This window comes from Canis lupus, chromosome 7, assembly GCF_011100685.1.
Source record: "Canis lupus familiaris isolate Mischka breed German Shepherd chromosome 7, alternate assembly UU_Cfam_GSD_1.0, whole genome shotgun sequence".
NCBI classification, from domain to species: domain Eukaryota; kingdom Metazoa; phylum Chordata; class Mammalia; order Carnivora; family Canidae; genus Canis; species Canis lupus.
This window is the reverse complement of record NC_049228.1, coordinates 40,423,089-40,687,095: the sequence shown is the minus strand read 5'-3', so window position 1 is coordinate 40,687,095 and position 264,007 is coordinate 40,423,089. Positions and strand designations below refer to the sequence as shown.

General features: G+C 44.5%; 7 protein-coding genes and 2 long non-coding RNA genes across 21 annotated transcripts; 2 read left to right on the top strand and 7 right to left on the bottom strand.

The window, feature by feature from the left end:
- Nucleotides 1-16,698: 16,698 nt before the first annotated feature.
- On the bottom strand, nt 16,699-50,482 carry FCRL5 (Fc receptor like 5). 5 transcript variants are annotated; one of them, XM_038542907.1, is made up of 15 exons: nt 50,330-50,482; nt 40,458-40,478; nt 39,001-39,255; nt 36,843-37,094; nt 36,277-36,564; nt 34,496-34,771; nt 29,157-29,435; nt 26,809-27,087; nt 25,347-25,625; nt 22,244-22,522; nt 21,707-21,823; nt 21,090-21,114; nt 20,048-20,130; nt 19,774-19,842; nt 16,699-17,920 (listed from the first exon to the last, which is right to left on the bottom strand). In XM_038542907.1, exons 1-15 carry the CDS (start codon nt 50,358-50,360, stop codon nt 17,724-17,726), a joined length of 2,730 nt encoding a protein of 909 aa, XP_038398835.1. In that variant the 5' UTR covers nt 50,361-50,482; the 3' UTR covers nt 16,699-17,723. The 5 variants fall into 5 exon arrangements, 4 of the variants coding, with proteins under 4 accessions (XP_038398835.1, XP_038398837.1, XP_038398838.1 ...); XR_005362342.1 differs by lacking the exon at nt 16,699-17,920 and adding an exon at nt 21,344-21,449 and having other exon boundaries at nt 19,810-19,842; XM_038542909.1 differs by lacking the exon at nt 21,707-21,823.
- A 15,119-nt stretch (nt 50,483-65,601) lies between these two features.
- FCRL4 (Fc receptor like 4) lies at nt 65,602-91,555 on the bottom strand. 3 transcript variants are annotated; one of them, XM_038542911.1, is made up of 13 exons: nt 91,418-91,555; nt 91,013-91,132; nt 89,130-89,150; nt 85,539-85,790; nt 84,231-84,488; nt 83,659-83,943; nt 82,548-82,835; nt 74,560-74,757; nt 73,506-73,533; nt 72,429-72,511; nt 72,135-72,203; nt 67,622-67,653; nt 65,602-67,522 (listed from the first exon to the last, which is right to left on the bottom strand). In XM_038542911.1, exons 2-13 carry the CDS (start codon nt 91,041-91,043, stop codon nt 67,406-67,408), a joined length of 1,662 nt encoding a protein of 553 aa, XP_038398839.1. In that variant the 5' UTR covers nt 91,044-91,132; nt 91,418-91,555; the 3' UTR covers nt 65,602-67,405. The 3 variants fall into 3 exon arrangements, with proteins under 3 accessions (XP_038398839.1, XP_038398841.1, XP_038398840.1); XM_038542913.1 differs by having other exon boundaries at nt 74,560-74,673; XM_038542912.1 differs by lacking the exon at nt 89,130-89,150.
- An 11,150-nt stretch (nt 91,556-102,705) lies between these two features.
- Nucleotides 102,706-105,877, bottom strand: LOC119872682. Its single transcript, XR_005361680.1, has 3 exons — nt 105,546-105,877; nt 105,143-105,225; nt 102,706-102,836 (listed from the first exon to the last, which is right to left on the bottom strand). It is a non-coding gene; the product is annotated as an uncharacterized LOC119872682 (long non-coding RNA).
- On the top strand, nt 104,957-107,154 carry LOC119872681. 2 transcript variants are annotated; one of them, XR_005361679.1, is made up of 2 exons: nt 104,957-105,146; nt 105,436-107,154. It is a non-coding gene; the product is annotated as an uncharacterized LOC119872681 (long non-coding RNA). The 2 variants fall into 2 exon arrangements; XR_005361678.1 differs by having other exon boundaries at nt 104,957-105,246.
- A 22,961-nt stretch (nt 107,155-130,115) lies between these two features.
- FCRL3 (Fc receptor like 3) lies at nt 130,116-136,699 on the bottom strand. The gene is given in 12 exon segments (XM_038541803.1): nt 130,116-130,159; nt 130,269-130,388; nt 130,757-131,001; nt 131,003-131,027; nt 131,772-132,050; nt 132,361-132,645; nt 133,466-133,750; nt 133,988-134,251; nt 134,702-134,857; nt 134,860-134,931; nt 135,932-135,952; nt 136,669-136,699. Coding segments are annotated over 12 exon segments (1,827 nt in total).
- Nucleotides 136,700-162,283: 25,584 nt separating this feature from the next.
- Nucleotides 162,284-179,641, bottom strand: FCRL2 (Fc receptor like 2). 2 transcript variants are annotated; one of them, XM_038542902.1, is made up of 12 exons: nt 179,386-179,634; nt 177,915-177,935; nt 175,021-175,287; nt 174,502-174,786; nt 171,722-172,009; nt 171,047-171,325; nt 170,624-170,740; nt 165,320-165,347; nt 164,293-164,378; nt 163,962-164,027; nt 162,779-162,810; nt 162,284-162,689 (listed from the first exon to the last, which is right to left on the bottom strand). In XM_038542902.1, exons 1-12 carry the CDS (start codon nt 179,417-179,419, stop codon nt 162,651-162,653), a joined length of 1,542 nt encoding a protein of 513 aa, XP_038398830.1. In that variant the 5' UTR covers nt 179,420-179,634; the 3' UTR covers nt 162,284-162,650. The 2 variants fall into 2 exon arrangements, with proteins under 2 accessions (XP_038398830.1, XP_038398831.1); XM_038542903.1 differs by lacking the exon at nt 171,047-171,325 and having other exon boundaries at nt 179,386-179,641.
- Nucleotides 179,642-186,454: 6,813 nt separating this feature from the next.
- FCRL1 (Fc receptor like 1) lies at nt 186,455-200,313 on the bottom strand. 3 transcript variants are annotated; one of them, XM_038542904.1, is made up of 12 exons: nt 199,733-200,313; nt 196,209-196,235; nt 193,757-194,026; nt 193,222-193,272; nt 192,417-192,704; nt 191,976-192,254; nt 191,530-191,643; nt 190,481-190,508; nt 189,426-189,508; nt 189,146-189,214; nt 188,458-188,489; nt 186,455-187,540 (listed from the first exon to the last, which is right to left on the bottom strand). In XM_038542904.1, the coding sequence occupies exons 1-12, from the start codon at nt 199,761-199,763 to the stop codon at nt 187,460-187,462; spliced, it is 1,353 nt and encodes a 450-aa protein (XP_038398832.1). In that variant the 5' UTR covers nt 199,764-200,313; the 3' UTR covers nt 186,455-187,459. The 3 variants fall into 3 exon arrangements, with proteins under 3 accessions (XP_038398832.1, XP_038398833.1, XP_038398834.1); XM_038542905.1 differs by lacking the exon at nt 193,222-193,272; XM_038542906.1 differs by lacking the exons at nt 196,209-196,235; nt 199,733-200,313 and adding an exon at nt 194,630-196,189.
- Nucleotides 200,314-209,110: 8,797 nt separating this feature from the next.
- CD5L (CD5 molecule like) lies at nt 209,111-219,445 on the bottom strand. Its single transcript, NM_001308534.1, is given in 6 exon segments — nt 209,111-210,039; nt 211,097-211,417; nt 212,145-212,462; nt 213,503-213,823; nt 216,910-216,936; nt 219,328-219,445. Coding segments are annotated over 6 exon segments (1,023 nt in total). The 5' UTR covers nt 219,356-219,445; the 3' UTR covers nt 209,111-210,031.
- Nucleotides 219,446-244,710: 25,265 nt separating this feature from the next.
- Nucleotides 244,711-255,920, top strand: LOC490399 (Fc receptor-like protein 2). Of its 3 annotated transcripts, none has more exons than XM_038542900.1 (8): nt 244,711-244,851; nt 245,841-245,861; nt 248,111-248,374; nt 248,574-248,819; nt 250,159-250,446; nt 250,736-251,014; nt 254,050-254,370; nt 255,545-255,920. In XM_038542900.1, the coding sequence occupies exons 1-8, from the start codon at nt 244,821-244,823 to the stop codon at nt 255,565-255,567; spliced, it is 1,473 nt and encodes a 490-aa protein (XP_038398828.1). In that variant the 5' UTR covers nt 244,711-244,820; the 3' UTR covers nt 255,568-255,920. The 3 variants fall into 3 exon arrangements, with proteins under 3 accessions (XP_038398828.1, XP_038398827.1, XP_038398829.1); XM_038542899.1 differs by having other exon boundaries at nt 248,574-248,846; XM_038542901.1 differs by lacking the exons at nt 254,050-254,370; nt 255,545-255,920 and adding an exon at nt 252,325-252,500 and having other exon boundaries at nt 248,574-248,846.
- Nucleotides 255,921-264,007: the final 8,087 nt, after the last annotated feature.

Here is a 264,007-nt window from a genome sequence, read left to right as displayed (position 1 = left end):
TGAAGTAAGTAACAATAAAAACACAATATATTAAATTTTAAAATTAAAAATTTTGGAATGTAGCTAAAACAATAGGACATTACATGCTGATTTAAGAAAGTAAGAAAGTGCTCAATGATCTAAGCTATCATCTTAATAAGTTAGAAAAACAAGACCAAACTGGATCCATCCAAAGTAAGCAAAATACAGAAATCCATACATAAAAGACCAGAAGTCAATGAAATAGAATGCGGAGTAAAAATCCATGAAATCAAACACTGATTCTTTAAAAATGTACTAAAAACTGTTCAACATCCAGCTAAATAATAAAGCAAAAATGGAGAGAGGACACAAATACTTACATCGAAAGAGAGAGCATACTACAGATACAACACACATCAAAGTAACAATAAGAAAATATCACAATCAATTTTATCAATAAATTTGATGATGTTGGTGATATAGACAAGTTCCTTGAAAGACACGAATTAGTAAAGCTCACTGAGGAAAAAAATCGATAATTTGAGTAGCCCTATATCTGTTAAAGAAACTAAATATATGGTTAAAAATCTTCAACAAAGAAAATTCTAGGCTCTTATGGTCCTTGGGGGAAGTCCACCCAACATGAACAGCAGAAGTAACCACCAATTCTGCAAAAGTGCCTTCAGAAAATAGAAGAGGAAACATTTTCTAACTAATTTTATAAGGCTTGCATTAATCAGATACCAAACAACGACAATACAAGAAAATAAAGTAACTGACTAGTATTCCCCGTGAACAAAGACACAAACTTCCTTATTAAAATATTAGCAAATTGGGTCCTTCAAGATATAAAAAGGATACTGCAACCTGACCAAGTGGGGTTCATGCCAGGAATTCAGAGTTGGCTGAACACTCTGAACTGTACAGTGTAGCTCACCATGTTACCCTTGACCATCTCAGTAAACCCAGAAAAAGCATTTGACAAAATTCAACACTATGATATAAACTCCCAGGAAGCTATGAATAAAACATAACTTACTCAAACCGATAAAGGACATTATAATAAGGGAAGACACAGAGCCAGATAAAATATTTGCAAAACATATATCTGATGCATGATTTCTACTGAGAACCTACATAGAACTTTTAGAATAAGATGTCATAGGATGAATAGCCTCTCAAAAATGAGCAAATGATGTGAATAAACACTTCATCAGAGGAGGTAGACAAATTACATGAAATATGGAAGAGTGTTTAACATCATTAATCGTTAAGGAAATGTGAATTAAAGTCACAGTGAGATACCACTGCACAAACCTATAAGGTCCAGAATGGGGAAGATAGGAAGCCCCAGGTGTGGGAGAGCTTGGCAGCAACGCAACTTCCATTGTGGAAGGTCCTGGAAGTGGCACGTCCACTTTGGGGACTGGTCTGGAAGTTTCTTATAATTTTAAATGTACATTGTCATGTACATTGACTGTATGACCCAGCATCCCACTTTTGGTTGTTGACATCACAGTCCCATTCCCAAAGAAGTGAAGACCAAGGGTGAGTCTATGTGAGATGAGACAGGTGCCCAGGGAGGGAAATTCACTCCCTGGACTGCTCTTGCAGCCTCCTTAAATTTTGTAGCTGGTGCTCTCCTTGCCTCACCCTAGTCCCAGCCCTGAGCAAACAAGCCCACACAAAGACATGTGTATTCCTAGTGTCTGTACTTGTAATAGCCCAGATCTGGAAACAACCAAAATGTCTATCCATTGGTGAATGGATGATCACGTTGCGGTGCCTCCACATGGTGCGATGCTACCCAGAAACAACAAGGGAGCTGCAATCACACCCAGGAGTATGAAGAGCTCTCTGAGGCACTGTGCTCAGTGAAAGGAGTCAGATACAAAGGACTATAGACCAAATGACTTCATCTACATAAATATCTAGAAAAGACACAATTATAGTGTCAAAAAGCAGATCAGTGTTGCTTGAATCCAAAGGAATCCAAAGGGAAAAAAAAAAAAAAAAAAAAAAAAAAAAAAACAAAGGAATCCAAAGGGAAGGGGACTGGTTGAAAAAGACACTCTTTCTGAAGTGATGGAAATGTTCTCTATCTTGATTGTGATGGTGGCCGCCTCACTGTGTACATTTGGATAAATGTGTGAATGTACCTGTCCTTCAGGGCAAACAGAACTTGTGTGTCCCTGAGACAGGCTTCGAGGCCCCAAGGCTCAAAGACCATCCAGACCACAGTGGGGACCCATCTAGATGCCAGCCAAGGATTTGTTCAGTCCCCTGCTTCTCACCCTCTGGAGATGGGGTACGTGGTAGCACGAGGCCTCACCCAGTGATGCGCTGACAGCCCCTCATGGAGCATGTGTCTAAAGAAAGAGCCACACATTAAAGAAACAGATGCACCCATCCTCCATTACAAAGAGCAAATGCTCCTGAAACAAAGCAGAGGACTCCAGAGGCTAATTGAACTGTGAAGAGCAGGCGGAGGGAATGGCATGGAAAGGTCACTGAGGCAGGGGAGAGCAGGGCTCATTTTTCCTCAGTGATTTTTTATTGAGATATAAAATATATGCAGTAGAAGTCACCAATTTCAAGTGTAGAATAAGATTTTCTCGTGTTTCTCAGAAGAAAAAAATCTAACTTTCCTACAACTCTCCATCAGAATCATTTAGGTCTTCTACTTCTTGAGTTGGAGTAAGGGCAGTATGGTCTGCAGTTTGCCTCAGGATATTATAAGTGAAACTATGCTTCCCCTTTCTGTTTGGATCTTCCTTTTAGAATCATGCGGTAGGGCCAGATGTGGTATATGTGGCCACTCAGTCATTGCAACAGGTGGGTTTAGATGGGAAACAATGCGAGCTTAGTCTCTACTTATTTGCTCCAAATTTGCTAGGAACACCTGAACCTCAGGTCAGTGGCCTGAGCTTATGAGCTGGTTCTGTCCCATGGTGACAGCAGTGCCCCTTTGACTTGTATGTGTGTTTTCATTTTGTCCTGGCACTTGGGTACCAGCACCATCAATATGGTTTCTCCAGGTTCTGGAGAAAACAGCATGTTGGCAAACATAGCTTTTTGAAAACGCTTCTCGGAGAAATTGTTGGGTGAGGATGAAGAACTTTGCAGAAGTTACAGAGTTTACTTATTTATTTTTTACTGAAACAAAATCATAGCAGGGCATCTAAGCTGCCATTGGGCTGAGTTCTATTCATTTAGAATCAACAATTCCCCCGCACTTGAGACTCTCATTGGTGTCTGGGTTGAGCAGCAACCACTGCAGAATAGTGGCAGGAATGTTGAAAACACAATGGGATATTTGGGAATTGCTTTCAGCAGATGCTTAGCCACACCCTCACATGTCTTGTCATATACAGTAGAACTGTGGGAAGGAATTGATTGGTCAAGTGAGCCAAAGGGGTTCCTTTCTTTCTATTTTTAATTTCAGAGGCTGGGGTGGGGGGTGTGGCACTGGCATGAATTCCCAGCTTCCCAGTTGTCATCCAGCATTTGATAGTCTCCTGCTAAGGACCCTTTCAGACCCTGCATCATGAAGTCCAGAGCTGAGGCTGCTTTGCTGAGCTGAGCTGAGCCCAGCTGGGAGGGGAACCCAGAAACTTCCCTCACAGGTGACACCAGCTGGAGTGGCTCATGGCTCTGGGTTCAGTGGTCTCTGGTGCAAAGCTGGTGGAGGTGGCTGTGGTGGGGCTCTGAGGCCACAAAGCAGCTGCACATCTGAGCCCAGGCCTACCTCAAGAGAGTGTAGGAAGAATGGAGAGGACCTGGTAGTTCCTGCTCACAAGATCTGACCAGATCTCATTGGCTGCAGTATGAGGAAGGCATTAATAGTATTTATATAACTCTTTTTGGAGACCATCTCAAAGCTAATCAGCATTATAATGAATCTGTACTGCAAGGGTATGTAAAAATGGGATAGGAATGAATGGGATTAGTGAGTTTACATTCTTCAATTTATTGGGTCATCAAAGAACGGGTTGATGGTTTAAAATAAGTCAACTTTTTAAAATTTAAATTCAATTTGCCAACATGTATTATAACATCCAGTGTTCATCTCATCTCGTGCCCTCCTCAATGTCCATCACCCAGTTACACCATAAAATGAGTCAACTTTTAAATTAAAAAATGACTTAATTTATATTTGAACATGTTTATAGTAAATGGATCCAAGATCATAACCAGTGAACCAAAAAACGTGGATGCACGTTAGTCCCATTAAATTCCGAGTCACCAATTTACTTCCAGCAGGATAACATCACTCACCACGTTAAATGAACATTAACTTGAATTGTATTGCTGTTTCCAATTTTATTCTTTAGATTTTTGTTGTTATTCGAGTATAAGGTGTACAGATTTTGTATTTGCACACCTTTGAGTAATGTGATAATTAAGTTATTATAAATCAAAACTGAGTTCACGGTGGGCACGGGGAGTTTTGAGAGGATCCAAGAGCCTGGCTGCTGTCTGTGCTTGTACCGTCAGCGACACCCAGTGGCGACAGGTTGAACTGCAGCCTCACGGAGCGGCCCCTTTAAACCTTCGCCTCTTCCTGGAAGCAGCCAGCCTTTTTGGGATGGAGTCAGCAGCCCTTCTTCTCCCCTATTCCCTGTTCAGAATGCATCGCGCTGTGGCTCTGTTGCTACTGTCAGCAACTATAAGGAAACAAGTAGGCATCATGTGCCTCTTCGGGGAAGTTTCCAGGAAGGCATTTCTAAGGATTATAGTGGTCCTGCCATGTATACAGCCTGGCCAGACACTCTGTTGTCTGATGCTTTGGGTAATACATGTCCTGCCCCCCGGAAGTGCTTAAGCAGCATCCAAGCAGACTCTCAGGGTGCCCATGACCTGGGGGGTCGGGATGGGCCCAGGCTCCCAGCCACCATCAGAAGCTGGCCCTATGGTGAACTACAGGGCTTGAGGTCTACCACGGAGTGGCGATTCCCATTGATGTCAGAATGTGAGAGCGCTGTGGTAACATGTCTGGAACTTGTACTCACACTCTGGTGACCTTGCCTATAATGAGATCTTCAGCCTGAGCACCAGCACGTTGACCAAAATGAGGTAAAGAAATTGAGGTGTGCCTCTGCTTTAAGGGAACTCTAACCTGTTACAACCACGTTCCCTTTCCACCATCATGGCTGACGAAACAGGTGTCTTCATGAAGGGACATCATTTCCTTCTCTTTCCTTCTGCTCATCTCTTGCACCTAGCTGGAAGAAAACCACACATGTCCTGGACCTAGCTTCTTCATGCAAGGCACAAGGGCAAGCTTGTCATTATGTGCATGACTGTTGTCCCGAAGACCAAGAATGCAGAGGAATGCAGAGCCATCCTGCCTCTATCCTTCCCAGTAGCTCTCTTTCTGGATGCTTCTGGGCTTTGACAGTGAGTCCTTGCTGCTCAGTCCCATTACACCCCTCCTTTCCTGCTAACATGGGTGTGTTCCCTTGTTGAGTGCTCACAGAAGGATGGGAAAGAGCCCCATGGGTAGAGTGTCCACCTGACGGGGCTACAGCTTCCTCCCTGTGTGCTGAGGTGAGCTGACATTCCTGCAGGTGCTGATACATGGTAATATGTCCCAGTCCAGCATCTTCTCACTTTTTCCTAGTGTTCCCAAGGGCTCTTCTGTGATCACAGGTAGCTGGCCAGACTGGAGCAGCAGTCTGGTTGTGGGGCACAGAAGGTGTCCATTCTCCATGGACGGAGACTCCCCTGAATTCATTTGTCAGGCCGAGGGCACTTCCTATCATTTGTCTGGAGGATTTTTGTTTGTTTGTTTGTTTGTTTGTTTGTTTGAAAGAACTCATTCATTACTTAGATTGGCAGTCCTGTGAAAACAGCTTTTCACGAAGAATAGAATGGAGCGTTCCTCTAGAAGTACGTTGTGAAAGTCTTCTGCCTCCAAGTGGGGAGTTTGTGAGGCTTCAGACACTATGTCATAAACTATCCAAAGGTTGACAGTCTCTCCAGGAAAGTGGTTGTTGCCTCCACATGAGAGAAACAGGCTTACCCGGGACAGGCCCTGGGGGATCTGAGTGGCATCCAGCTCAGATCCCCCGGGGGCCAAGGGCTGTGGCGCTGGCCGTCTCCAAGTCTGCATGGTGGGATTTGATGGTCAGGTCTTACTGCTTTGGTTTTGGTTTTTGGTTTGTTTTTTGCAAGTAGCCTGTTGCCAGAATGGGCAGAGGCGGGTGGGGTGACGAGGGCCCCGGGCCACAGGTGTCTCTGGGAGGGGCACTATCTGGCGTGAGGGGCTCAGTTATCTGGAGCTAGGCTTTGAAATGGGCAGCTTCAACTCCTACGTATTCACTTGGTGTGCATTTTTCTTGAGCTTTCCCTCTTTAACTTAGCACTTGTTGTGCAGAAATTCTTGCTCTGGTGCTCCATCATATGCTTATTATTGCTGACCCTTCTAGAAAAGCTTGTTGTCAATGAAGCCCGCTGCCTCTGGGGTCCTGATGCCCTGCTTCACTCATGGGACACCCAGTCGCCATGTGTCCTGCTCTTGGTCACTTGAGCCTTGCACCTGTTGTATTTCTGTGTCCAGGTGTTGGTGGCCGGTGCAATTGGTCCTCACTACATGGGGTTATTGACTCTCAAGGGCCTTACGTGAAGGACAGAGGCCAGAGAGCTCTTTCCTTTTGAAGCTGGTGACCTTGTGAGTGTGGCCGCCAGTCCTAGTGTGGACAGAGAGTCTGCAGAGTGTCTGCTGGTTCCACCAGCCTTGCTCATGAGCAACCCTGGCCTCCGCACTCCCGCTTCCTCCTACAGGGTCCAGCTTACTTTCCTTTCCCTCACAGAAGCTTTCACTAGCCACTTAAATGTGAGGTTCCTCCTCCCTTGACACTGACTTTATTTTATTTTATTTTATTTTATTTTATTTTATTGACACTGACTTTAGATCTGGCTTCCCTGTGTTTGCCTGTTCTTGGTATTCTTTGAGGATTTTACTGGTTTTCTATCTGGGGATACAGACTGGAGGCACAAAATAAGCAAGTTACAAAATTTAAGAACCTTGTAGGTGTAATCTGAGGTTATAAGCAGCTGAGTTTCTTTGTGAAAACCTCACAGGCAGCTGGCCGTGGAGGAGCTGCCTACGTGACAGCGGGACGACGGGGTGGGGAGGTTGTGGCCAGAAGCCTCAGGTGTACTTTCCAGTGCAGATGAGAGCTGTGGAGGGGGCAGCGCTTGTTCAGATGCTGGAGATAGGAATTACCACAACAAAAGCACTATGTTGGGCTTAGGTTTTAATAAAAAAAAAAAATTCAGAAATTTCTTAAAATGTCTGTCTTGTTGGGAGAGAACAGTGGTGTCATTCCCTTGACACAATGATCTTTCCAGCATTGAAAAGAAGTCCTGGAGCACCACACCCTGGAAAGGAGGAGCATGCTTCTCAATTGTTTGTGTCGACCAGAGTAACTTTCCAAATCAGCTCTAACACTTACTAGTTGTCTTCCTATGAAATGAAGATATTACACATTTCAACCTTTAAACTATTGAAACATCAAGGTTTTAATGTGTCTTCCATGAAAACCAACTAGCCAGCCTCAGGGGATGGGGAGGGTCTTCTCTTCCCTCAGAGGGTAAGGAGGTTGAGGACAGTGAGTTTGGTGGGAGCAAGACTAAACCCAAACCCAAACAGCAACAACAGATTTTGGCCCTGAGACTTTAAATCTCAATGGCAAGAACTTCCCTGGTGACAAGTGTTCTTGGTCACCTGGGGCTACTGTGTCAGCTGGAGTTCTTGAGAGGAGCAGAACCAATGAGTGAGAGAGATACATTGACAGAGAGGAAGAGATGTGTTGTGAGGCCTGGCTTGCTGGGTCATGGCGGCCAAGGAGCCCCTGGGGCGGATCCCAGGCCAGGGAAGCCAGTAGGTGAGTCCAGGTCGCAGTCTGAGGACCCAAGAAGCTGGCTGCTGCTGTCTGCCTGGGAGAAGGTGGATGCCCCACTCTGGCAGGAGGTGGATTTGCCCTCCCTCTACCATTTTGTTCTATTGGGGCCTCTACAGGTTGGCTGCTGCCCTGTGGTTGTGAGGGTGATTTTTACAGTTTCCAGATCCAAGCGCTAATTTCTTCTGGAAACGCCCTCATGGTCACACCTGGGAATAATGTTTCTTCCAGCCACCCAGGCTTCTCTTAGCTTGGTCACATTGACATGTGAAGGTAACCATCATGGCTCCCAGCAGGCCGGAGGCACGCACTACACACACACTGTGGGGACAGGGGCTCTGACTTCATCCCGAAAAGCCTGGCCAAGGTGGCGGGCCTTCCCCTGGATGTCCGGAGTCACAACCATTTGGCCCCTCTGCTTTTCTCATCATTTCTCAACATACACTTTATTTAACTAGTGTAATTTGTTTTTGGCCCAAAGTTTTGGTGTGCCCACATAGAACAGAGCGTCCCAGTGGTGAGTTCGAGTGCTGGGGTCCCATTGTCTGTCTTCCATCACAGACTCCACCAGCTTGGGACCAAAGCTGCCTACAGTGCAGTCTGTCTTGGACTAGAGCTCTTATTTGTCATCAAAGGTAGTCCCGACCCACGCGGGGGTGGGGCGAGATGTGCGAGGAGGCCCCCAGGACCCCCCTTGGCCGGGTTGAGCTCCTGGTGGCCAGGGGTGGGAGGGTTTGGCCTCAGAAGCATGCTGGTCTGCCCTGCACCCTACACTGTCCACCCCCACCCCCCTCGGCCCTCTCTAGGTTTTGTAGCAACATTCTGTGCCTGGACATCAGGACAACACGGCCTGGCTTGGGCTGAGCCTTTGGGACCATGTGTGGCCTACATATGCTACTGCCGGGGCCGTGTGTCATTTTAACAAAGGTGACGCATGGACTGGCATCATGACTAGCAGCCCTAGTGACAGATATAATTACACGCAGTGGTGGTAGAGCTACCGCTTCAGGAGTTCTGTCCATGTGCCCAGGGACTGCTCTAGGCATTACTCCTTCATTATTCACAAAACACTTAATGAGACTTAACGAGACTCCCCTGAGGCCTGTCTACACATTACCCAAGGGGGCTGGGGGCCCCATGGCCAGCGCCTAGCCAGGCAGAGAGGATAAGGAAAGAAGCTGACGTGCCAGGAGGTGGCACAGTGATCAGAGCATGGCGAGCTGGAAGCCGGCAAAGGGGCAGTGTGCGGTGGCGTAAGGACCAGCGGGCCAGGGCGCGGGGCTGGGGGCACGGAGTTTGGGAGCCTGGCCGGAGCTAACTCTCTGCAGAAGTGCCTTCTGGACAGAACGCGGTGCAGGCAAGAGCCTTGCAAAGCTCTGGGGGAGGGAGGACCTGGCAGGGGCAGAGCAGGAGAAAAGGCTCCCCAGCCTTAAACCTCCTCCCGCTTACACATGGACGTTCTTCATAGCGCGTAGTCTGAGTCTTGGCAAACGTGCGCGTTCATATGACCACCAGCAGCACAGTCGAGACAGGACATCCCATCACTGCCGAGAGCTCCCCTGTGCCCCTCTGTGGCGACGCCTGCACCTCTGCCCCAGACGCTCATGACCACTGACGTCCCCGGGCTCCTCCTTGTAAGAGTATCCTAGAAATGGAAATGTGCCATCTATAGTTTTAGAAGATGCTTCGTTCACGCAGTGGCACACACACGAGCTTCAGCCCCGCGGCCGCAGAGACCAGTAGCTCGGTCTTTCTGTTTAGCGCCGGAGGGGGCGGGGGGATTTGTCCATTTGATTGATCAGTTTACCAGTTTGGGAATATTTGCGTTGTTTCCAGTTTTTGGAGGCTGTCCTCAAACTGCTAAAAGCATTCATGCTCAGGTTTGGGTGTAAATGGGGGTTTTCACTTCCTTGGGGTCAGAGACAGGCGGAGGGTTTGCGGGCTGGTACAGTTACGTGTGGGTGTAGCTTTATGGGACAGTGCCAGACTGGGAAAACATTTTCTAAGTGTTTAAATCTTAGTCTCCAAAACGACTGCTTGGGGTAGGTGCTGTCTGTACCCCGCTCTCCAGGTAAGGGCACTAGCTGCCTGTGGTTGGGCAGCAGGTCAGAGGGCACAAAGCCAGGGCAGGGCACATCTCAGGGGTCTGGGCTCTTGCCGGATGCGATTGCTTCTGTGCCTGCTGGCCTCTCTCCAATCCCATGGTGGCCTCTGCTGCTTTTTCTGTCTCTGCCCCTCAGGCTCAGCCCTGCCTTCCTGCGGAACCTTATCCATCAGCACATTTTCTCCCAAAGTGATGCCCTGTGGGCTGCCCAGGCAGTATGGTCACCACTGGATGACCTGAGGCTGTTGTGTCCGGGCTCTGCTGTCTGGATGCAGGATGCCTCTGCAGCTGCTGGCAGTGGGCAATCTCCAGCCACTGCCTGCCTCTGCTCCCTGCCTGGCCCAGACCCCCAGGGGACCAGAGGCAGCTCCCCAACGTTGTTCCCAGGTGCTCTTCTTCCAGGCCTGGCACCAGCCTGGGGGTCCAGTGGCACCCAGTGGTCACTAGCGGTCAGCTCTACTTTGAGTTTTCCATGAGTAGTAACAACCCCTCAGATGCCCCTCCATGCGACAGAGACACATTCCTGAGCAAAGGACACATGCTCATGTTTAAAAATTCAAACAGGAGATCAAAGTAGACAACGAAAGGAAGGGGTGTTTCTCCATCCTTGTTGCTCCAGGTTCGCCCCTGCAGTTAACAATTTCTGTTTTTAGTCATCTGGTTATTAGCACACAAATACATGTGTCATGATAACACATGTAAATTCTTGATTTATTGACTTGAGAGAGTGTCTATTAGCTCCACTGTAGGGAACTCAAAGAAATGCGTTGTGACCTTCCTTTCTTCTGCCCCTCCACTTTCTGTTTTTGACTTGTAATATTACCAGGTTTTTCCACTGGTTCGATTTATGCTCAAAAAGACTGACTTTAATCTATTTCTCAGTGTATCACCTCAAAACAAAATCTGCTGGTTCTCAACTGCAGGAAATGAGGAGAGAGTGCACGTAGACGGGCCTCCGATTGCTGCCAGCAGCGATGTCACTGTCACGCTAGCGTTTATCATATATAAAGACGGAAGCAACCATCGTGAAGTGTCTCGTGCTCTGGGTTGATTCTGAAAATGCATTTGCACAGTGAGTAAGGCATGACGATGCTGTGAGTGTTGCTCGTGCAGAAGCCAGCGCTGGGATGAGGCCTCAGGGAAAGGAAATGAAAGGCTGTGTAGGTAAACCTTGGGCACTCAAAGGGCAAGGGTCCATGGGTGACGGTCTCTCCCTTCCACTCTGTCATCTGCCCATGGTGACCCCCACTGAGCCTGCGGCACGATGGAACCACCACTCCCCTGTCTCTCTCGTTTCTCCCTGGCTTCCTCGCTGCTGTTGTATTTATTGCCACTGCTACCAGGGGATCAGATGTCTCTACCGCATCATCTGGGATAGACTAGGACCAGCTTAGAGCCTTTGAGTTCTAATTTGTGTATTGTCCAAGTAATTTGTTCTCTGCACACAATCTTTGCAGAGACCCCTCCTGTCTTCAGAAGGCCTTCTGATCAGCTTCCTGGCTGGCAGCATGGGCTTTTCCTGGTGTGTACCCAACCCTTACACTTTCTTGGATCTTGGGTCATTTTCTTTCCTGGATTTGTTTTTATTGCTAAAGTTTAGACTTGCTGGAGCATATCCTCCACCTGCATAGCCTAGCAGGAAGACTTGGCCCACTGAGTTGGAAAGCTGGCATCACCATTTTGTAATCCTCTGGTCTTGAACAAGTCTGTGTACAGGGCATTGGCTTCTTCCTCTGTGAAGGGGGGATGACATTGGTTATGGGTAACTACAGGGTTGCAGTAATACATGCACAACTGTTAGGAGAGTGACCAAGAAACCATAACAATTACTATTTTGGTGGATTTGAGAGGAAGAGGAGGCAGTTGGTGTGCTCCTACGACCACCTGGCCATCCCGGGTGTGGCAGCCAAAGTGCATTTCTGAAGGAGTCACAAGGACCACTCTGCCATTTTGTAGTCCCTTGGGATCTCCTGCGCTCTTGGATGCCAATACTCCCTCATGTGGGTCTCTGGAACTCCCTCCCCAGCTCAGACTTCCATTCCAGACTGACCCATTGACATCCACCCTGTGTGTCCATCCACATGTCAGATGTAACGTGTTCAAGATGACACTCCTCACTCCCTGTGCTTGCCTCCCACCACCTCACACTGCTCTCTCCTACTCAGGATGGGCTTGCTGTCCTTCTAGCTGCTCAGGGAAGATATTTCAGAGTCTTTTTTTTTTTTTAAAGATTTTATTTATTTATTAATGACACAGAGAGAGAGAGAGAGAGAGAGAGAGAGAGAGGCAAAGACACAGGCAGAGGGAGAAGCAGGCTCCATGCAGGGACCCCAACGCGGGACTCGATCCCAGGTCTCCAGGATCACGCCCTGGGCCGAAGGCAGGCACTAAACCACTGAGCCACTGGGCTGCCCTATTTCAGAGTCTTATTAATTGTTTTTTCTCTCCTTCTCCACACCTAATCCATCAGGAAACATCAGAACCTGTGTGCCCTAGGTCCCAAATATACCCAGCATCCCACCACTTCTGACCTTGTCCCTGTCTCCTCACTGGTCTGAGCCTGTCATGTCCTCCGCTGGACCGACCGTGGCCTCACAACTGGTGTCCCTGCCTCCACTGCTGCTCCTGTTCAAAGTTTTTGGTGTGCCCTCTTCCTGGGACTCTCCCCTCAGTGCCCTCGGCTGGTCAGAGGACCAGAGAGTGCTTCATGCCTTTGCTCAGATGCCGCCTCCCCAGGGAGGACCTCCATGACTGCCTATTGATAACTGTAGCCTGCCCCCCTCATGCTGCTCTACTTCTTCCATGACAGGTATTACCCTCTCGATTATTACCCGAATGACCTATCACATTCGCTGCTAAGTGGCTGCTTCCCCGGCTATAATGCCCACTCCCTGAGGACAGAATTTTCATCAGTTTTGTCCACCAAAGCATTCTAAGTGCCTTGCGCAATGCCTGGCTTGATCATTGGCATTGAGTAAATATCTGGTGAATGAAGAGAGAACGGCAATGAGGAGAGCCGTGGTCTCCCACCCAATCTTGCTCCCCTTGTCCAGCTCTCTGAAGGTAATGCCCAGAAGAGTCAACTGGGCTAGGAAGTCTAGTGAGCAAAGTCTTGGCATGGGAGAGTTACAGGGAGGTGGCTCCCAGAGTGCAGGCGGGGTAACAGGAAGCATGAGGATTTGCCATCCCCGGCCTTCACTGGGCCAGCTGGTCCCAAGGATCTCTCCAGCTGCCACCTTCTGTGATTCGAAACCATGCACTGAGCTCCCCGGCCTAGGAGGTATTCCAGCACTGGCTGGAGGATGTCTGAGCAAGGATCATGTGGAGAGCCTCAAGCATGAGAAAAGTCTCAACTGTGATACAGTTGTCCTTTGATAAGATTTGATGATTAGATGACTGGAACTCATCTGCTCTCTCCCTCCCCTCAGAGCCTGCATCCCAGCCCCAGAATCCAGGGCCTGGTGGGGCACAGCCAAGACATTCCCTGAACCTCCCCACACCTCCAGTACTGCACAGTTACAGCCACAGAGCCTTTCTAACCCCAACAGAACTTGTCTCCCTGGCCAGGTGCCCCGTATGTCCTAGACCAAGAGAGGACGACCTGGGCAGGAGGAAGGGAGGCGAGTGAGGGGCGCCTGTCCCCCATACTCTTTCAGCTCTTCTTCCATTTCTCCCATCGTCCTCTCTGTTCTCACTGACCCAGCCATTGGGCTGGCGCTGTGGCCTCCCCTGGGAGGCACGCGTGGACATGTGGGTTCAGAGGTGACCAAGTGCAGGAGTGATCCCAGAGAACGGGGACAGTGGCGGGACAGGGGGCAGGGGTGCACTAGGCCCACCAGCCCCAGCCCTGGCACCTCCTCTCTTTTCTGCTGCCTGGTGCCGTGAACCCCCAGCTGGCAGGTGTGCCAGGCCCCTGGCCAAGGACTGGGCACGTACTCGAGGCCCTTCTGTGCATGGAAAGCATGCCCTTTTGTCTACAAGAGACTCAGGAGAATGCATCTGGGGAAAGCACCCCTTTGCTTTTATTTCTCTGGGAAATGACTAAATAGCACCCAAGTCACCAAAGTAGGTCCCTGAAATGGTGAGCATAGGTATTTCTACACCTCCTACCTAGTTACCCGGCTCTCCTCACCTTAAGAAGGATACCAAATTATTGTCCATCATTCCCTTCTGGAATCTCTTTTTTGGCAATCCCACAGCTGCTTCACTGTAGTGTTGGGATCGGGACAAGAAAGACAAACAGAAGCCTACACAAGCATCGTAGAGAACGTGGGCATCTCACTACCTGCTTCTGAGAACACCTCCCCAGTGTTTACACAAACACCATCTTGACATGTGATTCGGTCAAGCAGCTGTTACTACCCTGTCCTACAGCCACACCAACCAGAGCTTGGAGAGGCCAGATGGGGAATAGTAGAAGCCCATCAGGAGCCAGGCCTTCCCACTGCAGGTGTCTTGTGCTTCACTACTAACGCCTCTGTCCACACAGGACTAGTGACCCGTGACGCCCACCAGGGACACTCGGTCAGGTAGCCCAGAGCATGGCCTCTGGGGCTGGGCACTTGTAGCTTCCACTCCCTGATGTATGGCCTTGGCTAAATGATGTCATCTCTTTCGGCCTCAGTTTCCCCATCTGTAAGAGGGACACTCCCACGGACACACAGTGCACAGGCTTACTGGGAGAATGGAATGATTTATGTACAATGCCTCCCATGACACCTGACACTCATCACTTCTTCAGTACATAGTAGCTGCTGTCAGGAGTCAGGTCTCTGTTGAGTGGGCAGTGTTAGCCAGAGGGGAGAGGAGCAGGGACGACACCAAGGCTGGCTAGTTGAAATAGGAGTTAAATCAGGAGACATGGTGCAGGTCAGCCCTCTGCCAAAGAGAAAGATGGACAGTGAAGGGACCAAAGGCATATAGTGGAGAAAGAAAGCAAGTGTGACCTTGGAACGGTTGACATGCTCTTAACCACAAACGTGAGGGAGGCCAGACAGGTACCTCTCTTGTTGGAGGGGAGCCCCAGAATAACACCCCTATTCCCTGTCAGAGTTCTGAACAGAACAGGGAAAATCCCCAAAATTTAATGGAGCCAGGAGACCACCTCTATGACTGTGATGGTGGGTTTTATGTGTCAGTTTTACTGGGCCACAGGGTGCCCAGACATGTGGACATTGTTCTGGGTGTGTCTGTGAGGGTGGTTCCAGGAGTGATCCCAGAGAATCGGGATAGGGAAAGAGATTAACATTGGAATTGGATGGAGTGAAGCAGATTGCTCTCCCCAGTGTGGGTGGGCCTCATACAATCAGTTGAAGGCTTCAATAGAACAGAAAAGGCTGATCCTCCTCCAAGTAAGAAAGAATTTGTCCTGCCTGACCAGCTTCAAGCTGGGACATCTGTCTCCTTCCTGCCTTGGACTCAGACTGAAATGTTGGCTCTTCCTGAGGCTCGAACCTGCTGGCATTTGGGCTGAAACTACATTGGCTCTTCTCGGTCCTTAGTTTGCCAAATGCAAATCTTGGGGCTTTTCAGTCCCCATAATCACACGAGCCGATTCTTTGGAATAGATCAGCTTCTCTTCTGTCACTCTCTCCATACATGTCTTTACTTGTCTCCCCTTGGTTCTATTTCTCTGGAAAACCCTAGTGCACGATTAATAGGGTAGAGGTGTGAAAGCCAGGTGGGCCAACCAGCTGGGAGTTGTCCAGGCTGGAACTTGCCATGGCCCACCCCAGGGAAAGCTTCCGTCTTCAGAGAAGACACACATGTCTGAATACAGGCCTGCATGGGACCAGGGAGAGGGGAAGAGAGGGGGATCAAATCCCCGTAGCAAATCTTCCCCCGTGAAGATGGTGCATTGATGGCCATCACCTCAACTAGGGAAGAGTCAGGGAATGTTTATTGAAAACTCTAATGTTCCCGTAACCTTGTGTGGGGCCCACATGCCCTCAGCCACTAAGCCTGCCACTGGTCAGGGGTGTGGTCAGCGGAAAGAACATCCCTGCTGATCCCACACTGCACGGTGCTCCCCCAGACCAGTATTCGCCCTCTACGCAACCCCCTGGAGCACTCCCAGGCAGTGATCAGAAGGGTGATCGTGTCAGAGGCCACTCCAGGTGACGTGGCGCCCAAGCCGAGAGCCCCTGTGCACCCCGTTACCCTCCCCAGATTACGTCATCCGGGCTCACAGGCAGTCTTTCAGGGTTGGCAGCACGAGCCCAAGGCACCGCTAGCATGCCAACTCCAGTGTGCCGCAGACGCTCCGATGCTGTGGACACCCTGGGAAATCCTTGGGGAAGAACAATGGGGCTGAGATGAAGCCCCCAAGGAAAGGAAAGGAGATATTTTCACCTGCAAACCCCAGCCGTGGTCCTCCAGGTCTTGTCTGGCTCTCCTCTTGGCCTGGGCTCCTCAGACCCTGAGCCGGTGGTGGTGGGAGGGACCACAGGACTGCCTGACGCCCTGCCAGCACCCAGGGCGCCTATCAACTCAACACCAGGGTCTGAGGTGCTCTGCGCTCTTGCACTCAATGTTGTATTTTAAAAAAAATGAAATCTGGGAAAAGCTGAAGGAGAGAATAATACAGAAAATGCTGAGTGCCCTTCTCTGCATTCACCAGATGTGGGGTTTTGCCACATTTGTGATTTTTGCCTGCAAACACACACACACTAACACGCACACAACCACCCCCCCAATTACACACCAAAACACACACTAACACACACACATATTTAAAAGTTTTTACTGAATCACTTCAAAGTATTTCAAATATTTTCAAAAATATTCTAAAAGTAGTATCAGATTATTGATTCAAAAGTATCAATAATATATAGTTCAGATTCCCTTTTCCCTGTCTCCAAAATTTCTCCTGTGGCTTCTTCTTGATCCAAATCCGATCACAGTTCCTACTAGGTCATCAGGCCTCCTCTATCCCCTGGCTCTCACTGCTCTTCTCTGGCTTATGACATTCAGAAGTGTCTGTGTCAGAACTGCCCACATTTGGGACGTGTGTCTCCTCATGGTGACAGGTGGGAGGGAGTCCCTGTGCCTGCATTGGAGGGCACACAGGACGGGGTGTTGGCCCATCTGCAGGGGAGAAGCTAGCCTGGTGTCAGGGGCTGCCTTAGCGTCTGAGGCAGATGGGGCACGAAATGTAGCCCCATGATGAGGAGGTCTGTGGTCCAACTGCGCTTGTCCCCTGGGCCCCATGCTGTCCCACATGGCAGAGTGCTGTGGTAGCCCTGCCAGGATGACAACCATTGAGGAAGCAGCTGTGGGGGCTCTGGTGTCGGCAGGGGGGCAAATGTCTGTGGGGAGGGCAGGTGTCATGAGGGGACAGGTGTCCACGGGGGACAGGTGTCTGCGGGGGAGCAGGTGTCCATAGGGGGACACGTGTTCACAGAAGGGTAGGTATCTATGTGGGGCAGATGTCCATGGAAGCTCAGATGTCTGTGGGAAGTACTGGTGTCTGTAGACGGGGCAGGCGTCCACAGGGGGCAGATGTCCATGGCAAGGTCCAGGAGCAGGTCCCATGGGGAGAGGTTGGGGTGTATGTGGAAGTGGGACAGAACATGGACGGTGACTGAAGCCTGTGGGGAAGCCAGGGGACAAGATGGCCCTGGGTAGGAGAAACATATCCCCGGACAACAAATCCACGAGCTCCAAGCTGTCACTTGGGAAACAGCGGCGTCCTGCAGGGCCTGTGCTCTATCTCATAGGAGGAGGCCTGGAGCCATTCAGATCGTCCCACTTCAATGTCTCTGGCCCCCAGGATTGCTTGGGGTGCAGGGGGTGTGTGCGGACTCAGCCGTGGAGGTCAGGAAGGATTCCGCTTTCACCTGGGAGTAGATGACAGAGGAGTCCTGGGCGCTGTAAGGCTGGGGGCTGGCGATCGGGCCGTGGGAGGGCAGGTAGGTCCAGAGGAGCCTTAATGAGGAGTCTGAGGCCACTGTGGGAAGAAGAGCAGCACTCAGCTGGCAAAGGCGGCCAACGCTCTTGCCTGGCCCCACATCCTCACCGCTCCTGTCCGGTTTCAGGTCCTCTCTCCACCAAACGGCACCTTCCCTGTACCACCAGAGCCCTGTCCTGAGACCTGGACCTCCAACGGGGCCCAACCCCTCCACAGCATCAGTCCAAGCTCCCCAGACTCCCCAAGACCAGGAATCCACCTCTTCTCTTGCTATTACTTTGAGCACAAACTCCCAGCATGTACTGTGGACAGCCCGGCCATGCCCCTCTGTGGCCTCAGGCAGGTCACTGCCACTTCTTTTGCCCCAATGGTGTCATCTGTATAGTGGGCATAATAACATCATCCACCTCTAGGGTTATTGTAAATTTATAAGAGTTTGTGTGTGTGCATGTGTGTGTATGTATTTTCTGGCGTCTGTCACACCTACATAGTTACCAGGTACAGTCTTGACTACTATAAATAAAATAAACAAGTGCTAAATATATAAGTACACATAGTATTTTTACTTATAGCACTTGGAACTGTACTTGGCACAACAACACATGTGGATGTGATGCTAGATGTTATTATTACTTTTATACTGTCCTAAATCTGGAATGGAATGTGACATCCTTCAGGAGGGCTCTCTCCTTTTGGCTTGGAGTAACCATCTCGGCTTCCTGGACTGGTCAATGATTCATGGCTTTGTGACTTCAGGATGGTCACTTAGGTTTCTCTGCCTTATTTTCCTCATTTGTATAATTGGGATAATAACAACACTCACTCAAAGGAGGTTGTAAGTGTGAGAGTGTTCATGTGTGTCACAGGTGAGCCATTGAACCAAGAATAGGCACAAACACAGTTCATTCGACTTTATGCAAGAGGATCAGAACACCAGACAGAGAAGCAGAATGGCTAAAATCACACAGCACTCTACAGAGCACAGGTGAGAGAGAGTCTGCCGCAAAGGCAGGTTTCCCTTGTGCAGGAGGGAGCCGGGCTGGGGCTGTTTGTGGCCGAGCACCCACCCGGGACGATTGGCACAATCAGACCCCCAGCATCAAGCCACTCTCAAAGCTGCTGGGATAGCATTCCCATGTCTGCCTCCTCAACCCTATGGGTTAGAGTGGGGAGCAGAGGCATGTCCCCCGAGATGTTCATGTCCCAATCCCTGGGATCTGTGAGTATATGACCTTGAAAAACAAGACTTTGCAGGCATGATTAAGATTAAGGACCTTGAAATCGGAGATTATCCTGGATTATGCAGGTGAGATTTTAAGAGCTTTAAATCAGAGGACTTTTCCCAGCTGTGCTCAGAGGAAGACCCATCGCTGGACGAATGATCAGAGAGCTGTGGCACTGCCAGCTTTGAAGATGGGGGAAGGGGCCATGAGCTGTGGGGAGGGGTGTCCTTGAGAAGCTGGCAAGGGCAAAGATGTACTTTCTCCCCTGAGCCTCCAGAAAGGAACGCAGCCAGGGCAATACCTCCACGACATTAGCCCAGGGAGACCTGTGTCCGACCTCTGACCCCCAGCATGGTAAGACAATGTGTCATTGACATTTGTTATGGCAGCAATAGGACGGGAATGGTAGCCCTGTGTCCTGTGACAGCTGGGAATGCGGAAGCCCTGACAGAGGCCTCAGACTCTCATGAGGCCATCAGTGGGGAATGGAAGATGCACCCCTGCTCGGTGGGGCTGAGGACCCCAGCAGCGTAGACAGGTGCAAGTGAAGAAAACCAGCAAACCCTGTACATGGGCGGCTCTGTGTCTGGTCGGCCCAGATCTGCAGAAGGGATGGAGGCCAACCTTGTACAGTAGGCACCTTCAAAGCCAATGGTCCACAGGTCTTACCTGCATGTTTGTTCCCCTCCTGAATCCTCCGGACTTCCGAGTACACCACGTCTCCTCCTTTAGGATTTACTTGGGAAGAAGTTGCAGTTTGAGAGAACTATAAGGTCCTTGCCTCTTGTCTGAGTGGCTTCCTCCTCCCCCAGCTAGAGCTTATTCTCTGCAGGGACACGTGTGCTCCCAGCCTCTGCACAGCCCCATGGTCATCTCCTGCCTCACCTCTGCCCGGACCAACCCTGAGGTCCCTGCCCAAATGGGAGGGGTCCCTGGTCCTCACCATTGCTGTATACTGGTTGCAGCTCTATCCAGCCAGGTACATTGTAGTAGGTAGGCTCTTGGGGGTCCGAGTTTGAAGGGTTCCTATGAGAAAAAAACAGCCATGTCTCCCAGTAGCCCTGACAAAGAGCTGTACCCATCACTCCCTGTTGGCAGGTGTTTAAAGCACAGGATGGCCACTAAGTCTGGACACAGAGATGAGCACATACCAGATAGTGTGCTGTTATGAACTATCACATTACAAATTATGTATGTTTCTGGGCTTCGTGGGCACCTGACACAACCAGGCACAGTGCTACTGCTTACAGTAATATGGAGGTGATTCTACTATTATCCCTCTTTTATAGATGGACAAGGTGGTGATTCCAAAAGGCGAAGTGACTTGCTCAAGACCATGTGACTACACAGGGCAAGAGTCAGGACTGGAAGTCCTAGAGAGATCAGGATCTCAGAGAAATTAGTCACGATGAGGCTCAGAGGAACTCTGCATGTTTTGGATGCTGCCGCCACAGGCTTGTCCAGAGACAGTTTGCAAGCTGTGCTGAGGCTCCCAAGGTTAACCTCTGGGATCCACGATGGCAGTCCCTTCTTCCCAGGTACCATCTCTGGTTGGCAGAGCGGGCTCTTTGGGTGGTGAGTTATGTGACTCCATCTGTTCAGTTGTCCCCACAGCAGGTATTAGGTTGGTCATGTCCAGAGCTTTGTAGCCTGGCTGAGCTGAGACTAGTTTAGGACATGGATGGATTCAGTCTTACAGCCGTCACTCAGACAACCAAGGTGATGGTGGTAAAGGATATAAGTTAAGTTAATAAATAAGTTATAAGTTAATAAATAAAAAGAACTTTACACTCCATGCAAAAAGGTCTATGTAGCTAAGGTGGCAGAGAGAAGGTCCTGGCAATTGCCTTGACATACACCAAAGGAGACAGCAACACGAAGTTGGCACAACCTATCTGTGTCCCCAGTAGTGACCAGACCTGGTTCACTTTTACCCCCCGTGGTTCATCTCATGAACCACACAGAACACACAGCCCAGGTCTTACCTGGAGGGGTCTGAGGTCCTTCCTCCTGCAAAGGAAAGCAGAGGTCACTGGAGCAGGAGAAGGAGGCCTTAAGAGGGGCAGAGCTGCTGGGAGGCTCACCCGGACCCGCCAGGGGTCGCAGACATTGAGCGGACCCTGCTCTGCTATGCCCAAGGGAGGCAGCAGAGGAGGCAAATCTCCTGACCCCCCGCTTCCACAGGGGCATAGCTATACCAGGAAGAGCGATGCTCCGAAGCTGCAGGGGGAGAACAGACCTGATCAGCTGGGGAAATACTGCACATCAGGAAGTCGTCACACTGGGTTTCTGTTCCCACTTCTATTTCTCAGTCTCTCTTGTCTTCCTCCCCTTTCCTTGGGGGCCTCGTAAGGGCAGAGAGGGAGACACACTGAGGTTTATGATGTTGGATAAACTGTCTCATTGAGGCATCTTCCCTGCACTTGGGCTGTTTTGAGAACTCTGTTTGTAAAGACGAATTCTGGGGGACTGGGCAGGAAAGGTGGGGACCAGGAACTGTGGCAGGAGGAGGGGCTGTTGAGAGCTCAGGGGAGCTTACAGAGGCAGTGTGAGCCTGAGGGCTAGGGCAGGGAGGGCAGGGACTGAAGCAGAGGTTACCCACCTGCTTTCCTGGGAAGCCGGCAATACAACAGCAGTGCCACAACTGCGAGGCCCCCCATGCCGAACAGCCCCCCAGCAACGCCTGTGGCAACAGGGCCGAGTCTGCTCCCTGTCAGCCCTGGAGAGGAGACCCCATGCATGAGCCACAGGGAGAGGCTCATGGTCTTGAACTACTCTGCCCCTGGAGCTGATGCCGGGGCCTAGAGAGAGGAGGAATCCGGGGGACCAGGACTCCTGAGGCAGCCCAGGAAGAGGCTCTTATCTCTGAGACACATGTGTGCAGCTGAGGCAAGGCCACAGGGTTGGGATGGACGGTGTCCACCAGTGAGCTCCAGAGTCAGGGATCCTCCTTGGCCCCCTGCTCCCACTCAAGTACCATCACTTCAGAAACACTTGAGAAGAGAACCAGGTAGAGAACTCTCAGCTTTGTGCCCCTATCCATAAGGTGCATGGCCCTGGTCAAATGTCATTGGGATCATCAGAATACCCTTGGAGGAGATATTTGTCCACATCTGTGGCCTGGGCACAGGAAACTTACCTGAGATGGAGAGTGTCACCGCCTCGCTGCACTGGGCCCCCAGGCCGTTATCGGCCTCACACGAGTAGTTTCCAGTATGTTCCTCGGTCAGAGAGAGGTTGAAGGATGCTCCTCCTCCAGAGGGGACTGAGCTACTCCCCAAGATGACATTGTCATGATAAAACCGGTACAGGATCGGGGGAGAGCCCCTGTGGGCCTCACAGTGAAGCTCCATCACATCTCCAGGGAAGGCCTGGGCCCCAGGAGCCCTGAGGGTGAGGATGGGGCGTGATGCAGGAACTAAGGGAGATAAAAAGTTAATAGAAGTTCCTACTTCTAACATATTCGTAAAGGAGCAGAAATGATAAACAAATGGCAGAGGTCAGGTCTCAGTCTTGGAAAATAGATTGAAACTCATATGACAGACAAAGCTAATGACCTAATCTACAAATGCAAAAGGAAAAATACCCAACAGAAAACTGTGGAAAGGGTATGAATCACTATAAACTTCAAGTAGCCAATAAATAGATAAAGAGATTATTAATTAGTATTTATTTACTAATGAAATACATAGAAATAGAAATAGAATATAAATACATAAAAACACCCATCAGATGGGCAAACCTTAAAAAAACAGATAATACTCATGGACTTGTGGACAGTCAATGATCTCTGGGAAGGAACGCAGATCTGAGACCCTTTCTTGTATGGCAATAACTGCCAAATTTAAAATGCATATCAAACTTGACCCCACAATTCTACCTCTAAGACTGCTTCCTTTGGAGATACTGACATGAGCTATGCAAAGGCATTTGTGCAAGGATTTCTGTGCTAGAATTTTTACAATAGCTAAAAACTACAGGCAACCTATTTAATTAACTAATGAAAAAGAAGATATCCAAGATGATTCTTTTAAGTGAAAATGCAAGTTGTATGATTATGTATAACCTGATTCTACCTCTGGGAAAAAATTATACCCTTATGTTTATAATATATTTGAATGTTTCTAGAAAAATACCCATGATTTCTAGCAAATTTTGTGTGGAGTCTTTTGGGTTTTCTACATTGAATATTATGTTGTCTGCAAAGAGTGAGAGTTTGACTTCCTTGCTGATTTGGATGCCTTTTATTTCTTCTCCTTGTCTGACTGCTGAGGCTAGGACTTCTAGAGGGAATTATGCTAAGTCAAATAAGTCTGTCAGAGGAAGACAAATACCATACGATCTCACTTATATGTGGAATTTAAGAAAAAAAAAACAGATGAACATAGGGGAAGGGATGAAAAAATAAGATTAAAACAGAGAAGGAGACAAACCATAAGAGAATCAACTCTAAAAAACAAATTGAGGGTCACTGGAGGGGAGAGCAAGGTGAAGGGATGGGGTAATTGGGTGATGGGCATTAAAGAGGGGCCTTGAGGTGATGAACACTGGGTGTTGAATGCAACTGATGAACCACTAAATTATACCCCTGAAATTAATACTATATATTTTAACTAAATTAAACTTAAATAAAATCTTTGAAAGAGAGAAAAATGCCCATGAAATTCTTTCCTTTCTTTTCTCTTCTCCATGAAACTATTAACAGTGGTTGTATCTTGGAAGTATGTAGACATGAAAGTATGTGGCTGCAGGTAGAATGAGGCCTTCACCTTTCATAGTGTCCTTTTTGTACCATTCATTTTTCTTGTCATGAAGATTTATGTATTCCTTCAGAGTAATGAATTACTAAAAACTCAAAATCTGCATTAAAACATGGCCACAAAGGATGAAGGAATGTGACAATGTAGATGTAGATGGAGAACTGGGTAGGCCTATGCCTCGACATGGTACCCATGGTAGCTCCCATTGCCAGATGTGTGTAAACTGGCTACTTTCCACCTCTGAGCCTCACCTTCCTCTCCTGCAAATTTTGGCCAAAAGTACTTTCATTGGTTTACCTTAAAGATGAAATGAGATATTACATGCCAAGTACCAAGCACATGACTTAACACATGCAAGGGCTCAGTGACAATGATAATGGTGATGCTGGTGTTGGTGATGACCGTGGTGGTGATGATGATGGTGGTGGTGATGATGATGGTGATGGTGATGATAGTCGTGGTGATGATGGTGGTGGTGGAGATGATGGTGGTGGTGATGATGATGGTGGTGGTGATAATGGTGTTGACAGTGATGGTGACGATACTGATGATGATGATAATGGTTGTGGTGATGATGATGATCTGGTGGTGATGATGGTGTTAAAGGTGATGATGATAATGGTGACAGTGGTGATGGTGGTAATGATGGTGGTGGTGGTGCTGATGGTGATGGTAATGGTGATGACCAGAAAATTCATCTCAATTGCCCTTAGCATACTTTTCCTATACCCCAGTGCTCCCTAGACAGGAATTTGGTAGTTGGGCCAGCCAGTATGGGCTACCACAACAGGTTCAGAGCTCACAAGAAGAGCAGCTTTCCTTGGATGTAATACTTAATGGCAAAAGGTCAGAGGGCAGCATAGAGAATGAAGGAATTTGATGGAGAGGTGGCTGATGTCATCCATGCCACCCTGCTCTCACCTCTCTGTGCTGTTCTCCTGTGTCCCCATGGCTTTAAGAATCACTTTGTAAATGGGCTTGGATTGGTTGTGTCTCCTAAAATACTATGCACAGAGCTAATGTTAATATAGAGTTTTTAATATGGAAGTTTGAAGAATATTTATATTCCTGGTAATAAAAGAAGCACAGTATTAGAGGCTCGCAGGGCTCAAAGACAGAAAAACTCAGACAAGGAATGGCCAAATCTTTTTTTGGAACAGAAAGACTTCTACTCAAAATCCATCACTTTCCCTTTTTATCATAATTACAGATCAGAATATAGTCTATGTTGTAAAAGGGCTTTGCATTTTTAGTGAGGAGTTTTAATCCCATTCAGGAAGGCTGTCCTGCCAGGAAGTCCAGGTTCCTACAGCTGTAACCACAGGAAGGGTCCCTGATTTGCAGATGAGGTTTCTGCTGGCAGGAAGTCCTTGAAGCTGGACTATCAAACTAGCAGTGGGGATGCCGAAGCTCCACTTTGCCTGCTGGGGAGAGAAGGCCTGCAATGTTTGGTTGTGCTGCTTGTGGACAGGACCAACTCACCTGTGACATTGAGTGGTACCACCTCACTGCGCTGGGCCCCCAGGCCATTGTCAGCCTCACAGGCATAGCTTCCGGAATGTTCTGGGGTCAAAGAGAGGTTGAAGGATGCTCTTCCTCCAGAGGCGGCAGAGCTGCTCCCCAGGAACACATCGTCGTAATAAAACCGGTACAGGATGGGGGGAGAGCCCCTGTGGGCCTCACAGTGAAGCTCCATCACGTCCCCCACCACGGCCTGAGTCCCGGGCACCCTGAGGGTGAGGACGGGGCGGGATGCTGGGACTAAGGGAGGAAAAATAGTTAACCATCAGTTCCCACTGTTTAAATATGTTACACCATGGCAAAGACTTTTCAAACCAGAATCTGTTTCCCTTAGTTTTTGGTGTCCTTCTGACATTACTTTGAACCCAGCTGTAATGTCTTCTAATCTGAAGAAGCAATGACATTGGTGTGGTGCTACGTGTCCTTTTCAATGCGTGGGTGTGCAGTCTCAAGTGTGTGGGGAATCTGAAAGCAAGGATTAAACTGTCTTTTGATTTCTCAAAAGACAATCGGGGAGAAGGAGAAATCAGTGCAATGGAAACTAGGAACGAGAGAGACTGGTTATTCATGCAGCTGGGGGTGTCACGGAGTATCTGGGAGAGAGCAGAGGTGTCGGTGAGCTGGGGCTCTGCTGGGGTCTGAGAACAGGGGGATGGGAAGAATTGAAGGAGCAAGTAGGACAGCGGGCTATGGTCAGGTTATCGGAGCAGCGGGTGTACATGGCAGTGGTGGCTGATGTGGTTGATGACAAGCCATAGTGTTGAGGGGATCAGCCGTGTGGACCGTACAGTCGTGGACTGATAGCAGGATGCAGAGTGGAGGGGAGGCGGTGGGCGAGGTGCCAAGGCTGCACTGAGAGGGGCATGAGGGGGAGGTCGGCCCGTGACAGGGCCAGCTGGGAGACCCTGCTGGAGCTGAACACAACAGGGACAGGTGAAAAGTCAGGAGAAGGGCGACAGGAAATCTAGTCAGAGCTCCTGGTGGGAGGCCGGGCTGCTCCGGATGGGCCAGGAGAAGCCAGAGAGAAACCGAAGGGCCAGTGAGAGAGTGAGCTGGCCTTCTTACGGGTTATCAGACAGAGGAACGCCCACCGAAATTCTTCTGAGGTGACAAGGGCTGCTCGGATCATTTCTCTCCTTGCTGATCATTGTCGGTTGATCATGTAGTTCGTGTACTGAGAGCCTTGACTTCTATGTTAGGGACCCTTTGGTCAGAGTGGCTAAAGTGTTGCTTCCAGGGAATGCATAGCAGGCAAAGGGAAGGTGCAAGTTCCTGGAAATGCAGATCCAGGGCTGCCAGATGCAGGCTGCTGGGAGCAGACCTGCTATGATGTCACCGTGCTAATGGCCCTGTGGGACTTCTGATCTCGGCTACTGAGGAAGGTGGGTCCCCAGGTGGGCCGCAGTTGGAGCTTTCCACTCACCTGTGACCTTGAGTGAGGCGGTGTCGCTGCGTTGGGCACCCAGGCCATTGTCAGCCTCACAGGCATAGCTTCCGGAATGTTCTGGGGTCAAAAAGAGGTTGAAGGATGCTCTTCCTCCAGAGGCGGCAGAGCTGCTCCCCAGGAACACATCGTCATGATAAAACCGGTACAGGATCGGGGGAGAGCCCTTGTGGGCCTCACAGTGAAGCTCCATCACATCCCCCACCACGGCCTGAGTCCCGGGCACCCTGAGGGTGAGGACGGGGCGGGATGCTGGGACTAAGGGAGGAAAAATAGTTAACCATCAGTTCCCACTGTTTAAATATGTTACACCATGGCAAAGACTTTTCAAACCAGGATCTGTTTTCCTCAGTTTTTAGTGTCCTTCTGACATTATTCTGAACCCAGCTGTAATGTCTTCTAATCTGAAGAAGCAATGACATTGGTGTGGTGCTGTGTCCTTCTCAGTGCGTGGGTGTGCAGTCTCACGTGTGTGTGGGGAATCTGAAAACAAGGATTAAATTTTCTTTTGATTTCTCAAAAGACAATTGGGGAGAAGGAGAAATCAGTGCAATGGAAACTAGGAATGAGAGAGACTGGTTATTCATGCAGCCAGGGTGTCACTGTGAGCCTGGGCTACATCAGAAATGAAGACCACAAGAGAATGAGTACTGATCAACTTATTTGCTCTTTTGCATATTCATTCACTTATCAAAGATAATGATGCAATGAATAAGTCCCAAGAGGTATACTGTGAGCTAGAAAGACCCAGTCCCCACTGTCCAGAGGCCTCAGTCCAGAGGAGAGGACAGGCCATAATTACAATAAGCCTGGATGTAGAAGGACACAGTGACAACTGGTATAAAGTAGAGACCAGGGTACTGTGAAATGCAGTACTGGGACCTGATCCATTAAAGGCTGATCAAGAAATGCTTCTTCACAGAGACATTTGAAACCAACCAGGAAGAGATGGAGATGAAGGGATGCCTGGGTGGCTCAGTGGTTAAGCATCTGCCTTTGGCTCAGGACATGATCCTGGGGTCCGGAATCGAGTCCCACATTGGGCTCCCTGCAAGGAACCTGCTTCTTCCTCTGCCTATGTCTGCCTCTCTCTCTGTCTTTCATGAATAAATAAATAAAATCTTTAAAAGAGAGAGAGAGAGAGAGAGAGAGAGAGAGAGAGAGAGAGAGAGATGGTGATGAAGAGCATGCCAGACAGGCAGGCAGCATGTGCAAAGGCCCTGAATCAGGAAGAAGGCTGGAGTCCTGAAATTACTGAGACAAAGTAGCAGCAGCACTGACAGGTGGGTCTGACAAGTGGTGTGAGTAGGAGAGTGAGGCCCGGCTTTAAGAGCTGTGGGGGGAAAAAAAAAGCTGTGGGGAGGGCTTTGCCCTCCCTCACACAGCCATGGAGTTCTGTAAGTGCATCTGTACAGGGGCACGAGATTATCCAATTTCTCTTCTAAAAAGACTGCATGCTGATCCCAGCATGCAAAACGGATTGAACTGGGACAGAAGTGCAGTGGAGAGGCGGGTCGTAATGGAGATGCTCATAGGTTTGACAAGGAGAGTGGCAGTGCAGATCAAGAGAAAAGATCCATGGGAATCCCTGGGTGGCGCAGCGGTTTGGCGCCTGCCTTTGGCCCAGGGCGCGATCCTGGAGACCCGGGATCGAGTCCCACATCGGGCTCCCGGTGCATGGAGCCTGCTTCTCCCTCTGCCTTTGTCTCTGGCGCTCTCTCTCTCTCTGTCTCTCAGTCTTTCATGAATAAATAAATAAATAAAATCTTAAAAAAAAAATTAAAAAAAAAAAAGAGAAAAGATCCATGAAATATTTAGCAAGTAAAATCAACAGGACCTAATAACCAACTGGCTCTGAAGAACAAGGGAGAGAAAGGTCAAGGGAGGCTCCTGGGTTTCACCTTGTGTGTCTCGATGAAGGACTGTCTTACAGAAGTAGCGACACTTGGAGGAGTCTGGGAGGGGGATGCCATGAGATTGCTTTTAGAGATGCTTGGGCTTATGGGCTTTGGCGGCATTTGAGTGGAAGTGTGGCATCTGCAGGTGCTCAGGTGAGAGGTGTCCAGAAGTTTAGGAATCATTTACAGATGACACCCTCAGGACCATGCAGAGCAAGGAGATTGATCAGAGAAGAGGACAGAGCTTGCAGGACAGAGCTCTGGAGTACAACATGGAGCTTGTCTGCAAGAGGAGTTGGTGCCAGATGGAGGCTGTCAGGAGCAGGCCTGCTGTGATGTCACCATGCTAACAGCCCTGCGTGACCTCCGATCTCAGCTACTGGGGAAGGTGGATCCCCAGGTGGGGTGCAGTTGGAGCTCTCCACTCACCTGTGACCCTGAGTGAGGCAGTGTCACTGCGCTGGGCACCCTGGCCATTGTCAGCCTCACAGGCATAGCTTCCGGAATGTTCTGGGGTCAGAGAGAGGTTGAAGGATGTTCCTCTTCCAGAGGGGGGCCGACTGCTCCTCAGGAACACATTGTCGTGATAAAACCGGTACAGGATGGGGGGAGAGCCCTTGTGGGCCTCACAGTGAAGCTCCATCACGTCCCCCACCACGGCCCGAGTCCCAGGCACCCTGAGGGTGAGGATGGGACGGGATGCTGGGACTGAGAGAAGTAAAATGAGTTATTTGACATCAGTATCTTTCACTTTTCCTTTATTTTCATTTTCAGAGATTACCTCTGTAGAGTATTTGTGACACATTCTAGATCTTTTCTATGTATAAGAACATCCATTCCCACAACACACAAATAAACATGTAAAAACATACATGCACACACATGCAGGGGATCACAGTACACCTTTTGCTCTACTGCTTGGTTCTTTTCTTCAGCTACATATCATGAGCATCTTTCTAAATCATTCTTAACGGTCCATCTTATCCACTTTAGAGACCTACTTCATTGATCTGTAATTTATACACAACAAAATGCGACTCTTTTAAATCACGGTTTGATAATTTGGGGGTAATTACTGCACGATTTTTTAACAAGTGCAAAGCATTCCAGTGTATGGATTCATCATTGCCAGTGACTGGGAATGTCCTTTTTCTCTCGCTCCAAATAATGCCACATCCAGCGGCATATCCATCATGGCACATTTGTGTACATATTTCTTAGGATCAAGTCTTAGAAGTGGAATTTCTGAGATGAGGAATATGAACATTTTAAGGAACCATATGTCGTGCTAGATTGTTCTTCAACAACTTTGGACCCGTTTGCACTTGCACTAAGGGAATACAAGAACTCCTGTGCCCACACTCTCATCCGTGATAGTTGCAGAGGCTTACTTATTATCTCTTCTCTGCTCTTAATCCAAAATTCTATAGTTATTTCATCTGAGCAATTCGCCCATCATATCTGGGAGACCCTGTGGTCTACCAGTGGATTTTTCAGGAGCTGCTGGTGAACCACAATCCATTAATGAGAAGTTACTGCCTGGAAAGGATTCACCCATTATTGACAAAATGGGAATTTTAATTTTTTTTTACAATTAATTGTCAATTAATTTTTCAAAACGTTTCTGGTCATTCTTTTTTTGTTCTCCACCATGAAATAAGAATAATAATCATGAGAGAATTGTTCTTTTATTTCTTCTTCTCCCTCAGACCAACTGACTTTTCTTTGTTACATATATTTTTTACACTTCTGACACTTTCTGTAACCATAACTCTCACAGCTGATTAGCCTTTGTTTTCATATCCAAACCAGTGGTTTTCAGCCCTATTTGTACAATATTTTCACCTAAGGATGTGTTTTAAAAATATTGATTCTGGGTTCACATCTTAGAGATTCTAAATTCAATTGGTCTGGAGAGAGGCTTAGTAAGGAGCTTGCTTTCAGAGTTCCTAAGTGAGTCTCACAGCAGCCAGTCGTGAGCACCACTGGTTGAGAGAATTCAGTGTATACTTTTTATATTAAGTGAACTCATTTTGAGTTATTTTTATTGATTCCTGTTTTGGCTCACTGGATTTTATCAAGTAATTTTCCAAGCAGGTTTAATGGATACTAAGTTCTCCGAGTCCCTGCATGTCTGAGCATGACTTTTGGATTTGTTCTCAGTTCTCTTTCCTCACTTGAAAGTACAAATCTGGATGTGACTCCTCTCTCTTAACAATGATTCCTGTGGAAAGTCTAAGACCAGTCCAATATTTTTTTCTTTCTGAGATGACTGTATTTATGTATTTATTAACTATTGATTGATTGCCGTGTTCACATGCACACACTCACACACACGCACACAGACACAGATGTTTAACCTCAACATTCAGTAGCCTCATTAGGGTAATCTTTTCATCTATATATTCAGGTTTTCTTCACTTCAGGAAGAAAGTTTTGTTTTTCTCCTCAATTTGGTTTCCTAAGACATGCCACAGGCTTCTTCATGGTCTGATCTCCATATTTTACATCTTTTTCTTGTTGCCTTCATTTCTGGGTATCTCTTTCTACTTCACATTCCATATCATTTTCTCAAACCAATTCTTCTTTTGATGAACAGTTGCAGAAGTATACATTCTAACCTTACTGTTTCAAATTTTGATTTCATTTCTAAAATAGCTTTGTGGGGTTTTTTGGTTTTTCTTCTGAGCTCTGCTAGACAATTTTTAAAATCTCTTGTGTTGTCTCATTGTCTCTTCTTTAACCTGTTTATTCCTTTTTGTAGTTTTTTTCCCATTAGAGTCCATATTTTTTTAATTGTCTTGAGAATATTTAGAAGAATTTGTAGGGTTTGTTTTGTTTGTTTCCTATAGCAATTCTTCTTTTTAAAAATATTATGTATTAGGTGTTCTTTCTTTCCCTTGTATGAATTTAAATGCATAAATACAAAGTCTCCCATATTGTGCTTCTTTTTGCTTATAACTCATCCTTTAATGGATAAAGTTATATTTACTGTCTTGTATTTGCCTGAGAATGCAGTGTGTGTCTGGGCGTGGGCATGTGTGTGTGTGTGTGTGTGTGTGTGTGTGTGTGTGTTTCAGTGATCCAGGCTGGTGATAGATCAGAGCACATTCCCATGAAATCTCTTTGCCTTTTCTTCGGGGTATATTCCCTCAAAAAGTAGATTGCTTTGTCAGAATATCTGCCTGGCTCCCAGTGAAGCTTCTTACTCAGCTCCCTGACAACTTGTTTGCTAATCTAGAGCTAACTAATTTCTGCTTATTTATATAAGCAGAAGTACAGATCAATGTTCTCTTCCTTATCTGAGTTCAAAGACTTTTTGTTCATTGAATTGTAAATGCTGATGGAGGGCCTACACTGTGCCAGACACTAAACAGGCATGGAGATGTCATGGAAACCCAAAGTGATCTGGCTCCACTCTCCTGACCCTTATATTGTGGTATGGAGGGAGGAAGGCAAGAAACAGGAGTTAAAGAGATTTCAGTATTGATAAATTTGAGAAGAAAATGAAACTTGATAATGGGATGGAGGATGCTTTAGGGCTGGGGGTGTTCCTAGATAGATCAGGCTGGCTTTGAAATTGGGATCTCAAAGCACTTAAACTTCTTGAATAATCTCTTTACTCCACAATTAACATTGGGGGAATGTCTTTCTTTTGGTCATTCTTGATTTTCATGATCTAAAACAAGGGTTATCAATGAGCCAGGGATCCTTCAGATCCATATGCTTAAAGATAAGACCATCTGTACCCAGATTCATGTGTCCCTAAGACTGGCACATCACCAATTTGCACCCTCACCAGCCACTGCCTCCAGCTGTACTCACGTTCTGACTACAACCCAATCCTCCAGCCCTCTAGGTGCCTCCCCCAGCTTCCCCGTGAGCCGAGATGAAGCTCTGTCAGGGTGGCACTCTTGCTTGCTGGGCCAGGTAAACGAACCCAGTTTGGCAGCGTGCACAGTTTTCCCTGGCTGTCTTCTCTGGGGCATTGACTGGTGCCTCTCACACTCATTCTTCCTCACTTCAGCTTCTTCCAGAGCTTCATGAATTCCTGGCCTTTGGGTTCCTGTTCCAACTCAAATCACAGAACTCTGGGGTTGGATGCCTTATCTAACTTCCAATACAATGTGACAACAGTAAGACAAAGAGAGTTTGAATGTTTTATCCAAATTACGAACTAGTTGTTTTCATAGCCAGAGTTAGAACTCAGATTTTCTGACTCATAGTTAGATCCGATGGCCCAAGTGTTTTTCAGGTACCCTGGAGCTTTCTAGGAAACCTCAGATCTGTACTGTGCATATAGTTCCCTAAAACAAGCATTTTCTGAAATATGCTTCATTATGTGCATGTCATCTCCATATTTGTTGGGCTAGAAGTGGGCAGTGCACTAGCCGTGGCCTAGGTGGTGGCTTGGAGGCCAAGACGCCCATCCAGTTTGACCCGTTAGTCACTGCTTTGGCAGTGAGCCACTCAGCATTGGCAGACCGGGCAGAAGGTGGAATATAGACCAAGGGGTCACACTCAAAAGTTGAGCAGTCGATGCTGGTGTTGCAGAAGCTCTGAGTCAAGAAAAGTCGTGACAGAGAGGGAATGGAGTGGAGGATGCTTGGAAGCAGCAGGGATGATGAGCAGGGACAGAAGGAAAATAGCTGGTGGCCTGTGAGTAGAGCGATGAGAGCTTCTAGCCCATCACCTTTCAATATAATCTGCGTTTGAGAAATTCTATTCTGAGACATCTCTCACTTCTTCCATGGGTCTGCAAGCATCATCTTTCTTGTTTTTCTCACTCCCTGGATGTCCATACAACAAACCCTTCCACTCTGGGGACACCCGAAGTCTCCATTTCCTTGTGTTGTGGAATGGTCTAATGAACCCAACTCAAGATTTTTCAGTCATACTTCTGCTTCTCTTAAAAACAAACAAACCAACGAACTGCTGGACTTTCACTCTCTAATAAGTGAAGATCCAAGTGCAAATAGAAGCAACATGACTCCAAACAAGACACCATTTTTGTGGTTACATGAGTCACCATGAGTTGTCCAACCCTGGCTTGTATACTTTTCTGAATGTATGTCATACTTCAAGAAAAACTTTAAAAACATAATACGGTAAAATGAAATTTATTTTAATGGATTAAGACGAAGGATCATGGGAACTCCAGAAAGCCATTCCTCCTTCCCTCATCCTATTAGCATTTGAAGTGCTTGGGAACTCCCGAGAAATTGAGGGCTTGCCTGCTACTTATCCATGTGACTGTGCTTATAGCTATGTGAGTACAAGTGTTAGTGGGAGAGGAGGAAATGCTTCTGTGCACTGAGTTAAGAAAAATTGCCTTGGGGACTGAACTTATGAGAAAATATTTTGAGGGAATACATTCATCAGACAAATGCTGGAGAGTATGCTGAGCTATCTAGGGGTCCGGTGAGCCAGGGCTGGGGGAGGGCTGAAGCTCACAGGTAGTTGGTTCTACAGAAAGGGAGCTGCCAGGCACACCAGATGGGTGGGGGGTAGGGAGTGGAAGAGACATAGATACTTCTGAAGGGCTCAGTGTGAGAGGTGAGAACTGAGTCACCTCCCCTGAGCTCAGCCACAAAGCACTGAATGCAAAAGCAGAAGCTCAGCCACAATGCAAAATGCAAAAAACGAGAGTGGAGTCCCCTGGTGTACCTATTGCCTCGCCACTTACCCCATGAGGCCTTGATTTTCTCTTCTGTAAAACAGGGACAAAATAGTCAGAGAGGAGTGACTGGCATGACTCCAGGGCTTACCTGTGACAGAGAGGCTCCTGGTGTCACTGCGCTGGGGGCCGAAGCCATTGTTGGCAGTGCAGGAGTACTTCCCAGAGCTCTCTGCAGTCAGAGTGATGCTGAAGGACGCTCTTGCAGTATGGGTTGAGCTGCTCTTCAGGAGGACATCTCCGTGATAAAACTGGTACAGAATGGGGGTTGAACCCCTCCGGGTTTCACAGTGAAGTGTCACCCTATGTCCCTCAAGAGCCTGGGCCCTAGGAGGGCTGAGGGTGAGGACAGGACGAGACACGGGGACTGTGGGAGAGAAAGGTTGGTCAGCAGGTGCCCCTGTGCATTTCCATCCATGGCCAGTCTCCACCCTGCCCTGGACACTGGCTCTTCCCTTTCCTGTCACCCTCTGCCCCTACTCCCCCTGCCCTCCTTGTGAGGCGACCCCATTTCCATTTCCCAGTGTAAATGATGCTCTTGGGGAGGAAGTCCTTTATTTTGGTGCCTCCAGGTCGTGCCCTAACCTCTTCCTTCCTCCTGCCTCTGACCCTGGCAGTGCTGCCCCTCCACCTGCCCAAGCCCCAGGGTCTCCCTCTCGGTCCCTGTTCTCTGCTTCTCTGCTTGCTGGGGCTGGCCTCAGGGATCCACCCTTCATCCTTCTTTTCAGATTCAAACACACTCTTCCAGGACCCCCTCCTCTGTCCCTACGCTCTCCCTGAGACCAGCCTGAGCCCCTCTGTTTCCAGATGAGCGAACCGAGTCTGGAAGAAGCTCAGAGGCCTGTCTGTGGCCACTCAGCAGGCTGTTTCCAGAGCCAGCCAGGACCTGGACGTGTCTCTTGAGTCCTGGTCCCTGCACTGAATCCCATGTCTTCTTGGGGGTGTGCTTGGCCCTGAGTGCAGGGACACCTCTGTAGAAGCTGTGACCTCTCAGAGCCATGACGGCCCCAGTGGCTTTGAGTGCACTGGTGACAGAGAGGTGGTCTCTGTGATTCTCCTCATCCCGGCCACATCTTTGGAGTAACCATGATTTCACTACCCATCTCTGTATCCCACCAGGGGGGACATGTTGGGTATTGTCAACAACTAACCGATATCTGGGAAATAGATACTTCCTTATCCCTGGGGAAGACAGAAGGAGACAGGCAGGGAGAGAGGGAAAGGGAAAGAGAGAAAAGAGAGGGAGGGAGGGAGAGATCTTGCAGATACAATGAGGGGTGTCATGGTCCTGAGCTGGACAAAGCATGAGACCCACAAGATTGACCCGTGGAGACATCGGGTTGTGTTATCAGCTGAACGCCATCCCTTGAAAATGCATGTGTTGAAGCCCTAACTCCTAGTGTGGCTGTATTTGGTGATGAGGCCTTTGAGGTGATAATTCAGGCTGAAGGAGGCCCTAGGGTGGGGCCCTAATCAGATAAGGCTGGAATCTTCAGAGAGGAGGAAGTGAGAGGAACAAGACCAGTTAAGGACCCAGCGAGAAGATGGCAAACTGCAGGACAGAATGAGCTCCCTTTAGACACCAGTCTACTGGCACTTGGTCTTGGACTTGTTGCCCCCAGAACTGTCAGAGAACACAGTTCTGTTTCTCAAGCCATGCAGCCTGTGGTGTTTAGGGTGAGGCAACGGAGCAGATGAGCAGGTGACTTGGGGAAGAGGCAGGCAGCAGGTAAGGGGAGTGATGGGTTGGGTAGCAGCAAGAGGACTGGAACCAGGAGTGGTGGGGCTTTTTTTGATTGACAGGAAAATCAAGGCTGCCATGTGACTCTGCCCTACTCTTCCTAGCAAATCTCAGCCCCGACAGGCACCCACCTTCCACGTGTATCTGGGATTTCTGGCTCTTTTTGCAGACATTGGAAGTCACTGTGTGCGCCTCACACCAGTAATATGATGGGCCTTTGTTCATCCCACTGGAGGGGTTCCAGATTTTCAGAAAGTTCTTTGAGCCCTCCTCCACAATCTGGCCATCTTTGAAGAAGCGGAACTGGAGCTGGACATCTGACTTCTGAGGTGGGAGCTGGGTCTCACAGATCAGGGTCAGTTGGTTCCCAGAGGTGGTCCAGGAGGGTCTGGACCTCAGCACAGGATGTGGAAACAGCTCTAGAGAGAAGGATCACAACATTCCCCAGAGAAGTGAGGCCTGGAACTGCTTCGGAGAGAGACACAGCTCGTCTGCCACAGCCATGAGCAGAGCAGGCAAAGATGGAGTGCCACTTAGGATCCCAACATTATTCCGCTTGAAGCACTCTTGTGCTTTCTCTGATTCTTGCAGGCATGAGGTCTGAGGTTTGGTGGTATCCCAGCCCCCACTTCTCACCCTCTACCACCTCAGGGACCTTCCTTCCATGAACCCTTCTCACAAGTAATGTGGTATTTACCTTGGACTTGGATTTTTATTCTGTTTGAAGAAAAAGAACAATTGATCTCAGATCCAGCACAGTGATATTCTCCATTGTCCTTCAGACCTGCTTGTTGAATATGGAAGCTGGAGCTTTCATCAAGGATCTTTAGCATCTTGCCATTCTTGTACAGGGACTTGTTCTTCAGGGCTAGGTCTACATTTGCTTGACATTTCAGAGTCACAGAGTCACCTTCAAACACGGAAGGGGGAGCCTGCAGGATCAGTTTAGCTGCAAGAAACACAAGGCCAGTCACTTGGTCCCCTCCACTGATTCTTCCTTCTCGTCATTAGTATTTCAAACAGATTTTGTAGGATTGGGGATGGGGGGAAATGCATAAAATAATTATAATTCTTTTTTTTCTGATTTAAAAATGAACACATATGCCCTGAGAAAACTTGAAAAGCAGAAATGTAAGTAAAAACTTCTTCTCAGTTGGGCATACTCTTTTCCATGTGTACATCCATGAGTGTCTGTGTGTACTCTGTTTTCTTTATGAAATTAGAATAGTGTTTACATATTTGACAAGTTGTTCTTTCACTTACTGTGCTATGAACACTTTTCTTTGCCATTGATATTGTCACTGAACCTGGCTTCTAACGGCCTCTGAGTTTTCTCTCAATGTGATGTGATGTAATTTACTTAATACTTTTCTGTTTCTTGACTATTCACATTTATTCAATTTGGGGGGAGCATATCTATGATTTCAGTAGATAAATTCTTAAAAGAGGGGTATGACCAGTTCAAAGAGGGTAAGCATCTTATTTGTTCTTTGTTACTATATTGCTTCCTTGTTCATGAAATCAAATAGCAGTATAACTGCTTCACATTCAAAACAGGTGGCTTTAGGACACAGGAAAAAATAAAAATCTTTCTTCCTTCTCTCTTGCTTTCTGTATACAGTTGATTTTTGCACAATGCAGTGGAAAGTCAGAGTATAACTTTTGACTGCCCCAAAACCTAACTACTAATAGCCAGCTGTACTAGAAGCCTTACTGATAACATGAATGGTCAATTAACACATATTTTGTATGTTTTCTGTATTATAGGCTATATTCTTTTTAAAAAAGATCTTATTTATTTATGAGAGATACATAGGCAGAGGGAGAATCAGTCTCCCTGTAGGGACCCCAATGTGGAACTCCACCACAGGACCCCAGGATCACGACCTGAGCTGAAGGCAGATGCTCAACCACTGAGCCAGTAAGGTGTCCATACTCTCTATTCTTCAAAGTACACCAGAAGGAATTATTACTAAGAAAATCATAAGGAAGGGAAAATACATTTATAGATCTGTCCTATAAAAAAAAAACGCATGTAAGTGGATCTGTGTAGTTCACATCCATGTTGTTCATGGGTCAGCTGTACCTCAGTCTGTCTATCTATATGAAAAATCCTCATGTTGCTTATTATTCCAAGAAAATTTTATAAGCTTAAAACTATATATAGATTCAGAAACCATTCAAATAAATTACTTCTCAAATTTTCTCTTTTGCCTGAATCACATACACACCAATGTTTATAGTAGCAATGCCCACAACAGCCAAACTATGGAAAGAGCCCAGATATCCATTGACAGAAGATATGGTGTATATACACAATGGAATATTACTCAGCCATGTAAAAGAATGAAATCTTGCCATTTGCCATGACATGTGTGGAACTAGAGGGTATTATGCTGAGTGAAATAAGTCAGTCAGAGAAAGACAAATACCATATGATTTCACTCCTATGTGGAAGTTAAGAAACAAGACAAATGAACATAGGGTAAGGGATGAAAAAATAAAATAAGATAAAAACAGAGAAGGAGGTAAACCATAAGAGATTGTTAACTGTAGCAAACAAACTAAGGGTTGTTGGAGGGGTGGTGGGTCGGAGACAAGGTAACTGGGTGATGGGCATTAAGGAGGGCATTTGATATAATGAGCACTGGGTGTTATATGCATTGACCAATCACTAAATTCTACTGAAACCAATAATATTATATATGCTAACTAAATTTAATTTAAATACAAAATTTAAAAACTTTCCTTTTACCTGGGTCCTATCTGTATAGATTTGAATTCAGTAACTATAAGGCAGATCCTGCATAATTGTATGGCTTCTAAAATTTTTATTTCTTTCACTTTTTTCTCACCTGTAGAAAAAATCAATGTCACACCGTCACTTAGAAGCGAATTCTGGGTCTGGCATTTGTACTCTCCAGAATTCTGAACCTTGAGGGTGTTTCCTGGGATTTCACGTAGTATTTCTGTCCCAAGGTACCACTGGTACAATTCTCTGTTCTTTGCTGTGTAGATGTGAGATACATGGCAAGTCAGAGTCACTGCGTCTCCTTTGAAGAACACGGTCCATGGAGGATGGAGGGAAATCACTGCTTTGGGTACAGCTTCTGAGGAAGAAAGAGACAGCATCTAAGATGGAGACCCGTATGGTTCCCACTGCAGTTGTCTGTGGGTCAAACCTAAGAACCAGGCTTTGGAGAATCCCCAAGGAAGCTGCCTGGGAAAGTCAGGGATTGATCAAAGCTATTGACCAGAGCCCCCAGGGAAGGATGGTTGCTCAGGGATGGCAATGAACAAAATTATTTCAAGAAGGCAACACCAGCAGGATTCACTGCCAAATGTCAGTGGGAGAAATGGCTAATTTCTGGCAAGCATCCTACAGAAAGCCACCCCTGCCCCAACACGGCATCATGGTCACAAATTCATAAGAACCTCCCAAAGAATTGTGTAAATCACAGGTTTACACTTTCCCTAAAAGAATAAATCATATTTTCTGAGGATTTTGGCACTGAGTAAAGCTTGAGAGATTGATTTGTTTAACACCTTCATTTCACAGATAACAATTCAGATGCCCTGAAACTCTCATCATAGCTAATTGTAGCAGAGCAAGGAATGGACAAATCAACCACTGGAATCCAGAGGTGACCCAGACAAGAATGAAATCCTAGGCCAGCTGATTTTGGACAAGAGCAGAGGTTGTAGGTCTTCCTTGCTATTAATGGGTCCTCAAACATTCAAGACACTCTCTGACCAAAGAGTGGCAGTAAGAGTCAGAACTAAGAACATGTGTGATACAGATAATATTTCTTCTCTCCCAATCCCTTTTTCTTTTGTGCATTTTTTCCTTTTAAGGGACCAGTTTTTTGGATGTTCTTCTGTTTTCCACACATTACTAACACTATAGAGAGTGTAATATTCTTGCCACTATCTTCACAGTGTGATGTTTTCAGAGTCTTTCTAGCTTGCTGATTGGAGAAAACTCTATTTCAAATCCTACACGTTTACCACGGAGTTGAACATGTTCTGTCTGGTTGGGTGAGGTCCATCAGCAACTAGGGTAAGCACAGGGCCTTCCCAAGACCAGGAGCTGCTTGTGCATTTGTCAGTTCTTCCAGGGAGAGTGAAGGTAGCTACATGGCTATCCTGACCATTGAGTGATGCCAATAGAGCAGCACATAACACTTTCACATCCCTTCAGCAAGAATAGGATATATTAGAGATCTTCAGACAGCTATTGCAAATTCCTCATATTTATTAAGGAGACACTCTTATCCAAGGACACTGAAGAGCAAAAGGAAGGAGAACTCACCAAATTGTCCACTGACAGGAGCTGCAAAAACAGAAAGAGCCAGAGATGAACACAAAGTAAGGATTCCTTGGGTTTTCAAAAGTTATGCCTACTTTTTTTCTATCCATTATCATTTCTTTAATTAGAAATTCATTTTTAAAAAATTTAACACACATTTGTCAAGTATCTCTCTATATCCTAGTCATTGTGCTTGGACTTCTAAAATGAACAAAAAATGGTACCTGCTGGTAGAAGTTGACAGGAAGTAGAAGCAGAAACATGAAGCAAAATAATATAATTATAATACAGAATGTTTGTGCAATAGAAGTACACATAGGGCATCTTGCAGGCAGAAGAACCACTCCTGCCAGTGTGTGGGGTGAGTGTGAGTGTGTGGTGAAGGGGGTGGGCTATGACAGGTCCTGAAAGAGTGATGTTTGAGAAAATGGAATGAACAGATAGGAGTCAACCAGGCAAAGACTTCTGTACAGGGCAAGAGATGATGGGGAGGGTAATAAAGGCAGAAAGGACACAGAGTGAAGAAAGAATATTGGTGTTCAGGGGTTAACCTGGAGTTCTGGAAGGTAAGAAATGTGGGGGAATCTGGTGACAGAGGCATGCAGGGCTCACATCATGGTTGGTAAGTAGCAATGATTTTATTATAAAAGCTACAGTTTTATTATAGCTGGGAGGCATGGAAAATCTTCAAGTAGAGAGTGACAAGGTTAGAATTTGAAACTTAGATGGGGTGTTATGACAGTGGGTAGACATCAGTGAGACCAGATGTGAAGCAGGGAGACTGATTAGAAGGAAGGGAAATAGAATATGATGTTTAATTTTCTTCAGAGTGTTTAACAAAAATTATTTGCTTCTTTACTTTGTTTACTCTCCCTTCTCTAGAATACAAGCTCTATGAGAGCAAAAACTTCTTATATTCATCATATGTCCCCTCTCCCCCCCTGGATCTGTAACAGTGCCTGGAATATAAGATATATTCCATAAATATTTATTGGGTAACAAATTAAGTAACTAGGTCAGTAAATAGGGATAGGAGGACACAGGCTTGAGAAATGGGTAATGGGAAGACAGAGGAGGAGGCAAAATTGGCATGTTTATAAATTGCTTAGATATTTCAGATGAGGGACAGATTTGATTTATTCAACAGAAAGTTTTGAAATGTCAACTATATGTCAGGGACTGGATAGGGCAAAGGAAATCCATCAGTAAGCAAGAAAGATATTGTCTCTCTCCACATGAGGCTGATGGAGAAGTAATCTAAACCTAAATGTTCTAGAGAACAGTGGATCATTTGCCTTTATCAAAATATCTTGGTTACCATGGAATTTGTGCTGTTTTAATGTAGCTAAATTGTTTCTGTTTCCTATGTGGTAGATTTTCCATATATTATTTTATGTAATCTTGTCAATATCCATATGAAGTAAGTTCTATGACTATAACTATTTTACAGGCCATAAGCTGGTTTAAGTAGCTGGTAGGCAGCAGAATGGAATTTTGAACCGTTTGTTTGAACATGTCCTGTTTGACCCCAAAGCATGTGCTCCTCACCATTACCCTATCCTGCCCTTTTGTGTTGGTACCACATTGGTATGTATTTCCTATTTATGGAGTATTTCATGCAGCTTCCAACTATGGAGTCTTTTTTCTTATATTATGCCCCACTCCTGCACCCTCCACTTCCTAGTCTACCTCTGTTTCATGGAGTCATTACCAGCTACTTGTTATATAGTATTATTTGCTTGCACCATCATTGGTAACTTGGACAATTATTTAACTGAGATCCTGTTAGGTGGATGTTTCTTGTACACTACTGGACTGGCTGGAGGCCCTTTTATACCATGAGCTTCCTAAGCACAGAAATGCTGCCTCCCATGCTCTCCCATCATTCTCAGCACCCAGTACAGTGCTGGGTATAAATGTTACCAAAATTTTTGTTAAATGAATGAATGAATGAATGAATGAATGAATACATTTTATTCTAATAATTTCAGCTTTGGTAAAAACAAATGATTTTTATATATGAATTGATAGTGACTGAAACACACCCAGAGTTGCAATTAGAATGTTAAGTACCATAAATGACATGAGAAGGTGATGGAATAGGAGTTCCCCAGCTTGTATCTCCCACAAAAATACATATTTGGCAGCAGATACCCACAGATAAAAGTGGGACACTCTGAGACCCAGGTAGGATATTGCAAAATCCCACTGCAGCCCAAGACTAAGGAAGATCACTTTGAGAAGGCAAGTACATGCCCTGGTAGAAGACTCACTGACTATAAGCCCACCTGCAGACCCATACCTGCCTTATCTTTCTGTGGACTCAACTCTAGTCCTATTTGTTCATGGTCTTGCCTCTAGATCCTATTGCCAAGGAGCTCAAGAGGAACCACTTCTGTCCATGTCCCAGTAGCTGGCCCACTGATCTCAGACCTGACTGCTGTTGATGAAGCAGTCCTGTGACCCAGTTCCAGTCCCACTTTACTGCAGTCTAGAGGTAGACTTGGCCATCCAGGAATCAGCCTAAAAACGCAGTGGGAGAAAACTCAGGGACTCAGCAAAAATCACACACATTAATGCCCCTGATAACAGGCTTGCTAATTATGGACTCAACTGCAGATCCAGCAACAGCCATGCTCAGCTATGATCCTGGAGGTAGTCTTTTAAGTCCAGGGAATCAGTAGATGGTATTTACCTGCCAAAAGCAATCTGTGAAGGTATCTGATCTTTTAAATACACAGACATCAATGCAAAGTTACACAGATCATGAAGAGTCAGGCAATTATGAGAACATCAATGGAAATTAATAAAGCTCCAGCAACTGACCTTAAAGAAAAGGAATCTATTGACTGCTTGACAAAGAATTCAAAATAATAGTCCTAAAGAAGCTCAGTGAGCTATAAATGGAAACAACTAAGTGAAATCAGGAAAATAATACATAAACAAAATGAGAACTTTAACAAAGAAATAGAAAACATAAAGAAGAAACAGAAATCTTGGGACTAAAGAATAAAATGATTGAAATGAAAAATTCTATAAAGACCTTCAACAGCATAATTGATCATTCAGGAGAAAGAATAAGCAAACTTGAAGACAGGGCATTTGAAATTATCCAGTTAGAAGAACAAAAAGAAGAAAGAACTACAAAAAGTAAAAAACACTTGAATGACTGATGGAACAACAAGTGAATCAATACACATATTATTGAAGTCCCAGAAGAAGCAGAGACTAAAAGCAGAAAGATTATTTTAAAAAATAATGACTGAAAACTTCCCAAATCTGGGGAGGGAAATGTGTATCCAGATTCATGATGCCCAAAGAACCTCCAAGAGGCTGAACATCAAAAGTCTAAACCAAGACACATCATATTTAAATTCTCAAAAGTCAAAGATAAGGAGAATTTTGAAATCAGTAAGAGAAAAATGACTCATTAAGGAATCTCATACAAAGAAACCCCCATAAAACTTAAAGTGGATTTCTTTAGCAATACTGTAGACCAGAGTAGAATGGGATGATATATTCAAAAAAGTGAAAGGAAAAAAAAAAACCCTGCCAATCAAAATACTATACTTACCAAAGCTGTCCTTCAAAAATAAAGAAGAGATAAAGACTTTCCAAGACAAACAAAAGCTGGGGCAGTTAACCACCACTAGACCCGCCTTACAAGAAAAGCAAAAAGGAGTTCTTCAAGGACACCAATGAAAGGACACTAATTAGGAAAGTAAAAACACACAGAAGTATAAAACTCCTTGGTAAAGGTAAATGTATTGTCAAATTCAGAATACTCTAAACACAGTATCTTAGTCCTTCAATCTTCTATGACAAAAATACCATAGTGAGTGGCTTATAAACAACAAAAAAATATTTCTCACAGTTTTGGTGATGGGAAAGTACAATATTAAGGCATCAGTAGATTCATTTCTGGTGAAGGCCTGCTTCATCATAGACATCCATCTTCTCATGTAATAAGGCAGAAGGGTGTGAGAGCTTTCTCTCGCCTCTTTTATAAGTGTACTAATCTCATTTATGATGGCTCTGCTCTGAAGACTTAATCACCTCCCAAGGCCCCAATATCTCCTAATACTGACCACCTGATGGGTCAGAATTTTAGCATATAAATTTGGGGGGACTCAGACCATAGCATACTTTATGGTGATATAGAATCACTTTTCACTATTGTAGAAGTTTTAAAAGACAAAAGTATAAAATAACTATAGCTACAATAATTTGTTAATGTATAAACAATATATAATATACAGATTGTGACATTAATAACAAAATGTGGGGAGGGAGAAGTAAAAGTATAGAGTTTTTATATGTGATTGAAATAAATTTCTTAGCACAAATCGACTGTTATATAAGATGTTTTAGGGATCCCTGGGTGGCGCAGCGGTTTGGCGCCTGCCTTTGACCAGGGCGCGATCCTGGAGACCCGGGATCGAATCCCACGTCAGGCTCCCTGCATAGAGCCTGCTTCTCCCTCTGCCTGTGTCTCTGCCTCTCTCTCTGTGTGTGACTATCATGAATAAATAAATAAAATCTTAAAAAAAAAAGATGTTTTATATAAGCCTCATGGTAATCACAAAGAGAAAAAAAAACTATAGTAAGTACACAAAAGATAAAAAAGAGAGTAATCAAAGCACACCACTACAAAAAAAGAAATCAAATCACAAAGGAAGACAATAAGAGAGGAAGAACATAAAAAGGAACTGCAAAGTCACCAGAAAACAATGAAAAAAATGGCAATAGTAGTCCTTACCTCTCAATAACTACTTTTAATGTAAAAGTATTAAATTTTCCAATAAAAAACACAGAATAGCTGAATGAATAAAAATAATAAAACTGTATGCTATCTATAAATGATTCATTTTAGGCACAAGTAGACTCACTGTAAAAGGATGGAAAATATATTCCATGCAAATGGTAGCCAAAAGAGAGCAAGAGTGACTACACTTTTGTCAGACAAAACCGATTTTAAGTAAAAAATTGTAACAAGAGACAAAGAAAGTTATTATAGAATGATAAACTGGGAAATTCATCAGGAAGATATGCAATGATAAATATATATATACCCCATAAAAAGTGCCTAAATATATAAAACAAATAACAGAACTGAAATAAGAAATAGGTAATAATCCAAAATAGTAGGGAACTTTAATAACCCACTTTCAACAGAGGGTAGATCATTCAGACAGAAAATCAATAAAGAAATGGCAAACTTGTACAACACTGTAGAACAAAAAGTCTGTGTATCTAATATGTAAACCTAATGGACATATACAGAACATTCTATCCTACAGTAGCAGAATACACATTCTTCTCAAGTGAACATGAAACATTCTCCAGCATAAATTATGTATGGGTCACAAAACAAGTCTCAAATTTAAGGAGATTGAGTTTTCTGACCATAATTGTATAAAATTAGAAATCATTAACAGGATGAAACTGGACAGTTCACAAATAATGGAAATGAAGCAACACACTCCAGAACAATCAATGAATGAAAGAAGAAACTGAAAGGAAAATCAGAAAATATCTTGAGAGGGCTGCCTGTGTTGGCTCAGTGGTTGAACATTTGTCTTTGGCTCAGGGTATGATCCCAGAGGTTCAGAATTGAATCCCACTTTGGACCCCTTGTGGGGAGGCTGCTTCTCCCTCTGCCTGTTTCTCTGCCTCTCTCTCTGTGTCTCTCATGAATAAATAAATAAAATCTTTCAAGAAAATATCTTGAGAGAAACAAAAATAGAAACACAACATAGTAAAAATTATGGAATATAGTAAAGCAATTCTAAAAGTTAGTAGTGATTAATGCCTACTTTAATAAAAAGAAAGCTCTCAAGTAAAAAACCTAAATTTACACCTCAAGAAGCCCAAAGTTGGCAGAGGAAAGAAAATAATAAAAATTAGGGGAGAAATAAATCAAATAAAAATAAAAAATAATAGAAAAGAGCAACAAAACTAAGAGCTATTTTTAAAAAGGGATAAACTAAATTGACAAACTTTTAGATAGACCAAGAAAAACGAGAGAAGACTCAAATAAAATCAGAAATCAAAGAGGAGGCATTAAAACCAAAACCACAGAAATATAAACAAATATTACCATGAACAATATACACCAACAAATTGAATAATTTAGAAGAAATCAATACATTTCTAGAAACATACAGCCTACCAAGACTGGATTATGAATAAATAGAAAATCTGAACATACAAGTAAGGAGATTTAATTGTTAATCAAATTTTCCCCTGCCCCCAACAAAGGGGTGCCTGCCTGGTTCAGTCAGTTAAGCAGCTGACTCTTGATTTCTGCTCAGGTCACGAGCTTAGGGTCATGAGACTTAGCCTCAAGCCAGCTCCTTGCTTAATGGGGAGTCTGCTTGAGATTCTCTCCCTCTCCCCCTGCCTCTCCCCTCACTCATACTCTATCTATCTATCTATCTATCTATCTATCTATCTATCTATCTATCTCAAATGAATTTTAAACAACAACAAAGAAAAGCCCAGAACCAGATGACTTCATTGGTGAATACTACCAAGCACTTAAAGAATTAACTCCAACCCTCTCAAACTCTTCCAAAGAAACAGAGGAGAGAACACTTCTAAACATACTTTATGAGGTCAGCCAAACAAGTACACTACAAGAAAACAAAATCACAGGCCAATATCTCTGATAAGCATAGATTTTAAAAGCCCTAAAATGAAGTGAAATGTTAGCCAACTCAATTCAACAGAGTATTAAAAGGATCATGTGTAATTTACCCCTGGGATGACCCAACTTGTGCAAGGCAATAAATGTGATACACTACATTAACAAAATGAAGGATAAAAATCTAAGGATCATCTCAATAGATGCATAAAAAGCATTTCACAAAATTAAACATACTTTCATGATAAAAAAAAGTCTCAACAAATTATGTATAGAAGAGAATTATCTCTCATATATGACAAACCCACAAATAGCATCATAGTCAACAGTGAAAAGCTAAAAGTTTTTCCTTTCAGATCAGGAACAAGGCAAGAATGCTTACTCTCGTCACTTCTATTCAATACAGTGCTGGAAGTCTTAGCCAGAGTAACTAGGCAAGAAGGAAATAAAAGACATCCAAATCAGAAAGGAAGAAGTAAAATTGTCTCTGTTTGCACATGGTAGTATATAATAGATAGAAAACCCTAAGGATTCGCCAAAAAGGAACGCCTGGGTGGCTCAGCAGTTAAGCGTCTGCCTTTGGCTCAGGGCATGATCCTGGAATCCTGGGTTGGAGTCCCACATCGAGCTCCCTGCATGGAGCCTGGTTCTCCCTCTGCCAATGTCTCTGCCTCTCTCTCTCTCTGTGTCTCTCATGAATAAATAAATAAAATCTTTTAAAAAAAAGAGTCTGCCAAAAAACTGTTGAAACTAATAAACATATTCAGTAGAGTTGAAAGACACACAGTCAATGCACAAAAATGAGTTACATTTCCATACACTTGCAAGAAACTATTCGAAAAAGAAAACAGGAAAACAATCCTACTTATTATAGCATCAACAAGAATAAAATATTTAGGAGTAAATTTAACCAAGGAAGTGAATAATCTGGATACTGAAAACTACAAAACATTGAAAGAAATTAAAGAAAACACAAATAAAAATAAAGACATTCGGTGTTTATGGCTTGGAACATTAATATGTTAAAATGTCCATATTATACAAAGAAATCTACAGATTCATTGTAATCCCTATCAAAATTCCAATGGCATTTTTCACAGAAACAGAAAAAAGAATAATAAAATTCATATGGAGTCGCAAAAAAACCCCCCCGAGAGTCAAAGCAATACTGAACAAAAACAAAACTGGCGAAATCATACTGCTTGATTTCAAACTATATTACAAAGCTATAGTAATCCAAAACTGGCATAAAAGTACATATAGAGCAATGAAACAGAATCAAGGACCCAGAAATAAATCCACACATTTACAATTGACTAGTGTTTAACAAGAGTGTTAAGAACACACAGTGGGGAAGGAATAGTCTTCTGTATAATGTGCTGGTAAAACTGAATACCCACATGAAAAAGAATTGGGCCCTTATATCTCACCATGTACAAAAATAAACTTAAAGTATATTAATGAGTTACATATAAGACCCAAAACAATAAAATTTCCAGAAGAAAATATAGGGAGAAAGCTTGTCATTGGTCTGGGACATGATTTTTTGGATGTGACCCCAAAAGCACAAGGAACAAGAGAAAAATAGACCAATAGAATTGCATCAAAATAAAAAGCTTTTGCACAGCAAAGGAAATAAGCATGAAGAGGTAACTTACAGAATGGGAGAAAGCCATTTGTAAGCCACATATCTGATAAAGAAGGTTAATATCTAATATATATAAGGAACTCTAACAAATTAACAATAAGAAAACAAATAGCCTCATTAAAAAATAGAATGGGTGACGGGCACTGGGTGTTATTCTGTATGTTAGTAAATTGAACACCAATAAAAAAAAAAAATAGGTAGGGACCAGAATTGATATTGATATTCTTAATAGAAGATGGCCAATAGTACATGAAAAGATGCTCAACATCACTCATCATCAAGGAAATGCAAATCAAAAACCACAATGAGACATGATCTCACATCTGCCAGATTGACTATTATCATAAAGATAAAAGATAACAAGCATTGGCTAGGAAGCGGAGAAAAGAAACCCTGTGCACAGCTGGTGAGAATGCACTTGGAGTAGCCATTAGGCAAAACAGTATGTAGTTTCCTTAAACAATTAAAAATTAAACTACCATTTGATCCACCAATCCCACTTCTGGATATCTATCCAAGGGAAATGATACTTATTTCTTGAAGAGACACCTGCCGCATCCTTTACAATAGTGGGGATATGGAAACAATCTAAATCTCTACTGATCAATGAATGGATAAAGACAACATGGCATAGATACAAAATGGAGTATCAATCAGCCTCGAAAAAGAAGGAAATCCTGCCGTTGTGACAACATGGATGAACCCCGAGAACACTACACTCAATGAAATGCGCCAGACCCAGGTGAATACTGCATGACCTCAATTTTATGTGGAATCTAAAAAAGCTGAACTTGCAGAAGCAGAGAATAATAAATGTATAACATGGTCACTAGAGTTAATGGTAATATATACTTGAAATTTACTAGGAGAGTAGATCCTGAGAGGTCTTACAAACACTCGCACAAAAGGTAAAGTGAAAAGATAGAAATGTTAATTAGCTCAATCATAGTACTTATTGTAATAATACATGTATATGAAAATATCATCTTTTGCATCTTAAATATGTACAATTTTTGTCACTTATGCTTCAAAAGACCTGGGGAAAAAGAATGTTGTTTGCTTTAGGTTTTCCCCATGCCTTACTCACCTCCCCTCTGGGTCCCACTCTCTCTCTTCCCGTGTTCTTTATCTGCGCATCACTGCTATGGTTTGTATTCAAGTGTTGGGAAAGGGAGACATCCTTTGTGCTAGAGACCATGCCTCCCCTGCTCAGGACCAGGACCTGGGCTTGTCATACTAGCAATAAATAAGTATCCTTTGCAGAGAGAAAAGGAAGGTCTTCTGTGAGGAAGGCAATACTGAACAAGCAAGCATCGTACACCTTCTGGACTTCATGAAGTAATATTTATTGTAGAAAAACAATGAAGAGATTCTTAACTGTTGTGGTCATCGAGTTTCCTTCTTGTAAGACTGAGGGTTTATCTCAGCTCTGACCACTCCTTCAACTTCAAGAGCGAAGCGAAGCCCCTGAGATGTAGGGTGAATCCTGAGAATATCATCTCCCCACACAGGAAAGAATATCTGAGCCCCAAGAGAGGCTGTCCCTGCCCTCCTGGGCCCCTGTCGGGCAGTTCTACTCACCCAGGACCAGCACTGACACCCACAGCAGCATGAAGACCTGGCTGAGACCAAAAGAGAGGTTTTCTCAAGAGTAACAGCGTTGGTTTTGATCTTAGAGTAGTACGCTGTCACAGCAGCCCCAAGGAGCACATCTGAGAAATTTCTTTTTCAAAGAGCAGAATGCATTAGTGAATTAGAAAAAAGGAAGTGGAAGTACCCATTTTAACTACTAATCAAAATTTCCTGCCTTATGATCGAAGTGAGAAAATAATGCTAGGGTTTTAAAAAAGCACATATCCTTGTCCCCACATTTCTAATGCTAGGAAATTACCTTAAGGAAAGTATGTGTAGATAGTCTAAAAGAATGTTTATGGTAGCGTCATTCATAATTGCCAAAATGCTAAGAACACATGAAAGATGATGAATAGGGGACTGTTTACAAATATTCTGATACAGCTCTATGACAACACGCAATACAGCCATTAAGAATGAGGTAAACCTACATGGATAAGCAGGCAACACCCCTCTAGTTAGTGAGGAGAGGAAAACATGAATAGATCGGTACATGTAGTATTGTCCCAATGGGGAACATGTGAAAAAATAGAATTCATGTGTGCATAAACCGATAGAAATATACTTTTTTCCTGGAAAGTATACCTAAAATAGTAGTTACAGTGAACTTGTGGATGAGAAGGAAACATTTGTTTTATGTCTTTCTATGTCTGATTTTTTAAAAATTAATGTTAGTGTATTGCTTTTATAGCTTTTTAAGTCAAGTTTCCATCCTGGTCAACAAAGATCCTTAAGATATTAGTACCATGAGGAACGTCAGTTTCTTCCTTTCAAATAATGTTTCTTACCCCTTCTTTTTTAGATCCATACCTTGGTCCTCCTAAGGGGACATCTCATGTCTACAAATGCACATCACTTTACATATATTATGCTACCTCCCACTTGCAGTACTCAGAGACAAGAAAAGCATATATGGGTAAATAGAAACGAATCCATCTTAGTCCAGCAGAAGATGCGAGCGAAGAGCCTTTACATGTTATTGGATACAAACAGCGCTGCTATGAATATTCTTGGATGCTTCTTCTGCTGCATGTGTAGACACATTTCTACTGGGTACTTACCTGAGAGTGGAATCAGTGGCTCATAAAGCTTGCATATATTTTTAGAAGATAAAAAATTATTTTTTAATAATTTAAAATTAAATTATTTTCCACTAAATTATTTTCCAAAGCGGTTGTGCTAATGCACACCACACCCCATCAACCAGTGTGTGTGCGAGTTCTCGTTGCTCTAAAATCCTTGCTGACATTGATAAAACATGTAGTCTTGTAAATTCTGGCCCTTCTGATGGGATAATCCCAGTGTGGTTTCAAATATGTGCCTGGTGAACTTTGGAACTGAGCATCTTTCGTATTTTAATTGGCAATGTAGATAATCTTTTTGTGTGTGTGAAATGCGTTTAAATCCTTTCCCATTTTTCTCTTGTTTTTCAGTCTTTCTCATTTCGTATTGTGGGGCTTTTAAAGCTGGATATGGATCCTTTTTCGGATACATATTGCGATATCTTTCCTGGTCTGTGGCCTGCCTGTTCACTCTGTGATAAGAGCCTCTGACAAACCACCATTATAAGTCTGATGTGCCCTTTATAAATCCTTTCCTTTATGGTTAGAGCTTTTTCTGTCTCTTTCAGGAAATTTTATCTACTCCAAACTCTTGAATCTATTCTTCTGTTATTTCCTATAAACTTTATACTTTATTTTGCTTTTATTTTATACCTATAGTATCACTGGAATTGACTTTTGTGTATAAGTAAGGGTTTATATTTACTTACAGATGTCCACTTAGCCCAGTTCTCATAATTTATGGAAAATCTAGGCTTTCCACAGCACTGTGCAATTTCACCTTTGTCATAAAACCAACAACCATGTGTGTCTGCTTGTGGAAATTCTGTTCTCTTCCAGTCAGCTATCCGTTCTCATGTCAACACTGTACTGTCTTAATTAATGTTGCCTTTTATTAAGTCTTATTATCTAATAGTTTATCATGCAATATTGTTCATCCTCAAAAAAATCTGAAAAAACAGAACAAAACCAAAAACCTGCTGGATTTCTAATACTTGGAATTGTGCTGACTTGGCAAGTCAATTTATATAAATTAACATGGAGTGAATCTTCCAATCCATAAGCATGGAATAATCACTCCATTTATATAGGACAGCTTGAACTTCTCTCAATAATTTTCTATAACTTTCTTGTAGAAGTTATGTCTTTTGTTAGGTTTATTCCTAAATATTTGATATATATTTTGATGCCATTGTAAGTGACATCATTACAAGTTTTTTTCTAAATATTTATTGTTGGTATATAGCTGCATTTTTTTCTGATTTTCTGTCAATTACTGAAAGAATTATGTTAAAACTTCCCACTATAGTTGTGAATTTGTCTACTTCTTTCATTTCTGTCTGCATTTTCATTTCATATTTTGAAGCCATTTTATGGAGTGCATATACATTTAGAATTATTATTTCTTCCTAGTGGTTTGACATATGTACCAGTATTAAATGTCTGTCTTAATCTCTATATATTTATTTTAAAATTTTTTAAAAATTTAAATCCAATTTAATTAACATATACTATATTATTAGTTTCAGAGGTAGAGTTTAGCCATTCATCAGTTACACACAACATCCAGCGCTCATCACTTCAAGTCCCCACCTTAATGCCCATCACCCAATTATCCCATCTCCTCACCCTCCTCCCCTCCAGTGACCCTCAGTTTCTCTATTACCTGAGAACCACATTAGAGGGGGCTCATCTACCTTTGGACCTGATTCAGAAGATTGAATCTGAATCTGATACTATGATTGGATAAGTCTTGGGAGTCTCTGGAGGTGGTGAGCTTATTTTTCATATATGAAGGATGTGAATATTTGTGACTAGAGGGTGGACTGTCTCCTACGAGACCGTTCTTACAACTGTATGTGCATTCTGCTCTTCCCATCAAAAAGTTCATTATATATTCTTTACGCTTGAATCTAGCTGACCTGTGACTTGCCAATAGAACATGGCAGAAGAAAAGCTGAGCACATTTTGAGCCTGGCCCTTCAGAGTCTGGGCAGTGTTTGTTTTTATTATCTTGGAGCCTTGAACTGTGTAGGAAGTCTGATTGCCCTATTGCAACTGCAGCTGCTCCAGCCTCCCCAGACAAGGCGCCAGACATGTAAACTAAGCCATCTTGCGTGTTCCCACTTGGCTGCATTCCCAAGTGAATGCAGCTACCTGAGGGACCCTCGCTGATCCAGGTGCATGGATAACCCACAGAATCATTGTGGTTTTAAGCTAGAAGGTTTTGGGATGGTTTTCTATGCAACAATAGGTAACTGAGATTGGCTTACTATAGCCTCTTTAGGAATGCTATTTTTATCATTAAGTAATAATCCATTTACCCTTAATAATGCCTTTGTCTTAAGGTTTATTTTTCTAATTAGATCAAGCAGTTATTAATCATGTCATTAAAATCTGCACCCTTACTAATTTTAGTCTGGTCAATGAATAGCCATATGCTCCACATTTCCCAGCTCCCAAATAGTAGAGGACCATGTGAGTAGATATGTCTGATGGGCTGTGAGTGAAGGCAGTCCCAGCTACTCTCAGGCTGAAACAGACCAGAGCAAGTGTGCCCTATCCATGTCCCAATGGCCCATGTGTTCCAGAGAGTGCAGGTACAAAGTGGTGAAGCCCGAGTCATCTTCCCTTCCCATCAGGGGAGCTCCTGACTGATATTAGATGTGTAGCTTGAAAAAAATTAAATTTTAGGGTATAGTAAGGAATATAGTCAATGGTGTTACAAGAGTCTAACTGTGAAACTATCTTGAACTGATGCTTTTTTTTTTTAAAAGGTATTTATTTATTTATTTATTTATTTATTTATTTATGATAGTCACAGAGAGAGAGAGAGGCAGAGACACAGGCAGAGGGAGAAGCAGGCCCCATGCACCAGGAGCCCGACGTGGGATTTGATCCCAGGTCTCCAGGATCGCGCCCTGGGCCAAAAGCAGGCGCTAAACCGCTGCACCACCCAGGGATCGCTGAACTGATGCTTTTTTTTTTTTTCAATTTTTATTTATTTATGATAGTCACAGATAGAGAGAGAGAGAGAGAGAGAGAGGCAGAGACACAGGCAGAGGGAGAAGCAGGCTCCATGCACCGGGAGCCCGATGTGGGATTCGATCCCGAGTCTCCAGGATCGCGCCCTGGGCCAAAGGCAAGCGCCAAACCGCTGCGCCACCCAGGGATCCCCTGATGCTTTTTTTTTTAATAAGTCTGTTGCTTAGCAACGGTCTCAACTTCTACCAGGATAATTTATCTGTTCAAACTTTTTTCCTTATCTCAGGACAATTTTTATTTTTATTTTATTTATTTTTCCTGGGTTTTATTTCCTGGTATTTATTTCTTTATTTCCAAATAACCAGCTGTTGAATTTTATTACAGTTCTTTTTCCTATTTTTGTGATGAACACATTTCTGCTTTTCTTAGATGTATTTTGGTTTTCCTCAAATTAGTCAATAAAATGTTTATCTATTTTAACTTTTTTCCTTTTTAGCGATATGAATATTCAAGGTTATGAACTTTCTGTGCTTTAGTCATATTTTGTGAGTTCTGATACAGTCTTTTTATTACAGCATGTTCTAGGCAGTTTACAATTTCAGTTTTGATTTTCTCTTTGAAACAGGAATTTTTAGAGTTTTCAAATATCTAGATGGTAGATTTTTCTTTTTCTTTTCTTTTTTTTTTTTTTTTAAAGATTTTATTTATTTATTCATGAGAATACACAGAGGGGAGAGAGAGAGAGAGAGAGGCAGAGACACAGGCAGAGGGAGAAGCAGGCTCCATGCAGGGAGCCCGACGTGGAACTCGATCCCGGGTCTCCAGGATCATGTCCCTTGGCTGTAGGCGGTGCTAAACCGCTGAGCCACCGGGGCTGCCTGATTTTTCTTTTTCTATTTTTGTTATTAATAATGACATTTTGTTAATCATTCCATTTTAATCCAAGAACATGGTGTATACATGTCCTACTTTCTGGAATTTATTGAGGGTTTCTGTGCCCTAATTTGGTCTTTATTGTTGTTGTTGATAAGCACTGCGTTAAAAAGAATGTGTACTCTTTATCTTCAGGACAGAAAGTTTTACATGTGTTTAACATAGCCAGCTGATTAAATGTGTTAAGTAGATCTTTAGTATTCTCATGTAATACTTTTGGTTGATTTATAAATTGTAAAATTATGTGATCTGATAGATGGAAATTCGTATATTCTCTTTATAAATATATATAAGAGAATATAAGAGAATTCTTATATTCTCTTTATTATTACATAGTACCTTTCTTTTGGTACAATTTAATACTTTTTATTTATTTATTTTTTGATTGAATTAGATTTGTTTGTTATTAATGTCAGGATTCTTGTTCCTGTTTGTGTGTCCGCTGGGTATGCTTTTAGTATCAATTTACTCTATGCTTTAGGTCACTTTTAGAATTATTTCTTGCATACAGTACATGCAAAAACCCATTGGGTTTTATTTTTAGATCCCAAATGTGACTATTGCTTTTGTAACATTTATTTATCACATATATATTCATATGACATCTATGTTGGTCTTCATTCTGTCATTAATTTTGTGTTATCAAACTTTCTCTTCTAGTTGTTTTATTTTCTTTCAGTCACTGGTCTGTATTTTCCTTTAAGGTTGTATTACATTGCTCATACTTCAAAGAGGCTATAGCTTCTTTTCAGTTTTGTTAGTGGTTTAACTCTATGACTCTAGTGTTCTTAAAGTTCTTTTCCTTAATTTGACTCTATTTCCTGATTTAAAAAAAAATCAGCCCACTTTACTTCTCCCCATGTTTTCCTCTCTTTCACTTCCTGGTTAGTAATAATATAATTTCCACATTTTCCAAAGTTATACCTTTTATGCCAAGTGCTACAACCATAATTCTCATAATTGCATAGTGTTGGTGCCATGTTTACATGAGTTGAAGACTCATCTCCAATTCTAGGTCATATTTTGCCCTGAGGGCTCAGGTGCCACAGTCACTGAGCTCTTGCATGTTAGAAAGAGTTGGTCTTTGTCTTTATTCTTAAGATATCTGGGTTTAAAATTCCCACCACTTGACTCCTTCCTGTTCACCCAGTTGGAATCTTTTTCTTCAGAATCTCTCATTGGCAATTCTGTCTCAGTGTTCCAGATGTTCTCTTCTATCACATATTTAGATATTTTCCATTTTCATTTATTCTGTTGGTTTTGCTCAGTGTGCCATGAATGGGTATATTGGCTCTTTCTGTCACTCATTTAAGTTATTTTCCTTTAATAATTTTAACCTTCTGATTTTTTCCTATTTTAGTTTGCTTACTTTTCTCAAATCTATCTTTCATCACTGGGTACACTGTAGCAGCTTTTATTCTTTTTCTGCTTTCCGAATTAAATATGGCTGATTTTCTGCTTCCATTTATTCTTTCACCTCCAAACTTGTTTTTTTCTTTTGTTTTTCACTATGTCTATTACATATATCTATGATATAAAAAAGAGAACTTTTAAAAGAACTCCTTTGATATTGTGGAGAAGATAATATCTGATTTCACCCCTTTGACTTAGTGGTATGGCTCTACGTCTGGCCATGCTCTTTGTTGAAATTACTCATCCATACAGTGAACCTCATGCTAGTAAGATTCCAGTACAGTTTATCTCTGAATGAAGCTCAAGCTCTCCTAGCTGTGTGTCAGCTGAAGAACAGCGTGGGGAAAGATCAGGGGTGTGAGCTGGCAGCAGACAGCTCCTACCTAGCCAAGTTGCTTCAGAACATTTCCTTACTATTTCTGCCATGGTCTCTGTCTTGAGGGCAAAGAGGAGGTCTTCTTGGCTTGAAGTGGAGCCCTTTCTTTCAAGGCATTTTTGCATGACAGGGTTAGCATATACTCTCTCCAGCTGACAGCATTTACATCTGTAGAGCCAGTACTGCCCACCATATCCTCCCGTGTCTGTGTGGTGCTTTGTTCAGCCCTAACAACCCGGCCCCAGAGGGGCTCAGGGGGACTCCGGTGTTTCTGCAGCCTCCAAACTCCCCAAATCTTGCCTTTTGAGTAAATGGTCACTTACTGAAGTTTTGGACCTTGAGAGTTTTGTCAACCAACTTTTGGAGAAGTTGGAGTTCTTTCTAGAGGTTTGTGTAGGGTTCCGTGTTCACGGTCACCTTTCTTCCCTTAATTTGATTTTAAATTTGAATTTCACTGTGGTTAAAAGCCGTTCTTCCTAGTATGTGAGTAGGGAATGTGATTTTTCAAAAGTTTCATTCAATATGGAAGTTTACATCCTTTTTGTCATTTGTGGTTGGTCTTAGAAAGTAAAACGTGGTAAATATGTTTTTATTGTGAACTGAACAAGATCCTTATTCTAAGAGTTACTATATGCTGGGCACTTACTGTAATATGCATCACACCAGGTACTTTGTCTATATCCCCCTATTTAATCTCTGCAGCAACACTGAAGCACATTGGACAGTGAATAAGACAGGCAGTGTTCTATCAGGCAGGTATTATTATCTTAATTTTAAGATTAAAGGACTCAAAGACATAAAGAACCATAATTTTAGATACCTTGTGAACCCAGAGACTCACAGCTCATAGGTTGGGGAGCCAGGGCTGGAAACTACATCTATCTGGGCAGGAGCCTAGCAAAGTGAAGAGATTCAATGGTCATTGACATTTGAACAGAGATCTAGATACAACACTGCTAAAGTAACAGTTTCTATGGTTAAATGATTCTCAAAAGCAATTAAGGGCCTATTCTGAGTCCCTGGTGGCAGGAAATGGAAACCCGGAAACCCCAGGTTCTGAAAGTTATAAATAAATGCTGGACTATATATATATATACTTACCACTGCACTATGTATGCGCAGAACAAAGCCAAAGGCTTGTACTAAAGCTTTATGGAGGACACGAAAACACAATTAGTGGGAAGGGTGCTTAACTATAGTCATCTGATCCTTTCAGAGCTCTCAGTCCATCCAAGTCCATCCAAGGCACTGCACCCCCAGATGCTCCTGGTCAAGGAAACCACAGGGAAAGTTCTCATGGAACATAGTGGGGAGAGAGGGCACATACAGGGGAGGAGGACAGAGGAGAATTTAATTTCTTAAATGGTACTATTAAGTCATTTTGATGAGAGAAAATCTAACGAGCAGTGTTTTGTCGAGATAGGTGACAGGGCACAGGCTCTGTCATCAGAGAGACTCAGGGCTCTGCCACTTACCAGCTGCATGACCTTAAACATATTATTGAACTTGATCCCAAGTTGCTTTGTCTTTAAAAACAGAGGCAATGACATCCATGTCATTGGATTGGTGTGAAAACCTTATACTCAGCAAGTTCAAAACCCAACCTGCTTGCGACAAAGCCTGCTGCTCTTTCAAGCTTCCTACACTTCCGTGATTCTACCAAACTGCCTTCACTTGTGGTCATCAATGCTTATTTAAAAACACAGAGTGAATGCACATATATTGAATAACTCCATTGAAGTATAATTTTCAATGATAAAATTCACTTGTTTTATCACCACAATGTAAACTTTAAAAATTTCCACTGCCCCAAATAGAAACTGGACACCCATCTGCACTTTCCATTCCCACCCACAACCCCAGGTGACAGATTACTAATTTACTTTCTTTCTCTGTAGGTTTGCCCATTCCGACCATAGACATGGATTTTTATGATAGGTGCTCTTCTGGGTCTGGCTTCTCTCAGGTAGTATAAGTTTCTGAGGCTCATTCTTGTGTCAGCCTCCGTATTCTGAGAATGGATATTTTGTGGTGTGAATCTTCTTGGCTAGGATAACAAGATTTATTATGAATCTCCTGGAGTTTTTCACAATTTCCTTTAGAGTGGTCACCTACAGCAACTTAAGTTTGATAAAGAAGAGTGAGAGCCAGAAATAATGAAGAAAGAACATGTTTGCCATCTGCTGTCAGAACTTCTGGGCTCTGGAGGCAAACCACCCATGCCTTTAGGTCACTTTACATACTTGCTGTTCCTCACCATGTCCAGAGGGGATATTAGGTCGGGTTAGACTGGCCCTCAACCTCATCCTTAAATGCTGCCCATTTCTTTTGTGTGTGGTGGCTTCCACACCTTGCACAGTGCTCCAGGGACAGACACTCCCCAGACTTCCAGCTTGTTGCTGGTCCTCTAGTCATGCCCTCATTTCCCACCTAATTCAACCTCTGAATGCCCTCTATTAATCTGTTTACACGGTTTTTTATTTCTCATGAATTACTTAATTTGCCTGGTAATACTTAGAAAAAATAATTGAGGCAGGCACTCACCCCTAGCCTTGGAGACGTGCCAAGGTGAACTTCACCCAAAACCTCTGTACAGAGACCCTTCTTCTCTGCATGCTTCTTTTCCAGCTTACCCATCTCAACACTCCATCTGTCTTGTCTGTTCAGACTCTGGTCACTGGCCAGGGAGGAAGCCTGCTGTGTAGGAAGCCTGTGGATGCTCGAGTTGGGCAGATACAAAGCTGAATCTTAGCTCTGCCAGTTACCTTCTGGGTCACTTTGGACAAAATACACAAGAGTTTGATCCCCAGTGACCTCATTTATAAAGTAGCTGTTACTTATACTTGAGGCCTAGCCGTCAGGACCGAATCAGATGTTTGAACAGTCTGTGCCACCAGCACCAAGAAGATCCTGCACAAAAGACAGTTAGGAGGCTCAAGAGCCTGCCACCCTGACCTCTGACCTCTGAACTTTCCCTTTACACAGTAGCTGTGTCACCAGGCTGCTCCCAGTCCAGGGCTTGCAGGTGCAAGTGCCTTCTAACCCCAGGACTAAAACAATTATAAAGCCAACAGTCGGGATCCCTGGGTTGCGCAGCGGTTTGGCGCCTGCCTTTGGCCCAGGGCGCGATCCTGGAGACCCGGGATCGAATCCCACATCAGGCTCCCGGTGCATGGAGCCTGCTTCTCCCTCTGCCTGTGTCTCTGCCTCCCTCTCTCTCTCTGTGTGACTATCATAAATAAATAAAAATTAAAAAAAAATAAAGCCAACAGTCATTCAAATAGTTGTGAAGAATTTAGAAAAATAGAGCTAGAATTTGTTTGGGGCCTATTTGATCCTAGAATGTTGGTTCCCAGTTGGAAATGGTTGCTGACCAATGCCTCACGATGTGAAGCCTCAAACTGCAGCTGGCCTGGAGCAGTAGGAGCTGTACCACCACCCAGGGTGCTGTGCTCAGGAAGGTCCTAAGCTTGGTTACAATCTTGAAATTCCTGATAATTTTCTCTTTGAACTTGTGTTGTGGGTTTTTTCTTCTTTTTTAGTTTTTTTTTTTTTTTTTAAAAGAAGGAAAAGGGTGGGGAGGGGCAGAGGGAGAGAGGTAATCTCAAGTAGACCCCGTGCTGAGTGTGGAGCCCAATGCGGGGCTCGATCTCATGACCCTAAGATCATGAACTGAGCTGAGATCAAGAGTTGGACACTTAACCAACCTTCCCACCCAGGCGCCCTGAACCTATATTTTGTAAATGAAGTCTAATGGGTCCATGGAGTCAACACTTGGGCAGAGGAAATACCTGCCACGTGTGTGCCCGCCTTCCCCACGCATGCCCCAGCCCATGAACACAGAACCCCAGGTGGGCCTACAGGGCATGCGAGTCAGCAGCGCTCACAGTGAGTGAAAAGCAAGCATGTTATTGCATTGATGACAGGCAACCCTGAGAAGCCACGCTTTCCATTTGAACCAGAACTTGCTTCGAATGTTATAAGAAGGCAGCTGTGTTCTAAGAACCTGAGCAACAAGGAAACCTGCTTATCCCTCCTTCTGTAGCCTCCCTGCATTAGCTCATCACTGGGATAGGAACCAGCATGAAGGAGAGAGAAGAAGGCAGGGCAGCCCATGTGTAACCCTTTACCTCGCAGACCTCCTTTCTTACCAGCTGCCTCAGGGCAAAGCGTGTGGGCAAGAGGTGCACAGAGGAAGAAATGAATGCAAAATGCTGAGAGGTTGATTTTGCCATTTCCATCCTTCTCCTAAGAACAGAATGCATATGCATGCATGAGCTATGAGATGGAAATTGTCTAACCTCGGATGCAGGAAATGTTCTTATATTCATAGTTAAAATATAAAGATGAACAATAAGATTCATGCTAATGATTTAAAATTTTATTTTTTCTCTTCTTAGAATGACTAAGAATTAGGTAGCAAAAAGCATCATCGTAGGTCATGGCAGAGACCATGGGAAAAAGAAAGCAGCTTTATATTTCTGTGTGGTGAGCAACACTTTTTCCCCTTGCCTTTTGAACAAGGGGTCTTGCATTTCCCTTTTTCACTGGGCCCTGCCCTGCACCCTATTCTCTTGTCTGTGGTCCTGAGCAGCCCCCGGGAGGGGAGTGGTGAGCTCCGCCTTCTGTGCTCTTGGGGAAGGTGGGCCCTGTGCAGGTGAGCCGACTTCCTTTCCTAATGAAAACTCTCTCTCTTTTTTTTTAAACAGACAATAACAGAAGCCAAGTGGTTCGAGGCCGTCCCCCACCCTCCAGCTTATGTAAATTTTGGGGGTGTTATTTTTCCATACCTCTGGGAAGTCCGAAGACCCAACACACTTTTGCATAAATATAAGTGTTATATTTATCTTGGGGTTCCTCTTTCTGAAACTCTTGAGCTGACATTTGGCTGGCTTTATATTTTATCTCCAGTTCATGCTCAGTCTTAATAGATTTTATTAAATGTAATAAGCAAGAAGTGGGGATGGAGCTCCTGTGAGCTGAAGGCAGATGGTGGGCATCATAGGGTCATCAGATCATAGCTGGAAGGGGCAGAGACATCCTCTAGGTCAACTTTCTACAGAGACTCAAGTGGAAAGGCAAGGAATTGTCAAAAGCACTTGACATTCTTAAGAAGAAAAAACAAACAAACAAAAAACAAAAACGTTTAGGCCAGGGGGAGAGAAAGCTCATGTGAATCTCAATGTTTCTAGCAGTTTTGGGGGGAGCAAATGTAGACAATTAAATCCTGGCCCATGAAATGCAACATTGTGTGCAGAGCTGGCTGTCCCCAGCCCTGGCACGTCACCCCTTGGATCCCCTGGTTACAGCAGCTCTCCTGGTAGCCACAGAGGCCCCTTGACCTTGGGTCAGCTGTGGCATCGGCGGAGGGCTATTCTCTTGCCCCCCTGTGGCCAGTTTGCCTCTGGGAGATGCTCCTGGAAGCTCAGCCCTCGAGGCTCACTCTCCAGCCTTCCCCTCAATGCTGATATTGAATTCCTCTCTTCCTGAATCGACTGCAGTGGATTCTCTTGTCTGCCCATGAACTCTGACTGCTGTAGCAATCAGCACAAACAAATGAGGTGGCGATGACTCACTGGGATGATTCAAGCCAGGCTTCCAGTCATTTTCAGGGATACGGGTATGGCCTGCTTATCTCTTCTGGTCCCATGATCAGAAGTCCTGGTCAGCCGCCGTATTCTGACGACCATTCTGGTCTTGCTATGATAGGAGCCAAGCCTTCCCGGAGCTCTGCCTCCCCAGATCTGTCCATACTCAGGGAGCCCACTTCAGAAGCAGCATCTTCACCTTCCTCCCAGGCCTATTTCTATTATGCTTTTAAGAGAGGCTCGGACTTTTCTCACATGTATTTTTACTTTTAAGTGCTGTGTATGGAAAGCATTATCCTCTGGGTCCTCTCAAGAAATGTAATCAAGGTGTATGTGAGTGGGTCAGACCCGATAAACCCACTTCTACAACCTCATCTGTATAAACCCTGAATCCTCGCATGACATTACACCATGAGATTGCTGTTACCCTAACTTCACCGATCCCAGGCCACCACAGAGTAATGGTGAAAGTTCTACACCACCAGGAGGGCCGCTGATTAGGACCACTGTGCTGCTGTGTGGAACCCAGACCCTGGCAAGTGCACCAAATCCCATTAACTGAACCCCAGACTAAATTATCCTCTTTCTTCCTGGTTTCCTATTCTTGGCAAAATACCCAGGTTTAGGTTGTCACAAATTAGTGAATTCTTTTAATTCTTGTGACATGTAATCACTCCTCTTCTGGGTTTCGCAGTGTAATTGGCCCATCGGGACATGTTGAGACAGTCCTTTCAAACACAGACTAGTTGCTGCTCCCTTCTATTGGAGAGAAGCCCTGCACTTGACAGGCCACTGGATGTTGGAAGCAATGCATATCACATTTGGCTGCCCTGCTCTGGCTCTGTAACCGAATAACTCATAAAGCTTCATCTCTGAGTGGGCCCCTGGGCAAGCAAGACGCCTTTTGCTTGTTCAGGCTATAGCACAACCAATGTGTGGGATTTTAAGACCCAGCGTACCCAAAGGGTGCAGAAGTGCTGTGCTGATCAGGATGCTCTGTGAGGTCTGCAGCAAGCCTTGATGGGAAGAGCAGTCGATGAGCTGAGGATTTTGAAGCAAACCTATGATCTTTGCAGGTACCTACGGTTTATTTTGAGAAAACTTGTGGGCAGCACCAGGTCGGATGGTCACTGACCACCTGAATGTGGCACAATAGAGACCTGAGCTGGGCAGCCTGGGTGGCTCAGTGGTTTGGTGCCTGCTTTCAGCCCAGGGCGTGATCCTGGAGACCGGGGATCACGTCCCATGTCGGGCTCCCTGCATGAGCCTGCTTCTCCGTCTGCCTGTGTCTCTACCTTTCTCTCTGTGTCTCTCATGAATAAATGGATAAAATCTTTTAAAAAAAAATTATCATGAAAAAAAAAAAAAAAAAAAAAGAAACCTGAGCTGGAGGTAGTCTGATCCACTAACCAAGAGCTCCTACATCCAGGACGATTCCAGGACCAGGTAAAAGGGGTTTACAGGAGGTCTGGCACCTGAAGACACTGGAAGGGGGACCAGCTTCCATTCTGCTGCTGTCCCGCCCAGCCCTCAGCCAGCAACTGTGGCTGGCTGGAGTTCCCTGTGACTAGTCAACAAGGGAGGAAAAAAGTCTATCATGGTTTAAATACACCAGCATCGGCTGAGGGGGCTACTGCAGCCCCACTTTGCGGAGTCCCCGAAGGAGTGTGAAAAAGAGCCCTGCCGACAGTAGAGCAGGTGGTGGCACATCCGTCAGCCCACTCGCCTGCCAGAGGAGTTTTCCAGAGCCCAGGCCTGCCCTAACCCATGAGCTGGGGCCATGTGGTCAGACATTTGGAAAGAACAAAACTGGATGATTAGGGACAAGTTGTACAGGTAGGCTGTACAACTTGTGGGAACGGGTCCAGAGACACCATTTGTGCCCAGTGCAAGTGTTCCCCAGGCCTTGCACAGACAAGGGTCTCTAAACTGGGTGACTTGATAACCTGCCATAGGTGAGTTTCAGTCCACCTTTTCTAACCTGAGCCCTGTGCTTACTCAAGGGGTGCATGTATAAAGTGGCATTGATGCGGGATGCAGAGGTTACATTCGGGCTCAGTTATATCAACACCTGCTCTCCAGGGCCAGTCTAGCCACTGGCAGACACAGGGGTCAAACCTCAGCTTGTGATAGAGCTGGAGACCCTTTGGGGCCAGGTTGCTACGTGGTAGTAGATTGTTTACATGGATCTCTTCCATCACAGGGAGGGCAGGATTTTCTCCAATGAAATAGATAATCAACTCACTAAAAGTATTTATTAAGCACCTACTATGTGCCAGGTCAGTTGTAGGTGCTTGGGATATGAGCAAAAAGACAGAAGGTATTGTCTCTATGAAACCTCCTATTATAGGAAGGGTAATAAGTAAGTGAATTTTGTATTATGTTTTAAAGTGATGTGCTATGGGGAGAAAAAGTAAAGCGGAGGTAATAAGGAGATTAGCAGTGCTGAAGATGGGGGATAATAGTTCACAAAAAACATGTGATTGAGGGTAGGCCTCAAGGCCTTTTTGGGCATCTAGGGGGAAGAGCTCTCCATGCAAGCTTTAGGGGTGGGGAGTGGGGACATTTGCCTGGTGTGAGCTGTATCTGCAGCTGAGTGATGAGGGGTAAAGAAGCAGGAAACGAGGCCTGGGAGGCCAAGGGAGGGAGGTTGGTGGGGTGTTGTGGGCATGCAAGGACTCTGCGTCTGTTGTCAGGGAGGTAAGAACTCACTGTGAGAATTTGAGCAAGAGACCACAGGACTAAGAATAGGTGGTACCAGGAAAGACATCAGCAAGGGGACAGTGAGCCCACTGCCTGATGGGTGAGGGGGTCTCCACCAGGGTGGATGTACCAATGGTCATGGAATGAGACAGTGTCTGGGCATGGATATTTGAGTATTTTATTGTGGAAAATTAAAAACATACAAAGGTAGAGACTAGTGTAATCCCCCTTTTCTCCCACAATGTACTTGTCACCCAGCTTCAGAAACGTTGCACACATGGCCAGCTCCACACCATCCCACTCACCCTGCTCTTACTAGATTATTTCAAACAAGGCTGTATCATTTCATTTACAAATACCTCAGTATGACTTCTTAAAGACACTTTATTTTAAAAATAAAACATGACTCTAGCACTATCACTTACATCCAAACATAAAATAATTTAATATTATTGTACAAATTTCCTTTAGAATTTCCCAAGTGGTATTTTTCTTAACTCGGTTTGAGTCAGGATCCAAACAAGGCTGGCTGTGCCTTTGGTTGGTGTATGTCAAGTCTCATTTAGTTTGTAGGTCTCATGGCACTATTCTGTAGCTCCATGTAGTTCCTGTAAGCTGATGGTTAGATCTAGAAACTTGGTTGGATTCAATTTTGATATTTTGGGCATGAATACTTTGTAGGTGACATTAAATACTTCCATTAGGAGGCACATAATATTAGCCTGATTGATTTTTCATGTTAACTTAATCAGTAGGCATCCCATGAAATATCCAATCAAAAGAATGCTTTTCTGCTTCTTTCATTCCCTCTTCATTATTGGAAGAATTATTTATTCCCACAGCAACTATTTGGTAACTAAGGACATGTCTCTTTCAAGAAAGACAGTCCAATACCCTTTGGGTGGGAAATAGTATTTGTAGAATAAAATCCATGAAAGGTGTGCTCACTGCTGTCAGGTTTATAATTATTTCTAGGCATTTTCAGTGTACAGACCTAGGAAATAAATATCTTTTTTAAAAAGCAGAGTTTGACATCAGCTTATACTGGTACTTCCAACTCAAATTTAGATCTGTATGGCTATTAGTTAACTTTTTAATTTAATTTAATTTAATTTTTAAAAAGATTTTATTTATTTATTAATGAGAGGCACAGAGGGAGGCAGAGGCACAGGCAGAGGGAGAAGCAGGCTCCATGCAGGTAACCCGATGTGGGACTCGATCCCAGACTGCGGGATCACGACCTGAACCCAAGGCAGACACTCAACTGCTGAGCCACCCAGGCGCCCCAATTTTATTTTTTTATTTCTCTTCTCTAATGCTAAAAATCTTTGTCTTAAGTAACATTAACATTGTTGCCTTTTGCTTTTGGAAGCTCAGCCTAGAGCCCATTTCTCTAGCTCTTCAGATGTAAAGTACCTAATATCCTACTTAAATTCTCTTCTCTGTAAACCGCTGGAGTGGATTCTTTGGTCTGCAACTGAATCCTGACAGTGGAAACAGGGTATGCAGGAGGGGTGGCTCTGGGCATTGTTTAGGAAGCACGTGGGCACCACTCATAGTTAAGCCAGCTGCTGCAGATGATCCCCAATGGGATAGTGGTGGGAGACACGTTGAGCAGATATCTGAGTCACTCAGTTGCATCTATGTGCAAATTCCTATTCACCAACATTTGTATTTCTGCTTTTCAGCAGGAGTACTTCTCTCCCCTTCCTCCTTTCCCTTAAATCAGACCCTGAGGAACGCATTGGGTTAGGCTCAGAGCAGGTGCTCAGGGTCTTGTCTATCCATGGACCCTGGTCACTTGAGCAAGTCTCTCTGTGGCTGCCCCATCACCACTTCAGAGCAGGTGAATTAGGAGTCGTATATGAATGCACTTGGGCAGGAAGAACTGGTACATTGGAACTAGTTGGCCACTCCAGAAACCCTGAAGATGGCACTGGGCTGGGAGCTTTGCATCAGGGACAAGTCATGCAAATTGGACATTCTCATAATTTTCTATGGCATCTTCATCCTGAGACCTGACCTCTCCAGCTGAGTCCTCTGGGAGCTGTGTCTTCACCGCAGAGTAGATAACTGAAGTATGCTGGGGTGGAAAGGAGATAGAAGAAGAACTGGAAAGATAGAGGGGGGCGGGGGCTGGAGGTAGCAGTGGGAGAGAAAAAAGTCAGGGACTGGCACTCACCTTGTTCTCTAGAGATGTTCTGGAGGTACTGGCTGTGGAGGGAAAAGGACTCACTGAACTATGGGCATCACAATCCATTCAGAGCACAGGCTTCAAGTTTTTCCCCAGAGGCTGGGAGCCATTGAAACTTTTCCACCTGCGGTTATGTTTCCCCCCGCCCAACCCCCAAAATGTCCTATGACACATATGACTTTCTGTTTTACCATTTCTTAGTCCTGCCCTCTGCAAGTTCTTTACAAGCTCCATTGATCTGTAAGGTCCTTCCTCACTACCACACCAAGAAATCTTGCTCCCTTCTTTTGTCAGATGTTGATAGAGAATGTCTCTCTGCTTTAACTTTTGCCTCTCCTAACCTACAGCTTCTCTGTCTCACTCCAACCTCAGAACACCCCGTGATTGCTCAGCAAGCTCCCACGAGAGAGCTTCACATGCGTGCCTATGGGAAAACTCTTTCACATTAATGTGTTCTAGCTCTTAAGTTTATTTCCACAGTTTTCTAGAGATGGAGCTTCAGTGAGAGGGAAGTTTAGCAGGTGGGATTTGCCAGAACCTACATGTGAGAAATTGAGAGTTTCAGAAAAGGATGGAAGCATCAGAGCCACATAGTGATTTATGGAGAAAGAGCCTAAAAGAGAGAAAGAGAGATGCCTCTGGGACAATTGAAGTTCCTCTCTTTGTCACCATATTCTTACCATTGAACTTTCAGGGTTACAGATCTTTTTAATGATGTGATGAAAGCTATGTAGTCTCTTCCCAGAATAATAGTCATATATGTGGAATGTTGCATACAATTTTAGGGGCTTCATGCAAACCTCAAGAAACTGTGGAAGAAATCTTGCTACAGATCAATTAATATATAAAGTATCTGAAATAGAACTAGTCCACCAACAGAGTGCTCAATTTCAATGGTGTTTTCACAAAATACATCAAAGAAATAGTGCAAAGAATAGTAAATGATCAAGCTAACTCTATAAGATGCATTCAACTAACCCAAACAACTTGGAGGCAATTCTAATTCTACCATTCAAAAGATCCTGATTAGTGGGGATGGCAGAGAAAGCAAAGTGATAAACAAAGCAGTTGATCCATGTTGGTAAAATATAGTGATAGGTTCTATAAGCAGCAAATACAGCAAGACAGAAGACTTGGTCTTAGCTTTGTCTTTTGCAGGTTTTGTGATCATTGGGGGCAGTGGTGGTTTACATCACTTGTAAAACAAGTTCAAGACCAGGTGGCAATTGAAATTTCTACGATGCACAAAAATATTGGGGATTTTAAATTCCTTAATGAGGCACCATATTTGGAAAAGCAACCTATGAAATGGGAGAATATATTTATTTGCAGACTATTCAGGTTAATATTCAAAATATATAAGGAACTCATGCAACTTGATAGCCAAAGTACTACTATTAACTTAATTAAATATGGACAAAGGGTCTGAATAGACATTTCTCCAAAGACATATAGATGGCCAACAGATATTGAAAAGATATTTGACATCACTAATCATTAGGGAAATACAAATAAAAACTATCATGAGATGTTACCTCACACTTGTTAAGATGGCTACCATTAAAAAGACAAGAGATGACAAGAGTTGGTGAGGTTATGGAGAAAAGGGAGCTCTTGTGCACTGCTGGTGAGAGTGTAAGGCAGTCGCTGTGGAAAAGCCATATGGAAGTTCCTCAGAAAATTAAAAATAGAACTACTGCATGCTCCAGCAATCTCACTTCTGGGTATATATCTAAAGGAATGGAAGTCAGGATCTTGAAGAGATATCTGCACCCCATGTTTGCTGCATTATTTTTCACAGTAGCCAAGACAGGAGCAGCCTAAGTGTCCATTAATAGATGAATTGATAAAGAATATTTGAGATATATATATATATATATATATACACACACACACACACACACACACACACACACACACACAGTGAAGTATTATTCAGCCTTAAACAAGAAGGAAATCCTAACATTTTGACCACATAGATGGACCTGGAAGATGCTATGCTAAGTAAAATAAGCCAGACATAGAAGGAAAAATAGTGTATGTCTTCACTTTATATGTTGAATCTAAAATAGTCAAGCTCATAGAAACAGACAACAGAACAGTGGTAACCAGGGGAATGGAAGTAATGGTCAAAGGGAACAAAGTCTGAGTTATGTGGGATGAATAAGTTCTATAGATCCACTAGAGAGCATCATGCCTATAGCTAATAATACTGTATTGGATATTTAAAATTTGCTAAGAGGGTAGATCTTAGGTTAGGTGTTCTAACCATGCACACAGATAATAATAGTAATAATGGGGGTGGAGGAAAGCTTTAGGAGATGATACATATGCTGATGGTTTCACTGGCATATACTTATCCTCAAATCATCCAGTTGTGTATGTGTGTATATGTGCCAAAAAAAAAAAAAGTAGTAAGTTACTTACAATATGCTAGAGCATGGATGAGTTTGAAAACGTTACATTAAGGGAAAGAAGCCAAAGAGACTACATTACGTATGACTCCATTTTCATGAAATTGTAGAAAAGCAAAATGCTAGAAACAGAAAGTGGGTCAGTGGTGGCTTGGGCAGAGCTGGAAAAGTCATCTGCAAAGAGGCAGGAAGGGACTTCCTTGGGTGTTGGAAACCTTCCGTGTCTTGAAGGTGGTGGTGAGTCTGGGACTGGTTATATTTCTTAACATTGGTTGAATTGTGCATTTAAAATTAGTGAACTGTGAGATGCCTGCATGGCTCAGTGGCTGAGCGTCTGCCTTCAGCTCAGGGAGTGATCCCAGGGTCCCGGGATTGAGTCCTGCATTGGGGTTCCCACAGGAGCCTACTTCTCCCCCTGCCTGTGTCTCTGCCTCTCTCTGTGTGTTTCTCATGAATAAATAAATAAAATCTTTAAAAAAAAGTAAAATAAAATTAGTTAATTATACTGTATGTGGGTTATACCTCAATAAATCTGATTAAAACAATAAATTTGAGTAGAATAGAAACTCAAGTGCATCACACTAAGTATTATAAAATACTTGCATTTCAGTTATTCATTACTATTTGTGTATGTGTGCAGATTCACACTGGCTGACAACACAATCTGTATCTCTCATTGTGGATGACAATAAAAAATATTTGAGAGCCTCCAGTCTAGAGGGTTGAAGAGTGTTGACTCGCAACTGGTGATGGGATCAGGACATTTTTGAGGTAGCGTGGACACGAACCCCCAAGTGTCCCCACAGACAGACATGATCCAGCTTGGACCAAGGACAAGGGTGTGGCTGAGGGGACCCTGTTCGGTAGGGCCCACAGGTACCAGGGGACTCCAGTAGCAGAAGCTAGATGTGAGTGATGGGGATGAGGCCATTGAAGGGTCACAAACACCTGTGGGGATTAGAGATGGCCAACTGTGCCAAAAAAGTTGCAGGAAGAAGCATCTGGCAGGAACCGCAGAAGAGAGCATGCATGCACCTCTTGGGAGGGTCCACTTCTATTTTTTTAAGACTATTTATTTGAGAGAGAAAGATTGTGTGTGAGCACAGAGGGAGAGGGAGAAGCAGACTCCCTGCTGAGCAGGAGCCCGACACAAGGCTCCATCTCAATATCCCAGGATCAAGCCCTGAGCCCAAGGCAGATGCTTAACTGACTGAGCCACTGAGGCACCCCGGGTAGGGCTCACATCTGCATGTGCCAGCCAGACAGGTGGATACCAGCTTCCGGGCAGCAGCTGACGGAACCCTTCCCCCTCAGGTCCCCTGCACCATCCAGGCTTGTGAGGGGAGGCCAGCCACAGAAATAGAAAAGCCAATTCCATGCTGTTCTCTTGTCCCCGCCAGTTCGCATTTTCAAATCTGCCTGAACTAGTGGAGGGCTAATTTTGATTAACATCTTGAACTGGGTATTCTAGTTGCTGAATTGAGACTGTGACAAATGGTGTTCACCTGCTGTTCATTACCTAAGAAATTAGAGAATGTGTTGAAAAGCCTAAAGCCTAGACTGCCAAATTTTCATCCTAAGTGCCCGGGAAGATCTCCCACAAAGTTTCAAGAAACAGTGGGAAACGTATTTTTTGTAATGAAGTCACAAGTCTTGCTTGTTCAGTATATTGGTTATGCAGGGCTGTTTATATGGACTAACTGAACATATGTCTATGTATATATACACTTTATGTGAACATGTATCTATAAATGTTCTTACCACATAGTAGGTGGCTTGTAAACCTCATCACTTGATTACTTAATTCATTACTTAAAAGAAATGCTCATACATAAACATTCGCGATCACAATACTGATCAGAAGGTTGCTTAACTTTTGTTTTAATCATCAACAAAGATAAATGATGCATTTTTAGTGTCTTTTTTCTTTCTTTAGAATCTAAGCACCACTGTAGTTTCTATCTGCCTTGTTCGGTGATTGACCCCATGTACGTTCCACAGTACCTGGCACATAGGAGGTACTCAGTAAAAACATGCATTTAATAAAGGAATATATTTTGAAGCCAAGGTCTTTTCCAGGGACTTACCTGCCTCTTCTTGTCCCAGCTGAATAATACGGATCTCAGAATATGCCAAGTTTTCCTCTTCGAGGTACCCTGAAGGGAGAAACAGCACTTTCTAGGCCACCCCCATTAGAGGTATGTGTTACAGAGGCCTCTTCTTAAATCTCCTCCCCACGCTTCTGAGACAAAGGATACGGCAGTGGTTTCCTGTAGGTCTGAGTTTGGGATACCGTAAGGAGACCAGGCTTTCACCAGGCCTCACGCACATTATTTCTCCCTGGCTCCAGAAGGAATGGCTTCCCTATGGGGAGTTCTCACCATTGCCATACAATTGCTGCAGCTCCACCAGGGCAGGGCACCCAGAATGGGGGGCCTCTCCAGGGCCTATGGTAGGAGTGCTCCTGTAAGACACAGAAATGCATGATCATCCCTGAAATGGCATACGATGCAGGGCAGTGGCATGGCCAGAGAGGAAGAGGCACGGGAGAAGAAGTCAGTAGAGAGTAGGAGACCAGGGACCCAAAGAAGGGGCATGGTGGGGTAGGCAGAGCAAAAAGGGGGTGGTCAGCTGATGGCAGAGGATGAAGAACCCAGAGAGGAAGGGGCATGGTGGGGTGGGGAAGCAGAGGAGGGTGGCAGTTGATGGCAGGGGACTGGGTACTGGGAATGATTTAACTGGACCTACAGTGGGTCCATGTGGAGCCAGATTTTTCTTCTGAGAGCATCCCTAGGACCACAGAATGGGCTGGCTGCCAGAGAACAAGGACAGCCAGTCTCTGACATCTTAGTAACAACCATCTCAGAGACAGAAGGGCAGCTCTCAACTGGTTAAAAAACCTGGCCTCATCACCAGGAGGTGGTGATTACATGTCTTCACAGCGTCCTGCCTGGACAATTCAAGAAGAAATTGGACACAATCTGTGCTCCAAGTCACTGGCTATATAAGGACCTAGGCATGTAGATGGTACAGGACCATGTCTTCTGAAGTCTGATAAGTATATGTGCATGTGTGGGGCAAAGGAAAATGATTAGAAACCAAGATTTTCCTGGAAAATCTGGCACAGTCATCATGTACATAATCACAGCAACACATTGTCTGACTAGAGCCCCATCTGAACCAGAAATATTCTTTGACCACCTAGAAAACCTATAATCCTTGGTACCACCCATTTGGATGAATGGATAAATTTCAAATAAGAAATGGGTCTAAATACCTGTAAAATCCATGATATGGACTATTAGAAGGCCCTAGAAATTGTGATTTTGGTCATATCAGGGGGTGTGAAAATGTGGGCACCTAGCCACAGGGACATAGAGACACGACTTGACCTAATTTTGTAAACCCACAGTTCTGCATATTCTATTTTTGGAAGACCGAGAATGCTGAGACCTCACCTGGTTGTGTTTTCCAGAAAACGACCTCCTGCAAAACAGAGCAAAGGCATGTTTGTGTCAGCAGAGGGAGCTCGTTCTCAAAAAGTTCATGCATGGGAACTGCCTTAGGTCAACAGAAAAAGTCAACTCAAACATGCACTCTGTCCTGGGTTTTTAGGAAAATAATCTGGAAAAGAATGGAACAAAGTGTATAACTCGCTGGGGACAGGGCCACCCATTCCTGGGTTAAACATGCAATTATTTGAGACTTGATTAAAGTTCGAGGCTGTGATGATACACCTCAAGAAATACTAAACAGGACCAAATAGTCTGTTTTGCAGAGCAGTATGGGGCTGCCAGCAGAGTTTGAGGAGTCCATGGTCATGCCCAGATGACTCGTTGTCTGAGGTCCAAAGCAGCCCATGCAGGGCACATGGCACTGAGAACAGTGTGTGGGTTGAACTGAGCTGATTTAAACCAAGAGACAAGAGTTGGAGGGTATGGGTAGTTGTTCTAGAACCGGAACAGCTTCTGTGCCTGTCTTCTACACTAGGTCTTGCACCTGCGACTAGCCTGAGCGGGGCCAAGGCAAGAAGCCTCTGGAAGCAAGGCTCTCCCCCAGGTAGGGGAGGAGCTGGCAGGCTGGCCTGTGGGGAGCCCTCCCTTGGAGCATAGGGTGGCAGGTTCAGGCTTTGATATGGGGAAGTCTCAGGGGAGGAAGGATTGAGATTAACCAGCTCTTATTCTCAGAGCCTTTGACTTATAGTGACTGCCCGTTTATGGGGGATTTAGGATGGGCTGCAGGAAGTAGTTGACCAGTCTATGAGCCAAAAAACTGCCCAGGGAAACCACTGAATTAAGTTTTTGAAATTTTATTTGAAAAATTTTACTTACTTTCTTAGTGAACCCAGCTAGTACAAGCAACCCTCAACCACAGCATCTATTCGGCACACCTCTGATGGTATATGTCTGTGGGTGCTGGAGGTGGTGAGGGGGAGGGTGGTGGGGAGCTCGTGGCCAAGGTGCTTGCCAGGGACAGGGCATGACCTCTAGCAGAGGGTGAGAGAACACAAACCTGACTTCCGCTGGTGCTGGTGGTACATCCACAGGGCCACAGCCAGGAGAAGAATGCTGAGCAGCCCCCCAGTGGCTCCTGCAGCAATGAGGCCACTTCTGTTCCCCGGAGTGCCTGACAGGGAAGAGCTTGCGTGAGCCCCAGGAGAGGGCCATGGGGCCCTGGTTCCTTTCCTCAATGCTGCTGGGGTCATGAGCCCTGGGGAGGGAGAAATCTAATGGACGATGCTGATGCACACAGGAGGCAACCTTCTGCTCTGGGCCACCCAGCTCTGAGCTTACATGGCAGGATGGGACTCTGTGCTCTGGTAAGAGGTGCAGGCTGAGGGTCTGGGGGCCATGGCAGAGGGGAAGAACACAGCCAGCAACCTCCACCAACCCACTGACATTGGTTTAAAAATTAGCATTTGAGGGGCATCTCTTTTTTTGTATGTCCCATATTCTAGTAATCTGACCTCTTGGGGATTTCCCCAGGCCACCTGGGGAAATGTGACATGATGCTGATTTGTCAGCCCATAACGTAGGGCCGACACTACCCACTGGGCATGAGAAGTGACGTTGCTCGCCATGACAAAAACACACTGGGAGACCACGAGGAAAAAGCACCACCTCCTTCCTCATAGAAGCTCTGTAGGAGAGAAGAGAAAGTGGTGGGAGCAACAAATTCAGCTGTCGGGGGTTCTGATTTTTCTACTGGGTCTGTTCTCCTGTCTTATCATTCAAGAGACTTCATTTGGCAGATCCATTCATTCATTCAGCAGACATTTACTGAGTCCTGCCATATGTCAGGCCTTGAGGACAGAGCAATGAACAAGACAGTGATGTCCGTGCCTCTAAGAGTTCACAGTGGAGGGAGAGGAGGCAGATAAACAAATAAATACATTTGTGAAAAAGCAAATGCAGAAGAGGGGGGCAAAGAGCGGGGGTGGGGGTGCTTCACATGCAGGTCCTTGGTCCCGAATTCAGACTTCAGATGCCAGGGCCACAGATTACAAGGAAAACATTCATGTTTCCCAACAATAGCACCACTGATAATAATTCCCGTTTATTGCATGGTGTTCTGCATCCATGATTCCTGCCACAAAGCAGGTACTCAGTACACATAGCCACTGGCCATTGGTGACATTGCTGTCTCTATGCTTTCTCTTCCTGACAAAATCAACAAAGCTAATATCTGACCAATGAGTGGTTCCACTTGCAGACAGTGGAGGTCACCAGCCCAGCCTCCCCACCATGAAAGCTAAACCAGAGGAGTGGAGTGCTGGGGAGAAATCCAGGGACAGAGCAGCTCAGCTGTGTCCTGTAGTGAATCTTTCCCCATTGCATGCCAGGGCATCTGCCTATGCAGAATCAGAGTGAGCCATAGCCAGGGAACCCAGGGTTCCAGATTCAATGAGCAGAGGGCAAATCTCTCCCCTTCCTGGTAACCCTGTACTCCTAGAAGACATGGCTACTCTAGAGGAAGGAGTTGAAATTTCTCTTAGTCTGAAAGGCTCAGTACAATTATGCACCAATAAGTAAGGGAGTCGAGACGAAATGGGTAAATCCCTAAAAACATACAACCTATCAGGACTGAATCATGAAGATCAATGATGAGTAGGAAATTGACTCAGTAATACACTCTCCCATCAAAGAAAGTCCAGGGCCAGATGGTACCACCTGTGGGTTCTACCAAACATCTAAAGAAGAATTAACTCCAATCCCTTCAAAGTCTTCCACAAACTTGAAGAGGAGTGAATATTTCCAAATTCATTTTATGAGGCTGGCATCACCCTACCCTGGCACCAAAGCAAATAAGAACACCATGAGAAATATACAGATCAATGTTGCTGATGAACATAGATGCAAAAATTTCCAAAGAAGATATATGAGTGGTCAATGAGCACATGATCAGGGGCTCAACATCACCAATCACATGGTAAATACAAATCTAAACCACAATGAGATATCAGCTCACACCTGTTAGAATGACCATTATCAAAATGACAAGAAGTAACAAGTGTTGATAAAGAGGTGGAGGAAAGGTAACCTTCATGCCCTGTTTGGTGGCAATGTCGGCTGGTGCAGTCACTGTGGGAAACAGGCTGGGGGTTAGATTCCTCAAGGGGTTGAAAACAGAACTTCTATATGATCTAGCAATCTCACTTCTGAGGATGCATTTGAAGAAAATGAAATTACTGTCTGGACGAGACATTCGCCTCCTCATGTTCACTGCAGCCAAGACACAGGAACAAACCTAAGCATCCATTAACAGACAAATGGATCAAGAAAATACATACACTTCATCATGCACTTATACGGTGGAATATTACTTGGCCACGAAAAGGAGAGCCTGCCATTTGCAATAACATGGATGAAACTTGAGAACATTGTGCTCAGTGAAGTCAGTCAAACAGAAAGACAAATGCTTTACGAGCCCCCTTAAGATGTAGAATCTGAAAACACCAAAGTCATAGAAATGGAACGACTGGTGGTGGCTCTGGGGAGTGAGGGAAGTGGAGGGATGTTGGTCAAAAGTTACAAACTTCCGGTTATAAGAGGAGTACATTCTGGGGATGTGGTACGCAGCATGGTGGCTATAGCTAACAACACGGTGTCATACACCTGAAAGATGCCGAGAGTCCTCCCCACACAAGCACATGCACATGCTCATACCCACACCCACACATGATAATTATCTGACGTGACAGAGATGTTAACTAACACCATTGTGGTAATCATGCCTCACAATATAGAGAGAGCAAATCATTAAGTTGTATACCTTGAGTTTATACAAGGTTCTCTGTCAATTATATCCCAACGATAGTAGGAGACAAAAAAGAGAATAGTGTGGACTCTATAATTAGATTGTTGGGTTAAAGTTCCAGCTCCTCCATATCCTCACTGTGTGGCCAAGGAAAAGAATGTAATACCTTTGTGCCTCAGTTTCTTCATCTGTAACACAGGGATGGTGCTAACCAAGGTACCACTGTTGTTGGTGGAGTAAATGAGTTAATATGTGTGAAGTGCTTTGAACCATTCCCGACTCATGGTGCCTGCTGTCTCTACGTCAGCACTAGTTCTCCCCTGGGGCCCTCACACTGCATCCTATTCCCCCAGGAACTTCATGCTACCCTCTGATCAGTTCAGGGGGCACCCCCATACAGGGGATAGGCCTGTTCCCACACAGCACCACCCCAGCCAACTTTGGCCCATTCCATGGATCGAATTGTGTCTATCCTCAAACTCACGTGCTGAAGCAGCCCTAACCTCTACTGTGCCAGTTTGGGGAATGGTGCCTTTGGGAGGTGATCAGGTTTAGGTGAGGCCTGGGGGGTAGGCCCTCATGATGGGATTACTGTCCTTATAAGAAAAGACACCAGAGTCATCTCTCTCTCTCCCCGCTCTTTGCCATGTGAGGACATATCTGCTCCAGGAAGGTGGCTGTCTGCAAGCCAGGAAGAGGGCTCTGCCCAGACCCTGACCACACTGGTACCCTGATCTCAGACTTCCGGCCTCCAGGGCTATGAGAAATGAATTTCTGTTAAAACCACATGAGCATTTTCTCATGTGCTTGCTGGTCATGTATATGTCTTTTTTTGGTGAAATTTCTGTTCATGTCTTTTGCCCATTTCATGATTGTATCGTTTGTTTCTTTGCTGTTGAGTTTAATAAGTTCTTTATAGATCTTGGAAACCAGCCCTTTATCTGATACGTCATTTGCAAATATCTTCTCCCATTCTGTAGGTTGTCTTTTAGTTTTGTTGACTGTTTCTATGCTGTGCAGAGGCTTTTTACCTTGATGAAGTCCCAATAATTCATTTTTGCTTTTGTTTCCCTTGCCTTCATGGATGTATCTTGTAAGAAGTTGCTGTGGCCAAGTTCAAAAAGGGTGTTGCCTGTGTTCTTTTCTAGAATTTTGATGGATTCTTGTCTCACATTTAGATCTTTCATCCATTTTGAGTTTATCTTTGTGTATGGTGTAAGAGAGTGGCCTGGTTTCATTCTTCTGCGCATGGCTGTCCAATTTTCCCAGCACCATTTATTGAAGAGACTGTGCTTTTCCCAGTGGATAGTCTTTCCTTCTTTGTCAAATATTAGTTGACCATAGAGCTGAGGACCCATTTCTGGATCACTTGCCATCAGGGAAATACAAATCAAAATCACAATGAGATACCGCCTCACACCAGTGAGGATGGGAAAAATTAACAAGACAGGAAACAACAAATGTTGGAGAGAATGTGGAGAAAGGGGAGCCCTCTTGCCTGTTGGTGGGAATGTGACCTGGTGCAGCCACTCTGGAAAACTGTGTGGAGGTTCCTCAAAGAGTTAAAAATAGATCTGCCCTACGTCCCAGCAATTGCACTGCTGGGGATTTACCCCAAAGATACAGATGCAGTGAAACGCCGGGACGCCTGCACCCCGATGTTTCTAGCAGCAATGTCCACAATAGCCAAACTGTGGAAGGAGCCTTGGTGTCCATCAAAAGATGAATGGATAAAGAAGATGTGGTTTATGTATACAATGGAATATTACTCAGCCATTAGAAACGACAAATACCCACCATTTGCTTCAACATGGATGGAACTGGAGGGTGTTATGCTGAGTGAAGTAAGTCAGTCAGAGAAGGTCAAACATTATATGGTCTCATTCATTTGGGGAATATAAATAATAGTGAAAGGGAATAAAGGAGAAAGGAGAGAAAACGAATGGGAAATATCAGTGAGGGTGACAAGATATGAGAGACACCTAACTCTGGGAAACGAACATGGGGTGACTGGGTGACAGGCACTGAGAGGGGCACTTGATGGGATGAGCACTGGGTGTTTGTTATACTATATGTTGGCAAATAGAACTCCAATAAAAAAAAATACAAAAAAGAAACAAAAAACAAAACAAAACAAAAAAACACATGAGCTACGACAGCCTGGTACTCCAGGCTACTCCAGAGTTTCTCTGCTGCTAGAAATTCTCCTATTTCTGAGCACAGAGATTTTCCATAAGGTCCACGAATAAAAAAGATTTAATAAGAAATTCCTGCTCTGCCATATGTCATCTGAATCCTTGACATCTGCTAAATCTCTGAGAGCATTTGTTTCCTTAACGGAGGACGACATCTGCCTTGTGAAGTCGTGCAAGCCAGCCCGATGACATGCATGAGGCAGCCAGCTGGCCACAGAGGTGGGTTGATTCTACTGACCTTGACTCCAAAGGGAAGATGAACGCCTTCACACTGAGGTGTCATTTCCCACAGATTCCTTACTGCCCTCTTCAGGGAGTGCAGCCTTTGGGCTCCCCAAGGACACCTTTTCAGGACAAGAGCCTTCCTGGAGAAGCAGCTCTCCTGCCTCCAGAGCCCCTCTGGGTTTTCAGGCTGGCTGGTCTTCAGAGGGTGCCCCTCGGCAGCTTATAGCTCTGCTAAACTCTTCTCCCTCTTGAAATGCCATCAACACGACACCAGGCTAGGTCTCTGGCCTTCAGTGCTGGGGATCACACCCACTCTTACAGTTCACTGAGACATTTCCAGACTGAGAGGCAGACAGTCCTGTGGCATCTGCTGGTGGGAAGACCCGCCCGGGGAGGTCCCCTTGGTCACAGGACTTGCCTCCAGGGAGCTGAGGGGGAAACAGCATAGCAGCTGGGCCGCCTTGTTGCACCCCTTCCCACAGCTACTGTCCCGACTGTTCAGGTCACGGTCCTGTCAGGGCTCACTGCTCACAGAGATGGCACGGTTCTCCATCTGTGTAGCATGGTGGGCAGCGGGAACTTGACTGTGTGCTATGTCTTCGAAGGACTTTGGCAATGCCCTCGGTCCCTCTGAGCTGAATGATTGTGTGCAGGTCTACAATTTCTGACTTTATGCAAATCACTAAGCCTTTCTGAGCTTCATACTCCTTTTCTGTAGAATGGAGATACCAATGTCTTTATCTTTTGGGGTTGTTACTATGGTCAATAAAATGATGTGTGTGAAAATCACTTATTCAGTAGATATTTATTGAAAGCCTAATATGGGCTAAGTCCTAGTCCAGGCACCTGGGACACAAATAACAACCTGCCCTCAAGAGGCAAGTATGGGAAAAGTGAGAGGGACAAAAGGACCTTGCATGGCGGTCAGGGGTAAGTGCTTTGAGGGAGAATCCAGGGGGTCTGCAGAAAGTGCCACGGTGAAGGGCTACTGGGTTAAACAGGTGGTTTGGGAAAAAGTCTCCCTAAAAAGGTGAGTAAACTCCTGGGGGAAGTAAGGGGTGAGCATGAGAATATCACGGAAGAGCAGTGCAAAGGCCCTGAGGTGGGTAGGAGCATGACTGGAAGCTTGAGGAAGAGACAGGGGCCATGGTGGTTAGAGTGGAGGAGGTAAGGGGAAGAAGGAGGGCAATCAGGCCAGAGCAGGCCACTGAGGATGATGGCTGTTACTCTGAAGTTGATGAGAAGCCAAAGGAAGATTTTGTGCAGGAGAGCAACACGATTTAGAGGTTCCTTCTGAGGATATGCTGAGAATAGACTGTGTACAGCAGTGGGTGAAGCAGAGGGCCATGAGGTTGTCACTGCAGTAATCCAGGGAAGGAATAGAGGTGGCTTGGGTCAGGGGGTGGCAGTGGAAATGGTGGGAATGGGTCCCATCCTGGCTATATCCTGAAGGTAGAGCCAGCAGGACTGACAGGTGGATTCAATGTGGAAGACAAAATAAAAAGAAGAGTCACAAATGATGTCCCAAGTTTTGGCCTAAGCAACTAGGAGAGTGGGGTTTTACATTTAGCCAGGGGATGCTCCAAGCAGGAATGGATTTGGAGTGAAAATCAAGACTTTGGTTTTGGATGAATTACGTTTGAGATGACAGCTATTTCTGTGGAGCAGTTTATTTAAGCACTTGGATATATGGGTGTTGAGTTCGGACGAGAGGCCTGGGCTGCAGGTCGATGTTGGGGGTTGTCAGTTTATAGATGTCAAAGGTGCATCTAAAATCACAAGACAGGATGACACGATGCAGACAGTGGGCGCAGTTGGGGGATCTGAGGACACACAGCCATGTGCCCCACACTCAGAGCTGGAGATTCGGGTGGAACCCAGTCAGGGAAGCCTAGAAGGAGTGTCTGGTGAATGCGCAGAGGACCAAGAGTGAGCCGTGTCTGAGAAGCCAGGGAGGAATGCGGTCCAAGAAGGAAGGGGAGGGCCAGTTGTGTCCAAAGCTTGCAAGGAGTTAAGTGGTGTGGGAAAGAATTACCACTGACTTAAACAACAAGGAGGGCAGTAGATCTTCACCAGAGTGACATTGGTGGCAGGAAGCAAGCCAGGTACTGAGGGGCTGAGAGAGACTAGAAGCGGAGGGAGTGAGCAGGGTTAACTCTCCTGAGGAGTCCACTGCAATGGAGAGCCGGCAGCCTGCTTCCCAGCAGCCCCCCTCGTAAGAGGATGTCATTATCGGATGACAGGGGTGCAGCCGAGCCTGCCAGAGATGGGACTGAAGCTCAGCAGAGCCAGGAGGGCTGCGTTGGGAGCCCGGCTGTGTGGCTTCCTGAGGACAGAGGGAGGGAAAGACATAGGCCAGAGCCATGGGACCCAGCAGAAGGTGACTGGGCTCTGTGTTGGCTCCCGGGGCCCCCGTTAGCTTCCTGGCCTGTGGGCAGTTTGGGCCCTGAGGTTCTCAGGCCTACAGGGCCTGTGGCTGGCCCTGTGAGGGGGGGTGGGCTGTGACGGCTCCCGGAGAGGCAAGTGCAGGCTGGGTCCCAGGACCCTGCCCGTGGCTAAAGGGCTAACACTGCTCTTTGACATCAACGCACAATGGATCAGAGTACAGAGGCGTACAGTCATCTCCAGGGTGTGAAAAGCCTCCTGCCCAGCATCACCTCTTTGGAGAACCTCACTGTAGCCTGAGTATTAATATTTGTGTGAAGAAACTACACGTTGCAAAATGGAGCCAGAAACAAGAGAATCACCAGGAGTCCTGGCCATGCTCACCCCTAACCTGAAAAAAACTGAGCATGAATAAGGTCAACGGAGACTAAATCTCACCTGTAACAGTGACATTCAGGGCTCCGCTGCGGGCGAGGCCATGGCCGTTGTCAGCCGTGCAGTAGTAGCGCCCCATGTGGCTCCCCCCGACAGCAGGGATCTCCAGCTCTGCTCTCTGGGAACGCTGCTGCTTCCTCCCCACATGCTCCCCCGTGTCCTCTCTGTGCCAGGAGAATGCGATGTCCCCTGTGCCTTCAGCCACGGAGCACACGAGGACCAGAGGCTCCCCTGCAAGCGCCTGGCCCCCCTGGGGCTGGGTCTCCAGGAGCACTCCGGATACTGGGACACCTGCATGGACATGAGAGGGCAGGTGAGGGCATGTGTGGGGAGGGCAGGGCTGGCATGTTGGACCGGCTCACTTTCTATGTGACTAAGGTACACTCCAGCAGGTGCTAACATTGTAGCCCATGGACTGGAACATCACCAGATGTAATAATAGCTCCATCCTGACACATGAGGCCCTGGGAGAGAAAAATTGCCTATCCCTGAAGAAGCCTTTGAGTTTTGTCTGATGTCCTAAGTGGCAGTCTGAATTATCCACAGGGATAGGTGGCAGCGAGAGTGGCCACCTGGATGCTGCTGGACCACATCCATTTCCAGGAGTCCTGCTTTGGTACGAGACAAGATGATATTTATCACATTTATCTTTATGTATGTGTCCTTCTCTGGTGCTTTGCACATGGCAGGCGCTCCCACTATTTGTAGCTATTGATTAGGAAGACGCCGTGCTTATTTCCTTAGTGGTTTATCCCACGATCTGGCCATCTAGAATGTGTCAGCTCAGGGCACCTTGTTTTCTTACTTTTGTTTCCCTTAACTCTCATATCTAACTTCATGAACAATCTCTCTCATTTCAAGGTACTAGAGTTCCAAAGGAATTTTGAGTTTTTAGAAAAATAGTGGTGGAAACAAGCCCTGCATTTCTTTTATTATAGTACCTGACTTCTCAGGACCAGCCTGCCTCCATCAGGATGACAAAACCCTGCACAGAGCCACAGGGAGACATCAGGGAGGGTGTCACGGCCTCGGCTCTCCGCCGCCTCCCCACGACTCACCCTGCACGTGGACCTGCTGGGGAGGCTGCATTTGCGGATGCTGGGGACCCACTCACCCTGCACGTGAACCTGCAGTGGGAGGCTGTGTTTTTGGATGCTGGGGATTGCTGTAGCAGCCGTGCACCAATACGATCCCGAGTCTTCTCTCCAGATGGTTGTGATCTGCAGTTCTGGGGACCTGCTCCAGTCTGACAGCATGACCCCACGGTCTCTGAAGAAGGTGAAGTACAGCAGAGTGTCTGACCGCTCGAGAGGCAGCTGTGTTTGACAGCTCAGGTTTACAGAGCTGCCTTCCGTAGGCTGGGAGGGTGTGACTTGCAGCTTTGGATATGGAAATAGTTCTGGAGAGAAGAGGTAAACCGAGTTCTCAGAACATGTAGGGCCCTGGGACAGGCAGGCTTGGCTTCTCCGTCCTAGAGAGCTTCGGACAGACCCCCGGTAAGACAGAGCCCCATCGGCCCCGCCATCCCATTACCCTCCCCTGGGTCCAAGTGGGACAACCCTGCCGTCTCTGCTGGACGACCCACACTTCCCGCTGTCCAGAGTTGGGACATGAACATATGGATCCTCTGTCACACCCAGTTCCCCACCCTGACATCACTAAGCAAATCTATATGAAAGGGTTTACCTTGAATTTTAATAATTCTGGTACTTGACTTATATACGTAATGATCTCTCTCCAGAAATCCAATGCATTGGTAGTGGCCACTGTTGTTCAAACTTGCTTGTGGTATCAGAAGATCCTGGCCTTGATTAGAGACAGAGATAACTTTCCCATTCCAGCTGTATTTCACAGTGATCAGTTTCTGTCTCCCCTTAACCTGGCATCTCAGGACCAGCGTGTCACCTTCAAACACGGTGTGTGGAGCCTGAAGGATGAGCCAGTCTGGAAAACACAGACAACAGAGCCTGTCACTGACCGCACCCTCTTCCTCCGTCGGCTTGGCTCACAACGCTTGACTGGTTTTCTTTTGTCTTCCACAGGATTTAGTCTCCTGCCCCAGGCTCACTCTTTCCTTCCGACTTCTAATGACCTGCTTCAGAGGCAATTCGTAAATCATAAGTCCCAAACACACCAACTCGACACCTACGTGACACTCGGGACAGGTACACCGTATAAGGATTCTAACGCGGAGACGAAGAGCGCATGGGATGTAACAACACCCCAACATTGTTGAACACGGTTTAAGATCGCCACCAACCTGCTCCCCCTGTCTCCGAATGGGAGTCACTGCAGAGGGAACAGACTAGGAAGTGTCACCAGGCACCAGGGTTTGCTCTGCAGCAGACTTGTCGTTGGATACACACCCAGGGGCAAGGGACATGGAATGGGATCCCATGCAGACATCCTCTGGCTCTTCAAATTTGCATGAGCAGTCAGTTTTGACCCCTCTGAGGTGGCTGAGGGACTGCCTCTCCCCCAGCGCAGGGCCATACAGTGGTCAGAACCATTCTCTGTGAAGCAGGCACAGCAGGACAGGAAGACAGTGGGTGCCCCGAGGCAAGAAAGCAGGAGTAGAGAAAGGACCGGCACCAGGACAGGTGAGGACACGGGCCTGAGGTGGAGATTCCCCTCCTCTGAACTCTGGTCCAAGGCTACTTTTTGCACCTCCTGGTGCTCAGTGCATTCCTGTCTCTGTCGTTTATCCTGTGGGCAGGGGCTAAGACAGCTCAGTTTTGAATCCCCTAAATGAACTCCTTCCTCCAATGGTAAATGTGCAGGGATGTCTGCTGATTAACATTAGATAATGAAACTTTAACGTCAACAGTAGTTTGGAAAATTCCTGTAGACATGAAGGGCCCTAGGACATGAAGGTGACAGAGGTCAAGGGTTAGAGCAGAAGGAAGAAGGACCTCAGGGGTCACCAGCTCCAGGGGGCTAGGACGCAATGAAACGACTCCTAAAGTTTAACTAATTCACCCTCTTGCTGCTCACCTGAAGAAAAGATCAACCTCACAGAGTCACTTGGGGGCGAGTCCTTGGTCTGGCACCTGAACCTTCCAGAGTCATGGACCTTGAGGGTGTTTCCTGGGGTTTTATGTAGTAGATCCTTTCCGAAGTACGACAGGTGCCATGTTATGTACTCTGCTGCACGGAGGTGAGGTACATGGCAAGTCAGAGTCACTGTCTCTCCTTTGAAGACGACGGTCCATGGAGGATGGAGGGAAATCACGGGTTTGGGTGCAGCTGCCGAGGAAAGAAAAGACAGAGTCTGAGATGAAGACCCCCATGGTCCCCACTGCAGTCATCTGTGTGGGTCATACCCTAGGACCAGGCTTTGGAGAATCCCCCCAGGAAGCCCCTGGGAGGACTGCAGCTTCTCCAACTGTGCTCCTCTTTCCTGGGAGTGCAGTGGCTACCCTGTGATCTGTAAGAGCAGGCTGGCCTCAAGGGGACAACCCCAGCAGGACCTCAGTCACTGTGGGAAGACAGTGACACTGGCCTGGCCCTTGGTTAAGTCCCTCTGGACTCCCTCCTGCCCAGGGCTTGGTCACTGAAGGGATCCAGAAGACACCACCGTGGTCTAAGAAGTTATTTTGAGCTGAAAGCATTTCAGAATAGGTTTTATGTGTGTTTTTTATTCTGAATACCCTACTTGCCTGACAGCCGAGCCTCCCAAAAGAACCCCATTCTAAATTGCCTCCTCAGGAGCAGCCATGAAAGACTGATCCTTATCACCAGAGCCTCAACAGACATGGTCACAAACTAGTGAACTACCATAGTCACCACCTGTTCTCCAAAGGGCCGGTTATCTTTCTTGAATATCACACCACCCCCACCCCTCCCCACTCTCCCACCACATCCTGGCTGTTGCCCTGCTCAGGTGGCATCCCAGCCCCAAGTCCTAACCCCCTCCCTGGTTCCCAGTCTCTGCACACCCTTGTAAGAAGCCAATACACATCTTGCTCCTGCTAATCTATCTTTTGTCTGTTTAATTGATGGGCCCCAGTGATAAACTTGAGAAGAAGGAGGCGTTTCTCTTCTCTGAGACGTTACTGTTACTCGCTGTTGGAAACACCCTCCCGCACACCTTCCCGGGTGTTGCTGCTGGCAGCCCGCTGGAAGACTGGCATTTTGATGAGCTAACGTGGTGCGCAGCTGTGCAGGGAAACTGCCCTCTCGGATTTTGGTGGAGAGGCAGGAATTCAGGATGTGGGGAATAGTTAGTAGCCACAGGATCCGGTTCTCCGTAAGATGTCAGGGGACTAGAGCCAGGAGTGAGTGGGGGGGTGGAGGTGCTCAGGGAGGTTTCGCCCCTGCAATAAAAGAACAAGCAGGTGGAGGTGGGGGGTGGGGGTGGAGGCAGAGGGGAGAATTGAGGGTAGGGTGACTGGCGGGGGGGGGGGGGGTGTGGGGGGGGTGGGGGGAGGTCTCTTAAAGTTTCATTTGCCTCCCTCCTCCCCAGCTTCCTGCTCTGAGCATTTAGGATGCTTGAAGTGTGGCAGCTACCTCATTTTAAAAAATCAATATTCGATTCAATTTGTTCTGCAAATTGCCTGTGTAATCTAAATTCTGTGAAGCAGGAAAAAAAAACAGATTATGTCTATTTGCATTATTTTATCTTTCAAAATGAAAATCTCAATTATGAGGGTACGTAATTTACCATAAAATTTTAAGCGGAATCCCTTTTATGGGGGAATACAGGGCTAGCTGAGGACAAGGCATGAGCCTGGGACAGCATATTGACAAGTCCTTGAAATAGGCAAAGGGACATTCCTCGACGGACTCCACTGCCTCGATGTTCATACTTTGCTGAGGGCAAAAGGCAATCTTAGCCCGACCCCCAGAAGCCTGTAAGTCTACTTTAACATATAAAAATTCCTTTAGAAATGTCCTTTATCTCTACCCCCCAAGATACATGTTGGCAGTCATCCCCCAAGCACATGGCCCACCGATATCCATCTGAAGGGTCTCATGACTCAGAGTTTATCAGACGGTAATAAGTGACCTTTCCCCAACCACAGCTAGCCCCCTCAAGGTCCTGGAAACCTTGCTTCCAAGATTCCTCAGAGTACGCTATTGCCAAACCCCTCCAACTCCTGGGTATATAAGCAGCCACCCCTCACAGGCCCGGGGCAGCAGCTCTTCCTGCCCGTGACTTTAATAAAACCACCATTTTGCACCAAAGACGTCTCAAGAATTCTTTCTTGGTCGTTGGCTCCAGGCCTCACCTATATTCTAAAACTTCATCACCTTGAGGTGTGTTTTTTTCTTTGGTAACTTTAGCCTCAGATAAGGAGGATGATCTACCTTTAAGACATACAAATGGTTGCTTTTTTAAAGCCTGAGACTTTAAGTATTCCTACCTTTGTCTCAAGAATGCTGAAGTCTTTCAGTTACACCCAAATGTAAAGGAAATATTCTCTCTGTGTTTGGGAGCAAAAATTGTAGAATAACCTGAACACTAGTTTTAGAGGAAGCAGCTCAATGTTCTGTTTGGTAATGCAAACCCTCAGGTGTTTCTGCAGACTTTTTCTTTCTCTTTAGAGGATTCTACAGAATATTGTTTTCCCAGTGAGCAGGGAGTCGTGTTTCTCCTGGAGAGAATAGAAATCTCGGCTGTCTGTGTTCCTGGGAAGCATCCTGGCTAGGACGTGGAGACTGGGCAGCAGGTCTCACCTCCAGGGCAGGAGAAACCTTCTGCTGTTGTGCGCAGCCAGATTCCTCACTGGCCCCCAGAACTGCCCTTGCTGTGTGCTGGAGAAGGCTCAGATCTTGTCGGGGCCTCATGAGGCTGGGACTGAGCTAGAAGCTCTCAGCTTAACCACATCTAGCACCTGATCTAAGACACTTTCTGTAATTTATTTCTCCATCCTAGAGCATTTAGCAAAGTCCTGTCAAGTTGTAATCTCTTCCCTGTTCAGCAGGGATTTGTGGGAGATGGACTGTGTCCACAGCCCCAAGCGGCAGGGGACAGTGTGAAGCTCTGCTGGTTGGGGCCTGATGATAGCCAGCAGCCCCAGGATGAACCCAGTGGCCTTGAAGGGATTTTCAGGGATTACCAGAACACCTGGAGACAGCTCCCAGAAAAGACTGGCCTTTTTGCTGACCAGCATGGTGGGGGCTCAGAGGCATCGTGACTTGAGCTATTCACAGAAAAATGTCTACACACGCATGTAGGAGTTTGGGGTGGAGCAGTTCCCCTAGGATGTGACCGTGCTGTGTTGGGCTGGAAAGGTGGAGAAGCAGAGCTATTTGCACTCCGACCCTCCACTCCCACCGGGGTCTCAGCCGAATTCTAGCCTCCCTCCAGGATCTCCCGCATCAGATGGGGCACACTCCTCTTTGGCCTCCGTGACATGCATCCCAGGCCCCTCAGGTTCACTGGACATGATGACAGGTTTGGCCCAAAAGTGTGACTCCCCAGCTCCTAGGTCAGGGTCATAGGATGGAGTGATGCTGCCCTGCCTGAAGTCCTCAGGACAAGGATGTGGGGACCAGACCTCTGACAAGCATTCCACACAGAGGATGGTCACTAGAATATCTAGAAACATTAAAGAGAAAAGAAAGAGGGGACCTACTTACCAATTTGTCCACTGACTGGAGCTGTAAGAGAGGTGAGGGCCAAGGTCAGCACGAGGCATGGGGCCGAGCCCTCCCACCCAGAGAGCCCACCGCCCTCCCCACTGCATCTGAGGGCAGGAGAGGAGAGCCCAGCTCCACCGCCCAGAGAAACCAGGAGCCACAGAGGTCTGAAGCTGAGCAGGGCAACACTGTCTACCTGTGGTAAGCTCTCAAGCTCCCCTTTTCTCATCTGTCACACGGGGACCATAAAGGTGAGCTCATAGTTCTATTTCAATGAGTTGAATTAGTAAGTCTTCCATCAATGGCCACTGTCACTATTTGTTAGACATGACCATGCTGTGGCTGCTGCTCAGACTTGGCTTTACTGTCTCTTTGGCTAGAACATTAGTCTCCTTCAGTACCAAGAACAGTCAAATCACACTCAAGCCCTGACACCCAGATGAAAGCTACCTTCTCCATGAAGCCCTCACAGATGCCTCTGGGCTGCAGTGCCCTGACTCTACTCTAGGCTCAGAACATAGCAATCACAGCTCACTGGGACTGGAAATCAGACATGCAGTATGGGGCAGTGGCTAATAGCACAGTTCCAATGTCAGGGGATAGCCTTGTACACTGACTCTGCCATTGCACAGAGCTAAAGGCAAGAGACTGTCTCTTGTGCCTTGGCTCCCTTGCCTGGAAAGTGAGACTTGTAGCAGTTCCAGCTCATTGCTTGTTAAAAGATTGGGTAGATGAATACATGGAGTATTCTTAGAAGTGTCTGGCATAGTCAGGGCTCAGCAATTAATTATAATTCCTATTAACAAGAATTAATAGTAATCACACATTATCTTATGACTCACTGAATAATATTTTTGTGTGTTTTCAAGTCAAATGGTCTTGCATTTGTATCTTGATTTCCTCATCAGATGGTCAGCTCTTGGGGGCAGAGACTGTGTCCTCTATGACCCTGTGCTCTCCTGCTGCCCAGCACTGTGCTGTGCCCAGTGTCCCCTTTCATTCACTTTTTACCGAGTTCTCACGATATGCCAGCCACACTAATAACTCTTCTTTTAGTTAGGGTCTGGACATGTGGCTGGGAATAAGACAAACATGCTTAATAAAAATTTAATGTGCAAACGACTGACTACAAGTGACTGGTCTTTATTTCCCTAGCTTGTGCTACTAGGAAATCAGTGCCTCACTTGAACAAATATTGAAAACTAGGACAGAAGCAGGGGGAAATAATCCAGGGGAAATTATCTTATTTCTTCCCTCATGCTTTTTGCAATTATCAGAACAAGCATGATCATAGGGTACAGAGAAGGAAATAAACATTCTCAGCAGAAGCTCATTTCTACATCAGTTCACAATTAGGACATGTTCCCTTCCCACAGACTCAGTTCATCTTTCACCCTGGGTCTTGATGATCTGTGATTAGGAAGGTAACTGAATCGAATTACAGATTTTTTTTTTAAAGATTTTATTTTTAAGTAATCTCTACAGCCAACGTGGAGCTCAAACTCACAGCCCTGAGGCCAAGAGTCAAGTGCTCTACCGACTGAGCCAGCCCGGCAGCCCCTAACTGTAGATTTTTTTTTTTTAACATGGAAAATTAAGCCCATTTCTAGAAGAGGAGGAATATTTTGTAGGCAATTAAAAGTAAGTGATGAATGCACCTTTGGAAATCATCCCCCTATACCATTCATTCAATCAATGAATTCATTGATTCATTCATTCATTCAATTCATACCATTCATTCAATCAATATCTTCCCCTTTGTTCATTCTCTGTGGCTCTGAAATAGGAGCATAATCCATTTGTTTCACAGCCCAGAGGGGAAGCTTTGCTCATGGGGAGACTCTGGCTCCTTCTTGAGCAGAGGCTTCCCGTCCACCACTTACCAAGGACCAGCAAGGATGCCCACAGGAGCATGGGAGCGTGCTCCGGGATCCTGACGAGCAGCAGCTCCCACACGGCCAGTCCCAGCGTGAGTGCAGCAAGGTGCTTCTGAGAACAGCTGGCTGCAGTAATGAAGTGAAAGGGGGAAGTAGAGGAATCTTTCTTAAAATACCAGCATGTTACCCATACCCAGTATGAGAGACTCCTAATGACAAAAGTCACTCTTTAACAGAATGCCTTAAGTACTGCTCTAACTTCTTGATATGAAAAGCTCCCCAAAGCTTTAGTTGTCATATTTTCAGAAACTTCCAGCTACTGTCTTCCAAGGAAAATGCAACACATTCTCTCTGCTACCAGACACCAGGCAAGACTACAATCCTGTAGATTCATGTAATCCGAGGATGTACCTGAATCACTCCAGAGCTGGACAAGTTCTCCTTGAATGCAGAGATGCACTCCTCTGATATCTGAGGCTTCTGCTGGGCCACTTCCAGTTGACCATCCACATATGATGGAGTATCTGAATCATAAGACAACTCACAGACTATGTAGCACATATGAAAGTATCTTGACTCATTTGTCTTAGAGGAAGCTATACACTTTGACTTGATTAGGAGGTAGACTGAAAAATAAAGTATAGCTCCATCTCACTCTTCCTGGAGAATGGACTATAAAATTTTTAACTTAGAGTTCTAGAATTTAAAATTTGTTACAGGCATGTCTTGACAAATACATATGGATTCTATAATAGTATGTTTTGCAGGGGAGGAGGTGCTAGGAGAACAGTGGTAAGCAAGACTCAGTAAGCTTTCATTCTAATGGGGCAGGCAGAAGGACCAACGGGGAGTCGAATATAGAGAGGAAAGTGCTTTGATAGTCCAACAGGAGGGAAATCTAACCCAGTTCTGGAGAAGTAGGAGAGGGTTTTCAGTGGAAAAGTTGAGAAGGCATCATTCTGGGCCTGAGTGATGAGCATGGACAAGGGTGGAAGGCGATCACGATCACCATCATTCTCACCCTCAAGATATCCATGAGTGAATGACCCTTGATTTTTCCATGAATGGAAGACATCAGACAGAGGATGAATTATTAGTGGTCTGTATTGCTCTAATATAATGATATGTTTCTATGCACCTAAATAAAACTGCTTCTTTCTCTAATGAGGGCTTGTATTTGAACATTAATTATATTTCAAACAACGTCCAGGACCTTAGAAGCATAAGAAGATGAAAAAATATACATATATATTTCTTTCAAAGACTTATAAAATGTGGTAAGAGCCACACAGACACACAGCACTGTGGGGACGTAAAGGATGTCAAAGTGGTGTTCAGTCCTTCTTCACCTAGACCTCTGACCTCTGTGCCCTGTCTCAGCTGCCTTCATTTGTCTCAGGAGGGCTGAGACGAGATGAACCTGGATTCAAATCCTGGCTCTGCCTCTTACCAGTCATGTGACCTTGGTCAAGTACTTAGCCTCCTCAGGCTTCAGTGTCAGTACTGATACAAAGGAGGTCAAAAATAATATCCACTTATGGGGGGGTATTGATAGCAACATGTGTATGAATGCAATGATGTGGAAGCTCGTGGCCCAGTGCCCAGAACAATGTAAATATTCAATATCACTACTGCTATTCTAGGTCCATGAACTGGAAAACACTTTATGATTGATAGTTTTCACCGACAAGAGTAGTTTACATAAGTGGAGAAGTCAAATATTACTGAGTGACTAGGGCTTGAGGGGAAGTTGAAGTCCTATTTTCTGTTCTCCTGCTTCTGCCATCAATTTTGTTGAATGAGTGAACTTCAAATAGCAAATAAAATTTTACATTTATGACATAAGATGTCCAAACACACAAGCTATGTTTGCAACCACTGTCTAAAAGCTTAAATATTTTAAACAAATCAGGTGCTATTTTTAATTGCTGTGTTTGAGTCACTGAGATGAATGCCTCAGTTATGAGTACCAAAACTGAGGTTTCATTTCGAAACATCAGCCATGGATTGCATATACCACAATTTACTAGGCAATGGCTTGATTCATCGGGGACGACATTTAGATTTTATATTAAGGGAGGATAATAAAAGTTGTATTCAGTGACTGTGAGGAACTGTGAAAATCCTGATCTTTTTCATATGCTAGAAAAAAGCATCTAAAGCTCTACATTTTAAGAATAAACTTTAAATTTTGGAATAAGTTTAGACTCACAGAAGAGTTGCAAAAGCAGTAGAGAAAGTGCCCACATATCTCTCAGTCTGTTTGAGTTTCCCTGAACATTGTCATCTCACACTATCGTGGTGCATTTGTCAATACTAAGAAACCAGGATTGGTACATTAGTATTAGCTCTACTCTTTATTCAGATTTCACCAATTTCTCCAGTAATATCCCTTTCCTCTTTCAATATCCAATCCAAAATATCACATTACCTTTGTTTACATCTCCTTAAGCTCCTCTGGTCTGTGACAGTTTCTCAGTCTTTCTGAGTTTTTTTGTGACTGTGATGATATTGAGGAATATTGGTCAAATATCTGGTAATATCTTCTATCTGGATTTGTCTGGTGTTTTTCTCATGAAAACATGAGGCTAGGATTATGGGCTTTCAGAAAGAATGCCATAGAAATTGAGTGTACTCCTTGTCACATCCCATCAGGGAATACATGAGGGCAACATGAGTATTACAGATGGTGTTCATCTTGATCACTTCATTTTGTTGGTGTTCACAAGGTTTTCAACATGGAAATACTGTCCATCTGCACTGTTGGTTGTTTGGAGATAAGCCAGTAGGTCCAGTCCCTCTGGCAGGTGGGATGAGGAAGCCATTAAGTTCCAGCTCTGTAAAGAAGACTTGTCTCTTCTCCTTCATTTATTTGTGTGTTCATTCATTCATTCATTCATTCAATAAATCAATCATTTGTTTATACCACCACAGATTCATGTATATTTATTTTGTACTTTGGGTGATAATCCAATGCTACCTTATTTACTTCATTGCTCAAAATGTTTCAGTTTTGACATTGGAGGATCTTTCAGATTAGCTCCTGTGTCCCTTTGAATTGCCCTCATCCTTTTGCTTTTTCTGAGCACTTCTGGACTTTCTGGCACTACAAGATACTCTAGGTTGTCTTGTCATCTCCTGCCCCAGCTCTAGAATCAGCCACTCCTCCAAGGATTCCTGGTCTTTTTCTGAGGAAAATAGCATTTAGAAACTGAGATCTGGGTGCTGGGTATGTTCCTCATTACTGGGGGGAAATTATGCATTTTTAAGTACAAAACAGGGAATCTGTCATCTTGAGTGTACTTTATGAGTGGAAAATTACTGAAAAGATAAATTTGTTATAACTCTTGTTATTGATAGCCTCTCCTCCCAAACCAGCAGGTATGGTTTCTGTAACCATTGTCCCAAGGCTGACTTGCTAGTGATGGAGGATTAAATCCTTAGAATCATCAACTTTGACCCTCAGAGAAAAGGTAGCAAGTCCACTCAGTTACACTTTTGTGGAGGGTAGTGTTATCTGGAAGACTTCTTTCACTTTCCCTACACACAAATAGGGATAGTTCTAATCTCCAATGGCACAAGATGATCCTCTTTGGTATTAGAAAATTTTCCAAGATGATTGCTGGTTCTAAGTGTAGACTCCTCCATATTCATGAACATACAGATCTTTTTGTTCAAAAACTGAGCCAAATGAGGGACATCTGGGTGGCTCAGTCAGTTAAGTGTCTAACTCTTGGTTTTGGCTCGGGTCGTGATCTCAGGGTTGTGAGATCAAGCCCCATATCAGGATCCATGCTCACCTTAGAGTCTGCTTAAGACTCTCCTTCTCCCTCTGCCCCTCCCCCCCACATGCACATGCATGCACATGCTCTTTCTCTCTCTCAAATAAATAAATAAATCTTAAAAAAAAAAAAACAAACCAAAAACTGGGCCAAGTGAGAACTGAATCATAGCTCTTTAGTGCCCTGCATTCCAGACTCATGACAACCCACATATATGTGTTGGAAGATGTGGAACAAATACTGGATTTGCAGCCTAAGGCCTGGCTGTGGGTTTGCTCTGCCACTTGCAAGTCATACAGGTTAAAGTAAATCCCCTTTGCTACTTTGATATTTATTTATTTTTTAATTAACAAAACAATTTTTTTCCTACATTAAAAATTTTTTTAACTTTTAGAAGAATTGCAATAATAATGCAACAAATACCAGTGTGTTCTTTACCTAGATTCATCAATTGTCAATATTTTGATTTTCTTATTTTTTTTCTGAGGGATGGCCAAGACAACACTGTTTTCAGGATATGTAAGAAGCTTGTGTCCACAGGTGGGCTTGTCCACATGTACTATGCTGTGGGATGGAGCCAGCCGTGAGGAGAGAAGGAGGACCCTGCAGGCTTGGGGCCAGTGACCAGAAGCTTACCTTCCTTACACTGCTATGTTCTGTAGGGAATCCTAAGGATCCAAGAATTTTCCATTTGAACCTAGACTACCAGGTCAAAATAAAGCTTTATTTGTCAAGGCAGGAGGATAAAGTTTATTTTATTAGTTTACTAGATTGAGCTGTAACTTTTAAACCTCCAGAAGTATACTGTGAAGGGCTCCATTTGTACCATAGTCCTAGGCCAGATGTGGGCAGGGGGTGGGGAGACGACACTTAACACTTATTAGAAGGGGAAGAGGCATAATGCTTTCCACTGATTTCACTTATATGTAGTGTGAGGATTAGAATGAGTCACCCCAAGATGTGCCAATTTGATGTGCAGATTATTTCTGCACATCAAATTGGCACTGAAAACAGTTAAGGCCCAACAGACTCAGAAAGAAATTTTGACCTCCCACCTTTTACTGCCTAAAAGAATTTGGACAGAGGATCTGCTCCAGGAAGGGAGCTCTCACCATAGATAACTACAGTATAATATGAACTAGGGGTGGCCAACAGAAAGAACTTATCAATGTCTGTTGTGAGAATTCCTCACTGTGTTCCATTGTTGCTGTATGGCCCAGCAGACATTTGTTTACTGAACATTTACATTTTTCCATCTTCCTATGCATTGCTTTCCTTCCCTCTGGTCCCAGACTCTTAGTTCTTAGTTCAGAATGACATAAATACCTCATTTCCCCAACATCTTTGGAGTCTCATGTTTATGTGGATTCCCGAATACAGATGTAATTAAATTTTAAATTTTATTTTCTCCTGTTAATCTGTATCATGTCAGTTTAATTCTTAGACCAGTCAGAAGAGTTTTGAACGGTAGGTAAGAATTTTCCTCTCCAAGAGTGGAAAACAACTTTTTTTTTTTTAATTACTACTTCACCTCCATTGGCTAAAATATTTTGAAAAAATATCAGCAAAATAAAAATTGTTTTAAACTAATTTTTAGTTCAGTTTTTTTTCAAACCTGGCAATTCATTGGAAGTCTTTATATTAAAAAAATTTTAAATGTAGATACCTATGTTGTACCCCTAAAAGTAGTATAACATTATGTATCAACTATACTCAAATTGAATGAATGAATAAATAAACAAATAAAATAAAAAATAAAATTTAGATACTTGTAGGGGTTGAAGACAGGCTACCCCAAGGTGAGCAACTCTAGCATGAAGGCAATTGAGGCCCTGTGGGCTCAAGAGAAACTTTTGTCCCTCCCTTAACCACACAGAAGAATCTAATTTGGGGATCTTTCCCAGAATAAAGGTTATTAGCAGAGATGAATTTTATCTGAGTGGCCCATCTGTATGGCAGGGCAAACATCTAATTACCAAACACCTGCTCTTCTCTGCCCTGTGAACTACATTCCTTCCCTCTGAAGTCCCAGGCCCCTGCCCCCTTCTCCTTAGTTTTCAATGACATATAGACCTCATTTTGCCCAACAGCCTTGGAATTTCCAGGTCTCTGTGGGTTCCTTACATACAAACTTAAATTTGATCTCCTCCTGTTAATCTGTCTCATGTCAACTGGACCTTTGGTCCAGCAAGAAGGACCATGAAGGGGAGAGGAATTATTGCTCTCTCACAGTACCAAAATAAGATCACCCATCCACTAGTAAACAACATTAAACTATGCCTTTGGCTTCCAAATTTCATCTGTGACTACCCATTTTTAGCTGGAACTGCACATCACAGAAACCTCAACAGAGAGAAAGCTTTAGAGAAGTGTAAATTTAAACTCTGGCTTAATTGCTTTTCATCAATTGGCACCCCAGGCATCTGTTTTAATCTGACTCAGCTTATTTTAAGGGGTGTGAATTCAAAGCCTTGGGATGCTGGCAGGCAGTGTGGAGTAAAGAAAGTGAGCTGTGAGAAAAATCAACTGCCAGAATGCAACAAAAGTTTAATTATTTTTACTGAACTATTGGATATGTGTGCCACATAATATAAATGCGGGAAGTTGGAGATTATATTCTAAATTCAAATTTGCAAAAAACAAGTCGGAATGTAGATGTAATTAAACTATTAATTTTTCTTTCATTGTTCATTATGTTTAAATTGGAAACTGGAAACCTGACGTCTTCTCTTCTGCATCAAGAAATCTGTACCAGAATTGACATTTCATAGTGTATATGCAATGTGGAATTCAATTTTATCACAATCTTTAGTGTTATTATTTTATTGCTTTATGAGTTTACAAGCACTCCTGATCAGAGGTAGAAAGTTTGCACAGGGGTTCTTGTATTTAGGAGAGCTGCTGCTGGGGTACATACAGTTCTGGCATTCCCCCCACTGCCATATTTGTTGTTTGGTGTGATATCGACAATGATTATAGACACTGAGAAAGGCCAACTTAACCATGCTGGTTTATTTTCAGATATTCATTTTCCACGTTCACTTTTCGGTTCCACGACTCGGGATTATGCAGTGCAATCCACACTTTTATTTCTTGAAACTGATTTCAACGACTAGAATCCCTAATTTGGGCCAATTCCTAATGAGCACTTCTCGGAGAAATGGCTAGTGCTTCAATGGATTGTATCACCCAGTGAAAGGGCCATGTATTCAATCTAATCTCTGGTTGGGAGCCGAGGCCAGACTGCTCCTCGGATGACAGGAGCAAGTTATTTTTTTCTATTCCCTTTGATGCCTTGTGACAAGCAAGACTCTTAAGCTTCATGATTCTTATCACTTCATGGTGCTCAGGGCATGAGCACCATGCTCTGCCTCTTACTCTCCGGTAATGAGCTGATCTCTTTGATCTTAGGTACATGTGTAGTTCATGGTTTTAATTACTGAGTTTAAGATGTGTTCTATAACTTTTTAGTGCAGACTGATTTCTAGTAAATGATGTAATGAGGGATTTAAGTTCCCTATTATTGCAAAACATTGCCAACTTGAGCTTAAATTTCTCTTTTCTTTCTTTCTTTCTTTCTTTCTTTCTTTCTTTCTTTCTTTCTTTCTTTCTTTCTTTCTTTCTTTCTTTCTTTCTTTCTTTCTTTCTTTCTTTCTTTCTTCTTCTTCTTCTTCTTTCTTTCTTTCTTTCTTTCTGTCTTTCTTTCTTTCTTGTTTCCTTCTTTTTGAGGGAGAGAGAGACAGAGAGAGTAAGCATGAGGGGTAGGGGGCAGAGGGAGAGGAGAATCCTAAGCAGGGTCCACATCCAGTGGGAACATGAAATGAGGCTCAATATCATGATCCTGAGATCATGATCTGAGCTGAAATCAAGACTGAGCCACCCAGGTTCTCCTGAGCTTAAATTTCTAGTGAGTCAGTGTTAGTGGTGAACACTACAGGGACATATCTACATTCTGTTTACTAAATTTGTCTAGACTATATTCAACTTTTCATGACTTAGGGAAGACCACAAATTCTTCCCTTCTCTGCATGAATGACTTTATAATGTGACTTTGTAGCTCTTCTCATAAAGAGGAAATCTCTTTCTGTATGTCATGAATATAGTCTGGCCTTGTGACTTGTTTTGGCCAATAGAAGGGGCAGGAGCACTGCTGTGCAAGTTCTGGGTGTTTTTCTCAAGAGGCTTTGCATGCATCTGCCTTCAATGTTAGGCAGACAATAACTGCCATGTGACCAAGCCTGGACTAGCTTGCAGAGGATAAAAGACCATGGGAGAGGACTCCATTATCCCAGCCATGCAAGTGAGGCCATCACAAAGCAGGCAGCCCAAAGCCATTCTTCTGCTAACAACAGAAACACATAAAAGAGTCCTGACAAATCAGGCCAGCACTGCCTAGGTGGTAAGAACCGTGTAGCTGAATCCAACTCATGCTGCCAAACTGCAGAACAGTAAGATAAATGACTGGCTGTTGACTTAAGCCATTAAGTTTTAGGGTGGTTTGTTACATAGAATTAGTACCTGATATGATTTACTCAGTATACTGTTGACACCATGACCAAAGTCTCATCTTAATTCTTAATGATACTGAAATGAATATAGTTACTCCAAGTGGTATTGTTTATACTTATAATCTTATAAGTTGCCATAGAAAAATGTCATGGATTAATTAAAATTTTCATAGACTTAGCCTTTCAGTTCTAAGCGATATTTTCTACTTCCTGAAGATCAGCCAATGCTTGATTCTCTTTAGGAAACAATATATTTTTTGCCCTTAATAAGACATTCTTTTACAGATTTGCCCTCTATGAAAGTGTTTGTGCTTGGAAAACCTTCTATTAAACACATAGCTGAATTTTCTAGTGGTAACATTTAATTTAGGAACATGAAAAAGAAACTCCATTTAAAGTTCAGTTCTGGGGATCCCTGAGTGGCTCAGGAGTTTAGCGCCCGCCTTCGGCGCAGGGTGTGATCCTGGAGTCCCAGGACTGAGTCCTGCATTGGGCTCCCTGCAGGGAGCCTGCTTCTCCTTCTGCCTGTGTCTCTGCCTCTCTCTCTCTCTCTCTGTCTCTCATGAATAAATAAATAAAATCTTAAAAAAAGTTCTGTTCTGTTTTTTAGTTCATTAAGTTCTTTAGCATGCATCTTTCTTGAGCCTGCTATAATTCTTACTATAATTAATTTCATAATAGTATCTTTATTTGTATTTAATTGACAAAGGGACACCTTATTTGCATACTTATTTAGAACTATTTTTTACTTTTCACAAAGAAAGTATCTCTTTTTTCTTGAAACTATAAGTTTTCTTTCTATCTTGTTTTCCCACTTTTGGTAGAGATGTGGGTAAAAGTCACTCTTTTCTTAAATCTACTATAAATAAAATATTTGGGTATTTGAGAGAACACATGGCAGCTTGTCATCTCGCTTCAGATTCAAGGAGATGACAGGGGGGCAGCCCCGGTGGCACAGTGGTTTAACGCTGCCTGCAGCCCGGGCCGTGATCCTGGGGACCCGAGATCAAGTCCCATGTTGGGCTCTCTGTGTGGAGCCTGCTTTTCCCTCTGCCTGTGCCTCTGCTTCTCTCTGTATACGTCTCTCATGCATAAATAAATAAAATCTTAAAAAAAAAAAAAAAGAGATGACAGGGGCTGGTGGAGACTATAGTCAGGTGGAGAATATACACATTGCATTTGAAAGGAGCCAGATATTCAACCACAGTATCATTACCAAGTCTGAAGATCTGACATAATCTGATTTTCTAAATTTTTAAGAGAAGCTCCAAATACAGATTTCTATGTGAAATATCCTGATTTCCTAACTTCAACTAATTTAAGCTATCCTTTAAAGACCATGTGAGTCAACAATGTGTACCAAATGAACATGTGTGCAGCAAGCTTTTTATACTTCCCCTAGGGTCAACACATAGTACTGAGCAAAGTGCTCTAAACACAGACCAGATAACTGAATGCACGAGTAGATGACGGAAGAGTATTCTTCAAAGGGGCACAAAATAGAGAAGGACAATGCTTTCACTACCCTGCCCTTGCTTCTGCTTCAGGATGTGGTGGAGTAAGTTGGGGAAGAAAAGAGGAGACAGGAGTGGCAGGAGGCCAATGAGGAGGCTTTCTGAAGGAGACTTGGTCTCAAGAAGAAAGAAAAGAAGCTCCCTGTCCTGTAGCTCCTTGTGCTAAATATGGTAAGCCACTCTTCTCTTTCACAGAGAAGCTCTTTCTTATGGAGCTTGATAGTTATGAACTCCTTCCGTGGTAAGCCCTCTTGCATCCTCTTTTGGTTATGGAACAGCTTATGGTTGGGAAAAAAGTCAGTTACACCAAAGAGATGAAGAATAATAAACTATTTTTCAAAGCAGATCTCTGCTTAGTGATCTTCTCCCTTTCCATCCATCCAGTGACTTCTGAATACAAGGCTCTTGTGAGCCCATGAAGATACTTCTTAGGTTCAGGGAGTTGGGGGATTTCTTAAACTGGTCTCCTCATCTAATTCTTGGCAATCAGATGGAGTTCCTACCTTGAAGAACTCCAGAATTTAAAAAGAAGGGGGGGAATATCACCATATGTGTTGAGCAAGAGCTATAATGGGGTCATTGTTGGCTTGTAGAAGTTAATGATTTCTTAAGAAGAAATAAGAGGAAATTGACTCTCCTGTATTGGGGTGAGTCATACCACCAAGTATATTGATTTTATAAAGATCACAAAACGTATCTAGTAAAAAAATCTCCCATTTCAGAGTAGAAAGTAGAGTCAAGAAAATATTTGAACTGGTTAATGAGATAAATCTGTAATTGGAACATACAGAATCTAGAACTTCTCAGACTCAAGTTCTTTAATTTCCAAGTTTTCCTGGAAGGAAAAGGACTGAGTGTGTGGAGGCTGTGTGCTTGTCAAGGCTTAGGGGTAGCGTGCTAGGGCAGGCAGGCTGTGGACAGATCATCACAGTTACCTGTAGGGCTGGGACTAGCTCGACCTTGGTGCTTTCATGCAGATGTCCAGGGATAGAGATGGGAATACACATGGTACCATTGACTTGGAAAATCTTGATGCTCTGAAACTGGTGTCAGAGTTGTGGTAAGGAGAGTCCCATGAGGTCAGGATGAAGAAATTTTAAAAGTGGAAGTTCAAAGAATCTTATCCCCAAGAGCATTCTCTGAAATTTAAGAAGGGAAGTAAGGTTGTGTGAGTCAGTCAGATCCTCAGATGATCAAGCTACTGTCTTCAGCAGATTCTTGTTATTTATTTATCTGATGTCTTGAGTACCACACACGCTTTCCATTAGTTCTTTGATTTCCCTTTAGACGAACTCACCTGAAGCACGAGCTCAGTGGGGAGAGGGTAGCCTCTCATTTTAAAAGCCCAAGGAAGAAGACTCTTCATCCCCCATTGTCTGAGCTACCTTCGGGTGGCCTTGCAACCTGGGTTCAGCCAGTCAGACATCTTCCTTGAAACTTTGCTGGTGGCACAGGGCTGTGGAGCCAAGACCATGGATGGGGCAGTGTGTGGGTCATGTTTCTATAGCAGGACACTTGCCGTGGCTCCTAACACTCGGGCTTCCAGCTCCCATTTGTTCCCACTCATTTTTAAGTCTTGTTTTCCCATTTTCTGAGTCCTTGGTATACTTTCAGTAAAGCATCCCCCTTTTGAAAAGAGAGCCAGAGTTGTTCTGTTGCTAAACCAAGAGTCCTGACTGAAATACTGTCTGAAAAAAAAAAATGAAATACTGTCTGAAGACTGGATGAGCATAGATGAATGCACCCAGGATCCTATGTATGTGCCTGGATTTGGACACCCAGGATGGAGAATATAGTGGTAGCAACACAAATAAGATTCACTGGAGACCTCCTGTGAGTTGCTTTTAAAATGTCTAAAAGAGACATTACTTCCCATCATAAAAATGGTAGCAATGATCCAATATTAAATCTGCCATTGATGATATGCCTTCTTTGCAACAGGCATTTCTTAGAAGATCTTGTTCAGGCTTCCAATAACCCTACTAGACAGGGTGTTTGCTCCCACTTGCAGGTAAGATGCCGGAGCCTAGGAGAGGATGACAAGTTCCCAAGGTCAGACAACATGCATGATGATCAGCACTCGTGCCCAGCCCAAATCTTGTTTTTTGTTCTGTTGTGTCACCTGTCTTCCAAAAAACAGAATGGGATAAAGACTATTCCTAAATATGCCCTGAGAACCAATGTTGTTATTCTGGAGTCTGCACTGATCTTTCCTATCCATGTATCAAGCAGATATTCTCACACCTTCATCTCATTTTTAGATCTTACAGGTTTGTAACTTACTCATGGGTGCCAAGCAGGATCACCAGCTCCGAAGCACAGAGGACATGCTGCTCTTGTTCCAAACATATCCTCTTTTTTTGTTGTACTAGATAGTTCTTTGTGCTTTGTATCAGTCAGGGTTCTCCAGAGTAAAGAGGTTTATTATGAGGGATATTTTCATTCAAATATGGGAGCATAACCCATACTACATACTACTTTGTATGGAGAAGTGCCACAGTCTACCATCTGCAAGCTGGGGACCCAGGGAAGCCCCTGGTGGAGTTCTAGTCCAAATTCACAGGTCTGAGAACCACAGGAGCCAATGGTGTGAGTCCAGGTCCAAGTCCGAGGCCTAAGAACCCGGAGTGAGGGTGTGCCTCCTCAAGCCCTTTCTTCACTCTCTTGTTTTGTTCTGTCCTCAGCAAAGTGGACGGTGCCTGCCCACATTGGTGAGGGCTACCTTCTCTACCCAGCCTACAGATTCCAATGCTGATGTCTTCAGAGATACCATCTAAACACGCTTGGAGTTAATGTTGTCCCAGCTATCTGGGCACCCCTGAGCCCAGTCATGTTGACATGTAAAATTCACCATCACATGTCTCGATTTCACCCCAGGTACTTTCATCAGATTTTCCTTCCTTCAATTTTTTTTTCCATCTTGCCTGCCAATGATATGGGTCACATTGTTCCTCTTTTTTAGGATTTATTTTCCCCTGCTTTTAATTCAGAATTGCATGTCTTGTCTCTTTGCCTAAACATGTTTCTGAAAACATTTCAAGGATTTTCATTTTTCCTGCAATCCAGGAAGCTAATGATGGTATATGGTGGGAAGTGGGCTGAAGGGGAGGGAAGGAGAGAGTCTGTGCTGTTTGGGGAAACAAGGACTCAGAGAAATCTGGCAGAAAAGAAAAAAAGAGGCAAGTCTGCTTTAGGAATAGTTGCAGTGAACTATCCTGTAAAGACAGATTCATATTTGACTCAATTATTGGTATTTCTTGATATGAAAGCCTGATTTCATACCTATTTGAAATTTCTAGGACTGAAGATTGAATTGATATGATTTTAAGGCTGAGTGAGTATAAAAGAATTCACATTTGGGGGGAGAATATTCACATTCGAATTGCCTAGGAAAGTCAAGTTGTTGGTTTTTTTTTTTTTTCCTTTTAAATTGATGTGAAGTTAATTTTAAAACTGTATTGGGATGTCTGGGTGGCTCAGTGGATGAGCATCTGCCTTTGGCCCAGGTTGTGATCCTGGGGTCCCAGGATCAAGTCCCACGTCGGGCTCCCTGCATGGAGCCTGCTTTTCCCTCTGCCTGTGTCTCTGCCTCTCTCTCTCTGTGTCTCTCATGAATAAATAAGTAAAATATTTTTAAAAAACTGTATTAAGAATTATTATTTTTTTTTTAGGAGTGGGAAGTAAAGGGTGCAGAGTGAGGAAGGGAATCCATTAGCCAAGAACTCACTGGCTTGAGGGTGGTTTTCCACATAATTAAATTAATGTGGTATGATGTAGTCTGCATGCCCCACTGTCGTGATAGGAACAGAAGTCTGCCATGGGTGCAGGGGGTGGTTGTAGGAGCTTACTCTCACAGCTGGTTTTCTTAGTGCAATCAGAAGTGTCTACACTGCATGGTTATGTTTAATTTATTCTTTTACACAGGCCTCCTGAGGTGGGTGATAGAAATATGCATGACACTCAAGATTCAAATATCAAGATTTAAATCATACTGGAAGGTCCTGCCCACCGGGTGTTCAAGTGGCTGAAAGTTCAGTTTTTGGTCTTCCTGTGACCAAAGCAAAGAGCTGTTGCTGAGTCTTGTTTTGGCATGGTGACTCATAATTACTGACAGGGACATTGGGTTTGCCCTTAGTGGCAGCATCCACGGCTCCTCCCACGACTTGCCCAGTTGAGGTCCTCTGTTACCACCAAACCCAAGGACCGTGGCAGCATGTCCCCCAGGGGCTCTGCTCCGCTAATTTGTGTCCTGTCCTGGGCTCCTGCTCACTGTGTGCAGCAGCTGACTCGGCACTACTGGCCCTTGGGGACTCGTGGGCAGCTCCTACTCACCAAGGTTCCTGTAGCCTGTGTCCCCTCAGTGGCCTGGCTGTCCTAGCTGATGATCCCTGGGGCTGTGCTGGTTTCACCTCAGGCTGCAAGAAGCATAGTCGTGGGTGAGGGGACGGAGAGAACTGGAAGGGTAGCTCAGCCAGGCCAGCCCTGCTCCCTGATGGTCTGGATCTGGGTCATGAGCAGATCATGGACGGGATAGCCTCAGAACCTAGCTAGCATCCTCATGGGGCACTTCTGAGTCACTGGTCACCTCGCTGACCCCTGGTAAATATTTCTCTTTTTTCTTGCAGCAGTGGCTGAGGACTCCAGGGAGGAGGTACACAGGTGTCCTGATTGGCACCTGGAGACCCTGACGACTGAGTCAAGATCAAGACACAAGTGCAAGACATTGCTCACTTACTGTAGCTCCCTCTGGGGTTCTCTCCATGCTTGGGCTGCTTGGCTGAGGGTATCTTTCTTCACTGTGAAGCAGGCAATGGAGGGATCCTGAGGAGGAAAGTGTTCTCAAAGGCGAAGGAAGATAAGGTATGTTGAGGGCCCACCATGCCTAATGCACTGAACTACATTACTCTTTGGAGAGGAAGTCCCTAGAAGAGAAGAGCTGGGAACTTGGACCCTCCTGGCCTTCCTAGGTCTTCCTAGAGGCTCTGCTGGAGGAAATGAGAGAATCAGGAGTAATAAGAAACAATGAGGCTCTTACAGCCCAGTTCTGAAACTTCAATTCCCAGGGCTTCAGCCTCTCGGCCCAGACAGAGAAGAGGCACAGTAGCAGCAGGCTCTGAAAGAAACCAGCACCCTTCCCGCATGCCGAGGCGTGGTCGCTGTCTGTGCCACTGCTGGGCAGGGCTCTGCTGGGCCCTGAACCTCCACCTCGCTCAGCTCCAGCAAAGACAGATGCACTGCCCCAAAAGTCACCTGCTACTTCCTGTCCCTGATAGCCACTTCAGACCTGAGCATAAGCCACATCCAGAAACACTGGATCCTCTGGAAGAAAGACAAGGTTAGACAGAAGGCTGCAACCAACAGCACTTTCCCCAGCCACTTGCTGCGTGCCTCCCTTGATGGCCCAAGAGAGTCTCAGCAGGACCTGGGCTGTAAAGGACATCCCTACAAGCCTCACCTCACAGGTGAGCCCCTCCCTTGAAGCCTCTACCTGACAGCAGTACTTACCCTAGCTCTCTATGGGCTCCTGGTCCTTGGCTAGGAAGAGTGAGTTAGATACCTGAGCTGCAGAGGTTACTGAAAGTACAGAGACATGGGTCAGTCCCTGAGATAGTGAACTGGGGAGAAATGCTGGCCAGGTGGCTAAAAGGTAGATAGTGTCAGGGGATCCAGCACTGGGAGAGGCACAGGGTCTGGCAAGGCTGGTTCGCTTGGTGCCTGATACACCTGGAAATGGGCAGTGCAGGTGAGGTCAGCCAGGAGCAATGCTTATGGTCTGGCATGACCAAGATGGATCTAAGCTGGGAAACTTTCTCTCTCTCAAGTTCAGAGAAAACTAATCACATGATTGGAAATTTTCACCAACGGCATTGCTCATTATCATTTCCTCCAAAGATCTAGACCATGAACGTATCTTTCTATCATATTGGGCTCATGTCCCAGAAAAGATACGTCACTCCCAGTAACTCACGGTGCAACCCAGATAAGAAATGAAACTTTGACTTCAAACAAAGCTTTGTGTTCTCTGATATGTCTTGAAACTATATTATTACATCTAAAGGCAGCAATGCATCCTGCTGGCCAAAGTGGTTTAGACGAAGATTCACAGTCTGAACAAGAAGGAGTCTTGGACACAAGAGTCAAATGCAACATCAAGGAAGAAAACGGGATAAAATTATGTGAATAGATATCAATTGTCATCAAGGCAGGGTTTTAGTGTACATTTAATGCAGTGTTTCTTTTTTGTGTTCTGAAATGTGTCATAAAACATTGTCTTAAATCTATGGCATGTGTATCGATTCTGGAGCCAGACTTCTGGGTTCAAAATTAGACTTCATCACTCGCTAGCTGTGTGACCTTGACTAGTTTGCTTATCCTCTCTGTGTCTAATTCCCTCGTATGCAAACAATACTGCATACAATCAATCAACATACATCCAGCTCTTAGAACAGTACAGGGCACAAGGTAAGAGCTATGTTAAGGATTAGCTATTATTATCATTAGGAATGACAATTTTTCATCATTGTTTCCAAAGGTAGTGTTGGGGGAACAATGAGACTTCCCTGAGACAGTAGCACTGAACTGGAATATGAAGTAGGTGTTAGCCAGGGATGGGGACGGAGCGGCAGGGTGGTCGGTGGCAGAAGCTATTATCTCAGGAAGTACAGCATGGGCTCAGAGCCAGAGAAGGCAAGAAATGTAGAACGCAGCACATTCAAATTCCTATTTTGAGATATTTCTTGAGTTCTGTGTTTTGAATGTTAAGCCAGGAGAATTCCAGTATCTTTAGCATATGGTACCTGCACAATAATCTTTGACTAAATGAACCAGCCCATAAGTGGGGACTCAACACAGCAGCCTTGGTTACGGTTGGCACCGATGTCCTTCCTGCACAGCAGAGCACTGGTGCCAGCCAAGGGCCAGCTCTGTGGGGCACACAAGGGGTCTCCTCATCCTAGCACCACGGAAGTGGGTCTGGCCGGCTCCTTGCCCAGAAATGTGCAGTCAGGACCAGCACCCCACGCGTCATGGGACCGCTGTCCTCTACTCCTTGGCTGTCGGTGCTCCAGACTATCCTGCTGTCTCTCCCTCCTGGCACAGTGCCTGGCAGGGAGCTCATGCTGCATACATGCTAGCGGAATGACTGACAAATGTGAAATTCCCGTCTTCCCAAGGGTAGCCAGAAGGTGCCTTACACCTGGAAAATTTAGTGATTTGGCTACTGGCTGGCTAGCCTGAGTGAATGACTAAGCTCCTGTGGGCCTTGGTGTACTTTTTAAGAGTAATGTGTGTGCAACAGAGCATGGCTCTGGGCCCATGCCTCCTCCGCCTGCTACTGGCTAGGCCACTTCAGGTACGTTGTTCAACCTCCTTGTGCCTTGGTTTCTGTATCTGTGAAATGGGAAAAATAGTAATAATACCTCTCAAATGGAGATTAAATTCATCGATGCGTGCAAAGTGATGGAAACAGTAGCCGGCACATGGTCGGTGCTCAATATTACCTATGTTGTTAGTTTTGCTAATTAGTCCAAACTAGCCCAAACCTGGCTGTGCATCTGAGTTACTCAGGGGACTTAACTGTACATAAAGGAACTGAGTGGCCAGGAAACTAAGCAGCGTCCCCATCACTACAGCAAGACCCGGACTCAGAGGGGCTTGAGGAGGGTGAGTATCAGCTATGAATGTGCTTCTGTGTGAGGCAGGACCCTGTCCTCCTCACTTGGGCTGTGTGCTCACCTCAGGAGCCTGATCCCCCTGCAGCTGGGACAGCTCCAGGGAAGAATGTGCTGGGCTGGGAGGGTGATGGGAGCACCAGCCGTCCTCTGCAGAGACATCACAGGAGGGACACACTACCGTCTGTGCTACGTGCTCAGATCTCCTCATGCCCCACTGCTTCACTATTGTCTTCTCTGATTCACATGTGCCTTCCTGCCAGCTCAGTCCTGGCACCTGGCTGCTCTCTAGCTTTAGCTCTCTGTCCATGGTGATTGCACCTCCCAGGAAACTGGTATCCTGCTCAGCCTCTGGACCATCTTCATGGGCACCCAGTATAGAAAAAGAAAAAAGGAAGAGGAAATTGGTGGCCATTCTGAAGTTTTGTGATGCTTGGTCTCTGGTCCTGATGCACCAGCAGACAGGAGAGGGGTTCAGGATGGCATCAGGACCTCTCTGGAATAAACCCTTGTTCCCACCTGTCCTGCTCTGTCCTCCTCTTTCCAGCCCCATTGTCCCTTTTCAGCAAATACTCCACACATGAATTTGGGATTCCCGGCTCTGTTTCCAGATCCAAAAACCCACAGCTTCTCTTGCTATTGCTTCCCCATCTTTCCCCACAGCCCTGCCTCGCGTACACAACTCACATGAACATACACAGGAGGTAAGGACAGAGGACATTTCCTATCATATTCTTGCTGAAAACCATAAAACCGTCCGGGTCTTCCATGGAACATATTGCTACATGTAAAATGATTCAGATGCCCAAGAGCTGTTTGAGCAGATATATACTGGCTTCTTGAATTTGATAGCAGCTTTTTAAGAAGAGATGTGTCTCCATTTCTATGTCAGTCATTACTGCTGTTCCTTCTGAGCTGGCTGACTGTGGCATGCCATGACCAGGAAGGGGACAAGGGAGGCTGTTAGAAAACTAAAGAGGCCTTGTCTGTGCAACCTTGCTTAAATTTCAAATATGGCAACAACAGTAAACATAACTAGCATGGCCATCATCGTCAGAGCTAACACTTAGGAGCACTTGCTCAATGCCATGTGTTGGTTCAGAATTTTCTTCCCACAGAATTCCTCTAAGTTAGATGACATTATCAACCCCATTTCAGGACATCTTCAAAGTCAAAGCAAATTGCTGCCACTTGCACCCCTTTGTCAGTGAAGAAGAGACACAATACTTGGCAGATTTCTTTGAATTTTGGAAGCAACATATTCCTCATTTAAGTGTATCATTCTTACCCAATCGCCAAGTAGCCCACAAGGCAGTCAGTTTTGAGCCAGGCCCAGGGCAAGAGAAGGATCTGCAAGCTTCAATTGCCACAGAAACTGCTCGGCCATTTGAAAAATGGGATACAGCAGGTCTTGTGTTTCCCTAAGTGACTATAGCCAGTATGGGTGTTGCCTGAGGCCTCTGAGGAGCCAGGACAAGAGAATAAGGGGATGGGCTCCTAGGATTTTAGAGAAAAAGCATCCAGTTTACCACTGGATCTTACTGGAAATTGAATGCTCAATCATGGCACATCCAGGGACGAAGCAATCTTAAGTGCTCATCGTGAGCAGTCTCCTGTGACCACAAGGCTGTTCATGCACAGCAGTGTCCCTCCTCGGGGATTGTGCTGGCAGACAGGAGTTGTATGAGTGGGTAGCTTGACTTTTGCTGCCTGTCCTCTTCTCCTGTAGTCCACACCTATGGCCTCATGTAGAACTCCGTTCAACCATTTACCTGAAGAAGAGGAACTAGGAGAAGAGGATCCAGGGCATGTTTCACAGGTGTTTTTGTACAGTGTGCTGGAATTAATGGGAGTGGGTCTGCTGCAGCAAGGCAGCCCCAACCAGGATCATTCCTCAAAGCAGGTGATGAAGGAAACCCTCCAGGGACAGGACTTCGAGTGTCATCTCCTCCATCAATCTGACTTGAACCAATTAATTCTGATTAATCCATGCATTCTGTGGAGGCTCACGGTGCATGCCTCCCCAAGCCCAGAAGTCCAGCCTTCCCCAGGGAGACAGAATCAGCCCTGGTGCCCCAGACTGCAACAGTTTCCAGAGCAGAAGCATTCAGACCATCGGTGAGAGGCAGCCTGAGTTCTCGGCACCAGCATGCAGCATGCAGCGAAGCAGCCCAACCGACTCCATGAAGGTGAAGGAAGGCCAATGTCATACAAGTGAACAGTTAGGCAAACAAGATGACTTCAGATGATGGGACGTTCTGTGAGAGAAGCTCATTTGTCAGCAGGTAAAATGAGTCAGCCAGCAAAAGCAATCACTGATTTAAGTATTTGGTACATTCCAGATGTTGTTCTAAGCCACTCACATGCATTAACTCATTTAATCCTCACAAGATCTTGGGGTGCACATTTATGCTCAGCTTACAATAAGGAGATGGAGGCATAGAGAGGTTGAGTAGGCTACCGATGACAGGTAGAGGGGCAGATTCCCACCAGCTTCCCCCTGCAAGCTGCCTTCTGATCCCAGGTTGTTCTTGACCTTCCTGATCAGTATTCTAAAAGCCATTCCCAATGGGAATAAATTCCTATTTCTATGGGACGCCTGGGTAGCTCAGCGGTTGTGCACCTGCCTTTGGCTCAGGTCGTGATCTCGGGATCGAGTCCCACGTCGGGCTTCCTGCATGGAGCCTGCTTCTCCCTCTGTCTGTGTCTCTGCCTCTCTTTCTCAGTCTGTCTCTCATGAATAAAAGGATAAATCTTTTTAAAAAAATTCCTATTTCTATTTAAGGCCATATAACTTGGTCCATGTTCCTGATTCCAAAAGAAGCTTGTTGATACTTTATAAATAAAAGAGCAAGTCCCACTTTCAGTATATTTAAGCCTTTTGGAGAGCAAGTGTCTTCTCTTTTCCAAATTGGTGTGGGGACCTTTCTTTCCATCCAGGTACAGAGGAGCAAAAGGATTTTGTGCCAAGAAATATTCCAGGTGCCTTGTTAACCTGATGTTGAAGCGAAGTGGCAGGGCTGGGTATTGAAAATGGATGCTGATTCAGCGAGACCACTTGATTCTGGCAGGAAGCAGGGACTTTTCAGTAAGACTCCCTTGGTACATGCTTGCTTTCAGATTCATCTCATTGGAGTCTGTCAGCTGCTGAACTGTGAGCAGATTTATAGCTCAGACATTGTTTCATCAATAGGCACCTGTAAAACCTGCCCTTCCCTTTGGAGATCTTATTTGTCCCATTGTTGCCATTCCTCAGAAGACAGGCTTACCTGTAAGGCAGGCCATGCTCATATAGATTGGCAGGCAGGCATGGGTGACCACAGAGCTCCCCGTGGCCTCAAGTAATAGAGGATCACACTCTTGTCACTGTTAAAAGGGGCTTAGGTAGATACTAAGGAGCCTCTGGGCACTGACCAGGGAGCTAGTCTTGCCTGGAAATCTTAAAAGAATAGACCAAGGCACAGATTTTTTTTTTCTTCTGCCTGGAACTGCCAAAGAGAAGAAACCAGAGACTTGCACAGAGTTGTTCATTTTCTAATATTTTTTATTTGCTGTCATCTGAGAACTTTCTCAGCAGACCGCTAACCACTACTTCTTCCTTTTGCGTGTACTTCCCTTGTTCCATTTTTACCCCTCCCACCACATGTAAAGTAGCTCTGGCCTTGCTCAGGGGCAGAAGAAATGACAGTTGTGGAAGCAGATCACATTAATTATTCACTGATAAGGAAGAGAGGAGAGATTGATTTCAGAGTGGCATGTGTAGATAAATCCATTCAATTTCCTCCAATCCAAGGAAGGGAGAGGAGACTTACAGCTATGAGGAGGAGACAGTTTGTGAATAAGATTTCACGTATGGAAAGGTCAGTCTCAGGAGGAAACAAAGGTGAAAGGGGTCTTTGAGAGGCCACTGTGATATCAGTTATAATTCTTGACATGCATGTCTCTCTCTCTCTCTTTTTTTTTTTTTTATCAGTGAGGCACTGTTTTTGTTTGCATATTAACAATAAGACCATCAAGACATCCTGCTTTGGGGCAGCCCGGGTGGCTCAGCGGTTTAGGGCTGCCTTCAGTCCAGGGCAAGATCCTGGATTGAGTCCCCACATTGGGCTCCCTGCATGGGGCCTGCTTCTCCCTCTGCTTGTGTCTCTGTCTCTGTCTTTCTCTCTCTGTCTCTCATGAATAAATAAATAAAATCTTTTTTAAAAAAAGACATTATGCTTTGGAGAACACAATTGGAGAAGTGGCTTGTCTCCCACATTCACACAAATATTTCCTCTCTTGAGACGAAGTCTGGATTTCATGTTTAAAGAAATTTAGAGAAGTCTCAGGAGATGTCCTATGACACACAACCCGCAAGTAGAAGACAGCATCTTAGTAAAGAATATATCTTCATAATCTATGAGAAGACTTTGGCATTTTAAAATACCACAAACAGAAGTATAAGACACATCATGAATAACTATATCACAAATAACATAGTAAGAATTAGTATCCCTAGTTCATAAAGTACTCATACAACTCATTAAAAAAAGACTATTCCATGTCTTCTGTCCATTTCTTGACTAGATTTTTTTGGTTTTCTGAGTGTTGAGTTTGATAAGTCCTTTTTTTAAATATATTTTTTTATTGGAGCTCAATTTGCCAACATATAATATAACACCCAGTGCTCATCCCGTCAAGTGCCCCCCTCAGTGTCTGATACCCAGTCACCCCATCCGCCCACTCATCTCCCCTTACACTACCCCTTGTTTGTTTCCCAGAGTTAGGTTTGATAAGTTCTTTAGAGATTTTTGGATACCAGTCTTTTATCTGATAAGTCATTTGCAAATATTTTATCTCATTCCATAGGTCGCCTTTAGTTTGGCCGACTGTTTCCTTTGCTGTGCAAAAGCTTTTTATCCTGATGACATCCTAATAGTTAATTTTTGCTTCTGTTTCCCTTGCCTTTGGAGATGTTTCTAGAAGAAGTTGCTGTGGCCAAGGCAAAGAAGATGCTATCTGTGTTCTCCTTTAGGATTTTGATGGATTCCTGTCTCATATTTAGGTCTTTCACCCATTTTGAGTTTATTTTTTGTGTATGGTGTAAGAAAATGGTCCAGTTTCATTCTCCAGACATTACCCCAAAGAAGACATACAAATGTTTGACAGACACATGAAAAAAGCTAACATCATTTGATATTAGGGAAATACAAATCAAAACCACGATGAGGTCCCACCTCATACCTGTCAGAATGGCTAAAATTAACAACTCAGGAAACAACAGATGTTGGTGAGGATGCAGAAAAAGGGGGAACCCTCCTACACTGTTGATGGGAAGGCAAACTGGCGCAGCCACTGTGGAAAGCAGAATGGAGGTTCCTCAAAAAGTTAAAAATAGAGCTACCCTACAATACTACTAGGTAGTTATCTAAAGGATACAAACACAGTGATTCGAAAGGGCACATACACCCCAATGTTTATAGCAGCAATGTCCACAATACCAAAATAGTTCTGCCTATCACCCATAAAGTAAGTCAGAGGAATAAAACCATAAAGATAATAGCATAAGTCAATAACATAAAAAAGGAGAGAAAAAATTAGAATCAAGTAACAAAGACCAAAGTCAGTTCTTTGACAAAACTGAGAAATTTAGCTAAACAGATCAAAAAGAAAAAGAGCAAACACATTAGCAAAACCAGGAATGAAGGACAGTTATTACTATATCAGAAAATATTGTGTAAATTTTTATGCTAATAAAATTGATAACTAAGTGAAGTGAACAAATTCCCTGAAAAATATAACCTGCCAAATTGACACAAAAAGAGAAAAAAGTGTGAATAATCCTCTATCAATTAAGAGCTTAAATTTCTTATCAAAAAACTTTCCTGTGAAGAAAAATCCAGGTCCAAACAGCCTTGCTGGTATATTCTATCAAATGTCCAGAGGGAAAAATTTCAATTATACACAAAATCTTTCAGAAAATTGAGGACTATTACCAAAGAGGACTTATAATAATTTAAAAATGAAATAAAACTCCATTTATATTGGTATACAGTATAAAGCAATTAGGAATAAATTTAATATAAAATGTACAAAATAGAACTACAGAAATGGGAAGTTGTATGAAGTTCATGGATTGGAAGACAGTGTTAAGATGGTGGTTCTCTTCAAATTCATCCACAGATTCAATGCAATCCCAATCGAAATTCTAATAGACTTTTAAAAATAAATTTTAAAAATCAACGTAAAGGGTGCATGGGTGGCTCAGTTGGTTAAGTGCCTTTGGCTAAGGTCATGATCTCCAGGTCCTGGAATCAAGCCCTGCATTGGGTTCCCTGCTCAGCAAGAAGTCTGCATCTCCCTCTCCCTCTGTCCCTCCCCTCTACCTGTGGTCCCTCTCTCAAATAAATAAATAAAAACTTTTAAAAAATCAATGTAAAAGTTCATATGGAAAGGCAAAAACCCTAGATTAGTTAAAACAATTTTGAAAAAAGAAACCAACAAAGTTGATGAATTTATACTAATTGATCTCAAGACGCAACACAAACCAACAGTAAACAAGAAAGTGTGATTTGGAGCATAAAGATTGATGTGTAAGATCATCTACTGATAACCCAGAAGTAGATGTACATTGATAATGGCTAATTGATTGTTGACAAAGGTTACAAAGTAATTCTATGAGGAAAAGGTAGTGTTTTGTTTTATCTTGTTTTTGTTTTGTTTTTTAAGGAAGTGGTGGTAAAACACCTGGATGTCTATATAGGAAAAAATTAACATCAACTCTCACCTCATGCCATATGCAAAAATTAACTTTATATGTACCACATATTTAAATATAAGAGCTAAAAACTTACATTTCTAAAAGAGAATGTAGACAAAGAACTTTATAATATTCAGTTAGGCAAATAGGTTTTTAAAAGGCTATAAAAACCTGAACTGTAAGAGAAAAAGAGGATAAATAATTTCCATGAAATTATAAGTTTTTGATCTTTGAAAGTCACAATGAATAGAACATAAAGGTAGGTCACAAATTAGAAGGAAATATTTTCTAAACATGTATCTGACACAGGGATACATTCCCAAATATGTAAATAACTCCAGTAATTGGATAAGAGATGAACAACTCAGATTAAAAAGAGGCAAAAGAATGCTTACTCAGCAAATGGTGCTGGAGTAAGTGGATATTCTCAGGAAAAAAAGAGAACATTTCCCCCATATTACACACACACACCAAAAAATTCACTTTGAATGGTGCATAGACCCGAATGTACATGTGAAAATGATAAAACTTCTAGGGAAAAACAGAACATAATCTTTTGACCTTGGGTATACTTTCCTAAATAGGAAACAAAACTGACTCATAAAATTAAGAAGTTGATAAACTGCACTTTATCAAAACTAAAAACTTGTGCTCTTCAAAAAATATCATTAAGAAAATGAATGGCAGGCTACAGACATAGAGAAGATATTTGCAACATGTAAATCAGACCAGAATAAAAAACTAAAGACTAAACTCTTGCGATTCAATAATAAAAAGACAAATAGCCCAATAAAGAAGTGAGAGTGTGGGCAGACCCTTCACAAAAGAAGATTTGCAGAGAGCCAGTAAGGATTTGAGAAGAGAATAAACATCTTGGATTACCAGAGAAATTAAAACCACAGTGAGATCACCCTACACTACAGCACACACTCTTTGCAATGGCTAAAATTAAAGTCTGCAAATGCCAAGTGTTGACAATGGTGTGGAAATACTATAGCTATTAGTCAGTGTTCACGGGGACATGAAATGGTGCAGATATTTTAAAAAAGAATATCAAACCTCTTAAAATGTTAGGTATAAATCTACTCTGTGTTTCAGCAATTATACTCCCAAGTATTTACAGAGGAGAAGTGGAGACACAAACATCTGTATGTGAATTTTCATGGTAGTTTTATTTATTTTTTAAGATTTTATTTATTTATTAGAGAGAGAGAAGGCTTTAGTTGGGGGAGGGGCAGTAGGAGAGGGAGAAGCAGGCTCCCCACTGAGCAGGAAGCCCAACGTGGGACTTCATCCGGGAACTCTGGGATCATGACCTGAGGGGAAGGCAGATGCTTTACTGATTGAGCCACTCAGGTGCTCCAGTAGTTTTATTTTTAATAATGATAAATGAAATGATCCAAATGTCAATTTACAGATAAATGGATAATGTGGTATATCCATACAATGGAATATTATTTACTAATAAAAAGGAACGTTTTGTGGTTATTTGAAACAGTGTGAATGAATCTCTCAAAAATTCTTCTGCTTAGGGAGTGAAGCTAGGCACAAAAGAGTATATACTGTATGGTCCTATTTACATAAAAATTTAGAAAATACACTCTAATCCATAGTGACAGAAAGCATCCTGTGATGGCATGAGATGGTGTGGAGGGAAAGAGGTGTTCTTTAGGGCAGGAGAACAATGGAGTGTGATGGAGATATTTGGGATCTTGATTGTGATGGTGGTTTTGTGGATGTATACATCTGTCAAAACATCAAATTGTATACTTTAGATATATGTGATTTATTGTGTATAAATTATTCTTCAAGATATTTGTAAATAAATAAATATAATGTAAATAAAAGAAATTATAGTCACGTCTTAAATCTCGATGCCTCAAATGTTATCTTCTTGACCAACTGGAAGCATGACTTCCGCTTAGATATTCTCCCAATTATTCCTTAGACTCTCCATGACTGTTCACAGATACTGTTTGTCCTCAGCTTGAGGACCTGGATAAGGAGTCCTGGAAGGGGGGTCTATACCCCCTCTCTGGTTCTGTGTACCAGAGAACCCATGCTGTCCCCATCTCTTGCTGGCATCACAGCTCCACAGCTGACATGCCCTCCTGCAGAGTGACTCTTACCAGTCCCGGGATACTGCCTTAGCCTTTTGTCACCACTCTTTCGGGTGGGCTTCCCATAGCTAGTACCCCGTGGCATCCTCCTCTCCCCCTATATGGCTCTATTCTTCCTGGAGCCCAAAGTTGGGAGGCATTCAGAGCCAAATTTAAGCATAGACATCTGGACAGCCCGGGTGGCTCAGTGGTTTAGTGCCGCCTTCAGCCCAGGGTGTGATCCGGGAGACCCAGGATGGAGTCCCGCATCGGGCTCCCTGCAGGGAACTTGCTTCTCCTTCTACCTGTGTCTCTGCCCCCCTCTCTCTCTCTCATGAATAAATAAATAAATAAAAATCTATTTAAAAAAATAAGCATAGACATCTGGATTTCTCACTCTCTCTAAAGGTCAAGCATGCATTCTGGGTAGCATTTTGTACTTGCTAATACAGAAACAAGACATATAAGTCCCCCTTTCGTAACAAAAATTTGTATTTCCTCTTTATGAAAAACATCACTTTTTTTCCCCTCAGCAAATTAGCTTGTCAGTCAAATTCATAAGGCTAAGATAAAACCTCAAATTGGATTGTATTTTGCTGTATGTTACACTTCCCATTTCCTAAGCTTCTGACACCCACAGGGAAAGGAATAACACTTGAAATACATTTAGTACTTCTTATTATTGTTATTTCAAAGGTTGCCATCACTGCATTATTTACTTAAAGACATAAACAAGGCAGGTGTAAAATCAATGCTGTCTGTAACTTGTGTCAGTTGATGTATACCAGTTATCAGTGAACCTACTAGCTTGCTAAGGCCTATCTTTTTCACAGCTATAAAAAGTTCAGTGTCATCCCAGGTGACACAGGCTAACAATGTCAGATATTCCTTATGAATAAAAGACACTCAAAGCAACTCTGCTACCTTTCCAGAGACTTAAACACAGATGGCATGTTCTTTAAATATTTTCTCCCATCATGGACACTTAGTGCTTTTCAGGCCATTGAAGAATTGACTGGGAGTTGGTGGGCAGTGTGAGGGTTGTCTCCCATGGGCTTACTGGCTGACTGCATCCCTACCTCCTCTGCCAACTCAGGCCATGCAAGCTCCTGAGCGACACCAGGCTTTGCCCTGAGTCCTGAGAGTTCACTGGCTCCACTGAGCTTCCAGGGTTGCTGCTGATGCTTCTGGACCCCCCAAATGGTGGTTGTTGAACAATTAAACAGTGTGACTCAGCTGCTATAGGTAGGGGGGTAGGTTTGATCTTGTAAGACAGGAAGACTCATGAAGCCTACAAATTCTGAGTGGATTGGGTTGTGTCTCTCTTATATCTGCATTTATCTTATTCATTAATATTATCATCAGTCATTTATCACCCATCTATCTAAAAAAGGAAACAAAAGTGTTTAGAACAAACTGTTTATGCAGAGACCACATATCCAAAGCTTTCAATCACACTTGGAGCACATGGTCATGATTGCACCCCTGTGATCCTGGCAGGACCATTCGCCCTCCCTCCTCTGTTCTATGAGCTCAGGAGGTGAAGGTCCACCTGCCCTGCTTTCACATGTGTCTCTACTGTGAAGAAATGCATTTTTACTGAAATGTCGCCCCTCCTGTTCCCAGGGAACACACAGACTCAGGCATGGAGGGGTAGAGCAGACCTTCCACCCAGCCTCCTGGACAGAAAGAGGGTATGTGGCTGTGGAAAACAGGGAGAAGGCAAAGACTATTCCCAGGGTCTGTGTGAGCTGTTCTGGGTAAGGGACTAGCAGTCCCAGGGCCAGTGATGTTCATGGAAGATTCTCATAGTTTTCTGTAGCATCTTCATGGGCCTGCCCTGCAGGGTCATCTGGATATGCCTTCTTCACCTCTGAATAGACGATCCCAGGTTCCTGGTGGAAAGCCCACAAACAGTAAGTACCCAAGTACAGGTGAGGAGGAGCAGAGGGGAGAGGGAGCCAGAAAGGGTGACTCACCTCATCCTTCTGCTGTGTCCTTGTTGAATGTGCTGTTGGATGGGAGGAGGGAAGAAAAGTATTAGACTGTGGGCAACATATTCCAACTTACAACCCACTCACAACGCATTTCAAAAAATCTTTGGGAGAGAAGAGGAGGAAGCTGGGGAGGATGATGGCATTCTGAGGCCACAGAGCAAATTCCTGATGAAGATTTGTAATGAAGCATTAAGAAAACTCAGTGTGGGGGATCCCTGGGTGGCTCAGAGGTTTAGCACCTGCCTTCAGCCCAGGGCGTGATCCTGGAGTCCTGGGATCGAGTCCCACATCGGGCTCCCTGCATGGAGCCTGCTTCTCCCTCTGCCTGTGTCTCTGCCTCCCTCTCTCTCTCTCTCTGCCTCTCGTGAATAAATAAAAAATAAAATCTTTAAAAAAAAAGAAAAGAAAACTCAGTATGTGTGTTTTTATCCTTCCAAGGGGTCCTCTGGATCTCTTTCATGTATTTATTCAGCCAGTAAGTGCTCAGTGAAGCACTGGTAAACTGCAAGGACAGAGAACAATGCAAACTCGGTCCATATACACAAGGAGCCTACAACTTTTAAGGGGAACAAAGGACATGTCAATGTATGCAACAAGTATTATGGGGACCAAGATCAAAATATCTATTGAGCTCTGCTATTGCCACAAAGGGTAACCCATCCTCCCATGCTTGGACATGGGGAGAGCTAGTGGGAGCCATCTCATGTTACACAGAGGTACCTGAGCTACCTCTTGACAGGTGAACAGGGGTCGCAGGGTAAACTAGGTGGGAGTAAGGATGTCTCTGGACAAATAAGACGTAAGAACACCAAAGCATGGAACAGCCCAATAGGATCAGGAAAATGGGAAGAGTCAGAAGGACAGAGCTTTGAGGAGGAGCCAAGATTCAGGGGGAGGCTTTGGACTGAAGAGTCACAGAGGCAGTTAATCCAGGCGACGGTGTGATGAGCCTCTCAGAGGGATTTTGTTGGGGTGCCAGAGGAGGACAAGATTAGAAATAAACAGGGATCCCTGGGTGGCGCAGCGGTTTGGCGCCTGCCTTTGGCCCAGGGCGCGATCCTGGAGACCCAGGATCGAATCCCACGTCAGGCTCCCGGTGCATGGAGCCTGCTTCTCCCTCTGCCTGTGTCTCTGCCTCTCTCTCTCTCTCTGTGTGACTATCATAAATAAATAAAAATTAAAAAAAAAAGATTAGAAATAAACAGACTAGTTAGGTGAATTATGATTGTCTACATCTTAGGTTATGAGAGGCTGAGACTAGAAATAACTGGTCATGCATTCTTTAAAAAAAAAAAAATTGAAGAGGCCTATAGTTTTGTAAGCACTGCAGTAGATGCTACTAGTGCATTAGTGAAAAACAATAGCATCTGCCCACAGAGAGTGTATGGAGTTCTGGTGGCAGTGCACATGGGTCAGTGGGAAGGGACACAGGCATATGATAACAGTGCAGGAGGTGCAGATGCTGCCTTCCATCCATGTCCCACTCCTATATGAGAGGCCTGATCAGAGGCCCCTAGGATCTGCTCACACACTGATGCCCCACCTCCACTTGCCTGGAAGGTGTCTAACCTGGATTTTCTTTTGTATGCTGGCTGCTCCAGATCTGGGAATAAATCAATTTGTCATCTTTTTCTGAAGAAATCCCTGTGAGGAAATAGATTATAGCTAGCTATAGTCAAGAGCCCACATTCTAGACTCGTCTCAGCCACTAAGTTCATAACTACCTTCTGCCTCAGACACAGGGTCAGGAATGTCATTTTAAAATTGAAAGTGACTGAGTCATGGGCAGTTGCTCAATCTCTCCTCCCACCCTGGCTCATCCCTGGAGCCCTGGGCTACTTAGGAAATCCTGACCATTCCTGTACAATGGCTGCAGCTCCATCAGGGTTGGCGACTCAGAGTGGAGGAGACTTTGGGGGCCTATGATGAACGGTCCAGACCAGGAAGCCCTGCAATGCTCCTCAGGACTGCAACTGTGAGACAGGGAGAGACACAAGGGAGAGAAGCATTTGTGGATCATACCAAGTCTCAGGAAAACCACTGTCCAGGGGGAGCCCAGTGAGGTCCATGTAAAAACCATGGCTGCTGGGATGCCTGGGTGGCTCAGTTGGTTAAGCGTCCAACTCTTGATTTTGACTCAGGTCATAATCTCAGGGTTGTGTGATTGAGCACCGTGTCAGGCTCCAGACTCAGTGTAGAGTCTGCTTGGGATACTTTGTCAGCGAATTCCCACCTTCTCCTTCGGCCCTCTCCTTGCTTGTGCTCACTCACATGCTCTCTCTCTCTCTCTCTCTCTCTCTCAAATAATAAAGAAAGAAAATGGTTTTAAAATATCATGGCTGGCTACCCTGAGTCTGCATGGCTCTCTCAAGAAAACTCAGAATGCATTATTGATGCGACTTGCAGCTTACGGCAACATTAACAGAGAGGGCAACTGAGGCCAGATCAGTGGTAAAAGCACACAGTCTCAAGGTCTTTTTGGTAAGCACTTATATTTGCCTAATTTTTTATTGCTTTCAAAAATTTAAACACTGATACACAGACTTTTACTTTTCCACAGAACTTGACCTTTGTCTTTTTTAAAAGGTCCCTTTCAGTGTTTCAACTCATATTACAATAATCTACCTTTCCTGTAAAATATTGTGAAGGCTCTCCGGGAAAAGGGTGATTTTCCCCCCAATTCTATTTCCTTCTGCAGTTAATATTGTGAATTAAACACTGCCAGCATTTAATAAGTATGTCCTGAAAGAGTGTGTAGTGGAAGAATGAGCCAAGGAAGAGTGAAGTGCAGCCCTGTGAAGATGATGCCACTAAGGTGTGAGTGTCAGCTCTCCACCAGGGCCCATTTAAGGAAGGAGATAGATTAACATGAGTGCAAATGACATGAGTTCTGTGTATGTGTAGGTCAAAGTGAGTATTATTCATAAATATCACTGAAGTAGTTTTCTGAATCACATTTTTGGATTTCATAAGAATTTGAAAATGTTGATAGGAAGTCCAGTCAAATATTTTTTAATGTATACAATTCTGTGCCCCTGTCTTGTGGGTATGAATAAATCATGACAATGTTGTCGGCACAAGAAGCAGAGATCTCACCCGGGTGTTCCAGTGGCAGAGAGTCCTCCTGAAAAACAAACAGAGGATCACAGATGGTAAGTGAGCTGTGTAGGTAGTTTGCCCTACATTAGAATGTCCTTTCCTGGAAATCAGATTCATTCTAGATCTTGGCTATGGCAAATCTTAGAGAATATCCAGCTCTACCCCCCATGGCATATTATAGATGAGGAAGATGGAGTCTTGAAAGAGAGTTGTCCAGAATCATACTCCTTCAGTCAGTAAAAAAAGCAGCATGCCCCCTAAGGAGGTGTGGCCGAGTAGCACAAGAGTATTGACTTAGTATTTAACTCTGGGCCCAGTGCTCCCAGTGTTTCTTCTCTATCCTGACCATGGCCCTAGGAGGAGATGAGAGACAGAGTGCCTACACAGTATGGATCAACAAGGCTCCCATGACAAACTCAGCCTTCTCTGTACCTGTGGCCCTTGCAAACCCAACCACCATGGATATGTCCTGTTTTCTCCATACCCCTTCTTTCCTTCTCTTTCGCCTGGCCAATTCCCACCGAGCTTTCCTCCTCCAGGGCTTTCTCTGGGGCCAGAGAGCTGTATGAAGTGACCTATTTCCATGCGTAGACTCTGCAATATTAAAGTCACCATACTGGATGGTAATTACCTATTTGTATGTTTCCCTCTAACTCTCACCACCATGAAAGAGTGTTACTTGAGGCTGGAAACTTGTCTTAATCTTTTATATATTCCCAGTGGCTAGAATATTGACAATATTCAATAAAGGTTTATTCAGCAACTGAACAGATTAAAGTATGTACTTTGAGGACTAAAAAAAATGTCCAGTTGATAATTTTATAATAGATGATTACATGTAAACCTAATCGGGGAGCCTACTCCATCAGGCTTGAAAATATGGCAGTTTTTTCCATCATCAATGAAACACTGAAATCTTTTTGACCTGCCCCAATGCAGGACTCCTCCTTATTTCCCATTCCTGACTTTTGCCTGTTTATCTGTGGCACTGGTCTTAGAGACTACCAGTTATTGCCCCAAGTAGACATCCTCATGAAAAATGACTGATTGAAGCCTGCAAACCCTGAGTTAAACTGGAGATGCATGATCCTGGCCCAAATCTCCCTCCTTAAAGCAACTACAACTCACATCTGTCCGCAGCCCATGTTCTCCCTTGTGCATGGGTTAGGTATGTCCCAGGGTGCAAGTCAGTTTATCTCTTTATTTGTAAAAGAGAGAATAGACCCGGAAGGTGGCTATTTACATAACACAAGCTAATAACACTGAGGACAAGTGGGCCAGGCACAGTGCTAAGCACCAAAATGGCAGATACTGTTATTAAGCCCATAAAGAAACTGGTGAGTTTAATTTACCAGCCAAATATCAAGTGTTTGGCAAGTTACATTACTGGAATTTTCATCCAGGCAACTCAGTCACAGAGTCAATACATTATCACTCCCTTTGATAACTGGATGAATACATGCAGGCTTAAGGAGCAGAGCAATTTTAGAAAAATTGGAAAGAGCTGAGTTCCTCCCTGAGAAAGCTAATGGATAATGAGAAGGAAGACTTTGCTACGAGGGAAGTACAGTCAGCAAGATTTTGGGATGAGAAAGGCAGATACCCTCTGATTGGTGGACTGTCAGAATTTCTTACTGAGTTTGCTATTTAAAAGACTCCCTCTAGATCTGGAGGTCAGAACCTCCTGGGCTCTTATTCTCATGGATCACATAAAATAAGTTGCTAATCTCAATTTTCCTGTGTTTGCTGTTGTATTGACTGAGCAATCTGTTTTTTGAACGTTATTAACTGCAACAGTAAGGTTTTAATGACTGCACTTCTAGTATGTTTCTAATTAATAAATGACACCCACATAGGTGTTAAAAAAGAGTTTTGAAAGTAGGAGGTGTGACCAGCCTTCCATAAGTCACCAAGATGCAGTGAAAAGAAGGGCTAGGAAGACTCTGGGGTAAGCCCTAACTCTGACTCTTAAAAGATATATGAATTTGGAAAGATGATTTAACCTATGAAATATCTCCCATTTTTTCATCTCTAATATGGTGATAATAATATTGAATTGAACTGAAATGTAGTTACTGAATAATTGGGAGTAGACAAACTACAAAATTGCATATAATGGGCTCTAAATGAATGATACATTTTATGATGAGTACTATTGGGGATCGTGCTTTTATTCTGTTTATATATTTTTAAGTGATATATACACTTAATTTTATAATGTAATGTTATTTAAGAAAATACTGAGTACCCTTAAAATATCAATCATAAAATGTTGGTGCCATTTTTCATGCAAATAAATAGGACAGAGTCTCATTGATCAACCTGAAAAGGGTAAGAAGACAATGCTAGACCAGAATCATTAAGAAAAATATGTAAGTTTTTTCATTAAACTGAGATCCAAATGTTTTATTTATCTGTTATTTTTTTTAATTCATTTTTTTTAAATTTATTTTTTATTGGTGTTCAATTTACTAACATACAGAATAACCCCCAGTGCCCGTCACCCATTCACTCCCACTCCCCGCCCTCCTCCCCTTCCAACACCCCTAGTTCGTTTCCCAGAGTTAGCAGTCTTTACGTTCTGTCTCCCTTTCTGATATTTCCCACACATTTCTTCTCCCTTCCCTTATATGTTATTTTACTTGCTTGATTTTCAATATGAGTCCTAAGAAAGGCAGAACAGAAGCATTTGGCCTGACAGAAAAGGAAATGCCATGTTATGCCAAGGGAGAGGCAGACTGCAAGCAAAGTTTTAATAATTCCAAAATGTAAAGTATTGAAACTTTACAGATACCCAAGACACTGAATTTAAAAATCCATTAATTCAAAAATCCCTCATCTATGACAAAACATTTAGAGAGAAAAAAAAACAGTCACAGAGGAACAAAGAATGATAGTGGATTTCTTGTCAGAAACAATGCACACAAGAATACAGTAAGGCAACATCTTTAAAATACTAAAAGAAAAAAATTTCAACCTATAATTCAACAACAGCAAAAACATCTTTCACAATGAATGCAAAATAAAGACTTTTACAGACATAGAAAAACTGAAATAATTCATCACCAGCAGATCCATGCTATTAGAAATGTTAAAAGAAATGTTTTTTTTAAAAGATTTTGTCCCCAGCAGGGAGCCCCACCTGGGACTCAATCCCAGGAACCCAGGATCAGGACCAGAGCCGAAGGCAGATGCTTGATTTTGGGAGGGGTTCTCTCTATCTCTTGGATGTGAATGCCTGTTTCCTTCCCCAGATTAGGGAAGTTCACAGCTATGATTTGTTCAAACATACCTTCTGGTCCTTTCTGTCTCTCCACGCCCTCTAAATATAAATAATATGAACATTATTCTTTTTCAAACTATCACTTAATTCTCAGAGTCTCTCCTTGTGGGCTCTTAGTTGTTTTTGTCTCTTTTTGTCACCTTCCTTTCTTTCCATCATCTTGTCTTCCATGTCACTTACTCTCTCTCCTGCCTCATTTACCCTAGCTATTAGAACATCCAGTTTAGACTGCATCTCAGAGTATTTTCAATTTCAGCCTGATAAGATATCAGTTCTGCAGTAAGAGATTCTCTAGAGTCTTTTATGCATTTTTTCAAGTCCTACTAGTAATTTTATAAGTGTAATCCTAAATTCTATTTCTAACATCTTACTTAAATCCATATCTATTAGATCTGTGGCAGAGTGTTACCTCTGGTTCTTTTGTGGTGAATTCTCCCTTCTAATCATTTTGTCCAGTGCAGAATGGCTGTATGAGTGAGTAGTCAAAATAGTAGTCAAAAAATAGTAGTCAAAAATATCAACCATGACCCAAGCAAAAACACAGTAGCCAATTCCGAAGAGGTCAGGGACCAGAAAATAAAATAAAAAAGACAATGGAAAACAAAAGCCAACTTTTAAAAATGGGAGAGGGAAATGGGGGGAACGAGAATACAATCTTACAGAATGGACCAAGATGGTGATCCACTTGGTTCTGAGTGTATTTTGGTCTGTATGTTAGAAGGTACTAAATCCCAAAATTATAAAACAAATAAACAAACAAAATAAACTAACAAAACTTCTATATATACAAAAATAAAATTTAATATAGTGAAAGGAAGTAAAAAATGAAGAATATATCTATAACATGATTATAAAATATGAAAGTCAAAAAAGAAAAAACTTAAAAATGAAGAGTTGATAAAATATAGTTAAGACAGGAAAAAAGAAAGAATATTGGAAAATTTTAAACTGAAAGATAAATGAATCATAAGGAAAAAACCTCAAGTTCTATATACTATTTTCCTTCAGTCCTGATGCTTTCCAGTGCTTCTTGGTCAGTAAACTTGCTCTTCCACTGTTCTTCCAGATGGTCTTCTAGGGGAGGGGTCTGCCCTGCGGATTCTCAGGTGTTTGTGTCTGGGCAGAGATGCCCCGCCCTTTGCCAGGTGGCCTAGATCAGTGTAAGTTATTTGCCCTGTAAGGTCTTTGTTCCCTGGAGGCTGAGCTTCTCTTGAAGGTGAAAGAAAAACAATACAAAACCAAAAGAAATGGTCACAGCCAGATCTCCAGCCCTGGAGCCAAGAGGTGTGCTAAACTGAAGACTCCTATAGAGCCCACTCAATTCAGATCCTCCTCGGGGGCAGGCAGGGTGACACTGATTTGCAGAATTTGAAGGGCACCTAGTGGTGAGAGAGGTTTTGCCTGCTTGTGCACACACCCATTCCACCCCTCCTGGAGGAAGCAGAGGGTTACCCTGCTTCTGTGCCTTGCAGGGCCCTGGGACGGAGAGCATTCACCCCATAGAGTACGCACCTGCTCAGCATCTCCCAGATGCAAGTGGAGGGTTGCTGTGTTCCAGTCCTTTGCAGGGACCCAACATGGACAGCAGTCCCCTAATCCATCTGTGGTTTGCCAGTTTATGTCATAAGTTGAGCCTTCTTCCGGGGTCACTGACCTAAATCCATTTCACAGCTCCAATGCTTGGAAACTCTGCTGGCTTAGGGACCCCTGGTCTTTTAGTACCTCCAGGAGTATTGAGACCTCACTGTCTGTCCTGTGACTCTGCCCTGTTTCACTGAGCACTTTTCAGGCGGGGAAGACTTTCTCAGGAGCAGATTTCTAAAGTTCCTGATTTTGAGTCCTAGGGCTGTATCACTTTCCTGCAGCCAGCTGACAAAGACCACCCCCCCTCCACCGCTATTATCTTCTGATGTATCTCCTCTGTTTCTCTTCCCCGCACTCTTACCTTTAGAAAAGTGGTCCCTTTTCTATTTTAGAGTTCTAGCTGTTCTTTCTTTACATCTCAGGTTGAATTCATATGTGTCCAGGATGGTTTGGAAGTTATCTAGCTAAATTTGGGGGACCAGATGAAATCAAGATCCCTACTCTTTTGCCATCTTGCCTCCTCTCCCAAAAGCAGATGCTTAACTGACTGAGCCACCCAGACACACAAAAGAAATGTTTTGGGAAGAAGGAAAATAATACCAGATGGAAATGTGGAGATACAAAAAGGAATGAAGGACATCAGAAGTGGTAACTACCTAAGTAAATATGTAAGATTCTTAAATTATACTTGTCTCTTTAGCAGGTAAGTGTTTGTTTACAAAAATAATAGCACTGTAGCTACGAGGGAAGAAATGGAGTACACGATGGTAATATTATTTTTTTAAGATTTATTTATTTATTTACTTACTTACTTATTTGGAATGTGGCTGTTGAAGGGGCAAAGGGTGAGGGAGAAAGAATCTCAAGCAGACTCTGTGGTTGAGCAAGGAGCCCAACATGGGGCTCAATTCTACAACCCTGAGATCACCACCTGGGCCAAAATCAAGAGTCAGATACTTAACCCACTGAGCCATCCAGACACCTCACAATGGCAATATTCTTATATTATATGTGAAGTTCTCTAATGTCACTTGAAAAAAGACTGTGGTAAGTTACATATCCATACTATAAATGCTAAAACAACCAGTAAAATAAACAGAATAAAGAATTATATACCGAATAAGCCAACAAAGGGGAAAAATGGAATCATAAAAAGTACTCAGTTGGTCTAAAGGAAGGTAGAAAGAAAGGAAAAGGAAAACAAAGAACAGATGGGACAAATGGAAAACAAAGAGCAAAATAATAGACTTAAATCTAACCTTATTATCACATTAATGTAAATGGCCTGAACACCTTAGTTAAAAGGTAGAGGCTGTCATATTGGTTTAAAAAGCAAGAGTTAATAGTATACTATCTATTTATAAAAAATGCTTTAAATATAAAGGCCCAAATAGGTTGCAAGTAAAAAGATGGGTAAAGAAATACCATGTTAATACTACTTACATGAACAGTACTCTGAAAGACTATTTCAAAGTAGATGACACTATCATGGATAAAAATACCATGTTACAAGGATAAGGTGGTCATTTTATCAAAAACACAAACAATTATAAACATTTATGCACCTAATAAAAGACTTTCAAAATACCTAAAGCAAAACTTGATAGAATTCTAAGAAATGGATACCACAATTATAGTTGGCAATTTCAATAACCCTCTTTTAATAATAGATAGATCAAGTAGAAAATCAGTAAGGATATACTAGACTTTAGCAACACTATCAGTCAAGTTCACCAGCAGACCCATACTGTAAGAAATGTAAAAAGAAGTACCTTAGGCAGGAGGAAAATTATACCATATGGAAATATGGAGACACAAAAAGGAATGACAAATACTACAAGTGGTAACTGAGTAGGTGTTACCTTGACATCAAGTCAGACAAAGGCATGATAAGAAAATAAAGCTGCCAAGCAATATCCCTCATGAACATAGATGTAAACATTCTTAACAAAATTTTACCAAATCAAATTCAACAATCATGACCAAGTGAAGTTGACCTCACAAATGCAAGGCTGGTTTAAGATTCAATATTCAAAATCTGTATCAATAGACTAGAAAAGAAAACCATATGATCATCTCAATTGATGTAGAAAAAGCATTTGACAAACATTTTTCCTATAAAAACTCTCAGTAAATTACAAATAATAGGGACTTCCTTAGGCTAATAAGGAGCATCTATAAATATTCCACAGCTAACATTATCATACTTAATGACCAAACACTTTCCCCTAAGATCAGGAACAAGACAAGCATGTTTGCTCTCACCACTTCTACTCAATATGGCACAGGAGGAGCCAGTGCATTAAGACAAGAAAAAAAAAAAAAAAAAAAAAAAAAAACTAACCCAGATTGGAAAGAGCAGAGTAGAACTATCTTTATTTGCAAGTGACAGGATCACTATGTAAACAACCTGATAGAATCTACAAAACAAAGAATGGAACTAATAAGTATGTATATAGCAAGGTTGTAGGGTATAAGATCAATATAAAAAAATCAGTTGTATTTCTATATACTAGCAAAGATAAAAGACTGAAATTTTGATTTCATCCTCAGGATCTCTATTAATTTTCCAAATTTCACAATATTTGACTGGCACTCAAATATATCTCAGAGTTTATAGTTTGCACCATGGCTATTACCTACTTTTTGTTGTTACAGATGGAAGACTTTTTATTATTGTTCTTTTTGTTCTCAGTAAGCTTTGAATCAGGGGTGAAATGGTAAATACTTATCTTTCTAATTTTTATTGGAAGTGAAACTCCGCTATCTGATTTAAATTGCAAATTAAACACATGGAGTAACAACTTCATTGAGAAATGCATTCTACCTTTTTGTCACTGTTGCCTACAGAGTGCCAGTGAGTAGGAGAACTGAAGGTCTAGTATTTGGAAGAGAATAATGACCTTAATAGGATGCACCATACAAGTCCAAATTATTATAACAATGCCAAAAGTCACAACATCAAAGGGTAAGACATAGACACCCACCTGATTTCCTTTGGGTCCTGTAGTGACTCACCAGAGCAACAGTAGCAGCAAGGCCAAGCATACTTAGCAGCCCCCCGATGACTCCCACAGTGATATGGATTACTTTGTTCATGGAAAACCCTTAATTGGGAAGACCTATATTTGAGTTCCAGTGGCAAATGTTTCTGATCTAGGTAACACGTAGGTGGGGGCTAGAGATCTATGGGGGCTGTTTTCTTCCAGATTCTGATTCCTCCATTTGAATAATCTCCAGTATAATTTGTAATTTTCAAAATAAATTTTGAATTTTGATTCACATGATTGTCAGCATCTAAGACTGAAAGCTATTCCCTTTCCTTCCCCCATGAAATCAGCACAATCCCTGGAAGCCCCAAGCCTTGGTGTGTATGTTGAAAAACTCTCTGATGCGGGTAGAATTTGTACAGCCTGTAGGAAAAATATTTTATTGACCTTAACTGCAACCCATAGCTCAGGTGCCCCCATCCCACCTGTGAAGTTGAGTGTCATCATGTAACTTCTCTGGACCCCCAGACCATTGTCAGCCCCACAGGAGTAGTTTCCAGAATGCTCTGTGGTCAAAAGGAGGTTAAGAGATGCTCCTCCTCCAAAAGGGGCCGAGGTGGTCCCCAGGATGACATCTTCATGATAAAACCAGTATAAGATCGGAGAAGAGCCTCTTTGGGCCTCACAGTGAAGTTCTAACAAATCTCCCACCATAGCCTGGGTCCCAGCAGGTGAGAACAGGGCGAGACACTGGAACTGAAGGAGGAAAAATAGCTCATAGGCAATTTTAATTGAGTACGTGTACAAGATAATAAAGGAAAATATCCATCATAATTTAGTAGTAGGAATACGGACCTGCGATCAGGAGAACCTGGGTTTGAGACTCTCCTGTCTCTGCCATTTATCAGCTCTATGACCTTGATGTTTTGAAATGTTTAATCTCTCTGAGATTGAACGGAGAACATCAGATTAACCGATACCCTAAAATTCAAAAAGAGGGAAAGCATTTGGGGAAGATGAGAAGGCCAGCAGGTGATTAGGGTCTGAAGGCCATGAGAAAGCTCTGCTGCTCTGGGACTGTGTGCATCCATAAGAGGAGACGCTGTCTCATAACCCAGGTAGTAATCTAGATTGAATGGGAGTCAAGGCAGAGTATGTTGGCAAGGACTGGTCTGGTCATTTGTTCTTGGACAAAGGAATTTAGAAATATAGCTTTCTATCTGCTGAGCCATCATGTATCTGGTGTTTTGGAAAGTCTTTGAGCCTCTAGTAGAAAGGCTGAGTGGAATACAGGGCTGTTCATGACAATGACAGAAGAAATAAAGGAGTGGTCTTAGTTTCTTAATGTGTAGTCACAGGAAGAGTCCCAGAAGTCCCAGGTGGAAGCAGAAGTGGGAAGTATGCTGGGATGTCACACTAGCAAAAAGAGCAGAGGGGCTCTGTTTGTGAGAAGACATAATCTGTTATTAGCTGTGACTGCTGTGAGTATATCCTGCTTACCTGTGATGCTGAGTGACACTCTGTCACTGCACTGGGCCCCCAGGCCATTGTCAGCTTCACAGGAGTAATTTCCAGAATGTTCTGCAGTCAGAAAGAGGTTGAAGGGTGCTCCTCCTCCAGAGGGGGCTGAGCTGCTCCCCAGGATGACATCGTCTTGATAAAACCGGTACAGGATGGGGGGAGAGCCCCTCTGGGCCTCACAGTGAAGCTCCACCATGTCCCCTACCACGGCCTGGGCCCTGGGTGCCCTGAGGGTGAGGATGGGGCGGGATGCTGGAACTGAGGAAGACAGGGGCCATCAGAAAGGGTCCCTGACACTGTGACAGATTAATGGCTCCACTTAAGGAGCCTAGATGTACATGTATTCCTTGAACCATGAGGAGGGATCCTGGATAATTTTGTTTTCATTACTACTTAGTTTTCTCAAGAAGTAAATTGTCTCAACTTACTTTCCATCCTTTCCATTCCTAGGTTGGCATTAAAATTTTCACACCTCTGTTCCTGTCTCCTTCAGAAGATCCTCATGGCTGACAGAGAACCTAGACCCTGGCTTGGGAAGAAGGCTGAGTGAAAGGAATGAGGGACTTACTTCTCAGTGTGACTCTGATTCATTTACTGAGGATGGGGCCATGCATGTTGTCCACTGAGCAGTAGTACCTCCCAGCATCCTGCTCCCTCACTGTGGCTATCTGAAGCTTTGCTGGCAGGGCACGCTGCATCTTCCTGCCCAGACTCTTCCCTGAGCCCTCCCGGTGCCAGGAGAATGTAACAGTCCCAGTACCCTTGGCTACTGAGCAGATAAGGAAAAGATCTCCTTCAATCAGCTGGATCCCAGGGGGCTGGATCTCTAGATTCACATCAGACACAGGGATCCCTAGGAGGACAGAGAAGGACTTGAGAGAGTCTCAAAGGCAGACGCTGCAGGGTGAAAGAGAAGGAAGGCTGGTGTTGTCAGGAATAAGCTAATAGCAACAGTGCAATAGGCAAGAGTCTAAAGTGGAAATAAGGAAGTGGTTGTGTACATTACTATGAAGGGAGCAGTACCTGCCCCTACACACAAGATTTCCCATGCTCAGATAATGTGAGCACCAGGCCTATGATCTTCTTTTAAACCTAATGTTGACCACAGTCAGACTTTATAGACTTTTATCTCTAAGGCATATCTGATGCATCAATGGACCACATAAAAAGAGAGAACAAGGAAGGTTCTTCGTACCCTGAAGTGACTTGATTCAGAACCTAAACCCCTCTGCATTCTCCAAGGCTCTTCCAGTCTCAGCACTGCTCCTCACATTCTTCTCTGACTATTCCATTTTGTGTTTATCTTCCTCTTTTCTAATTATTTTTGAATAATTTTCAGCTAACACATGGACACCCCATAGGGGCCTCTACAGACTGCATGTGGTCAACAGTGCTTCTCATTAACTGTTGACCCACAAGAAGATGTACCCTGAATGTCTTTGTGGCCTCAACAGGTTGTACACCCAGTAAGTGATCAATAACAACTATCACCGAACTTAGATGGAAGAGGATGCTATAGGGAAGTTAGGCCATCATTAAGCCGAAGAGAAAAGAATAGCGGGGTGGCTGGCAGCTCCTCCTGCCACATTCACTATCTCAGGGAGCAGGAGAGGTCATGCTCTGCTCTCTGCTCCCTGCCTTCACTCTGGAAGAGCTGCCCCACAGACACTCACTCTGAACATGTATCCGGGATCTCTGGCTTCTTTTTATGACATTGGGAATCACTGCCTTTGCCTGGCACCAGTAGGACTCTGAGTCTTCACTCCAAATGATGGGGATATGGAGCTCTGAGGAGTTGCTCCAGCCAGACCCCAGGGCCTGATCTTTTCTGAAGAAACAGAACTGAAGCCAAATGTTTGACTTTGGTGGAGGGAGCCAGGTCTCACATTTCAGGGCCACTGGGCTCCCTTCGATGGGCTAGGAGGGGCTGGCTCTCAGCACAGGATGTGGAAACAGCTCTAGAAAGAAGAACAAACATAGTTTCCAGGGCAGTGAGGCTCTGAGCTCCTAGAAACATGCACCTGAGTTCTCAGCACAGCGTCAGGAAGTAGGTACCCATGCATATGGAGCCACCTCCCATCTCCTTCCCATGGCTGCTCAGAAGAGGCCTCTCATGAAGTCCCCACTGATGAGTACCCCTCTTTGATTCCACACATGGTTTCGCTGCCAAGCCCTATTACCCACAGGAGTGTAACCATTATCTTGAACTTGGATCTTTAAAAGATTTGAAGTTGTTTCCCATGATCCCCAAATAGATTTCCCAGAAGCAGTACAATGATATTGGTTATTGTTCTTGAAGACTGAACGTAGCATGATGCTCCCTTTAAGATGATTACTAATTTCTTTTTCATTTCTGTAGTAAGTCTTTTCATTAATATTTTCTTCTTTCCTCCCCTGGCATCTCAGAACTACATCATCTCCTTCAAAGATAGGATATGAGGCCTGCAGGATCAGCCATTCTGCAAAGAGTGAACAAGCATACTCCATCTGTTTCTTTCTTCAGACTCTCATTTCTGCCCATGAGGGAAGAGCTATAGCCCTGCACATACCACTAAATATCCTACACCAATGTTTCCATGTGGCCCCAATACCCAGTACTCCCTTGTGAGTGAATGTACTTAAAAGATCCTCATACATATCGTTGAAAGAGGAATTTTATACAATATCTTTCTTCATAACTGAGTCCCTTTTTGCCTGGTGGCTTCTGGGTTACTCATGTGTCTCTGGATGGAGGAGATAGACAGTGTTTTATTTTCCATAGCCCTATCTCCTTATTCTCCCTACTAGGATCAGCTCATCAAATATCCTCATGCCTGTTTACAACCTTCTCTGGGTTCCCTCATTCACCCAACCTTCAGACATGGTGCCCAGCAACTTGATTTCAGAGACTCACCCTTTTCATTCCTCACCAGAAAAAAATTCCACACGCACAGGATCACTGAGGGTAGATCTTTGGATCTTGCACGTGTAATATCCAGACTCATCTATTTGGATTGTTTCAGATCCGCGTGACCAGAAAATGTCATTGTAATACCAAGTTATATATCCCTTGGCCAGAGAATGGTGAGAGTCACTTTCTCTCCTTCAAAGGTTGTGGACCATGGAGGTGTGAGGAGAAGGAAAGCTTTTGGAAGTGTTCCTGAATAGGTAAGAGAAAGGTGCAGGCAGGTGAATGCAAGTGGGATGTGGGTCAAACCCAGAGGAGGGGCCAGCCAGTAGCTGGACTGATTCCCATTGGGAAGGGGGCAGATACAACCCAGGGACATGCCTTGGGTAGAACCTACTCTTCCTCACTCTTTTCCTAGCCCAGAGGTGGGCAGGTGGGTGTCATAGGGAGAGGTCTCAAGTCCCTGGTATGGGCTCAGAAAAGCTTGAGAGATGGGATACATAGCAAGGCAAACATTATGAGGGTCTCTGAAGGTGGCTGATTCTGAAATGTTCTTGTCCTGTACATTCCTGTCAAGATACAGGTGGGCCTGGAATGTAGTTTCTAGACTCTGAAAAACCACTTCCTACTTGGTTGCTCATATATAATGAACAACATTTTTTTCTCCTTTTGTTACTTTTAAATTTTGTTTAACTTGAGATTCTATGATGAAGGCAACCTTGGTCTGCACTCCATCTAAGTCAGACACAGTAAAAGATTAAGGGACATAAAGAATTTGAATAAAGAGGTATGAGCTACTTGAGAAACCATATTTGTATATAAAATTGCAACTGACCAATGGGACCAGAAATCGAAGCGTGATAGCAACATGAGCTCCCTTGGAGGTGTATAAAGATTTGGTTGTAGCACTTCCTCTGTGAATGCGAGCTATTTCTCTGCCTTTTAATGGTGGCTCTAACTTGAACATATTGAGGAGGGAGTTCCTTAGGGAAGAAAGGAGACAGTTGGAAGGTTCTGGGCATTAGCCTACTGTCTCTGCAAATACTCCCTTCCCTGCACCGATGGGGAAAGAACTTAAGGCTGCAGAGTTCACAGGAGGCTCTGCTAATCTTCCATGGTGACAGCTGTGATTCCAGAGTGGCAGCACCATTCATGTTGGCATATCCCCCTAGTCCCCATTTACAAGGACAGGCATGCTGGCTGGGAGGACAAATGCCCAGATAGCAGGAAGGAGAAAGAATGGAAGATTGACTTGACTGCTCTTGTCCGGGAGCTGTGAGAGAGAGACAAGGTTAAAGGTTAGCACGGGGTGATGGTGTTCCAATGTTTTGTTAAATTCTGAGAAACTCCCCAGCAACCAAGCTACAGCCCCTTCTTGGGCTCTTCCTCCTATTTCTTTGCCCACATTCCATACCTCCAAACAAAAATACAACCTATGATTCATGTGATGAACGTGAATGGCTGTACCCACACCACTGGCCTCCTTGCTATGCACGTAGCAGCTTATAGGCCCATCTCCCTCTCTTCTCTGGCCTGAACTGGGCAGTGCAGAGGCAGAGAACAGCTTGGAGAAATGGTTTATCTCCCCTACCTTACTTCTTGGGCACTGTATTCCATACCTTTTCAATCTCTGGTTAAATATTGGCTTAAAATCTCAGGATGGGAGTTGTGTTGCTCTGCAGACCTGCCCTCCCTTGCCTGTGTTGGCAGTAATTGTTTCTCTGAGGGTCTAGGCATGTGATTTGGCAGAGAGAAAATCCAAGCTTCCTATGAGGTGAGAAAGGAAGCAGGTGGGAAGCCAAGGTGCCACACATGCTTTCTCGGGTGGTCTCTGGAGCCTTCTGGTTTTCCTGGAAACCTGGCTCTGCTCATTTTCTACCTCTTGCTATGTCTCTGAAGCCCAGATAGAAGTGGAGACAGAAGCCCCCTGGGCTTCCCCCAGCTGACATTAGGAACTTAGGCTCCTATCCCAGTCAGGCCCCTACTCACCCAAGATCAGCAGCAGCAGCCATACAAGCATGAGGACCTGACCTGGCTGACGGCAGGGAAAGGCCATCTCACCGAAAGTCAGGCTTATCTCTCATCTGCAAAGGAGATGGAGAGTGGTGGTATTCAGATAAGGCCTGCAAGAATTAGAAAAGGGAAGTAAAATAATCATATCCTGCCTGTGTTCTCAAAATGTGAATGTGTCTACCTTCCTAAATGCTGCTTGTCTTTCAGGGCTTATGGCTGCGCAGTTTCAGTGTTGCTGGCCACCTTCCAGTGATTCACATCTGTCAGGAAAAATGTCTCCAAGACTGTGCCTGGGTCCTCAGAAAATACCAAGCTGTAGATTTACTAGTATTCAAATAACTTTTATTTCATTTTTCAAATGGAAATGCCCTTTATCACCTTAAAGTCATACAAACTTTAGTGTCACATGAGGTCCTAATATAGACACACTTGGTAAGTGGTTTCAGGATGTTTTATGATGTGAGCCCCACAAAGTCAAAAGGTTAAAGCAGTTGTAAAAGTCTTTTTTACCTTTACATAGGTTGTCCTGAAGTTGCTGAAGAGGAAAATAATAGAGATTTGCAGATTGGCTCAATAGAGCATGCAACTCTTGATCTCAAGGTCACGAGTTCCAGCACCATGTTTGGTGTAGAGCCTACTTAAAAAACAAAAACACCCCTTTGCAGATTAGCAAAACAGGCTTCTCTAAATGCCACCTGGACCTATGCAGATTAGAGGATGAATGGACAAGCACACAAACAGGAACCTGTGTTGTGTGGGTCTCAGCCTGTCAACAACCAGCGTTGTGGCTGGACCAGCCCTGTGGTGCTCATTATTGCCCCCAGCAATAACCATTAGGAAACACGGGCAGGGAGTGGGGAAGGTTTATTACTCACATGTCCTGGAAAGTACATGACACACCTGGGACCACAGTGTGAGGCCACAAGCCTGAGGTTCTTCTGCTTTTATTGGGATCAAAATGGGGGGCACTTCAAGTTTCATGGGCTTACTCTTCATCAGTGAATTTAATACAACAGCAGAAATTTAAATGCATGAAGAAAAACAAGTGGTCCAAATGGTCGGTTAGCTAAATCAACCAAGATCTCTGAAACAAAGGAGCCTGGGGTGGAGGGCACTGGCTGGGTCTCAGAGGCTAGGGGCCACCATCATGCAATAGGTGCTCTGGGAACCACAGGCTTCAGGCAGGCACATCCTTACAAAATGGAAACCTCCCATCCACTTACACAGAAGCCCAGTGTCTAACATGGATCGTCCCCAGAAGGGCCCTATGCAGTCTTGTGGTCCAAGGGTCTCTTATCATTACTTCCTATTTCCACTCCAGGAACATTTCTCAAAGTTTGTCAATTTCCCTTCCCAGATCTGGAGAGTTCTTAGCCATTATTTCCTTATTTTTCTGATTCTTTCTCTCTTCTGAAACTCTCACAATGTGAGTATTGTTCTGTCTCAGGGACTTTTTTTCCTTTTTTGCTCCCCTAACTGAAGTATTTCTGGTGACCTGTCTTTAGTTCTCTGGTCCTTTCTTCTGTTGGGTCTCTAATAAGGAAAACAAAGGCTAGAGAAATATAGCTTAAATTTAATATCCTTACAGCTTGCATCCCACTGAAAGATCCCTGAAACATGCAGACCGTAGCTTTCCTCAAGGAATTCATGCCTGTCTTAATGTTGATGTTTTGCTGGAGACTAAAAGTAACCTTATCTTAACATCAGCAAGCCCCTCAACATCTGAAAGGCTTGCTTCAAAATTCCTTTGAAACTTACTTTATTTCTATCCCATCTCCCTCCACAAACTTAAAAATACATAATGTCACCCATCACAACCTCAGAGCAGCTCTTTTTGCCCACAGGTCCTGTCCCCATGCTATAATAAAACCATCTTTTCATACCAAAAATGTTTCGAGAATTCTTTCTCAGCCATTTACTCACAAACTCAAAACTTCAAATCACATCATTTACATAATTTAGTGCCCAGTATGGGGTTTTGAGTCTGCTCATCTGTACTCGAACCTTGGCACAAATTTGGTGAGTACTTCCACTCCTCTCCCTTTACTTTCATTCCAGGGACTTTTCAAGGAGTATGTTCTTATTGGAACACTTTCATATCCATTGCTCAGGCTACAATCTTCTAGCCCATGGCTACTAGGTGGTGAGGATAAAGCTTGCCTTTTGGCTGGCATCCCTCCTGTGGGGCCTTTATAACAGAATGATGATCAATACCAATTTCCTTCCTCTAGTTGCTTTTGAGACCTGGGACCTCTAACATATCTTGTGTGGGACACCATCCAGGAGTCAGAAGGATTTTTGATAATGGACTTTCTCCACTTTTCCAGGAACATGGATCTTCTTCAGTCCCCAAGGACTCTCTCTTGGGATGCTTTTTCACCCACTGGGATCAATTCAGATTGCAAGATCTAAGAAAGAAAAAACTGAAGAGTTAAGATGGCAAAGGAGTAGTGGGACCCTAAGCTTATCTCTTCCTTCCAACACAACTAGATAGTTATCATATCATTCTGAATACCTGAGAAGTCAATCAGAGTTCTGATAAAACAAAAACTACAAGTCTACAAGTAGAAAAGTGACCACATTTTGGAAGGTAGGAGGTGCAGAAACTTGACTTGGGGGAGATATAGCTGTGGGTACAGCAGCAGGGAGGGAGCCTGCTTAGGGAGACTACTGCAAAGTATTATAAGCAGCAGAATGCAAAATCAGAACAAGGAAGTCCACTATCATGAGGGACATGCCAGGCTTAAAGGTGTTCAGGTGGTGAAGCAGGGCAGAGTGCCAGGAGTGACAGCATGGCCTAGGGAATCCCTGGGTCACAAAAAGAACAGTGGTGCCAATGTGTGCACTATTGCCAGGCATAGGCATGGGGAAGCTGGCTGAGAGCAGCACGTCTCGGTGCCAAATTTCTTCTCTGCCTTGCCATAACTACAAACTCCTGTGTGGTTGCTTTCCTGGAAGTGGCCAGCAAACAGCAAAAGCAGGGTGAGACTTTCAGAAAGCAGTGTAGGTCTGCACCTTGGGAGTCCCTAAAATTTGGAGTTTTGAAACTCAATTGTGTGCCTGAGATAAAACAGCTCAGACACAGGCAGGATGAATGCAGGGTTCAGACGGAAAACATGGACACAGGAGAGAAGATTCATTGCATTCCTGCGAGGGCTTACCGAAGAGTGGATGGGTCATACTTTCTACTCTGGGGCTACAGAGCTGAGCCTGTCATGTTCATCCCACTCACCAGCACTAGAAGGCTTCAGGGAGCAGAACAGCGCCACCTAGTGGAGTCCAGAGCCACTTGCACCGAGCCCTGCCCACCTGTGCCCTGGAGGTGCTTTTCCCAATGAAACACGTCAGCTGGAGAATCAGCATAAGAAACCCCTCCCTAAAAAGACAGCACAAACAACTCACTTGCATCAAGTCTACTGATCATAGAGTAAGGAGATCATAGAGTGCTTTAAGCTTCAGCTCTAGGGGAATAGGATCTAGCTTCCTTTTTAACTTTATTTTTTATTTTTTCATTATTTTTTTCGTTTATTTTCTTATATTTTCAATTCCCTTTTAAATTTCATATTTTTAATTTATACATAATATATTTTCTTATGTTTTATTTTCATTCTATTTTATTTCATTTTATTATTTATTTATTTGTTATTTTTATTTTGGGACCTAGATTCTTCTAACAAACTGACCAGAGTACACCCAGAATCTAGTTTTTTGGGGTGGTTTTTTGTTTGTTTTTTCATTGTTTTTGTTTGTTTTGTTTTGTTTCTTCTTTTCTTTTCTGAACAAAATGATGAGATAGAGAAATTCTCCAAAAAGAAAGAACAGAAAGTAGAACTCATGGCCAGGGATTTAATCAATGCAGATATAAGTAAGAAGTCTGAATTAGAACTTAAAACAGCAATTATAAGGATACTAGCTGGGCTTGAAAAAAGCATAGAAGATGCTAGAGAATCCTTCACTGCAGAGACAAAAGAGCTAAAATCCAGTCAAACCAGAATTAAAAATGCTATAACTGAGATGCAAACCCAAATGTATGCCATAAAAATGAGGGTGGATAAAGCAGAAGAGTGAATCAGTGATATAGAAGATAAAGATGGAAAATAATGAAGCTGAAAAGAAGAGGGAAAGAAAGGTAATGGACCATGAAGGTAGACTTGGGGAACTCAGCAACTCCTTAAAGTATAATAACATTCATATCAAAGAAGTCCCAGAAGATGAAGAGAGACAAAAGAGGGAAGGAAGTTTATTTGAGCAAATTATAATTGAATACTTCCCTAATAAGAGGAAGAACACAGATATCAAAATCCAAGAAGCACAGAGAACTCTCATTGAATTCAACAAAAGCCAAGGCATATCATAGGCAAATTCACAACATACACAGATAAGGAAAAAGTCCTACAAGCAACAAGAGAAACATAGTCCTTAAGCTACAAAGGAAGACCAATCAGGTTCACATCAGATTTATCCACAGAAACTTGACAGGCCAGAATAGAGGGGCAGGATATATTCAACATACTGAACGGGAAAAATATTCAGCCAAGAATATTTTATCCATTGAGGCTGTCATTCAGAATAGAAAAAAAGATAAAGAATTTCCCAGAAAAAACAAAAGCTAAAAGAGTTTGTGACCACTAAGCCAGCCTTGAAAGAAATACTGAGGAGTACTCTTTGAGTGGGGGAAAAATTTTAAAGGAGAAGAAAAGAAAGGACGGAAGAAATAAAATGAATGAACTGACCTTTTTATGTAATACTACCTGGCCTCAGGACTCCTTAGGAGATGAGGGAAAATGGCTCATTAATGAGATATTATACCTTAATATGATCCATCAGATCACTTCTGTAAGAAACAGAGAAAATGGAGTGAGGTACCCTATGTCTAGGCCTTCATGGCCCTAAATCAGCGTCTGGACCTAAGGGCTTCTTGCAGAATGTGTCTAGCCACCAGCCAGGTTAATAAACATCCTCTTTGGACATATTGAACAATCTATATTGTGTAAATACACTCCTTCCTGGGCCACAAGAGGAATCACTGGCCAGTCCAGACAAAGAGGACACTGACTCTGTTTCTATCCCTCCTCCTTATAACCCCCATGATTCATCTGCTCTCAGACCAGAGAGACATACCAAGAGTGGAACTCCAGTGGGCTCCCTGACAGCAGGAGCCCCACCTAAATTGGAATGCATCCTTTTAGGGAAGTCACTAACGGAGAAATGGGTGCAATTATAGTCCATGTCCCATTCTCCATGGTAGACCTGGCTCAGATAAAACAACAATTAGGATGAGAGTCTGAAAACCCCTCTCAATTTATTGGGGGCTTTCGTTATCTATTATGTTTGAATTGACCTGGCAAGATATATCCATCATATCAACTCATTGCTGCACTCCTGAGGAAAAGAACCATTTCTGGGCAGGGGCTCAAGAGTTCACTGATGAGCTAGCAAGGATAGATAGGAAACATTATCTGGTAGGGGGACCCTGCTGTCCCAAATGCTGAGGCACACTGGAGTTACCAAGAGGATAAAACAGGAAGGGAAAGACAAGACCATGTGATCACCTGTTTAATAGAAGAAAGAAAAAGAAGGATTCTCTAAAACTGTAAATTTTGACAAAATTCATGAAGTTACTCAAGGAGCTGATGAGAATCCAGCCCTATTTCAGGGTCGTTTAATAGAAGCCATTCTTAAATATACAAATCTAGACCCAACCTCATCTGGGGGAACAACTATACTAAACGTGCATTTTATAAGTCAGTTGGCATTTGACATCAGCCAAAAACTGACTAAAATGGTTTGAGTCCTCAAATCTCCACCTAACACCTACTAGAGGTAGCTACTGGAGACTTTAATAATAGAGATGTGGCCTTAGAGTCAAAAAAAAAAAAAAAAAAAAAGGACCAGAGAGCTAAAATTGCTAAATCCAGGCTCAAGTACTGGCTCCCCTACTGTGGACTCCCCACAACACCAGACTAACCAGGGACCAAAGAAAGAGCAGTATCACACAAAGGATCAGGTAAGACCCAGACTGGACATTGAAGAAAAGAATGTCTGAACAAAGGCTCTCTCCCAGGGCCATGTCCTGTCTGTATGAACAACAACAACAAAACAAAACAAAACAAAAACACCCATGTTTAAAAAAAAACAAAACAAAAAAAAAAAAACACCCATGTTTGAAGAGAAACTGTCCTCATCTCCAGAGAGATAGGAAGACAGGAACTCACTTCCCTGCAAGAGCAAGAACTGGAGGATCTGGCATGATGGGGCCCTGAGATTGTTCTGGCTCCCTGTGACAGCAAGATGACTGAACCACTGGTTACCCCAGATGTGTGAGATATGTTTATCAATTTTCTTATTGATTCAGGAGTCACTTACTCTGTTCTTATTCAGCACTCTGATCCTACTTGTCTTTCTAACCATCAGATTGTTGGCATAGAGGGGGAACCTAAAATGTGTCACCAGACAGTGCCTTTAATCTGTAAATGTAGACAGTGCCTTTAATCAGTGCCGATTGGTTATTCATGTTCTTCAAGTCCTTCTGTCTTATTCTACTTCATTACTTGGATGAGACTTAATGTATAAACTAGGCAGCAGATTTGCTCTTACTAAAGAAGAGGAAGGTTTATTCTCTTTAACTAGGGAATTAAAACCTTACCCCAGTACCCCTTCTGATATCTGGGAGGAAGTAAACCCACAGGTCTGAGATAGTGATGTCCCAGGACAGGCTCTTAAAGCCCAGCCAGTTAAAGTAACCATAAAGGACCCAGCCATTATACCTCATGAAAGACAATACCCCTTAAAACTTGAGGCAAAATCTGGGTTACAACCATTTTTTTATAAGTTTCTCAAACATGGTATGTTATTTTATTTTATATTTTATTTTATTTTATTTTATTTTATTTTGAGAGAGAGAGAGCTAGAAAGAGCATGAATCATGGGGAGGGGCAGAGGGAGAGGGAGAAGCAGATTCCCTGAAGGGAGCCCAAAGTAGAGCTAGATTCCAGGACCCTGAGATCACGACCTGAGCCCAAGGCAGACACTTAACTGACTGAGCCACCCAGACACCCCTCAAACATGGCATTTTAAGGCCTTGTCAATCTACTTATAATACTCCAGTTTTACCAGTAAAGTAGCCAAATGGGAATATCGGATGGTACAAGATTTAAGAGCACTTATGAGGCAATGGTGCCTATATGCCCCGTAATGACAAATCCACGTACTATTCTCACCCATGTCCCTAGGGATGCCAACTGGTTTACAGTACTTGATTTAAAGTACGCCTTCTTTTGTATCCCTCTAAGCGAGGAAACAGGGCTACTATTTGCTTTTGGATGAGCCTCATCTTCAAGCCCACAGGCTACTGAATGAACTTGGACAGTCTTTTTTTTTTTTTAATTGAACTTGGGCAGTCTTGCCCCAGGGAGTTAGAGACAGTCTTCACTCATTGGGGCTACACTTAGGAAAGATCTCTATAATATCTCCTTGCCTCAAGGGACTATTACTCAAAATGTCAGTGGATGACATTTTAATCTGTAGTCCCACAAAAGAATGGTCTGATAGTAATTCTATAACTCTAATTTCTTGGCAGACAGAGGGTATACCATCTCCCCTAAAAAGGCACAAGTATCTAGACAAAAGGACAATATTTGGGATATGAACTGACACCAGAACACTGTGCCCTATCTGCTGGCAAAAAAAAAAGTTATATAAGATCTTGGACCCCAAAATACAAAGAAGTAACTCCATACTTTCCTAGGCATGGCCAGCTTTTGCCGCCTATGGATTTCTGGATTTGGCCTCTTAGCCAAACCATTATATGACTCAGTTAAAGGCCCTGATGAAGGAACCTTTACTCTGGACTAAAGCCTAGGAAATGGCCTTTCAAACATTAAAAACTAAACTTTTGTCAGCCCCAGCTTTGGCTTTACCAAATTAAGAAAAACCTTTTACTTTGTATGTAGCAGGAAAACAGGGACAAGCCTTGGTAATTCTTACTTAAAAGTTAGGAAATGAAACAAGCTTGGTGGGCTATTTTTCAAAGTCATTTGATAAGGCAACACAGAGGTGGCTGGCTTGGCTTTGATCAGGGGCTGCTACAACCCTCCTGGTAGAAGAAGCTTCAAAACTTACTATGGGACAGTCTTTAACAATAATGACTCCACATAGGTTCAAAGTGTCTTAGAGACCAAAGGCCACCAATGGATGATGGGAGGGCTGCTTACTAGATACTGGGCTCTTCTTTTGGACACACCTGAAATAATACTTAAAACCCATTAATCTTTAAAGCCAGCTTCCCTTATGCCTGGATCTGACTATCATATCTCTATATTAGAACATGACTGTTCAGATATTATTGACCTTGTTTATTCTAGCACACCAGATTTAAAAGATTCCCCTACTGAAAATGCAGATGACAGTTGGTTTGCAGATGTAGCAACTTCCTGGATAAGGGAGAAAGAAAAGCTGGATGCATTATAATTAGTTTAATTAAGACCATTAAGGCAAAAGCCCTTCCAGAAAATGTTTCTGCTCAAAGGCTGAATTAATAAGACTTACCCATGCTCTTCATTGGTAAAAAGCCTAATAATTAATATTTATACTGACTTCAGATATGCTTTCCTGATACTACATGCCCATGGATGTTATTGTCAAGCCATAACTCCCCAATCAAATATGGGCCTGAAATAATTACTCACCTACCTAAAGAGGTAGCTATCATTCACCTCAGAGGACATCGAAAGGATATGACGTTAGAGTTTAAAGGAAGTAATTTGGCAGACCATGCAGCCAAACAGACAGCACTAAATAAACAAATATTAAATTTTATACCAGTATTTATTCCAATAAAGTTCATAACTCTAGTCTGTTCAGACCAAGAAGTTCACATAGCCCAGAAATGGAGATATTAAAAAAATGCACAAGACTGGCTTGTTAATGATGAGGGAAAATCTTTATACTCAAAAATAATCAATGATAGGTAATATGAGGTTTACACCAGGCTACTTATTTGGGCAAAAAAATAGATTAAATAATTCAAAATGTATCTGACAGTGTAAATTTAAACTATAATAAAACAGGTCTGCCAATCTTATATTGTTTGTACACAAGTAAATTGAGAAGGTGCAGTCTGCCTCCACTTTTAAGACCAGTCCAAAGGCATGGAATATATCCAGGAGAGGACTGGCAGCTTGATTTCACACAGATGCCTCCTTGCAAAGGCTAGAAATTCCCACTAATGTTTGTTGGTACTCTCACTGGAGGGATAGAAGCCTTTCCTAGTAAAACCGAAAGAGCCATAGAAGTAACCAAAGTGTTGTTGCAAGAAATTATTCCTAGATTTGGCCGACCACAATCCCTTCAAAGTGACAATGGTCTTTCTTTTTCTGCACAAATAACTCAACAAATAACACAGCTTTAAAAATTAAATATTTCCTACATTCAGCCTGACATCCACAATCCTCTGGAAAGGTAGAGAAAGCTAATCATGCTTTAAAACAACACCTTACTAAATGTGGTCCATTGGCCCAGGAAAACTGGGCCACTCTCTTACCAATAGCACTTCTCAGGGTAAAGATGACTCCAATACAACCTCTAGGCCTCAGCCTTTTTGAGTTATTATATGGAAAGGCATCTCATTCTCTTATTGGAAGAAGATTCTAATACTCTATTAAACTATTCACTGGACACGTTTAATGCAATCCCTATCAAAATACCATGGACTTTCTTCAGAGAGTTAGAACAAATTATTTTAAGATTTGTGTGGAATCAGAAAAGACCCCGAATAGCCAGGGGAATTTTAAAAAAGAAAACCATATCTGGGGGCATCACAATGCCAGATTTCAGGTTGTACTACAAAGCTGTGGTCATCAAGACAGTGTGGTACTGGCACGAAAACAGACACATAGATCAATGGAACAGAATAGAGAACCCAGAAGTGGACCCTGAACTTTATGGTCAACTAATATTCGATAAAGGAGGAAAGACTATCCATTGGAAGAAAGACAGTCTCTTCAATAAATGGTGCTGGGAAAATTGGACATCCACATGCAGAAGAATGAAACTAGACCACTCTCTTGCACCATACACAAAGATAAACTCAAAATGGATGAAAGATCTAAATGTGAGACAAGATTCCATCAAAATCCTAGAGGAGAACACAGGCAACACCCTTTTTGAACTTGGCCACAGTAACTTCTTGCAAGATACATCCACGAAGGCAAAAGAAACAAAAGCAAAAATGAACTATTGGGACTTCATCAAGATAAGAAGCTTTTGCACAGCAAAGGATACAGTCAACAAAACTAAAAGACAACCTACAGAATGGGAGAAGATATTTGCAAATGACGTATCAGATAAAGGGCTAGTTTCCAAGATCTACAAAGAACTTATTAAACTCAACACCAAAGAAACAAACAATCCAATCATGAAATGGGCAAAAGACATGAAGAGAAATCTCACAGAGGATGACATAGACATGGCCAACACGCACATGAGAAAATGCTCTGCATCACTTGCCATCAGGGAAATACAAATCAAAACCACAATGAGATACCACCTCACACCAGTGAGAATGGGGAAAATTAACAAGGCAGGAAACAACAAATGTTGGAGAGGATGCGGAGAAAAGGGAACCCTCTTACACTGTTGGTGGGAATGTGAACTGGTGCAGCCACTCTGGAAAACTGTGTGGAGGTTCCTCAAAGAGTTAAAAATAGACCTGCCCTACGACCCAGCAATTGCACTGTTGGGGATTTACCCCAAAGATTCAGATGCAATGAAACGCCGGGACACCTGCACCCCGATGTTTCTAGCAGCAATGTCCACAATAGCCAAACTGTGGAAGGAGCCTCGGTGTCCATCAAAAGATGAATGGATAAAGAACATGTGGTTTATGTATACAATGGAATATTACTCAGCCATTAGAAACGACAAATACCCACCATTTGCTTCAACGTGGATGGAACTGGAGGGTATTATGCTGAGTGAAGTAAGTCAATCGGAGAAGGACAGTGTATGTTCTCATTCATTTGGGGAATATAAATAATAGTGAAAGGGAATATAAGGGAAGGGAGAAGGAATGTGTGGGAAATATCAGAAAGGGAGACAGAACATAAAGACTCCTAACTCTGGGAAACGAACGAGGGGTGGTGGAAGGGGAGGAGGGCGGGGGGTGGGGGTGAATGTGTGACGAGCACTGAGGGGGACACTTGACTGGGTGTTATTCTGTATGTTGGTAAATTGAACACCAATAAAAAATTAATTTATTAAAAAAAACTATTCACTCGAGGCTGGTTTAATTTATCAGCCACTTACTGAATATACTGATCACCTGCTCCACAAAATTGGCTCAACTCTAAATGAAAGTCTGCTCCACATAAGCCTGGGAGATGTGGTTAACTTAAAAGACTGGAAATCCAGAATGGCGAGGTACTTAAATCCAAAATGGAAAGGTCCATTTGGGTCATATTATGTACTCCTGCTGCGGTAAAATTAAAGGGACATTCTTCCTGGGCTCATATATCTAGAATAAAATCTGTATCTCCTTCACCAGAAACCACAAGCAAACCAACGTGTCTTCTTACTGCTGTGAAACTGTAGAAGATCTCAAACTCCTCTTCAGATGACAATGAAGGATGTGTATTTTCTTTTTGCTCTCTGTTCACCTATCTTAAAAGACAGCTCCTTTCTACAATGGGCACATTATGCTGAACTTCAAAATCAGACAGTTTGTTGGCTATGTGGTATTTTGCCCATGTGAAGGACATCTGGGTTACCTTGATGGGTTTCCCTTTTATAAGGTACTGATTGGCAGTCTCTATATACTTACATTTCAGAAATAGTATATAATGATATCCTGTTTCATGATAAATCTATCACTAACTGAAATGTTGCTTCTTGGTCCATGATTAATAGGACATGGAATTTACCAGGACATAATCAGACTTTTTTATACCCTCAAAAAAGTGTCTAAGTTATGAAATCCTACTTATCACTATACTGAGGAGAATATATATCAAATTTGGGATACATATTTATGGCTCACATACAACATTGGACAGCTCAATCAAAAAGGCATTTTTATGTTGGGAAGAAAGGAATCATACATATGATAGCTGGGCAAATAGCACACATCTAGGATGGCTATTATTAGAAACATGTTCCCAAACCATTGTGTTCCAGGCTACTGATTGATTTGCTACTGATTGAATAAGGTGACCTGGAACCAGATGGCTAGTTCCAAATGGAACACACTGCTTATATGAAATTAATCTATGGCCCTGGCTTCCTCCAGGTTGGGTAGGTCATTGCACGGTAGGTTTTGCCTGGATTCATGGGTACGTTACTAAATCATCACTATCCTGGCTAATCCTCTCAGTTTAAAACAAAGATGGACGCAATATACCTTTCATTGATATGACCATCTAATGTCTATCTTTGTTCCATCTGTAGGGTTAGAAAGCATTATTTGGCACATAGAAGTACACCATAAAGGCGCTCAATGATTCACAAACCAGCATCTCCTTACTCAATACTGAACTTGCACAAATGTGCAAAGCTGTTGACAAAATGGGATGGTTTTAGACGTTCTAACAGTACAAGGAAGTCCATGTGCCATTGCTAAAACAGAATACTGTCTATACATCCCAGATTACCATAAAAATATCACAGGACTACTAAAAGCTAGAAATACCCAAATTGGGGTTCTACACGATCCTTCCCTTTCTTTTAATGATTTCTTAGTTTTGGGAGAGAATTATGGTCAATTATTAAAGGTCTCTGTTGGATTTCTCATTATTATAGTATACTAATCCTGATATGTTGCTTTTTCCAATATTTCTTTGCTTGATGCCAAGACTCCACCATTACAGCAACTTCACATTGACAGATGGTCTTTACCACCCACAGCGATACTTCTTTGCTGTCATGTTGGACTCAGCTGCCTCCACCTTTCCTAGCTCTCCTATATGTTCCCCAACTGCTCAATGTTAACCCATAGGTAGAGACATCTCTATACCTTTATTCAGCAGGAAGAAGCTACAGAAGATGAGACTTCCCATCTTCAACAATCTTAAAGATTTAAGGGTCAAAATTGTTCCAGAGGGAAAGTGATGAGGAAAACAAAGGTGAGAGAAGTATAGCTTAAATTAAATCCCTTACAGCTTTCATTCCACTAATAGATTCCTGAAACATGCAGAGGATGACTTTCCTCAAGGAACTCGTGGCTATCTTAACACTGATGTTTTACTAGAGACTAAGAGTAACCTTATCTTAACAGCCGATAGTTCCTCAACATCCTGAAAGGCTTGCATCAAAATTTCTTCAGAACTTGCTTTATCTCTACCCACCTCCCTCCTTCCACAAACTTAAAAGTACATAATCAGTCACTCCTCACAATCCCAGTGCAGCTTTTTCTGCCCATGGTTCCTGTTCCTGTGCTATAATAAAATCACCTTTTGTACCAAAAATGTCTCAAGTATTCTTTCTTAGACCTTTGCTTGTGAACCCAAAACTTCAAATCACATCATTTACATCAGTCTCATCTGTGGTTGAATTGCTCCTGTGAATGTTTCAGGTCAGTTGTGTTCTTCTGCTCCATGATTTTTGTTTTGTTCTTTTTATGGTTTCTATCCCTTTGTTGTAATTCTTGCTTTGTTCATGTATTATTCTCTAGACTCTAGTGAGCATCTTTATGGGATTGTTTTTAATTTCTGTCAGGGAAATCATTTAATTCTGCTTGATTAGAATTGGTTTCTGGAAATTTTACTTTGTTGGTACGTTTTTGTCTGGCTTTTCAGTTTCCTTGACCCTCTGTGTAAACATTTGTTCATTAGACAAAGCAGACACCTTTCCAGGTCTTCATAGACTGGACCTATACAGGAGAAAACTCCCACCAATCAGTCCATCCAGAGATTCTGGGGGTACTCTACAACTCGGGTAGAAACAGGTAGCTGTGATTTTTGCCATTTGCTCTGTGCTGAATGGGGGTGGGGTATGGTATCCATCAGCCCAAGACGCGTCTCCATTCTCCCTCTGACAGACTACACAGACTCATCAGAGCTGAGTTTTAACTGTGGGCAGAGGGCACAGGGCTACCCAGCAACAGAGCCTTGGGGCGGCAGGGGTGGCCCCACAAAGTCCCCTGGGAGCCTGAGTAGCTTTCTGAGGCAGTTACAGCTTCAGCGGTGCAGCATATTTTAGTGAAAGTAGAAATCTCTAAAGCTTCTGAAGGCACTGATGACTGGAATAGTTTTTAGCTGTAAGGTTCCTTGTGTGCCACAAAGCACCAGTAGCCGTTTTTGCTTCAAATTGCTCGTGTCAGGCCTAGAAAGGCTCCTATATCAGTCACCCCCAATTCCACCCTGCTTTAAGGCCCAAGATGCAAACTGGAGGGTGACTCTTGAATCCCTGTGCTGTTCTCTAGGCTCACAAGTAAAAGTATTTGGAGATCTAGTAGGTAAGGGTCAAGATTATGTAGGTCTTATAAGTGGGCATGCAAGGCTTGCCTGTGCCCTCTGAGAATGTGACTGACAAATTTATGGAATTAGAAGGAGGAGGAAGGTCATGTTCTTGGTGTACACAAGTATGAAGGATCCAGTCTCACTGGACTGACTGGTTGAGGCATGAGCTTCAGATACACAGAGCAGTTTCATTCCCAGAATCCACAGAGATACATCTTCCACCTGGAATATGTGTGGGGAGCATATGAACCTGACATATTTCTCAGGCCAGTGCCATTCTTCCAGAAGCAGCAGGCTGTCTGCTTATAGAGAGTGCAGACGCTGTGTCACTCAGACCCCACTCCGTCCAGAACCACAGTATCACACGTACTGCATTCGGAGGGGAACTGAAAGTTAAGAGAAGGTACAAAATAGGTGATTTCCACCCACTCTCAAGATAGTAGGTGTTTGGTGACAGCATTAACCTTTGGCTGGAAGGTTTCTCACAACTGAGTTTATGTTAATTGGCACCAACTGACTGGCATCCTCCTGAAGCCAAACAGAGAATTTACCTCCCCCTCCCCTTTACTCATATGTGGCTGGGCCTCTCTTAGGGTCTTTGGAGACCTTAAACACAGGTTCTGGGATGTATGTCTGTTCGGTGCAAGTGCTTCAGGGAGCTGGCCTCTTAAAATCCAGTGGGTGTGGGGCAGGAGGCCTGTGCTGTTGTCATCTTCTATGTCCCATTAATTCTTTGAAATCATTAAAACCATGCGTGGCTCTTGAGAGTCTTGGTGCTGCATCAATACAACTTCTAAAGTTCTGGACAGAAGTATTAGGTTCTATGGGAACAGTGCTGCTCCAATGGCCTCAGCTCCACCTAGATGCTGAAAGCGGTTACTTTCATTTCTTTAGACTTTTGACTCACAAGAGAGAAAATGATGTCAGGGTTTGATTTGTTTTCACTTTAGTGTGTCTGGAATTTTTCTAACAAGGTGATCTAATCTTTGAACCTCATTTTCTTCCCAGGTATATTGACAAGAAAGGAGTTAATGACAAAATTTATGACATCTAGTGGTTGCAGATTTTACTATTAGATGATCTTAGGGTACTGTTAAATCTCATCGTAGACCCTCTACACAGCTCATTGGACTGAATTTGGAATGGAAAATGTAATTAGAAGGGAATTTTCACCCTGGGGTGCCAAATGACATTGGAGTTATTTAATTAACATTTTTCCCCTGTGTCTTTGGGAAAATTGCCCAGCACTGCTCAGCGGTGCTGCCAGGAGGATACCCACAGGAGCAGAACTGGTTCTGGGGAAGCAATCACGAGCCCAGCCACCAACTTTCAGGAACTCCCATAGCTGCTGTCGGTGACACAAAGAGAAATGAGATATTATCCCTAACGACCTGCAAAGAATCATACCAGCTCTTATAGCAAAGGGCAACAAATGTGATAAAAAATTGTGCTTACTTCATAAAATGACTCACAACATGCATTTAGTATTTTCAAATACTGGCAGGCATTGTGTCAATTGGCATTATTTCTTTCAAAATACTTGGTAGAATTGTCAGCAATGCTCTCTGGGCCTGATATTTTCTTTGTTGATAGGTTTAAACCATTGGTTCAATTTATTTCATAGTTATAACACTGGTTAGGTGTTCTTTCTCTCTTGCTGTCTTTTTTAGTTTATTTTATAATATTTCTTCCTGGAAAAAAAGTATTAATTTTTCCAGGAACTGTTTCATCTAATTTCACTTTTACTAAAATTATGTATTATCCTCTTGTTTTAATTTTTAATAAGTTCAGAATATATAATCATGGCATGTCCTTCATTCTAGATCTTGGTTATTGGTGCCTTCTCTCTTCTTTTGTCCTGATCAGCCAACCACAGGTGTGACCTGTCTCTCATTACTTCTGATTGTGACTCATGGTGTCTTGTTTCCTCACGGGCCTGTGTTTGTGTTCAGATTGCATTTAGAAATTAATTTGTAGAATTAACTTGAAGCCTAGGTTGATTTAATTTTTTCCCAAGCATATTTAATTGCTTAAATCCGTTTTGGAAAAATCAGTGTTTTGGAGGCACTAACAGTACAAGACCATTTTTTTTTTAAGATTTTATGTATTTATTGGAGAGAGAGAACAAGAGAGAAAGCATGAGCAGAAGGGCCGAAGGAGGCAGAGGGAGAGGGAGAAGCAGACTCCCCACTGAGCAGAGAGCCCGACACTGGGTGGAGGGCTCCGTCCTGTGGGCCTGGATCATGACCTGAGCCAAAGGCAGATGCTTAACCAACTGAGCCACCAGACCCCAGTGCAAGATCATCTTAACCCACATCTGAGCATGGTCGCCTTCTAGAAGGCCACCCATTTGTAGGAAAGCTAGCATACTGGAGCTGGAGCCAGGCACCCATTTGTAGGGAGGCTAACATACTTCTAATTCATTCTTATGCTTCTAGTGGGACCCTTTGAGTTCCCAGTGCAATAGGGAGGGTGTTTCCCAGAGCTTCACAGACACTAGACTTTGATTTTTGTTGCTAGCCTTACAAGGCTACTTCAATCTCGCTCAGTCCCTTACCAACATTTTCACAGGGTCTTTCCTCCACCCCCTCCCCATGTTGGCACAGGGCTTAAGGGCCTCCAAAGCCCTTTGCATTCTGATCTTTGTCATTCTTATCTTTATCCCAGATCTCCATAGCTAGCCGAAAGGACTTTTTTTTTTTTAATTGGAATTTTTTAGAATTATACTTCTGAATGGGTAACACCACTGAGATGAAACATCTTTAACCCAGAGATCCAACTTCTTGTTCACCTTCTGGTAAGTGCAGCCACCAAACTCTGCCCTACCATTCACTTACGAGTCTTGGAGCCAAGCAAAGTTGCTCTGGATTACTCAGGACTTTGCAGTTTCAAAATTCATTTGTTAGCCAGCCAACCCGGCCTTGCTAACTCAGCACTAAGCACCCGGAACCCAGTAATGTCAAGATTCTCCTCACAGCCCAGGCTGATGTGCACCTGCTGATATCCTATCTGGGTTGAGCTATCCCACCACCCCAGTGTGAGTCAGAAGCATGAATCAAAAGTCACCTTCTGTGCACATGCAAGCTCATCCTCCCCGACGGTCTCCATGCCCAGTGCTGTGGTGTTCCACTTCTCCCCAAATGTCAGGGCACACTTGATCCACCTGAACTTGCTTCCAAATTTCCCTTCTCTGTGGTGGTCTCATGTTGGTTGAGCTTGGGCTGTTAAGTTTCAGTCCATTCTGAGATTTTGTTTCCAAATCAGATTTTGTGAATAGCCCTTTTACATGTAGCCCTTGGTGAAGACATGTTAATTAAATGTTAATTAAATGTTAATTAAAGCTACCAAGGTAGCTTTGCCCAGGTGAGCACACACGAGGCATGGCCATTTTCTCTGCGGTGGCTGTGGCCTGGGGACAGGCTTCTCTTTAAGTCACATACTTTGTTTCTGTTTTCTGGGGCCCATGACTAACTACTAAGATGACTCACAATACTAATGTATATTTTTTGACACGACACTTTCCCACATTACCATTGTGCTATCAGAGTCTAAGGTTGAAGTAATAGAATTTAAAATTTTATTTTATTTCTTCTATTAGTTAAAAATTGCTTATTTCAGCAACAAAGTTTCAGCCAGAGCTGCCATCTTCTAGTAATTTGCCAAAATGACCAACACAAAGAGAAAGAGGAGAGGCATCTGCTACAGGCTCTCTAAGCTTCTTAGAAAATGTGAGCGGCTCCTTTGGCCACATACGTGTAAATCCACAAGAAAGGTGACATTGTGACAAATCTGGAAGGGTCTCTGGTGTCACCCCACATGCATTGTTGTAAAAGTACAAGTTAAGGGCAAGATTCCTACCAAGAGAATTAATGTGAGCAGTGAATGTATTAAGCACTCAAAGAGCCAAGCTAGCTTCCTGGAGTGTGTGAAGGAAAATGATCAGAAAGAGAAGGAAGACAAAGAGAAAGGTACTTGGTCCCATGACAGCACCAGCCTGTCCCACCAAGAGACACACCATGAGAACCATGGAAAGGCACATGAGCCACAGGAACCCATTTTCCACGGATACATGGCATGATAAGTGTTAAAAAAAAAAAAAAAGACCTCAAAATTGTAAAACTCTTTCTCTTATTTGAGTAAAAGTATGGTGTCCCCTTCCCCAAAGAAATATTTAAAGCAAACTTTAATTGTGTCCTAATTCATTGGGTGATGTCTTTATTCAAATTTAGTGTGTGTGGGGGTTTCTTCCTGAGAAATGTGAAGTGGTTTATTGCGCAACAGAATATACTCAATTGGTGAGGAAACTGCCAGATATTACTTATAAAATATTTATAGTAGTTTGAAAGTAGCCCCTCTAAATCACTAAGAAAAAAGAATTTTAAAAATAAATGACAGGTTATCTGCTGTCTTAGAGTCAAGTTCAGAGAAAGCGGAGCCCTCATAATTGTGTCCTGTCTTAAACAGCTGTGTTTAAAGCATAAGTGCCTTGCCTGCTATGTAAAAAATAGATCGCGTACAGGCCCCTGGTTCCCACTAAACTGTTTTGCCCACCATTACTGTTACTGTTTTCCTACATGGTGCTCTAGTGGCTGGGAAAAAATGTTTTTATTGGAACTGCTCTTTCTGGCCCCAGTTCCTTTGCACTTGCCTTTGCCTAAAATACCTACACTTTCTTTGTTCAGTTGGTGAATCCCTGATTGTCATTTGTCCACCCTCAGTGTTGTAGGTTTACCTTCCCTGACATAAATATTTTTAGGAGTGGAATGAAAGTTCTTGGAATCAAAGGACAGAACTTACTCCTGGTTTGGGATGCAGAATAAAATCCCTTCTATCTGTTCTCATGACAGAAGTGTTTGCTTTTCTTGTGGGTTTTATAATTTTTAAAAATTTCTGTCTTCCCCATTAGACCTAAGGTTAGAGACTATGTCTTAGTAAACTTCACACTCCTAGGGCCTGGCACAATAAGCATTGAATAAATGTACTTTGAATTAATAAAAAATAAACAACAAAATTTTACTGTTTAATTACTCAAAATTGCTTTCTATATCTTCTGGCATATCTCTGAATATATTCTTCTGCTCAATAGAGTACTTCCTTTAAGAATATCTTCAGGTGTGTGTGTGTGTGTGTGTGTGTGTGTGGTGTATGGTATGTTTGTGTGTGGTGTTTCTGTGTTGTATGTGTATAATGTGTGGTATGTGTTCATGTGTGTTTGTCTGTGTGTGATGTGTATGTGTGTTTGTGGTGTATCTGTGTGTGGTATGTGTGTGAATATGGTGTGTATGTGTAGTGCATGGTACATGATGTGTGTGTAAGACACTGAGGCCCGTTTTGCCAGGGATAATCATATTCATCCTCAGAATTAAAGTAAACGGCAGCTAGATATGAAATGATAAGTTCCACCTCGAAAATACTATTTTCTGGGATCCCTGGGTGGCGCAGTGGTTTAGCGCCTGCCTTTGGCCCAGGGTGCGATCCTGGAGACCTGGGATCGAATCCCACGTTGGGCTTCCTGCATGGAGCCTGCTTCTCCCTCTGCCTATGTCTCTGCCTCTCTCTCTCTCTCTCTCTGTGACTATCATGAATAAATAAATAAAATCTTTTAAAAAAAGAAAATACTATTTTCTATTGACTTCTCATATTTATTGTTATTGTGAGGAAGTCGAAAGTCAAGCTAACTGACTTACTGATGATGCTTTACCCTCTTGAATATTTTGGAATAGTCCCTTGGTCTCTGACACTCATCAGCTGTACTCTGATGTTTGGTTCTCACTATCTATACAGCTCAGCAAATTATGACACTTCCTTTTTTTAAGATTGTATTTATTTATTCATGAAAGACACAGAAAGAGAGAGGCAGAGACACAGGCAGAGGGAGAAGCAGACTCCGTGCAGGGAGCCCGGTGAAGAACTTGATCCCAGGACCCCAGGATCATGACCTGAGCCGAAGACAGATGCTCAACCACTGAGCCACCCAGTGTCCCTCAGCAAATTATGATACTTCCAGGGTGAAATCTTTCTTTTCTCTGCTCATGTAAGATCCTTGGTTATCATCCCCAAGATTTTCTTCTCTCTTATCTGTGCCTGTAGTGCAGATGTTACACACAGGGACCCTGATACAGCCAGCACCCAGATTGTTTTCCTTTGGACTTTCCATTTCTCTACCCCATTATGTATTTTCAGGGGAGTTTTTCTGATATTCCAGGTTACTCTCTTGTTCCTCAGTATCATTCCATGTGTGAATTCATCCACCTGCCAGTTATTTATTCTGACTTTTATAATTTACACATCTGTGGTCTTGACTTGGCTATTCTTGAACTAGGCACAGTTTGATGCATCTAAGGGGTGTGGAGGGGAGGCTGCCTGCTGTGTCCTTCCCCACTTGTCCACCCACGGTGCACATCTCTGTGCTTCTGCTCTGGTCACTGTTCTGTCCCAAGTATATCTCTGCCCCATTCAGTGACAGTCACAATCCTGGAGCTGTGGGTGATGGTGGAAGATGGGAGTTCTTGGGAGCCCAGCGGCTCACCTGCACCTGCTATTAAATCTGCGGCCCACAACAGCTGGGCTCCTGTGTGGCCTGGTTCCTGCTGGTGGGACAAAGGTCCCACAGGGTTGGGCAAGGATCCCTTCGGAGCAATGTTGGGGAGCAAAGGTCTCATCCAGAGAACACCACGTCCTCCAGTCTGCCTCTTCTTCTTTGAGCAGCTTCTGTTTCCGTGAATCTTTGTGTCCTGCATTTATAATAGTTCATGTAAAGTTTTGATAGGCACCAACCTTCCTCTTATTTATGTATTTCCAAGATATGGATTAGGAGGAAGAGCTTGAAGCCATCTTGTCCACAAATGGAAAGGCTTTAATGGGAACAAAACCCCCCAAATGCTAGTGAAATAAAGAGGTGTGTGAGCTAAAGTCAGGCCAGGCATCACCAGTGCTGTGCCCCTGATAGAAAGGGTCAAGTATCAGAGAGCTTCAGACAGCCGATCAGCATCTGTCCACTGTGCAGTGGTCATGTGCCAGTAGTGGCCTGGGCCCTGCACGGTGAGCCATCCTCAACCTTGGGAGTCTGGAGCAGAATCCATGTGTCTCCTGAGTTGACCAGGACAGCATTTCTCAGAACCTATGAGATGGAGCAGCAGGGAAACTACCCAAGTCTTTGCTGCCCAGAGCATCAGGTGCAGGGCCAAGGGGCTCAGGGGCCCAGGGTCCTGTGCCTGAGCATAAGTCTGCTGCTCGTGATGCCCAGGTCTCTGCCCTACTTCAATTTTCCTCTTTTCCCCTTCCTGTCCTCTTTGTCTTCCCACTTTCCACATCTCTCCACAGACTGCACCTTATCCCGCTGTTTAGCATCTCATTTTTCACTTTAAACGCACAAAGGAGGAATGGAGGGTTTAGTATTGAAAAAAGAATGCTAATTACATTCATTTACAAAGTTTCCCATGTGATGGAATAGAAATTTATGCAAAGATGGACTATATTTTTTCCTGATAGGAATTGAGATGTACCACTTTTATACACTCTTGGAAACTGGGATCTTCCCAAAGATCTCTGGAGACTGGACTGGCCATGGGGACCCAGCTTGGCTGCTACACTTTAGCCAGAGGCTTGGACCTCACAAAGGCCCCCGGGATGCCCACATGTTCAGTCTCCATCCTCTTACTTCCCAGTCCCATTCCCGTTGTCCCACTTCCCACATACCTGCAGCACTAAGCACCTAGTGCAGCAGCACAAGTTCTTTCTCACTCAGCTATTGAAGAGGAGACTCTCAGCAGCTGGCCTGAGGGAGTCTTACAAGAGTCACAGGAGGCAGGAACCAAAAACTGCCCTTCAGGATATATATACTGGAGTTTGACTTGCCAACATATAGTATAACACCCAGTGCTCATCCCGTCAAGTGCCCCCCTCAGTGCCCATCATCCATTCACCCCATCTCTCCACCTACCTCCCCTTCCACTACCTCTTGTTCGTTTCCCAGAGTTAGGAGTCTCTCATGTTTTGTCACCCTCTCTTATTTTTCCCACTCATTTTCTCTCCTTTCCCCTATAATCCCTTTTCACTATTTTTTATATTCCCCGTATGAGTGAAACCATATAATGTTTGTCCTTCTCCAATTGACTTACTCCACACAGCATAATACCCTCCAGTTCCATCCACGTCTTCAGGATATTTTGAATGAAAAGAAAGTAAGGAAGCAGAAGACTCCTCCAGGGTTTGACCTCTGTTTTCTCACATAGGAGTCAGAGGAATGGACATTACTCTGTTCTCTGAGGTCCCTTCACTTCGTGTCATGGTATAGCACACAATAAGCTGATGGACCCTTCGCACAACCACTTCAGTCTCTTGGGAGAAATCCTGCTGAGTTTGACTCTAAATAGAGTAATAGGTTATTTCTCTCTAAACTGTAATACTACCCAAACAAAATGTTGACTTAGAAGCAAGGTAATTCATTGCAACACTGTTTATCATAGTGAGTAATTGTCAATATGATAATGGCTCCCAAATAAATAATTTATAAAGCAACTTACTATTTATGCAAAAATACCAAGCAAAGATCCACAAAGATCTTTGAGCATATAACAGCATGAAAACATCACAAATTTTTGAATAAAATAGATTATAGTTATCATTCCTTTAAAATCACATGTTTTTACATACATGGGAAGACATCCATAGAAAATACTCTGGCTGATAGATATTGAAATATTAGCACAATTGTCTGACTGATAGAAGTATGAATGAATCTAATAGTTGCCTGTTTCACTGCCTTCATTTCTAAATTTTCTACAATGAAGATACATTATCTTATATTTTTTATAAATTTATTTTTTATTGGTGTTCAATTTGCCAACATATAGAATAACACCCAGTGTTCATCCCATCAGGTGCCCCCCTCAGTGCCCGTCACCCAGTCACCCCCATCCCCCGCCCACCTCCCCCTCCACCACCCCTAGTTCATTTCCCAGAGTTAGGAATCTCTCATGTTCTGTCTCCCTTTCTGATATTTCCCACTCATTTTTTCTCCTTTCTCCTTTATTCCCTTTCACTATTTTTTATATTCCCCAAATGAATGAGACCATAAAATGTTTGTCCTTCTCCGATTGACTTATTTCACTCAGCATAATACCCTCCAGTTCCATCCACGTCGAAGCAAATGGTGGGTATTTGTCGTTTCTAATGGCTGAGTAATATTCCATTGTATACATAAACCACATCTCATTATCTTATATATTAAAGTCCATAGGTTTTTGCAGCTTCTTCCAGCTCCAGGTGGTAGCCCTCAGATTGCAGAATAGTCAGGTTATATGCATGTCTGCATATAACAGTGTGTGGACAGAGGAGCGTTAAGGGTCAGCTCTGAGTCAGACTGTCCCCATCTATGGATCAGAGTGCCCATTGGTTACCTAGCTATTGGAACAAACCTTGGTAATGTAGAAGGATTCGTGACCACCTATGATTTCCCACCAATTCTGGCAAGCCAGAAATAGGTAGATAAGTAACTTGTAATGGATAAGGGTGATTTGGGGTGGCTTAGTGGGAGGCTGAGCAGAGATGCATCCAGTTATCTATGTCTGGAGACACCTGGGTGGCTCAGCAGTTGAGTGTCTGTCTTCAGCTCAGGGTATGATCCCGGGTCCGGTGATCAAGTCCCACATCGGGCTCCCTGCATGGAGCCTGCTTCTCCCTCTGTCTATCTCTCTGCCTCTCCCTGTGTGTCTCTCATGAATAAATAAATTCTTAAAAAATTTTTTACCTGTGTCCCTATATACAGTTTTCATATGTTCCCCTAGAAGTTTTTATGCCAGGGTTACTGTTAATAATGACAGTGTGTATATACCTCAGAGATGGTTGGGTGTAAAGAACAGCTATGGGGCGTTTGTCGCTGCTAAGGTGGTAACAACACTAACTATAGAGCTGGGAGTACCCTCATCCTGTAATAATTAGATTGTTGGGATATGTTAACTCTCAGTTCCTAATGCTTGGAGCTCAGAGGTCATGTGATCTTGCTAAGGGTATATAATTATTTAAATATAAAACTTTAAATAATAACTGTAAGTATTCCTCATTGTTTTTTCTGGTAAACTTCAAATTTTTTGTGTATAATTTATAAAATATCCCAAATTACCTCTTTGTAGATGAATGGCCAATCCCAAGCCCACAGTCACCTGTGTTCTTCCCATTGGTGATCTATCTTTAGCAGAGGAGTAGATTATACAAGATGTTATTCAAAGAGTTACAGTGTTAAAAATTCTGATAGTTGCATTTGATAGTCATTTTGTTAGAAATTCTCATTACTCAACTTTTTGAACTTTTTTTGAACTATGTTTGAGGCTAAGTGATAATTATGCATATTTTATTTGTTGAATAATTAATTAGTGCTACTTATATGCCAGACATTGTTCTATGTGATTTATGAACATTTAACAAATGGTCTTCCCCGTTTAAAGATGAAGAAACTGAAGTACACAGAAGTTAAGTAGTTTGTTCAAGACCACACATTCAGTGGGGGATGAGGTTGGGACACCACCCTAGGGAGGGGGTCTCAAAGGCTGTGACCTTACTCCCTACATGATGGTGCAAATGAACATAAAACACTTAGCATTTCAAGAAGATATAAATATCCTTGTTACTTTTAAATCAATGTGGATCAATATACAAACCAAGCATTCAAGAAAGGACAAATATGGCAAGCTAATTCAAGCTGCTGTTCCCTCCCACAAACTGAACTCTAAAGTTTTCACAAGAGCAAGAGAGGATTTCTTTAAAACTTGAGATGTCTGTTTGTAGAAACAAAAGACAACAAAATCCCAGTCTGGAAAACAAAGCAAAGCCCAGAAATAGGTTCTGTTCACAACACCTCAGACAAGAAGAAAACTTGTTTCTTGTGTTCATTCTTCTTCCTCATCTCTTTGAACATTGAAGCAAATATCATATGATTTCTCTCATATGTGGAATTTAAGAAACAAAACAGATGAACATAGGAGAAGGAAAGGAAAAATAGAATAAGATAAAAACATTAAGGGAGGCAAACCATAAGAGACTCTTAACTCTAGGGAACAAACTGAGTGAGGGTTGCTGGAGGGGAGGTGGGTGGGAGGATGAGGTGACTGGGTGATGGGCATTAAGGAGGGCATGTGATGTGATGAACATTGACTATAACACCCAGTGTTCATCACATGAATCACTAAACTCTACCTCTGAAACTAAAAATACATTATATGTCAACTAAATTGAATTTCAATAAAAAAATTTTTAAAAGAGAAGATAACAAAGATAACCCCCCACAAGGCATCTGGAATGCGGCAGCAGCTCAATAAATACTGAATGAATGAAAGAAGACATTGGGAAATAACATGATAAAAACAAAAATGATGAACCCGCTGGTCTGCTCAGCCCTTGGAGCACATTCTATCTGTGAGGCTTCATGAGGGTTGGGCATTTTGTCATTTTTCGCAGCCCTTAGTGCTGCTCTGTCCTTGTTGGTGATCTGTCTCCCAATTCCTCTGAGTGTTATGTCTCCTTTATATTAGAGTAGATGACATGGGAGTCCTAGGAGAGATGCACAGTTGAAGGAAGAGAAGGAACATGGCTGGAGGGGGAGACAACAGGGGAAAGAACTCTCCAGGAGTCCAGCTCACCTTGTTTTCCAGAATTGTCCTTCTGATGTTTGCTATGGAGAAAAAATATTACTCAGTTCTTGGGTTTCCACTTAGACCTCATGCCCAAATGGTGCTCCAGGGCACATGCTGGTGATGCTTAATGTGTGGGTTCCAGCCTCTCCTGTTCTTCTCTAGAATCCATGCTTTAATGTTGTCCACTCTGCAGTCCTTCTAAGACCGCCCATGCTCTAAGCTCCCCACCAACCCTTGCTAAACAAAATCATTCCTCTCTTTGGTGCAACTTCCATGGATTATTGACAATATGCTGTCATAGCTCACTCTCCTGTCAGCCCTTTATGTCCTTCAGATAATGACCACAGGTGGTTGATGTACTATATAGAAGGAAACAGGAGGGGAGATCCTGAGTCACACGGCAGCTTGAGCATGTGGCAGCTGCTTCTTCCTCTCTTTATTCCAGGTGGGCAGACTGGAACTGAATCTCCCCCTGCCCTTAACAACACATCAACACTTCAAGGGCCTGGAGAATAAACATGCAGTGGACATGACTGTACCTTTTCAGTTTTGCTAGGCTGGTCCCTGACAGGGAAGGAGAATGACAGGGTCATTGGTTCTCTGCAGGCTGTAGTGGCATAGCCATAAGCAAGGCTGGCTGGGGACCCAGCCTCTGTGGCTCAGAGGAACATGACTGAGTGACCCTTTGCCAGGAAACCCACTAAGCACCAATAGCCTCTGACTCCAGCAGAAACAGCTGGAGCATAGAGCCAAGGGCATGTTTGAAGGTTGCAGCTTCAAGGACACTGGAGCAACAATAGAGGTTGGTTGGTTGAGAAGAGACAATTAGGGAGAATCTGGAATACAAGACAAGGGGAAAATAAAATCACATAAGGGTGGGAATACCTGAAGTATGGTATGTACAGTCCAGGAGGAATTGTCCCAGTTGAGAAAGGTCATTGCCAGGCTTCTTTGACAGGACCTTGTATTCCAGATTCTCCCTATTGTCTCTTCTCAACCAACCATCTGTTTTTGCTTTGTTTTGTAATTCAGCTTCTCCACGAGAATCTGCCTGCAAATATCTCTTGCTCCCTCTTGGATCTACAGATTTCATACCAAGGTGAAATATTGTATGAAAGCCTCTATTGAACACATGGTGCCACTTTCTTAGGAAGATGCATCTGGCAAGAACCACTTTGCAGTTTCTCACCTGAGTCTTCTGGTGGCTGGATGCTCCAGACCTGGGAATAAACCACATCCACATCTACAGGGTTCACTGCAGGAAAAAGTGTGCACAATGGTTCACAGGTGTCCACGGACAGGGGTTCAACCTTCATATGTGCCTTCCCAGTCCCCTGCTTTGTGACTGTCCTCCCAACCCCAACATGATTCTGAAGGTCATTTATTTATTGAAATTGGGTTTCATGGGGTCAGGGCATGTAGACCATCTCATGGTTGTTGTTGTCGTTGTTTTTTCTTTCACCTACTTTCTCTTCCCTCTCAGTTGTAGCTCTAAAGCCCCTTTCAGTGGGGAGACTCACCATTGACATACTCTGGCTGCAGTTCCTCAGTGTCTGGGAGTGAGCTGGGGCGAATGGACCCTTGAGGGTTTGCACTGGAAGCATCTCTGTGGAAACAAACTAACTACATGAAGTCCCCAGGGCAAGAGTGAGAACAGAGAGGAGGTAGGCTGAGGAGAGAGTAGGAGGAGCCAGGAAGACAGGGCACTTGGCTTGGGTGATTTGATGGCCCTTCATCTAGACTCTTAAGGTATGGTCTTTCAGGTGGGCAGCCAGAGACAGGCCACAGCATCACAAAGTACTTTCTTAATAGGATAGCCTCTCTGATGTGGCAAACATGTTCTATTCCTCATATTTGGCTTTTTCAAAAGTTATAAATAAGAGAATGATATTGCCTTAGATTTCATTTTTTCTCTTATAAACTCTTCTAGAACTTCATCTGCTTCTTTCTCCTCAATTTATCTCTCTTTTGTATATTGTATGTGTCTTACATTCTCCATAAGACATTATGTGTCCTATGGAAATAAATTCCATTTTATGCATATTTTCACGTTTTTAAAAGCCTAACAACAACTTACTCGTGTATTGTAAATACTCCATAAATAATCTTGAGTATGTGAATTAGTAAGGTAATTTAGAAACATTGAATCCTATGCAAGATAACACCTAGAGTCATATGGGCCACCCCAAGACAGCACCCTGATAGAAAAATGTAATGAATACAGACATGGTTGAGTATCATAGAAAGATACTGCGTAATCTGTACATGCAGAAGGAGCAGTAAGTATTTAAAATCATAAATGAGGAAGTTCTCTAGAGTTCCCATTTTGCTTTTTTAAAAATTTTATTTATTTATTTATTCATGAGAGACAGAGAGAGAGAGAAGCAAAGACACAGGCAGAGAGAGAAGTAGGCTCCATGCAGGGAGCCCAACGTGGGACTCAATCCCGGGTCTCTAGGACCACACCCTGGGCCGAAGGCGGCGCTAAACCACTGAGCCACCCAGCCTGCCCCTAGAGTTCCCATTTTGAAAAAGAAGAGTTCTCACCTGGGTGCATCAGTGGCAGAGTGTCCACCTAAAAGCAGATAAAGAAATATTCATTTTAGGGGAGGTGTCCTTACCTCTTAGAACTTTGACCTGACTTAACCACATGTCGTCACTGCTAGGATATAAGATACAGAATAGAGATCCAGTTATGTTGTGTCCTGATGACCACTTATTTACTCCAACACTGTTATTTGGACAACCCATTCTGTTTTCCCACTGATCTGATATGCCACTTCAAATGGCAAACCCCACAAGCATAGGTTACTGTTTCTGGATTTTTTTATTGCTATTTCAATTATTGCAAAATATATGTTACCTGCTGATGACTTCACCACTCTCCTTGTTTAGGTGAAACATTCTCATTTTTTCAATGTTCTGATATTTGCAACGCCCCCCCCCCACCCCCGCAAAGCAGTGGTTTTGGGTTTAGGCTTGATGTTGACATTCATAAGACCCAGTGGACTCTTCTTTGCACCATTTAGCTTTGCAGAGAGATGCAGAACAAGAAACACAGCATGTCAGCATGGATGTGTCAGCTGTGTCACCAGGGGGAAGGAGCTCTTTCCTGGTCCTTCAACTAACAGCTCTGGGACAAGTCCACATGGATGGGAGCACAGGCCACTCCAAGGGACGTGATTAGTCTCAAGAGTCGCATTGCACTTGGGGATGTGCCCATTTCTGCTTCTCACGGAGCATTTATAACCCCACTCAGAGCACTTCCAGTTTAGATGCAGCTCAGCAATCATGAAAAACATTGCGTGGTGATATAGCCAGCGCTCCAACTGTATTGGGTTTTTTGTAGACAGTGTTAGAAGGCTAGCCTAAGTGTATTCTCCAAAGAGAAGGAGGAACTAACTTATTTTCTTCAAGGAAAAAAGAATGACCTTGGGATTTTCTACCAAGCCAGTCACTCAACGATAAGGCAAAGGATGCACATCTTCAAACAGTAGGAAATTGGTGTATGTGATTCTAGCAACTCCATCCTGAATAAATTATTTTTAAAAATGGACTTTAGTCTACTTTCTAAACACTTTTGAACAATAACAAACATTGATGATATCTTGGCTCCCAAAGAAAATTCCAAAAATATTCTAACAAGTGATGGTATAATGGTATAAATTATCTTCTCTGACCTTAGTATAACTGGTAATTCATCACAAAACTGTGAAGACATCTAGATATGTGGGGCACCTGGGTGGCTCAGTGGTTGAGCATCTGTCCTTGGCTCATGTCACGATCCCGGGATTCTGGGACCAAGTCCGGCATCAGGCTCTGCCTATGTCTCTGCCTCTCTCTCTGTGTCTCTCATGAATAAATAAATGAATAATCTTTTAAAAAAAGATAAAGAAAACTAGATAGGTCTACAACATATACATTTAAGGGAATTAAGTCTTCAGCTACTAAATACATATATGAATATATAAGACAAAGGAAAGCAAATCTATTAAATGCCAAATTTCTTCTAAAGAATAAGATTAACAAGAACAGAATGCAGCAACTAATGAAGATAAAAGCAGAAATGTCAGAATTAGAAAGCAAATAGTAGATCAAATAAATAACTCTAGCAGCTTCACCTTTTAATCAGAAGGGCGGATACCTCTTTTTCTATGCCACTTAAGAATGCGAAAGGAGAAGGTATGGAGAAATAAATGTAGCCACAGAGAAGCTAGAGGAATCACAGGACACCACTTCACTCCACTCCGAGTAAGCAGATTTTGGGCCCTGGATAAAACAGATGGTTTTCCAGGAAAATTCCCCAGAAGACAAAGAAACTGTGAACAGAATGTGGCAGTCAGGACGGAGTGTGTTATGCTACATTGACAAACAAACTTCAGTCTGCAGGGACTTAAAGCAGCACAGGTTTGTGAATTTCCCACTTGTGCCGCAGACCTGTCAAAAATATGCTTGGGGGGGATCCCTGGGTGGCCCAGCAGTTCAGCGCTGCCTTTGGCCCAGGGCCTGATCCTGGAGACCCGGGATTGAGTCCCACATCGGGCTCCCTGCGTGGAGCCTGCTTCTCCCTCTGCCTGTGTCTCTGCCTCTCTTTCTCTCTCTCTCTCTCTTTCTCTTTCATGAATAAATAAATAAAATCTTAAAAGAAAATATGCCAGTAAGTCACTCAGGAGGCTGCTGGAGGCCACGCCGTCTGGAGAAGACACCGTCACTCAGCGTGAGTTTGCGTGAGCACCATTGCTTGGGAAGGACAAGGAGGCAACAGCCCTGCTCATAAATTCTTCTGACGGGAAATAACACAAGCGGCTTCTGCCGACGTTTCACTGTCTGCATCTACTTCAAGGAGACAAGGAAATGCACCTGCTTATGAGCCCAGAGGCAAAGGGGGGCCGGGTGTCAGTGAGCATTAGCAGCGCCTCTCACAAGATGACTTATAAGAGCAGAGCTAGGGACAGCTGTCAAAGAGCTGCTCCTCCAAAACCCCAACAGGCACAATTCCACAAAATCTTTAGAAAACATTGCCATGTTTTCTATATTGTCATGTAAACGATTCCCTAACATGTAAGACGTATGAAAAGAGGAAAAGTGTTAAATTTCCTTTGTAATGTTGAGTATGAAACCCAGAAAAGATCACAATTAACAAGGAACCCGGCAAAAGTCACACATTACTATTAATAAAAAAAAAAACTTTGAAACAATGCTAGTTTCTGTTAAAAATGCGTCACTAAAATTGAATTTTTACCACGAATGCAAAGATTAGTCAATATTAGGTATTCTGGTATAATGTAATTGGTCAATTTAATAGATGAAAAAAGGAAACGTGTGATTATCTTCACAAATACTAACGAGTATTAGCAAAAATTAGAAATTGTTTCTGGGGATGTCTGGGTGGCTCAGTGGTTGAGCATCTGCCTTTGGCTCTGGTTGTGATCCCAGAGTCCTGGGATCAAGTCCCGCATCAGGCTCCCTTGGGGATCCTGCTTCTCCCTCTGCCTGTGTCTCTGCCTCTCTCTCTCTTTCTCTCTCTGTCTCTCATGAATGCATAAATAAAATATTAAAAAAAATAAAAGTTGTTTCTGAGAAAATGTTAAGAGGTATTTGAATATGTTACACAGCATAGAAATACTAGAAAAATTTCCCTCAAAAACAGGAACCAGACAAGCTTATCCACATAAGATACCAGAGGCCATTGTGTATATAATTAGACATGAGAAAATAATTTGCTTAAAAATGGAAAAGGAGAAAGTAAATGTTTTATGGCTTTGTAGATTATTTCCATATTTGAAAAGTGATTAATATATTGGTATGTAACTTGAAAATTGAGAGAATTCATCACAACGGATGATTTAGAAATTATTTTATGTTAACCAACAACCTCTCTCTTCATATACATATATTTTTATCAACTAAAAAGTATAATGGAGAAAAAAATCACAATTCCTTAGTCTTAGATGGTCTGTTTAAAAAATATAACTTCCAAAAAAAAATAAAAATAAAAATAAATAAAAAATATAACTTCCATTGGACTTGAAAAAACTGAATTACATTTTCACTATTTGATGAGTTTCCAAAATCTCTTTTACCTAGTGGTAGTTGATAGGTCTAAGCAAGCATTTTGCAAGAGCTTAAAAGTTTATCTTGTGATTCTGTTGTGCCCCATGCTTGTCTTGAATCTTACAAATTAATGTAAGACAGCCCACTGAAGTGGGGGGAATTTGCAAGAGGAGAATGGTGAAGGTCAGGAGATTCTAGAGGCAGGCTTCAGGCTTTGTGGCCAGGAGGTGTGGACTCCGTCTTAGCTCCGCCCTCTAGTGGCTGTGTGAACAAGACAGCTCACTTAACTTCCCAAGATGATTAAACCTAGACCATGACACACACTTATTTTTTATAATTACAGATAATATGTGTAAGCTTGCCATACATAACAGATACAATAATTGGTCATTGGTAACATGTCTTGGCTAGCAGAATGTTAGTAGGGGTCAGTATGCGATATCACTTACAGGAGTCTTCTAAATTCTTAGACTTACAAATAATGTTACAAAGAGATATCATCATGCTGAAAACACAGCAGCTCTATGGGATTGCTGGTCAGTGAAGGGAGTGCTTTCATGCTTCCAGTGATGACAGAAAAAGAAATTGAACAGACTTTTCTTCTGAAAACTGGAAATATTGGACAAAATATTGGTAGAAGTCTATTTAAGTGAAGAACTATTGAAGCCAGGTTAGAGAGGGGAGAGGCTCTGGGTGAGGGGTCTGGCTCTGAAACCGCTGGTCCTGCGGGGCATTTGCCAAGGCTGGACAGGGAAGCCCAAGGGCCGGTGCTTCAGGAAGTCTGGTGGGGCAGGGAGGCACAGATGGGAATTTGCTGTGCTTTGTGTGGAAATTTTTTAAATATGGCTGCCAATTATTTGATATTGATTTGGAGGTGGAGACAGTGCTGCCTCCTCTTGCAAGTTTGCTAGGCACTGGGACCTGATGAAACTGTCATCTGAAATTAGTTGAAAAAGACATTGCAGATTAGCTATCTTACTTACACTTACTTTTGAAGCAGACGTCACCACGTAAAATTTTTGACCACCCTGTGGGCGTCATGCCCTGCAGTGGTCCAGGCCACACTGACAGGTTGTGTGTGTATTGTAGCTGAGAGTACCAGCAAAGGTCCCAACCTCTAGCCAGCACCAGCCATCATGCATGCGTGAATATGCCCCCACATGACCCATCCAAGAGACTCAGGAATTCAAAGAGAAGTCACTGCTCTTTCTGTGAGTAGGTAACTAATAAATCCATAGGGATGCCTAGGTGGCTCAGTGGTTGAGCACCTGCCTTTGGATCAGGTCATGGTCCTGGAGTCCTAAGATCAAGTCCCGCATCTGGCTCCTCATAGGGAGCCTGCTTCTCCTTCTGCCTCTCTCTCTGTGTCTCTCATGAATAAATAAATAAAATCTTAAAAAAAAAAGAAATCGATAAATGAAGGAGAAAATGTACTAGATTATTTTCATTCCTTTAAGTCCAGCTACTTATTATGTTTCACTCCACTACATATAAACTGATTTTGTCTATTGAAAGCTATTAAATGATTTAATACTTTGAAATTTTTATTTAAAAGGAAAGCATAAAGGACTGTGTTAACTATTTTAATCTATACACAGGGGCCAATGACATACTATTAAATGAGAACATGGAAGCATTGTCCACTGCATGAAACCCTAGAAAATCATGAAGTGTGAAAAGAATTGATCAGATCTGGGGAGGTTTTCTTTCTTTCTTTTTTTTCAAATCCAATTTGTATCGGTAATGGAAAAGTTCACAGAAATAAAGGGCAATCAAAACAAATGGTAGATAACCAACCTGATACCTTGTGGAACCCGCAATAGAGCAGCAGAACAGCAACTATAAAGCCGAGGCCACCACACAGTGCTCCAAGAACTCTGGCTGTGATGCGGTCTCTTCTGTAGCCTCTGGTCCCTGAGGGAAGACAGGTGCATCAGCCTCAGAGGGTCAAGACTTGGTTCCTGGACCCTTGTCAAACACTCTGCAGGAATGGTTAATATAAATTCTCACAATATTATCCAAGTATAATGTGTACTTTCCAGGTTTGTGTGGAGAAAAGAGAAGCAGCCAGACACTCATCTTCTTCTCCAATCTCCCACACAGAGTAGGCATCCCTTGGACCTCCACCTACCTTCCAAAACCCCAATATGGTACCAATGAAGACTGCTGGGGCAGAGCCATTGGTCATAATGCTCCTGTAACCAGGGACCATCAACCCACCTGAGATGGAGAGTGTTACTGCCTCACTGTGCTGGGCTCCCAGGCCATTGTCAGCCTCACAGGAGTAGTTCCCAGAATGTTCCATGGTCAGAGAGAGGTTGAAGGATGCTCCTCCTCCAAAGGGGGCCAAGCTGTTTTGTAGGGTTATATTCTCACGATAAAACCGGTACATAATTGGGGGAGAGCCTCTGTGGGCCTCACAGCGAAGCTCTACCACGTCCCCTGCCATGGCCTGGGCCCCGGGCACCCTGAGGATGAAGACAGGGCGGGATGCTGGACCTGAGGAAGACAGTGGGCCAGCGGAGAGGGTTTGTGAGGCCATCGTAGACACACAGAGCCCCGGACTAGGACCTCGCGAAGGGCCTCACCCCTTGGTCATTGTGTATCTCTAAGATTCTCAACAGCCTCTTTAGAAATTAGGAGGAATATCACTCTTGGGGTACTGTCTAAAGACATGGTCATTTGTCATTGTCAGCTTGTGTTTTCCTAATGCCAAGTCCAGCTCCCTTTCTAGTCTTTTCCATGGAAACAAAGACATCTACAGTTTAACGTGCAAGGGTAACCCACTCTTCAGTTGCTGTTGGTATTCCACAGCACTGACCCCTGGCATGGACCTCTGGTACCATGGCCTTGGCTCTAGGGTTTCTGTCTTGGACGAGTCAGAGTGCAACTCACTTCTCACACAGATACTCAGCACCTTGCTCTGGATGGGTTCATGGCCGTTGTCAGCTCTGCAGTAATAGCGGCCGGCATCGCTCTCCTGCACAGCTGGGACTTCCATCTCTGCTGACAGGGAACGCTGGGTCTTCCTTCCCACACTGGTTCCTGTGTCCTCTCTGTGCCAGGAGAATGTGATATTTCCTGTGCCTTCTGCCACCGAGCAGAGGAGGACCAGACTCTCTCCTTCGATCACCATGCCCTTGGGGGCCCAGATGTCTAAGCTTACATTAGAGACAGGCACTCCTGGAGGGACAGACGATGACAGGTCAGAAGCTGACTGCAGAGGACTCTGAGACCAGCCCATGATTGGCTTCACTGAGAGTATGGGTAGGGCTCATGTAATCCATTATAAGCACACAAAGTAGGGAATCTGCGGTGATTACTCTTGAAGAATGTGGACACAGATACTGTGTCCCAACCTCCTCCCCATCACCCCTATTTTCATGGAACCACTAAAGAATGTGTGATGGGTCATCTGCTCCGTGAGACATGAAACATTTTCCTGAGGGAGGAGTCGCTGTGCACAGTAGTGCCATCTGCACAGTGTGAAGGGGTCACTGGTAGCATCAGTCCTACCTCAGAAAAGGCACTGCTTCCACTAACAATATCAATAAAGATTCCTCCATTATTCTCAATGTCAAGGGTCCACAAGAATTACAACCCCTTCTCCAGCCACTTGGTTCACTCAGATTTCTGCTTTCTCTGTTGCTTCATTTATTTCCCCATGCTGGAGCACTGTGGTGCCTTTTAAGAAACCAACTTGTGTTTCAAGGCAGCACATGAGGCCACCTGTGGAGCCACTGAAGAGCAGGTGCCTTGCTGTGAAAAGTCCCAGCCCATTCCTAAACACCACAGCATGAAGTGATCAGTGAAGATATGATTGATGGATTTTACTTGAATAAAGAAGACAGGATTATAAGGAGTGTTTTAAAAAGAAGAAAAGCCAAAATTAAGTATTTGTCTCCCACAGACAGCAAACCAAGGCTTAATTACAGTTTCAGCCTATCCCTGGAATGTGACCTTCTGAAAGTCAATCTGACCCACACTAGTGAGGTCATCCGCATGATAAAACAAAAAACAAACAAACAAACAAACAAAAACACCTTGCCGTTTCCTTTTCCTCTCCAAAGATGTCCAGGCCTGTGGAAATCCTCTCTTTTATTTTGCTAATAATCTTCTTTGCCTCACTCGTGCCTATAAAAACTTCCATTAAATAAATTTATTATATATAAAAAAAAGAAGTTAGGTAAATTAGTTTGGTTTTTAATAGAGTGGTCAGGGATAGAGATAAAACCTCAGATGTCATTGATATGTGGGTGGTGTTTAAGGCCAAGGTTCATGGTGAGATGGACTGGCTAGGAGGAAAATGTACTGAAGGGATGAGAGCTTAGGTCAGACTTGAACACTCCAGAAGAAAGTGAACAGAGAAGAGAGAGCAGTAGAGGGACCTAGGAGGAGTGGCCATAAGGCAGGAGAAAACCAGGAGAGTCAAGAGAGGGGAATGTCTAACTGTGAGAGAGCACCGGTCAGCCAAGAGGTTGAATAAGATGGTAACGGAGAGGGAGAGGTGACAATTGGCTTTGCTGCAAGGAGGTTCTAGTGTGTTTGACAAGAACAGTCTCAGTGAGTGGTGGAATGGAAGATGAAGTGAAATTGGTTGAGGAGCTAATGAGAGGCAAAGAAATAGAAGTGGAAAAAAAATAGTTCATTTGAGAAGTTTTGTTGGGAAAGGAGTGGAGAAATGGAATACTAGCTATGGAAGAACAAGCGGTGAGGGAGCAATTTGTTATTCTGTTGGTTGGTTGGTTTTTAAAACAGTAGACAACAGAGCATGCTTTTGGAAGACAAAGCTATTTTAAAGTGCTGCTTTATTGTTACTAGTGATAGAAATTCGTCCCAAGTTTATAAAACTATGGATATTCATGATTAAATCGCTAAATAAATACAAATGATTCACTTGCAGAAAAGTGACCTCTGGGGCATTGCCCAACATTCTTACTTCCAATTTAAGTGTATCTTTGTGCATCAGCCCTGAAGTTTGAGCAATGCAGGTTTAAGACTTTTGAGTTGCAGCCATTAGAAATGACAAATACCCACCATTTGCTTCAACGTGGATGGAACTGGAGGGTATTATGCTGAGTGAAGTAAGTCAGTCGAAGAAGGACAAACATTATATGTTCTCATTCATTTGGGGAATATAAATATTAGTGAAAGGAAATATAAGGGCAGGGAGAAGAAGTGTGTGGGAAATATCAGAAAGAGAGACAGAACGTAAAGACTGCTAACTCTGGGAAACGAACTAGGGGTGGTAGAAGGGGAGGAGGACGGGGGGTGGGGTGAATGGGTGACGGACACTGAGGGGGGCACTTGACGGGATGAGCACTGGGTGTTATTCTGTATGTTGGCAAATTGAACACCAATAAAAAATAAATTTACTATAAAAAAAAAAACTTCCATTTCCTACAACTCCTCTGGGCATCTCTCTGCTTGCTAGTTGGGATCCTGCCAATTCATGAAGGCTTGATAAAGTCAATTCCATCTTCACATTTGCTCCATTGGGTTCTGTTTTTTAACAGTAGCTTTGTTCATTTGCTATTTTTATGAACTGCCCATTCCCTAGCTCAGGACCGACTTTCCACAAGGATAGGAATTACACAAGTACCCAAAAGACAAGTAGCCCGAAGTGAAGCTGCCAGACTCCTGATTTGCCCATGCTCAGACCCATTGATACTTACTCTGCACCAGAATCTGGGATTGGAGGCTCTGTTTTGTGACCCTTGGAGTCACTGTCTCTGCCTGACACCAGTAGGACCCTGAATCCTCCTTCCACACAGCAGGGAGCTGGAGCTCTGGGGAGCTGCTCCAGCTGGACGCCAGGGCCCTGCCACCTCTGAAGAAGCGATATCGGAGCTGAGCATTTGACCTCTGTGGAGAAGGCTGGGTCTCACAGGTCAGGGTCACTGGGCTCCCCTCTGTGGGCCAGAAGGCGCTGACGGTGAGCACGGGATATGGAAATAGCTCTAGAAGGAAGGATCACAAGTGCCCCAAGCAGTGAGATTGATGGTTCCTGCTGAAAAGCAACCCCAGCAAACAAGGCATTCAGACAAACTTGTCACCCATCACGACCCCCTCCTGCAGTCAAACTACAGGACTCTGGTTCATATGTGGTGTGGGGGCAGGTTTCCCCTCCAGGGACCCACCCTGCTCTGCTACAGTCTCCTCCAGCCTGGCTCCCACAGGAAGGAAGGCTTTACCTTGGACTTGAATCTTGATGCTATTTGACTTTTTTGAGTCATACCAGAAGTATATTCTAACAGTTGCACTACAGGAATAGCTGCCACTGTCACTTAGAACTGCACTTGGGATAGAAAAGCTGAAGACTTCATTTGAAAAATGTAACTTTTTTCCATCCTTGTAATATGCCATAGTCTGGATTTCCCACTTGTCTGTTTTCCTCTGGCATATCAGGTCTATGCGGTCACCTTCAAAGACAGCAGAAGGAGCCCTGAGAGTCAGCCAGTCTGCAAGAGAGGGCATGAGGGGACTGGATTTGCCATTTCCACGAGGAACCCAGATGTCTGGCCTTTCCCTGAGCTTTTCTGAGCTCTTGGGCAGAGCAGCCCCTTCACCTTCAGGCAAGACAGACACCCCTATTCATGCCTCACCTTCTCGGGGCTACGTCCTCTTTTTTCCTGAGGGGTATCTGAGTCAGCATGGGCTGCTATAACAAAATACCATAAGCTGCGTGTCTTATCAACAACAGACATTTATTTTTCATGGTTCTGGGGGCTAAGATCTTAAGTCTAAGATCAAGGTGCTGGCAGGGTCAGGTTCTGGGGAGGCTGCTCTCTCAGGTTATAGACTTGCTGACTTCTTGTGTATTTTCACCTGTGAGCTCTCTGGCCTCTTTTTCTAAGGGTGCTAATCCCATCATGAGGACCTCCAGGACTGTATCACCTCCCAAGGGCCCCACCCCCAGATAACATCCTCTTGGGATTAGGATTTCAACATACGAGTTTGGGTGTGAGACTCAACATTCAATCAATGGCAGGGAAGGTCAAAGTAGTCTGAATTTTTTACACAGATATAGGTTCAGGAGTGTCCTGCCAAAGGTCTTCTTGCTTAGCTCTCTCTGTTGGTGACGTCACACGGAGGACCATCGTCGTCAGGGGACATTTTGCTTACCCACCACCATGTTTTCTTTTATCCAGCCTTCAAAGGCACTACACTGTGTTCTCAATTTATGTTCTGCCCCTTTTTCTTGCCTCACCAGAGGAGACAGCCAAGGGGCCTAGATAGCCGGGGAATAAAGTGGTTACTGAAATAAGATCCAGTATCTCAATCCTCAGAACTTTCCACTTGACTATTTTCCAAACACTTCCCGTCCATTCCATGTGTAATAAGGTCTTAGGGGACTGACTGTAGTGAGAAAAGTCATTGCCAAAAATAAATGTGCTCCCCTGGGAATGCTTCTCTCAGATTCTACCCTGTGACTCCACTTATTTATGGTACCAGACCACCTTCTGGGTTTGGGACATTTGCATTACCTTTTAGGGTTGTAGTTGAAGGTTTTGACCTCGAGGTGAGGAAATAAGTTATATCTCAAACAGCAATCTCCTTGCCACTGTTCATTGGTGGCACGGCTGCCAGAATTTGGATGTGTAATGTAGGGAAGTAGAGGTCACCCCAATAAGAGATGAAGGGCCTCATCAAATACTTCAGCAGAACCAAAGCTGAAATGCCTCAGAAAACTCGTGAAATTTAGAATCATAATTTTTGGAACACATGCTACCTACTGTTCCAGGTGGGGAATCAAATTTACCTGTTGGACATTGGGGGAAACAATCTGGGTTATGAAAAATGAAATCAGAAAGGCAGGAAAGGTGGGTTGTAGAAACAATTAACTTAATTCGAGGTTTTCATCCTCCTTCACTGATGGAGAGACCAGATCTCACCGGGACTTGGCTGTGGGACTTAAAATCAAGCTGATTTTTAAACCGCTAGTACAGTCTTCATCCAGAAACTTGAAGGATTCCCAGGGAGAACACTGTCAGGGTAGGGGGCAAACATTCTGTGTCATGGTTAGAGATGCCACTGAAAAGTCACATGGTAGGCAATCTCACGGACTTGGGGCTGCAGCTGACAGGTGAGCCTGTGAGTCCATTGCTAAGGATTGTTCACGGCAGAGCGCAAATGCAACAGATGAGGCCTGCTCCTGAGCACACTCTGTGCCAGAGCTCCTGTAGGTGTCCCTGGCATCCCTGTTCCCTTAACGTCTGGCCATAATAGGTGAGGCAGGGTTCTGTTCTCCCAGGACAGTGCTTTGGAGCCCTAAGGGCCCCTTCTACTTGGCAGTTGGTGCTGGCGAGGCACAGGAGCAATCCTCCATCTCTCTAGATTCAGTCCAGGCTCGTGTACATACAGAATAAAGTCTTGCTTTCTATACATTGGTGCGCACAGCTTTAAGTCAAGAAGAGCAAGGTGAGATTAGTTGTAGTCACACAACCATAAGAAGGTAGCATACGTGTGTGGGCACACAGAATTTGGCAGTGCTCTAGAGCCAGGGGCGGACCAGGGTCTGGGAGCTGCCCGGATGCCTATTTGGGGAAAGGAAGTGTGGCCGACAGCAGCTGTCCTGCTCAAGGGCGGCTCAGTGCTTACAACAGATGCCTGCAGAGTTGCTCTCTGACTTCGCAGGACAATGTGTCCACTCCCCACCCAAAGCCAGAGCAGCAGTGTTGGTTCAACACCATCCCGACCATGCAGACACTCTTGACTGTTTTTCTGAGAGAACAACTGTTTTCAGAGCTGTGGGGACACTTAGCCCGACCTGGTGGAGGGCTATGGTCCCTGGCCCAGAGAACCATCCTCCCCCATGAGCTGTCCAGCCTGCACACCCTCTTCCAGATGCCACTCCCTCTATGGCTGGGGCTGTGTGATTGGGTGGTGGACTCCACTTGGGCAGGCCAGGCAGGCCTTCTCACCCATCACCAAGCCAAGCGGACTGGCCCTGTGGCAGGTTGGCCCAGGGGAGCAACGACATTGGAACATCTCTGTGGCTTCTCCTCATCTCTCTCTACAGGACCTCGTGGGTGCCAGGTAACAGACAAACCAGACCCCAGGAAGGACAAGAATGCAAGTGACTCACCTGCCTCTTCACTGGCGGAAGCTGTGAGGGGATCAAAAACCAGAGGTTAGCCCAGAGAATTTGCCTTCAAAATTTAGACATTTCTATTACTCTGCTAAACTGCCCCCAAACTCCCCATCACCCCTTTTTCTGTTCTACTCCATTATCACCAACAATGCAATCTCCCTCAAACACCAACTGACCCCTACTCATGTTACAATCACAAGGCAAGTGCAAACCTCTCCTTTGACCAAAGGGAGCACCTGGGGGACGTCCCACAGATGGATGCCAGAAGTTCAGTGATTCTCAATCCTTTGTCCTTCCCCTCCCCCCACCAATCTCCTGCATACCCAGTGTGTTGGCTACATGATATCCCAAGTCACCAAGAGTCCATCAGGGAACACCCAGAGTTTGTAGTGTAACCCTGACAGTTGGGATTTTTCTCAGCCAGACTTTGTGCCTGACTTAAGCTTTGATGCTAAGGCATCCACTTCGAAGACTGTCATCACAACACACTGAAGTCATCAGACTAAATGAAGAGCCAGGCCACCTCCCCACTCTGAGGCTTTCGTTTTAGAAATCTTGGTTGATTTCCATAACTGACCATGTGGGCCACTTGATTTATTCTCTTCCCAACTTTAAATTCCCACTCATTTGTTTGAATTCACCAATAAAATGCAAGCCCATGAAACTGTGGGCTTCCAGCCTCCACCCCAATAAGAGCAGAACCCCAGACCCATGTTGTCTCTCTCCCCACGACCTCTTTGTGTGATCTCAGGGGTGCTGTGTAGTAATAAACCTTTAGTATTCAAAAGTTTCTTGACCATTATTACTGAAGGGGGTTTTGCAGTCATGATAAGAACCAGGAGGGCTGGTCCAGCCACAACCTTGCTTATTGATAGGCTGAGACGGGCACACACAGTTTTGAAAACTGAAGGCACCTTGAATGGATTCCTTTTCTCTGGCTGTATTTTATGTGAGGGTTCTTTTACTCATTAACAAATGTTGGCTTAGTTCCTCCTGAATGTAGAGAAAGGAATCTCATTTCCCTATAGCAGCCTGCCTGTCCAGGTAACCTTCGGCTCAACAGAGGAGCCTGAGCAAAGGGTATGCATGTGTCTCCAAAGTCCAACTTGGAGATAACTGTCCAAACAGTTCTCATAGAGAAGTAGTAAATGTTGAAATAATTAAAACTGTATTTATGAGAATTCATTACTGTATGAATTACCTAAGATAATTCACGAATGGTAATTCATGAAACTCATAACCCACGAACAATAAAGTAGCCGACCTTGAACATTAAGGACAAGGATGCATTGCAGTCTGACTTGCCCAGGGCCCACTGCTGTGCATCTGACTCTGCTCTCTAAGCTGGAAGCAGACACCTGGGCTTGCCTACTGGTCTCCGGGCTCTGATAAACCCTCAGGGCTTTCTGGAGCTGGAGACTTCCTCTGGTACCACCTCAGTTCTACCTCAAATTATTGGACTTACCAAAGATGACCAGCAATGACCACAACAACAGCATGAGGACCTGGTTCAGCTACCCGAGAAGAAATGTTCCCTCAGTCACCAGCCGGAGTCTCTGTGCAGGGAATGGAAACTGCTTTTCAAAGTTAGTTTTGAGCAATTAGCGAAAAAAAGGAAGTGGAAGGGTTTATCAACGTCTGACCACTGTCTTCTTCTCTGTAGGTGCTATGAGAATGAGGATGGTCCTCTAGATGCCAAAGAAACTCCTCCTCTTGACACTGATGACAGTTAACACTGACACACAGCTGTTCACGGATTGGACACAGTTCTAAGCGCCTTATGCTCACAGGGTTATTTGATGTCCTGAAGAAGCTTCTGGAATCTGCACAATCTCCTTTACACAGTTAGAGAAACAGGCAGCAGGAAAGATAAGTAATGGACCAAGATCAGCATGGTCACTTTCCAGTAGTGACAGCTGGGAGTCAAACCCAGGCAGCCCTGTCTTACAGTCTGACTCAAATGCTAGCAGATCTTACCATGATATATAATGCTTCTCACCGTTCCTTAGGATAGCAGGGCCATTGGTGTAACCGCTCAGAGTCCCCGGGTGACCCTTTCTTCAGCCCATATCTAGCCATCTAGAACTGCTAATGTTGCTAACATTCAAAACATGTGCTCCGTATCATTGAAAACATTGTTCTCTTCTTTATTTCTAATCCATGTTGCTTTTTGGACAGTGCACCGCTCCCAATGTGGCCATACCTTCCAGAGCACACATCCCCAAAGCCTATTATCACCCTGTTCTGATTAGATGTGGTCCCCTAGGTGTCCTATGTAACAGTCCACTCAGGGGCAGGCTAAACAGGCAGATACAAGTTGCCTTTGTGGACTTAGGCAGCAACTTTAAAGTTTCTGCCACTTAGGCAGCAACTTTAAATCCTAAAATCATAGATATTTGTAATATGGGGACTGACTCATACTGAATTGAATCACAGACTCAGTGTCATGTGTTCAGGGGAATACTTAACATTGTCACTCACCATAAACATAATTTTCCTGTAGGAAGTGCTGATGTATGTATGTGATGTCGTACATCCTATCATCAAAGCCTTGCTTAAAGGCGTGTAAAAAGTAAGTGCTAAGAATACCCCAAAAGAGCAGTTTAAAAAAATAAATTATATGTTAAACAGTGTACTACTACCAAGCAGCCATTAAAGTGGTTCTGAAGAACATTTAATAGCAATAAAAATTGTTCATGATATACTGTTAAGGAAAAAGGGGTTGCTGAATACAATTTATCTGCTGTACACCATCCTCTCCACTGATTGCCCAATAAAAAAAATAATTGTGTGGAACAATAAACACCAAAGTGTTAGTGTGACTGTATTTCACTAGTGTAATTAAAGGTGGTTTTTAATTTCCTCATTTTGCTCATTATTGTGTTCTAGCTTTCTTACAATAAATACATGCTATTTATATGTTTCTAAAAGATTCATAGAAGGGCAGCCTCGGTGGCCCAGCGGTTTAGCGCCGCCTTCAGCCCAGGGCGTGATCCTGGAGACCTGGGATTGAGTCCGGCGTCGGGCTCCCTGCGTGGAGCCTGCTTCTCCCTCTGCCTGTGTCTCTCTGTGCCCCCACCCCCGTTCTCTGTGTGTGTGTGTGTCTCTTATGAATAAATAAATAAAATCTTTTAAAAAATAAAAATAAAAGATTCATAAAAAATAAGACCCATTTTTTTTGGATCTCTCTCATCTCAAAGTGTATCAAGCAATGCTATTTCACCTTTCTGCAGAGACAAATGGTTTATTTGTGTTTGGAAGAGGGTGAATGCTCCTCACCCTGGCACCAGAGCTGCTCACTGAGCTTCTTGTCAAGCCCTGCCTAGTTGGGACGGCACAGGACTCTGACAGATGACAGTGAATTAAGGAAGACGATACAGAAAAAGGCATATGCAAAAGGTGGAGGAAGAGCTGCTGATAGGTATTGGTTTTTCACAGAAATATTTATGGTTGCATTCTGTCCTGTATGGGCATGTGGGTTCTTGAGTTGAGAATTCATTTTTTTCCCATGGCATTACCAAATGGTAGAGGGTGTGCTTTGTGTGAAAGTGAGTGATGCAGGGGAAGAGAACTGAGTTGCTACAGTGGGGTAAGTGGGCCACTAGGGTGGCAGCATGTCCTTGAGGTGATGGTATGTTCCACCTGGGTGCTTGCTCACATCTGACAGATGGCAGACATTTACATGTGGACAGACACAATCTGCAGGCCCATCTAAACTCAGATGCAAATGAGCGGCTGCAGCCAGATGTGAAGAGCTCAGTTGCTCATTGGAGGACAAAGTAGCTTCATGTTCAAGATTACAGTGACAGAACTGAAACTGTAGGGTGGGGTGCGTTGGCCAAAGTGAGAGATACAAACATTCCTTATGCGGGGTTATTTGGCTACCAGCAAGATGGAGTCTTGACCAGAGTTTCCTATAGACACAAAAGCCTCTGGGGCCAACCAGGTAGACCCTTGACTTGGAGATCCTGCGGGTGGCAACAAAAGTGTTCTGTCAGATACAGAGCAACAGTGTCCCTGTCAACTCTGTTCCATGTCTTGGAAGGAACACAAGGTGCAATGCCAACATGAGGTGCATCAGGACTGGACAGAGACAGAGTCTTCACAAACTACAGCTCAGAACAAAATAACTACCATCTCCCATTTGAGGATGTTGATTACCAGGATAGTCACAACAAGAAAATGAAACTGGTTAACCTCAGAGGATATATTTGGTTGAACTTGGGCCTGCAAGGCCAGGATGATAGAATTGAATATCATGATGCATGCATTCACTTCCTGCAGGAATTAATGCACACTTTGCTGTACACAGTGGACATGGTGATAACTCACCACCATCATCCTTGTGGGGGAGCAGTTACAGTAGTAATTTCAATTGTTACTATAATTATCTTGAACAATATGATACGTCTTTGTTGAATGAGGTTTGACCTAGAAATTTTATTTCCAGGGTAAGAGATACATTTTTTTGGAGGTGCTAATGTTTGTTGGAGCAGAGCTGGCTAGTGGGAATCTCAATGTTGTCTCTGCAGATGCTCTCCAAATGTTATTTAGGTAAACGCAGACCCTTCTGCCCAGAAGATTCTTTACAATGCAGTTCATTAATTCCTAGAATTCTGATGGGTCCTCCATAGTCCAGATAGCATGGTAGGGAATTTGGACCAAGAATGCCTGGGAACTGTTGTCCATTTCCTCCCTGGTGGATATGAAAATGAAGGTGCTCCAGAGATCCAGTTGCTCCAAGAATTATCCATACATCTACTCCAGGCAATCTGAGAAGGACAAGAGCAAGTTTAGTTTCAAGTAGTGATTGTTTTTAGAAGACTGAAGTTTTACAGGTCTCAAATTTTTCTTCTCCATGAAGAGGATCATTTTCTTCAGCGTCAGTAGAAAGTATCACAAACCCCTTTTGAAGAAAGCTTGCCATTCCTGTGATGGGGAATAGAGGTGAGCCCCATCTTGAAGTCTGAGGTTGGGGGGATCCCCGGGTGGCTCAGCGGTTTAGCGCCTGCCTTTGGCCCAGGGCGTAATCCTAGAGTCCTGGGATCGAGTCCCACATCGGGCTCCCTGCATGGAGCCTGCTTCTCCCTCTGCCTGTGTCTCTGCCTCTCTCTCTCTCTGTGTGTCTCTCATGAATAAATAAATAAAAATCTTAAAAAAAAAAAAGTCTGAGGTGAGGAGGGGCACAGGGGCACTTAGTGAGGCTCTGAGTAGATATCTGAGCAGCATGTGCAACAGGGAGCAGACCTCCCTGGGTCTGTGAGGATACCTCCTGCCAAGTTGCCCGGACTCCCTGGGGGTGGCAGGCATGAAGGGGCCCCTGGGGGGATCAAAGACCATTCAATCTGAAGCTCTCTGTTTTCTGTTCTAATTGTATATGTGTGATCTGGGTAGAGGGGACATTTGGGGGCATTTAGCACACTCACCCTTAGCAGAGCCACCCACAGCTGTTTCCTTGAGTATCTTCCCAGCAGTAAATATCGGCTATTGGTGGTAGAAGACGATCAAGAACCAAGATCAGGGCAGTCCGGGTGGCTCAGCGGTTTAGTGCCGCCTTCAGCCCAGGAGCCTGCTTCTCCCTCTGCCTGTGTCTCTGCCTCTCTCTCTGTGTGTGTGTGTCTCTCATGAATAAATAAATAAAATCTTAAAAAAAAAAAAAAAGAACCAAGATCCAGATTGTACTTGTGGCTTTTGGTCTTGATTCCCCTTCCAGGGATTTGCTTATTCTTCTCACATACTCTGCTAACCACTCCTTCCGAGGTCAGGAGGTGGTGATTCACCGGTCAGAGGAAACGTGTATTCATTCAGTCAGTGATGGATAAATAGTGCATAATTTTTTAAATGCATACTTAAACAGGTAAAAAAAAAAAAAGGGAAATTCCTCCATTACAGATAGGAGAAAAAAGGAAGTGGAAACAGAGTATTACACATGTATGTAAATTGACACTACTGATGCCCAGAGGAGGAAACTATCACAGTGGATACTTTTTGTGAACTTAGCATTTAGTCCGTGTGAAACTAGGAAGGCAAAACCCTCCATCTATAAGAGGGAGAAGCCTGAAACCAAAACACATAAAGTCTGGACCACCAGCAGGCTTTCTTTGTAATAAAAGAGTGGCTTAGTGGGAAAAAGATTCACCCACCACCAGAGATGACAAGCAACCTTGTCTTTCTATGAGCTCTGGGGGAAATAGTTTCCCCTGAGACATCAAAACCCCAGAACTGTGCCACTCCCATGGGTGAGATAAATAATTGTCATAAAAAGTGGTCCCAAGTTAGAAACGCCCCCGGGGCTTAGAAGCAGCACTTACAAAATGGCTTTTGAGGGATAATCAGAAGCACAGATCATGTGAAGCTCCTACTGTACAGAGGAAGTGTCTCCATCAACAATCACAAAACACACCAAATTATGATGAACAAGATTCAAAACGTGATTAATGCAGGTTTAAGTACCTAAACCTTCAGGAAGAAGAGCTACTTAAGACTTACAATAAATTTAATGTATTTAAGCCATTTTAAGGTGGTTAAAATAATAAAATAAAGTATTACACCCATAACAGCAAACAAAAAGGGAAATTTGAAAAGGAATAACAATAATTTTTTGAGCATTTAATGTGTGCTGTGTGTACCTCGAAGCATTTTTTTTTCGATGTTCTAAATCTTTTTAAAAATTTTATTTACATTTGGGACGCCTGGGTGGCTCAGCGGTTGAGCATCTGCCTTTGGCTCGGGGCGTCCGGGGATCAAGTCCCATATGGGGCTCCATGCATGGAGCCTGCCTGCTTCTCCTCTCTCTCTCTTTCTGCCTCTCTCTGTGTCTCTCATGAATAAGTAAATAAAATCTTTTTAAAAATAAAGTAAAATTTTATTTACATTCAATTAACATATAGTGTATTGTTAGTTTCAGAGGTAGAGTTTGGTGATTCATCAGTTGACCTTGAAGCATTTTAAACAAATGATTTTACATAATGAGCAAGACAGTGTTGTATATTAGTTAACAATTGTTATCCCAGTTTTAAGCATGAAGAAATACACAGAGATTAACTAATTTGACCAAATTGCAGTGCTAGTAAGTAAATGGTGGAATGCACCTGTAAATCCAGAAAGAGTTCAACCTTCTAGTCCCTGGGGGCTCCCACTTCATTCCTGGAGCCCTCTCTAAGGTCCAAATACTTAGCAGTGTCAGATAAAATGTAAAATATAAAAACCTACATGTGTCCTAAAAAAGAAAAAGTTAAACATTTCCATTGGCCAGAAATAGAAATGCAAGTGAGAAATGCAGCTGAGGAGATGAGAGCCAGCGAGGGTGCCAGAGAAAGACAATCATGGCACAGGCAAGAGTGGGTGCAGAGGTCCTGAGCTGGTACGACTTGATGGGGCGTGTGCATGAAGAACACTGGGGACCACACAGTTGGAGCCAATCCTGCAATGGGCAAAGTCATCCTTGAAAGAAGTTCAAAGGGTGTTAGTGTTAAGCAGAAGTACTAAACAGGAAGTTCATGTCAGATGTGTATTATCTGATGAGATAAAGTAGCATGGAAATAAAAGAAAAAAGAACAGACGACTTAATAAAAAACAGTAGATTCTTTATATTTTTTGAAAAAATACTTATCTCTATCTCACATAATTTGTTTAATTCCAAAAAGTAAAGTCATAATATAAATATAATATAAAATGCCAAAACAGGAAAAATCAGATTCTTACCTCACACCAAACATACATATGATCCTGTGGATGTATATCAAAATTATGAAAGCATTCTAAGAAAATATAAGAACATTTTTATAACATTATCACATGGGAGGGAATGTGAGGGATGTTTCTGGAATGATGGAGGAATTTTACATCATGACAAGAGTTTGGGTTACCTGGGTGCATGTGTCTGTCAGACTGATGGAGCCAAGCACCTCAAATGTGTGCACCTCATTAGATATAAATTATAAATAGTTCCTACAAAAGCTATAAGAAGAAGGCAAATGAACACAGACAATGTGCAAGGGTCAGCACAGGAAATTTTAGGAAGAACTACAGATTAACAGCCAATTTATGGGGGAAAATGTTCAACTGTATTAGTTGTTTTAAATTTTTTAATTGAGGGGCACTTGAGTGGCTCCTTCAGTTAAGCACCTGCCTTCGGCTCAGGTCCTGATCTCAGAGTCCTGGGATAGAGCCCTCTGTCGGGCTCCTGCTCAGTGGGGAGTTTACTTCTCCCTTTCCCTCTGCCCCTCCCCCTGCTGGAACTCTCTCTCTCTCTCTCTCTCTCTCTCTCGCTCTCTCGCTCTCGCTCTCTCTCTCTCTCTCAAATAAATAAAATCTTATAATAAAATAAAACAATTCAATTGCAATAACAATGATACTTTGCTCTCACAGATTGATTCTCTCATGTATTGCTGGTTGATGTATTCACTGATAGAGGCTACTACAGAGCAGTTTAAGTGTATTTAACAAGAATGTCAAATGTTCACAACCTAAAATGTCCTAATCCCTGATTTACAAATTTATCCTTCAGATGGATTTGCAGGAACACAGAAAAATGTTTGTTCAATGACATTTATTTTAGTATTATTTTTATAATATAAAATTTTTGGAAATCACCTAACATCCATCAGTGATTGAAAAGGTTAAAATATGTTAGGATAATATTTAGTTAGCAACACTGAGTTTTTAAACAATGGATACCACTTGCGGTATTAGATGTAGGAAAGGTTCTAACTTTTTACATCATAGACTTCTAAATTGTTTTAATTTGTAAGAGTTGGTGTATAATTCTTTTAAAACTAAAATATAGACTCCAAATTGTATTATCACATTTTAAAAAATTTGTTAAGTAAGAGAAGAAAAATTATATTCATAAAACTTTTAGAGGTGCAACAAATACAGAATTTTGGATGTGGTAAAACGTAGAAAGATTGTGTTTCATTATAAATTTGGGGGCATCTAGATTGACCTGTACATACAAATATGTCACTAAAATTGAATGTAGCCACAGTAACTATTTACGAAACTTTGTTTGAGTTCTAATGCACTGAGTCACATACTTTATGCAGAAACAGGATGAGTGCTGTAAGTCAGGGCAGGAGTTCTGTTCTGGGGTTGAGTACAGAGCTCGTCTGCCCTGGGCCGGGACAGCAGCCACCTCTGTGTGCAGCTGTCCTGCAGAATCACTAACCTTGTGTCCATGCAGTCTGAGTGAGCTTCACTGTCCCTCCACCCAGAGGTCCCAAGTTCTTTCACCCACTCTGTTTCCTCTGATAAAAAGAAGTTAGAACACAATTTGACGTGTGCTTAAAGAACCAGTTGGAATCGGGTTATGGTAACAAGGTCCTTCCCACTGCCATGTTCATGTTGGTTCTTTTGGGTGGTTTCTTCAAGGGCTAGAACCACTTCCACTTCACAGTAGATTCAAGAATAGTCTCTGGGAGCAAAGCACCTGGGTGAGAAGTACCAGAAAGCTGACTACCCCAGGGTCTCTGAAGAACACATTGATTCTGAGGCTTGGAGTCATGCAAGGTTTCCAAAGAGCAGAATCTTCCAGAACTTTACATAGCATCTTCATAGTCTACATCTGTAACACTTGTATCGCTTGTATTCTTCAGCCTAAAGTAAATGGCTGAGGCATCCTAAAAGCAAAGGCACATGGATAGGACCAGAGCAGGGAAGACAAATGGAACATGCTTCCATCTGGTTCTCTTCCCCAATCAGCCTGGATGCATCCTATGTGCACTCCACGCAGCACATAAAGTGGAAGACTGACCCTAGGTGAGCATTTTCAAAAGGCCTGTGTCCCCCTGGTGGGCTGCAGAGGTGCTCCTGATGAGCCATATGCTCAACCAAACATGCAAACTCCCGTTCTAATAGACCACTCTTAGGCAGTTCCACGGGTGGTCGTTATTTTTTTTTTTAAGGATTTTGTACTCATAAACTACATTTAACATGTCACTAGAGTTTACCAAGGATACAAATTCTGTCCTGAGACATCTGGCTACGCTACCACACTAGACAAACTTACAAAGCACCTACTGTTCTTGCACATATATGGAGCTAAAATTCCTGCAATTTTCTGGAAGTATTTTTGTATTACCAGTGATGTGTTGAATTTTTCAAGGTTTACAAATTACTGAGTTGACACAAACCACTATCAGTTTAGCTTTGTTCAATATTAATTTGGTTTTCCACAGATTGTGTGGTTAACCTCACAATACAAAGTGGTGTGTGTGTGGTTCAACATTATTTCAGGATAAAGATTTTCGAAGAATAGAATTTTTAGACCAGTCATGCACTAGAGTGTAACTACAAATCATCCATGTCTCCATGGCTAAAGGAAACACCTGTGCAAACCTCCACAGTTCCCTTGTACAGTGAGGCTTTACTGTAATGATGGAATGTTTTTCCCACTGTGTGGGGAGGTAAGGGAAGAGATGGTCCACAGAGATCTTTTGTTTTTCCTAAGTGGCCATAGTTTTAAAAGTTTGAGAACCAGTTCCTAGAAGACAGAGAGAAGAGCAGGAACGAAAGTACAGGAAGGATTTTAACTCACCTGGTCCTCGGTATGTGTCCTCAGGGGATTTGCTGGGGAATAAAAGATGTGTCAGATGTCATTTATATTTAAAGTCCTTCACTAACCTCATGCTAATAAAGGCTTCTTCTCCTATCTGCAGGAGTGTCTGTTTGCTATTCCTCTTCGTTTATACATTAGCTAATTAATTTAAATCCTTCGTAATTTAATGTAATTTAAATCAATCACATTGATTTTCATCAATATTTTTAGTCTTGCTTTTCTGCCTATCACAAACATGATTTCTTCACTGTAAAGAAAATGATGGGCAGCCTAGGGGTGGGCAGGTGAGTACGTTCCCTGGGCATTTACTCTCTTCACATTTCTGGACACACCAGGTATGGATAGAACAACAGCAGCAAGTGGGCAGCCGTGTAGGTGCCACAGAGAGTGCGGGCACGGGGCCACTCAGAGAGGACAGGCGGACACCACCACCCCAGCTGCCACCTTGACAGTAGGCGCTGAGCTAGCACCTGCACTGGGCTCTCTACTCGGGGCCCCCAGACCCAAGGCCAGTGCTCAGAAAGGCAGAGCGGAGCCCAGAGCCAGCTCCAAAGCAGAGCAGCAGCACCCAAGGACACTTCCTATATGTCATTCGCGGCCACTGATTTATCCTCTTTGCTCCAGGAAAGACAAAAGTCAGAGACAAATTTAGTCCCTCACATCTCACCTGCTGCTTGCCGCTCCTGCTGCGTATGGTACACCAAAGAGTAAATCTCGTCCCCGCTTACGACATTCACTGAAAAAGAAAGGAGGTGTGACACAGTCCTTTCTTCCTGCCACTTATGTCACTCCGTGCCAACCACCTGTCACCACGAGGACAGATGTGCTGTCTGTTCACCGAGGTGACTGGGACACAGCAGGCACGGAGTGGGCCAGCAGACTTCACCCCCCTGTCCCTTCCTCAGCTCACTGTAGCTACTTGGGCCAGGCCATTTGGGAAACCTCACCATTTTCATATACAGACTGTCCTTGCAGTGGGGCAGCTGAGTTGACGTAGTTGGAAGCTTGTGGCACAGGGCGGGGAGGGCTCCTGCAGACAGGGAAACACACGCTAACTAGGTGGGACAGCATCCCAGACACCCCAGACATCACCATCCAGGGTTGTGAGCAAGACATCGAAGCAGAGAAGCCTGTTAGCAAGGGTCCTGAGCAGAATAAGGACTTTTGGGGAAAAATCGGCAGTCAGCTCAGCTGCGTGGTACAAGCCCTGTACCTGGGCCGAGCAGGGCACGGCAGTCTTCTGGAGTGTAGAGCCCATGAGCGCAGGTCTTTACCTGATGGGCTCAGTGTGGAATAGTGCCCCTCCCATCACAGGGGCTCAGTGAACATTGAATGATGAATATTAACTCCTCCCGATGGAGAACAGGCTGCTAGGCAGGACAGGCAGCTTGCGGAAAGGAAAGAAGAAGGTGAACGTGGGGGTACGTGTACTCCTGGAAGACTACTCCAATTTGGGAAAATAATCTGATTTTTGTCAGCATAAACAACGACACAGCATAAAAATATGTCAACTAATCATTGATATTCCCAGGTGCAAGTGTTTTAAAAATCTTTTCCTTCTCTAAACTAAACAGCTTCACCAGCGAGTTTTCAGGATGGTTATCACTCTCTGGCCTGAGTGATAGAAAAACACACATATCTTCATGCCTCTGAGACGCTTCCAGGATCTCGGGATCCTGTTCTCCTGCCTCATCAGAATGACTCCTAGGCCCTCAGATATTGGTCAATTGATTGAATGAATCAATTCATTGGTGAATGTGTGAAATGGTCAAAGTAGTTCAATGAAGGAGGTAAATTAGGAAGAATGACAGAGAAGGATTTAAATTAATTAATGCACAAACGAAGAGGAATGACAAATGGACACTCAGTTGCCAGTGAGAGAACTGTGGAGTGGAAGGTGGGATAATAAAATATGCAACAAACACATGAGAGGGGACAACACAAAGCTGTTAAGATAGGTTTTTCTGCATTATCGGTGCACACAGAGGGAGCAGAGCCTCACCTGGGCAGGTCCCTGGCCGGACGTCTTCCTACAAGTCAAGCAGATGAGCAAACATGTCAAAAGGGGGAATGTGATTGTCATTGTTTGCAGATGGGCCTCGTGTGGGGACTGCTCCTTGGGCCAGGGTGCTCTCATGTACCAGAGAGCGTGCTGGCGATCATTTACGCAGATCCCTCACTTTGCAGGCAAGGAGACTCAGTACAGGATGGTTAGTCGAGCTTCCCAGACAGCTCGTACCAGAGCGAGGACCTGAGCCCAAGTCTCTGAAGCCGAACACCTATTGCACTTTTTGCTTTTGGCTTTAATAACACACTACCTACTCTTGTCACAACAGGGGTCCTCAGAAGCAGACACTGCCACGGCCATGTTACAGATGGGGTGAGGTGCCCCCAGGTGCCAGACAAGCTTGGAATTTAAATGAGAATCTCACACCGTCTTCATCTTGCTCAGTGGAGAACAGGAGTCCAACATTAAATACACCAATAAATATGTAATTACCAACTGTAATTAGTAATAGCCAGGTGAAGCTAAATAACTTGGTGCTCTGATGAGGAGTAGGATGAGAGCATTGTAGGCTGTGTGGCCGGGTGAAGCCTCTCAGGGAAAAAGACATTTAAGATGAAAAGCAGGAGAGACCCCGCAGCCAGCAGGATGTAAGGATACATGGACGAGCATTCCAGAAGGGGGAAAAGTACATCATGATGCTCTGGGGGGTTGAGAACTGAGCCAGTGACTATAACTGGGGGGTGGTCAGCAGAGCAGGAATTGCTGTGCTTCTCTTCCAGTGGCTGACTAATTATTTTAAAGAGAGTCACAGCTTTGAGTGAAGATTAGATCCAGAAGCACCAGACATCAGTTGAACCCCAACTGATCACGGGGCGCAGGGAGAGGGCAGGACTTGACCAGACACTGCTAGGGGCCGGAAGCAGATCGCGGTTTGGGTTGCTGGCAGGACATTTCCTGTTCCTCACCATGGACACATCCCCAGTCGTGCCTATTTCCATGAAAACAAAGGTCACAGTAACAAAATACCCGAAATAAATACTAACCTATTTTTTTCTTGAGCCAACAGCAGAATAGGGCCATAATGGTGGGACCGAGGACGCCAAGCAGCCCCTCCAAGATTCCTGAGGTGAGCAGTTCCTCTCTGTCCTCCACGGGCACTGAGGGGAGAAGTCTACACATGAGCCCCCGTGCAAGGTGCTGGCCTTGGGAGAGCAGATGTCTCGAGGCTGGGCTGAGGCCAAGGTCTGCTCCTCCAGAGTGAGGGGGGCAGGGGTGGCAGGCCTGAATGATGTGACTTGCAGCTCATCACACTGATGGCAGGAGAGAGGCACCAGCCTTCACATGCTCTGTGCCCCTCAGACATACCTCCCAGGACAGCACCACCCACAGACACTCCATCGTTGGTAGCACAGTGCCAGAAATTCTGTGGGGTCAGGATGCTGGAAAGAGGCATTGATTGACCAAGACAGTTCAACAGCCTGAGCTGTACCTGTGATGTTGAGTGTCACCACCTCGCTGTGCTGGGCCCCCAGGCCATTGTCAGCTTCACAGGAGTAGTTTCCAGAATGCTCCATGGTCAGAGAGAGGTTGAAGGACGCTCCTTCTCCAGAGGGGGCTGAGCTGCTTCCCAGGGTGACATTCTCATGATAAAACTGGTACAGGATCGGGGGAGAGCCCCCGTGGGCCTCACAGTGAAGCTCCACCATGTCCCCAGGGAAGACCTGGGCCCCAGGCACCTTGAGGGTGAGGATGGGGCGGGACACTGGACCTGAGGGAGATGGCGGGCCATCAGAGAGGGTTCCCATGTCATGACAGACCCATAATCCCTGCCCACACAAGCTCAACCCCCTTGAACTTCCCCGGGGTAACCCAGGGGAACGTGGAGCCCAGCTAGTGGGGATGCTAGCGAGACAGAAGGTCGCAAACTTACTTCTAACGGTGATGCTCACGAGCTCGCTAACACTGGGGCCGTAGCCGTTGTCGGCCGTGCAGTAGTATTTCTCCGAATCACTCTCCGTTACCCTTGGGATCTCGAAATTCGCGGACAGTGAGCGCTGGGTCTTTGTTTCCAGGTTCAAACCCAGGGCCCCTTTGTACCAGGAGAAGGTGATGTGTCCCGTGCCCTGGGTGGCCAAACAGATGAGAACCAGCTTCTTTCCCTTCTGCACTTGTCCCTCTGGAGGCTGTGTCTCCAAGCTCACATTCCAGACCGGGACTCCTACACAAACACAAGGTGACACAGGTGGGGTGACCGTCCTGAAAGCAAAGGTCTTGGGTAAAGCCAATAATTTGTACAGTTTAATGGTGGCAGGTGGTGGTATTCTGAAGGGTGTTTTTGCTGATTTGGGTCAGCCTTGGTCAGGTGGATGGTGGTAGGGTGAGGAAGGCCAATGGGTACAGCACCCCCTCCCTCCAGGACCCTGGCTTCTCAAACCCTCACTCTACAAGGCACAGCAATACAGTGGCCATAGTCCAGATTGCAGATCAAGCTTTCTGGCCTGGAATGCTGGTTGTACATCTTACTGTGTGTGCCCCAATGGCTTCTCTTCTCTGTTCTCTGAGACTCAGTTCCCAGTCTAAACAATGTGAGAGGTCATGATAGTTATCTCCTACAGCTGGGGCGGTTCCATTACATAATGCATTTGGGGCCTAGAGCGGGGCCTGCTGCCCAGCAGTTGTTGGTTCTGGTCCAGCCTCACCAGTGCTGAGTTTTGAGCAAGGGTAGGAAAGCCAACCTTCTGGAGGAATTCCACATCCGCTTCCCGGCACCATGGACGCATCCTTGTCTGAGAATGGGGGAGGACGTTAGAGTGTCCACCCTGATGTGGAGTGACATGGTTCAGAGTCACAAAACACTCCCTTCTCTTCCTCTCTTTCAAAACCCAGCCCCAGCCTCTCCTCCGGGAGCTTCCTGCACAAAGCCAGCCCTTACCATCCAGGTCTGGTTTCTGCAGCTCCCTTGACTCCCACCACCACCACGCGTTTCCTCCTAGCCGTGGAGAGTGCCGAGGGCACTTCTGGACATCACGGGCCATGATTATGTAGTGATTCACCCCCACTCTCCAGCACCGGAGGACACAGTGAGGGGTTCCTAAGACTCCTCTGTGCACTTGAGCAGGATTAGCAAGAATAAGGGAAGACCCCTCAAGGACTCTGATAAGGAGAGAAGCTCAGGCACAGGCAAGCTTCCGACAGCTCCTCCTTCTGCAGGGAAGAGCAAACCCGTGCCCTACCTGAGTCAGCCCCCAGTGCAGGGCCCCCCACGCTCACCTTGCACCTGTATCTGGATCCTTGGGCTCCGAGTGACTTTCTGTGCCGAGGTCTTTGCTTCACACCAGTAGGATCCCGAGTCTTTCCTCCACACAGTGGGAACCTGGAGCACCGGGTCACTGCCACAGCCCAGATCCAGGGCCTGGTCATCTCTGAAGAAGCAGAACTGGAGCTGGTCATCCAGCTGCTGAGAAGTGGCCTCAGTCTCACAGGTCAGGGTCATTGATCTCCCCTCCAAGGGCCAGGAGGGCCTGGCTGTCAGATGCAGTGCTAGAGAGGAGGACAAAAGACATGCCAGGGAAATGGGTTTCAGAGTTCCTGTAAGAGGCACGTTGTGTTCTCAACATTTGAAACAAGGCCCAAACAACCTGCATATTGAGTGCAGAGACCACCCCCCAGCTCAGCACCACCTGCCCCTGGGCAGCACCTCCTCTCTCCACAAGGCAACCTCCATCTTCAGCTTGATTCCCACTCTGTGAGTTAAAACCCCCTGTTTTGGAGACAGGACAGGGTGCTGATGACCGTTATCAGAGATGGTAAAGCCTGAGGTTTCAGAAAAAGTGAGTGTGTCTCATTCATTCTTGTTGTAAACTAGTTGGTTATCTTCTGCCCACCCCGCCGGGCATCCCAGAGCCACACTGTCTTTCATGGACAGAATGTGACACCAGAGGGTCTGCCAATCAGGGGAAGTTAGAGGAATTCAGTGCTTTCTTTATGGATTGTCTCCCACCCCTGTTAGTGCTGCTCCCCATGGAAGGAACAGGCTCACACTTGCCTGAAAGTGCCACGTGCCCACACCCAGCTCCCTGGCTCTGGGATTTCATGCAAACCTCTGTAGAAGCCACAGTTGTGAGGGACAATTTCAATCCATACCTTAACCCTCAGGAATGTCTCCCTTGTTGGCTGTAAGGGCTCTTCTCGGGGTGGGCTACAGACGGGCAAAGCTGGGTCCCGCTTCCCTTCGTCTCCATCGGCCCAGCTGCAGCACCCAGGAAACACCAAATCCCTGAGTACACTGGCTCTTGAGGCATGTGTCTATCCAACTCAGAGCCTCTGCTCTTTAGGAAAGTTTAGGAAGTTTCCCTCCTCACCAGATGAAAATGCCAAGTGTTCTCAATCGCAGAGAGGTGATTGCTGCACCAACACCTATCATCCTCCAGCCTGGCTCCTCGAATGCTTTACCCAAGCACTTTTAAAACTCAATTCCAACACTGGTACCAGGATGTTTGCTCTGGGACCTGGGATTCCTGTGCACTGGGGGCTGTTTTCTCTCCTTGGAAAAATGCAGTCCCCAGAGCACTGCGGACAGCACAGCTCTTGGACAAAGAAGGGAATAAAGCAGACATCTAGGCACCTGACCCCACCCTTCTGAATGGGGCGGGTGGTGTAGAGCAGACACCGGACAGGCAGTTTGCAAGGGCGGGAGCTCAGTCTTGCAGCTCGGAACTTGTTTCAGATCATTCTCAGGTATTCCCCGGAGTACCTGGCAAATGCCGGGGGGTGGAAGCTTTGTTTCTTCTGGATGTGGTTTTGGATTTCTGCTTAGGCTCAGATTGGGCACATGCATTTGTAGGGTGAAAGGGTCAGGCATGAGGCATGTTGGCACTAACCCTTGGCCTGAGTTCAGCTTGGACAAACCTTAGGAGAGCACCCAGAAGGCTGGTTTGGCCCTAAATATCTCTGGCCACTGGCTCTCCAGAGCTTTGTCTCCTGGCTGTACGTGTGACCTGTGTTCTTGAGGTGACAGGAAGCCTCTTTGAGCCCTGGGGTTAGTGCCCTAAGTACAAGAGAGCAGTTCTGATGTATCCTGGGTTGAAACCCACTTCAGTGGAAGATTCCTTCTGGGGGAAATCTTCCTCCTCTCTTCGTCCGGTAAAGGTGAATCAGAATCCGAGCAATGGCAGGTTTGCACCAACCAGGGCCTCAGAAGGAAGCCGCACAGGGCAGCAGTTGTGGCGACAGAGCAGGGCCGGGAATGCAAAGGAGGCAGAGGGCTACTGCACTTTCACATGACCCAGGGGCCGACCGTCATGTCCTCCACGGATGTCAGATGGCAGTGTTTCCACCGTCACTCCTTGGGGAGCCCTCTATGGGGAGACAAGAGGCCTTGGAGTCCCCCAGGCTGGGAAGGCAGAGATTCTTCTAATATCTATCTTCCACACTCTCTGACTTCCTGTGGAAGCGCATCTCCCTTCCTGAGCTCACACTTCCCACAGAAAGGACTGTGGTTTTGAGAAGGTCAGAGCAAGGCCTGCTCTCCTAGCTGAGCAGCCATGTGTCAGGTGCACAAACTGGTCTGAACACAGGCAGCTGGTCCCCGGGGGAGCCGCTGTCATAGTAGACCTCAGCGGCTGTCACCAAATGTCACACAGCATCCACGGGCCCCCTGCATGGACCGGCCCAGTGACAAGATGCCTGCAGACCATGAAGAGGAAAGGGAAGTGCTACGTACCTTCACTGGTTGGTTCTCGGGGTTGAGCTAGGAGAGAATTCAGGAGACATCAGTGCCAGTGTGGATGGCCCATGGGCAGCCCCATGCTGCTCTCCGCATGTCCTCCCCCACTCCCTCTTCCCCCCTTCCCCTCCCATCTCTCCTTGGCTCTTGCCCCCTGTTCTTCTCCCTCTGCCCTTTTTTACCTCTTCCTCTCCTATGTGCCCCATCACCACACAGTTCCCTTCGTGGTTGGGAAATCATTCCCAGTCATTGCTCCCATCCATGATTAGGAGGTGGTGCCTTTGTTTCATGGCTCTCACTCCCCTGGCCCTCATCCCTCCTCTCAAATGTCCTGACAACCCCAGCCTGGGCCGACCACAGTGACAACAGCTAGGTCCTGCTTCACACTCAGTGCCCTTTATGCACCAATGTCTTGGCAGAGGAGGTCCACAGAAGGGATTTGGATTTCTCCAAAGATCCTCCCATACCCCAAGGGCTTGACTGTAGTGTTGCAGCATGAGGATCAAGAACAGAACATTCTGGGGAGCTGCAGGCTCTGCAGCCAGAGAGCACGGACCTGAACGCTGCCTCTTTTTCTTACAAACTGTTCTACCCCAGGAAGACGCTTCACCTCTCTGGGCTCTACTTTCCTTTTCTGTGAAATGTAGGTAATAATAGACTTACTTTCCAGAGTTTCTGCGAAGATTAAATATATTGGTATCCATAAAATGCTTAGAATCATGCTTGGCATTTATTTCACATTCAGTAAATATTACTCATTATTGCTACCTATTCGAGCCCATGTTTACTCTGAGATGCTTAGCCTGCTATTTTAGCTTATTTGTTCCTCAGCAGAATGCAATCAGTGGAGCTGGCATGAAAATCACATTTTTTAAGCCACCCATACTACAAACAATTTCGAGTGCTTACTGTGTGCCAGGCACTGCACGTGGGATTGGGTTTGTAAGAATGAATGTGAACAACAGTGTTTGCCATCAAGGAATTTAGAGAGAGAGCCAAATCAATATATAACCTGATTTCAGAGAGCAATCAGTGCTATAGGAGAGCTGAAGCCGCAAGATAGGTTGGAGTGTCTCAGGATGGTCTTGACTCTTAGGAGAGATGCTAACTGAGTAGAAAACAGAATGAAAGTAGAGAGCTGCCTTCTGAGTGTTTGGAAACAAGCACCCCTGGCACCGAATGAGCAAATGCAAAGGACCTGAGAAGAAATGAACTCATGGGGGGAGGAAGGAGAGGCGGTGCCCCTAGAGTGGATACAGAGGCAGCAGTGGGCACTGGTGTGGTGGGAGGTGGTCAGAGCCAGTCATGGAGGGCTTCCTGGATTTGGCCCCAGGTCTGGATTTCATTCCAGGTATGATGGGGAGCTGTGGGCAGTTCTGATTCCTTACGCTTGTAAAATCACTCTTACCCTGGGAGAAGGGCAGACCACGGTCATGCAGGAGCAGCAGAGAGGACACTTGTAGCGATTTAGTCAGGAAGACGGAGGACACCAGCTCAGGCTAAGCAGGGCTGCCCGTGAAGGGGAAGATTCCAGTATAAATTTGAAAGCAGAATCAGTAAGAATTACTTACAGTTTGGAGGTCAAGTGTAGAAGAAAGAGAAGAAGGAGTATAGGTCTTAGATTTTTGGCAGCAGCCTCTGGAAGAGTGGAGGTCACCGTAGGAAACAGGTTAAGTGAGGGGAACATACAGGAGATCAGGACATGTGTTTGGCCGTGTGGAGTGCAAGGTGTCGATGGGACAGCTGAGTGGCCATTGATGCATGAAAAGTGCTCAGAGGAGAGACCAGAGCTGGGAAAGGAGCTTGAGTTTAAGAACAAAGTGGAGCTGAAGTGTCTGAACTGGGCTGGGAAGTGAGTGCCAGTGGAGCATGAGGTCTGGGCACCAGCCTTAGGGCAAGTCCAACCCTGATGGCCAGGAAGCAACAAAAATTGAGTTAGAAAGAAAACCAGCAGCCTGTGGTGTTCCAGAAGCTGAGGTAAGAAGTGCTTCCAGAAGACAGAGCGAAGGAACACCCCTGAGAGGCCGAGGGAAAGGAAGCTGAAAACAGAGCCTGGGTCAGGGTGACATGGAGAGGGTTGGTGGTCTCAGCGGGAGCCATGGAGGGGACAGAAGGTGGGCAACCGTGGCTCAAAGAAGGGTGAGGGGGACCTGTCAGCACCGAGAACCGGCCAGTGGTCACCGGGGCTTAGGAACCTGGAGGGTTTGTTGCCAAAGGGATGGAGGCCAGGAGGGAGGGTTTGAGGCAATGGAAATGCTCTGCATCTTGATGGTCCTGGTGCTCACATGACTGCAGATCCTTCTGAAAAATCATAGATGGTGCATCAAAGAAGTGAATTTTACTGTCATGTAAGTTAAAAATGAGTTTGAGACAGGAAGGATGGGAGGAGCTGAAGCACTCCCAGCAGCTCCCTGGAAATTTTGTGAAAGGGAGCAGGCCACTGTCAGGGCACATTTCCGTCGTTTTAGGAGAAAAGACATGGTGGCATGTTTGTATATTTACAGGACTAACCCAGAATGAAGAAATGTAGTGACGGCACAGTGATGGCTGTAAGAAAGTGAGAGCATCAAGGACCCATGCACAAGGGAGGAGTCCCGTCCTACACCGGAGGATGGGAAGTGTGGTCCTGATGAGGGACACACAGCAGGGGCGGGGGTTTGCAGACACGGCTGTGGAAAGCTGAGGACGTTCTCTTTTCATGGCTTTCCTTCCTCGTGACGTGCAGCCAGCTTATAAACTGAGAGCGAGGAGGAGGAGTTTGAGGAGACAGAGAAGGTAGCAGACAGTGGTTTGAGTGTGAAGCACTGACTAGGAAGGTGTAGGAGTGTCACTGGCCCTGCCAGTGCCACCACAGACGTGTGCCCTATATATAAAGGGACATGAGTTAAGGGGTGATGCCTTCCATGTGAAGTCACATTCAGCTGCCTAGGCACTAGTGTGAAGCGTGTTGATGGAGAGATGTAGCCGGGGGAATGTTGGGCCAGCCCCAGCATCTCAGCTGAGGGGCGGGGGTGCGGAAGACAGTAACTAGCAGGGAAAAGTCACTCTGGGAGGTTCAGAAGGGAAGTTGCAAATGCAATGTGGCCAGTGGGTGGGATTGCAGTAGGGTGCCGAAAACAGGGATTTTGAAAGCCAACTGTTGTTGGTAATGATAAATTCTAGGATGTGATGGTATGAATGAGGGACCAAGGACAGAGGATAGAGAAAGACGTTGACGGCAAGCACAAGGAACAAAGAGCCCAGTCTGCTGTGTGAATTATCCCCACGGCTATTGACAACAGGAGAACAAAGACAGATTTCATATCAGAAGGAAAGACAGACACTCAATGTTTCCTATGAGATAAAAACCAAAATGATAGTTTTCTTCAAACATCTGGCTGTCCAGTCTTTACCACCCACTGCCTGACTCAGAGCTGCCAGTTGGAGGCAGAGATCTTGGCATCGGTGGGCACAAGTGGAGACCTCAGAGGGATGGGGGCACTGGGGCTGGGACCCCACACTCACTGGCACATCCTACTCACCGCACAGCAACAGCACGAGCCCCAGCAGCATGAGGACCAGGTCAGGGACTGTCACTCAGATATTTATCCTCCAGCTCAGAGAGGCAGCGGCTGGTCTGAAGGTTGAGGAAGTCGGGATGGGAAGTCCCACTGCAGCACGTTTACAGAAATAGAAGAACGAGAGCCTCCCAAGGCCCACCTCTATTTCCTCTCCAGTGAAGGCTGGTTCCCTGTCCACAACTTGAAGAGCGTGGTGCACTTTAGCACATTAGGACCTCCCGCAAGAGCTCAGTGGAGTCTCAAAGGACGTTTCCCACAAGTGATTTCTGACTTTGCAGAGCACTCCTCAGACTGCGGTCCTGCAGAAGGCAGTGGGTGCTGTCCTGGATGGGAAGGATGTCCCCTCCACCCCGCCCACTCGGTGTACACTCTCGCTTCTCAGCAGTTCCACGCTGTCACTCTGTGCATGAACATCCGAGCTTTGCCAGGTGGACTGTCACTGGGGTTACGCGCAAGGCCTGACAGATTATGGTGAGTACGGGGTCAAGCTATTTGTAAGATACTCCCACCCATATTTAAACTTTTATGGGGTAGTGGTCAGTGAAGCAAAAACAGATGAAAAACAGTATCACAGGAAGTTACCACCTGGGGGGGTGTTTGTAAGTGAAATACAGGAAATAAGCATAGGCAAATTAGCTTCTGGATGTTGGGGACAGTTCATCATGATCACTGCCCTTCCCCACATCAGGTGTGTGTCATCTCTCCCATCCCTCCCTGGAGCACCCTGGCACTCCTGGTCCTCGGCACCTGGAGCCTGCATGTAATTTAGATCATGCTTAGAAGACAATAAACCATCTTAATTTCCAGCACTTCTTGAGCCTTTGAGGGTCTAGGGTTAAGAACCAGTTAATTCAAAGCTATTAGGGGACATGACAAGACACCATTCAGTAATCTCAGGTATCTTCTCTTCAGGCTGCAAGAGTCTGTAGAGAAGGTGTGAGAAGAGAAACAAGTGGTCTACATGGCCAGTGCTGGAGGAGGAGGGAGCAGTGCTGGGAACTGACCGGAATCCCCAGGGAAGTTCCAAAGACTCAACAGTGCATCTGGCTTTGTTTGCTGGCTCTGGAAAGCCTGTCTTGATGTGGGTTTGCTTCATTTAACGTTTGAAGACCAAGACTTCTTATTCACTGAGGAGCTCAGAGCCCTCTTGGCCCAGCGTGTATGGCCGTGTGTGTGCACACACCCTGCATATACCTCTCTGCCTGTGCTCATGTGCACACCTGTGCAATTGCTTTAAATTAAAATCTTCCACCCCTTCCTCTAGTTTAAAGGCTGCACAGTATTCGTTATGCTCTCTCAAGCTTTTATTTTATACATAGGCACACTAAGAAAGGTAGCATGCATATAGATTGTGAGATGCTCTGATGAAATGCAAACCCATGAACCCCTACACAAAGATTCCAATCTGGTAGATGGGGGTGAGGTCTAACGTGGAGGCGGTGAGCCAGAGGGTGCACCACTAGGAAGGAGAGGAATGTGGGTAGAGCTTTGTCACCAGGGTTCCAAAGTCAGGGCAAGACTTTTCACAAAATGATCTGGTGTTTCTGTTGGAAAATCTGCACCTCTGGGCCGCAGAGCAGTGCTGAGGACACAGAGGTGCCTGAGCTCTTGACCAAGGGGGGATCTACAGCACTCATCAGCCATAGAGAGTAAGCAGGGGCTCACTTTCTGTAGGGGAGGCTGGGATGGTTAATTTTATTTCAGCTTGGCTGGGCCACCGTGCCCAGATATGTGGTCAAAAGGAAGACTCTTCATACCCATACATTATACATGAAGCAAATGGGGCCCATAGAGAAGAAACTTGTTTCAAGTCACTGTTAGAGATTGGGTTACTGCTTCCAAGTATTGGCTCCCCTCTTATAAGGGAATTATACAGGCTTTCTCATGATCAAGTCACTCATTCGAGAATCTTCTGGAAGGAGTGGATGTGCCTGGGTCACAGGCTTTGGCTTGGCTCTGTGACATGCTTTGGCCAGCAAGGTGTAAGGATACAAGGCATTGCTGCATGCCATCAGACACTGGCTGCACTTGTATGATTTCGCTTGGTTGCCTATTTGACCTATTTTCTAAAGTGAGAAGACAGAGGGAACTTGAACCCAGCCCATGGCTTGGAGCCAAGCCGAGCTGAACCCAGCCGAGCCCAGCTAAACTTCAGCTGACCTGCAGCTCTTGGTTAGCCTGGGCAAGACAAAAACATCTTCTGTGAGCATTGGTGGAATAACAACCACAGGAAAAGCTAGCACGCTTCTGCAACAGAATGGCTGGGCAATAATATGCATTATCACTTCGATTTCATCTTCAAATTAACATGACTCATGTATTTATTGGGCCTCTGTCATGAACTCTTAGGGGTACACAACCAATGCTCCTCATGTTTCTATAAGCAGGAGAGATTTTCCTCTCCAGACCTCAGGAAGAAAATTATCAAGGAGATATGACTTATTTGGCTTATAAATTTAGGAGAAGCAACTGAGCATGTGTGGCTTGGTGCCACCTGGGTTCTCTCCTTGAGAAGCTAGGCCTCACCATGCTGTCATGGGTCATCATCCACACACCAGGGTCTGCCCCTGCTGCAAAGGCCCAGGGCTATCCAGATGGTAGATCTGCTTTGTGTAGTGGTGAGTTGCGAGAACCCACTAAGGCCACACAGCTAAGCCACTTCCTCCAAAATCATTATTACTGGTGAGAAATCTGAAGTTTGCTCCCCTCTGCATGACTCCTGTTACCCTCCACTCATCCTGACCGTGGGTGGATAAGAAAGGGGTGTTAGCTGTCCCCAAGAAACGACAGTATGTGCCTTGTACAGCCCTACATTCTGAGTGTATGGAGGTGGGAAATGCATGTTCCTAAGTGCCGAGAATTCACAGTGCAGTGAGAAAGATTTATGAGCAAACTGAACACAGGGAGTGTGAAAATCATGATAAATAAGTCAGGCCTGGTAGAGAGGTAAGAGCAGAGAATGTAGGTGAGCTGGTGTAGGGAATAGGGAGGCTCTGCAGAGGGTTTGATATCTAAGCTGGTTTCCAAGGATGACTAGGATCCCCGCCCGATGTCTAGCACGGAAGAACACTACACGGAGCTAAGAGCAGATGCATGGATGAAGGCATGAAATGGCAAGGCATTTTGCTGAGACATTTGAAGTTTGATTATTGGAACAGAATTTGAGGAAGTGCTGACAAGCATGAGGCTGAAGAGACAGAGGGTAGAAGAGAAACCATGGAAGGTTTCATGCGCCATACTAAGAATGTGGGAATCCAGATGGGGAGCAGGGCCAGGTGGAGCTCTCTGGGCTGGAGAAGGCACCTCCTATCTGAGGGAGCAGTTGGCCATTGCCATGAGCTTCAAAGGACATGATGCTCAATCATCTGATTGTTCACCAAAGCTGGAATTTTGGAATTTATGTAAAATCACTAACTTTTCAATGTTTGAGAATAATTTTTAAAAATTATTTTAAAACAAAGCATTTCTGTATGGCACATATGCCCTGGGTGCCATGCATGTTGATAAGGGAAGAAACAACCAAACCCAATGAAAATGAAAAATCAGGGAACATACTGAGTTTGACCATTTTGAGGCAGAAAGTTTACTCATTTTGCAGATCAGGAATCTGCAACTCAAAGGTATTGCACAATTTTCAAAGCCTTGGCTGTGAAAACTAAGGTTGATGTGACCCTTGGTTTCATTTTACATTTGGATGTGTCTGCTGTCCAAGACAGCAGCCCCTAACCACACGGGGCTTCTGAGCACTGGAAGCCTCTCTAGTCCAAATTGAGATGCGCTAGGAGTACTATTTACATGCCGGGGATTTGAAAACTGAAGAAAAAAAAAAAAAGAAAGAAAGTGAAATGCCTCATTAATAATTCTATATCAATTCCATGTTAAATGATAATAATTCATATATAAATAAGTTTTAAAATATTACAATTCAATTATTAATTTCACCTGTTTCTTTTCTTTTTTTTTTTTTTTACTTTTTTCCAATATGGTTACTAGCAAATTCTATATTCTACCTGTGGCTCATATCATGTATCTACTGGACAGAGCTCCTCAACCATGGCCCTCAGTGAGAAGAGATGTCCTCACTCTGCTTACAGTCAGAAGTCAGGGAACACCTGGAGCTGGGCCATTGCCTGTGTCAAGACCCCACAAAATGTGATGCCCCCATGTCAGAGTAGAAGAAAAGAAACACTAATGGGGAAACCCTAAGTTTCAGTAAGAGTTGAAATGACAGCACCTCCGAGGAGCATGCTGGGTCTAGGGTCCTGCCTTAGGAGCAAGTCATGAGATGAGGACATTCTTACAACTTTCAGAGCATTGCCATGAATTCAAATTGAACTGTATACCAATCCTATAGAATACGTGTGATCTAGGTCATCTTACCCCAGCACAGGTTATTGGCTGGTCCTGCTGAAGAAGTCATGGGGGAAACACCTAGGGGAGGGAGATGAGTTTGTGGGAAAGAAGCAGCCAAGAAATCAGACTCATCTCATCCACCTGCTGGGTCCTTGGCTGTTTGCTCTTCGGGGGAAGAAAGTGTTGAGCTATGGGCAACACCCCACTTCCCATACATCTCTATCTTGTCAAATCTAGTTCTCAAATATTAACCATCCTTCAATGCTAAAATGAACACAGAATTTGTCATCCAAACCAGGACACTTTTGGGAGTAGAAGTGTCCACAAAAATTGTTAACAAAAAATAACTGACCCTCAGCAGACATCAACCATCCTGTCCTAGGCAAACAAGGACCATGACTTTTTATGACTTCAACAAAAAGTCTTCCTCTACACTCATGTTTTCAGGCTTTCCCTCTCTCTCCTCACGTAACCAAGGACCACCTTCAGTGGTTTCCCTCCTGCTTTTTCAACCTTGACAGGGCTCCCCTCCTGTGTCTCTAGGATAACCACCAGGGGGATAAGTCTTGTCACTGCTATAGACAAGATGTATCAGGTCACAATTCATGTGGAGTTTCTCACAGAGACAGAGTCCAACAGAAGGACCACTTAGAAAAAAAAAAAAAAAAGAAGGACCACTTAGCAACCGATATATCCCTCTCTTCTCTCAGGGTTAGCAAGACTGAGCCTCCTTCCAGGCTGTCACTGCACATCATCTACACTGAGCGTCCACCAACCCAGCAGGGAAGTTGGTGTCACTTGGGTCTGCTGAGGCAGTCAAGAGCAGATAGACTTCAGACATTGCCTGGAAAGAGGCTGGACAGAATGTGGCTAGAGGGACATCAGCTTCTGACAATTTAAGAGAGGCCATGACCTTGAGCATGGACTAAGCTCTAGTACTCTGGGATGCACAGCTGCCTAAATCTGTTGTAGTGGCATCTCTGCTCTAGGTCTTGGTCTTCGCATTTTCGGATCCATAACTCGATGCTGTAAGTGCAGCGAGAATTGATTCATTACTAATTAATGGGTTTATCTAACTAACATAACACAAAGTGAGTAAATTGTCACTTTCTTAATTTTAAACAAGAAAATTAGTTAGGGTTATTTTGGTTAGCAGTACAAAAACCCATGAGATAATTTGATCAAAATCTTAAATACATAATATATATAGCAAACCATGAGAGACTCCTAACAACAGAGAACCAACAGGGTTGATGGAGGGACATGGTGGGGATGGGCTGGTTGGCGGATGGATACTCAGGATGGCACTTTTTGAGATGAACAGTGAGTGTTGTATGTAAGTGATGAATCACTGAGTTTTACTCCTGAAGCCAATATTGCACTGTATATGAACTAACTAGAATTTAAATAAAATTTTGGAAGAAAAAAATTAAATATATACATATTGGTATATGCATATATATCTATACATAAAATGTATATTATAAGCATACAGCAGTTTGTCACAGAACCCAAAATTAGGAATACAGCTGGAATCCAGAGAAAGACGAGAACCAGGACCAGAAAGTGCTCTCCAGATTCTGTGTCTCATCTGGGTTCCTCTCTGTCTTATACCTTCTAGCATATCTCTGTGGAAGGGCTTCCTCTTGTTCTCTGATCCACCTGGTATGTGGAAAACACACCTCTTGGGTTAAGTTGCTAGAAGTCCAGCCACTTGGAGAAACTAATATGCTTTTGATTACAGTTCCCACCTCCTGGGCAGGGCCAATCCATCCAACTTGGGACAGACGCCCATTCGTGGTACCCATTAATTGTGGCCAGGAGAACAGGATTGTTTTGTTTAAAAATTAGAGAGCATGACAAAACATGAGAGACTCCTAACTCTGGGAAACGAACAAAGAGTAACGGAAGGGGAGGCAGGCGGGGGATGGGGTGACTGGGTGATGGGCACTGAGGAGGGCACTTGATGGGATGGGCAGTGGGTGTTATACAATATGTTGGCAAATCAAACTTCAATAAAAAAATGCTCCTTAGTATTTACCCAAAGGAGTTGAAAACATGTCCACACAGAAGTCTGCACACGATGTTTATAGCAGCTTCATTCATGTTTTTTAAAACTTGGAAGCAACCAAGATGTCCTTCCATAGGTTAATGAATAAATAAACTGTGGTCCATCCAGACAGTGGAGTATTGCTCAATGCTAAAAAGAAATGAGCCATCAAGCCATGAAAAGACATGGAAGAAACTTAAATGCATACCACTAAGTGAAATAAATCAGTCTGAGAAGGCTATATATGGTGTGATTCCAATTCTATGACATTCTGGAAAAGGCAAAACTATGGGAGACAGTAAAAGGACCAGTAGTTGGCAGGGGTTAGAGGGTTAGAGGTTAGAGGAATGAATAGGAAAGCACAGAAGAACTTCAAGGAGTTTTAGGGAGATAAACTTCCTCTGTGTGGCAGTCTAACGGTGGATACATGTTTATAAATTTGCCCAAACCGGGGCACCTGGATGGCTCAGCGGTTGAGTATCTGCCTTCCACTCAGGGCGTGATCCCGGGATCCTGGGATGGAATCCTGCATCAGGATTCCTGTAGGGAGCTTGCTTCTCTCTCTGCCTCTCACTGTCTCTCATGAATAAATAAATGAAATCTTTAAAGAAAAAATTTGCCCAAATTCATAGAATAACACTAAGCGTAAACCCCAATATAAACTATGGAATTTGGGTGATGATGTGTCAAAGCAGTCTGATTGTTGCAAATGCACCCCCTGGTGAGGAATGTTGGCAATGGGGGAGGCCATGCACGTGTGACGGCAGCAGGTATATGGGAATTCTCTATATCTTCCTCTCCATTTTGCTGGGAACCTAAAACTGCTCTTAAAAAAAAAAAATTCCAAAAATACACACATACAAAATGTCTGCAACGGACATTTGGGTAGTTTAAAAACAAAAAGGCTCCAAAGACTGTCAAAAATAAAATACGATTACTTTATCCTAGAAATAAAGTTATAAGCGAGCCAGGTGGCACCTCTCCTGATTAGCACCAAATATTAGGTATTGAATGGCTTCCAAGGAAGCCAAGTGCACATTGGCGTTTGTTGGGGAACTCCGAAGAAATGTAATTGATTTTGTAAAAACTATTCATGTCTGTGTTAGTTGGAGTGAGCTAAGTGCTTTTAATAAGCTACCCAAACATCTCCCTGGCTTAATGCAAATCATATTTGTTTCTTATCATGCAACCATCAGCAGAGACTGCGTGAGGCACCGGCCACCCGGTCATTCGAATGGTCTGGCCCCTCCATGCTCTGACTCTGCTGGCCCCTGTGTCACTGGGGTCTTGCCTGAGAAGCCAGCATACAGGGAGAGAGAGCATGGAGGAGGCAAGCTCTGTCAACTACCTGAATGGGAAGGTGTCACGTCCATTCTGAGAACTGGCCACATGGCACCATCTACAAAGGAGAGACACCTGGGAGCCCTGGTTGCTTGGAAGAGCCAGGGACCATAAAGCAGCAAGTCCCAATGGGGGCTGATGGCAGCAAATCTGTAACTGCTGCCTCAGGGTGACTTCAGGGGCTAGCACCCTTCTACTGGGGACTATGCCCCAGCCACCGCAGGTGTTAGTTGTGTGTGCTGTGATCAAGACCCAGACAAGGAGAGGGATAAGCAGGGTCCCAAGCATGGCCCTTGGGGAACAAGGTGTATGCCAGCTTACAAGCCCTGAGCTTGCAAGCTCACCTACCCAGGGGACAATATCACAGTGACAACAAAGGGGCAGGAGAGTGGCCTGCCCACCAGAGCAAGCTAGAGGGTTGCTCACAGTGTCTTCTACTAAGATGGATCTAGGAGCCCTGTATATGGTGAGGACCAGGACCCCGTCAGGCAGCAAGTCCAGGTGGATACTGCTTATGGCAAATCTGCAGCTGCTGCCTTGGGGTGATTTCCTGGGCGGGGGCCCTCTGTGCAGTGGAGACTGTGCAGGTGGCTACTGCCAGTGTCCAGCCCCACAGGCCTAGAGGGCCCTGTCCGCCCCAGGCCAGCTGAAGGGGCGCACACTGCATGTGTGGCCCAGGAGTGCAGAGTTCCTGAGGATATGGACCCTGGCATGGGTCAGGAGGAGTCAGGTGTCAGAGACCTCTTGGAGGAGAAGGTGTAAACCAACTCACAATCCCTGACCTCCCGGGCAGTACTTCCCCTGAATGCAGAGCTCGAGGTGAGCGGACTTTGTCAAGGAGGGGCTGGGGGTGCTGGCTGGTGTGTCTTCTGATAAGAGGTACCTGGGAGAAGCTAGCGGCGTGTCCAGCAAGACACAGCAGTGTCTGAGCGCTGGCAGCCAGTGTCCCATGCTCATCCGTTCAGGCCCTCATGCACTCTTTCATCCATGCCCACTGTGGACATCACCTCCTCAGTGACACTGATTATCTAGGCTACTGTCAGCTCTTCCTTCTGGAAAGGATTCACTGTGTCTCTTCCAGGAGCTGTTACTTTTATCCTGATTGGTTCTCAGGGGACTTAGTGGAATGGAAACAAACGAAAGATTTATGTAGAAATTAAGGGGAGTTGGGAGTTCTTTTGTGAAATTCCAAGCCTACTTGCTCTACTGAGAATAAAACAGCTTTTCAATGGCCCAGTGGAGTCAGCTCAGCGAGCCTCTGGATTCCAGCTACTGTGGGGTAAAGGGAACAGGACACTAGTCTGTAGGGAAAATCAGGAAGACCTCATCAGATAGAGAGAGCTGATCAGACAAAAGCAAAATCTCTTTGGGTAAGCAGGGTAGATTCCCAAATGTCTGTCGAGGCCTTCTCTTCTCTACTACGAAACCAGGGTGCTCTATGTTCCCGTGCCAGGGAAGAGAGGAAGATAGGGCTCTGTATCACACCTGGTCCTACTGCTGGCAGGCTCTCTCCTACCCAGTGCTGCCCCCAAGGCGGTGGCTGAGAAGCTGACACACCTGCTTCCCAGTGGCAGGAAGAGCACACAGCACGGAAGGCAGCTGTAGAGACTGTGAGGTCTGCTTTATTAGGCAGCGGAAAAGCAGGCATAAGCAGGTGCTCAGCTTAGCCTCAGAGTTGAAGGCTCCTTATCATCACTGTGCCTTGCCCCAGATGTGCAGGCGCCAGCGTCTGAGTAGATACAGTGAAAGTGGTATCATCTGATTGGCGTAAGGCATCAGTCCCGCCTCCCCAACCTTCTTCTGCCTCAGCCTCCCCTCCTTCCAGAGGCGGCCGCATCACCAACATGTGTTTCTCTGGATGATTTAGAATGCATTTGTGAGATTCTTCTTGATAAACGGCATCCACGTCGGCTAGCCATTATGGAGGGTCAGCAAAGGTGTTGAATCACAGGCATTCAGGGGATGAGCCATTGTTTCCAAGTACCGTGAAAACAGCTAGAATTACAGGACGCTGCTCTGCTCCTGAAAGAATGTGCTGCCACCAAGGAGTAGAAGGACAGTGAGGTGCTATCAATGCGATCACCCCACGTGTGAGAAAGAGAGCTGAAAGACTCCCCCAAGTTCCACATAATGATCTGGTTCCTTTCATGTTCTTTCAGACATAGATGGTGCCCAGTGATGGCCCACACTGGTCAAAGCACCAGTCTGGGGATCCCAGACTGGGCAAAAGAGGCAGCACAGGCCCAAGCTGCTATGGTGGCCTTCAGGGAAGAGAGGGGGACTATGAGCTCATCTTCCCCGGCAGAGGGCATTCCACAGCTCACATCTCCAGGCAATGACAGGAGGGCTTGGCTCTAGGGAAAGGCAGGGCACAGAGTTCAGATTCCTGCTGGGGGGCAGAGCGGGAGGTGGGTACAGCCTGCAGCCCAGGGCCCAAACCCAGCCAATCAGGGCCTATGAGAAGTAGGGGACACTTGGAGCCTGTTGGGGTCAGCTCAGGCATCAGGTAGGCCAGGCTACTGTTCTGTAAAGAGAAGAATAAAGTACAGTAAGGATGGAGATGCGTCAGAGAGATTTATTTCACTCAAAACTCAAAGAGGCTAAGAAAGAAGATCAGGCCCCAGAAGCAGAAAGAGAAAAGTGGGCTCACATCCCACTCAGATGTGAGCCAGGTTGGAATCAGGTGCTGTATCCCAGGGATTTACTCAGCCAGCTGCCACACACAGTGTTCACGTATATTAACACATCTCACCCTCACACAAAACTCTTCAAGGTAAGTGGGACAAGTGTCTTTCTCTTTTATAGATGAAAACAAAGAAGTCCTGAGAAGTCAAGTGACTAAGATTGCAGAGCCTCAAATGGCAGCCGCAGGGCTCAAACCATAGTCTTCCATGACTAAATCCCTCCTTTTCTTGGCATTAGCTGCTGTCAAGCTCTTGGTCAACCGTTAGCCCTCACCTGGCTCCACAGCAGGGTATTTAAACCAAGCAGCTCTGCGTTCCCACCATGCTTACCAAGCTGGGCTTCAGCCCCCAGGGGCTGCATTTGCGTTTCCTGGCTCAAGTTGAGGCAGAGTTTCCTCCTTCCTTCCCTGAAGATGCCTATGTACCCCCACTGTCTGGAAAGACTCTGTCTCTTGGGCATTCCCAAAGAGACCCCTGCCCCACCTCCATTCCAACAGGTTCACCTACCATCCATGGAGTGACACGATGTAGAATTTAGGTGTGAGGGTTGGGATCATCTGGGAGAAAAAGCCCTGAGTTCAGAGTCAGGACTGGTCCCTGTAGTTCTGCTCTATCACTTCAAAGCAATTTTTATGAATTTGGAAAGTTGTTTATTTTCTCTGATTCTTACTTTGTTCATGTTTAATATAAGGGTGTTGATCCATTAATTTTTAAAATCTCTCTTACTCTCACATCAGTAAGTCTACAGTATGGGGTTTATTATTGATATCACCATTATTTCTATTTATTGCTCAAATGCTTCACTTGTATCCCGTGAAGTAAGTGTGAAGAAGGTGACCACTGTGGCAGAAGCCCCCATCCCTCCCCTCCCCCAATGAGCTCCGACCCAGGACTTACCTGCACAGACCACAGCCACGTCCTCTGTGTGCTTGCAGTTGTGATGGCCCCAAAACCTGTGCCGGCACTGCTCCAGGGACCGTTCATTCCCTGAGCAGGCAACGTCGTCCAGCCAGATGCGGCCGACCCCAGGGCCAAATCTTCTCCGGAATTTGACAGATGGAGAGAGGGACGCCCCGCAGCCCAGCTGCCTGCAAACCACCTGGTCCGCCATTTCTCCCCAGTCATCATCACAGACAGTGCCCCACTCGCCCTTGTGCAGCACCTCTAGCCTCCCGGCACAGGGGCTGTCTCCTCCTACCAGCTTCAAGTCAAAGGGATCTGCGGGTGCAGGAGGGAGGGAGGGTGGAGGGAGGCAGAGGGGTTGACGGATAAACTCCTCTGCATTCAAATCCCATCAGCACAAAAGACCCTCCCCTGAGTTTCTGTGCCTACATCTTCTTTCCACCTGTGTGGCTCAATTCCCTTTCCTTAACTGGGATCTTCCAGTTCTCTGTCTAATATTACCAAATGACTTTCTAATAGTTTTTAAAAATGGAAGAGCTCAACAATACATGGAGTGGCATGCTCTGTTCCTATTATGTAGACTTCCTTATAGTAATAGCTCACAGTAATCTGGCACTTAACTATTGCTGAAAGCACTTTCCTGTAGAAAGGGAAGCATTATTGTTAGCATTTTAAAAACACAAGAGGGGCACCTGAGTGGCTCAGTTGGTTAAGCACCAGTTCTTGATTTTGTCTGGGTTCATGATCTCAGTGTCGTGAGATCAAGCCCGGCATCGGGCTCCATGCTCCATGCAGAGTCTGCTTGGGATTCTCTCCCCCTTCCCTCCCCTTGCATGTGCTCTCTCTCACTCTCTCTCTCAAAAAATTAATAAAAATCTTAAATAAATACATAAAAACATAAGAATTGATCAGCAGCACAACTAAGTGGCTCTGTCGCTGTCATTTGATGCATAACTAGCTCTCCATAGACATTGGTTGAATGGAATCTCTTTAATCAAATTCATGAATGAATCTAGTCAGTCTCTGGACTCATGGAGTTTACCTTCACATTCCACCCACATGTCCTCATCGTGGGTGCAGTTGTTCTTTTCCCAAACTTCAGAAGGGCAATCCTGGAGGCTGATTTCTTTTCCTGAGCATGACACCTTTCTCGGCCAGATCGGCCCTTGGCCCTGGGTGGCTTTGTTGCAGCATTTCCGGGTCAGTATGGCCCGCCCACAGCCCACCTGCTGGCAAACCACCTTGGCAGCTGCAAAGTTCCAGCTTCCTTTGCACACGGTGCCCCATTGCCCTTGCTGCTTCACCTCCACTCGGCCCTGGCAGCGCTTGTGGCCATCAACCAGTCGCACATTCTCTGGAACTATGGGAAAGGAAAGAGGAGGTGTCTGTTCAAGCAGGAACATGATCTTCCCAGAATAGAGCCCCATGGGCACCATCCCTCTGTTCTTGGTGTTTAGTACAACGTGTCTAGAGTGCTTAGCATTGTCCAATAGATGTTTGTTGAAAGAGTTGGATGAGTGAATCAATGGAGTGAATGTCATTTTTCAGTTCCAAGTGTATTAATTGTTTCTGTAACATTTTGTTTTTCAAATTATTTTCAAATTCATATTTTTGTTTGTTCCTCACAAGAGGACAGTAGAGGGATCGTGTAGATATTTAAAAAATAAAATGCAATAGTAACATACACAATGTGTCCAAGCCCAAAAACTTTCTGATTCATTTTCAGCATTATCACTCAAGTATCATGGATGAATGCTCCCAACCTTCAATCTCTCTAAGCAGTAGGAATGAGATCTCAGCATCAGACATAAAGATTTAATGGCTGTTTCCCTGTCTGCAGGAAAACAAAGAAAAGACATGGACCAGCGCCTCCACCAAATCACAGTCTAATGGGAAGTTCACACAGAGAGGGGATTATTAATGCACAGAAAGCAAAGTGTTGTGTTGGTTTCCTAAGAGTATCTCTTGTCCACTCTTTAGTTGGTGGAACTCTTGAGATCTGGAAAAGCATGCATTGTACTTGGTTTTCTTAGGGCTGAAATCCAGGAAACATACCTTGCCAGCTCTTTTCTTCCCCATAGCTCCCACAAACTCCACACACAGGTTATACTCTTCAACCAACACTTAGTGGTGGATGGATCTAGGTGTGCTTGTATGTGTGTGAAGGAGAGAAGCAAGCTCTCATTTAGGTTAAAATTAAGGTGAATGTATCAACTCAACCAAAGAGCAGGAATAATACTAACTAAGGATAATGTTTGTCTGCATGCCCCACAATTAAGAAAAATAAGATGCAAAGGGCAAAGAGCTAGTTAGCCACTTGTGAAGTCCACAGTGGGGGGTAAGACAGGTTAGCATGCCCCACGGGGTGGGTGGCACAGAGTGTGGGGCTGCAGTACTCACACCCACATACGACTCCTGCATCCTCATCATGGGTGCAGTCAAAAGCATCTTCTTCTTCACACTGAGACAGGTTCTCTTCCATGCCATGGCACTTGACTTGTTGGATGAAGATTTTCTGCTGCTGTTGTGTCGGTGGTCCAAATAAAGTACCACTGAGTGCCCTTTTGGCCACTCCACAGTCCAGCTCCCGACACACTACAGCCACGTCTTTTATGTCCCAGCCATCATCACATATGGTACCCCACTCACCATACCGTTGTACCTCCACCCGCCCTTCACAGCGGTGGTCACCTCCCACCAGCCGCACTCTGGACGAAGACTCTGAAAAGATATGGGAGCTTAGCTGGGCATTTGGAAGAGCCCAGAGAGAACTCAGGCATCTGGGAACTCTTCCACCACTCATAGAGGGTGTGGGATATTGGGAGCTGAGAAAGGAGAGCTCAAAAGGGAAGTGAAGGGAGAGGAGCTTTAGGACCCCATCCCTGAGTTCTCGTTCTGCTCCACTCTTAACTTACCCTGCCAAGAAACTCTACTTCCAGACACCTGCTCACACTGTTGAGCAGTGGAAGCCCCCAGTCAGAACACAAGTGATGTTCTCTGTTGGGTTGTCTCTTCTTCTTGACTCTGTCTTTCCCTGTGGCAGCCAGACTGAGGCAGAGTGTCTAGGAATAATTTTAGCTGAACAACCTGACTCTCTTTCTCTCCTAATATCCATGATCCCCCTACCCATCCTTGTTGCTTCTTCTTCTTCTTTTTTTTTTTTTATCCTTGTTGCTTTTTACCACATCTTCCCGCATCCAAGAACCCAGCTCAGAGGAATGCAGAGAACAGTGGGTGAAGGATGGGTCAGAGCTTTGATGCATCAAATTCATATCTTGAGGGTATCAGGGCTTGGGGTAGGAGACAGTCTCCCTATAGCCTCCAGATAAGTTCTGAGGAATCTAGGACATGTTTCTGCTTCCTGACTATAACTCTGAGGGTGGAAAAGGGTAATGGAAATCCTCTTCCTCTTCCACCAAGACAAAGACATAGAGTAAAGATGGTTGTGGGAGAGCAGAGAAGAGCCTATCAGGCAGCACAGTTTTGTTGAGCACATACTCCATTCCAGGTATTGGGTTATAAACTTAGAGAACAGCAATGAACAAGATAGTCAGCACTGTTGCCCTCCAGGATATAATATTTAAAAGGTGTCGGGCAACCTTACAAGGTCTCTGGCAACCCCTGAGTGACAGCATGATACAGAAGAGCTGAATAGGCCATGCCTCCATGGCCTTTATTTTTTCCACATAAAGATATTTATTCTTTTAAAAGATCACACAAAAGTCAAGAAGAGAAAGGATGTCGAACAGGCTACATCAGAATCTAGGCTGAAAGGACAAAGAGCTGCATAAAGAAGCTGGTAGCTGAGCAAACTGCAGAGATGGACCAGTGGCCTGGGTGAGCTACATTCACAGGCACCAACCAGGGTACAGCAGGGACAGCACAGCATGGCTACTGGCCCCAATTGTTCCTCCTTTTCGGGAAGGGAGAAGTAGGAGCTCACTCTTTAGACGTGTTCTTGATGGTCTTGTTCTCCTTCATGGCCTTTTCCCAACTGATCCCACTGAACTCCTCAATGACCACACTCCACACAATGCCCTCATCTAGGCAGTGTGGGGTGATCCTGAAGCCGCCAGGATTTGAGTGGGGAGTGTAAAAATTTGAACACCACATCTCTTACAGAAGGTGTGCTGGGCTTTGTGCATGTTGAACATGTATGTGGTTATGCTCTCAGCTCCCTTCAAGAGCCTGAAGTGAGAAGCCAGGATAAAGCACTAGACAGACAGGTCTGGGGCACATGGAGGAGTCACATGTGACTGCTGGTCTGTGACTTACCCTAACAATGTCACCTATAACTACGTGGGACATGTGGGTGACTCAGGCACCTGCACTAATGTAATGACTTTGAAGGGCCAAATCTTCCACTGCCTACCTTGTCTCAGCTCTGCACAAACTCCCTAAAACCTGGAATCAACACCAGAAGAAGTTGCTGAGTGAGAAAACACTGACTTGGGTGATGTTAAAGTACATTGGAAGTTGACATTTGGTTTGTTCATTTGTTTTTGTGTCTTCTTTTCTTCCATGTGTTTTTTGTGGGAAGCAAAATGAGGAATGGAGACTAGAAATAGATTTTAAAATTTAACTACAAAAAACTAAGAAGAGTTTTCATTTTTGCTAAGTTTACAGACTGTAAATAACTCAAGAGGAGTCACCCAGGAATAGCATTTGGGTCATTGCAAGATTAGCATTTAGGCAGGCATGGTTGTGTACTCCAGGATACACCAGCTATCACAATCATGCGCATGTTATCTGATTTTGAATTGTAAAATTTGGGCTTTAAATGAGTTTTCTTTTCCATGGAAAGGACGATTAGAACACCTCCTAGGAAAGAAGAAATATGTAAGAAAGAAACAGCCTAAGTATCAAAGAAATCCAGCTGAGAAGAGATTTGAAAGCCAGAGAGAAGGGCGGAAAGTTCAGTTGAGACAGCTGCCTCCTGGGCAGTGTCCTCAAGCCTACTTTATTGGCTCACCACTCAAGAGCAGGGGTGGAGAAGCAAGACCTAGGCCATGAGAAAGCTGGAGAGCAGTGGTCCCTGTACAAGCAGTGAGGACAGCCCTGACACCACAGGAAAAAGACCATGTAATCTAATGGTTAGACTAAGAACCCAAAGCAGCACTCCTGAAAGAGTTGAATTGCATCTCATTGGTATGGGGTCCCCCATGTCCACACCAGAGTTTGTGGCTGCTCTTCTTCTCTGGTAAAGCCTCTACCATCAAGAGAAAGAGGACCAATGGGATAATGTATAAGAAACTGATAGTCCACAATCAGCACCCCCTTGAGTCTGGAGATCATAGCCTTCCTCTTGATAGGCCTATCTGTGCAGCTTGTACATGGTCCAAGGACCCCTCACACAGGTGGTCAGTGGAGACTGAAATCCAGCCTGCCCACTGCTGATCACCCCACATGCTGCACACAACTAGATGTGTTTCTAGTTCAAAAGTGCCTTTCAGGTAGAACCCGTCAGGGCAAAGGAAGTTCCTCTCTCAGATATGCCTACAAGGAAGGAAGGTACATTCTGAGCTCCAAACAAAGCCGTTTGTTTGTTACTTGGAGATGGCCAAGAGTTTTAGGCCACAGAGACCAAATGGAAAGGAATCCTCCTGCAGGAAACATCACCACAATCCCTTCCAGACTCTGGAGGTGGAAACCCACCTACATAAACAGAGTGGGTGGATTGAAAAACCGGAGAAGAAATCTACTAAGATTTTATTGAACTAGAGCCTCTCCCCATGTCCTCAGGAAGCTTCAAGTTTTCCATCCCCAGAGCTTGGAGGCCTCCTTCTCAGGACCCCACAAAGTCTTACCTAAGAGGCCAGGTCCAGTGCAAATGGCTGAGGAGGGAAGAAGAAAGCAAGTGAGATCATATGATCAATCCCAAGGCTTTGTTCAAACAACACAACTCTCTAGAAAGTCTTTGCTAGACTTTGTGGGGAAGCTAGAGTGCTGGGTACAGAGCCTCCAAAGTCAGTCCTAGGGATACCTACTCCTGCAATGACCAGCCCCGAAGGACACATGGACACTGACTGGAACCACAAAGACCAATTTTACTACAGCCCAACGTGTTCCTTGTACACGAGATGTTGCCCTGCCCCAGGCATGGATAGCTTCACTTTCTATTCTAGCCAATTAAATTGATCAGTTACTGCCTGAAGTGGAGGGGTGGTGTGCAGCCTCTGGGCTCCACAGGAAGGCGTGTGGGGGGCCACCAGGAGGGCTCTGATGTGGAGGACAGCAATGCCATGGGGGCAGCATGGAGCTGGGGAAATGGCAGGATTTGTCTGTACCATTGGCACTGCATTCAGACTACAGCCAGCACACTTTTTCTGTAAAGGGCCATACCTTAAATAACTTGGGCTTTGTAACTACATGGTCTCTGTTACCACCACCGTCTCTGTCACTGTAGCATGAGAGCAGCCATGTATATATATGGGTATGAATGAACATGGCCTTGCTACAATAAACCTTTGTTTATGGACACTGAAATTTAGATTTCCCTGTCACAAAATACTATTCTTCTTTTGATTTTTACCCCATTATTTAGAGAGATAAAAACCATTCTTAGCTTGTATGTTGTAATTTGCTGACCCCTAATCAACAGGCCAGAAAGCAGCTCTACATTTGGTTCCAAACCCTCAGGCTTAAGCACCAGCACATCATAGGGCATCATAGTTTCTCCTATAAGACCTCTGAGTGATTGGGCTCCTCTCTTCATTAGGCTTCCTTCTAATGCCGCCAAGAGTCCTGAGCCCTGTGTCCATCACTGCTCCCCAAGGCCCTAGGTATTCTGAACTGCAGACAGAATTGACATGGCCCTCACCATATCTTATGGAATATTTCTGAAGGAGATCTTTTGTCTGGAGCCTTTCAGGCAAATCCAAGAATTTCAGTGGATTGTTCTGGAATATTTCCTTCTCTTTGTTTCCAAATAATTTCTAAACAACCCTATGTCCATAATCTTCAGAATGTGGCCACTCTTAGACTCAGTGAGACCTTGTCTATAACTGTCTAAATCTCAAGTTTATATTACACATAACACCCCATGCGTTTAGTAAAGACCACAAAGCCTATGCTCATGCAAAGGAAACTGAGGGTGTCAAGCCTGATATGCAGGTATGAAAATGATAGAGCCCAAGAGTGACTTGAAAACTCTCGAGCGGGGTGGATGACTATGGGTAGCTAGACCAGAGAGGTTTCATGAAGGCGGTGAGGCTGAAGGAAAGCTGGGGAGAGGTGATAGGATGCTTCTGATGGGGCAGGACTAGCTTTCAGGTGATACAGGGGATGCATCAGTGTTTAGGAACATAGCCCCCTGCAGAGAGCACATAAATGCCCAATCAATGTGGGCTTTGGTGATGCATCGAATTATCAAGACAATATCAGTGAGGATGACAGAACATGAGAGACTCCTAACTCTGGGAAACGAACAAGGAGTAGTGGAAGGGGAGGTTGGCAGGGGGATGGGGTGACTGGGTGATGGGCACTGAGCAGAGCACTGGATGGGATGAGCGCTGGGTGTTATACTATGTGTTGGCAAATCGAACTTCAATAAAAAAATACATTAAAAAATTTTTAAATTAAAAAAAAAAACAGACAATAAAATGGATGTGACTGATTAGGGAAGGGACCTAGTAGGCATTGTTAGGTGCCCCAAGCTCACATTATCTAATGAAAAGTCTCCTAACAAGTCTCTGAAGAACATAATATTATCTTCATTTCACAGATGAAAATAGGATTCCAGAGAGGGAGGGTAATTTAATCATTCAGACAGCTAAGAAATCAAAGAACAAGGATTGAAACTCAGATCCCTTTGACTCCAAAATCCCCATTTACTGTAAATTAATCTGGGTGTACCCTAAGGAAATGTTATACAAAACACTTTTGAGAGGAAACTGGACAGTGTGATCTGTGAAAGGGATTTGTCTTGCAGTTCACTTGTCTTTTTATAAAGAATGCACTTAGGGAAATTTATTTAAAAGGGAAATAGGAAAAAACTATAATAAATTTGTCAGTTCAATAAAAGAAAATAGAAAAAAACCCTGGTGATCAAAGTAAATTATAAATTAGGCATAGATTAAGTTTAGAAATTGCCAGTTATAGAGAAGGCAGGAGAGCAGGAGAAGCTGTGCCTTGAAAACCCCACCAGCTTGACAGGGAGAGCGCTCTTCTGATGAAAGTTGTGGGCAGACTCTGAAGCCTCAGCCAGCAGGGGCAGAGATACTCACCGAGGATCAAGGAGAAGAGCAGAGCCATGAGCCAGGCTGCTGGAGATGCTGACCTAAAATCTGAGGCTGGGAGGAAGCCACAGAGCAGCAATAGTCAGCTTTGGCCACAAGTGTGCCAGCAGGACAGAGAGAAGCAGGTCCTATCTGCAGCAGAAGCATTATCAGAAGCATTATCAGATGACCAGAAGCCGATGGGTGGAGCTGGATTTGCTGAGCTCAGCATATCCCCAGAGGAAGGGAGGTGACCGGAACTGGGCAGAAAGATGCAGAAAATAAAAGGAAACTACAGAAAGCCCCAGGCTGGCCTGGCCTGGTTCTGTGGTATCCCAGTTCCATCCACCTCTGCTTCAGTCCCTTCACTGCATAAACGGGGCAAACAGCTCTCACAAGGGAAGGTCAGTACCCAGAATGGGGCCATGTTATCTTCAAAGATGAGACCACACTTGACCTCCACATGTGGTTCATGAGGAGCAATAGACCAACTTTGATTCCTTCACCTCAGATGGAAGTTCCTGGAGAATGGAGACGCTAGAGATTGTAGAATAAATCTACAGTTGCCCTTGGAGGCACCATAATCCAGAGTCAAGTTGTCAATTTCTGCATCTCGGGCTGGCTTTTCCTTCAAACCAGCTTTTCCAGAGCGAAGCAGAGGGCTTAGTCCATGGATCTGTTCTTCTCCTGTCTCTGTCCTGGTTTATCAAACCTTCGGAAGCTGAGTGGAAAGAAGTTCCTGTGGTAATGAAACCAAGTCATTCTTAGGACCAGGATCTGATGGATGCAGTTGAACAGTAAGACCCCCAGTTTTTTCCTGCAGCCTTGTTACTAAGCACCACTGTGCATCAAGAACTATTCAACACTATGGAAGCACTCAACTCTATAGGCTAACATTGCTCCCACCACTCCTCAAAGGGTGGTTTTCCCTCCACAGTGACACATCTTCACGTCTCTGTAATACTCAGATCATTCTTCACAAAGCTTGGTTCATTACTGATCTCCCTGTTTAATCCTGTATTTCTTCACCTATTTATTATTGTTTTCAGTAGAGTTCTGAGCAGCCTGAGTCCTGGGGGAATGTGATGGGTACAGGGAACATGCTGATGTATGGAGGGGTTTGGCACTCCCAGGGACATGGTCTTGTAGCCATCATGGGCTAGAGAATTGGAGCAAGAAAGGCTTCCCTCTGCATGTGTAGATGAATAAAACAGTGTCATCCATCTCAATGACAAAGGCTAGTCTGGAAGGGTTGGATCTCAGCCTGGACAGGTGTCAGGGATACTGGCATCCAAAGGTACACATAGTGGAGGGGCTATTACAAACAGGTTTGTAAATGCTAATTACTCACACCTTCCCTCTCCAAATTCTTAAATGATGCAGCAATAGACTCAGGATGCAGAATAGGCTAAAAACATCAGTTTCCTTTCGGTGAATCTCAATTAGGTTGTGGCTGGGATCCCAGATACTGTGCGTTTACCTTCAGCTTCAGAGGCAGACGTACCCTACTGAGTTTGCATTTGGAGGAGAAAGGACCTCCTGTAGTCCATGGCCCACCAAACACCAGAGAGCTCAGGTCTCTGGGTTCAATTTATTTCTCCTCCTCTCATGTGGAACTCTGGATGAAAGAAAGAAAAGGGAGAAAAAATAAAGACAAAAGCCTTATCACCAAAATGATATTTTTCCAGCAGGGTCACAAACTTGAAGAAAGGAAAGGAGATGGCACAGGGAGGCACAGTTGGATGGGACACACGTGGAGTGTGTGTTCTGTCTGCAGTGTGGAGGGGAGCTGGAAAGTCTAACTCAGGGAGGCTAGCAAAGAGACACTGATCCATGGGGAGCCAGCGAAGGCTGTTGAGGGAGGGGAGGACTGCATGACCTAGTTAGCTGTAGAATCTATAAGAAGACTTTACTCTTTGGATGTGAACATGAGAGTAATTAATGGTTTCAGGTAATTCTCAGATTTCTGGAAGTAAAAAACATGACAGAAGATGAAAATACAGATAAATGTCAGCAACCATAGGTGGAAAGTAAGGGACTGCACAGGGTAGGCATGGTGTCCAGGGGGTGTTATGGGGGATACGTTGCTTCCAGGGAGCCAGGGAGGCTGGATTGGACAGAGGCCTCTGAAAAGTGGTGAAAGCTGAAACCATCATGGAGAGGAAGGGGACCCAGGTAAGGGTGAGCAGAGAAACTGTTTTCAGCACAGGGCTGGAAACCGGCCTCTGTGGGGAGCATCATGTGGCAGCTGTGACGCCCTCTCCAAGTGCAGTCATAGGGTCAGGGTGAGATGTGAGCCTCACAGATCCAGACTTGGAGGCTCATAAGGAAAGTATGTTGAGGGGTGATCAAGCTGAGGTTCAGGCTGAGAGAGCGACCCAAGGGGCCTACGAGACAGAGGAGGCCAGGAAATGGGCTGAGAAAAAGTGAAAACAGAAATGAGCTGTGGGAAAGGGGATGTCACTGAGGAAGGGTGGGGAAGGCAAGGCTTAGGAAGTTCATGGGATGGGAAGGTACTGGAGATTTGGAGAGGGGTGTTTAAGGTCTTAGAGGAGAAGAAGTACTGAGCAATGACAAGGCCCAGATCAGGGGGCTGGGAGGGAGTGAAGGTGGAAGTTTCAGAATCTGGGAGTTTAGGGGATTGAGAAGAGGCTGTGTCAGTAAGAGGCTTATCCAGATGAGGGACACTGGTGGGATACAGGGGATGGGGGAAGCCCAAAGCTGTGTGGGAATGAATCACTATCTGGAAGATGTCTATCCATGACACACCTCAGAGCACAGAAGACGCTCACTGGAGAACTCTATCGAAGGATGAGTTACCTGTTCTGCTGTCTTAGCACCAAGGTGAAACCTCTCTATGAGTAATGAGTATGCCAATTATTAATGGTCTCTATGAGAGTAGAAAACCACCTGAGTTTTCCCCCTTCATATTCCCAGAGCTCGGCATGCAATAAATATTGTTGACTCTGTGAATGAGTGAATGACTATTGACAGCCAGAGAACATCACTGAGTCTTTAGAAACATCAGAAACACAATGTCTTGCCCATTATGTTCACATTGAATTGTAAGGGCTGAAGGAGGGAGGCCATGGGCTCTCCAAGAGGAAAAACTGGTGGGAAATAAATATTCTGTTTATGTGGGGATTGCATGATCAAAAGAAGATCAGAAGTGCTAACAGGATACCAAGTCTACAGGGGTCCACCACTGTAATGATGGGTAGGTTATTTTTCCAGGAGATTCACTGCAGTCACTCTTTGGGGGACAAGGCTTGAATGTGCATCCATGCTATATAGGTCTGGCTTTGGGACAGATGGGACTGAGCCCACAGGTGAGAGTCACTGGGGTGTGCTTTCTGTGAGGAACAGGTAAGAACTGGCGGTCTGAGATGGTTGCCAGAATGACTAGGTTTCCTTTGCTCTGATTTTCCAAAAGCAAAAGATCTAGAAAAGAGGATTCTGGTGGGTTTGGCTGCTCTTCCTTCTGTATATCTGTAAACACCTATAACTAGCACCCCTGATCCCCTTCTGTTCCTCTCATCTGTTTATCTGCCTTCCTCCTCCACCCCAATTATGTCCAGGATTGAGAAGGAGCTCAGAATGAGGCATAGATCCAGAACTCGGGTTGAGGGGGTATAAACACAGTCATCAGACATTTGGAACAAAATTATTTTGTGGGATTCCTGGAGAGATAACAAGCCCTGTGTATGGAAACTGCAGGAAAATACTTTTTTTCAACTCATCATAAGAAAAATCTAAAGACAGAAAAGATTGTCCCAGAGAACATGAGCTGTCCATAACTGTAGATAGTCACATGCCCTGTTAATAGATATTCCGTTATTTATGGTTTGTTGATCATTATTAATGGGTTTTTTTAGTCTCCAAGTCCCAGAGCTACAAAAACATTCTCATCAGTGTCAGGAGAAAGGTCTTAAAAACTTCTTTAAAAACTAACAGCAACCTATCAGTCTGGGGGCCCATGTACACACTGAGGGGAAGGCAGGACACCTGGGCTGCATCCTACCCTAGGAGAACAGTGACGCTGCAGTGACCTCTCATTCTTTAGGCACCCAACATGAGAAATCCAAGAGATAAGGACAAGGAGTGGTAGTCAGAAGAATGGGGACCACAGAGAGGAAACCCATCTGCATCCTTCCTAGCTGTCTATGTCCTGCTAGCAGGACAACTGGCCCTGGTTGTCCTGATGTCCCTTGTGTGCGCTGCCCTGGAACTTGAGCCTGTGCTTTTCTCAACTTGCTTAGAATCATCCTTACAAAGAGGCATCACATGATCACATTATAGGCAGAGGCCCTAAGATCTGGAAACATGAGTTCTAGACCATCTCTCAGGACATGTTCAAAGATTGTGAAACCGGGGGACTGGAGTTTGTAAGTAACCTTGAAGTGCTATGAGCCAACTTGAGTTAAGAAGTTGAGAGCATGTGCTTTGGAGGCAAGTGGACCTCCATTTGCTGTTAGCTTTTCATATCTTCCTTTGGTCACACAAACTCCACATGGACAGAATACTTATTTCCTGCCAGTTCTTCCTTTTGGACACACCATGGCCTCTATCCCTCCACCTATACAAGGCAACGTGGACACAATGGGCAGGAGAAGGTGTTCCTGATGGTTCTAACTCAGTCAATTAATAGCTGTGTGACCTTGAGCAAGATACTTTGGCCCTTTGCAAGTAGCTTTGTTGAGTAGGATTAAGGCTTCTTTTTGCTAGAATGATCAGTTTTCATTTCTGCCTTTTATTGAATCAATATTTAACTAACTTAATCTTGCTTAATCTACTTTCGTGTTCCTCTTTTAAATGGGAAATCAAAAGTGACAGCAAAGCAAGTATTCTAGGGGATGATACCTCAGATAAGTAGCCAGCAGTAAAGGCTTGCTTCCTAGTGCTAAGTAGCCTACATTAGCTCTTCTCTGACCCAAAATTCATTCCTTGAACATCCTTGACTCTAAACCTAGTACCTATGAAAGATGGGCATTGCCATGTTAAAAAAAACTCCTATTCTGGTAAGGTAAGAATAAATATTCCAGTACAGGGCTAGGAGAAGAGGGCAAGAGGGACTGTCTGACGGGCCAGCCCCAGACTGGGAAGTGTTCCAGGGGTTACTGGACATCACTGCACTTTGCTGCCCTACTATGGAGGACATTATCTAAGTGGTGAAATGAGTGTTCTGCAATGAGTCAATGCATAGTCTACTGTGCTTCCTACTCCACTGTGAAAATGCTTCTCTGTCAAAGGCCAATCCTTCTTCACCCAGAGGTGATGATTTTCATTAATCTGTGTGACCAAGAGAACCATTTCTGTTCTGTCCAGTCCAGATGTCTCTTCTCCCAATTCTACAGTTCCTCTTCTGAATGTTCACACCATCCCATTCCACGGGTCTGGGTGCGGTGTCAGTTTCTTTTGTTTACTTTCTTGCTCTCTATTATGTTCTGGAACATGTCACCTGTTCCTGAAAAGAGGATGGGAATGGAATGCAGAGATGACAGCGACCTACAAGAGGGCCAAGGGTATGGAGAATAAGAAGGGGTCCAGGACAAGTAGACCATAGAAATTCTCTGTCACTGCTCTTTCAGTGCCCTTGAAGCTGGTAACAAGATTTTAATCAAATTTTATTAATTTAACTAGAAATACAGGCTAATTATTTCTTGTGTGCCAGGCATGTTCAAGACTCTAGAAGGAGAAGTGCCACATCAGAAGACAGTATATTTTGAATGCTACTGTGTATGTGTAACATTTCTAGAATAACATTTTATCTTTTCTATTTGGTTAATTAATTTTGACTAATAATGATTTATAATCATATTAATCATAAATAATATAAATTATAATTCATAATTGATTAATTACTACTTTAAATAAATTGGTAATTTAATATTAACTGTTGATATTTGAAAATATCAGTAAGTTGCCTAAAATTCCTCAGTGTATAAATGGAGAGACTCTATGGAGATGTATATTAATACAGGTACAGACTCAGATGTAAACATGGACATAGATACAGATATCTTATATCTCTTGGGGTAGAACCAAGAATCGGTTTCTCTGAGGCTAAGAAGAGATACATTGGGAAGAATGAATTAAAATGTTTAACTGGTACTTATTTGATTTTATTTTCTGTTGTGCAGGAGTAATGTGAATTCTTTAACTTCTCTCATAACTCCCCTATAAAATCATTAGTAGTGCCTCTTTTACTCATAAATCTGATTTTTCACATGATCACATTATAGGCAGAGGCCCTAAGATCTGGAAACATGAGTTCTAGACCATCTCTCAGGACATGTTCAAAGATTGTGAAACCAGGGAACTGGAGTTTGTAATTAACCTTGAAGTGCTATGAGCCAACTTGAGTTAAAACCCTTTTTGGACCTCACCAAGATGGCAACATAGGGGGCTCCTGAATTTCCCTCTTCCCATGGACACACCAAGTATACAATATATGGATTGATTCCCTCTGAGAGAAATCTGGAAACAAGTCAAGTGATTCCTACACATTGTGCAACTCAGAAAATACCCACACTAAAATGGGTAGGAAAGGCTGAGACACATTCTCACCACAAACCCCACCCATGGCACAGCACCCTAATTCAGGGAGGAACCTCCAACTTCCAGTTTCCCCCTGAGGAGGAGTTTAGACCACACATCTAGCACTCCAAATTCTACAGCTTTCACCCAAGGGATATGCCCCCAACTCATTGATCTCTGATAGCCAACAAGGCCATCATTCACAAGACCCACAGGACTATAACAAACAAAGAAGCATTTGTTAAATTAGTATATAAGCACTTTCTGTGGCTGCCTCCTACCACCCCAGGCTCTGTGCAGGAGCCCTTGCCTCCCTAGCAAACAAAATTCAAGACCATATGGCTTCAAAGGTGGATTCTGCAAGACATTTAAAGAAGAGTTAATACCTATTCTTCTCAAACTATTCCAAAAATGGAAGGAAAGCTTCCAAATACATTCTATGAGACCAGTATTACCCTGATACCAAAACCATAGATACTACCAAGAAAAGTACAGGCAAATACTCCTGATGAACATAGATATAAAATTCTCCAAAAAAAATTAGCAAACCAAATTCAATAATACATTGAAAGGATCATTCACCACCTTCAAGTGGAATTTACTCCAGGAATGCAAAGATGGTTCAATATCTGCAAATCCATCAACATGATACATCACATGAATAAAATGAAGGATAAAACCATATGATCATTTCAATAAATGTAGAAAAGGTATTTGACAAAATTCAACATCTGCTCATTACTATCAAGATCATAAAAACTATCAACAAAGTGGGTTTAGAAGGAACATATCCCAACATAATAAAGGCCATTTATGATGAATCCACAGCTAACATCATCTTCAATTGTGAAAAACTGAAAGATTTTCCTGTAAGATCAGGAACAAAACGAGGATGTCCACTGTCACCACTTTTATTCATCATAGTTCTGGAAGTTCTTTGGTCTTACAGAGCAATTAGGCAAGAAAAAGGAAAATAAAAGGCATCCAAGTTGGAAAGGAAGAAGTAAAACTGTCACTATCTGCAGATGCTATAATACTATACATAGAAAACCCTAAATACTACACCAAAAACTATTAGAACTAATAATTGAATACAGTAAAGTTGCAGGATACAAAATGAATATACAGAAATCTTCTGCTTCCATACACTACTAACAAAGTAGAAAAAAGAGAAATTAAGGAAACAATGCCATTTACAATTGCACCAAAAAAACAAACAAACAAACAAACCAAATACCTTAGGAATAAATTTAATCAAAGAGGTGAAAGACTTATACTCTGAAAATGATAAGACATTGATTAAAGAAACTGAAGAAGATATGAACAAATGAAAAGACATTCCATGCTCATAGATTGGAAGATTTTATATTGTTAAAATGTCCATACTACCTTAAGCAATCTGCAGATTTAATACAATCCCTACCAAAATATCAATGGTATTTTTACAGAATTACAATGAAGAACCCTGAAGTTTGCATGGAACCCCAAAAGGCCCTAAATAGCCGAAGCAATCTTGAAAAAGAAAAGCAAAACTGGAGGCATCACAATTCCAGATTTCAAGTTATATTACAAGGCTGTGGTAATCAAAACAATATGGTATTGGCACAAAAATAAACACATACATCAGTGGAACAGAACAGAGCCCAGGAATATACCCATGCATATCTAGTCAATTAATTTTCATCAAAGGTGCCAAAAATATACAACAGGGAAAAAATAGTCTTTTAAATAAATGGTGTTGGGAAAACTGGACAGCCATAGGCAGAGGAATGAAACAGGAAGCCTATCTTACACTGTACAAAAAATAAACTCAAAATGGATGAAAGACTAGAGTGTGAGACCTGAAGCCATGGAGCTCCTAGAAGAAAACATAGTGGGTAAGCTTCTTGATATTTTTGGCTTCTCACCTCTGAGACATCAATATTCTCCAGCCAACTGCCTACTCCCACACAGCTTTAGGCTTGCCCACCCCCCACATCCTACCCCATCTCCCTCATCTGGATAAGCCTCTTACTGACAGCCTCTTCTCAATCCCCTAAACTCCTAGCTTTTGAGACTCCTACTTTCGCTCCCTCCCAGTCCTATGGCTTGGGCCTTGTCATTGCCTAGAACTACTTCTCTAAAACTTTAAACACTACCCCCCAACCTCTGAATGCGGCTTCTCTTTCCTTGAACTTTCCAACACTTTCCTTTTCCCCAGCCCTTGACTTGTTTCTATTTCTATTTTTTTATCAGTCCATTTCCTGGTCTTCTCTAAGCCTGAACCCATGACAGGCAACTTGAGTTGCTCCCTCAACTTGATCCCAAAGTATGAGTTATCTGATTATGTGACATCCCATCTTTTGGCTCTCTTTGCTTCAATACATCCTCAAGAAGACAATGAAGTGAGCATGTGCATCTGGACTCTTTTACTCTCAATGCAAACCCTGATGAAGCCCAAACCTGGCATCTACTCATCATTCTTAGCCTTAAATTGAAGCCATGTGTTTCATATATACTCAAATCAAAATAACAATCCTGAACCAAGAGCATCATTGATATTTCCTACATCTACCTTGATTATAAGTCTTCCTCTAAAAATCTCCACAATGTAATTTTTACTTTATTATTAAAATTTACCTGAATCTCACTGAAAAATTAAAAACTTTCTCATATCTGCAGTTATCTTTGCATTGCCAAAACATGAGTGAGTTTACTTGTTTTTCAGCTGTATTCAATCAAAAATTACATGAAAAACCTTCTAGTGATTCTGACCATCAATATCTCCTAGAATATATATATTTTTTAAAGATTTTATTTATTTATTTATTTATTTATTTATTTATTTATTTATTTATTTATGAGAGACACACAGAGAGAAGCAGAGACACAGGTAGAGGGAGAAGCAGGCTCCCCACAAAGAGCCCAATGCAGGACTCGATTCCAGGACCCCAGCATCACAACCTGAGCCGAAGGCAGATGCTCAGCCACTGAGCCACCCTGGCCTCCGTCCTAGAATATATTTTAATGCTAATCCAAATACTAATCTTAATCACCATGCCACATACTGACACCAAAATGATTTCTAGATGATACTGATTCAATTAGATTTATAACCAGATATACTGAACAGAAATATAATACTTCATAAACCAAGTGCACAACAATGACAATTTTCTCATAAGCTTTATAACTAAGTTGAATTTCTATCTCTAGTCTCCATTCTTCCTACTGCCCAATAAATAGACTTCAATCTTGCCAATACAGGTTAACTTCTGCTGTATCAGAGTTTTCTCACTTGACCCAATGTTTCTCCCTTCCACTTAATCCTTGAGAAGGACTCCAGGATCAAGTGTGTGCAGGACAGAGTACAGAAAGGCACATATTAGGGATCTGGTTCTCAGTAGATACTTTCTCGTCATGTAGATGTCTGGATCATGCCATTTGGTCTTCAGGTAAGGTCATCCCTCCATATTGGTGTCTCTTAAGTTGTCCATACCCCCAAAGGTCTCAGGTCATCATTCCATGCACTTCACCTCCCTGTCTCAAATGTAGCCCCTGCAGGAGACTTGATAGGTTGCCTCAGGCTCACTTAGGAGCTCCTTAGGAGACGGGATGCTATTTATCTTGTTCACCACTGTTCTCAGTATATAAAACAGACACCTAATGGGGGGAGGGGGTTCATAGTCTCAGATCAGGCTTGAAATTTTGTCAAGATGTAATTTGCATCTAGGGACAGTGAGCAGCAAGACTAACCCATTTATAGATCGTGGATTTGAAGTCTCTACTGATGGAGAAAAGAAAACAAAGCTCAACTTACTTTTCACAGTTTTGGAGAAAGTAATCCTAGAGGTCTGTAACCTCAGATGTCCTACATGCATCATCAGTCCACCTACATAATAAAGCCAAGGTGGTCAGTAGGGTGTGGCAGAGGCTACTGTGCCCACCAAACAGTCCACTCCCTGCCTGTCTAATAACAGCAGGGGGCAGTGATGTGACTGATGAACACTCAGGTTCCCACCTGCTCCTCTGCAGATAGGAGTGGCCACATGGCTGCATTCCAGACAATGGTGCATGGACGGAAGCTGTTTGGAATATCCCTCATTGGAGGGAATGAGGCTAACTCAACATGGAAGGCTTGCTGTTCTTCTTCCTTCTGACTATTTCACATGGGAATGTGCAGCTGCAACCTTGAGGCAACCTTTAGGATAAAGCCATGTGCTAAGGATGACAGAAAAGAAAGCTAGAAAGAGCCCAAGACACTGAAATAGACAAAAGTGTCAAATTCAGTAGGAGGAAGATAATACTGTGAGTGAAGGGTTGACCCTGCATAACCCATCAGACTTTATGATCCTCTTTGTGAAGATCCCACTTTTGCAGGAATAAATGTTTTTCAGGTGAAATGAAAACAAATTCCTAACACTGTAAAGCTATCATCACTCAGATTTCTATAACTAGCAATTAGCCGAATTCCTAATATTTAGTAACTCCAAATTACATCAAAATGTAAAAATTGTTTCTTTCATGAATCAGAGGCTTAAGCCCAGTTAAAGAGGGAAGTAGGAATTGATATTACAAAGTGAAGAAAACACATATTTTTAACTCTCTACTGTGTTGAGAAATGATCTTTGTATATTTGGTGCTTTGAACATTTGTAATATTTAAGATAATTTGGATAGTTAAATACCTAATAAATTAACCATTTTTAAAATGAATGCCATTTTTAAAATGTGTAACAAATAAATGATTTATTTACACATATTACACAATTCTAAATCATTGCAAGAGGTGTTTTGAGAGAAAAAAATCAATATTTATTTGAGCTCTAATATGTGTTTTTAACATAATTCTCCAAAAAATTTTCTAATTAAGAAAGAATTTTCATTATATTCTAAGAAAAGAACCCCAATATTCTTAATTATTGGCATATAACTTTTCTTTCCATTTAATAATTTATACAAGCTCTCATTTCTCTGATATTATAGAAATAGAATCCATATGGTCACCTAATTCAATAAAAGCCTAAATGGTGTCTCTGCATTCATAAGAGTGGCCAGTGGTGTGCAATTTAGCAACCACCTTGCCAGATGCATTAAACACCAGGGAGCGGGGACTCTAGAGAATCTAGTACCCTAACTAAGGGTGTCAGAGCTCCAAACCTTTGATAGGAAGCTGCTTTGAGTAAACACAGGGCAAGCATTATAAGTGGCAACATGGGGTCCTGCTCATCTATCTTGATGTTACTCTGGATATTTCCCAAACAGTTCACAGAGAAATCCTAGCATCCCATTTTTTTCTTGGGTGATCAAATAAATAAAGCAAACCACTCGATGGTGGAGGAGGAATTTGCCCTTTAAGATTGTGGCTTTAAGTTGAAAGTTGTAAGAGAATTGTACTCTTTGTAAACATCACTGCAGAAAACATAATAAGCACCATATTTCTAAATGTGATTTATTGATTTGTGATTACTTAAGTATGTGAGATTTATTAGTCAGATTATCTACTGGGATTTACAAACACAGTTGAAAGTGTCTAGGAAATTTAATCTCCAAGCCCCTCTGAATATATGTGTTAAACTTCCATTAGCAAAACCTTGTATTACATATTGTTTTTTAGTTTTTGTTGCTGTTATTACTCAATATATTGACAGTATTTACCACAAGTATTGGCAAAGTCTTTTATGTGTCCTCAGTCCACCTTCAAACACACTCTAAAACTCACATCGGGTCATATTGATCTAATATAATCTCCTTCGATTATATATATATATTTTTTAAGGTTTTATTTATCCACTCATGAGAGAGACACAGAGGGAGAGAGAGGCAGAGACACAGGCAGAGGGAGAAGCAGGCTCCATGCAGGGAGCCGGATGTGGGACTCGATCCAGGGTCTCCAGGATCATGCCCCGGGCTGCAGGCGGCGCTAAACCGCTGCGCCACCAGGGCTGCCCCTCCTTCGATTATATTGATCGGCACAGCTGAGCAGCACAAACAAGGGATTTCCCACAAAGGACAAGGGTGAGGCATATATGGAATATCAACACTTTAGCTTTAATCTCTGCCAAGTTTTTACCCAGGGAAACTATTGTGATCATTTAAGGAGGTTTAAAAAATCTAATTGGGTCACTCAGAGTCCCTTCAACCTCAAAGTTCATCCTTGCCCTTGGTGTAATCTTGCTCTGCTGAGTTCTCACGGCTGCTCTCTGCCACCCTTTGGGGTGGCGTTCTCTGGCTCAGCCAAAGTGTCTGCCAAAATTTGGTTTAGAAAACCTTATATTTTGGAAATTCGTCACAGTCCTGCAGAAAATACATTGACAGGACTAGCTGACTGCTGTCATTCAAATATCTGATTGTATTTGCCTCTTGTGGAATTAAAGGGTCTACTTTTTCTCTCCCTCCTGGTGCCACCAGATGTCACTCTTCTCTGATTATCTCTTGGGTCTCCTTTCCTTCCCATATCCTGGGAAGTTCCGGTTGGTTACCAAGTCTGTGACACTCATGGGGGACATTGCAGGCATCAGCTAGACCTCACAGAGAATGATTGAATCCCTGATACTACTTTACCTTCCAGATCAGCCAACCTGTAACCTTGGGGAGGTGGAGAGGGATCTTACAACAGCTAGGGGGTCTTCCTCTACCATCTCCTCACCATGAATTTCACTTCTTGCTGGCAAGCATGTGGTCTGGAACCGTGGTTTGATACTTGTTTGATGGTGCACAGAATGGCCGCACAGTCCCTAGGAGGCCCTGTCTTAGGTGGAGGGAAAGACAAAAGGCTACCCAAAACCTTTCTCCTTCTAGGAAAGACTCTATTATGAAACCGTAATTCTTTGGAAGCTGGGCCGAAAAGCAAAGTCTGACCTATGGAGGAGTTATTTTAGACTTCATATGAATGAACTCACTTAACACTAGAGCTCTGGTTCCTCATCTAATCCACCCAGGGGTCAAAATTGTATTATTTCCCCAGTGAGCATTAGTAAGATTTCACAGTGTTCTCTGCAATATCTTTTTAAATTTGAGTATTTTGTTTTTGTTTTTATTAAAGATTTTATTTATTATTCATGAGAGACACAGAGAGGCAGAGACACAGACAGAGAGAGGAGGAGGCTCCTCAAGGGGAGCCCAAAGAGTGGGTATTTTGAAGATCATCATAACTTGATAGGGATATATTCCTTTTTGTTGATATCATAGGCCAAAGAGTGTAGAAGTCATACTGAAGATTATCTCTTTCCTAACTATATTTAAAAGGAAATTGCATCCAAAACACAAAGCCATGTTTCCTTAATATCTCATTTTTATACCTTTTCCCCTCAAAATTGCACTCAGTATAGCAACTCTTCTAAAACCAAAAAACAAACAAACAAACAAAAAAACCTTTTTCCAATGCTGGTTCCCCTGACTCTCCTCTTTCTTCACCTCTTCTATCTCTAACATTCTTCTCTTTTTTGTTCAGAGTATTTTCTTCTCCAGCTACCCCTGTGCCCTCTCTCCAGAAATCAGTCCCTCAGCTCTGGGCTTCTCCATCCCACTAGCTCTATCAAGGCTGGATGCTGAGTAGAGCAGGCAGTGAATTCTACTTAGGTAGAGGAACAAGAGAAAGGCATGTGTACTTATATCTCAATATTTTCCTAGGTAATGCAGTTACATTAATGAAAATACACATAAAGGATACATTGCAATAATGGAAGGTTGTTTAGAATCAAGTATGTTGGGCAGCCTGGGTGACTCAGCGGTTTAGCGCCACCTTCAGCCCAGGGTGTGATCCTGGAGACCCAGGACTGAGTCCCATGTTCGGCTCCCTGCATGGAGTCCGCTTCTCCCTCTGCCTGTGTCTCTGCCGCGCTCTGTGTGTGTGTGTGTGTGTGTCTCTGTGTCTCTCATTAATGAAAAAATATATAAAAATCTTTAAAAAAAATAATCAAGTATATTGCTAGTAGCATTGAAAAATGTAAAAATGGTAATTTTTCAGAAAAATAATTTCACAATATGTGAAAAGATCTGTTCAAATTCTTTCTGGTTCAGTAATCCCATTTTTGAAATATCCCCCCAAGAGGAAAGTAAATGTCAAAATATACAAAGATGTTTGAACCAGTGCACTGGGAAGTGAAGTAACAGAGGGTGTCATAAATACCAAATCTGATTCAGAGTCAAAATCATGATTGAAGCTGCACATTGAGGATGCAGCCCTAGGATTAAAAAAAAAAAAATGCTCACTCTGGGAAACACAGACATACAAGATTCAACATATGAGAGAAGAGAGAGACCATTGCCCAGTTCTTCCCAACAGAAGTCACCACCAAAAAGAATCATATGTAGATTTGTTTTGATAGGGCTTGGTAGCTCCCAACTCCAAGGGAGCAGCCCAGAGCATCACAAGGTAGCAATCAGTAAACTGTCACCTTGGAAACTCTAATACAAAATGATAAATGAAGAACCAGGATTGACTATCAATGGCTCTCAGCCATTTTCATCTGTAACAATTTAATGGAGATCATACGCTCCAGGCGGCACAGAAGCTCACCTGATCTAGAAAAGTTTTTCTTAATTACCGGAATACACAAAGGTAGGTTGTAGGTGGAAGGTGAAAAGAAAAACAGAGCAAATCAGTCTCCTTGAGCTTCTGAGACCTGTGCTGGCAGAGACATCCACTTTCTCCCCAGTTTCTGTAAGTAGGAATTGATACACACCGGCAGGTCCTTCCCTCCTACCTGCTTCAGCCTGGAGAATCACTGCCCTGTGCTAGGACCAGTGGCTAGGCATGCATGTGCGTGTCACCAGTACAATCTGCAGAGAGGATACTGATACAAGATAAAGTCAAAAGGAAAATGTACTTCCAGTCAATGCTTCCCAACGTATTTCCTTCATGTTATTTTGGAGATAATTTGGCATAAACAAGAGGGGACATAAAGCCTCAGGTGGGCCTGCTACAGCAGGAAATGGAAGTCCAAGGGCTCCAGCAACCCAGGACCACCCGCCTCAACCAAGGGCCTAGGGGATCAATGTCTTACTTGGACAAGTGGGCTGCAGAGCAACAGGAGCTGGGAACGCCTGTTTAGGGGAGAGAGGATCAAGAGCTACCACAGTTCAAGTGATTTATCCCAAGCCCTTCCCTCTGACTCTGTGTCCTGCAAACCCTCTATCGATTGGATGAAACCCTACCATACAGCAGGTGAGAAGAACGTGGAAATGCTCTAACCCTCCTCACACTCATAGACCACTTGGTGGCATGACAGTCTTTGTTCATGAGAATTAACTGAGCTCTATATGTTTGGCTGTGATACTAATAAAGTTTAAGATACTAACTCTAAAATATACACAGATAGTGTTTAGTAGTTACCAGCACTGAGATTTGGGGTATGGCATTACTGAGGATAAGTGTAAGAGTGTTTTCCTCTGCCCACCTTACAGGCAGTTTTGAGCCCCCAACACTTCCAACGATGTGAATGAAGTCCTTTGTACATGTGAAGTGCTGGACACATGCTGTGTTTGTCATGAATGAGGCAACTAAGGGCTGTCCCCACAGAAGGAAGTTCCAGCCTGAAGGAACAATCCGGGACTCTAACCCAACAGTGAGAAAAATGACTGTGTAATATTTTTGAAAATTATTCTTCAGTATTGTTTATGATTTCTTTTATTTTATTATTCGGAAGAACTTTGGCCACACTTGGTAACCACTCACTCCCTAGGTATGGTGCTGGGCTGGGAGACGGAAGGCATGCATTTCCTAACAGAACCAGAGGGTGCACTAAAGTGTTCTCCAATGAAAGAGCAGTTCTCTTCCTAAGATAAAATGTGTTTTCAATCTCTAGATTAATGACACAAGTTAATATTCAGGATTTTTTTAAGCTTTATTTATGTATTTGAGAGAGTGGGAGAACGTGAGTGGAAGAGGGCCAAGGTAGAGGAAGGGAAGGAATCTCAAGCAGACTCCGACTGAGTGTGGAGCCCAAAGTGGGGCTCGATCCCAGGACCTGGATATCATGACCTGAACCAAAACCAAGAGTTTGTGCTCAACCGATCGAGTACCCACGTGCCCCAATACTAGTTTTTAAAAAGTAATTTCTTCATAAACATGTAGTAGGATTCTACTATAACACTATTTTATAATGTCTCTTTTTAAGATATTTATTTATTTGGAAGAGAGAGAGAGCATGAGTAGGGGGCGGCACCGAGGAAAAGCTTAGAAGCAGACTCCCTGTTGAGCTTAGAGCACAATCCCAGGACTCTGAGATCATGACCTGAACTGTAGTCAGATGCTTAACGGACTGAGCCACCCAGGTGCCCTTATGGTCTCTTTTTTTTACTCTATATGGTCTCTTTTTTTTTACTCTAGCTCTATATTATGTATCTCTGTACATCAAAAAATATATATTTACTTCATACATAACTACACACTATTTCATTTTGTGAAAATGCAATAATTAATCTAACCAATCCCCTAAAATTGGGTGATTTCATTGTTTTCAGCATAATTAATACCCTAATAATGAACATTCTTTTGCAAGCACCACCTTAGCTCTATATATTTTGCATATTTTGATTTATGGTTGAATGAAGGACTGAGAGGTAGTGTAGATTTATTAAGTGAGGAGCTCTTAGAGACACTGCATTTAGCATCAAGCATTCGATCAGTATTTGTCCATGATGGGGAAGCAGTGCTAATGCCCTGTGGTTTTTGTCCCTAAAGAGGAGCCTAAAAGGAAGTTTGTCAACCCCGACCCAATAGCAAGCCTGACTCAAAGACCATCAGGACCACTTTCTGTTCTAGTAAAGAGGGAAGAAGTGAGGGGCTGCAGGGCCCTTGGGCCTCCCCATCACATACAGCCCAGGAACATCCTTCTCCCTTCTGAGAAGCTATGGAAGCCCCCGTCAGAAACACAGAAGTTGGGTGCCAGTTCTGCACCCAGACATTTGCTTCCTGTGAGGAGAGAAAAGGAAGTGATTTTGCCAGTGCTTCCTAAACCTGGGATCTAGCCCGACGCCTGATGCAAGTGCCACACTGTCCTCTGCTGTCAGTTCCTGTGTACTGCCCTCTTCTCTCCTTTCAAGGCATAGATAGCCCCCACAGCATGGGAAGGGAAAGCAAGGGTAGCCCGTGTGGAGCCATTTGAGGCAGCATGGAGTTTGACAGATGCTAAGGAGTCACCCCTTTCCAAGCCCTTTCCGCCAACACTTACTGAGCATGTCCGTGGAGCAGGCACCAGTGGACATGCCTGATGTCAAGGTAAATACAAAGTCAAGTCTTTGGCCTTGTGGAGCTTACATTCCAGTGGGGAGAGAAAAGATAAATAAGGTACATGGTGTTTTGTATTTTGATGAATGCTGTTTTACCAAGAAGGTAAAGGAAATGAGGAGACAGCTGCTCTTCTGGGCGAGCTGGCCAGGCAAGGCCTCAATGATAAGGTGACTTGGGAGCAGATGAAGGGACAGACCATGGTGCTGGCTTAGGGGGTAATTGAAGCAAATGGAATAGCCAGTGCAAAGGCCCTGATGCAGGGGAGTGTTGTGCATTTTCTAGGAATGCCAAGAAGGCTATAGTGGATTGGCAGCATGAGAGGAAGTGATGGGAGGTGAGGCCAGAAAGTGTGTCTGGGAGCCAGGAAGCATAGCCAGAACCTTTTAGCCATAGTGAGCACACAGACTCTTAATGGGACATGGAAAGTCAGTTGGGGGAGTTTTGAGAATTTCAATCATGCCCAGTTACCTGTGCGTAGGCTCAGAGTATGATAATGAACATGTGCTTATATCCTGGTTCTAGTAATCCTTTTGACAATATGAATCAAGAGCCCTAAAACAGTTAAAGCCAGCCATTAGTAAGAAAATAGAATAAAAGATCCCATTTTTTAAAAGATTTTATTTATTTGAGAGCAAGAGAGATAGCAAGACAGAGAACACAAGAAAGGAGGAGAGGGAGAAGAAGGCCCTTCATGAGCAGGGAGCCCAACATGGGGCTCGATCCCAGAACTCTGGGATCATAACCTGAACCAAAGATAGATGCTTAACTGACTGAGCCCCCCAGGTGCCCCTAAAAGATCCCATTTGTACATAGAAAAAAAAAGAGATAAGGCGGAGATACCTCACAATAAGCTAAGCAAAACACTGCAGAACTTACATAAAGACATTTTCAAGCTGTAATGAATAAGATAACACAGGATTTGAATAACACTGCAACTCAAACCCTATTCTCAGACTCTCAGTACCATAAATGTTATTTATATATTTACTTTTCATGAATGTTATTTATGGAGTTGTTAATGATTTATGTGTCTATAAGTTTAATGTAATTTTGATAAAAACGCAGAATTCATTTTGTTTTTTGTCTTTTTTTACTATATAAGCTCATTCTAAAATTCACATGAGGAAATAAACCTAAGGAAATAGGGATGATCAGAGAAATTTTGAAAGAGTACTAAAGGGTACAAGCCCCATGATATGTGAAAGTGTATTTTAAAACTAAGAGAATCATAAAGCTGAGAAAAAAAAATGAAGTCCATGGGAATTGATCCACAATACTAGTTGGAGACCCCAGTACCCCACTCTTAGCAACTGATGTAGCAAGCACAGATACAGAATCACTGAACACTACCACCAAGCAACGGGTCTGAGTGACAGCTCTAGGACTCTCCACCCAACAACAGCATGCACCTTCTTTCCAAGACTGCATGGAACATTCACCAGGTCAGACTATTTCCAGATTCTTTCCTGGGTGATGAAAGAAAACTTAACAAAGATAAAATAGCTGAAATCACACAGAATATGTTCTCCAACCGTAATGGAATAAAACTATAAATGAATTTCAGAAAAGAAACAGTAAAATCTTCAAACAAGTGGAAATCAAATGACTTAGTAGACCCAACCTCATAAAGAGCATCTACTAAAACTCTATAGCTCACATCATACGTAATGGTGAAATATCGAATATTTCTTCCCTAAGATTAGGAGCAAAACAAGGATATCTGTTCCCGCCACTCTTATTCAATGGACAGGATGTTCTAGCCACTGTAGTAAGGCAAGTACAAAAAAGGACGTGCAAATTAGAAAGGAAGAAATAAAACTTCCTCCATTTGTAGATAGCATGATTGTCAAAACAGGAAACCCCCGAGAGTCTACCAAAAACAAACAAACAAAAAAAACCTTCCTAGAACTAAAAAGTAAGGGATCTGGTCAAGGGATACAAGATTGACACACAAAAAATCAACCAAATTTCTGTATACTGACAGCAAACCAGTGGAAATAAAAATAAAACACATGCTATTTACAATTTCTTCAAAGAAAAATGACTTAGATATTAATCCAACAAAATTATGTACATAATTTGTATGGTAAAGATTACAAAAGCAAAGGTTTATTAGATTTGACACTAAAAACATAACTCATGAAAAGGAAAATTGATAAATCAGACCTTGTAAAAATGTAAAACTTTTGCTTTGCAACGGCTCCGGTTCAGAGGATGAAAGTGCAAGCTATGAGCTGGGAGAAAATATTTTAAACCACATATCCAGCAAAGCACTGGTATCTAGGCCATATTTTTAAAACATCAAAATTAACCATTAGAAAAACTGAAGACCCAATATAAAACAGACAGAAGACACTCATTAGAAAGGACAAACAGATGACAAGTAAGCACAAGAGTAGAAGCACAACACCAGCTACCAGAGGAAAACCAACACAAGCCAGTGAGCTGTCACTACACACCTATCAGAGGGCAAGGTCATGTGGACACTGTTGGGGACACAAAACAGCACATCCATACCAGAGAATAATTTGGCAGATTTTTTTTTAAATACGTACTAAAGATGGACTTACCATACAACCCAACACTTACACTCTTGGCAGAGAAACGAAAATTCATTTTTAAGCAGAAACGTGTACATAAATGCTTACAGCAGCTTTATTCATAATAGCCCCAACTTGAAAACTCCCCAAATGTCCTTCCACAATTGAATGGTTCAGCAAAGTGTGCTACGTTCTTCGATAAAAAAGGAACAAACTATTGATGCAGGCAAAAACTTGAATTGTCCTCAGGGAATTATGCCGAACAGGAATAAAAAGCCAGCCTCAAAAGGGTACATACTCCATGATTCCATTTATGCAACACTTATGCAGTAACATAGTTTTATAGGTAGAGACTGGGTTAATGGCTGCTCAGAGCTGGGGAAGTGTGCAGAGGGGGTGGGGAACACAAGGGTACGGTTAAGGATCTTGATTGTTGCGGTAATTACAGGAAGTTGCACACATGACAAAATTGCATACTGCCACATACACACACACACACACACACACACACACACACACACAGGCACAAGTAAATCAAACACGTGCATGGCAACTAGTAAACTCTGAGTAAGTCCTATGTGCCAATGTCAGTGTCCTGAGTCCTACAGTAACAAAAGACGTTAGCGTTGTTGGGGACTGACTGTGGGAGACGAGACAGTATACAGGATCCTATATATATATAGGATCTATATAGAAAATAGAACCACCATATGATCCAGCAATTCCAGTCCTGGGAATATACCCAAAGGAAATGAAAACACTGGCTGGAAAAGGTGTCCACACCCCGTGTTTACTGCAGCATTGTCCACAGCAGCCAAGACATGGAAGCAGCCAACACACATGCCCATGGATGGATGAACGGATGAAGAGGTGTGTGTAGATACACAGAATAGTGCTCAGCCATTAAAAAAGCAAACAACAGGGACACCTGGGTGGCTCAGCAGTTGGGTGTCTGCCTTCGGCTCAGGGGGTGATCCCAGAGTTCCGGGATTGGGTCCTACATCAGACTCCTGCATGGAACCTGCTTCTCCTCCCTCTGCTTGTGCCTCTGCCTCTCTCTCTCTGGCTCTCATGAATAAATGAAATATTTTTTTAAAAAAAGCAAACAACAACAAAATAAAACAAGGGAAGTAAGTCAGAGGAAGACCAATGCCATATGCTCTCATGTATACTTGGAACCTGAAAGAACCAAACTCAGAGACACTCTTCGATTCATCTCTCTGGTCAGAGAGTGCCCTCTGGGCATTGTCCACCACCTTCTCACAGCGGGGTAAGCCTTGGTATTCAATCCCCCGAGGCCTCAGACTCGGGCTGCGGAAAGGAGTCCACCTGGATTTCATGAAAGGGAACATTGAAAAATGATAGGAAGCCTGTTTTCAATGCCACGGCACACGGCTTTCTGAAATCTCCACTGCCACCTTTGCCCGTGGGCCTGCTAGTCCTGGGGAAGAGACACTCCCGTGTCCTATTGGACTTGACTTTGTGTTTTGTTGGTGGTGGGCCTGGATTGGTGTGGTGAAACACCACACTGGGGCTTTCCCTGTACAGATGGTGGGCTATTTTTAGAACCACCGGGTCATTTCCCAGGCAGCTACCACTTGTTGGCAAGACATGCCATCCCCGCCCCCTGCTTTCCTCCTTGGTAGCAGAAGATGACCATAGATATCAGCTTAAATCCTTCAGCTTTGCCTTGGGTGTCTCTACTCTTGGGAGAGGGCTTCAGTACCCCACATTCCAAAGTGGCCTCATCTTCCTGAACAATATCCACCTGACACCCACTTCTGCAGCCTGAATGAGAGCTTTGGTGCTTATACCTGTAGGCCTTCATGATCATCTCAGTCCTGAAGAGACAGGAAGTCCTACGGCATCAGAACTTTGAGGGTTGGGGATACTATTATAAGTAGGACCCTGTCACAGCCACTGGCTGTACCCCAGCTCTCCCCATACTTACTTTAAGCTAATGGCCAGACCTAGAATACAGTCAGGAGAAGATGCTCCTCGTGGCCATCCCCTATGGGTCAAATGCACTGCAGACTCCAGGCTGACCCTTCACAGGCTGTACTATCTCCTAGAACACCATCACCAACACCCCTCCCCCACCAGGAAAAAAAAAAGAGAGAGAAAAGAGGATTTTGAAAATCTTCGTATGTCAGCATCAGTGACCTGGGTTAGTAGAGGGCAGGAGACTGTTGTAGGGGAAGCACAGAAAGTCTGCCCCCCCACAGTGTTGCTAAAGATCCAGGGAAAGATGACTTTTCCTCCTCAAGTTTCCATGAGCCTGAGGGAGGTGGTTATTTCATATTTAACTGGATCTGTTCCTGAAGCCTCAGGGTCCCTGCCTCCAGTGAGTATGAGATGCCTCCAAACAAGACCCGCTGTCAAGGAAAGTTATCTGTTGCCTTCACAACTCTTTCCATTCCTCTGACAATCTCCTCCATCCAGGTGACACAAGAGGCAGGAAGGTAGAAGTTCAAAAAAATTCTGGGAGGGCTGCAAGATTTAATGTTTGGGAGGTCCCACTTATGCTAATCTCAGAACCTTCACCCCCTAGTGTGGATACAGTTTCATGAGTTCCCCTTCTCTCGGTTCTCATGAGCCTCTGGGTACAATGGTGCCCTAAGACAGAAAGCTATGAGATGTCTGGCTCGATGAGCATTGTCTCGGCAGCATCTTTAGCCAAAGGCTACTGGGATGAGTTCTCCTGCTCTGCAGGTCATGGCTGTTCTGAGGACACATCAATCCCTACCCCTGAAATCTGCCCCTTCTCTTGGGTTTGGGCAAGCAGCCCAACCCTCCCCAGAAGGGACGGATGCTCCAGGCAGCAGGAACCTGCTTTCAAATCTTAGAGGGCCCATATTCTCTTGTTTGGATAATAAACTGGCAAGAGCCCACGGGATTTCCTCTCATGGCTTAAAATTGTAATCAATAAATAGAAGAGTATTTTTTAAAAAGCTATTAAAAATAGAGCTATTAAAAAGCTCTATTAAGAGCTTTTAATAGAAAGTTCTATTTTTCAGGAATCTCTCCTTTGAAAATATGTAATTGCCCATCACTATGCTGCCGAGCCTTTGTACTGCCCAGCCATGGGCTAGTGGCTCGTAATCTGATGTTCCTGGATCACTTCTGAAAGTTTTGAATCTCCCAATTACCTGAAAAATTCTTCTACTTTTGTCTTTGTGTATCTGGGGGAGGGTAAAGTGTCTACACATTATAGCAAGATCCCAAGGAGCGTGTAATAATGAAAAGCCACCACATTTGCTCTCAACTTATTTTATGCCGTTGGTTCATGGTTGGAGTGGTCCAGCGGCATCATTTCTTTCCTGCCTCTGATCCTGCTGTTCACCCCCGTCTCTGTCACACAATCTTGTTCTTCCTCAGACATTGCTTTGACTTAATTAAGCACTTTCCTCTCTTTCTCCCATGGATTGGAAGCTTACCCAGATCGTGTACTTGTCCTCACTTATAGAGGGTGAAGCATCAAAGAGGTTGCAAGATAGAACGCATATGGAAGCATGTGGGAGTGACTTCTCCGGTACCTTCCCTTCTTCCACAAGGTCAACAAGTCAGGCCTGGAGTCTGAGCCCTCAGATGCTGCTCCCTCCAGCTGGCCGCTCCCCAGAGACCCTAAATGTGAATCAGCAGAGAAAGGCCTGCACTTGTCAGCCTAGATAAGCTCTGGCTTACTCCAACTCCTGTGCACACTCTGTATGTTTGGAGCACACCTACTGAGAAGTCATGAATGTCTACAGCCAGGTTACAAAGAGCTACCTCTGGAAGTTGGATCTGAAATTGTCAGCCAGGAAGTGTTCATTTGTCTTGTTTATTTCTTTTTTCCAGTATTGCTCCTGAGAGTAGCTGACTGGAGAGGATCCAGGTGTTCTGTTTTGTCTTATCCCAGGGATCAACCCACTGATGGTGGCATTGGGTGGAAATGGGCAGATTCCAACATAAAGAGAGAAAGACTTTTGGTGGGAAGGAGCTTCTAATGCTGGTGTAACTTTTTCTCCCCCACTAGTCACTCACCCACCACACCCCAGATGCATCCTGTGCCTTTCTCTGTTGCTCTGTGCCCTGGGAGGCTGACACCTGCCACTGGCATCAGCCAGCCTCTCTGGCTTCTTCCTGGGCCCTGGACACAGGAAGAGAAGAGCAAGGTCAGGTCTTTCTGCCTCCCTCTCAGCGTTGGCAGCTGTCTCTGGCAGTAGCTATGTCCCTTCCAGTCACAACTCCACCTGCAAACCAGTGGCCCCAGTTCTCATAGGGCTTTTCCAATGATCCTCCTCCCCATGCCAACTCACCACTGGGGGCTGCCACAGCACCCCACCACAGCTGGTCTCCGGGTGGCCTTAACCCTTCAAGCCTATTCACATCTAGTAGGCAGTTCCTTCATTCAGTCCCTTCTTTTAACCACCAGAGTGGATTCTATTTCCAGCCAGATACAAGGGCTCTCTTCCTAACTTTATTCTTGAACTCTGGAGTGTGAGGGGACAGATCTGAGCTGTCCTGTGTGTGCTAAGGTCCTTCGGATCACTTCCAGGTAGTTCAGAGCTAATGCCTCAGGTTAATACCCCAGGATGCTCATATGACTTCTGCCATTCTGCACACATGTGTGTGCAGCATCTCATTGGCAGAGGTGACTTGGGTGGGAGTGGGATCGCATTCTCCTGATCCCCTGGATCAGGAGTGCCCATTCATCTCCTCCTGTGGTCTGGGTGGGTCTCTGTAGAGCAGCATCCATGCACGCTGGAAGGTGTGTCAGCGGAGCTGCGCAACAAGCCATACACACTGAGCCGCAGCAGCAGGTTGCTCTTTCCCTTTGAAAGAGACCAGGCATGTGATGTGGATCTTGGCAGGGTCAGAACTCAGTCAAAATTCTCTGAAAACCAAAAAGAGTTAGAAAGCTTCCCTAAGAGGATTTTAGGCTCAGGGTGAAGACACCTTACATTTTAAGGAGCATTTCTGATCAATACACATACATCTGAGTAACTCTGTGAAAGAGAACATTTATATTCTCAGCACCCATAGGGCTAAGAGTGGGAACAATGCTGACTGGCAAACAGAGAGCTTTCCTACTTCCTTTTTTATTTTTCTATAAAATCCCTGCTGAGCCACAGTTCCCAATCCTGGCTTCACAGTCCATGGGGATAGACGCTGCTCTAGGACCTGAGCTGCCTCTTACCATCGTTGGGAGAACATCTCACTGCCAATCTCATGTTGCTGTGGCCACTGCTTCTGCTCCTCAGTGAGTAAGATGCTGGAGCAGGACTTGGGTGGAGCCGGGGCAGAACCACCTGTGCCCAGGCATCCCAGAACCTGCTCTTGAGCACACGTCTCTCTAATGGGATGAGTAAGGAGGCACCCCAGTTCTAACTCAGGACCAGTAGGCATCATGCGAATCAGGACTGAGCAGAGCAGGTTCCCAGGAAAACAAAGGACTATGCATCTCTTTTGCAAATACTAACGCCCTTCTCTCTTTTGAAAACACCCATTTCTGCTTCTATCTCTGGGAAAATCAGAACACTTCTTAAAAGGATATCAGAGGAATGTTCTCTTAGGGCAAAGTATATTTCCAGCCTGCTGAAATCCTACTCTTCCCAGCCCCACTCTCACACCAAGCAACCATGTCCGGGGGGACTCATGTCTTACTCTCCTTGCCTTACACTTTGGAGTGGCTTCAAGTCCTGCCAACTGTAGATGAGACCACAGCTTCTGCTGATAAATCTGACCCTTGCACACGGATGTAAACACAGGGCTAGATGAGGAATAGGGAAGAAGGGAGAAACAGCATCCATGAGATGCGAGTGGCCACCTCGGGTTCTTCCTGGCTTCCGTGTGGCCAGCAGGTAGGCAACCTGTCTTAAACAAGAGTCAGTCTTAAAAAGAAGGTGTGAGAGGAGCACATACAGCATGAGACGTTCTTGAGAATTTGGCGATCTAGTAATCAGCTCTGGTGGGGGGGGGGAAGCTATGTTTATGAGCCTTTTTGGGGTCTTGAGCACTTGATTCTATGGGAGGTTGTGAATGAAGGAAGGAAGCAAGCAGGGCAAGAGGGAGAAAGGATAAGCGGAATGAGAGGAGGAGGATGGAAGGGACGAGAAGTGGGGGTAGAAGGAAGAAGGCATGGAGGAAAGGGGGCAGAGAGACTGGCTGGGGAGGGGGCTGGAGGTCACAACGTCCCTAGAAAGTCTGCAGCCCCTGGGCCAGTGGTAATCTCTGCCTCTTCTCTTGCAGCTGCTGCGGGTGTGCAGTCTGGTGAGTTATCCTCTTTGTTCTCCTCCGACTCTGGGAGGCTCCCTCTGCCGGCGAGGCAGGTGCTACCTGTCTCACCTCCCAGCTGGGGCTGCAAGGACCAGGGCCAGCACCGGGGTGGGGGTGAGTGGGAGGCTGGTCCCCACTGGGCAGTTCGGTCTCTGCACCACTACCTGCCTGCCTGATGAGCTAAAGGTGTGACCCGACCCTGTCAGGGCAGTGAAATCTCTTCTTGCTGCTGAGCCCTGGGACCAGAGAGAAGTTACCCAAGAAGGGAGAGCAAACCTTACACAGTTACTGTTGGGTAAACATTCTCCTGGTTCTAGACCCCCAACTGCACCAGAGGCTGTGACGGAAAACACATTTACCACAGAGAGGCAACCAGAGGCAAGGGAGAAGCTGTACCTAAAACAGGACCATCTCCTGAACATTTCCTTGGATGGCAAAAGAATCACACCTAACTTGTTTCATATCATAGGACTGGAAAGTTACATTTTCTCCTTTAATTTCTCTTTCAAGGAAGTATTCACTCTCCTACAAGAAAGGGAGTAGAGGGCATCCTTACATATCTGATAACTTTGATATCTGATGATACAAACTGTATTACAACTGCCCTGACTTGAAGCAAGAATGTTCTCTGGACTATCCTAGGATCCAGTGAGGTGTGTGTGTGTGTGTGTGAGAGAGAGAGAGAGAGAGAGAGAGAGAGAGAGAGAAGGTTGTGCCTTGTTCTGGGGAATGGGTCTGTAAGTCCAACATCGAAGTTAAAGCCTCTCCCCCAAGTATCTCCCAGCCAGATCCTGGTTCCATACTCAGAGTCATCTCTTACCTATCTCTAGCCCTGCCATTACCCTGAACCCAGTCACACGAGTCTTCTTTCTAATTCTTTAATCAAATTAACTTCATCTTTATCATTTTCCCTGAAAACCTTGCCCAATCTCCATGTGGAGGAAGAAAACTTTTGGCCTCCAGGAAGGCTCAAGACGTGTCTCTCTCTTGGTGCTTCTGACCCACTGCCGTGCCCACCTCCTGGTCCCCCAGTGAGCCTTCTGATGTTGCCGAGCAGTCCAGGGGAACCAGTGGTCTCTGAACTTATTAAGAACAAAAATTCTAAGCATGCACGTGCAACATGTTCCATAAATAGAGATCCCTAGAGGGAAATAATGTGTGCATTGCAAAACACATGAAAAATTGAAAAGATGAGAAAATGCTTTATATGATATCAAGTCCCACCTCTTTATGGATTCCACTTTGGAGATTTGACCAAGAGCCCATGCGAGGGTGGTCGGCCTTCTGAGGCAGTACCCTGAGAGCTAGCATACCCTCCCTCTATAGTAAACTCACAGCTACAGAGCAGAGCCTTCGTATGAAACAAACACTCCTGGCCTTACCTCTTTCTACATCCTCTTCCTCTGTCCAACTCTGCCTCTCTTTACACTGAAGGGGGATGAATGATCCAAAGTCAGGCCTGGGATTAGGCTTTTTTATTGGAACATCTCTGCAATTCAGCCCAATGCACTATGATTCTAAACTGAAATTTTATGATTCTAAACCTGAATTTCTAGCTAAGTTTTCAGCTGAAGAAATTTCCCCCCATAGCCCCAGGCTGCAGGGCTGGGTCATAGTGTATGGGGCTGGCTCTCCTTCCTCTGCACAAACTTGGAACTTCCAGCCTCAGCAGCCTGTTGGTTTCATTCCCCTGCTGGGGTAGATCCAAACACCATGCTGCCTTCAGCTCTGGGGACCACTCTCCTCCAAGGGGAGGAGCCCACTCCTACTCAAAGAGGCCATCCAGCAAAGGATTCTCAGAAGTCTCTGTAAAAGGTACTGATCCTCCAGCCCCAAGGCTACTGTCCCAGCAGATGGATTGTTTCAGTAGGGAGAAGACAATAAAGAAAGTGTTTGAATTGTACCATTAGGCTGAGCCTCCAAGGAGTGAGAGATGCAGAGAAAGTTGATCCTGGCTGCCACAGGAACATGTCACCTTGAATCCGTACAGAGATACAAGTGTCATTCAGAAATCTGTATTTGGTCTGGAAATGGGATTGAAACCTTTAAAAACAGACATAACAGGATATACGGACGATGTCACTAAGGGTTCCCAAGGGATCTGTCCTGTGCAGCTGTGTGTGTGTGTGTGTGTGTGCACAAGTGCACACATCATCCCCCCTGCCCCATGTGAGTGGGAGTCAGGGTGCCGGGACCGGGCAGGGTGTCCTGCTCGCACTGCGGGTGTTTGACATCTTTTGCAGACTGGTTGAGCATTGACATGCCCAGCTACGCCTATGAAGGAGACGAGGTGGTTGTGAAGTGCTCTGGGGAAAGGAATAACAGAATAATGACACTGACGTACTACAAGGATGGATCCCTGTTAGCCACTTACCACAATCTCTCGAGCTATACCATTTCCAACGCAAGACCCAGCGACAGCGGCTCTTATTCCTGTGAGGCCAACAGGAAATTCTTCTTTGTACATAAGACAGAAAAAACAAGATCTGTATGGCTTACTGTCCAGGGTGAGACCTCAGTGTTCAAGGGCCTGTGAGTTGGGAGGGCGGGCACCAGGGTGCAGGGTAGGGAATACCAGCCCAGGAGGGAGAAAGGAAGGGTGGCTGTGTGTCCTTGGGTCTGGGTCTGTGAGTCCTGCTCACCGGACACCTCTTGGATGGCTCTCCACACTCCCCGACGGCTGACCTGTTTCATCTCTTCCTCCAGACCTGTTTCCACCCCCCACACTCACAATCCGGCCCATTGAGGGGAGCTCAGTGACCGTGTCCTGTGACACCTGGCTTCCCTGGAACAGGTCAGACACCCAGCTTCACTACTCCTTCTTCAGGGATGACCACACCCTGATATCAAACGGGAGCTCATCAGAGTTTCAGATCCCGGCCATAGGGAAGGGGGACTCGGGATACTACTGGTGTGAGGTGGCTACAGCGTCCCACAGCGTCTCGAAGCAAGGTCAGCGGTCTCACGTGCTCGTGCAGAGTGAGTCCCAGGGGCAGCGCTGCAGGCTGGGTCGGGCAGAGAAAAGCAGGGCGCCCCTGGGGAGACCTGGGTCTCTTCTTTCCTGCTGTGTTTCCCCTGTCCCTGCGGGCATGGCGGGTATGTGGCCATAGGGATCCCCGCTCCTCAGGCTCTGCTCTGTCAGTAGCGACAGGAGGAGAAGCACCATTTCCCTAGAGCTCTACTCTCCCAGTCAGCAAAGTGATCATTATAAGCTCTCCCTGGAGCACCTTCTGCAGGACACTGAGTATGCTCAGCACACACAAGATAAATAACCATCATCTCCATCCTCAAGGAGCTGTCACCAGCCAGGAGGCACCCTAAAGCCAGGGAGAGCCACGGAGGAACAGGGAACAGTAGTCACAGTAACAGGAGTGGCAGAAAGAGCCCCCAGCACTGATACAACACTTCTTGAATGCCGGGCCTGAGGCCAGGCAGCTGTGCTCAGTCCCAGAAGAACAACTCTGGCACCCAGAGATCCCTGTTTCACACACAAGGAAATAAATGGAAAGCACAGAATAGCCAAGCAACCTGCCCAGGGTAACCCAGCATGTAAGCAGCACAGCTGAAATGGGAACCCAGACACACTGGTGCCAGCATCTGCCCTTGTAGCCACCTGATACACCCTGCTCAGCCATGTGGGTGATGAACAGTGTGGACAATGGCTGCCAGTTGCTGGACACCTCCTCCAGTGTGACATCCAGTGCGACACCTCCAGTGTGCCCCTCAGTGTGACACCTCCAGTGTGACATCCAGTGCAACTCTTCCAGTGTGACCCCCAACACAACAGCTCCAGTGTGACAGCTCCAGTGTGACCCCTAGTGTGACCTCCAGTTTGACACCTCCTGAGCCACAGCTGCTATGGATGGATTCCACCTTCATCATCATGTGAGCTCTGTCAAGCTAGTATGAGTCTGCGCTCTATGAGGAAACTCAGAGTCAGAGAGATTAACAGATGCACCAAGATCATGTGATGAATAAGAGGCAGACCCAGCCTGTGCTCCTCCTGCCGTCCAGCTGTCCTACCGTCCTGCTGTCCTGCCTCCCTGGCATGTTGGAAATGAGGAGGCAGCAAGGTCACTGAGGGGCTGGTCATTATTGAGGGCTGATGAGTGTGAAGGAAGAGCAAGGCCGCAGTTTGGGGTATAGGGTGTGTGTGGGGTGGGCCTGCCGGGGACCTCAGCATGCTCCCTCCCCACCAAACACTCAGGTTCCAGCAACTGCACCTGCTCGGAAGCACAGCAGGACACCACCTCCACCCCAGACCCTCATCTGCCCTCTCGTGTCCATGCAGGTGTCCCAGTATCCGGAGTGCTCCTGGACACCCAGCCCCAGGGGGGCCAGGCGCTTGCAGGGGAGCCTCTGGTCCTCGTGTGCTCCGTGGCTGAAGGCACAGGGGACATCGCATTCTCCTGGCACAGAGAGGACACGGGGGAGCATCTGGGGAGGAAGCAGCAGCGTTCCCAGAGAGCAGAGCTGGAGATCCCTGCTGTCGGGGGGAGCCACATGGGGCGCTACTACTGCACGGCCGACAACGGCCACGGCCTCGCCCGCAGCGGAGCCCTGAACGTGACAGTCAGAGGTGAGCAACACTCCTAATTAGCCCGTGATCCCAACAGTCTCCTTCTGTGGCCGTGAGGGTGTGCCGGGGATAGCGAGGGGCAGGGCTGTGAAGAGGTTAAGACGCCGTCTGAACACGGCGGGATATCTCTGATAGTGGTGGGGAGGGGGCAAGGGGACACGAGGCATGCAGGGACAGAGAACTCATGGGCTGGAGGAGCCCTGCGAGGGCCCCAGGATGAGGACAGAGTGGGCTGTAAGTCTGTCCAGCAGGAAAGACGCTCTCTGACGGGGCCCCCTGTCTCCCTCAGCCCCAGCATCCCGCCCCGTCCTCACCCTCAGGGTGCCCGGGACTCGGGCCGTGGTGGGGGACGTGATGGAGCTTCACTGCGAGGCCCACAGGGGCTCTCCCCCCATCCTGTACCGGTTTTATTACGACGATGTGTTCCTGGCGAGCCGCTCGGCCACCTCTGGAGGAGGAGCGTCCTTCAAACTCTTCCTGACCGCAGAACATTCCGGAAACTACTCATGTGAGGCTGACAACGGCCTGGGGGCCCAGCGCAGCGAGGCGATAACACTCAGCGTCACAGGTAGGACACGGCTGTATCGCCCTCTAGACGACCAGGTGCGGTCCACCGTGCATCCTTCCTGCTGGATGATCCGGCCGCCGGGAACTGGCCTTCAGGCCTCGGGGCTCGGCTCGGCCTGGGCCTCAGTGCCTCATCCCTGCCCACCATCGCCTGCCCCCTGGCTCCTCGGGAGCCGGGAGCCGGGGTGCACCCTGTTTGCAGGGCTCTGTGCTGGGACCCGGCCGCGCTGGCAGTGGGGTCCGCGGGGTGCGCAGGGGACCAGGGGAGCACAGCACGCCCAAGGCTCACGGTGGGCAGGAGCTTCCACTGCCTCGTCAATGCTCAAGAAACAGTGGGAAAACCACCAACAGATTCAGGAATCCGAATTTTTATCTGGATTGTCTCACTCCAGCTCTTAGTTTACTGACAAGAAAATGAGATTTAGATTCAGTACCTTTGCCAGGTCACCCTGCCGCTGGGCGCAAAGGTGGAGCTGGAAGTGAGGGTCAGGAAACTGCGCCACCAGCCAGCATCACAGTGATCCCACGTTTCCCCTCTAACATGTCACCGTGGGGACGGTCCTCCCCTGCGACAGCCATCAGGTTCCTGCTGAGCCCTCCTTAGTCACCACGTCCTCGAGGCCAGTAGCTACATACGAATTGCTGACATCTTAGTTCAATTTTTTGCATCCTTATGTACAAAGGAGTTTTCTGTTTTGAACCATCCTCCTCTGGTTTTGGTGTCAGGGAGAGGTCAGCCTCGTAGGCATGATTTCAGCAGCGCCGTGTAGTTGCTGTGCCCTGCAGCAGGTTTAAAACGGTGCTGGATTCTCCTGCCGCCTGAAAAGTCTCTGGAATCAGCCTGAAGGACTTGCCGAGCTGTGAGACCTTGACCCCCATCATCAGATCTGCTTTTTTTCATTCTTCTTTCTAATTTTTCTATCTTTTATTAAAATAGTTTGGATATCTTTATCCAAAGAGTTGGGCATTTTATGCAGATTTTCATATTCATCACATCATGTTAGCCAGTCCCTCTCATCCAATTTTATAGAGCATCCACATTCATGATAAAAGCTCTCTGCTTAATTCCAACCCATTTGTATGGCTTCTTTCTGAAGCAGACTGGCCCAGGATGATCTCTTTTGTGGCTCTTTTTTGAGAGCCAGTCACAGTTTTAAAACTCAAATCTATTTGGGTTTTGGTTTTCTAGTTCATTTACTTCTCCTTCATCTTCAGTATATCTTTCCTCCTCTTTGCTTTAGGCTTATTCTATGTGGCTCCTTCTTTAACTTCTCAAATAAATGTTTATTTACTCTTTATCTTTATTTGCAGGTAGTAAATGCATCCAAAGCACATGTTTCGGGACTCCTGGGTGGCTCAGTGGTTGAGTATCTGCCTTCAGCTCAGGTTGTGATCCTGGGGTCCTGGGATCAAGTCCCACATTGGGCTCCCCGCAGGGAGCCTGCTTCTCCCTCTGCCTATGTCTCTGCCTCTCTCTCTTTCTGTGTCTCTCATGAATAAATAAATAAAATCTTTTAAAAACATAAGGCAGATGTTTTTTCTAAGTACTGTTTTCATCCTCCCTTAGAAGTTTCGATAGCTAACATTTTCATTTGTTTAATTTCTAAAGTATGTAGGATATGGGTTTTCATTTCTTTTATAATTGGAGACTTATAATTTCTTACAAATAGTTTTCATATTTATCCTTTCATTTGTTAATTTCTTCTATATTTCTTCATCGTCCTTGTGGTTAAACTTGATTGAAGAATATAGCCTACATGCCTTTTACTTTTGGGAAGTTACTAAGAATGTTTTTATGGCCTAACACATAGTTGGTATCTTTGTAAATGCTGTACATGGAATTCGAGTTTATTTTTTATTTATTTATTTATTTATTTATTTATTTATTTATTTATTTATTTATTATTTGAGAGAGAGAGGGAGTGAGTCTGAGCAGGGGAAAGGGCAGAGGGAGAGGGACAGCAGACTTTCCGCTGAACACGGAGCCCGACATGGAGCTCCATCCCATGATCCTGAGACCACGACCTGAGCCAAAACCAAGAGTCAGATGCTCAACCGACTGAGCCACTCAGACACCCCTCTATACGGAATTTGTAAAGAATGTGAATTTTCTTTCTGGGATGTTCAAAGCTCAGTGTTTATTTTTCTCTTAGATGAAGCTAGTTGCTTATCTCTTCAGTCTCCACAGCGTCTTACACATGCTTGATCCTTTCAATCTATGAGTTTCTGAGAATCACATTCACATTTTACCTATAATTCTTCTAGGTTTTCTGTTTCTGCAGGGGCTCTGCCATGAATTTGGTATTTGACTATGTCAGAAGGGGCACTTTGATTGCAAATGACAGAAATTCTGTACAAATTGTCTGGAGCCAGAGAAAAACAAGTGCAGGTGATGTGAGAGTCAGGACTGGACCTGTCTTAGTGCGCAGCTGGCTCTTACGATCCTGTCTTTGCCTTCCGGCTCTCTGCTGGGTCTCTCCATCATTTTTGTTCTCAGAAGGGAGGCTGGTCGCTGACAGCTCTGCCCTCCAACCCTCCTCTGCTGGAGACCCTCCAGAAAATGCCTCCTTACAAATCACTCTGGTTTAGAAAAGCGAACAAATGGGCAGAGCACAGACTAACCCTGTGGCATGCTCGTCGCCCTGCAGAGGGAGTGGGCTTGGGATCGGTGAGGCCAGCAATGGGGTGTGGAGGGGCTCTTAGAAGAAACCAGGCAGCTCATCCCACTGGAGTACTGGAGCCCTCAGCCTCCATCTCTAGAGAAGACCTCATTCTAGCCTTCTTCTGTTTTTCTAAGATCTTTCTGAGCTCCTGAAAACCAAGACATAAATTCCTATGTCCCTACTTCCTTTGGCTTCAGAACGCAGGGCTGCTTTTCCCAGGGGTCTTTAGGTGGGGCTGCCCTTAGGAGATGGATTCCCTCCATCAGCAGGCCTCTACCCCACCCCACCCCACCCCTGCAGACAGCCTCTCCCAGCACTGAGAGCTGCCAGAAGACCACAGTTCTGAGTGTGCCCTGACCCCTCCTGTTTGCAGAGCCCCCACCCAAAATCCGCTTGATAAATGGTCCCCACCGCTGTGAAGGGCTGGTGCAGGTGGAACGGGAAGGTCACTGGGGCACTGTGTGTGATGACGGCTGGGACACGAAGGACGTGGCTGTGGTGTGCCGGGAGCTGGGCTGTGGAGCGGCCAAGCACACGCCCCCGGGCAAGCTGTACCCGCCGCTGCCAGAGGAGGACCAGCCCATATTTATTCAAGTGGCCCTGTGCAACGGGACCGAGAACACGCTGGCTGAATGCGAGCAGGTTGAGATATTTGACTGTGAGCACAGCGAGGATGCAGGAGCAGTGTGTGAAGGTGCGTAAGGCAGAGCGTGGGGTGGAAACTGGCCCTCCAGCTCTGAGAACCTGGTCTCCGCTGCCACCGGCAGGCCTCCTTACTGTTCACCACACCTGCCCCTTCCTCAGAGCCGCTCACCTGTTGGACACACGGGGGTGGTCAGGACACAGCTTATGTGAGGTTAGCCCAGGGTCGCACAGGACTCTCCTGTGTGCTCCGTTATCACCCCATATCTCCCATCTCAAAAGACAAAGCTTTTGTGTCAAAACACTGATGTTCTCATAGCTGTGAACTGGAGCATAATAGTAGGGAAGTGATTACGAGGCCCCAGAATTGCAGAATTTGAGTGATTTTACTCCAGGCCACGCTGCTTATATTGCTCTGCCATCCCATCAGCGCTTCTGAGGCCTCTCCCTGAAACAACTCACTCGTCAGAATCATTCCCGGAATCGGAGGCAGGCTGGGCTGGCTGGGGAAGACCCAGGATTCCCGTGGGACCCTGGCCGGGTTGTGGGGGGGTGGGGGGAGGAAAGTCAGAAAGACTCTGGGCCCAAGGACACCAGCCCACAAAGCATCACGGAGAGGGTTCCCTGACAGTGGGGCGTGACTGGGTGGAGGCCAGCGGGACCTCACACCCGTCCCCAGGCCACGGCTCTGCTGGAGCACCCCAGCCCCTCGGGCCAGGAGTAGGGGAGCAGCCTTGGGGAGTCCTGTGGACAGATGAAGGTCTTCAGAACCACTGGACCAGTGCCAGGTGTCAGGAGCACATAAAGGCCTGCAGCTTGTTCAGGGACACGGCATCGGAGTTGGGCACCGGGAGGGATCTGGGATTTAGGGTCAGCTGTGCGGGGCTTCAGGCCTGTCTCCCCCACTCCCCAGCCATTCAAGTAGCAAACTTTTCTGACACTCACTATCTCTGTTGGAGAAGTGGGACAATACCTGGTCCCACACCCTCATGGAACTGGGGCAGATCAAACACTCATCACTCATAGAGACGTCTCGTGAAGAGCAAGGTCTGGGAGGAGGCCCCACCTGCAGATTTGGGACAGTCTCCACTGGAGGGTGGGCCTGGGGCTGGGGCCGGCCCTCTTCCTTACTCTGGGCCTCACTTCTCAGGGGAGACCCCTGATTTCTCTGGACAAGCCCTTCCTGGACCGTCCCCTCCTAACCACCTTCTTTCTTCTCTCTGCAGCATTCTTGCCCCATTTTACTTGAAGACCACAGGCCTCAGCTTCTCTCCCCTGGGGCCTTACATGCCAGGTGGGCCTGAACCTTTCACCTGTGGCTCCCACAGCCCCTCAGCAGGACTACACGAGCGCCTCAACCCAGCTGTATTTGGGGCCACACCCAGCTCCCAAAGGAGCCAAATTTGGTAACACCCTGGCCCAGACCCTGCATGTTCCAGCCTCTTCTCAGGGATTTTTGGGAAGCTCCAGTGCTGTCTCCTTGGAGAGCTGTGGCATCTCCTGAGGACAGGACAAACCAGGAATGAATTGAGATGGGCCTTGCATCTGCTAGAAATGTGGGCCTGTAAAACAGACAAAATAAAAGAAAATGTGGGCATTTCAGTTCCATCCTCTTTTTTTTTAAGATTTATTTATTCTAGAGAAAGAGAACAAGTGGAGGGAGGGGCAGAGGCAGAGGGGGAGAATCTCAAGGAGACTCCATGCTGGCCGAGTAGCTGGACGTGGGGCTGGATCCCACAACCCTGAGATCATGACCTGAGCTGGAATCAAGAGTCAGACACTCGGCCAACCGAGCCACCCAGGCGCCCCTGCATTTCCATTCTAAGTGTCTTGGGAAGAAACTAGCTTTTAAAATTTTTCTTTTTAAAACACTTTCTTAAGTTACACATATAAAACACATTAGACAAACAAGAAAGGAAAAGTCAGCCAAGATTCTAATATCCAGAAGTAACTGCTGTTATTATGCTGATTCTTCTAAAGCGTTTTTTATGAATGTATGAATATATTTGAATGATGGTGTAGTTGTGAGTTTATTGTACTGTAAACCACATGTTACTTTATTCTGCTTGTTAAATTTAACAACACAACGTTAACAGACATTTTATATACGGGTCTGTGAGTGTGTGTGTACATAGGTTTTAAGCTAAAACTGTCTTCTCGAGGAGAATCCTGATTCAGAAACGTACTTTGCTGAATACCAATTGGGCTTGGGTCTGCGTGTGGAGAGTGAAGGAAGGTAAAAAGCCATATGCTTCAGGTGGGGACCAGAACAACAAGACTCTCAACTTCAGTCATGTCCAAGTCTCAAAAAACACTTGAGTGGGTGGTTCCTTTTAGAAATTAGTAACAAAGTTTTGAATCTGAGTGGATATGGGGAGAAGAAAATTGGATATATATATATATATATATATATATATATATGGAATATATTTTGATAGGTAATTTACTGAGCCCGTATTATGGGCTAGGTTCTACATGCTAGCTCCTTATATCATTAGTAAAGCTTCAGAAGGTATTTTGGTATATTAACCGTGATTGCATTAGGTTTGTGTTGAAATAAGAAGTTACCTTTAGGAGGATTTGACATTTTTACAGTGCAATCTTTCGTCCCAAGGCCAAGCTATCTCACACCATTTATTCTTTGTTTAGATCTGTGAGTAGAGTTGAAATTTTTTTTTATCTTTTAAGTTCTACATATTTCTCATCAGTTTTATTTTTAGAATTTTTTCAAGATTTCGTTTGTTTATTCATGAGAAACAGAGAGAGGCTGAGAATAGGCAGAGGGAGTAGCAGGATCCCTACAGGGAGTCGGATGTGGGACTCGATCCCAGGACCCCAGTACCACAACCCGAACCAAAGGCAGATGCTCAACCACTGAGCCACCCAGGTGTCCCTAGATTTTTTTAAACTAAAGCCATTGTATAGAATTTTTTCCCATCATATTTCCTAAATGTTTTTTATTTTTTATAAATGATTTATTTATTTGAGAGACAGAGAGAGAGAGCACCAGCAGTGGGAGCGGCAGAGAGAGAGAGAGAGAGAGACAGAATTTCAAGCAGACCCCTCGTTGAGTGCAGAGCCTGATGTGGGGCTCGATCCCACCACCCTGAGATCGTGAACTGAGCTGAAACCAAAAGTTGGACACTTAACGAACTGCACCACCCAGGGCCCCCTAGATGTTTATTTTAGTACATAGGTGCATTGCTGGGTTTTTTACCAGCTGATTGTGGACCAGTCTTGCACAGAGTTCTCCTGCCTTTGCTAACGTCATTTACTCTCCTCAGGTCTCTGGGCGTATAGTCCTATCTGCAGATGAGACAGTCCTGCTTCCTTCTGCTGGTATATAACACAGCACATGCTTCCTTCTCTCCCCAGAAGCATTAGCCAGCCTTTCCAGAACAATGTTAAGTACCATGAGGGTAAAAGGCATCCTTGCTTTCTACCAAATGTAACTGCTATGTTGTGTGAGTTTCACCATTAGCTGTGATACTGGCTTTTAATTTAAAATATATGCACTTATAGCATCAAGAAATTACCTTCTACCCAAAATTAATAAGAATTTTACTTACTGTTTAATCAGAAGGAGATGTTGAATTTTTAAAATATTTCTCCATTACCCTTTAACTTAATATGGTAAATTACTTTAATAGATGCTCTAATAATGAATGCATCTCTCAACTCTCCCTGCCTGTGATGTTTGGGTTCCAAGAAGAATCTCTCAACCAGTGGTTTTCCTTTAACTATTCCACAACTATTCAGAAGACAGTTGAACGATTTTGCCCTTAAAAGAAGTCTGATGCAGAACCCTCAATGTAACCACAACAGTGAAGATTAATTCCCCGCTGAATGTGACAGCATCTTACAGGGGATTTTTGCATCGATATTTATAATAAGGGTTTGTAGCTTTTGATTCTTTCTGTTGAAAACTTTAATATCAACATTGTGTCAGTTTCTTATCTTATGCAGTATTTTGATTACCATTATTCTCTGCTCAGCAATATCAGTTTTATTTTCTTCTTTGAACTCAAAGCTGATTTAAAGCAGAGGTTTAAAAAAAAAATACCCCATGGAAGGAGTTTTCCCCTCATTCTGTGATTTTTAAAATAATTTAAATTACATGTATAATTTTTAAAGGTTTCCTTTGGGACTTCAGACATGATTAGTTTTTGTGCATAATCGACAAGTACTTAACAGAAAGTGCGTTCTCTGTCCCCCAGGATGGAGAGCCCAGCATAGGGACATCGTCCTCATCCTACTGTTAGGATCGCACACATCCTTACCTTTACCTGTCTGATCCCAGGTGGATCCATAGGCTCCTCACTGCACTGAAGTCTGTTTCTACTTCCTGTGGTCCACAGGTCGGCGTGTCGACGTCGAGGTCTTTAACTCCAGAGGTTTGTGAGCTCAGAGCCTCCCATGGAAGGCTTTTCCACTGCCCATCAGACTCCTGCCTCGATGACTCTCTGAGGTTCTTCCACATGGGACTTTTCCAGCCACTTCCTTTGCGAGCAATGCACTGAATGCAGGACTGAGCTTTGGTTTTGCACCAAATACAAAATTGTCTGTTTTATGACACATTTGTTCTACATTGTATTTTCTCTTCCTAATGCTTCTTTCCTTTTTTGTGTGTGTTTTGTTTTCCTTCCTCTTCATTTTGTAGCTCAGATGCAGAGTTCATCCTGCATGGCTCACTCCTAATGTCAGCCACACCAACTTTTTCCAGTTTTCTTTATTTATAGTCTGTGTCTTTGATTTCTACCCTAATTCCCTAGACTAATGTGTTTGAGAGTTCCCTTCATTTAAATGTATTATTTTCTGTGAACCTAAATTTTTCATTTACATAACGTATGGCACTATTTTTCACTTGGTGCTCTTTTTGATCCATCCATGTTGCTGTGTGTACATCTAGTCCACCACTCCTAACTTGTGCACATTGTTCTACCACCCTCTCCTTATCCGATCCCGCAGCGATGGACACCTACATTACCCCCAACTTGTCGCTACTTCAAACTCTGACAAACTCCAACAGACCCCTCTTTCCTGTCCCACCTTGGACCGTGTGAGAATTTCTTTGGATACATACCCAGAAGTGGACCTCAGGTAATGAGTTAGGGTAGGTGGTCCTCCAAATTGCTCCTGCTCCTAAAAGTACATGAACGTTACCTAGCCCGACATCTGAGGCAACACGTGGCATTGTTTAGTGTTATAATTTTGCCAACCCAATGGACATAAAGAGAGATCTCATGGTGTTTTTGTTTCCATTTTTCTGATTATCAGTAAGTAAGGATTTGGGGGACTTCCTCTCCCGTGAAACAATGGTTTGCCCATTTCCTTAATACTATTTTTGTCTTTTTCTAGTTGAGATCCATGAGCTAATGCTTTCTTTAAATAAGTCTTTTGCTTGTTCTTGACTTTGCAAATGTTACCTCCATTCTGTTGCCTGTCAGCTTTGGCCATCAGTCTTCTTTGAGCAGGATTTTTTGTTTTCATACAAATTCATTAATTCTTCATCTTTTAATTTGTGTTTGTGTAAGAAGTCCTTCCCAACCATAAAGTCATAATGAAAACCTCCTAGATTATCTTCTCCTGATTTTATAGTTTGACTTTTTATGGACTAGGTTTTGTAGAGCTCATTTTACATTTGATATTAGGTATAGATCCATTTCTTTTTCTCCAGACAGTAAGCCAGTTTTCCCAACATAATGTACTAAAGAAGCCATGCATTGCCATTATTCAGTCTTCTTACATACATGGGGCCTATCTGTTCCATTGCTTTGCTTAATTTTGCACATACATTATGCTGCTTTTGTTACTCTGGCCTTCTAATATGTTAATATCTGATAACATAAGACCCTTCATTGTTATTCTTATCAAAGTTATTTTTTTGTCAAAAATGTTTACTAAAGTCTTTTACAGATTTTTATTATTCTATAAAAATTTTAGAGTAAGGATGTTGAATTGCTCAAACTGTCCAAATGGGATTTTTATTGGGATTTTCCTGAATTTATAGATTAATTGGAGAGAGGCAGTGGTGGTGAGCCTTCCCACATCCCCATTCATCTGCGTTGTCTGGCCTGTTTGGTAAATAGACCAAGTCAGCTTACCCTTGGTACCTGCCATGGTAGCTTTAGACCTGGCAAATGATTCTCGCCTTTACTCCTCTTGGGGGAGACGACCCAAAGCATCTGCAGTGGTTGATCACTGTCCTACCAACTCTTCAGCCCTCTCTCATCTAATTACAAGAAACATGGTCACCTTCTCTGGTCCACAGGGCATCACACTGGTCCACAAATGTCCATCAGCAGGCCACAGAGGCCGCAACGGAGTGGTCCCTGAACACCCCATGGGAAAGAACTGGGAGCCACAGTTCACACACCTGGAGCATTACAGGAGAGAGACAGGATAAACCAGAGCAGAGAGGAGACGATGTCATGGAGACACATTTGGGCTTGAGATAAGTGTGGAAACATGAGAAGAAAGAGGGATTTAGGACCCTTGGGAGTATCTTTCACATGAGGGTTAATATCCTCCAGTATCATTCTCCTCCCCACCGCCCCCCAAGATCTACCCAGGGGGCCCCCAGGTGCATGCCCAGTGATGTCACCATAGTTGCCCACCCTCACCATCCTGGGGAAATCGGAGCTCCTGGAATGAGTTCTGGAATCTGGAGGTCATGTGTTCCTAAGCAAGGAGGTAAGGTTCTGCCCCTTCCACAGAAATATGCTCAAAACGGACTCTCATTTTGTGTAGTGGATGCTGTGATGCCCCTCAGCTCCTGTGTCAGAGTCCAGGATTTATTTCCCCCATTGCTGAGATATCTACCAGCTGAGCGCTCAGTCATCAGCCCTCTAGAGAGAGTGCCTTGGCCATGTCATTCAGGATCACTATCCTTTCCCACAACAGGGCATCCAATAGCTGGTGAACATAAGGCATAAGAGCAAGGCTCCTTTTTTTTTTTTTTTTTTTTTTAAATTTTATTTATTTATGATAGTCACATAGAGAGAGAGAGAGAGAGAGGCAGAGACACAGGCAGAGGGAGAAGCAGGCTCCATGCACCGGGAGCCCGATGTGGGATTCGATCCCGGGTCTCCAGGATCGCGCCCTGGGCCAAAGGCAGGCGCCAAACCGCTGCGCCACCCAGGGATCCCAAGGCTCCTTTATACAACTCGGAACCACTCTGAGAGACTGTCTCAACCTCAAGTTGTCTCTGGGGCTGGCCGAGACCTTCGCAGAGATGCTTCCAAGCCCACCTTCTGCTTCTCCCACTGCACAAGTTTGCTCCCTTCCTATGATAATTCCTTTTTTAAAATATTTATTTATTTATTTATTTATTTATTTATTTATTTATTTATTTGACAGACATAGAGAGTGAGTATTCTCACTCCCTCACAAAAGGAGAGGGGGACAAGCAGACTCCCTGCTGGGCAGGGAGCCCCATGCAGGGCTCTATCCCAGGACCTGGAAATCACGACCTGAGCCAAAGGCAGACATTTAGACAACTGAGCGACCCAGACACCCCTCTCTGACAATTCTTGATACTGAGAGCACTCCCTAATAAAATTCCTCATGATAATTTCCATGTGAGGGTCTGCTGCTCTGGAGACAAAACCTGTGACATCATGTACTCACCTGTGATCCCCACATCTAGAGTGATCACTGTGTCCCCCCACCACTCCTTCCCCAGAGCAGGAGAGGCTTGTCCCTTTAGTGGCTGTGGTCTGAGGGGATGACACATGTTCCTGGTGCAGAGCAGTAGAAAGTCTGAGAAGGAGCACCCCATATTTCTAGAGCATGAACCATTGATCCCTGTCGAGAGGGAGGATGATGCTGTACATCCCATCACCATATGTTTAGCAGATGGGTAAATAACACCATGAGAAGTACACTTCCATTCATTCATCTCAACTAGCAATTCCCAGATCCAGGGCAGTGTTCCCAGGGGGTCATGAGAATATTTCACTGAGGACCCAGAGAGTGATCCTACAGATCTCAATTAGCTACTTGATGTGGTGAGTTTGTTACAAGCTAGCTCCGTGGTGCTACTGCTGTTACGTATGGTGACAGGAAGGAGGGTATTGAAGACACCAGGAAGAGTGCCATGCGAAATCTATGGACATCCAGAACTCAGGACCATTATATTGGAGAATACTGTCCAAAGTTCCTCCTAACAGGCCTAGGGGTGATCCTTCTAGGTGCAAAGTCATGACTGTGGGATGTTGCATATTAAGAGCTGACTGCTAGAGCACTTGGGTGGCTCAATTTGTTAAGGGTCTGCCTTCAGCTCAAGTCATGATCCCAGGGTCCTGGGATTGAGCCCCTGCATTGGGTTCCCTACTCGGCAAGGAGTCTGCTTCTCCCTCTCTCTCCCTCTCTTGTTCTCTCTCAAACAAATAAAGTCTTAAAAAAGAAAAAGAGCTGACTGCTGACCTACTCTAAGCATCTTGGGTAGGTGGAGAGATAGACTATATATTTGTGGAAGAAACAGGGGCCTCCTCTGATGGCTCCTTTGTCTCTGTCATGCCCAGGGTCTCATCTGTCATAGCCCTCAGTGCTCCCGGGGTCCAAAATGACATGGGTCCATGGTAGAACTTCACTACAAGGCCTGAAGGGGCTCTCCCACAAGCCTGTATCATGAGCATGTCACTCTGGGAAACGTTGAAGCATTTCTTGGAGGAGCATCCTTCAACTTCTCTCTGACCACAGAACATTCTGGGAACTACACCTGTGAGGTTGACAGTGGCTCCAGGACCCAGTGCAGTGGGGCAGTTATTGGAAAATCAAGAGGACCTGACCTCTGGTTGACCCATGGGGGTGGGGATGGGGAGGTGATGGCTTTTCTGTGACCACGTAGGGAAAATGAGCACCATCGCCCCCAATCTGGCCCTCTGGTAGCATCTGTGTGGTACTCAGAGGGTCAAGATATTCATTCCCTCACAGACTGGATTACTCTGTCCTGCAGGGAGGCTTGATCCAATGAGCAGCACTTTCTTGCAGATCTGTAGACAAGGTACAACAAATTCTTAGGGAGTTGGGAGTGAGACAGGACCTCTACAGTCCCTCTTTGAAGGCCCTGATGGAGCATATTCACTACAGCAATGAAAGCCAAGATTCTCCAGTCCACCCCAGTACCTGGTGTGGGACCCTGATATCCATGCTGAGTCCAGTCCTGGAACAGGACACTTATGACATTGGGAAATCATTGTTGATCTGGAGAAGACTGACAAATCCCAGGAATGGATGCAGGCTATGGTAAAGACCCAAGACAGAGTATGAACTAGAAATCCAGGAGGCTATTAAGTGTCTGGCTATTAAGTGTCTAAAAATAACCTGGAACCAAATGTGGTTTGGCCTCATTTAGGTAAGAACCCGACTGAAACAGACAGACAACCTAACCCTGTGTTGATCAGCCTGTGGAAAGCCTTAAAACCTGAACAACTCAGACCTGCCCCTCTGCCTCTAACTTCCCTGCATTTTCCAAGCAGGGCTACCATTAGAGTTAGAAGTGTCTGTGACTCTGGAAAGTATTGATTGGGCATTGTAGCAGAGACAACAGAAGGCGAGGGTTCCCTAGCACTTTTGCCCCAGCTCTAGAAGGGGCAGAAGCCAGATATGTCCCCATAGAGCAGCAGCTCCTACCAGTGGGCACAGCATTCCTCCAGCTGGAGCCTCTCTCTAAGGGACAGCGTATC

Bases quoted from the DNA above. Each gene is read 5' to 3' on its own strand.
- FCRL5 (XM_038542907.1), bottom strand. From the start codon at position 50,360: ATGCTGCTGTGGGTGTCAGTGCTGGTCCTGG. The intron at 25,626-26,808 runs GTGAGTGGAAAG...TTCCTCCCTTAG, and splicing joins CGCCTCACTCAAGGTCACAG to TCCCAGCATCCCGCCCCGTC. The intron at 20,131-21,089 runs GTAAGACCTGGG...TTTTTCTCATAG, and splicing joins AGGACCTCAGACCCCTCCAG to GAACCCTTCAAACTCGGACC.
- FCRL1 (XM_038542904.1), bottom strand. From the start codon at position 199,763: ATGCTGCTGGGGCTCGTGCTGTTGCTGTGCG. The intron at 192,705-193,221 runs GTTGGCTTTCCT...GTGTTTGTGTAG, and splicing joins ATGTGGAATTCCTCCAGAAG to GAGTCCCGGTCTGGAATGTG. The intron at 187,541-188,457 runs GTGAGTTAAAAT...CTTTGCTTTTAG, and splicing joins GGACACATACCGAGGACCAG to GATGCCTCAGCCATTTACTT.
- LOC490399 (XM_038542899.1), top strand. From the start codon at position 244,821: ATGTTGCTGTGGCCACTGCTTCTGCTCCTCA. The intron at 244,852-245,840 runs GTGAGTAAGATG...CTTCTCTTGCAG, and splicing joins GCCACTGCTTCTGCTCCTCA to CTGCTGCGGGTGTGCAGTCT. The intron at 251,015-254,049 runs GTAGGACACGGC...TCCTGTTTGCAG, and splicing joins GATAACACTCAGCGTCACAG to AGCCCCCACCCAAAATCCGC.
- FCRL2 (XM_038542902.1), bottom strand. From the start codon at position 179,419: ATGCTGTTGTTGTGGTCATTGCTGGTCATCTTTG. The intron at 171,326-171,721 runs GTGAGTTGCACT...TGTCTTCCTCAG, and splicing joins GCTGAGTATCTGTGTGAGAA to GTCCAGCATCCCGCCCTGTC. The intron at 165,348-170,623 runs GTTGGTTATCTA...ATCTGCTTTTAG, and splicing joins CGGGTTCCACAAGGTATCAG to GTGGACACTCTGCCACTGAT.
- FCRL4 (XM_038542911.1), bottom strand. From the start codon at position 91,043: ATGCTCCTGTGGGCATCCTTGCTGGTCCTTG. The intron at 72,512-73,505 runs GTGAGGTCTCAG...TGTGTCTTACAG, and splicing joins TTTCTGGAAAACACAACCAG to GAGCACTCCTACCATAGGCC. The intron at 72,204-72,428 runs GTGAGAACTCCC...TTCTCCCTTCAG, and splicing joins GCAGCAATTGTATGGCAATG to GGTACCTCGAAGAGGAAAAC.